Genomic DNA, 233027 nt, shown 5'->3' with positions numbered 1-233027 from the left:
TCCTATTGTTTTTTATTATAAGTATCTATCTCACGTATTCAAAACTATATTTATTCTTCTACCTGTATCTTGTATGTGATTGACAAATCAAATCAAATGTAAATGTAAGATGCAAATCACTTGTTATCTTCAATATATATGGCGGATTACAAGCTTAAAGTTTACAAGAATCAAGGGAGCATCTTCCTTCAATATCCCCCTACATAGGCAGCAAATGAGGATAGCTAGTTATAGACCTATTTACTTTTAATAACTTCCTTGGCGTACCTTTTATGCCCTTGGTTCATAAACGGTCATAGTAGATCTTTGAGAATTAAGGAAACCTTAGACACCTGTTGTTTCCCAACTATATATTTCCACTTGGACCAGCTGAAAATAACTTGTGCAATATAATTTGCAATAATCCCCAGGGGCATTTCATCCACTAGAACAGGGGTCCCCAAACTTGGCCACTTTAAGACTTGTGGACTTCAACTCCCAGAATACCTCAGCCAGCATAGCTCTGAACTAGATGAATAGACCAAAGGCCACTTTTAATCTGAGTGGGTGGTATTTGATCTGATGATGGAGGACACTGTGATTCATCCATTGCCCACACTTAGATCACTTTCTAGTCCATATTAAGACTAGGGCTGTGGTTGATCTCCATAGGGTGTGGCCACTGGGAAAATGATTTGTCAGGTGTATCCTCCTGGATTTCAATGGGCACTTTTGGGATTTTCTCAGCAATCCCTGGAACAATTCTGCCAAATATCTGGTCAGATTCCGGAAGAAAGACAACCAAAGCTCTTGGCAAGATTGTCCGTCAGTGACTTCTCTGAGGGGTTATACTAAAGTAGCACTGATGATGTTACCTAGTTTGGGTAATGAAATGTCTGCAAGAAAACAACCAAGCTCAGAGAGCACCAAGGACTCATGTCAACCCTGAGCTACAAATATTCTCCTTTATTAGTTCATCAATCCTTGGTTTACCAAGCAGCTCCAGAAAATATAGCAATTGATGGGAGTACTAGCTGAGAGAAGTTAGAAATGAACTTGACCAAATGTGGATAACTCATGACTGAGCCTATACTATGGCAACAAGAGTGTAAGAGTAGCAAGAATCAAGGTTTCTCCATCTCGATTGCTTCAAATTATGTCCCAGAAACCTAGTTTAGAGCTGCCTACTCTCTTTTGGAAAAGGATCAGCAGGAACATTGTTCTGTGGTCTTCTTTGAGCTGACGGTGACCTTCAAATTTGCCTAAGGCAAGATCTGAAGAAATGACTCACCCAACATCTTATTAATAGGGTTTATTTTGGAAATACAATAGAGCCTAAGAACTACCACTGTTGGGCTCTTAGCATTTAATTCCATCATTCATGGTGTTCTTCTGGGCCGCTTTTGAAGGTTCAGAATAGAGACCCAGTGCTATAGCAGTTTCACTTCCTGAAACGGAAGTTCCCCTTGATGGGTGGAAGTGGAAAAATCAACCAAATAGTTTCTCTTCCCTCGTTTTTCAGCATCTGCATAAAGCCAAAGTGACTGTTGATTTAGGATGTGGTCTTGGTGTATTATTGACATTCATATATCGCCACCCTATGTTGAGGTATGGATGCAATGGAAGTCTTATCAATGCATTGGATTGGGAAGACGTAGCTGAATTCGTTCCCTCAACTCCGGTTGTGACTCTGAATGGGGTGCAATTTATGACCATAATCGAGCCCCAAACTTCAATTGTTAGGCAAGACAGTTAAGTGAGTTTTGCACAATTTTACCTTTCTTGCCACGGTTAAGTGAATCATTGCAGTTGTTAAGTTAGTAACACTGTTTTAAGTGAATGTGGCTTCCCCATTGTCTTTGCTTGTCAGAAGATTGCAAAAGGTGATCACATGACCCCAGGGACACTGCAACCGTCATACATACATGCCAGTTGCCAACCATCTGAATTTTGATCACCTGACCAGGGGGATGCTGTAATGATTGTGTGAAAATGGTTGTAAATCGCTTTTTTCAGTGCTGTTGTAACTTTGAACAGTCACTAAACAGTTTTAAGATGAGGACTGTCTCTGCATTTGACTTGGAAATTCACAGGTAGATGGGCAGGTGGAGCTCTCTTCCTGGAATGGGACACCTGGGCAAAAGTAACCCACATCTTTCACTGCACTCTTCTGCGGTCGTTACCGTTCAGAAACTGCCAACAGAGCCAAATGCAGTTGCTCACTTGCTAGAGGGTAAAAAAATAACACTAGTTGTGTGAGGACTGCACTGACTGCCAATAGATTTTAACAATACAATTCAATGTGATTTTTAACATAGGGGGGGCCTTTACAGCTTGATTCCTAAGGGTTTGGAGCAAGAGACAAGATTTTCTATCAACCTCCTATTCCTTTGGAATAGCTGAGGTTCAGATGATGCTCTCCTTCCTAGTAGTTAGTAGATGGTTAGGATAAGGCTGTTTCACAGGTTTTTAAATCTGTAATGTTGTTTTGGGTTAAGGACACTAGATAGGGTTGGTGGCTTTGTTCCTTTGGAGTAATTGATATTTTGACAATGTAAATTTGCTGGAAGTTCTTGGAATTGTACAACATACAAATAATACTTAACCCATTACGTTCGCAAAGATAGACACGGGTGCATCTACCTGCAGATCCTGTTGATAAAATTAGGAATTTTCTCCCTGACAGCAAAATCATTTTAACACACAACACAACCCAATTATGTGCTGGTGACTGACATGCTACAACTGCATGAAAAGGGGAATCCAAGCACTTCCTTTGTGTTTTATCAGAAACAAGATGGAGTCAGCAATGAGAGCCACTTCACACTTATGGCAGAAGTGGCTTTATTTTGAAAAAGTTAAGAATTGGCAGATTTAAAAGTTGCCAAGTGGCCTCAAGCCTGAAGGACATTTGGGATATCAGAAATAACCTTTTTTGACACCAGCTTCCTCTGGTTGTGTTTTGTTCTTTGTGTGCAGTACTGAGCAGGAATCATTTTGGGCAAGTAGCTGACAGGCATGTGAGTTTCAATGAATCACACAGCACAAACCTATCAAGTGGCAGAAGAGAGAAATGAGAAAATGGCTTTTGATGACCAATACAATCCCAAAAGTAACTTGCAGTTTAGCAGGTCCTACGAGAAATTCAAGCACTTTTTGTAAAAAAAGAAAAAAGTGGAGACAAGTTTGCATTTCTAATCCAAATGTACTTTTCTTTATTCAAACCAGGGGAAATCGCTGGTTAGTGCAAAATGCACCCCCATTTTTTTTTTTTTTTTTGCCTGAGGGAAATCTACATCTTCACAAGGCTTCCATTAACCCCCTTAAAGAAATTCATATCCCCAAAGAATTTTTTTAAAGAACATGAAGCCTCAATTGAAATGCTGTGCTTCAAGAAGTGATACGCTGACCCCTTTCAAACAACTCTGCTCCTGGACTTTTTAATCAGATCCAAAACCAGTAACAAAATGACAAACGGACATACTTAAAATTCCTTTCCTATTTCCACTTCCCACTTTTTTTTTTTAATAACTCAGTTTCTGGACCAACCACATTAACAAAAGGAGGTTCAAAACTTGACCCTCTAAGCAGTGCTAATGGAAACCCTGTTTCTTTTTTTCTTTTAAATTAAAAAATAAGCCTGCATACATAGTAGAAAATTTCTCTTAAAAATCTCACAATCTGTAAATGTATATATTTTTCTTCTTCTTTGAACATAAAGTTTACAATATATGGTAAAACAAAGGCTCAGGAAAAAAAATAAATTTTCAACAAAAATAAAGAAACCTGAAGATTTTTTTTTTAATTAAAGCTGAAGACATTTTTAAAACCCTGTAGTTTGAACCAGTGACACTCTTTATTTTGTGCTGATGGGTTAAAGAAAAAATTTTTTTGTTTAAAAAAAAAAATGCAGTCCAAACACCACAGACAACTCTGCTTTCAAAAGCTGCCTCCTCTTCCTCCCCCAACACCCCTCCAAAAGATGTTACATTTGTGGTTCCCCCCCCTCCCCCTCTGGTAAAGTAGGTGATTGTCACAAGTTCATAAGTCTGGGCTTCCTGGGTTTCAGCTGATACCAGATATCCTGCTCTGGACAGAACTCCCTGATTTCTAGGTGGGCACGCTAGCGTCGGTAGGGGTGAAAACCTTGAACGTTATGGTTCTGTCCACGGCCAAAACCACTGCCCCCTGCGGGCGGCCCACTTGAGGGTGGTACTGAAGGGCCTCCATAGGAGGGGGGCTGTTGGCTGGGGTCGGCAAAGCCTTGTCCAAAGCCACTCAAGTCTTGTCCGTATCCTGGAAGGAAGGGAGAAAATAAAAGGAGAGGGTTGATGAAAAGTCAAGAGATGGAATCCTACCAACAGTCAGCAATTGAACTCCAAAGAAACCAGAATAAAAAACTCCAGGCCAAAGGAAGGAAACACCGGGGTGACTGCCAGATTTCTACAGGTAGTCCTCAACTTATGACCGCAACTGAGCCCAAAATTTATGCTGCTAAGTGAGAAATTTGTTACGTGAATCATTGCAGTTGTTAAATCAGTAACCCGGTTGTTAAGGGAATCTAGTTCCCCCACTGACTTAGCTTGTCAGAAGGTTGCAAAAGGGGATCACGTGACCCAGGGACACTGCAACCATCCTAAGTGTGAGTTAGTTGTCAAGCATCCAAATGTAAATCACATGACCATGGACGGGGATGCTGCAACAGTCGTAAGTCTGAAAAATGGTCATGAGTCACTTTTTTCAGTGCCGAATGTTTATGGAGATTCTCAGTCATCCAGATCAACTGTTGTAAGTTGAGGACTACCTGTGGTTCCCATCGACTTCACCCATGACTGGTGTCATACTAGCAGGTTGGGTGGTGCTGGTATTGCAGAACACTCTCCTCCAGCTTTATTGACAGGTATTCCTCGACTTATGATCACAACTGAGCCCCAAATTTCTGTTGCTAAATGAGACAGTTAAGTGAGTTTTGCCCCATTTTACAGCCTTTCTTGCCACAATTGTTAAGTGAATCATAGCAGCTGTTTAGTTACATGGTTGTTAAATGAATCTGGCTTCTCCATTGACTTAGTTTGTCAGAAGATCATAAAAGGTGATCACTTGACCGAAGGACAAATATCAGCCAGTTGCTAAAGGTCTGAACTTTGATCATGTGACAGTGGGGATACTGCAATGGTCGTTAAGTGTGAAAAATGGTCATAAATCACTGTTGTAACTTCGTGCTATTGTAACTTCGAACAATCAATAAATGAATGGTTGTAAGCCGAGGATTACCTGTATATGGTCAATTGGTATGGCCATCTCATTATAAAGATTCTGGGTGACTAACCACACATAATATACATAAGATATTTAAATAGCCCAGCATATATTTAATGATCACCAAAGTAAGACACTGACCTATAATAATTCAAAATGATTAACTCACAATCCCCAACCCTTCCACTCCTGTACACCCAGGAACAAATGTGCGTTTTCAAGGCTTTCTAAAAAGTTAGCAGGGTTAGGGCCAACTCAATCTTGAGATTATACTCTTCCTGATAAATACCATTGTTCATACCATCATTAGTTGATACCGTAGTACTTTGCAGTTCTGGGTCTGTGAATAGGACAGTATTTTAGTATTAAAGAGTAGGGAAAATGGGATGGAAAAAGGAACACTCTCCCGCCAATTTTATGCTTTCCACAGCCAAGTTACTTCTTGGTAACGTCTAGGTATCTGCCTAGTTTTATTGCAAGGTTGTTTGTTAACAGGAACAAAACCAGCAAATCACCCAAGACGTTGGAGCAGATGCAGCTTGACTTAACTTGCAAACAGACTTCTTGACAAAACCATTCTGATTTAATCTGCAGACTTACTAACAGAAATAGGGATTAGGCTGCTTGATTCTTTACTGTAAGCAGGTCTTTTTCCTGAAAAATCCCACCCAACTTAAAAAAAATCATAAAAGAGAAGAAATTGAGGAGCAAGGAGAGATGAGACTTCCAATATAGGGAGCTGCATCATACCAGATTTGAAGAGTGGTCCACCCAGCCCACTCCAGTCTATTCTTGCTGGCATTGGGATTCAATCTTGGGAATTTCAGGAATGTTCCCCCCTCATTTCCTTTCCAATGCTGCTCAACAGGAGGTGCCAGGGGCTGATCCTAGGACCTTCTGGATGTGGGCATGTTAGCATGAATGCTAACTTATGCTCCTACTCCAACTATTCCTACTCCAGCATTCTGATTTCACAATTGCTCAGATTGCACAGATTTTGCACAGATTGTCAATTGCACCGATTTTTTTTGAGTGCCTTCCCTTGTACCCTAATCTATAGATAGGAATTTCCCATAAATAGGAACATCAATTTCCTTGTTTGCTGAAGGGAAGGAGTGTGTTTTTGTACAATTTCACCTTTCTAATGCTACAGCACACAGACTGTTCATGTGCAAACTTGCATAACTGAGCCAACTGGAATAATATTTTCAGATTTTGCTTTTTTGCTTTCTTTCAAATATTCCTTCCTGAAGAGGACTCCTTGTAACTTGAAATCTGTCCTTTGCCTTCTTGGTTAAGAAAATTCAGAGAAAGTAGGCATGGAAATATCTTGAAATAAACAGAGTGTCACTGCAGCACCTTCTCTAAACTGTATCAAATCCTCTTTGATCATTAAAGAGGTAGAAATATAGGCTAAAGGAACCGAGATAGTCTCATGTAGTTCTGTATTTGCACAGTGTTCCTTCTTTTAATGCAATTAGCATTCAAACCTACCAAATATCTCTCAAAATCCTTTCACTTAACAGTATCTGAATGTATTCAGAAGTGCTGGACTAATGCTGCCTTTTGCATCATTTTAACAGAATTTTAAAAAAAACTTAGCTCTCTCTTCCTCATTCAAATAATTGGGTGTATTCATTAACTGAATTTTATATGCGGTTCACTTCTCCTGTCTCACATTACATGTAGTCTTTGACTTACAACCATAATGCAGCCTGCTAATCACAGTCATATGTTGCGACAGTTGTAAACTGAGTCACAAACTGACTTGGGTGACCTTTTTTTTACAGTGACTGTGGTTGTTAAGCACACAAACTGTTTGCTGTGGGCCAGGATTTGCTGAAAACCAGCAAATGCCCTTTCTTGCAACCCCGCCCGCCTTCCCCATAAAATGACCATGTGACCATGGGATGCTGCAAATGTCCATAAATGCAGGATGGTTGACAAGCGTCTGACACAAGATCATGTGACTGCCACACCCCAGTTGTCATAACTGGGTTGTGAGTACTCCAAGGAGGTTGTCGTAACTTCCAATGAATTCTAAGCAACCAGTCATAAGTCAAGGACTACTCATATGATCTTCTTCAAGCTTGGCCACAGTTCCCTTCAGAAACTTTAAGAACGCCTGTAAAGTTTTCAATCAGCTTGATTCTCAGGTGAGAGAAACCTGTTTAACTGAGAATATCAAGAATTTAAACTGGGAAGGAAGGGGGGGAGAAAGAGGATCTAAAATCCATCTTCTTCTTTAAGGTACTGGCAATTCACTAATGGTAAATTAAGAGACTGAAGTATCCCTGATATTTAATTTAAGATCGAAGACATGTCTATTTCTAGAGAAATCTCATTTTTCAGTGTGTAAGGTTGCCAATGAAAAAGGTATCTAGAATTTCGTTCCAATAGTTAACCTGAGAGAGTTTTCGATTCCTGGTGACTGCCTGAACAAATCCCTGAAGTTTTCGTGGCAACGTTTGGGGGAAGTGTTTTTTCCCTTGCCTTTTTCCTCCTAAGGCTGAGAGAGAGGATCAACCAAGGTCACCTAGTTTGTCGCTATGCCCAGGGTAGGATTTAGAACTCATGGTCTCTTGATTTCTAACCTGATCCCTTTAGTACTGCGCCAATGGCTCTGTAACTTGAAACTTGTGTTACTGAAATTGCAAGGGGGTAAGAAAAGATTCAAGTTTAACCTTTTAGACTTATTTTAAACCCAGTTTAAACTGAAAGTTTTAATTTGTCAGAATGTTAAAAACATCTCTTTTAGGTTTTTGCAAAACAACTTCTGATAGTTACAGGTAGTCCTTGACTTACGATCACAATGGAGCCCAAAGTTTATGTTCCTAAGTGAGACATTTGTTAAGTGAATTTTTCCCCATTTTACAACCTTTCTTGCCACAGTTGCTAAGTTAGTAACACAGTTGTTAAGTGAGTCTGGCTTCTCCACTGACTTTGCCTGTCAGAAGGTCGCAAAAGGGTTTCACATGACTTCAGGACATGTCATAAATGTTAGTCACTTGTCAAGCATCCAAATGCATATCATGTGACCATGAAGATGCTGCAACAATCACAAGTGTGAAAAATTGTCATTAATCACGTTTTTCAGTGCCGTTGTAATTTTCAACGGTAACAAAGTGAACCATTGTAAGTCGAACACTACCTGTATTACTTTTTCCTCTTCTGCTATTTTTTTTTAATCTTCATGTTTTTGGCTCAATCAACTTCGCAAATTTCGTACTAAAAAACCCCCACAAGCCTAATTTGTTGAGACCCGTAACTCTTCATCACATGCAGCTTCTCCACTGACCTTTTATCAGAGGCATTTCATTCATTTAATTCCTTGCACATTAAATTGGACTTGTCGTATTTATTCTAAAAAAAAAAAAAAAATCTGGACTGTGCCCCAAAGTGAAGGTGAGATTATCACAGGTCATATAAAAGCAAATAATTATTTTAAATAACCTTTTTTTCCCTTGCAACCAAGTTAAGTGTGGGAAGAGTAAGAGTCTTCTTCCACACACAACACCCCCAAATTTGTAAATCTGTGATCCAACTCATTATCATCAATACATTTTTCTAAAATTGAGGCATTCTCTTCTATCCACAAACCTTGATATTTCACCTATCCCACCCACCCCAAGAGAAAATCCTCTTTAGCCAATTTGAAGAAGTGTACATTACAAGAGCAGAAGGTTACCACCCCTAAACCCCAGAGCAGATGTGCACAACAATGTTTGTGTGAAAAACAGCGGAATTTTTTTGGGGGGGTGGGGGTGGGGGGTTATTAAATAAGTAATTCAGCAAACTATTTGAGTATGGTAGCAAAACAAGCTTGGGTGAGATGAATGACTCCTTGAAATAATTTTTCAGTGGAAAGAATGCCTTATGCTCTTCCATACATTGAAAGAGATAACACCCCTGCAATGAAAAAAAAAAGGTTACTTGTCTCCCGCCACCCCCTTCCCTCCCCACAAGAGATTACAAGTAAGAGGATTTGGTGTAAATAGGCTCCACCTACCTACGGTAATTCACTTCTCAGCCTGACCATAAGTGTGAAAACAAAGTATTGGCCCGAAGCCTGAAGGTTCTTGAGAATAGGTACCCAGCCCTGGTAAAAAATGGAAACCAGGGTGACTAAACCCCCAAGAGAGCCCTGCACAAAAGCTACAATTCTCTTGGAAAGGCGGAAAGGACGACTTACCCATATTGCAAACTTAGGATGATCACTTTTTCATTTGAGATTGGTGCTGAAGAGTCTGGACTAGCGCCAGAGTCTTTTTTTTTTTTTTTTTAGCCATAACTATAGACCCCACTACTGCAAGTATCTTAGAAACAGCTATGTATTTTGAAATGGTAACATGCAAAACAGGGAAAAACAACAACACCCACCCTTTGGTTATATTGCTTAAGTATTTGTGTAGACATATACATGAAAAAAGAACTTATTTAGTCTTAAATGTATAATTTTTGCTGAGCTGTTAGAAGTTCGGTAGGGATCTTATCAAGTTCTGGGTACATATATTTCACAGAATACTTTGCTCCACTGAGATCTATATTTTTTTTTGTTAGAGGAGGTAAACCGGAGTTATATTAAAGAATATAACAAGAGCCATAATCTCCCTGTATTTCTCCCTGTCTTTCATTCTCTCTTAGGTTCCTCTCTTGAAAAATTAGTGATTTAACCGGATGATAGACTTTATGCAAAACTCCTGTCAAAATATTAAGAAAATATTCCATATAATTATAAAAAGGGGTGTGTGTGTGTGTAAATATGAGCTTGTTAGAATATGACAAATATATCTTTCCTTAGTCTGACTATTTAAATTCTGTCCTCTTGGAATTTAATTTTGGCAAGGATGACCTAAGGATTGTGCAACATAGCATGAGATATTAAGTGTGCTTATCATAACAATTCAGTTAGCTCTGGCAATAGGCCATCTGCCCCTCAACATTCCTTGAGTATAACTCAATGGTTCCCAATTTTTCTGGCTTCATGGACTGCTAGTGCTGGGAGGGTTTTTTTCATCACGTGCAACCTAGATCCTGCGTGTGCACAAATGAAGCTCTGTGCACTTGCCCGCCACTTGTGCAGACCAGTTCACAACAACCTGCAGACTGAGGGCTAGGGACCCAGCCTGATATAACTGGAAAACACTTGATAATTTCCTTAATATAAGAATCTGCCAAGGAGAATATTTAAATAGTGTACATTTTTACTGCTTTGATCTGTCTGACATAAAAACAGATGTCAAAACATGAATTCCACATGCACCATCCATTATGTGCAGACAATTTCAATAAGGTACTTCTAGGCAACGCTCAAATGAAGAAGACTTCCTGATGGGAGATGGAAGACACTTTCATTCATCTTTTTCTTTTTTTCATTCCAAACATTCATTCATTATTAGCCTCCCTCTACTCAAAAGTCAAAAGATTTCTAAGCCATTTGATAAAAGGAAAGATCTCTTTAAATAGTGCAAGTACGACTCTTAACTTAAATAGCTGTTCTTAAAATTAGTACAAAAGATGGAAATATTAATGAAGAATATAAACATCCAAAGGCAAATGGAATTGAGGGGAAAATGGTTTTAAGATGGAGAAAAAATTGAAAAACTGGCTATCACTATGACTAATATGAATTGCATGTTATATCAGAATTATGATAGGACATAGAGTAAAATTAAGAAGGACATGTTAAGGTGGGAGAAATCACAATTGTCACTGGAATGAATATTTTGCTAAGGATGACTCTTTTTTGTTTCAAACAATATCTATTCTGACATCTACCATTTAAACAAAGGCAGAAAGACATTTCTAAGTTTGTATGGCAAGCGGAAAGAAATGGGTTAAATATGAAATATTTCAGGATGCAAAGGAACAAGGAGGACTGGGATTGCCTGATTTGAAATTGTATTTTTCAGCCTACAACTTAGTTTGGATGGAAGAGTGGGTTCTGCTGAGAAATAAAAGGATTTTAGAATTGGAAGAGCACAATCAGAGTTTTGGATGACATAGTTTTCTATGTTACACTAAAGGTAAAGGAGATTTTAAAAATCCTAATATCAGAAATTCCATATTAAGGAATATGGAACATAATATTCCAGAATAATGCTTGGGGAAGGAAAAGAAAGAAGAGAGTCATAATCATTGCAGTTGTTTTCTTGATTTCCCCCAGAAACCTAAAAATGGGGAGCAGCACATCTGTCAATTGTGTCATCGAGGCAAAGAAAGAAAAAAATGTGGATCATCAAGAAAATGAACTCTGGAGGATATGCATGTGTAAGACTGTAGCACGGGGGAAAAGGGGATTGCATTCAGGGCCAGATTAGTTCAATTGTAACTAGCTGATCTATGAAGATCAAGTGATGAGTATTTCACTTCCAGCTAATAAAAGCTTTACAGATAGTCCTCAGGTTACGACTATTTGTTCAGCGACTGTTTGAAATTACTACGGCGCTGAAGGAATGGTTGTTATGACTGGAACTCCGCATTTCAGTCATCCAAGCACTGCTGCACTAACATGGTTACAATCTAGGCACCTGGCAACCAGCTTGCATTTATGATCAGTTGTAATGCCCCATGATCACATGATCACCATTTGCAACACCCTTCTCCCACCAGATGGGGTAACTCTCCCCCACACATCCACCCTTCCTCAGCCCTTCTGTGTTTGCGCCTGGTACTTGTAGTACTGCTTTTGCCCCTGGTATCTGAATACCCTTCCCAAGGGGTGTATGACAACCCGCCAACTCATCACAGAATAACTTGCCTCTGACAACTCACCAAGGAATGAGAGTTCTATTAATATCAGTAAGTGATGGAATAGAATCATTAAAGGATGCAAAAGGAGGGGCAAAATGAAACATGAATGAGAAACAAAATATATTTAAAAATTATTTTAAATAATTACATTTAATTATTAAATTATCCTGCGGTGAGTTGTCACGTGGGGAGTTGGCCGAGGCGAGTTGTCCCATTCTGCTCCCCAAGCTTTGCTGTACACCTCCCTCGTACTCCACTGCAACTCTTTCCCACTTCCATGCAACCTCACTGTACCTCACATCCCTCTGCACCCTCACTGCACTTCCTTTATGCATCCCCTGACACTCTTCCCAACTCAGCAGCACCTACTTACCTGCCTACCATCCTGCATGCAGGCCACCTGAGACCTGCCAATTCCTGCTGGCTTCTCCATGGACTTGGTTGAGAGAAACCACCAGGAAGTTGCCTCACCGAACAACTGTGGGATTCAGTTAATGATGGCAACCGGGACTGCAGGGATTGCTGTTGCTAAGTGATTGCTTTTGATGACTGCAAGGCTTAGCGACAGAAATTCTAGTCCCAAATGCTGTCGTAAATCGAGGACTATGTGTACCTTGCTTCTAACATAGCCTTAGTCCTTATTATAAAATAATTCCTGCTAGATGGGAGGAGAATTTTTTTTTTTCATAAGTAAATGGAATCCCTGCAATCCCAGAAGGAAGTCAGCCTGGATCTAAGAAGGCAAGATAAGAATCTTTATGGAATATCTGCTAAAATATTAGGACGTTAGAATTAACTAAAAAGCAGCGCTAAGGTTACTAAACAAGAATAAATCCGAATAGTGGTGAAATTGAGCTATTTAATTCAAAATGTAAAATCTGTGACTTCATCCAGTTTTGAATGTTGAAAATTGCAATTATCTTCCTGAAAGGATTGTGTATTCATGTACGCACAATTTTTTGCAACTAACTTTTACATAAAGAAATATATACTTATGCATTGTACAACTTATTTTTTTCAGATGATTTTTAAGTACTCTTTAGTTCAAGAAAGATGGAACTTGTTACCTGTGATAAATTCACATGACTTAGATTCAAAACTACTGCCCTTGCCCCTGTGCAGGGGTTGGACTAGAAGACCTCCAAGATACCTTTCAACTCTTGTTTTTCTGCCACCCTCATATCAAACCATTATTCCTCAAGGCAGAAACGATAGCTACATCTTTAAATGGTAAATGGCTACTCTCTACTAGTCCCATGAATGGGCAGAGGACATGATTATCCTGTCTGGATCCCAGGGATCAGTTACCTTGACAAATGATGACCCTAAGTTTCTAAAGCTGGCAAATTTTTAAAATGTGAAATTGATACCATGGTGACAAAGGGTATAGGGAGATCCTTTGTCAACATTACTCACATACAGCCCCCTAATTCTATTTCCCAACAATATTATTACAAACAAAATGAAAGGTAGCAGAAAGAAAGACAAGCAGCAGGGAAAAGCTGGGGCCCAGACAAAGGGCCACAGCTCTTGGAACTGTCACTTACCAAACTGGCTATAGGGGAAATCTGGTTGGGCAGCTGGAGGCTTGTTCATGTCCTGAGTTGGCTGAGATGGTGGTGGAGGTGGAGGGAAAGCGAGTGGTGTTGCCCCAGGGGTGGCAGGAGGTGGAGGAACCCCGGGAGGAGCAAACTGGTCAGGTGGAGGAGGTGGGGCACCATACCCAAAGCCTAAAGGGAGGAACAGAAATAGGGTAAGTTTTTACAGTACAACTCACGTCCCAAGTTCCCCAAGCCGTGATGGCGCAGTGGTTAGAGTGCAGTACTGCAGGTTATTTCTGCTGACTGCTGGCTGCCTGCAATTTGGCATTCGAATCCCATCAGGCTCAAAGTTGGTTCAGCCTTTCATCCGTCTGAGGTTGGTAAAATGAGGATCCAGATTGTTGGGAGCAAGATGCTGACTCTGTAAAACCACTTAGAGAGAGGGCTGTAAAGCACTGTGAAGCAGTATATAAGTCTGTGTTATTGCTAATTTACTGACTTAAAGCAAGGCTAGGGAAACAAAGGGAAATGCCATCTTGCAAGAGCTTTTCAAAGACATCCCCTCAAATTAAAATCAAGGATTTTTTTTTCTTTCTTTTAACAATTCTGTACTCCATTGCATTGGGTTGGAGTTGGGGCAACTGAATGGAGTTAAGCGTTTACTGGACGGATGATCTTCCTGATGCCTACATGAAGTTCACAACAAATATTTTCTTTTTTTTAATCTAGAAATATCTGCCACTGCCTAGGATTGAACTCATAGTCTCCTGATTGGGAGGTGACAGCACCACTTCTAGGCTACCACATCGCCCATCAACTTAAAATCAAGGAATAAAGCTAGGAAAATAATGTTTGAGAAGAATTTGCAGCGAGTGGACACCAGCATCAGTTCAAAACATGAAGCCTTAGGCTCAAGTTCAAGCTTGGTTTTAATAGCATACTCTCAGCCTATCACAGGCGGGAGCGTGCCAGATATGTGCCATGAGCTCTTTCATAAAAGCTGGGATTAAAAGTGTTACAATTAGAGCTGGAAGGAGTACTTACTGAAAGGCGGAGGGGTGCCATATCCCTGTGCGAAACCCTGCGGGGGTGGGAATCCTCCTGGAGGTGTCGAAACAATGTACGAGGTAAAAGGCGGCGGTGGAGGTGGCGCTCCTCTACCTGGTGGAGGGGGACCATACCCACCTGGAGCCAGTAAGAAGTGTGTTGAGAAAATCAAAAGTACTTAACACATGAGCCAACCCCAAGAAAAAGGGTGTTCCCAATCTATTGCACTAGGCATCATATTTCTCCAAAACTTGGAGGCACTAAAGTCAAGACAAATTGTGGAATTGGCATTCAAGCTATAGAGACTGTGGAAAGAATCCAATTTAAATCATTCTCTGGTGTGAATAACTTAGCTTCTGCGTGAATATTCCTTTCTCTCTCTTTTGGGAATCGGTTCTACAGCACTTGTATCTAGGATACTTTAGTATTTAAAATGGTCTCCAACTTCCATTTCTTACATTCAAACTGCAGAAACCAGACACTCAAATTTTTGCTGTTTTTCAATACTGAAGACGACAGAATGATCTACTATGGGGTGAAATCTCTTCTGGCTTTTTGGTATTAGGAGTTCAATGGGCAGCAGCCATTTCCACAAAATATTTCACAGGAATCCCCATTCTCTTTTCTAGCTTTAATCAGAGTTGATTAAGCTTCGATTACATGCACTTCAGCTCTTTGAAAATAGATCATAGGTCACTCTGTGACTCACCTATTATATATTTTTCATCCTATACATTTGAGGATAGCGCAACTGATGCCCCAAAGGTAACAGTAGGCAAAAACCTGTAGTGTGGTAAAAGATCGTTCCAGTGACTTCCGGAACATTCCATCGCCAGACTATCAAATGGCCCACCACACCCCTTTTTAAATATTTTTTTTAGAAAAGCAACCTTAGACAAAGTACAAGAATGTCCCCATATTTAAAAACTGCCATAATGACACTTCTATTTGCTTTGAAAATGGAGGGAAAAAATATGTAAAGGTCAAATCCAACTTCAGGTTGGCAGCAAGTCTCACCAGAACAAAAGCGATTCTTTTTCAATTCTTAATTATTTTATCCCACTTATTTTATCCCATCAAGCTCATATGAACTGGTCCATTATACTAAGATTTAAAATACAGAAATCAGTTAAGCCTAAGCTTGGCAATAAACATAAGTAACAGTAACAGAGCAGCCCAAACATAATGTGTCAAGAAAAACATACACCAAATGGCCCGTTAAACAATATTTATCTATAATAAATTTTTATAAATAACTCAAGGTGGCAAACATACCTAATGCTCCTTCCTCCTCCTATTTCCGCAGAACAACCACCCTGGGAGGTGTGTTGGGCTGAGTGATTGGCCCAAAGTCACCCAGCTAGCTTTCATGCCTAAGGTGGAACTAGAACTCACAATCTCCTGATGATTGGCCTAAAGTCATCCAGCCAACTTTTCATGCCTAAGGTGGAACTAGAACTCACAGTCTCTTGGTTTCTAGCCTGGTGCCTTAACCACTAGTCCAAACTGGCTCTTGTGGTCTTGATGCCTTGTGAAATAGCTACAGGAAGGGTGCAAGGTGTAGCTCCAGAAGCAGCTTGATTCAAAGCTTGGGGATTGCTACAGAGGAGGAGTATCAATATAATCTTGGTATTATTAGGTCCCCCTGATTTGATGCAGGGAGGGGCCCTAAGCCTTCCCATCCCACATGCACACCTGGGCTAGGGCAGATTTCACTTCATCCGGCAGGTATCTAGCAGCCACGCCATGCGGGGCCTTGTAGCCATGCAGCACTTTGTATCAGAAATGTAGTGGTAACCAAGGGAGCAACTGGAGCAGAGGAATTCTATTACAGTAGGGACTCGCACCTGCTAGTATCCTGGCCATTGAATTTTGTACCAATTGCAGTTTCCAGGTCATTTTCAAAGGTAGCCCCATGTAGAGCGCATTCCAGTAATCTAATTATGTGGAGATGAATTACAGCCTAGACATGGAGAATCTGTAACTGGAGATTTTATTTCTAAGTACAAAATATATAAATGCACAAACCCTGTGCATAAGGAAACTGGAGTAAGATTAATATCTATTGTCCTGTTTCTTTCGCCATACATGGAACAACTTCTGTGCAGGGCCACTGGGATATCACTGGGTTTAAGCTACTTTTCACATGGCCGTACTAAACTCTACCTTCTGTTTTGGCATTAGAAGGACAGCCTCTTTGTGCACAAACACACCATGTGGGAAGAAAAAGGACTAGGCCACTAGGAAAGGGTGATTCCCTGTCTCCTCCAGATCTTCCCAGTTATCTGACAAATGATTAAATGTACACACATACATACACGCTCACACAAGCTTTGATTATCTATGGGAAGTTCTAAGGTCCAATTATTGTCTCCCATCTCAAGAAACCTATGAATTCTTGTTCAAAGGGCCCGAATGCTTCAAAACAACAGATGCAAAAAGATCTTTGGATAACAAAGGCAAAAAAATGTGCACAGAATAAGATTTTGCTAAAAATCTGAACCTGCATAATTACAATTTCAATACTGAATATGGACATTTTTAAAATTCTTAGAACATACTTACCAAGTGCTTGTCCAGCTGGTACCCACATACCTAAGGCAGATGGAAGAAAAGAAATGGGGACACACACACACACACCAAAAACAAGTTACCACAACTGTATCATCAATTCATTGTCAGTGTTATGCATTTATCATTCTGCAAAGTTTAATATTATCTATTAAGAAAGTTACTAATATTACACACAATTACTCTGAAGAAGACATTTGGATATCAAAATGGGGAATGTTACAGGGAATTCAAGATGCAGCCCTAATGGAGATGCCCAAAACTAATAAATCCACAAGGGAGTAATAAGATTAGATTTGGATAAAAATGGGACTTAATCTTTCCACCTCATGACAAAATTCAAGGAGAGACTCTCTTTTTTTATGTCCATTTCCAGAAAGCAAACGTTAATTTCCTTGGAACAAATGAAAAAGCAGAGCTTGGTATTCTCTCACACAGGCTACAGAAGGTTTCCAATATAGACAGTTCTCAACATGGGAGCCTGCCCATTACAGTTGTATGTTGTGATGGTCATAAAATGGGCCACTCACATGACCGATCTAATTGTATAACATTTTATGAACCATCATTAAAGCAAACCAATGGTTAAGCAAATTCAGCAAAACTGTCACAAATGTGACCTTAGATTGCTGCAAACTGTAAATGTGGCTGTGTGGTTGGGTGCCTGAAGATCAGTCATGTGACCCTGGAGGGACCCGAACTGTCAGAACTTCAGATCCAGGTTGTGAATCCCCCTTTTCAGGTCTGTTGTAAATTCAAATGGTTAGTAAGTGACTGGTGGTACATCAAGGTCTTTCTATATTCAAGCGATAAGGAATTTCTACTGCCCATCAAGATCACAGAAGTATTGCATTATAGCATAATCAGGTGGTACAAGAAACCACATAATCCTGTATCTGACAGGACCGTAAGATTTTCTCTTCAGGGGCTGGCCTCAAGCAGGCCTGATTCTGATTTGAGTGATGCCATAAATGGGCCTGTGTCAAGGCAGACTGAAACCACCTAGGATGCCAAAACCCAAATGGAAAACCGGTACCTTGAGGTCCGTATCCTTGTTGCCAGGTGGGTGGGGGCTGTCCTGCCCAGCCATTGGCGGCACTTGGCATGATCCGGCTTCCCCACTGGCTGGTGCCTGTTGGGCCTGGAGTCTGGCTCTTGCTATCCCGGGGTTCGGCTCGCTTCACCTCCACCTAAACAAAGAGGACAAATACTCAGCCCTAGAAGGCAGAAAGATAGCTTGCCCCCCTTTACCCATCACACACACCCTTATCTTTACACTTAAAAACTTTATCTTAGCATGTTATGACTTATTGCTAAGTACTTAAAAGTATTGCAAGCTTATATTTTAAGGCTGCTAATTTAATCAATGTTTCTCAGGTACAATGGATAACAGAGTAAACCATTCTGGAAGTCTTAACTTCATACGGTACTAGGATAAAATATGCCTATTCGTGATTTCTCTTCTGTTTTGCTACTTTCTTCCTCATTTTAAAGCAGCAGTACCATCTCCTCAGTGGGTTTTCACTCTCCATATGTAAATCTTGATACCAAGATAGGCCAAAATGATTGTTATAAACAAGGGTGAAGAGAACATTATGGAGGAGGTACTAAGGCTTTAGCCGGTCCTTGGGGAGGGATTGTTCTGGACAATGTTGAAAAAAGAAGTTAGGGTAATTGATAGCTAAGATCTATTGCAATTAAATTGCTCTTCAGTTTTGTTCATACCTGAGAAACACACGTTGTATTCATATTGTCTGCTGATTTCAAATCCTTTTTATCTTAAAGATTTTTTAAAAGTATTATTTAAAAGTCTAATGGAAGATAGAGACTTACCTTCCCCAGGCTAACGCTTAAAGAACCTCAATTAACTCAAACAATGTCAGAAGGAATGGATGTGATAAGAGAACCTTACATTACATCTAACAAAAAAAGTAAACAAACATGCAGGTAATAAAAAATGGACAGTTGAGTCAATAAGAAGCAAAACCTTCATACTGTGTTCAGTCATGGAAAAACATTCTTTGCAAAGAAGGGGAGGAAAGACCAAAAAGGAAGGGCACCGCTGTACGGTGGGGCTTTAAAAATGGGATTGGCTTATGTTAAAAAAAAAAAAGACTTCCCTATAGAATTGCCTGCGGTTAATCCAAATACACTCAGCAAACATAATTGCAAGATTTAATGGGAGGGATTCAGCTCTGCATCACCTAGTGACCCTGGAAACAGAGCAGGCTTAAGAGTCCAGTTTCTCTCTAGGTACATTTCAAGCATTTTTACTTATAGAGTTTAGTTAAATGGGCACGGGACCTTCCTTAAAGCTAAGGGGGACTTATTGTGGGAGACAATCAAGAATCCTTTACCTTCTCTTGTGAATTAACCTGGCATGTGAATGGCAGAATTAAAATAAAACCACATCTAGTATTTATACTAGGCTGCGCTTCTATGCTGAGCAAATCAATTCTGCCTTCAAATGTCCTGGAATCTTCCCAAGGTTTAATATTCTAAAACCAATTTGGTTACCATCTGTTTAAGAGGGTGGAGCAGGATGCTGGCTTTCACAATGAGTTTTCAGATCACAGAGAGTACAGGAAGTCTTCAACTTACAACAGTTCATTTAGTGACTGTTCAAAATTACAATGGTACTGAAAAAAAGTGATTTTTGACCATTTTTCATTTATAACCATTGCAGCATCCCCATGGCCTGTGATCGAAATATGGACGCTTGGCAACTAACTCATATTTATAATGGTTGCAGCATCCCGGGACCATGTGATCAACATTTGCGACCCTCTGACAAGCAAAGTCAGTGGGGAAGCCAGATTCACTTGGAACAATTGGTATTATTAATTTAGCAGCTGCACTTAACAACTGCGGCAAGCAAGGTTGTAAAATGGGGCAAAATTTATTTAATGGTCTCGCTCAGCAACAGAAATGTTGGGCTCAATTATGATGGTAAGTTGAGGATTATCTGCAGATGGGTTATTTTAAACTTTTCACAGTAAGATTTTAGGACATTTGAACTCCTGCAGTTTTCCTAGTAACAATGTTTCAAGACTGAGGAAAAATAGGGTGGGATTTCCCCAGATGTCAGCAATTTGCATTTTACTAGCCAACAAAAATCTTTGCATCTGAACTTTGTTTCGCTCTCACTTAGCATGCATTCTGCCCCTGTGCTTTAGTCTGGTCCATCTGAGTTTTTGTCTCCAGTTCATGAGGATGCTTCTTCAGGAAGGACCATGAAGGATGCTCCTTTTGAAACTGGTCCAGGAGGTCCTGGAGATTTGCCTGAACTGCTCTGGCACTTGGTAGAGTTGCTCTCCTGGTTTCACCAGACCAGTGTTAGCAGCTCCTGGATTTAATTAGCACCAAACCAAAGATGATGTAGTTCCAGTTCTTGCTTAGAAATAAACTTCACTAATTGTTTAAACGACATCAATTGCTCATGTATTCATAAGGATATCCTAGAATATGCTTCCAGGGTCCAGGAAAATTTAATGGGTTTTGACAAGAAATAATTTAAACTTGAAATAAAAAAACATTTGACAGTTATAAAATATAAACCAGAATGCATCAAGAGGATAGGATACCCTGTTTTTCAATAAGCAAATATTTTTGGAAAAATTATTCCAGTTGAAGGCTTTGCTGTTTTGGTGACACAATCCAGCAAAGCAGCAAGACTTTCCTAAATTTATTACTACAACTATACACTGCTGCTTCATTTCTAGAGACTTTGAGCAGCTTATAATTTATGTTTGGTATAAGAGCCTTCAATGTTCCCTTTTCAGCAGACTTTTCCCACAAAGGTCAAAGCTGCACTCTGTAGTTCTTAGTTACTCTTCCTCTGGCTTGGCTCCTAAAGCGAAGCCATGCTCAAAGGCAAGTAAGAAGGCAGAAACCTTTTCACCTGTAAAACCTCTTTAGAAGTGTTGACAACACAGTATGAAGATAACAACAATCAAAAGGTCACTTAACTGTATTGTGGTTAAAAAGTACTATTAAAAGAATATGTGGATTCATTTCAAAGTCTCACAGTAAATGACCCATTTTTTTATTTCAACCATTCCTTCAGGATGCCTCTGTCAATTGGTTACTTAGGTTTAGTTTCCCTTCCTTCCCCCACACCCCCAAATCCCTCCACCCCGAGTTTGAAGGTGAAACAAAGAACACACATCTGAAGGAATAGTAATGGGAAGCTGAGCCTTTGGCAACATAGAGATTTCACTGCCGATTCAAATAGAAAATAAAGGTTAACTGCCATTCCCTTTTTGTATGCTGTACTTTCAAGATACAAAAAATGTCTGAACAGCAATGAAGGTACAACTTAGAATTTAGACAAGCAAATGCAATGGCCTTCAACATATTAGGATTCCAAAATTAGTGCATTCTGTAACTCAATAGAGTGCTCTTAATTATGAAAGTCAAAGTTTTCAGAGACATATTGTAGCTTTTCTCCATGTCAGTTTATTTGAAGTGTTTCATACTTCAAACAGACAAAGCCTGTCTGTTTTTCAGTATTTCCTACTCTGTACTTGGGGATGAAGAATATCTAATTCCAAGCAGTGCATGGTATGAGGAGGTCCTTGATGCTGAGTTTGGTTGTTTTCTTGCAGACCTTTCATTGCTCAAACTAGGTAACATTGTTAGTGCTAGTGACTAACACTGATGATGTTACCTAGCTGGGTAATGAAATGTCACTAGCACTGATGATGTTACCTAGTTTGAGCAATGAAAGGTCTGCAAGAAAACAACCAAGCTCAGAGAGTATTTAGGACCCCTTATTTCAACCCCGAGCTACAAATATTCTCCTTTATTGGCACTGCATGGTATGATGAGCAAGCTGGTCAGATCAAATGAGGTAATTTCAATCCAATCAACCATTCTGCTGCCTATTTGGCTTCTGTTCTCTCTCACACACCTCTTGATATGATGTGGTTTATCAACCCTGAAAGTCTGGTGCGAAAGTGCAAGAGAGAAGGGTGCGAGCAGATAGAAAGACTGTTTTTCTGACTCATAAACCTTGGTTTATTGGACAAAGTCCATGATGCCTGAACTCAAATATTAGCTGTTATGGAAGTTGGTCTGCCATGATTCTTCTCAAAACAAAACATTCCAAAGGAATCTATAGGCAGCTGTAGCATACATTTTTTAAAAATCCAATATGAACTAACTCACAAAATGTTTTTCTGAATGTGGTTTTACCCATTCAAATTGTTGTTTTTTTAACCCCCTCTGCTCTACAACCCAGTTTCTATTCGCCAGCCAAATTGCTAGTTGCCTCAAGACTCAGCTTTGTCTTAAGGTAAAATAAAACTACAACTACACACTTTTTTGCCCATGATGTCGTGAAAATGCATGTTGACAGCCTGGTCCACTGATTGTTCGTCCTCGAAAGTAATAAATCCAAAACCTAGCCAACGACGAAGAGTGAATCAAGGTAGCAGGGTGTTGTGACACAAAACAGGATGATGAACAGTATTAGGGGCGGACCAAGGGTTCAAACAAGGGCTTCAGGTGGACTTGGGCTGTGGGAAGCTCAGTGCTAGTTTGCAATTACTGGACCATCTTGGATCAGGGGGGAATAAAATGGTTAGCTCAGCACTCCATGCAAAATTAATTGATGGAGAAAACATGGTTCAGTGTCCACTGATACACTCTTTTTTTTTTGCCTTTCTAACAAATGGGGGGGGGGGGAATCTGACTAAGTTCTGTGCAGAACACCTGCATCAAGGAACTATGGCCAAATCAATCCATAACCTCCATTACATGATATTCATACATTTGTTTAAATACCACTTGGCAAATTTAGAAAAGCAGCTGAGCAATAGCACAAAGTGAAAAAGAGAGAATGGTAGGGGACAAAACATTTTGGGACAGGTCGTTTATTGGCTCCCTCCCTCCTCCCCAAAACCCGAGATTTCCCCCTTGGTTTCATTTTGCTTTGCAGCTAGTGCTGACAGCAGCCATTTATTGCTCTAAAGCGTTCAACAGAAAAACAGATACAGTCTCTGTAACAGTTAGTGTCTCTCTAAGCTTATCCAACTTAGTTGGGTAAACTCGTAGAGCCTTATTGTAGAGATTTATACTTAATAAGACACAAAGATACAGGCCAAGATTGGTTGCAGCAGGTCAAAATTCTGCTGTCAGCAACAAGAGCAAGAAACAAATTAAGAAATGGCAGTTGAGGAGGTGGAGGAGGCAACTTTTAAAGCATCTCCTGCAGATAAGTGTTTGCATTATGACCAAACGGGAGTTGAACCAGTGACGCACAAGCCTTTAAAGAACAAGGAACCTTTTTTAAAAGCCAAAATATGAGTCTGGGGGATATTTAAAAAAGAAAACTGCAAAAAGGGGCATTTCTGCATCCCAATGATAACACAATATAAAAATTTAAATATTGATTTTAGAGGAAAATATAGAATAGTGTGTTGTTTTTCTTGCTTGTGGTTGGGAGAAAAGAAAAAGGCCTTGGAACCAAATAAAGAGAAACCAGGACTGCAGCATTAGAAGAGAAGACACAGCAACACCTAAAGAATTTGAGCCAGACTTGATGATTAATGTGTTTATGGGATGACCAAAAGTAGAGAGGGTACTTGGGTACTTTGGGCAGAGATGTCATCATACACAAGTTTGTGAAGTGAAGGGGTGGGGGGAAATCTCAAGAACCAAAGAGTAAATAGAGGCTGGATGAACAAAGGGGGCACTGCACTGTACTTCATATTCAGAGCAAGGCAAAGAGAGAAGGGCCCTTGAAAATACCTTTAGAAATTGGAAAGAATAATATTGATGAAATGATCAGAAGAACTCTTATAAGAGATAAGATTTTGAACCTAATTATGAAGATTTAAACAAATTAAAAGAGGTAGAGTTGGACTTAGACCAACAGCAAAATGGATTTAAAAAGGACATTGAGAACAGATATGCCTTAATTTCTTCCTTACAGGTTTTTGTTGTTTCTTCATAACAAAAAGTCTAGGGGGAAAGAAAAAAGGACAAGGGCATTTTTTCTCACATCCTCAAAACGATCCCTTCCCAAGGTGAGAGTCCAAGAGGCTTCTAGCATCCTTCAAATTGTTTTAAGACCCAAATAGGCAAGTGTCGTACCAACCAGATGTTTTGATTGGTAAGAACCTAAATGTTTGACCACAACTTGCCGTCTTGGTAACAGCATAGAGGAATTCTACTTGGAGGCACTAGGTTGCCTATCTCTGCCATAAACAACCAGGTACCTCAATGGAGTGATCTTCTCTGACTCTTTTCAATTAGACCCACCTATCAACTGTCCAATGATAACCTGAGGCAAGGGAAGTCCATCTGGTTACTCAGCAGCAGAGATGAGATGGAGATGAAAGGTCCAGTCAATGGATGCATGCTCTTTGAATACCAAAAACCAAATCACACATTTCTCTGGGAGAGTAGAGATTAAAAAGCAAGACTGGAATTCTGCAAGCTACAGGCCTGTAATGCCAACTCCAAGTTGGTATAATTCAAAGGAGATTAAGCTCTTTAGCTTGGTTGACAGTTGTGCATAGGCATAATTAAATTTCTATATGCAATTCTGACATTGATTTAAAAAAATCTTCAATTTGCTGGGCAAATTATGTTCTCCCTGGTGACACAATTAACCTGGCTTTTTTTTCAGCTTAATTATTCAGATTTTGTAAAACAAAACCTCATGTAAAGACATGATTATATGTCAGGTTCATAAAGATGATTTATGAGGGGTGACACTACTATATTCCAAGTCTAGAGAGCCATTGTTATTTCGAGATGACTTTGTTGTTTTAAGGATTAGCTGTTCACCAACCGGTCTTGCAAAAAGACTTAGTGCAACTCAATTGGGAAGTTTATTAGTCGTGGGGGGAAATTTTGTTCAGCTCAGATTTGAAACCACTGGCTGATTTTGCTATGAACAAAGCATAACTAAAAGCAAGAGGACATGTAAGATTCAGAAAACCGTTGAAAAAAAAAATACAATAAACATAGGATCTCTAAAAAGTAGGCCTTAGAGTTTTACTTGGGAATAAAGAAGTTGTCCTAGCAATCTTATAAGCAGCCTTTGCAGGTTATCATAGTGCCAAATATATTCATTTTTACTGGCCTACTGTCTGATTTTGCTGATCAAACTTATTCCAAGGGGAAGAGGCATAAGATCATAATGGGAACAGTGAATACAGGTAAAAGCAGGTACTGTAAGCCACAAGCTAAAAGGAGATTGCTTGTGCCTGGAATGTAAGATTCAATTACTGAATTGTAGATGAACACTGAAGAACTAGCTGAACATTGAACACAGTGAGCCAAGGCAGCATTTTAGTGGCTCTTCAGCAATCCTCAAGGGGCATCCTGGTTACAAAATGGTGCCTGCAGGGACAGCTGAAGTCAAGAGGACCGGTTTCCTCCACAGCTCCAAGTGTTTTGGAGTGGGGAGCACGATTGACAGCACAGGCTTGCAGGTCAGAAAAGGAAAAGAGATGAAGATTAGGCAGCAAGTGTTTTATAAAGGACTTTATAGGTGAGTTAAAAGTATTTTTGTGATAATATGTGGGCAAGTCAGAGTTTCAGGGCCATCCATCACAAATCTGTTAGGTTTACGTTTTATTTACTTAGAATATGGGGTGGACTGATGCAAAATATTCCAAGACTCTTGAATGTGGGGTATTTTTTTTGCAATGAGAGAACAAAATAATGGACCGGGTAGGCAGAATTCTTATAGTTGATTTCTTCTACTAGCTTAAGCATATAAGTACACACAGCGATAGGTACATAAAGTTGCTGCTCTTTGCTGTGTCAGTGAATTTTTCTGTTGAAATAGTGCAAAGCTGTTGCAAAACAAATTAGAGCAACTGCCCCTCATAGCTCCTCCCACACCACATAGTAAAAACTTTATTTACACTCCAATAAAGACAAAGCCCGGTCCCTCCTCCGTTTGTTGAAATGGCCTGTACCTCTGTGATAATCTATCACCTAGAGAGAAGAAATCTAAAGAGATATTAATCACAAATCAGTTTACAGAGAGAGAGAAAAAGAGAGGGAAAGAAAGAACTTAATGTTTACTGTACTTTTACTATGAAACACTTATATATGTCACTAAAGATGTGTCTAAATTAAAGATAAAACTAATACTTAACAGCTTAATAAATATGAAGTGAAGAATTTATATATATATATATATGTCTATATATATTTCTTTAAATAACAGAAACAAGAAGAAGTGGAAAGTCCAGATGGCAAACTGTTTTCCAGCATGTTTCACATGCTATCGTGTGGTTGAAATGCAATTAACACTGATGATGTTTTAAAAGTATTGCTTCTATAAAAAAAAAATTACTGAAAGGTGACTGGTGCAATGAATAGCTGGAGAACACAATGGCCACTTTCTGCTGGGACCCAAAATGAATTATGTAAGTGGCTCAGGTCTGCCAACTAAGGGAGTTGCTTTCTCCAATATACAAGCGGAATCGCAAAATTAAAAGTGCCACATTGACTCCCATCCACAGAATGTTTCAAGCAACAAAGGGCTTTTGGCTCCAAATTTCAGCTGTAGCCACTTAAAAGAAAGAAAATGTGAGAAATGTAGCAAGCATTAACATCTGTTCCAGTCTGGCACTTCACAAGGATTCCTGTCCTAAAAACAAAAATAGGCGCTTGGTTCTTAATGGTGCCCACCTTTAAAGGTGGAAAAATCAAAAGTTATCTAGTTACTCCTTTCTCGTGGCTTTTGAGCTAATTGAAAGGAGCAGATCAATACAAGTGCCATGCCTTTGTTAAGGAAAACACCTTTTCAGAGTGGTATAAGTGAACAACATGGCAATGTAGTATCTGACTTCTAAAACAATAATACTAGATAAAATAGCATGAAAAGCCTCTGTGAAAGTCTGCTCAGTGAAATAAATTCCTGAGGCAGCTTACAAAAGACATATATACATATATGAGCACATGTGTCCATACATATATATGTGGATGTTGTGTAAGTTTGCCATCTGACATAGGAAGAGGATAAAGAAATTTCAAAGGTTAACTAAATTCTTCTTTACCTCGGGGTCGCTGTTTCTCTGCATCATAGATCATTACCACTTCAGTAACCTGAAAAAAAGATAAAAAGGAAATTCTACTAATGATTTTATCAGACAAAATTTAAGATGAACCTGATTTTATCAGCCGAACCTTTATCAGCAAGATGAAGTGAAGTATAAAAATATCACTGAACTTTTCCTGTGGGATCCTTGATGCTCTCTTAAGTTCTGTTTCCTTGCAGATGTTTCATGACCAAACTAGGTGACAACATCAGTGCGGCACTGCACTACACCAGCACTGACGATGTCAACCTAGTGTGGTAATGAAACGTCTGCAGGAAAATAACCAAGCTCTGAGATCACCACAACCCCACCGTTTAGCCCTAAGCTACAAATATAATCTTCTATCATGAACTTTTGCTATGTGGCTAACTGGGTCAATGTTCACAAATCAGTCTCCTTCCTTCAAATGGGGCTTTGGTATGAAGGACCATTCCATGGCTTGCTTCCTTATACAATAATGGTTCCTGCAGATTTCCCAGCCTGGCTACTTTGATTGTCCCTTACCAAGTGTGAGAAAAGAACCTTGGCTTCAGAGAAACTCCTGTCAATATGAATCAAAGCCACAAATACATAGCAGGAAGGTATTGTGGGCATATTAAAGAGACTTCGGTGAAATCCAGCCTTCCCATTGCTGCCTCCAAACATAGTATACTAGCACTGGAGCTGCCATAATAATTTCTTATTAGGAAGAAAATCAAAAGAAAACAAACTTCTTCCAGCGTATGTCTTACAAACTGAGGCCAATCCCCTTCTATTTGAATTGTCTCACTTTAACAGTAGAAGTATGCTGCCATTACTATTATTACTGGTACTGAATAATTATGAATAATCAGCCATTTAAACACCAACAGGACAAGGCAAGGCCCCTCTTGAGAATCCGGTACATAATACTACTCTGAGCCCTTTGAAAGCATTCAACAGATGTGGCCATGGTTAATTGTGCTGAAGCAGCAGAAAAACATCTTATTAAAAAAAGAAGAAAAGCAGGTAGCTCTGGGGAATGAGGACCGATGCCTTAACCAGACGAAAAAACAAGGAACACTGAATACAGTATACTTTACAATATGTCTTTGTAATTATTTTAAACAGGTAATTCAACTCCCTAAGGTGACAGACAAAGCCTGTTAGTCTAAGTAGCTGTCACGCAATAACTATCTTTACTCACCTTTGATTTGCTTGTGTATTCAAGAGGCAATTTAGAGACTGCTACAGTGTGATGGAGAGCAGGGAAAAATACAGAGCTCCCGATTAGACTTTCTTTTACCTGGAGACAGCATGCTTCCCTCAACTTTCAACCCCATTTCCCAAGCAGCCCTCTTTCTTTCACACCCTATAAAAGAAGCTGAACAATGTGCGGAAGAGCCATCGCTCAATCCCAACTTTATACTTGAGTTTACCTGTGATTCTTTAAATCAGAAAAGGGTTAGGATTAGTTTGTAAATAAGAGGTGAATATTTTCCCCCTATTTAGAAAAACAACAACAATGAACTTCAGTTAAAAAAAAAAGAATACATATCAATCTAAGATAAAGGAAGTCAATCAACTCTTCTCTGCATCTCAACCAGTATCTGCTACAGCAAAAGGCCCTCTCACATAGAGAGGCTCTTTTGTTGAGCACCAAGAAGCTACTTTTTACAAGGGGAGGCTGAGCCTATGCGGCTGGAAGAACAGCAGCAGCGCAAAAGATCATTGGAAAGAAGGGAACATATTGATCATTCAAGGGCTTTTAAGGAACATTTGTCCTAAAAGCTGCAAATTTCTCCCTAGGGAGGACTTTAGACCCAAAGGACAACTACATAATGAAAAGGAAGAGGCAGGGTGAGGTTTTAGTGTTAATCTGAAGACTGTTTAGTTGCCTTGGTTCAAATTACCAAATGGAAATCCTTCTATTGTGGATTAATTCCCTTTTGGGGCATACCCAATTATGCCTTGACAACTGTCTTCTCCCAAAAGGAAAGTCAAGTTTCTGATTCAGCTGGGCAAAATAGTTAAAAACACCCCTTGATTCCCTTTACTTATACCTTGTCTTTTCTGTGAGTTCAAGGCAATTTACCTCAGGTCTACCCTGATTTTACATCTGGTACTAATTATTGTACTTTGTGTGAAGTGGGTTAGGCAAAGGGAAAAAAATGATTGGACTGAAGTTATTCAAGAAGTTTCACAATCAAGTGCATAATCTAGTTCTCTCCAAGCTCAGCATCCTAACCACTATATTAAATTGGCTGTTTGTCTATGGAGATTCTCAGTCATTCAGATCATGGTTGTTCCAAAGGTGCTTTTTCAAGAAGCAGCTGGGTTTTCTTCATTTTTTCTTGAAGACATTTTATTTCTCATTCAAGAAGCTTTCTCAGTTACAACAGTTCTGACTTCTTTAGTCAGAATGGAACAAGCTTCTTGGATGAGAAGTGAAATGTCTTCAAGGAAAACAAAGAAGGTCCAGTTGCCTTTTGAAAAAGCACTTTTGGTACACTGGCTGTTTTATTTTGTCGAAAGCTCTTAGACGTATCACATAAAACTTAGCGAGATAACTCAATTCATATCTGCCAAGGTTCTCTAAAATGCATTCGTAAGCTTACCCTCTCTTAAAACTAATTAAACTTACTACAAATAAAAATAAATATGGTTCCAGGCTGGCAAGATGTAAATGGTCCTTTTTGCCATATAAACTATTTTAAAGATACAGCTACAGGAGGCAGCTGTTTTTGCCCACTATATTACACTAATCCTTTTCCATATGAGCTGGCTCACTATTTATTTTCAAGAAAGTTATCCAATAAACCTACACTGCTAATTTCTTTCACATTGCCCTTTTAAAAATGTACCTGTAATAGTTCTGTAATTTAGACTGCATATGTAACCCCAAAGAGAAGGAGCTTTAGTGCTTCTGTAAAGTATCACTAGTCACCTTCCTAAAGATACTTATATGCTGCACTTGCTTTTGGGGAGAGGATTCGGTTGGAGAGTTTACCACCACAAAATAATAAAAGTATTTTTTTAAAAGGAAATAGAAAACATAGTAATAGCTCTAGTTTCATCAAACATTTTTCTCTGTCAGTCATAATTTTCTAAAACGCCAGAGTATTTTCTATTCTGGACTTTATTGTTGACATGCCCTAACAGTAGCTTCACATTGTGAAATAATCCATGTTTAAATTACAGTTTAACATGATGTCATGAATATGATGTGATTATCATGGTTCAGTCATGTTAAGCAAAATAAACCACCTAATGGCTGAGTGGTATAGTGAGCAAACAAGGCATCTCACTAAGTGAAGCTTTTTTGATAAGAAGCAATAGAAAATTTACAGCGTATATACTCTTATCTTTACCTGCCACAATTATTTTTATAGGCTTTGTTGATTTAATAGAATCCTATAATGAAAGCTAATAGGTCTAATTCAGTATAAATACTAGATTAGCACAGAGGGACTGGAGTAGAGAAGACAGCATTTGTAAGACTGTGACTCCTCCCATACTATTTAATATTGACATATAAACCTGGTTTCCTTCAGAGTTTTGGACTGTATCCCACACCTTTCCCAAATGTTATTGCCAATTGTGAGGGATTACGGAAACTATGCTGCATAATATTTAAAGGTATTTAGACTAGGAAAGGCTATTGTATTACATACAAAAATCTTACAAATAAAATGATAAACTGCATTTGTCTATGTAACGAACTACTTTCACTTACCTATTTTGGAAAGAGGAGAAAGAAAGAAAGAAAACTAAGGGATGGGGTGAGCAGAGGAGGAAAGTAATATAACCCAACGCAAGGTGTGTGAATATTTAATGAAAACTGAACAATCTTGCCAAAGAGGCAATGAAAAAGTTGTTTGAGGTGGGAGGCAGAGTTTTTATTTTGTTAGTCAGTCCTGTTTATGCAAAAAGGCCAGAAACCCTGAGTATTAACAACCAGGACCAAGAATAGACTACCATATTATAATACAATACAATCTCCTTATATTCCCATTATAAATTTCCCAGTTTGCTATCTTTCAAATATGCTGACATATTGGTGTCTGACAAATATGCTGACCCATCACCTGTAAACACTAGGGCATTAAGAGTCAAACTTGGCTAAAATGTAAAAATCCAATCCAATCCAATTAAAAAAAACAAAACAAATGCATCTGCAAATGATCCAAGGTAACAATTGCAAATTTTATCAATTTTTATCAATTGTATTGTTGTCCAAGCAGAAAGTTACCGAGTCCTTATTAAAGGCTTCAGGTTGTTACTTAAGATACTGTTTATCCATTAACTCTCTCTTCAGCAAAACATTATTTCTGCAGCAAAACCACTGCTGAAATCGTATGAAAGTAAACAGGGGTGGGATTCTACCGGTTCTGTCCACCTCTGTGGAACTGGTAGTTCTGAAGAGCAGCAGACAGAGAGCATACATAGAATCGGTTCTATGTCTGCTGCTGTTTTGGCCCACCCGCCCACCTGGGCTCTTACCTGTCCTTTATTTCCTGCTTTTTCAACCACAGGTGCTTTGTGTGACATAGCTGCAGTTGAAAAAGCAGGGGAAAAGGGCTTTTCCAACCGCTGCGCACTTGCACACAGTGCTGCTCAGCTGTCCGGGCAGCTAAGCAGGTCGTAAATTGCACTCGCGCAACTCAGAGCGACAGAACCGGTAGTTATACCAGTCAGATCCCATCCCTGAAAGTAAACATGTAACAAAGCTTTGTAATGTTGCAAAATTCTACTGCCAAATTACATGGCGTCCCGTTAATAAAAATGTCAGAAGAGGAGAGCAAAAGCACAAGCTCAGAAATTCTCAAACAGAATAAGTTAGAATGAAGGGCTTTTGTAAACTTAAGAAATATCTTTTTTTTTTTTCAAATGAACACCAACCAACCACAATCTTATTTAACTTATTTATCCCACCAAATGAAAAAACTAATATTTTAAAGAGTTAGAAGGTGAAGGACAACACCCCTTCACAAAATAATATATTCCATCACAATAACTCACCACTCCAAACTTCTTGAAGTATTCCCTGAGCTCCGTTTCGCCACAGTTGTGAGGGATCCCACCAACAAAAATTTTATGGGACTTGCTATCACTCCTGGATCCTTTCTACCAACAGAAAAGGGAGAGTTGTACTGAAATTAGGATTTCTCTATTTAAAAAAAAAAGTTATATATTTCCTTTCATGTGGAAGTTGGCAAGAATATTTCATCTCATGCTGGTGGAGCTGACAGCTCTAAAATATTTAAAACTGAATGAATGGATGGATGGATGGATGGATGAGTAAAGTGTTACCTTGCTTACCCTCAAGGCATTTGAACTGAAATTTACCACATATAATACATAGAACAAAAAAGACAGGGAAGGAAAGAACTCAGCTATAATAGCTTATGCATAAGAAAGCAGTCACGGAAAAGACTAAAAGGTTGATGAATAGAAAGGGCAAAGCAGGGATTCGTAGGACTTCAGTGCTGTAGAAACAATGGCAACACAACTGGGAGAAAAAAAAAGGATGAAACCAATGATTTGAAGGAGAACAAAGAAGCATTAAAGGAGGCAAGAAGTATGATTCAGAATCGCTTTGAACTTTGAGGCGGGTGGCTAATAAATAAAATAAATAAAAATGATTCAAGTTGGAGAACAGTTAGATAAACACCTACAGTTCATTTACCCTGCCTTACTTAACTGAGTTACCCTCTCTGCCTTCACAACTCTTCATGATATGGACCCAATCTGACTAAAGTAAATTCTCCTATAGAACCACTTGGTCCTCTGAGGATATCGTCAACTTTACAAAACAAATTTTTGCAAACTAGTATCAGTGGCAAATTCTATTATGGATTGGTAGGTCAAATGGAAGACCAATAGATCATATAACCTAAAAACAACAGGCAGGAAGTTAAGAAATTTTTATTCAAGAATATTTTTTTGTCAGTGCATCTCCTGGTTTGTAATATTCATTCATTTTTGCTGGAATCAACACGGTAACAGTTGTAACCAAAAGTAACTACTGATCCAACTGTATTTTTCTATGAGTTTTCTACTTTTGTTTTGAGAAACAGTTTAGAATAATATCTGAATGGGAGATTTCACGCCTACCTGATATTCAACCTCACAAAGTAAAATGAAAACATGCATCCACCAAATGCAGTTGAAATTTCAGATTTTGTTTTTTAGAATCTGTTGGAAACCCTGTGAGTTACTTTTCAGCAAAATGTGACATCTCATCAGCTAGGTTTACTCCTGAAAATTCCATTTATTTTTAGTTGGCACCTCTGCATTTGATAGGGTGCTTACAAGAAAGCCTCTTGGTCTTGGGAGACAACCACCACATTTCAATGAAGATACCAAAATGAAGACAAATTTATGAATATGAAGCAACATGAAGACACTTCCTTACCCATCCTTCCTTTGGTCGTGTTCTCTCAGGCTGCATTCCTCGAGGGGTACAGGGTTTGGGATCAATCTGTAGAATGAGGGCAAAAGTGAAGAGAGCTTACTGGTACCAGCATTTGAGAAAATAAGATAGCATATTAATTCCTGCCACCTCACTTTCAAGATGGTGGAATCAAATTACATATTAAGATGTTCATATGATGAAATAATGGAAAGCACATGGGTCAGCAGTGGTAGCGGCATGTGCAACTCAGCAAAGTTATATTATTCTCCTAGAGAAAACTAGAGAAATGTGACACAAAAAACCTCCCTCAATTAAAGGACGGCTTTATTAAAAATAATCTGTTAAAATGTCACCTTGGAAAGGTCACATGCCAGAGGAAAGTAGGAAAAGCTGGAGGTGACCCAGTACAGATGACATTATAAACCAAAAGAAAAAGTTTCTCTTTTTAGAAGCTATTGGGCCTGAAATGGTATATGACAATGTAGTACACAATCACTGTTGAGGTTTAGTAACATTAGTAGATCCAAACTCTACCATTGTATTTACGTTGATGATGGCTAACCCAGGAATTTAGAATGTTGCAGTAACTCCCAAAATAAGGAGGGAAAGGACAATAATTGAAGTCATAAAGAAGTGATTTCTTATATACACTTATTAAACCGATTTATATCACTGCCCAAGTGATGAAAGCAACTCTGGGCACCAACAGCACATCAAGACAATAAAAATGTTAGCAAATAATAAAAAACTACAATGGTCACCAAGGAGAAACTCAAATAAAACTATCAACAAAAAACTCTCCATCTAATGTCCCAACCTCAGGTCCTGGAGCAGATTATATTCAAATAGTAGGGGCGGCATGTAAAATAAAGCTGAGGTCTAGTAGGTCCTAGTCTCCAGTAGAGTCAGGATTCAGCAAAGACATTATTGCTCAAAAGGCATTATTTAATCACATTCATGTTAAGAGTCAATTGGACACGCAGTTGTATTCCTGTACCCAAGTGGAATAACTTACATTTCGGCCATCTAACGTATGGGGTCTGCTGGCCAGGACAGTTCCCACACAGTTGGGATCTTTGAACTTGACAAATCCAAATCCTCTTGACTGATTTGTAGTCTTATCTTTCATTATTACACAGTCGACAACTTCCCCATATTGGGAAAAATAGCTACGGAGGGTTTCTGTTAAACAAAAAACATGCTTTGTTGAGATCAGTCTGTTAAAAATAAAATTTGGACCAATACGGAAATAAAGGCACCCCAGGTAGTTTGCAATTTTACAGGAGGATATTCTCAGGTGTAAGTGAAGACATGCTTCTGGGGATGAAAAATACAATATGTGGCCCTCTGGTACTCCTTTTGTAGTTCCAGAGTCCTCCCCATTGTTGGACCAAATATTTGCCTTTTTCTTCTCCCACTCCCCATCTTGCAAGCTAAAAATGCCTTTGCAAATTTTAACCTTCCTGTCAAGTATCATTCAGAGTATGGTGTTCAACACACTGCAATAAGCCCAGAATGACTCGAGTCAACCAGTTATAAGCCCCTTCTCTTTAGGACAAAGAGAGCAACATATAAAATAGTATTACCTTGAAATGGGTTTCCAATCACTCGGGGCTAGAGAAGTAGTGGAGCTCTGTTCAGAATAACAAGGTCAACTGAAGGGGGATATGATGGTGGTGGTCAATGGGCCAATATACGCAAGCAGGATTTTAAAAATCAAGGGAAATTTCTGAAGATTTCTGTTTGAGCCCTAGGAAGACCAGCCTACCTATCACTTCTTTCTGTACCTTAAAGGAGAACAGAGGATGCAGAACCATTAATGAATGGATTTTGGGGTTGTGCCATTCAAAAAGAAACCACAAAAGGCCAAAGACAAGTCCTTCTTGGGATCTTGTAAGGTGCAGTGTCCTGCTTTCAACTGGGAGAAACTCATACTTTTGATCATGAGATAGTTTTAAGTTAAGATGTTCAGGACCAATATAAGAGGCAGATCAATTTACCTTGTGTGGTGCTCCAATCTAGGCCTCCTACAAATAGTTTCCTGAAATTCAAAGAATAAGTTAGTTAATTATTTCCCATTCCAAACATAAAAGATTCTCAACAGCAAAGCACTTTCAGTACTCATTATCCCAAAAGACTGCCTGAGTGGTTTGTAACAATCAGCACGATGGTAACTGTTGCTCTTAGATTAAATGGCTTTTCTGTTGTGATGCTTGTCCTCTGGAATAGTATCTCCCCAGAGATTCATTCTGCTTTCACCTTAATGATGTTTCAAAAGTTGTTGAAAACCTGGGTGTTTTCCCAGGCAGTCACTGAACCTTTATAGGGTTTTTTGGGTTGTTTTGCTGTTTATTTTTTATTGTTCTTGCTTTTAAAGTGTAAATCACCCAGAGCCTTTTGGAGTTAGGCAGCCCCTAAATTACAAACAAGCAAAATTTCTTTTAAAAAAATAGCTAACAAAGAAAAAGAAAAAAAGGCAGTAGGGAAAAAAATGATTTGGGCACCTGTTCTAAAAGTTACAATTGTATGATTAAAGAACAGCAGTTTATATACTTTGCAGAACCTGAAGTCACTGGCAAGGGAAAAGTTCTTTTCTAAATTTATTTATATTATGAAACATTTTTTAAAAAAATATGGCAAGCCAGCAAACATGCATGAAAGTACTATAGCCAACATCTGCTGTAAGATTGCACTGATAAAATATAGCAAATATGAAATAATACATTTTGAGTTAATAGACACTACAAAGAATTCACTCTGAGTTAGATATTTTTATTTCCATTTTACAGATTCCCCCCACCCGCAAAAGGTAGCAATTTGTCATTTCAACCAAAAAACTTCCAGATGGGCTGAAGTCTGATCTCTTACTAATATTGTCAGTGAATGTTTTGGAAAACCATTTTGGCAAACTAAATGTTTTGCTGTAAGTGTTTCATAAAGCATCTGAGCTTTGGGACTTGAACCATATCCAGAAAATTGTCCAGTAACATGTCATTTACTAGAAAATGGTAGTTCTGGAGAACCCCAGATGGTGAAAGTCAGTTCTTTACAGATTCTACTGCATTAAAACCTCAGTTGCACAGTAACACAACAGTGTAACTTGAGCACTGCTGACATATGATCATGGTAACACAAAAGCTGTGACTCGGTATGGTTACTATACCAATGGAACAATTACAGGCAATTAACAGCAGCCATTGACTATTATCAACAACATGCCATAGGGGGCAATTATCATCTTATGCAATTTCCCTCTCTGCTACCTTATTAGAAATGCATTGTTCATCCTCCTAGTGTTTTCATAAATATACACAATTTTATTTACTATGCTGTGAAGAAAAGCACCTTCAATAAGAAAATTACATTTTGCTTCAAACCTGAAAGTTCTGCCAAACTATTTCAGATGAACCCTGGCAAACTTGAAACAAAAACCAAAATAGTGTTGATGGTTCAGAAGACATAAAAATTTAAGAGGAGTCCCAGAGTGATTTTAAGGTTCAAGCACGGCAAAGCTGATATTCATTGCCCTCTCCTCCTCCTCCCTCGTTTGTCTACCCACCCCATCTTCTCAGAATCTTCTCTCTTCTGCTTCCCCTCAACCACTGATAACCCAGCACAGCCCCATATCTGCCCCACAATTTTGCCTCACACCCCCATTCCTCCCCCCTGGTCCCTTACTCATCCCTGCTGCCTGTTCCCTTCCCTCTCTTGTAGTAACTCCTCTGTATGGAAGGAGAAATTACTCTTACAGGTAGTCCGCAACTTACCTTATGACCACAACTGAGCTTCCTGTTGCTAAGCAAGAGAACTGTTAGTCTTGCCCCATTTTATAATTTTCTTGCCTCAGCTGTTAAGTGAATTACTGCAGTTGTTAATAACATGGTTGTTAAGTGAATCTGGCTTCCCCATTGACTTTGCTTGTCAGAAGGTCGCAAAAGGCGATTAAACGATCCCAGGCATAGCAGCTATGATAAATATGAGTCAGTTGCCAAGCATCTACATTTTGATCATATGACCATGGGGATGCTGCAATGGTTGTGTGAATGGTCATTAAGTCACTTTTTTCAGTACCACTGTAACTTCAACTTTCTTTCGTTTTTCCTTGAAAATGTTCTGAACTGAAGGTTCTTGGATGCGAGCAAACAAAGAAAATCCAGTTACTTTTTGAAAAAGCACCTCTGGGATTTACAATGGGAAGTTAAGGACAGCAAGCCCAATCCTGTTCACTGCTGAAATCCAAACTATGAAATGGCAGACAGATAGTTTCTAGCCTCTGCTTCAACATGTCCTATAAAAAGTAAGGTCATCACCACCCTTAGTAACCTTGGTTTTGGTTCCACTCTCAAACCATACATTCAATGTTGGGGGAAAAAACAATATTTCCATCTGTTTATTGCAATTTATGACTATTACAGGTAGGCCTTGTCTTACAAAAGTTCACTTAGCAACCATTCAAAGTTACAAAAGCACTGCACTGAAAACAGTGAGTTTTGACTATTTTTCACACTTACAACGGTTGTAGCATACACACGGTCATGTGATCAAAATTCAGGCACTTGGCAACTGGCAAGTATTAATGATGGTTTGCGGTTGCAGTCTCACGGGGTCAGGCGCTCACTCTTTGTGACCTTCTGACAAGCAAAGTCAATGGGGAATAAATAAATAAATCTCAGCTTTTGTTTCCCCCCCCCCAAAAAAAAACCCTCCCCCATGTAGTAGTCCCATTAATACATTGGCACAACTGGTGAAAACAAGGCTGCACCCCTTTATTATTTTTTATATAATAACTCAAGGTGGTGAACACCTTTAATTCTCCCTTCCTCCTCCTATTTTCCACACAACCACCACCCTGTCAGGTGAACTGAGCTAAGCGAGAATGACTGGCCCAAAGTCATCCAGCTGGCTTTCATGCCTAAGGGGGGGACTAGAACTCACAGTCCTCATTTCCAAACTGATGAAGCCTCAACCACCAGAACAAACAGGCTCTCGTTTTAGAATTCAACTAAAGGAAGTTAGGGGAGCTTAGTCACCATATAATTTAGAATTTGCCAGCTAGGTTTTGGACATCAGAGATACATTTTTTTTTTCTTGGACAAAGAGGCAATCTATCTCCCTAAATGAAATTGCCTTTCAATTATCTTCTACACCATAAAAATAAAATCCAAGCAGGAGCCCTACACCTATTTTTCTGTAATGACCTCTGAAAATATGCTGAAATCCAAGAGTTTAAGGGGGCATTAAGAAACTAATTTAGCTACGCTGACTGTATCGATTTTAATTAGAAAGCTGGGTATTGCCTTCCCTTGTGTTTCCTACACATTTGCCTTTTCCCAATGAACTCCTTTATATAACTGGAGATTTGGCTTCAATATGTAATAAGCCATTTTTAATTGAAACCTTCCCTCTATGCAAGTCAGCAGGGTTATGCAGCCTTCCTTTGCGCTTCGGAATTGGCAATAGGTTTCTTGAATTCTGAATTTCTGAGCACTGGAGATAAAGATCTTAAGGGACCTATGTTTTCTTAGGAGTAGAGGGACAAATCCATGATAGGTGAGGTGAGAACTTTCTATCTGGACAATTTAGGAGAATGGCAGGAGATACAGTCTGGTATGAGGTTGTTGTCTGTTAAAGGTAGTCCTCAACTTACAACAGTTCCATTTAGTGACCGTTCAAAGTTACAATGGGATGTGAAAAAGGACTTATGACCGATTTTCACACTTATGACCGTTTGGTCATGTGATCAAAATTCAGATGCTTGGCAACTGGCTCATGACTATTGCTGTGTCCTGGGGTCATATGATTCCCTTTTGCGACCTTCCTGCTAATGAAGTCAATGGGGAATCCAGATTCATTTAACAATCATGTTACTACCTTAACAAATGCAATGATTCACTTAACAACTCTGGCAAGAAAATTGGTAAAATGGAGCAAAACTCACTTTACAATTGTTTCACTTAGCAACCTAAATTTTGGCTCAATTGTGGTTGTAACTCAAGGACTACCTGTATAAGTATTTTATGGTATCAGCTTCTAGGTAGTTATCACATAGAAAACCCTTTATGCCTAGGAACTGGCTATCTGAGAGGCTGCCTTTCTCCTACTGTCTCTGCCCCTAAGATCCAACAGAATGGGTTTGCTTCAGATACCACCTATTTAGCAATACTATCTGATGGAATCTAGGAAGAATGCCTTCTCTGTCATGGTACCTGACAGAATGGAAGGAATGGTGTCTCCTGGGGGTTTGAAAAATCACAACCCTGCTATTCTTCAAATGAGTCTTCAACACCTGACTTTTCCCTCAGGTTTTGAGTTAGATTAGCATCTATGTCCACCTGATCAGAATTAAACTAGATAGTGCACAGGACATTTTATAGCAAACTGTAAAAAGAACTGAAGTCAGGTTAGCATGAAGAACAGTGATTTCATTCTCAAAATGCCTCACAAATCTAGCTTTGTAGTTCTAACTTTCAAATTTTTGGAGGAGGTAACAATAAGCTAGCCATCATCTTTTTAGAGTCCATTGAATCCTAGAATGGAAAGAATCTTGGAGATCTAATATACCCTTTTATAACCTTAGCAACTTTAAGTTGTATGGACTTCCAACTCCCAGAATTCTCAAGAAGGAGCATAGTGGCTGGAAAATTCTGGGTACAGAAGGCCACACTTCAGGAAGCTTCCAAGATTGAGAAACATTGATCTTCTCTGCCAGATATACTTGTGGCACTTGTACCACAGTACATTGGTACTGTGCATTTTTTAAAAAGATAAGTGAGGTGTGAATGGTCATATTCAAGACCTTACACTATTTGTGCTCTACTTATTTGTGGGGGGGGGAGGGGGAGGGAGGGAGGGAGAGAAAGAGAGAGAGAGAGAGAGAGAAAGCAAAGTTGGGTCAAACCTCTACAACATAGCTTGCCCATCCATGTGTAAATAATATCCACAAGAATTGATTTCTTGTACTATAATTGTAAATGAAGTCTCATAAAGCTGCCCAGCTAAAAGTGATCAATGAAAAATGCCATTTGTGCAGATTGATAACTGGATGCTGTTATCTCTCCCCTCCCCCCAAATGTTACTGCTAATTGCAGTTTCCGTGTTCAGAGAACACACAGCAGCAACAGTGATGGGCAAATGCTGCATTTAGGAATCCAAGCTATCCTTCAGAGAGAGTAGTAACTTTAAAATAGATTTGTCTACTATTTCTTCCTTTGTTTTCATAAGGCTATTGTATCAAAGCCATCATGATGTTGTTGTTTTGCTTAGGATGCTTTGTGGACCCAGCCATTATAGTATGCAAACTATAGTTTAGAAAAATATAATATGTGTTGTGTGGCAGTATTGCATGAAAACGAATGACAAAAGAAGCAGAACTACTTAGCTTCTCTTTTGGCTCAGTTTCCTTTGTGAAGTGGATAATTGATTGATACAAAGTGGGAGCAGTTTATATTAAAACATCACTAGCAGATTCCTTCTTCCAAAGCTTCCTCAGTAAAAGCTTTATATTTTAAAGGGATACAGCCACACAACTTACAGCTGATCTGAGCAACATACACATTAATATAGCAAAACCTGAAAGGTTAAACCAGTTCTTTAAAAAGATAATCATAGCTAGGGAGTACATTCATACTACAAACATATCAAATATAAATCTACGAGATCACTTTCAGTTCAAGAAATCCAAAGAAGGCCATTTGTAGCTCTCTGGCCTATCATCAGAGCTCATTTGTACTTGCCAAAAATGAAGGACTGGGTAAATCCAGAAAATAGATACATGGAAACATGATGGAATGGTACCATTGATCTTAAAGAAGGCAATGTTCTATTTGCTCCTGAAGAAGGCTTCCCCAGTTGCAGGGAATGATGCCAGCTGTTCCTCTATTAACAATGCCCCTTAAACAAAGTCTTTAAGAGAGTGCTGTCTGTGCAGCTGCAGATGTACTTGGATAGGCTGAACTTTTCAGTCTAGGCTTTGGTTCACACTGCCCTGATCATCACAACGGAAGTCCCCTTAAGGAAGTGCAATTCTTTTGAAACTATCTGATCTTTCTGCAACCTTTGATCCTGCCACCCAGGGCTCCTTCTGGTCAATTATGCAAATTAAGAGGCACTCTTATGTAGTTACGGTTCTGATCTTACTTGCAGGGACGATATCAAAAAGCAGTACAGGTAGTCCTCAACTTACAACCACAATTAAGCCCAATATTTCCATGGCCAACTGAGACATTCGTTAAGTGAGTTTTGACCCATTTTACGACTTTTCTTTTCAAGTTGTCAAGGGAATCACTGGCTTTGTTGTGACTACAGGGGAGGGGGCTGCAATGATTGTAGGTCACTTTTTTCAGTGCTGTTGTCATTTTGAATGGTCACTAAATGAGCTGTTGTAAGTCAAGGACTGCCTATATCAAATGAGCATGCTACCATGTGGACCGGCAGCTGCAATACAAGACAGTAAAACGCATTATTTTACCTTCAGTATTATTGAAATATACATGAAGATACTGGGAATAGTGAGCAGGTATTTTGGAGCAGGATGTCATTAACACGTCAAAGATTATTATATTTTTCCACGATATCTGAATCACCGCTTCTCCACAAAAACTGGAAATGGGCGTTGGTATAATTACCTGAGAACGGCCTTTCTATCTACGCTGCAAGAGAGTCCAGGATGGGTTAGACCTCCTCCCTGTGACGACACAGAGCTGAGTCTGCCACTATATAAAAACCAAGCCCCTAGCTGGCTCTCCAGCTTTAGGTGAAGATACTTTATAGATGTAGAGTGTCTACGGAAGCAAAAAAAGAATTAGAAACAATGCCCCCCACTTACCAGAACCGGATGTAGCAAGGGTAGGGCTGGACTCTCTTACAGCGTAAATAGAAAGGGCGTTCTCAGGTAATTATACCAATGCCCATTCTCATCCACGCTGCACATAGAGTCCAGGATGGGACATACCAAAGCCTGCATGTCCATGGGAGGGTCATCGTCTGGTCTGCTTACTCCAATTGCAGGACAACCCTCTGGAGCACCTGTCTTCAGAACGCTGCATCCGCCAAGGCAAATGAGTCCAGACGATAGTGACGGATGAAGGGTGACTGAGATGCCCAGACCCTGCAGATCTCTTCAAGAGATGCCTGAGTGGCCCAGGCGGCAGAGGTCGCTGCGCTTCTGGTGGAGTGAGCCGTTAGGTTCTTGCGCACCAAAAGGGACAAGGTCTGGTAGGCATTAGAAATACATGCCCTGATCCATCTACTTATAGAAGAGGCCTTGCTCCCCAAGGAGTTTGGAGAGAAGGAAACAAACATAGCCTGTTTTTCGAAACGCAGCAGTATGTTTGATGTAGATACGTAGGGCTCTCCTTACATCTAACGTATGCCACTTACGCTCCCACTCATGGTGTGGCTGAGGGCAGAAATCTGGTAACACAATGTCTTGAGCACAATGGAACCAGGTATTAATTTTTGGGACAAAAGTAGGATCTAAACGTAGAACAACCATGTTCTCACGAAAGGTACAGAGATCCTGTCTGACTGAGAGTGCCATCAGTTCCGACACTCTCCTGACTGATGTAATAGCCACTAGAAAAACCACCTTAAGGGTCATGAATTGAAGTGACACTAATCTGAGGGGTTCAAACAGAGGCCCCGAAAGGACCTGCAACACCTTAAGGAGCTCCCACGTATGGGACGCTTGATCCAGTTGACGTCGATCCACTCTGCACATCGAGACCTCTACACTACATTGCAGTATGAACAACTGGGGGATGGACGTTGGAAGCCCCCTTTAAAAACCTACGAACTGATGGATGATGGGATAGGGAAGAATAGTTTTCCCAGGACAGCATGGATGATAGGGCCACCACCTGGCAGCGGAGGGTGTTAGGCAAGAGCCCTTTATCTAACCCATCCTGAAGGAATAGTAACACATTAGCTACACATGCTGAGGTGGTATCACGGTTTTCCTTCAAACACCAAGTGCAGAAAACCTTCCAGGTGGCATCGTAAATGCAAATCGTTGAAAGTTTACGGGAAGCCTGGATGGTGTGGATCACCCTATCAGAAAGGCTAGAGTCCCTCAGATGTTGCCACTCAAGCGCCACACGGTCAAGCGGAACCACTGAGGGTCCAGATGAATCAAGACTCCCTGATGGAGGGAGATCCTGTTGGCCGGGATCCTCTACGGTTGGGCTACAGACAGGTTCTCCAGATCGGCAAACCAGGCTCTCCTGGGGCCAATGTGGTACCAGGAGAATCAGCTCCACCTTTTCCTCCAAGATCTTCGAAATGACTGCTGGAATGATAGGAAGAGGGGGAAAGGCGTAGAGGAGACCCGGGGGGCCATCTGCTCCGAAGCGCATTGGTCCCCTCCGCTCCCTGAAAAGGAAATCTGGTGAAAAATCTGCTTACCTGAGCATTTAGGGGAATGGTGAAAAGGTCCACTGCTGGTGTTACAAACCTGAGCGAAAGATCCCTGAACAGGGAAGGGTGGAGACTCCACTCCGAATGGTTGACCTTACCAGTTGGCCTGGGTGCTGTCGACCCCTAAGATGTGGTTCGCCCTGATGGAAAAAGATGCCTCTCCACCCACCGCCAACGGGAGTTTGGCTTCTCTCCTCAGGGCCCTGGACCTTGTCCCCCCGTCGGTTGACATGTGCCTTTGTGGCCACATTGTCCGTCATCACCAACACGTGGGACCCTGCAACCCTGGTCTGGAAACATTTCAGTGCCAGGAAGATGTCCCTGAACTCTAGCCAATTTATGGGGCAGGTCCTGTGTACCTGAGATCAACTCCCTTAGGCTATCTTGCTGGCCAGAGGAGCCCCCGCAACCATGCAGACTGGCATCCGTGGTGAGCAGGATTCTGTCCGCTTCTTTGAACAGATGTCCCTTCCAGACTGCCACCACCTGAATGAGCGAAGGATCTGTGGTGGAACCTGAACCCTGGAGGAAGTATGGCTGGTTCCTGCTCGTTGAAATGGCAGTAGGAACCACTGAAGAGCCCAAGAATGGAGCCGTGCCCATGGGATGATGCCAATGCAGGAAATCATTTTCCCGAGGAGTTTGGACAGATGGGACAAGGGGACTCTGCACTGCCGTCGAATCTGAAGGATGATCTTGTTAAGGCTTTCGCCACAATCTGGGGAGAGAAACACCTCGCAAAGGGACGTATCGATGATTGCACCCAGATGAAGTAGCCTGGTCGTGGGAGAGAGATGGCTTTTCTTGAAGTTGATAGAAAACCCGTGATCCTGTAGGAGCTGTAATATAGTGTGGAGGTCTCGATGTGCGGAGTGGATCAACGTCAACTGGATCAAGAGGTTGTCCAGGTAACATTGGATTCTCACTGGAGCAGCCCAAAGCGAAGCCACCAATGCTGCCAACACCTCGGTAAAGACTCTGGGAGCCGATGAGAGCCCGAAAGGAAGGGCTCAGTACTGGAAATGCTTGTTCTGGTAACAGAAACAAAGAAACTGGTGGTGATGGGGCCAGATGGGAGTATGGAGGTAAGCCTCCGTGAGGTCTATGGAAGAGAGGAGGTCGTTCTCCCGAACGCTCTCTAGGATCGAATATAAGGTCTGCATCTTAAAACTCCTGTATGGAATGAACCTGTTCAAAAACTTGAGGTCAAGAATGGCTCGCCACCCCCCACCCCCCAATATCTTTGGGATCATGAAGAGCCGAGAGTAGAAATCTAGCCCTCGTTGATCCACTGGAACTGGTTGTATGGACCTTATGTCCACGAGATGTTGGATGGCTGATTCCATAAGGGCCTGTTTGAACTATCCTGAAAAATAGGGCAGCCCACAAAAAAACTTGGGGGTGGTGAGAGGAAGTCCAGCCAAAGACCTGACCTCACTATCCTGAGCACCCAGGCACCCGATCTGGAGGCAAAGAAGGCCAGTGACCTCCGATGGGGGGGGGGAGGGGGGGAGAATGGGCATTCACTTGGAGTGTGGGAAGGAATGACCTCCTCCTCCTTGAAAGGGCCGTTTACCTGTATTCTGTTGTTGTCTGCCTGCCACCTCTAGTCGTTGCTCCTGGCACGGAGGGAATCCCCTCTAGTTTCAGGAGAAGCGAGTGTTGGACTCAGCCTGGGAGGAAGAGGGACGGAAATACAGAGCTGGACGATAATCCACCCTCTTTCCTGTTGAAGAAAAAACCTTTCTTTTGGCCCTGGTTTCAACCAGGTATGATTCCGGGAGTCACCAAAGAGCTTTTCTCCAGCTCATGGAGCCGATGCCAACTTCCACTTTTGGCAGGAGTCAGACTGCCAATTTCGCAGTCACAGGAGCCGCCTCACTGCCACTAAGGAGGCCATGGCCCTTGAGGCGAACTTGGCCTATGGCCACCCTGGATGATCTGACCTTGAGGGGGACCCCAAGGAGCCTGCTTAAAATTGGGCCCAGATCTGCTCAAATCCTGAAGACAGAACTCTTCACATGCATTATGGCCGATTGCTTCCAAAATGGCTGCTCGCATGTGCGCTGGTCCCAGGAGAATGGCCACCTAGCCTTGATTGCTCTTTAGGCTTCTGCAAGCCCTGAGCAGAGAAAACCAGCAAACAGCTGTGTCAGGCAAAACAGCTGAGAGGCGCTGAAAAGAACCATTCCAACTCACTGAGGAGCAGCAGCCCAATCATGATGGGGAAGGCTGCGTGGGAAGTTCCCTGAGTGCTCCCCGTACTTACAGCCTCTCGAGGGCAGCACTGAATCCTTGACGCTGCAAGAGAGCGGGTCCCCGCTCTCCTCATGGCACAGCTCCACCGGAGCTCTCGGAGCTATGCAAAAAGGGATTTTCTTCCTTCCTTCCTAGCTATCTTCTGTTGTGAACACTCTGACTGCTTCCAAAGGCACTAGCTCAATAGACAAGAAGCTGAATCAAAGCTGGGGAGCCAGCTAGGGGCCAGCTTTTTATATAGTGGCAGACTCAGTTCGATGACGTCACAGGGAGGAGTGTAACCCATCCTGGACTCTCAGCGCAGCGTGGATGAGAACATTACAATCCTTCATGATATACCATAACAGAACCCAAGAGCAAGGACTTGCTAGTGTGACTGGAGTGATAAAAAGCCTTCACAGAAAAGTTTTTTGAAAGTCCTGAGAAGTTTTATTCCACTCAAAGATAGTCTATTGCCATTATAAATTACTTACACTCTCCCCACATAATGTATGCAATTCTTTTATCGACTTCCTTCAAAATGTCTATTTTACTTAATAAAGTAAATCATTGTTATTTATATTCAGCATCAAATGCTAACAGTGTATTATCTAATAGGGTTGGGGTTATTTCTTTCTCTTTATAGGAAATTCCTATAAAGAACAAACTGCAGGCCTAGTGACATCAAACTGTCTTGGGCTTTCCAGCAGGGAGGGAAATACATTATGGATTTATTTTCCAAGTACAATATGCTAAAGGAAAACAAAAGTTGCACATTTGTTCCTCACTTTTTTGCAGAACAGCAGTAAATCAATTTCTCCATGGACTGCCACTTAAATTAATCAACACAATTTTACAAAAGGGGAGGGGGGGGTGTTAGGTCATCATAGTGTTATGATTACTATCTGTATTCTAAAGGGTGGAGCACAACCAAATGTCCTTTTGTATCATACCCATTTTCAATAGTTTTAGCTTCAAAGAAAGAGGATATAGTGTTTTGGGACTGGATCAACTGGTAAAAGGTGAACTGGATTTGATAATGTGATATTTACTCCAAACACATCCTTTTTTACCTGCCCAACCCACATGTGATCAATACTTTCCAAACTTGGTTTTTTTTTAACACCCCCCCCCCCAAAAAAAAGTTTATTTAAAGAATAACTATCATGTTTCAAAACCAACAGGGCTTCCTGAGATACAACAGCTGTGGGTTTGTATACAGTGAACTTAAGTGTAACAAACAATGAATTTTCAGTTCATCTTTCTCCCTTGCAGCTTCTCCCAGATCTGTTCCAGAAAACCCTCCTCCTCTCCTCACAGATTTCAGGGAGTCATGGAACTTCTGGGAGAGTCAAATCCTTTTGCAACGAATGGCAGTCTAAATCTTTTTCAAGTATACAAATGAAAAGAAAACCAGGATTTTACTAATGTTTCAACAAGAAAAAATTGAATTCACAGCAGGATCACTGCAATATGATCTATTTGGGGCTGCCCTTGAAGACCATCCCAAAGTTAGAATGGCATGCAGTGATGGTGCCCCTAGCTCATATACCTTTTGCACCAACTGAACTGGCTCCCAGTTTCTGGGTGCAATTCAAGGTGGTGGTTATTACCTTTAAACCCTAAATGGCATAGGATCAAGTAGGTAGCAGGTAGCCTCTCCCAAAGAACATCTGCCAGTCTATCAGACCAGACAGGGTAGGCATGCTGCTAGTGCTTTCTGTAAGATGTTGCCATCTTATGGTACCTAGGAAATATACCTTTCCTGTAGCAGAGCTGAAAAAGCTTCTTGGATGAGAAACTAAACATCTTCAAGGAAAAACAGTTGCCTTTTGAAAAAGCACCTTTGGGAAAAGTCAGCAGTAAGAATCTCAGTCAAAATGTTCATTTGACAGAGCTTCAGACTGTTAAAAAGATATAATTGAACATAGCAAGTATAAACCATAGCAAATACAGCTTCATGCTTTTCAAATACTACAGTGACAGTTCTAGTCCCAATAATCTGGCAAAGTAAGTCTCATGAGCATTAAAGCAAGGCAAGTTAAATTCAGAATAGACCTCAAAGCCAGCAACATAAGCCAAGAGAATCCCAACACACAATGATATCAAAACCTCACAGGTGGGGATGCCAGATGTCCTTCAGTAGCTTCTGAAAAGAAATTTAAGTACTAGAATACCTAATTGTGTGTTAGGTTTTTCAGGGCAGATTATTCAAAACGAATTTAACTCAATACCCTGACTATTCTCCCAGGGATTGGGGGCAAGTTAGTTGCCAAGCTCCCACTTGATGGAGTTTGTGGATTAATTTGCTTGTTAAAGCACATTAAAATTAAGTTTTGATTCAATCGAACACAAGAAAACAGGAAACTGATGATTTCAAGTTAGGTTGTTTTTCTGTTGTTGATCTTGGGTCTTTCTGCTCTACCACTTAGTTTGATTGTATCTGTGAATCAGAATCAATTTTAGCATAAAACTAGACAACTCAGGCTCATTGTTTCACAGATATTTCTTTAACCTCAACAGAAAAATGGAATCACCAAGAGTGAGTAAAAAGCTGTAGGAACCGGAGTGACTTCTGACTTTCTGCTGGCTTCCCCATTGAATTTCCTTGTAGGAATCTGTCAGGAAGCATAGGAAACCATGGAATTTGGACACATTCTGGAAGTCAGTCCATTTGAGTACCCTATTGTTCAAAAATTGTTTCTCTATGATTAACCATTTTGCCCAGTTAAAAGGTCATGACAACAAGAGTCTTAGTAGTATATACCCTGTAGATCCAGTTTGGTGTAGTGGTTAAACTACTGGCCTAGAAATCAGGAGGCTGTGAATTCTAGGCCAGGAAAACCAATTGGGTGACTTTGGGCCAATTACTCTTTCTCTTAGTTTACCTCACCTCACTAGTTGTTGTGGATAAAATAAGAGGACGCATGTGTGTTTGATATGTTTACCATCTATTTGTAAAAATAATAATAAAGGCGGCATTAAAATACAATAAATAGTAAAAATATCTGATTTTTTTTAAATACAGTAGTCCTCGACTTATAACAGATGAGCATTCAAAGTTACAACAGCACTGAAAAAAGTGATTTATGTCCATTTTTCACACTTACAATCGCTGCAGCATCACCATGGTCACATGATCAAAATTCAGTCGTTTGGTTACTGACTCATATTTATGATGGTTGCAATGTCCTAGGGTCATGTGATCACCTTTTGCAACATTCTGACAAGCAAAGTCAATGAAGAAATCAGATTTACTTAACTGGGTTACTAGATGTTCAACTGCAGTGGTTCACTTAACAACTGAGCAAGAAAGCTTGTAAAATGGGGCAAAACTCACTTAACAAATGTCTTACTTAGCAACAGAAATTTTGGACTCAATTGTAATAATAAAGTCAAGGATTACCTGTACCAGGAATGAGCAACATGTCATATAGCAACAGTTAAATTCAATTCCCAGCAGTCTCAATAAACAATACATAGCTAATATTGGAGGCTGATGGAAGATCAGCCAAATATGTCTGAGGATCACACAACAGGATAACCCTGTTGTTAAGCAAACATTTATAAAGTTTTGACAAGCGGTAATGTAATGGTTGGAAATGAATATATCAATAAAGAGTAACAGAGAACTAAATCAATTTGACTAATTCACAAGATGAAATGGGAAGATGTAAAGCTGCCCAATTGAAAAAGGTGAGTATTTTATTAGTACTAGGTATCTCTGTATGCTTATCTAGAATGTTAACTTCATAATTTTGAAAGAAGGGCCAAAAAAAAGTCCAGTTCTGGCTAAGAACTTAATCTTCTATCTACACTGATAATCACTGGTATAATTATTCATCACTCTGGGAAGAGGTAGGTACCTATTTTTCTACTCACATTTATGTCCTTTTGAATTGCTAGATTGGCAGGAGTTGGGGAAAAAATGGAGCTCACCCGGTCATGTAACTCAGCTAGGACCCAAACATAAATAACAACAGAAGTAATAGGAGCAATGTCATAAATGGATATAGCCAGAAAAAATTAGACATGGAGACAGCTTTTATGTTATACTAGCTCTTTACCCATGCTTCGCTACTAAACCATGTGGTCGGGCTTAGATTTGGGGGAGGAAAATAAGGAAAAAAATTGTGCCTCTGCCTACCAGCATCTATCAGTATTCATCTGGCTAGCGTCCTGTCAGTGTGTGAGAGAGTTGAGGGCTGTTTAGAAACTGAAACATGGAAACTGAAACAGTATTTGCAGTGTGAGCAAGGAGACAGCAAGGAGCCTGGGCATGGCTTAGCTCAACTGTTCTGTACTAAAGCTGGTTGCTGCTGAAACTCCTCTCGTCTGCTTGTGTTTTGCATTTGGAACAGATTTCTTTTTAGGTGGGGAGAGGGACAACTCCTTAGCATCAGAGCATGTTAATAATAATAATATAGGAAATACTAATACTCTGATGGTCATTTTGGAAAATCCTTTCTTAGTGAGCACCTAGAAGCCAAGACGAACATAGGTGCCAAATTTCAAGTTTGTATGCTTTACGGTTCTGGAGATTTTGTGATGATGCGTGAGTGGTGTTTTGCTTTTATATGTATAGGTATCAAGTTTAAATGAGATAGTGCTGTATTGAATGAAAGCTATTTGAACAAAAGTACCAGAAAATTAAGTTCAATGGACAGTCTAACTTGGGGTAAAGTGAATTCTATGTCTATTTGGAATAAAGTGATAAAAGTGACAGATAAACTAATGATGTCAGGACAGAAAACAGCACAACACATCATTACGGTTAATACTGTCCAGCAATTAATGAAAATAAGAGATGGGAGCATTCTTCATGGCACCTTGAGTTATACAAAATAAAGGTGAGATACAAATACATAAGTTACTTTTCCATTAAGACAGATTCAAGAACTTCAAGATAATACTCTTGAAAAGAAAAAAAAATACTTATAAAGATAGAAAGTATCAGAATGGCTTAATTGTTTTAAAAAAAGCATGAATCTAGGAGACAAGTGTTTCTTTTTCAGCATCTGAAATGCAATAAATCCAATGGCACAGACCATGACTTAGAGCCATTTTGAAGTGCTTCCAAACTGATTCTATCATGAGCAAAACTGAAATGTGATTTTAAAAAAAACTATTTCCTTTTCTGTACTCTTTCAAATTTCAGAGCACAGATTTCAGTGCAAGTACATGAATAATAGTCATAGTGCATCACATGCAATCTTCCATCAATAAAGTAGAGAAAAGGAAGTTAGTATTATCATTCCCAAAACACAAAACTCACACATAAATCATCACAAATATGACTCCAGGTAGGCCTTAATGTTCCATTTAAAAGAACACAATCTCCATTAAAGAGAGCTTCAAACAGAAAACACAATTTGTGCAACAAACTGAGGGTCTAGTTAGGCAGTCACAATTAATTAACCAATTTCAAATGGCTAAGTTAGAACATACAGTATGATGCAGTATGCTTATACGATTGTTACTATTAGATTACAACTTCCCACATTTCTGGCTACTGGACATGCTGCCTAAGGCTTAGGAGTTGCTTACTAATCCTTGCTAACAAGAATAACAGAAATTAAATATTTCCATTTTATATAAAACTGAGCTATGAGATTATAAACTGCACAAGGATATCCAAATGGCAAACTAACTGATGAGAGTAGAAATCACAAAGTGAAAAGAATTCTAAAAGTGGAACCGAATTTTGTTTCCTGATTTTCCACAAACATCTTTTCTATTGATTTACTTTTATTTTGATAACTTATTCAGTCTTCCTGCTTTAGAGACTAAAAGCAAGAAACAACCCCCCCCCTCTTGATTACAGAAAGGAAATGCACATTTTCTAAAATTCAAGTATATCTCTGCAAAGAGACACCAGAAATACAGTATTGCAATCTTAAACCACCTTGCGTATTTACTAGAAACTGAATTTTATGTAATTTTATATTATCTCGTACTAAAAGCCACATAAAATGAATGACATTGATGTGCTGAAGTCACACACTGCTGCACTGGCTATTGTGTATTTGACTGCTTACGTGCAACCATTTCTGACACCTGAAATAGCATGTGGAATGCAGATTTTTCCTTTCTCAGTGGTCATTGCAGTCTCCCAGCTCTACTTGAAATTATTTATGGAAACCTTGGACACCTTGATGAATATTCAGACAAAAAAAGGCAAGGTTTTCTGAGGTCAAGCAGAGCAGCTGTATATAAACACAGTGCTGCTATTTATACATGGCTCAATAGATTACCACAAGCTAAGAGAGTTTTGGTATTTGACTTTGTGATGGATGAATTCTGGTATACTGAGTAAATGTAGATGAACCAATGACACAGAGCCTGAAGAAATAAAAATCTGGATAGGCGAAGAAAAAAATTGTAAAGTAATCAAAGGACACAACTGACTTGATAATCAAGACATTATACAGGTAGGACTACTGAATTTTCCTGAGCTGTTTTTTTTGGGGGGTGAGGGAACCCTTTACTTATTATATGTGCCAAATTGTTCCATTTAATAACTCACGTGCTGATTGTGTATTCTGCCAAAAACAACTTTTTTTCAAGATTTTTTAGGATAGGATAGATCCCTCTGACATTGGCTGCCCATGCCCAATATATCTTTATAGTTCCTGCTCATTTATTTGTACTAGTTTTTAATCTGTATCTGACTGGTGGCCTTATAGCTGTAATAAAGTTTTGATATTGATAGTATTTTTGGTATACTTGTTTTAAGTAATATTTTCTTTAACAAAATTAGCTTAAACCTACCAAACTGAAAGCACCAAAGAAGGAAGCCAAGCAGATGTGATCAATTACAAACTCCATAATAATATTAAGCTTTAATAAGTTTGAATAAATAATTTAAAAATACAGGTAGTCCATGGATTAAGAACAACTGACTTAACATAGTTTCAAACAAGCTGCCCATTATAGCACTGTACTTAAAATGGAGGACAACTGATCAGCAACATGATCTGACTCAAAATGGCAGATGGTGTCCTCCTTGAGTCAACAAACCACTAAAGTCATGCAATGCTTTCATAAGCATCACAAAGTGATGTGTGTTAATATACTGTTTCAATGGTTCCTGAAAACAATCCAGTTCAAAGGAGAATGTCCACCATTTTGAGTTGGATCTAGCTAGAACATTTCGCCACCTTCATGATAGTGAGAGATGAATGGAGTTCTAATGGGTTCTCCTAAATTGGGTTTTCCTTGCAAGAAGTTGTTTTTTTCCATATTTTTCAGCTGAAACAAATCTTACTATCTTAGTCTATAATTTCTAAAGGAGGCGCATTGGTGCTTACCTGATGTTTGATCCAAAGTAAATCTCATAAGATATGTTTTCATATTTACTGCTTCTCATGCAAGGGATTCAAGTTAAATGAATTTAAATGCTTTAAATAATTGCTTTAAAGGTTTTTCAGTGCAGAAAGGGCAGAGCACTCCAAAAACTCTTCATGCAGTGGGATAGATGCTTTACAATCACATGTAACATGTGAGAAATTCAAGATAATCAAATTAATCATAGGAATCGAATTCCAGTGATTGAACATGTGATGAAATTTTAGCTGAACTTTTAACACTAAAGGACTTATAGGCCTTTAGTCTTGTTTAAAATACAGACAGGTTCTTTCTTTTGAAATTACAGGTAGTCCTTGACATATAACCACAACTGGGACCCAAACATTCATTGCTAAACAATATTGTTGTTCTGAGTTGTGCTTGATTTTTATGATCTTTTTCACTGTGATCATTAAATGAATCCTACATTCCTCATTAATTTTGCTTAACAGAACTCCCTATGAAGATCATAAATGGTGATCATGTGTTTCCAGCACACTGAAACTTTTGGAAATACATGTCCCTTCCAAGCATCCAAATATTGATGTGACAGCAGAGATGCTGTGATGGCCATAAACCAGTTTTTTCAGCGCTCTCATAACTTTGGTCATTAAAAACATGATTGTTTAAGTTGAGGACTATCTGTATTCAAACAGAGAGCTCAATACTTGATCCCCATGCTTTCTTTCTGTAATTCCGGTTTGGTACTGGCAGCTAGATTATAGCCAGAAATAGCTGCAAACAAATTGAAACTCAATCCAGAAAGAAGTAAGATTAAATTTTGGTTTGAAGAAAAGTCAAACTCATAGAGATAAGCTTTGAACTGTCAGAGTGACCATATAATTTTCTTTTTTAAAAAAAACATCCATAGCATCCTGGTAAAAGAACGTTGCCTGCCATTTTGAATCACATCACCTTCCAGTTTTTTCTCTATTGACCATGCCTCCAAAGTAAAACTGTAATGCAAATGCTGGGGATGCATCAAAGTAAAAGAAAATGATCACCACTGAAAATAAAATGAAAAGTAATTAAGCATCCCAAAAAAAGGGAAATGCCATAAAATGTTCAAAAAGCATTAGGCTACAGCCAGTCAATAATCAGAACAATTTTAACAGATAAAGAACAATGGAGCATGTACAGCTTCTGTGAAAGCTACAATTATTACTAAGCAATGCTGTTATTTAATAACTGAAATGGAAAGGTTATTGATAATGTGACTAGAGAATCAAAATCGGCATCAAATACCCATTAGCTTTTCTTTACTGCAAGAAAAGGCTCAAAGCCCTTTCAATAACTTAAAAGTTGCAGGGGCAGCAAATAAAGGTGATTTTTTGATGAAGACTTTTGGGAGAAGGTTCAATCATTTCAAAATGAGGGCAAATTTACATAACATTAAAGTGCAAGGCGAAACAGCAAGTGCTGATATTAATTACTGCATGTGATTTTCCTAACATGTTTAAAATTATTGAGGAGGGAAGTTATTTGCCAGACATTTTGGGGGGTGGGGGGCTCATGAAAGGATCTACACTGTAAAGGAGGAAAAAGGTGCACCAGGGTGTATGGCATCGAAGGATAGGTTATTGTTAATGCTTGGGGTGACACATCAAGGAATTTCAAGTTCAAGCCTTTGCTTGTTTATGACTGCCTAAATCCGAGAGCACTTTACCATATAATTAAAGCATCTTTTCTTATTATTTGGAAAGCAAATGCAAAGGCCTGGGTTATAACTGCCTTTTTTCAAGAATGGTTCTTGAACCATTTGGTCCCTGTTGTTGAATGCTATTGCTTGGCCCAGCAAATTTCTTTTATGATCCTCCTTGTGCTTGATGGACATCCAGGCACTTTAGATAACTTTCATCCCAATGTAAAGATGGTTATTTTTATCCTCCAACACTACACTGCTACTTACAACCAATAGTGTAGGCTACTATTTATGGCAGACTTTCTCACAAGCAGTCAAGGCTACCCAACATGATGTGATGAGCTTAAGGGAGCTCTGGAAGAATTATAATATCTATGGTGCAATCAAAAATATTGAAATGAAGCAGTCAAATATCAAAGGAGTGTGCAACAAATTGAGTCCTCTATTTGCTTATGCTTCTCCGGAGTTTATAGCTAACAATGTTGCAGAAGCCAGACAAGCTGTGGTTGACATTTGTAATCAACTCAGGTTAGATACCAGTGCAAAAGATGTAACTCGACTCTCCTGCTGAAGAACTGACCAATAAAGATCTTATGGAACTAAAGCAGCAATTGATAGCATTTGTGGAAGAAGACTGGGGCATGCAAATCCAGAACCGGAAAAAGGTTTTGAGAAAAGGCTTAGCTGAAGACTCACTGAAGTAGGGATGGCAAAGTTAAAGGAGCAAGAAACTAATAGAGAGGTTTACAAAGTTTAACATACAATTATGGAGGGCTTTTATGATGATACAAAAAAAAAAAAAAGACGTACGCCCAAACCTCCCTTGATGCCTATTTCAAGAAACTGACACCACTATCTGTATTTCCCGAAAATAAGATCCAGTCTTACAATTTTTCAGGCTCGAAAATAAGCACTAGGGCTTATCTTGGGAGAAACATGATTTCAGGTGATCAGGCTGGCTGGGTGTCCCACCCACAGGCATGCGCAGAAGAGGTGGCAGGCTGCCGATCCCTTGGTCAGTGCACTCTAGGGCTGTGCCAACTCTTGGCTCTGCTGCAGCCCATCCGGATCACCTCCCCCCCCGCCCCCCGTGCCTCTGCCTCCATCTGCTGCCAGTGCCACCGCACAAAGATGAGCCTCATGCAATCAGCTGCTGCTCTGGCCCACTGATTCTCGGCTTTCCTGCAGCCTGCATGGTGCAGCCAGATCACCTGTCTCCCCCCACCTGTACCTCTGCCTCTGTCTGCTGCTTGGACAGGTAATCAACTCACCTGCACTGCATGGGCTGCAGCAGTGGATGGACACTGTTGGTCCGTGCATGCTCTCCGCCTCTTCTATGCTGGCCACCCTCATTCCCTTCACTAGGGCTTATTTCTAGGGTGGATTTATATTAGGCACTCTCTTAAAAATAAGACTAGGGTTTATTTTCAAGGTAGGTCCTATTTTCAGGGAAACATGGTAGTTAACTTGCTCCTCCCGCAAGTAGATTCAAATCTTGACTTTCCAGCATCAGGCTCAACATTTTCAACAGTAACCATCTACTATTAACCTTTAATCATTTCTTTATCTAAACTGTTTTTAAAAGTGTTATTATAATTGGTCACATAGTCAGCCAAAGTTTAGATTGGATTACATTATGTTATTGTTACTATTATTATATAGTGTATTATGTTTAAGATGTTGTATAGCTGGAAGTGTTGTATGTTTTTTAAATACATAGAAATGTAAAATAAATACTACATACTAAGACAAACATTTAAAAAAATAATCTCTTATTTATTAAATTTATATGCTGCTGCCTATTTTATTACTGTAATTAAAAAACTGCCAGTTCATATAAAATAATTATGCAAATATACACAAACCTTAAAATATGCTCACTCCAATACTATTGATACCACAACCCCAAAATAGGTGTTTAAAAATCTTATTTAACATTCTGAATGATGTCACAATTGACAATGGTTACTAGAAATGCTACTATTTTAAAGCACATGTATATTTCTCATCTTAAAGGACATTTGCAAATTTAGCCCCTTCAGCTGAAATAATAGTCTTGTACTTTTATGTCTCAGACTGTATAGTATTATATTGACATCATGATCTAGCATGTTCTATATGGCTAAGAAAAATATCTCTCAGAGATCCTATTAGGAATAAAATCTAGAGTAGATCCAGCTCTTTTGTAGGGAGCTCTCTAGGTTGTTACTTGAATATACATATATTGACTTGGTTCACTGATTACTTTAAGCCATGGTGTCATTAATACATGAGTTTATTTACAAATTGCAATGACTAGATTCACCAAACACTAAGAACAAATCAAAAATTCATTATGGCCCTGGACAATTAGTAAGCCCAGCAAAATTGTCCAAAACCACTGGTTTTGGATATTGTAGTCTTCTTATAAAACCCAACTGTTTCTGACTCAACCACACAGAGGAAATCATTTGAATCATAAACAACTGACAAATCTAGGTCATTTCCCTATAATCTCCTTTTTCCTATATGTAAAATTTAAATACACTTCAAATAAGACACTAGTTATTCTTGTAATATGAGGCTCAATTTTTAAAATGGAAAAGCAAAATTATTTTCCAAAAGGATCTGTATCTATGCACTTGAACTTTAAAATGTAAATCTAAACACTTAACAGTAAAAGTCAAAATGACAAATATCACTTGGTCTCATCAATTGAGAGCCAAAAGCTAAGCAACAAGGGGAAAAAAAGGTTTTGACTGCTTGATTTCATAAAGGAGCGTTAGTTCATATGGGACCACTGCCAAAGCACCTTTTCTCAATACTGGGTCATTTCTTCTTCCAAGCTTGGGTGTTTGCTCTGGAAGCTGTTCTCTGTCATCTTTATTTGCAACCACTTTCCTTCACATAGAAGCAAAGTGATTATGTATGCACACAACACATGTGAAAGCAGCAGAAAGCAGCTTTTCAAAGCAACTGTGATAAACTGAGGAAAAATGAGGCTGCTTTAAGGTATTTTGTATATGTTCCCTTTTAAAGGAGTTCTATTATCCTTTTTTAAAAAAGCAGTATATGATCCCAAGTACAAAGCCTCATAATTACTTGCAGCATCCATACTTCCTGCCCTGGGATATAATGTGGCTTAATTTGTTAGTGCTTATTTACTTTGATACAATATCTATACTGTTCAAATGCTCAAAATTAAATATATTTTGATAATGTAACTGATCAAGTCACAGCAGATCTTCAGCTTAAACAAACAATTTTTATATTACTATAGTTTATCAAGATTCCAATTCTGAGTTATCTATACTTAATATATTGTAGTATCAGTAGAAAGAAAGAGTGATAATTTAAAGTATTCCTCTAGCTCTCTTCCTATATACACTGCAGACATCCTGCATAATATTTGGAAAAGGGTGATTAAGGAAAATATACAAAATGACACAACTAATGAGCTATACTGGGATTACAAAATAAAAACATAAAATCAGTTGATTTTATGAAACAGAATTCATAGTTCCTTGCCTTTTGCAAATTCAGACATAGAATTTGGGTAGAAACTGTTATGTGGATATCGGTCCAAGAATAAAAAACATGGACACCCAGAAGGGCTGGTAGAAAAATTAAAAGAGCCGCCAAAAGGAAATCTTTATATTAATTTTCCAAGCTTCTTATACAGATTTCCAAAGCCACTCATGCTTTTGGCAGTCAAGAGGAATACACTCCGACTTCATTAGAAGTACTGAGTCACCAATGTTCTGTCTTATACAGGTTGTCATCCTCCATCAACAGCAGGATACATAATACTGTAACAACAGCAAATGTCCCAATATTATGAAGGATCATTTATGTTAAAAAAAAAAGAGGTGAAGGTTATTGATTTTTTGGCCAATACCTCCCTTAAAAATGCAAAGAAACCAGGGAATTAGATGAATTCTGCATTTCTATAGAATGCAAGGAAGACAAAAGAACAGTTGCAGATTCTCCCCTGTAAGGCATCACCTTATGACCTTGGGACCTTTCTAGTCTTAACACTGAGTCCCCAAGTTAGAAGAAACCCAGTACCCAGAAACAGACTGGGTTTCAGCATTTGTAATAGAAAACTCTACTATGTACATGGTCACGGATAGATTACATAACTAAACAGGTAATTAGTCTATATTTTGATTACATGGTAGTAAATAGAGAGCACCGAAAAAAAAATTTCAAACTTTCAGTCCTACACAAAGATATAAACATATACAAAGATCCTGGGTGGTTTAATTTAACTTCTCAAATATGTGGCAGAAGAGATGGATCCTAGAATCAGGCTCAAACAAGTCAAAGTATATGATCTCATGTCACCTAACTACTGAAGGAGCCTGATACCACAGTTACTCTGGCCTCCTTTGTCTCTTCACGCCAAATATGGAAAAGAAAATGTATTTCTGTAGTACCACAAAACTCTTCCTAACTAATGAGGGCTTGAATTAAAACACAACCATCAGCTCCATTATTTCTTTCAATAACTCAGTATTAAGTGTTTCTTCCCTGAAGATAGTGATTTCCCTCAAAAACAGCTCTGTTCTTCAATATCTGCCACATAAGGATGTTGCTTCATGACCTTAGGGAACAAACACCCCCACTATTCTTGCTGCCAAGCATCCCATACGGCTTCCTTATATTGCCAGTTTTATCTCACTATCACTAATTGCTTTGTTGTATAGCCATCCCTGATATAATTGTCCTCATCTTTCATTAATCCCACACACTTCCTTTTAAATGTCCTCAACCTCCAACCTCCTAATCTTACACAATAATAGCTCTATTACGAACAAGATCATTTCTCAATGCCTATGAAGATTCTCAATCAACCAGGTCATGGCTGTCCCAAAGGTCTTTTTTCAAAAGGGAATTGGACCTTCTCAGAAGATTCAAGGAAGTCCAGTCGCCTTTTGGGAAAAGTACCTTTGGAAAAATCATTTCTATCCACTCTCACTTTATACAGCATGCATAATATTACGGAGCATTTTCATTATACCCTCCCTTTTTACACCTGCTTATTTTGAAAAAGTGAAAGAAAGATGCAGATCCTTACAGGACAGCTCTTCAAACAACCTTCCCATCTTGCTCTAAAGCCCTTTGGGCCCCAATTATCAGAAAGGAACTATAGGCAGTCCTCAACTTACAACAGTTCACTTAGTGACCAAAGTTACAACAGCACTGAAAAGGCAACTTATGACTGGTTTTTCACATGACCATTGCAGCATCCACATGGTCCTGTGATCAAAATTCAGAGGCTTGACAACTGGACTCTTATTTATGACAGTTGCAGTGTCCCGGATCCCGTGATCCCCTTTTGCGATCTTCTTACAAGAAAGTCAATGGGGAAGCCAGATTCAGTTAATCACCTCTACTAACTTAACTGTGATGAGAAAAGTTGTAAAAATGGGGCAAAATTCACTTAACAAATGTTTCCCTTAGCCACAGAAACTTTGGGCTCAACTGCGGTCATAAAATCCGGGACTACCTGTAAGAGGAGGGCTTTTTTTTTTTTTAATGCAGCAATTTCGGCTTCTCAACTTCCTTCTCTCTGTCTCCACAGCGTGCTGTTCCTCTGGTACACAGGGAGAGGCCGAAGAGACCGGCGTTAACCCGGGCAAGAGAAAAAGAGCACTTGGAGATCCCATCCCAACTCTCTCTGAGGAGAGGTAGGAGGTGTTTCATATACAGGGCTCTCCAAACCAACAGGGAGGCTTGCACGATTCCCAGCAAGGCCTCGCCAATCTCACCTGGCTCGGCGGTGCGGAGGCGCTTTGAAACGACTTTCATCACCTCTAGCGATGCGGGATAAAGGGGCGCTTGGCTCCCCTGGGGGGAGGGGAAGGGTGATCGGTCTTGGTGTCCCCCCCACCCCACCCCGCTTTCCCGGCTTTCTTCCGCTTCCCCTCTTTTGAGGTCAGTCAGACCCCGAGCAAGGGCCTTCCTGCCACCCCCCCCTCAGATGCTCCATGCCTCGCCCCTTCGACAGAGACTCACTTTAGGGTGGGTGGGGGGGTCTCCAAGTGAGACGGGGGTGTGTGAAATACCTTCGCTGAGCACGTGCCCCTCCCCGCAGTCGTCTGTCGCTTTCCCTCACGTGCCCCCCCCTCCTTCCTTCCCAGCTCATTCGCCTTCAGGACCTCACCCGATCTCGTCGGCGCCCCCGACGCTATTCATGGCGGCGACGGGGGCAGAATGGCCTGGGGGTGGGGGGGTAGGCCCCGGTCAGCTGCCGCTCTTCTCCTTCTTTCTTTCTCTGGCGGCGCCGCGAAGAGAGGCGGTGGCGGCTCCTTAACGCCGCTTTCCCCACGTCCCGCTTCTTCCCTTGGGCTTCACCGCCTGCCACAAGCGCCCTCACAACTCCAGCCGCCGCCGCCGCCGCCGTCCTCACTGCCGCCTTTTTCAGCTTTACCTCACACTAGAGGGGCCCGGCGACAGTCAGCCAGCGAGCCGCCGCCGCCGCCGTCGCGCGCCTGCGCAAGCGCACGCACGCGCGCCGCCTTCTCTTCGCCGCTGCCCGCCCAATCTCCTTCCCAATTCTCCGGCCGCCACCAACCGCCGCTGCAAGAAGAAGCCGGGTAATACGCCTGCGCGGTAGAGTCGCGAGACTCTTTCTCCCCCCCCCCTCCTCCTCCTTTCCTTTCCCCCTCCCTCCCAACAGCCGCCAAGAATATCATTGGCTGCTACGGGGTCTCCGGTAGTTGAAGGTGGGCGGGAGGAGGCGGGGAAAGGAGGGAAACCCACGCACAAGAGCGTCTGGAGGACCATTCTCTTTGTTAGGAGCGGGTAGAGTGGTTGCACGCGGTCTGACTTCCGCTTTAAGGAACAAAGGGTATGATGGGGGATGTAGTTGCTGTACTTTTCTCTCTTGGTTTCTTTTTTTCTTTTATATTTTTTTAAGGAAGTGGACCACTTGAGCGTGTTCGGTTCCGGAAGTTTGTCTTTGGACTTTTGGGAAGTGTAGTCCCGTTGAAGAAGGAAATTATAGTTTCGATTCTGCGTCTCTGTGTGCGGTTTAAAAGGAGGAAGAAGAGAAACGAAATGGAAGCTCCTGCGCGTGGAATTAAGAAGAAACTATTTGGTTTATTAGAGAAAAAAAGTTATTGATTAATCGTATGCTGCCTTAGCTGTGATATCGATATGACGAAAAAAAAACCCAACGCAGCCCTAAAGTTACGAAAACAAAATATTATCATGCTATTAACACAGCAGCAGTTTTCAAGCTAGTGTGCTAATCCTTTACAACAGTCTTAACCTGGTGGCTTCCAAGTAGTGTGGAGGATGGGAACTGTAGTTCCCACCTCAAGAGGTTCATGTAGAGAGGAATTAATACCATTGGTGTAAGGTGAGCATGTGGGCATCTGGAGTTTGTACAAACAAGATTAACCACCATAGTGTCGGACTCAGTTTTCTGGATTCACACAAACCCCCACAAATCTTTCTTAGCTGCTCATTCTGCAGAGACGGATAATTTAACATCTTTCTTTATACTTCAAAACAGGTTTCCAAGGCAAGAGTACAATTCATCCAAATAATGGTTTTGTTTAGAATGCCGTCTGTGTAAATAACTTAACAGACCAACAGTTTTTGATGTTGTAAGGAAGCTTTCTATGGTGTCCTGAAGGCCAGGACTTGGAGGGTATTTAGTCTACAGGTAGTCCTCAATATAGTCCAAAATTTCCATTCCAGACAATTGTTTAATGAGTTCCACCCCATTTTACGACCTTGAAGTTCACATATCTTAAAAAGTTGCCAAGTTTGAAAAAAAAATATTAATCTAGTCCAAAAGGTGTTTTTTTTAGGAGCCAACTGGACTTTGTTTTTTTCTTTGAAGACATTTCACTTCTCATCCAAGAAGCTTCTTCACTTCTGACTGGATAGTGGGGAATGGAAGGATTTATACTCCTTGCTGATCATTTGCATCCTTTTAGAGAGTTGTTGAGGCCACCTGGAGGTTTATCTGTGTCCTCAGGGTCACCTGAGAAGTGCAAATGGGTGTGGAGCCTTCTTGGAACTGTTGAAAGGATGGTGTTGTAGACTGGAGATATATGATATTGTATCCTTCCCGCTCTGTTGAAAGGGGGCTGTTCAATTGTGACATACGTGGCTCTTTATCTTGCTGTCTGCAAGGAGTATAAATCCTTCCATTCCCCACCATCCAGCTAGGGCTGAAGAAGCTTCTTGAATGAGAAGTGAAACGTCCTTCAAAGAAAATCCAGAAAGTCCAGTTGTCTCTTGAAAAAAGCACCTTTGGGACAACCATGACCTAGATGACTGAGAATCTCCATAGAAATTAATCTAGTCCGACTTCCAACTTGCCACTGCAGGAAACCCACTACTGTAATCTCCCCAATTTCTGGGTATTCAGCTCTGCTTTAAATATCTCCACCGAAGGGGTATCCCCACCTCCAGAAATCATCTGCTGTTGTTGAAGAGCTTTTATTTTACTTTATGTTCTTGTCCTTTTGAATCACTCTTGACTCCTAAAACACCTGGATGAGTGCTTGCAAGTTTCTTGGCAGCATTTCCCAAAAGTGGATTTTCCTTGTCCTTTCTGGGGCTAGAGAAAGGGACTGGCCCAAAGTCACCCAGCCGGCTTTCATGCCTAAGGCAGGACAAGAAGCTTCCCTGTGTCTAATCCGGATCCTTAACCACTACGTTAACTTGTTGTTATGGCTTGTGTGTACCTGCCTTCAAGCCGGCCTTTACATCTGAAACTGCCTGGAGAAATCCTTGCAATTTTCTTGCCAGCGTTTTTCGGAAATAGTTTGCCATTGCCTGCTGCTTCTCAGAGCTGAGTGAAAGGAACTGACCCCCAAAAAGCCCCAGCTGGTTTCCTGCTTAAGACCGAACTAGAATTCATGGTCTCCCAGTTTCTAACCTGTTGCCTTTAACATGACTTTATAAATAATTTAGGATGATAAACATACATACTTGCTCTTTCCTCCTCCTATAGTTTAGTCCTTGACTTATGACCATAATTGAGCCCAAAATATTGCTAAGCACGACAGTTGCTAAGTGAGTTTTGCCCCATATCATGACCTTTCTTGCCACTGTCATTAAGTGAATCTCTGCAGTTGCTAAATTAGTAACATGGTTGTTAAGTAAATCTGGCTTCTCCGTTGATTATGCTTGTCAGAAAGTCACGAAAGGTGATCTCAGGAAATTGCAACCGTCATAAATAAGAGTCAGTGGCCAAGCACCTGGATTTTGATCACGTGACCACGGGGATGCTGCAGCAGTCGCAAGTATGAAAAATGGTCCTAAGTCACTTTTTTCAGTGCCTTTGAATGGTCACTAAATGAATGGTTGTAAGTGAAGAACTATCTTATCCCTACAACAACAACGCTGTCCATTTACCTTGAAGCAAGATGGGTGGCGTATATATTTTATAAATAAATAATTAACAAACAAACCCCTATAATTTTGGTTGGGCTGAAAAAGAATAATGAACCCAAAGTCATCCAGCTTTCTTTTATCCCTAAGGCAGGACTAGAACTCACAGCCTCCTGGTTTCAACTTGGTGTCTTTACTAGGGGTTCCCAAACTTAGCAACTTTAAGACTTGTGGACTTCAACTCCCAGAATTCTCCAGCCAGTGCTGGCTAGAGAATTCTGGGAGTTGAAGTCCACAAGTCTTAAAGTTGCCAAGTTTGGGGGCCTCTGCACTAGACCAAACTGACTGCTCTTGTTAGAACATTCTTCCTGATACCTCATCAAAATCCATACTACTTATAGGGTGACTGCAATTTTAACTCGATATTACAGTAAAATCAAAGAAGTTGCTATCTTTTCCGGCTAAAAGTTGCCCGTGGAGACCTCACAAGAATACCAGTCTTCTAAGTTAAGGTCAGGGGAATCAAATTAATTGATCATTCATTAAAAACGGAGCCTTATCAATGGATAAGATCAGAACATCAGATTGCCTTGTCAAAATTGTCAATAAGACAGTCAGATTTCTGTTCTATTTATTTGTTTCTCCTGCTTGAGCAGCGGGTTGGACTAGAAGACCTCCATGGTCCCTTCCAACTCTGTTATTTTATGTTCTATGACTTAATAGAATAGGAATAGAACGGAACGGAACAGAACAGAATAGAATAGAATAGAAAAAATGGAATGGAGTAGAATAGAATAGCAATAGAAGGGAACAGAACAGAACAGAATACAATAGAAAAAATGGAATGAAGTAGAGTAGAGTAGAATAGGAACAGAACAGAACAGAACAGAATAGAATAGAATAGAATAGAATTCTTTATTGGCCAAGTGTGATTGGACACACAAGGAATTCGTCTTGGTGCAAATGCTCTCAGTGAACATAAAAGAAAAGATACATTCATCAAGAGTCGAGAATCATCAGGTACAACACTTAATCATAGTCATAGGGTACAATAAGCAATCAGTTTTTTAAAAATTCTTTTTTTTTTAACAAATAACTCAAGGCAGTGAACACCTCCAACACACCTTCCTCCCTTTCCCCCCACAACAACCCTGTGAGGTGAGTTGGGCTAAGAGACAGTGACTGGCTCAAATTAATCCAATCTGTTTGGTTGGTCTTAAAAAGTTAAAACTTAAAAAAATGTATTAGCAGCACAAAGGATTAGACTACTTTCATCTGTTCTCCATTCCCCATTTTTATTCATGAAAAAAAATAGTCCAACTTTAGTGGCGTCAGCTTTTTCCAAAATATTCTGGACAAGAAGCAACGGATGGAAACTAATCAAGGAGCAAACCAGCCCAGAACTAATGAGAAATTTCCTGACAGTGAGAACAATTAATCAAACCTGCCCCCCAAAACTGGACAACCATACAGAATAGAGTACAGAATAACAGAATTGGAAGGTACCTTGGAGGTCTTCTAGTCCAACCCCCTCTGCTCAGGCAGGAAACCCTACACCATTTCAGACAAACGGTTGTCCAGTCTCTTCTTAAAAACTTCCAGTGTTGAAGCATTTACAACTTCTGGAGGCAAGTTGTTCCACTGACTGATTGTTCTGTCAGAAATTTCTCCTTAGTTCTAGGTTGCTTCTCTCCTTGATTAATTTCCATCCGTTGCTTCTTTTCCTGCCTTCGGATGCTTTGGAGAATAGCTTGACTCCCTCTTCTTTGGGGCAGCCCCTCGGATATTGGAACACTGCTATCATGTTGCTCCAGGTCCTCCATTAATCTAAACATACCCAGTTCCTGCAACCCTGTTTTAGCCTCCAGTCCGTTCATCCTCTTGGTTGCTCTTCTCTGCACTCTTTCTAGAGCCTCAACATCTTTTTTTTTGCATCGTGGTGACAAAAGCTGGATTTAGTAGTCCAAGTGTGGCCTTACCAAAGCATTACCGAGTGGCATTAACACTTCACCTGCTCTCGGTTCTGCCTCTTTGTTAACGCAGCCTAGGACTGCATTGGCTTTTTTTGGGTGGGCAATTTCATTTGCCTGAAATGGGATAGGGTCCCCTGGTTGGACTAGAAGACCTCCAAATTCCCTTCCAACTCCGTTCTTCTCTTCTTCTGCTTCATCCCATCCCATAACAAGAGCCATTTACACCTGACGATCTGCAGTTGTTCCGTTTCTCCAGAAGGGGTCCCCTTCACCTGCCCCGCTTCCAAGCGGGAATTGCAAGCTACCCCTCCCTCCCTTAACTCCCCTTCGCTCACTCGGCTTTCCTCCTCTGCTCCACCCCCCTCAACTATTTCGAGCTAAGCAGGAGCCCAGCGGCTCCAGTTCCAGATCCCTGGAGCTTTGACAACCTCTTCCGATCTTTTTTTCTCACCTTCCAAGGAGCCCTTAGACCTTCCGACATGGCTTGCCCCATCTTTCTGGAAGGGGAAAACTGTAAGCCTTCTTGGAAGGAAGCCACGGCGGGTTACAATCCAGCCGACACTCACTTGGAAATCATGGGGAAGCCAGTGATGGAGCGGTGGGAAACCCCCTACATGCATGCCTTGGCCAGCGTGGCTGCTTCACAAGGTAAGATCACCTTACGGGACGTGTTCTCAACTTACCTTGCTCGACTTACAACCAAGACCAAAATTTCCACAAAGCTACACATTTGCAAATGTGTGTTTTGCCCCATTTTATGAGCTCCCTCACCACAGTTGTTGCGAGTCACTGCAGTTGTTAAATTAGAAGCATATTTGTTAAGCGAATCTGGCTTCCCCACTGACTCGGAGGGACCTGGGAGGTCGTCTAGTCCAACCCACTGCTCGGGCAGGAAACCCTACATCATTTTCAGACAAATGGTCATCTAATCTCTTCTTTAAAAGCTCCAGTGTTGGAGCAACCACAATTTCTGGAGGAAAGTTGTTCCACTGGCTAATTGTTCTAACTGTTGGGAAATTCCTCCTTAGTTCTAGGTTGCTTCTCTCCTTGATTAGTTTCCACCCGTTGCTTCTTGTCCTGCCTTCAGGTGCTTTGGAGCAGCGGTCGCCAACGGCCCACGGGTGGTCCAGGAGAAAATGTTGGTGGGCCGCAGAGAAATGTCACCCCCAGAGCACCCCACAAAGCAATTAATCCAGGCTGTGCACAAGGCTACACCACCCACATGGCCCTTGGGAACCCTCCCCGCCCACTCCTTACCCCGCAGACTTGCCTGCTAAATTGCTATTTTTCCTTTTTCTGACCATCGGCTGTTCTGCTGTGCCTGGAGATTTAGATTAGCTAGGAAGCAAGAAATGGTTGGATTTCTTGCTTTCTAGCTAGTCTTTAGATCTTCGGCTCTGCTTTTAAGCACAGCCGAACCTCCCTTAGGACTGAAGGTTCTATTATTCAGTGCAGACTCACCGCAAGCAAAGTTTATGTGACAGACTAAGCTAGCCGATGGCAGAGAGATACCCTGTTTCTCCAACAATATGGCCTCCCCCAGTAGGAAGTCCCAACATGTTTTATAGGCATGAAATGAAATTAAGCCCCTCCCCCCCGAATTAAGGCCTATATTAAAACATGCAAAATGGGGGGGAACTGGCGGGGGGGGGGGGCTTGCCGTTAGGAAGTACTTTTGTTGCACACCCGGATATGGTGCTGCCTGTGTTGACCCCGATATGAAGTGCCCCACCAATGCCGAGGTCAACATCCAAGCCGTCGCCGCCCGCCCGAAGATGCAAGGGGGAGGGGAATTAAGTCACCCCCGAAAAGACGGCCTAGCCATTTTTGGGGGGCTCAAAAAAAAAAAAATAAGACCCAGCCTTATTATATGAGAAACATGGTAGATCACTGAATGATTCTGTGAACAATTCAGTCTGCCTGCCTGCTTTGCCTGATTTTGGGTAAAAGTTGCTTTTTTTTAAATAAAAAATTCAATATTTATAAAAATATTTATAATATTTACATACAAGCGATGCCCAGCCAGTCACATGACCACCAAGCCACACCCACAAATTAGGCCACACCCACAGAACCGGTCAGTGGTCCCTGGGATTTAAAATTATGAGTTTGGTGGTCCCGGAGGTCCAAAAGATTGGCGACCCCTGCTTTGGAGAATAGGTGCCAGTAAGTCACATGATCACATGACAGTAAGTCATGTGATCACATGACCCTGGGACACTGCAAAGGCCATAAATGTGAGTCGGTTCCCAAGCGGCTGAACTTTGATCATGTGACCACGGGAATGGAATGCTACAACCGTTGGAAGTGTGAAAAAGAGTCAGAAGTCCCTTTTTTCAGTGCTATTGTAACTTTGAATACTCACTAAACGAACTGTTGTACATTGAGGACTACCTGTATCTCCCTTGTCTTAGTTCCTGATGCTTGATTTCATGCACCTGCTACATCCTACTCTGGGGGTCCCCAATCCTTAGGCTGCAGCCCATTATCGGACAGCGGACTATTTGCAACCTGTCCATGGGCTGCTTCGCATGCCCACGTGCACAGCTTGACCTGCAATAGTGGTGAATTGATGTGCACAGACATGCCTGTGCGCACCGCCCACCGCTTGCGTGGCCTGGTTCCCTCTTAACCCCCGGGCCACCAATCTGCAAGGGGTTATGGACCACTATCCTCGTCCTTTTTTGCATTTCGCATAACATCGCTTACTCCGATAAGGAATAGCACAATGGGTAGGGACATAGATACGTGCTTGGGGGTCTTTTGCTCTTGGTTGAACAAGTTCCTCCCCGCCACCCCAGCATAACCAACCCGCCCCCCCACCCATGGATGCTCACACCCACCAGAGTCAAGTTCCTGGTTGTTTCCGTTGTCTGCACTGCAACCGAGATAAGAATAGCTCTGTGGTGAAAAGTCTGTCTGGAAAGGCTGGGGGGGGGGGGGGGGCTGGGCGTTTCAGGGGTCTCGCCCTTTGCTGACAGCTGCAAGCTGAGGCCCAAGATAAGGGCCGCTGCTCCCTTGAGCCAGAGGCAAAGGACTCTTCCAACCTCCAAGACAACAGCTTTCTGCAAAATAGTGATTTGGGCCGAGCTTGCACAGGGCCGGAGAAGGAGACGGTTCCACAGAAATTTCAGAAAATAGTGTGTGTGTGTGTGTGTGTGCGTGCGTGTGTGTGCTTGAAATACAGCCCTCGACTTACAACAATTCATTTAATGACCGTTCAAAGTAACATCACTGAAAAAAAAGTGACTTATGACCATTGTTCACACTTTATGACCGCTGCAGCGTCCCCATAGTCACATGATCAAAATATGGACAGTTGGCAACTGGCTCACACGTATGACAGCTGCAGTCTCCTGGGATCATGTGATCTCCTTTTACGACCTTCTGATAAGCAAAGTCAATGGGGAAGCCAGATTCACTTAGCAACCTAATGTCAGGATTCTGGCAGTTACTCCAGTTAATTCATGAGCCTCGAGCCACACTCCCAAAACTAAAGAGGATTTGTTTGTAGATAACATTCTACATCCGGCATTAACCTGAGCGTAGCCAAGATACGTAATTCACTGTCACCATTGATCCTGCGGAAAAAAACACGTCCATAGCCAAGAGTCATCAATCATGCTCTCTCTCCAATTCGATTTTTGTGTGTGGCAGAAGCTTCAGTCATCTAATCCAGGGGTCCCCAACCACCGGGCCCTGGACCGGTACCGGTCTGTGGAACATTTCCTACCGGGCCACCGGTTTGCTGGGCGCCGCCCTCTTGTTTGACGAGAAAGTGCTTCCGGGTGAGCTTTTCCGGTTGGAAAGCGGCGTTTGGGTCCCGAAGGAATCCTTGCGCCTTAGTTTCATCGAAGGGGGGGGGCGGCTTCGAACGAAACTAAGGCGCGAGGATTCTTTCAGCACCCAAGGCAAGGCGAGCCGAGCGACCGTCCCGAAGCCGTCCCGAAGCGAAGCCCATCGACAAAGGTACAAAGGAGGAGTTGAAGGTGGCGGGGAGAAGCGGGGGATGGCTGGCTGGCCGGTCGCTCGACTCGCCTTGCCTTGTCATGCGTGCTGATGCCGGTACCGGGCCGCGGATCATTTTGTGATGCCGATACCGGGCCGTGGCACAAAAAAGGTTGGGGACCACTGAAATCAGTCTCTGAAGAAAATATGAATGGAACGTACTTTCGATTCCACACTGCTACCAGCTCTTTGAAACTGCCCCCCCCCTTTTTTCTGTTGCCAACTATAAAACATGTATACGAAATGTTTTATGACACCTAACTTATCAACTGCAGTGGTTCACTTAACTGTGGCAAGAAAGGTTGTAAAATGGAGCAGAACTCACTTAACAAATGTCTCGCTTAGCAACACAACTGTGGGGCTCAACTGTGGGGGTTTGCAGGGTTGGAGAGAGCCGCTAGCTAAGATTCTGTGCAGTTCAGAGAAGCCCCCAAATTCCAGTCCTGGCTGGCCCCGCCCACCCTGCCCCTCCCCTCCCCGGAGTCTCCACGTAGCCTGCTTTGGATGCAGGTAAGTGCAGGGTACACACAGAAGGTTGAGGAGGGCGAAAAATGGGCCTCCCAGAAGTTCAGGAAGACCAGGAATGGGACCAGAAATGAGCCTTCGGGAGGCCGTTTTCACCTTCCCGGAGGCTCAAGGAAAGCCTCTGGAGCCCGGGCAGGGCAAAAACGCCCCCCCACCTCCAACTGTGATGCAGGAGGATGACTAGGCCACGCCCACCCAGCCACCCACCAGGCAAGAACGTTTGTTTTCTGGGCAAAATAGATAAATAATTTGTCCCTTCCTCCTCTTTCTGCCAGTCTAGGCTGCAGATCGCTGGTTCTTCTCTAGGAATTAATTTGATCTGACATTCTTAAGGCTTTATTTTTGGGATAAGAAACCGATTCTTTGAGAAAGACAGAAATTCTATTTTATGTACAGAGCCTCTAGTAACCGAATTCTGAAATTGACCGATTTTTTTTCCCCCTCTTTTTTTCCTTTTATGCCAAAGAGAGTCAAGGTGCAACCACCTTGAGTTTCTTTCTCTCAGACAAGGAAGAAATCATGTCTTTGTAATCTTCCGAAGCATAGTTTCCCCAAGATAATATCTGTGGCTTTCGTAGCAACTTAGCTAGCCAGTTCTAAGACTCTTTGGATAGTGAGAGGGGCAGCATATAAATGCAATCGATCAGCCAAGCAATCGATCAGCCAAGCAATCAATCAGATCTTCCTTTCAGGAGGCCGGGTGCTGGAGGTTGGCTTTGGCATGGCCATTGCTGCCAGCAAAATTGAAGAGTTTGACGTCCAGGAGCATTGGATCATCGAATGCAATGAAGGAGTCTTCCAGAGGCTGCAGGAATGGGCGAAAACACAGCCTCACAAGGTTGGAGCGAAGGGGCCTGGGTGAGAGAGGGCACGAATGCCCAGCAGGAAAGCAACCACAGCCTGCCCGCTGTGATGTCATCATGCAAATCATGCAGAGCAGGGTTCCCCAACCACCGGTCCCTGGACCGGTACCGGTCCGTGGAACAATTTCTACCAGACCGCCGGTTTGCTGGGCGCCGCCATCTTGTTTTGATGAGAAAGTGCTTCCAGTGAGCTTTTCCGGGTAGAAAGCGGCATTTGGGTCCTGAAGGAATCCTTGCGCCTTAGTTTCATCGGGGGGGGGCAGCTTCGAACAAAACTAAGGCGCAAGGATTCTTTCAGCACCCAAAGCAAGGCGAGCCGAGTGACCGTCCCGAAGCCGTCGCAAAGCCCATTGACACAGGTACAAAGGAGGAGTTGAAGGTGGCGGGGAGAAGCGGGGGACGGCTGGCTGGCCGGTCGCTTGGCTTGCCTTGCCATGCGTGCTGATGCTGGTACCGGGCCGCGGATGATTTTGTGATGCCAGTACCGGGCTGCGGCACAAAAAAGGTTGGGGACCACTGATGCAGAGGACATCATGAAGATCATTGTCAGGGTTCCAACACAATGCATGATGGGAAAGGGGAGTTCAGACCCCAGAGCAATGAATGGGGAAGGGAAGGGAAGGGATGTAACCAATTCCATAAGGCGGTTCTAAACTGGGCAACTGTGAGCAGATGGAGGGAGTAATGGCATGTGAGAATGTCTTTGGGAGACAGGAGGGAGAGTAGCAGATACCAGGAAAGGCATGGGAAGCTATTCAGAAGGAATTTCCCCCTTAGTTTTCCAGAGAGGAACAGGAGGGGAGAGTCGGTTTGGTGTAGTGGTTAAGGTGTCAGCCTAGAAACCAGGAGATGGTAAGTTCTAGTCCTTAGGCATGAAAAGTTGGCTGGATGACTTGGGGCCAATCACCAGGAGACCATGAGTTCTGGTCCCGCCTTAAGCATAACAGATAACAGACAACCAGAGTTGAAAGGGACATTGATGTCTAGTCCCTAGACATTCTAGTCTAGGGACTAGGCATCTAGTCCACCCTCTGCCCAAGTAGGATGCCCTACACCAGGGTCTCCAACCTTGGCAACTTTAAGCCTGGAGGACTTCAACTCCCAGAATTCCCCAGCCAGCTGGCTGGGGAATTCTGGGAGTTGAAGTCCTCCAGGCTTAAAGTTGCCAAGGTTGGAGACCCCTGCCCTACACCATTTCTGACAGATGAAAGCCTTCTGGTGATTTTGGGCCAATCACCAAGAGACCGTGAGTTCCAGTCCCGCCTTAAGCATGAAAGCCACCCGGATGTCTTTGGGCCAATCACCAGGAGACCATGAGTTCTAGTCCTGCCTTAGGTGTGAAAGACAGTTGGGTGACTTCTAGCCAATCTCTCTCTCTCTCTCTCTCTCTCTCTCAGCTCAACCCACCCCACAGGGTTGTTGTTGTGAGGAAAATAGGAGGAGGAAGGAGTACTAGGTATGCTGTTCGCTGCCTCGGGTTGCTTAGAAAGTACCAGAGAGGATAAAAATCTAATAATTAAAAGTACTTTCAGTCCTGCCAAATTCTTTTAATGGAATCTTACAATAAGGATAGAGTTAGAATTCCTGGTGGTGCTTCTTCTCTGGACTACTTCACAGATCTGAGACTTTGATTGCTGGGGGCCATGAAAACGCTCGTTTTCCTCATTTACTTGCATTGCAAACATTTTTTTTTCTTTTTACAAAGACACTTTTGCCCTAAAACATGAGCATGCTTTTCTGGCAACATGGCTTGCATCTTCATTGATTGTACTCTATCTCTTCCTTGGCCCCCCATAGGTTGTCCCCTTGAAAGGGCTGTGGGAAGATGTCGCACCAACCTTGCCGGATGGACATTTTAATGGTACGAAACAGGATTGCCTCCATTTCTCTGGGTGATTGTTTCCCACTTTAGAAATTTTGCAACCTGTGGACTTCAACTCCAAGAATCCCCTGGGGTTACAGCAGGGGTGGGCAAATGTGGCAACTTTATGACCTGTGGACTTCAACTCCCAGAATCCCCTGGGATTATGGCAGGCGTGGGAAACTGTAGCAATATTACGACTTGTGGACTTCAACTCCCAGAATCCCTTGGGGTTATGGCAGATGTGAGACACTATGGAAACCGTGCTCAGGAATTCTGGGAGTTGAAGTCCACAGGTCATAAAGTTGCCATAGTTACCCACCCCTGGATTACAAGTGCTTTTGAACACTTGATCCAACAAATAAATAAATATATGATAGCACATCGACAGCCAAATTATATTAAAGACAAGGAAGAGTCCTCCCATGTTCCTGATTGTTGGCCACTGTGGCTGGGTCTCATGGATTGAAGGAAAACCTCCAGAAGTTCATTTAAGGAGCACCCCATTCCCAGACAGCAAAAAATGATTATTATAACCATAAAGCCTTTATTTCTGGACATCCAAAACTCTGTTTCTCACATGCAGGGATTCTCTACGACACGTACCCCTTGTCGGAAGACACCTGGCACACCCATCAGTTTGACTTCATCAAGGTGAGATGGGCACCATTGAAAGTCGACCCCTCTTCCTCTCATTGAGAACTCTGGGTATTGTAGTTGCCACATACCTAAGCACGACGTTCTGGCTGGGGAAAGCTCAATGAAAGGTAGAAAAAGAAGAATTTAGAACAAGGGTCCTCAACCTTGGCGAGTTTAAGACCTGTGGGCTTCAACTCCCAGAATTCCTGAGCTAACATGACTGGAGGAGGAATTCTAGGAGTTGAAGTTCAAGCTGTCAAGTTTGAAGATCCCTGGTTTAGAAAGTTTAGCCAGCTAGAGTGGACATGCTGTATTAAGCAGTGTCATTTTTCCAGGATACCTAGCTCGGTAAGAAAACTTTTGTAAGAACACTACCAAGCTTAGAGAGAGGACCAAAGGCCCAAAGGTGAGCTCACCTTGAATGAGTTTTTAATATGTTTTTCAGCTTGGAAGTCACGCCCCCTCTCCCAGATAAGGAGATAGCAACAGGGCCCTTTGAGGTTTACAATAGTGGTTGTTTACCTGGGAGCAAATGGTCAAACCTGTTTGCTTCCCCTGGAAGACGTGGCCTGTCCTTTGTCCCAGGAAGGAATGCGATGGGTCAGTCAGCTGCACCTTAACACTCGGCCTATCCTGCTCCTTTCTGGTTCTTTTTCAAGAGGCTGACTGTGAATGTCCCTTCTCCCGTTTTGAGGAAGAGAAAGAATATGGGTCTCTTTTGGGGCCAAGAGAGGACTTAGAACAGCCTTTCTCTATGGCAGAGGTCTCCAAACTTGGCAACTTTAAGACTTGTGGACTTCAACTCCCAGAATTCCTGAGCACGGTTGCTCAGTCTCCCACACCTGCCATAACCCCAGGGGATTATGTGTGGTTGTGCAATCATCATTTTGACTTTTCCGACTCATATCAAACTCTTGGGTTGGAAAAAAAAAAGTAGGGTTAAAAGAAGTAACAATGGCAACCGCAGTTGTGGTGTTTAGTGCTTTGTACTTTGTTTACGAGCATCGTGATTACATGATGGTAGTCGCCATTTTGACTCTTTTGACATTTGGTGAAAAAAAAAGATGGAGGTCAAAATGGCGATCCTGAAAATATGATTGAAATTTCACCTGGCTTGGAAGCAGAACCTCTCTTTCCAAGGGTCAGGCTCCCCAAACCAAGAAAGACATGTTGATGTTCTTCTACGCAGCTTCCTTCATTGTTCCTCGCCTATGGACAGAAATCTTACCAAACTAAAGCAAACAGCTCGTGCCATAAAGCATATACTGTGGGAACTATTAGGGAGGAATCGTCCTCTTTCTACCATACAAACTGTTCCTCTGGAATGCCACCCCTCCCTCTGGGAATCCAGACTACATTCCACCACACCAAGCAACAGATTCTGGAGCATTCCCTTCCTATAGGAGAAGGACAAGTCAAGAGAGGAATCAGCCTGGAGTCAATTCATTCCCACAAACCGTCTAAATCCAACCCCTCTTGAATTCTGTTCATTCTTATCTAGCGCCAATTTAGTGCTGACCGTTAGTTGACCAGATTCTTGTGTATAAGCATGAGCAATAAAATCAACTGGAGCTTAATGCGTGGTCCTGATTCTTTGCGCCTAACGCTACCTCCACCCAAATGCCACTCCTCCTTTTCTCCCTGTAGGCTCACGCCCATCGCCTCCTGAAGCCAGGTGGGGTCTTCACCTATTGCAACTTGACTTCCTGGGGGGACCTAATGAAGAGCAAGTATTCGGACATCGAAAAGATGTTTCAGGTGAGAGCAGGGGAAAGCTGCAGTGCAGGAGACTTCACTGGGTGGAGAACAGTGGTGGGATTCAATTTCTTTTACTACCGGTTGTGTGGGCGTGGCAGTGGAAGGATACTACAAAATCCCCCTTTCCTCCCCACCCCACTAACCTGCTTTCCAGCTCTATTCTCCTGTGCAGGGCAACCAAAGAAGACCCAGCCTATCAGCTGGGACTCAATGGGAGGCGGAGAATAGGTGGGGGCTGGGGAGCCAGTCAGAAGTGGGATTTGCTGGTTCTTTGAACTACTCAAAATTTCCGCTCTTGGTTCTCCAGAACTGGTCAGAACCGGCTGAGTACCATCTCTGGTGGAGAACCCATCCCTAACCCAGCACCTTCACCAACACAACACACAATTAGCTCTGTGTTGCTGTGTGTCTTGCAAGAAAACTTGCTGAATGTATGTGGTTTGCTTGAAGGAGGAAAATGAGAAGTCCTGCCCACTGTCTGCAGGGTTAGCCTCCCAAAACCAACAAAGACACGTTGAGGTTCTTCTAAGCAGCTCCTTGAGTGTTCCCATTGACAGAAGTCCTTCTCAAGACAGTAGCATTCTCAGAAGGCTCCTCTTCCTTCTCTTTTGGATACATCTGTGAGAAAATATAGACCCACCCTGCCTTAAGAGGTCATGTGGATCCAGCCAGTTATGGTTTATTTAAACTGTGGCTTAGCATGGGTTTTTTCTGAATTTTATTTATACATTTTTCTTTAAAGTATATAAGCTTCTTAATAAACACTGTTTATTGCATGGATCAATTTACTTATACAATACTGGTAATAATAGTAATTGTAACAACTGTAATAATTATGTTTACTTTCGTATAATCAAATTCTTGCATCCTTTACTTATACGTATCAGTAATCCTTCATCTTCTAATTTCTACTTCTTTTCTCTAACCATTGATGAAACAAATCCCATGTTAAAATATATCCCGTTCCTTCCTTATCTTTTAGTATTAATGTTCATCTATCTCTGCACAGGCTAATATTTTTCTAATTATACTTTCCTCTGTAAGTGCATTCTCATGTTTCCAATATTGTGCCAATACAATTCTTGCTGCGATCAGCACGCGTATTATTAAATATGTAATCCCTTTATTATAGTTTTCTGGCAATATACCTAACCAAAATATTTCTGGTTTTAAACTGTGGCTTAGCATGTTGTGTGAACACAGGGTAATTCTCCCGTTGATACTTTTCCTTAGGAAACACAAATTACTCACTTGATGGAGGCCGGTTTTGAGACCAAGAATATCCACACTACCCTTATGGACCTGATTCCTCCAGCTGACTGCAGATACTATGCCTTCCCCAAGATGATCGTGCCTGCCATCTTCAAATAGATCTCCCAGGGAGGAAGATCTCTCAGGATCAAAAAAAGGGATCGGTGTGTTGGCAAGACACACCAGCAGTCACATGAAATGTTGTTCTCTCATGGCAGATGGGAGAGGTGAAAACTAATGTGTGGAAGAGAGCCACTTTAGAGTTTTCCCTTGCTAAGAATTTATTTTAACCAGTGTTTCCAAAATCCTGTGTGTGTGTGTGTGTGTGTGTGTGTCTCTCTCTCTTTCAGCTGTGTCCCTCCCAAATAAGTCTGCAATCAACACCTGAACATCTGGGCTGCCACATGTGCTTCATTTAGAGAGGAGATGCGTGTCAGGATTCCGGCAGTTACCCCCATTTAAATCATGAGCCAAACTTCCAAAACTTAAAAAGGATTTACTGGGGGTTAAAACTGTGTGGCACTGCCTGGGTGTACCCAACTCTGAAACACATCATTCATTGTCACCCTTGAACCTGATTTTCCCCCCCACACCCTGAGTGTATCATAATTCATATTCTCCAATGGGACACATCCATAGCCAAGAGTCATTTATCATACTCTCCAGTTAGTATTTTGCACGGCAGAAACTTCAGTCACCTAGTTATCATCTTTGAAAACATTTATGGAATGCAGTTTCGGTTTGCAAGCTGCTGCACTGCTCCCCCCTCCCTTTCTGTTGGCAACTCTAAAAAGACCATAGAAATTTTTTTAATGAGTTGACAATGCGTTGAGCCTAATCATCTGTATGTGCGTCATAGAGTCAAACCTTTCCTTAAAACTCAGATTTTCGTCCGTGTGATTCTGAATATGATGGAAACTGGCTGGTAACGAGACAGGTGGATTATAAGGTAATCCTTGATTTGGAGGATCCATTCTGGGTTGCTCACCGGGACCTGAGATTTTGTCTTCTGAGCTTCTGTGCTGGAGCCCATTCTCGGGGAATTTTTTTTCTAGCGGTGTGTGTGTTTGGGGCAGTTCTGCGTGTGGTATTTTTATGGTGCCTGTTGTGTGTGTCTTTTTAGATGTTGATCGGGGTGTTGGTGCTTAATAGCACACACTCTGTTAGAGATCCAAAGGTGCTTTTTCAAAGGGCAACTGGACTTTTGTTTTTTCTTTTGAAGATGTTTCGCTTCTCATTCAAGAAGCTTCTTCAGCTCTGACTGGATGACAGGGCATGGAAGGGTTTATACTCCTTGCAGGCAGCATTCAAAAGCTCCAAACCCATTTCTCCAGATAGAATAATTATACGTTTATTGACAAAGTTTATACACAGCAGTTTAACACGCGTGCTACAGCTACAGTTAGGGCGGCCATTTTGAACATGGCTGCTTGCAAACAAGCCCGTTATTTCCGATACCAGATCTGGATAGCTTTCGCTCGTTTAATCTTCCTCTGGAGCTGCAGGATCCCATACAGGAGGGCCTCAGCGGTAGGAGGGCAGCCTGCAAGAGGCAAAACATTGACCTCAAAAAGGTGGAGGGAAGATCTTAAAATTCCCAGGCCGTAGCAAGGGGATCTCGCTTTATCCAGCTCTCCCAACATAAATTGCTCCGAGACGTAGCAAAGCTTCTAGGACTGAGAACTATATAGACTTACAACTTATTTGTAATTTAAGGTTGAAATGAGGGGTCCTTGGTGCTCTCTGGTTTTCTTGCAGACATTTTATGGCCAAACTGGGCAACACAATCAGTGCTAGCAGGGAGTGTTCAGACAAACCCCACTCCTTTCTTCCAGGCACTGATGACGTTGCCTAGGTTAGTCAGGAAATGTCTGCAAGAAAACCACCAACCTCAGAGAGCACCCGGGGCCTTCATCACAACCATTTGTTTAGCAACGATTCAAACAGCACGATTACAACAGCACTGAAAAAAGGGATTTGCAACCAGTCCTCACACTTATGACTGTCGTAGCGTCTCCATGATTATATGATCAAAATTTGAGTGCCTGGCAACTGGCATATTATTATGGGGTATTTATCCACATAATTGTCGTTTGTGACCTTCCTTTGAAGTCAGTGGGGGAAGCTGGACTTACTTAACAACATGATTCTCTTATCAACTGCAAAATTAGGTGCCATTCACTTAACAGTTGTCTTGCTTAACAACGGAAGTCCTGGTTTCAATTTTGGTCATAAGCCAAGGACTACCTGTATAAAAAAAGGCCCTTCAATGTAGCTTTGCAAGATAAGCAGTCCTTGACTTAACGACCAAAACCGAGACCAGGACTTCTGTTGTTAAGCAAGACAACCGTTAAGTGAACAGCACCTGATTTTACATGGTTGTTAAACAGATCACTGCAGCTGTGGGAAGCCCCCCCTCTCTCCCCCAGAAGAATGAAATATTTTGGGGAATATTAAAAAGGCGGGATAGAATATTTCCCTGAAAGGGAGAAATGGAGATGCATGCGCTTAAGAGAGATAGAAATCAGCCCCCGTTTCTCTACCCCCAAGCAGAAACTGAGGAGGCCAGCTTTTAGAAATGCAGATTTGGTAATCCTTTCAGAAAGACTGGGGTCAGACTGAAACTCCAGATAAGCAGCAAACAAAAGGTTGACAAACTTAGCTCAGACAAGCACCTAAGATTTGCATTTCCCCTTTTGCCTGTAGAGCCCATAGGAATCTGACAACAGCCAAAAGGATATGTTCTTGCACAGGAACAGGAAGCTCAAGTACAAAACCCAAAGAAGGTCTATAAGCCCACCCACTCTCAACTCCAATTTGTCGGCTGTCCCAGAATTACACGGGGTTGGTGCTTCTGCCTCATCAATCAATGTAACCTTTCTTCCCACTTAGCCCCCATCCTCCATTTTGTTTCCCGTGCCTTTCTCCCGGCTTAGAACTGAACCAGAGGGATTTTCCCTTCCAACACAGCTGTTAAGTGAATCATGCGGTCATTAAGTGAATCTGGCTTCCCCCACTGACTTGGCTTGTCCAAAGCGGGCTGGGAAAGTCACAAAAATGGTAAATACAGGCCGGTTTCTAAGCACCTCCATTTTGATTGGCGTGGGATGCGGCAATGGTTGTGTGAACTTTGAGAACAGTTGCTAAATGAGCAGTGGTAAGTCGAGACCGACCTGTTTTCCATGTGACCTGTAGATCAGAGTTCCCCAACTTTTCCCGGTTGGCGGACCGGAGTTGGGGTGGGGTGAGAGGGAAAGAGGGTGGCTTTGTGGGAGGGAGGGGTATGCACCAGCATGCATGCAAGCACCCATTGCTCGCAGGAATACGGTCAAGACTGTGTGCAATGCTTGAGCGGGGCGATGTGTGGCCCTGAGCGTACACACACACACACCAGCCAGCCACTCATGCAGCCCTGTTGCGGTGCACACACAGCGTCAACCAGCCACTGCCACAGTAGCAGGCCATGGCTCATAGGTTGGGGACCCCTGCTGTAGTAGACAACCCCAGCATATGAGCCAACCCCAGCTCTCTGCTTCCACCTACTGGTCGCCTGGATGTTGCAGCATTAAATGGGGCAGAAGAGAAGAGCAAACTTCTCTAAACTTCAGGGAAGAGTAAAGATGGGGGTTATCAGTCTGCATTTTTAAAAATGTTGATTTTAACAAAGGTTCCTGACAACTCACTTGTTGCCTCTAACAGTGTTTTTCAACTGTGGCAACTTTAAGGTGTCTGGACTTCAACTCCCAGAATTCCCCAGCCAGCTGGCTGGGGAATTCTGGGAGTTGAAGTCCAGACATCTTAAAGTTGCCACAGTTGAAAAACACTGATCTATAACTAAGCTGAATTCCTTGCCCAGTGTTGAAGTGAAGCCTGGATTCTTTTATCTGGACACAAATGACCTTCTTTTTGGGGGATGAAGTTTGGGGAAGACCAGCTAGGAAGAGACCTCTTGATGGCTTTTTTTGTGTGTTTTGTTTTACCTGGCACATAGATGTCCACGGGCACGATCCGATCACAGCCCCGCACCACGGAATATGAGTAATGATAGTAACCTCCACCATTGGCACAGCTGAAAATAAATAAATAAAAGGAACCGTGCTGGGATCATTTGAAAAGCAACCCTTTATCATAGTGGAGGCCTGTTTCCTTCTGGATGATAGATCACTTTTGACTTGTCAGCCCTGGGAGAACCCAGATGCCCGGAACAGAAAGGAATTCTGGGAGTTGAAGACCACACATCTTATAGTCACCAAGATGGAGCCAATTATGGGTAGGAAATCAACTTTAAAGTGCCACCATTATGTCATCCAACTAACTTAAATTTATGTAAGGGGGTGGGTGAGACTTTGGGGACCCCCCAAAAAAACTACCAAACAATGGTACGGCTGAACAGCCTGGTTTGTCTATTTCTGCTGCCATCGACGGAGCTGCCACTTCAGGGATATTTTTTTTCAGAAAAGCCAGTAATGATCACATTAAATGATTCCACCAGGACTGTCTTAGTCAATGAAAGTGCAAGGATGCAATCAAAGGAGGGCCCATGGCAATGTTCGCACGACACATGTAAGTGAATCAAGATTGAAGGGTCTAGTTTTAATCCTAAGTAACTCCTGATTTAAACTAACATACAAAGAAACATGGATTTGGAATAAGTTAGCCTTCTCAGCTGTGGGACTAATTCCAAGAAAATTGACCTTATCTACACACTCAAGTTTTTTTTCATTCAACCTCTAAAACTCTCTGCAGTAGCATAGATGCCCCCCCCATTCTAACACCACCACCCCCGCCCCAAAACAATCTCCTTTGCAATGGCTTGGAAGATTTATAATCTTGTTATTCTCAAATGACCCAAAATTCTCATTGTCGGCAGAAAAGATTAAAACATCTGCGGGAAATAATGACCTGGTCAGTTTTGCTGTATAAACGAGCTGCGGTGGAGCCAGTTCTGAGGATAATAAAATACTCAGTGAGAACTTACCTCCCCATGGACACCACATAACGTGGCTCGGGCATCTGATCATAAACCTGCCAAGAAAGAAATGTGAACGTTTGCATTTGATTTGACAAACATAGCATGCCTGCCTCAGACCATTGAGTGCTGGGACTCTAATAATGTCATGCCCCTGAGGAGGAAGCCGAACAGCTGACAGGGAGCGGGAATGTGGCTTCGTTGGCTGTGGAAGGGCAAAGTCCGGCTGGGCAGAGCAGGGGAGAGGTAGAACAAGGGAGAGGAGTTCAGAGAAAGACCCAGGCCCACCCCCTCTTCATCCTAGGACACGAAGGGAGATACGGAGAAGAGAGCAACGTGAGTTGTGTGGCTTATGGGGGAGGAAAGGGCCCTGATTCCCTTCATTAGCCACACCTGGGAATGAGAGTTTAAAAGCCATGAAAGCTGAGTGCGGCGTCTGCTGGGAACAAACATGAGTTTATCTTGTGTTGACTATGGTTATCTGCATTCCTGGCATCCTCCCAACCGTGTTGAAATACTATTGTTCCTTCACGTCTGGAATTCCTTCTCTTGCCCTGCCGGACTAATTACCTCATCTTGCCTTGATTGGACTTATAGTTACAGTTTTTGTTGACAATGTTTTGGACTTGATTCTCTGCAGCCAAAGGCTGTACCTGGGAGAGTTTTTCTCCAGCCCAGAAGGTAACCAGGACATTGGGGGCAAAGTTGGAGCTAATAAAGGGACTCCTACTGATTATCTGACTATGTTACCTTTGTGCCACGCCCCGGGTCATCACAGGCTCCTCCGTTAGTTCTACAAACCTTGGCCATTGGAGTGAGGACACAAAAGGTCACTCGATTCCCTCCCTGAAGGGCTGAGTAAAGACCATAGTCGTACCTTCCGGAGGGCAGGGGCCATCTTGTTGGTCAAAGTACCAGCCACAATCATGACATCGGCTTGCCGGGGACTGGCCCGGAAAACCACCCCAAAGCGGTCCATGTCGTAGCGGGGAGAGGCCATGTGCATCATCTCGACGGCGCAACATGCCAAGCCGAAGGTCATTGGCCACAAGGAGCTCTGAAGGAAGAAAAGGAGGCGGCGTCGAACATACAGCACTGATGTCTCTCTGCTTCCCTTTTACGCCAAATAGCCCTGACCACGACTGCAGGCTAACCTTGGTTTCCCCTCATTCTTTTATCCTATCATGGGTCCAGGTTATTTGAGGGACCGTCTCATCCCACTGGGGACTGGCCCATCCAATCCGTGCCGACATGCTGCAGCTCCCGCCAGACCAATTATTCTAACTGGCAGGGTCCAGAAGCAGGGCCTTCTCTGCTGTGGCTCCTGCCTTCTGGAATATCTTGCCCCGCCCCTCGTTAGGCATCCAGAATTGTCCACGGTAATCAATCACTCCGAGACAAGTATAATCTCCAACTGATTTATTAGGAACAGCTCTGGTACTTCTATGGCATTTCCAAACTGAAAGTCGCTTTCAGCGCATGTCACAAAATCCACCTTCTTCTCCTCCCGCTCCTTACACTTCCTTAATCTCGAGAACCAATTAACTGCAGCTGGAATTTTTTTAATGCGACATACGGAATAACCTTGAACTTTCCAACTCCTTCACCACCACCACCCCCTTTGCATTCCTTATAACAAACTTGGCAGCTGGATCTCAGAGCTAACACGCCCCCCCCTCCCGATGTGAGGTTGGCCCCCACCCGTTTGTAAGGGCTCCAAGACTTGGCTCTGCCAGCTGGCTTGGGTCTCCAGTGAGAGATCAGTGCAGTGGAGGTGGTTGGTTGAGTAATAACAGATCCCAACTCCCCACCCCCCACTCTGCCCCCGCCCTCCCTATATGTCTTTGCTTTTAATCTCTGGATTTTAGTTTATTTAGGTTTTAATATAGACCAGGGGTGTCAATTTCAAGGACCTAAGGGGTGCTTAGATGTGGCCCATGGAGCCAGCCTAGAAACAGCGCAGGACGGGCCCGCGGTGCCTCTGCTAGTGAAAATGGAGCGGGGGAGGGGCATGTTTTCGCTGGCAGAGGCTATCAAAGCAAACTAAAAACAAAAGGAGAAATGTTTCCCCTTTTGCATTTGAGCAGTCAAGAAGGGACAGGAAAGGAGAAGGGGAAAAAGGAAAGACAAAAGAAAAAGAAGGGATGATGGGGAGAGAGCAAGGAAGGGAAAAAGAGGAAAGAAAGGAAAGAAGAAGAAAGGAGATGGAAGAGGGAAGGAAAAAGGAGTAAAGGAAGGAAGGAAGGAAGGAAGGGAAAGAAGAAAGATGAAGACAAAGAAAGGAAGATGGGAAGAGAGCAAGGGAGGGAAAAAGAAGGAAAGAGGGGAAGGAAGAAGAAAGGAGATGGAAGGAAAAAGGAGTAAAGGAAGGAAGGAAAGAAGAAAGGGAAAGAAGAAAGATGAAGAAAAAGAAGGGAAGAGGGAAAGAGAGCAAGGGAGGAAAAAGAAGGAAAGAGGGGAAGGAAAAAAGAAAGGAGATGGAAGGAAAAAGGAGTAAAGGAAGGAAAGAAGAAAGGGAAAGAAGAAAGATGAAGAAAAAGAAGGGAAGAGAGCAAGGGAGGAAAAATAAGGAAAGAGGGGAAGGAAGGAAGGAAGATTATAATGAGAGTGAGTGAGGGTCTCAGGGAAGGCCTGCTTTAGCACTTGGCCACTTTAGGGGCCCCGACACGAGTCCCCAGGTGCCCCCATCACACCCGCCATCGCCATGCCCACCCCAGCCACATGGCCCCTGGCCATGCCCCACCCAGGTCAAACACGACTCTAGTTGCGGCCCTCAATGCAACTGAGTTTGACACCACTGATACAGATGGGGACCCCTCCTCTAATGCATTGAAAAGCAGGGCGCAGGGCTGCCATTCAGAAACTGACATCGGAATGCATTTGCAACTGATATCAAATGAATTTCAAACTCAGGAGATGCTTTGGGTGAAAACTTTCTTCGAACAGGGGGGACCCCAACTGGTCAGACACTGCTGCTACTTACTCGACGGATCCAGTTGATCAAATCATCCAGCTTCGTGACCACATATTCCCCTCGGCTGCTGGGAAGCGGCGGCTTCTTTGGAAGAACGGCACTGCTCTTTTCCTGCACCTGGACAGAACTACGACCAACAAATCCACGGGTTCTGAAACAAAGCCCACCTTCCCTGGACAAATCCCCCCAATCTTGGAACTCTCCAAAGCTACTTTGGCTTCCGGGCACCAACGACCCAAAGCTCAACACTCTGCCTCTGACACCGTCTGAACGAAGCGCCTGAAAAAATGGATGATCAGGGGTTCAACGTTTGCATATAGAATATTTGTAGCTCAGGGTTGAGCTGTGGGGTCGTTGGTGCTCTCTGAGCTTGGCTGGGTTCCTGCAGACGTTTCATTACCCGACTAGGTAACATCACCAGTGCTAGTAGGGACTGGGATCCATCTCATCAGAGACTAAGCAGAAATTAAATTAGCTTGTGCATACGTTTTTGGGTACTGTAATGTTGGCTGAACATCCCTGCTGAGGGGATGCCATATGCAGGGATGCCATTCTCATCCTGCTTGGTGAGTCCTGTCCCCCGCCGCCTTTCTTTAGAGCAACCTCTCCTGCACGCAAGGATTGGCCCTGTCATGCCCCAGTTAGAATCTGACTCCGAGGAAGAGGAGGAACAGCCGAGTGGGAGTGTGGCTCCGGAGGTTGTGGAGGAAACTGGGGAAGGGCACAGGCCGGCTGGGCATTCAGAGGAAGACCCAGGCCCATCCCCACTTCATCCTAGGGCACACAGGGAGGAGCGGATAAGGGAGAAAAGTTAATGGTGTGGTCTACGGGGGAGGAAAGGGCCTTGATCCCCTTCATGGGCTGCAGCTGTGAGGACTGTTTAAAAGGACAAACTGCGCATGGACCAGTGCTGGAAGCAAAGCGTGAAAATATTTCTAGCTTGTCAGTTCTTATCTGAGTTCTGGCATCCTTCCCAGTGTGTGTATTTTGATATCTGTGGCCGTCTTCAAGCCTTTATCCTGCCTTGTCTCATTAATTCTTCAGTGTGGTTTGTGTTGCTTTTTTTCTATTTATAATTTATATGTATTTTGAGTTTGAAGGAAGTTCTTCCTTTTCGCAACTGTTTGTGGGGGAGTTTTTTCTCCAGTCAATGATAATTGGACCTTTAAAGCCAAGTTGAAGGAATTAAAGGGACTTCACCCTTTTTGTTTGACTTTGCTGCTTTTGTATCCCACCCTGGGTCATCACAGGTCCTTTCTCTAAGCAATGTCTTCTTGATTGGTTCAGTGTAAGAATTGGAGTTAGTAAATCAAATTTTTTTCTGTTAATAACCCATTATAAGGTTGCATAAGGGTGAAGTTGAAGCGACTGAACAGAGTTCCAGTGTTTACTGGCCAGATGCCCTCCCTGACACCTACGTGGAGTTCGCAGCAGACAATTTACGCATTGAGCCCAGAGAAAGAAATATCTGCTGCTATCTAGGATCGAACTCAACAGCCTCCCGATTGGGATGAGATGAGAGCTCCACCTTCTAGGCCTCTGTGCCACTTGGGAGTAAATAAATCAATAAAAAGGGTAATTATCAGGTGTCCCAGGAGCAGAGAATACCTGTCAGTACTCTCGGCGGAAGGCGTCTGATGCAGCAAGCGGGAAGAACTGGTGGAACCCAAAATGGGCCTGTTGAAAGAACAGCCAACAGTTAAGAGAGTCTTCAAAGTCGGATTGCACAACAACCCTACCGGGTAGGAAGCCTATGCTGAAAGCCACAGAATGTAAACAGCTGTAGGGATGGCCCTGAAGAAAATGCAGATGTTCAAAAACACACTTCAAGCTTCAAAATAGGGAAAAGATTAGGAAGACATTCAGACTGGCTCCGTCTTCTCTCTCTAGTGGACAAAGAGAAGGAGACCAGCCAGGTTTTGTGGATTCCATCACTGCAGCTATTCTGGTCAGACTGGAAGAATCTGTTTCCAAGTCTGTCCTGACAGAAAATCTCCACAGACCTAGCTCCTATCTCATTCTTGGCTCCCTAAGGCTATAGAAGCCATGAATGAGATAGGATCTATGGAGATTTAGGACTTGTGGACTTCAACTCCCAGAATTCCTGAGCCAGCATGGGAGTTGAAGTCCACAAGTCATAGCAACTGACCCATACTTAGGACAATTATACAGTCCTGGGGGTCATGTGCTCTCCTTTTGTGACCTTCTGAGAAGTCACCGTGGAAGCCAGATTTACCTAACAACCACATGGTTCACTTAACAATGGCCATGATTCACTTAACAACCGTGGCAAGGAAGATCATAAACTGAGGTAAAACTCACTTAAAAACTGCCTCGTTTTGGGCTCAATCATGGCCATAAGTTGAGGATTACCGGTAAAAGCAAGTACAACATAATAGGAATACACACACATATGGAGCGTTTGCATATGTTGTATATGTTTGTGTGTGTGTTTCTATTATGTTATACTTGCTTTTACCAGTAATCCTCAACTTATGGTCACAACTGAGCCCAAAATTTTTGTTGCTAAACCAGACAGTTGTCAAGTGAATTTTACTCCATTTTATGACATTCCTTGCTATAGTTGTTAAGTGAATCTCTCTCTCTCTGAAACTGAGAAAAATTATAACCACCAATGTCCATTTAATTAAGAAACGGGGCCATTAACACATTTGGTCTTCAGGTCTTGAAGGTCTTGTGAAAACTCAACCGAGTTGAGTCTGCAGGGAAAATATTCCAGAGGGCAGGTGCTACTGCATTTCTCCTAGTCCCCGCCAGCCAACATTCCTCGGCTGATGGGATCTACAGTGTGCCCAACCTGCTGAACCAAATCAGATAAGGTAGGACCAACTGGGAGGAGGCAGTCCCTCAGGTAACCCTGTCCCGAGCCATGAAGGGCTTTAAAGATGACAACCAGCAGCACCTTGAATTGCACCTGAAGACACACGGCAACCGATGCAGTTCAGGTAAGAGGAGCGTTGAACATCTTTCACAATTTACTTCCCTGCATTCTGCACCAGTTGAAGCTTCTGAATGCTCTTCAAGGGCAGCCCCATGTAGAGCACATTGTAGGAGTCCAGGCAGATTCCAAAAGCACAAGTGATTGTGAGGAAAGTCTCATGGTCCAAGAATGGGCAGAATTGGGGTGCCACCCGAAGATGTGCAAAGGTGAAAAATCAGATCCACCAATAACTTAAGGCAATGGGGAAATACTCTCAGAAAAAATTTCTACAGGACTCCAACAAGCTTCATGCATCAATTCAGTTTGGGGGGAAAAGTTCTTTGCAGAGCTGACTTAGGCAGACTTACCTCAGAAGGAAAATGCCACGTGGGACTATGCAAGAAACTGAAAAGAAATAAAAGGTTGATGTGAAAAGAAGAAAACAGAGGTCTCCAAACTTGGCAACTTTAAGACTTATGGACTTCAACTCCCAGAATTCTCCAGCCAGCTGGCTTTGAAACTAGCTAACCAGATTACAACCTAGTATGTTGCAAGAATCCAGCAAGATGGTTGCAGTGTTGTCATGCAAACACCACTTGGGACCTTTGCGGCCAACTTCTGACAAGCGATGTGGGAAGCTGGATACACTTAAACAACCACACAATTGACTTAACAATTTGCTAAACAACCGTAACAAAAAAAAAGATTGTAAAATTGGATGCAGTTTGTTTAACAACTGTCTTCCTTAGCAACAGAAATTCTGGCCCCAATTATAATCATAAGTCAAGGACAGCCTGTATAAGAAGGATCCCCCTGCATCTTTCTTATGATTAGTTTTATAGAATAAAAAAGCTGATTTAAAAAAAAAAACACAATACACAGAACCTTTCATAAGATATTGGCCAAATCTTATATTTAAGACTGCAAAGTTTTTGCTGAAACTTTTGCTAAAGGAATTCTCGCTCCTGAAAGGTTTTGGCCCAACTATCAACAGGAGACACTTCTTAAATTTACCCCCATTTTCTATTTGCTAAATAAGAAGCTTTTCTTGCAATTTTCCCAAGCTACGGGACATATTCATTCTCCCCATCTTCCTCTTTTTCAACTTCAACGTATTAATAGGAATTTTAATATTGTTTAAACCAGGGGTCCCCAAGCCCCAGCTTACTGTAAAAGTTTGCGGGAATTTTTGTTGATGGAAATCTAATGCGTCTCCTAGCTAGAAAGGAGAGAGAAAGCAAAACAAGAATACTGGACGCACTAATTTTCTTATGTTCATGGGAGAATTTGTTTACCAATAAGGTCCTGTCAGTCACAAAAGGAACGTTGGTATGACAGTTGTTTGTTGCCAAATTGGTTCTGTGTTTGTGTATCCAGCCTTGTTTTCGCTGTCCAAGGAAGAAGTTTCCTAATTCAGAGCTCAGATTACAGCTTACTGGACGGGTCCCTCACTTCTGATAGGTTCTTTCCAACCATTCAAGATTTTTGGAGACAAATGTTTTTGAAGGTTCTTCTTATACTGAACCAGGAAGCCAATGCAATCCCAAGTTGCATTAACAGAGGGATACAATCAAGATCACGTGAAGTACTAATAAAGCCTTATAAGACCACACCTAGAATCCTGAATCCAGTTTTGGTCACCACACTACAAAGAAAGATGTTGAGACTCTAGAAAAAATGCAGATAACAGCAACCAGGATGATTAGGGGACTGGAGACTAAAACATATGAAGAATGATTGCAGGAACTGGGCCTGGCTGGTCTAGGCAAGAGAAGGACCAGGGGAGACAGGATAGCAATCTTCCGATATTTGAGGGGCTGCCACAAAGAGGAAGGGGGTCCAGCTATTTTCCAAAGCACCTGTAGGCCAGACAAGGAATAATGGATGGAAACTGAACAAGGAGAGATTCAACCTGGAAATAAGGAGGAACTTTCTGACAGTGAGACCAATCAACCAATGGAACAGAAGTTGTCTTCAGAAGTTGTGGGAGCTTCATCACTGGAAGCTTTCAAAAAGAGACTTGACTGCCATCTGTCAGAAATGGTGTAGGGTCTCCTGCTTGGGCAGGGGGTTGGACTAGATGACCTACAAGGTCCTTTCCAACTCTGATTATCTGTATCTAAGCCTGTTTTGCCCCCCACCCCCCAGTAGCAGCTTCAAAGCTCCTGCCCTGTCAGCCTTAACAGGTAGACCAGACAGGAAACACAACCTGACACGGGTAGTCCTTGACTTACAACCATTTGTTTAGTGATCGTTTGAAGTTACAACAACACTGAAAAAAGTGACTTGTGGCTGCTTTTCCAGACTTATGACTGTTGCAGTCATCACTGTGGTCAAATAATCAAAATTAGGGCACTTGGCAACTGACTCATATTTATGATGGTTGTAGTGTCCTGGGATCTTGTGATCGCCATGTGTAACCTTCACAGCCATCTTCCACCAAGCAAGTCAACAGGGTGGGAGCCGAATTTGCTTAATGACATGAGTCACTTAGCAACTGCAGTCATTGGTGACAAAAATGTCGTAAAATGGGGCAAAACTCACTTAGCAAATCCCTGGCTTAGCAATTGGGGTTTTGGGCTTAATTGTGGTTGTTCAGTTGTAAGTCAAGGATGACCTGTAAGTTAAGTCTACTTTATTATAAAGTTATATTAACAGTTTGGAAGTACAATTCTCCTGCCCTCTCCTTTACAGCTGGAGAAACCAGGTAGAGTCCTGTCTGAGTCTCTTTATATGTCATATACTGTCCAAACAGTTCAAACACTGTGCTAAGTTCATGGACTTTTAAAATATGGTCTATTAATTTAGTGGTTATGTATCCTCATAGTAATTTTGGCTGGGGCTACGTTTCGTTGCTGAGGCTGAACTACTTGGGCCACCTAATGAGAAGAGAGGACTCACTGGAAAAGACCCTGGTGTTGGGAAGGATGGAAGGAGAAAGGAGAAAAGGACGGCAGAGGATGAGATAGGGTCACTGACGCAATGAACGTGAACTTGGGAAACCTCCAGGAGACAGTGGTGGTCATGGGTGCCTGTTGTGCTATGGTCCACCGGGCTGTGAAAAGTCAAACATGACTTAGTGATTGGACAACAACAACTTTTAGTTGTCATTGTGGGCAAAAGTGGGAACAAGGAAGAAGAGGAACACTGCTTTGAGTTGGAACGGAATAGAAGAGAAGGTATCAATTGAACCCGACATGAATAAACAGGAAGGCAGCCAGAAACCAAAGTCAGTTAACCTGCTGTCCAGCCTAAGATGAGATTTGAGAATGATTCAAGGAGGGATGTTTATATGTGGGGAAGCTCCTAAACTTCGAGGGAACTTTTTTCGGGTTAGTGGAGGTGGCCAGGGATGTTTTAAAGGAGTGTTTCTCAACCTCGGTTATCCCAAAGGTGCTTTTTTTAAGAGGTAAAGAAAGATGAGAAAAACCATAAAGCCCAGTTGCCTCTTGAAAAAAAACAACACTTTGACTGAGAATCTCCATAAACATTCAACCTTGGTTACTTGGAAGATGTGGGGACTTCAATTCCCAGAATTCCCCAGCCCAGCTTTCAATTCTGGGAATTGAAGTCTACATGCTTCGCAAGTGGATTCTGGGAATTGAAGTCCACATGCTTTGCAAGTGGCCAAATTAAAAAGCATTGGTTTTCAGGATCCCTACCCTGAACAGGGTTGGACTAGAGGACCTTTAAGTGCCCGCCAACTTGTCTATTCTCGGTTTGGGAAAAATGGGGTGGGCGGAATCCCGCCCCTGCGCGCGCCCCCAAAAGCTTCTCCCACTATCCACGCACATCCGACCCCCCCACCCCCAAGGCGGCTAGTTCCTGCCGCCCTTGAAACCTCGTCCCCCACCCACCACGCAGCCTCCCTCCCCCGGCTCGCACTCACCGGGCAGCGCAGCCATCGCCGCGTCTCCCTCCCCTCCCCCGCAGCCCTTCAAGGCACCCTTGCTAGCTTCGGACAAGGACAGGCAGTGCACCTCCCCTGCCGCTCCGGGTTGGAACCGGAGCCGCCTTGCCTCAAGTTCCGGCAACAGCAGAGTGTCGGCGTCGGTGCTACTGCCCCCTGGCGGCTGCTGAGAGAAGATGACAGCGGGGGTGTCTAAAGCTCTTCTTTGCTTTAATCGGCCTCTTTTCATTAAGTTTTTATTTCTTCCCTTCTTCCTGTTCATTCGTTTTTTCCCCCCTTCCTTGATTCGCGCTTCCTTTCCTCCCTCTTTTTTTCCTTTCTAGTTTTTTCCTCTTCTTTCCTCCTTCCTTTCTGCTTTTTGGCTTTCCCGTTTGGTCTCTTTCACCCTTGCTTCTCTGGGGCATTCATTTAATTTTTTCCTCTTTCCTTTTCTTAGAAGTAGGCTTAGACCAGGGGTCCCCAAACTTGGCAACTTTAAAGACTTGTGGACTCCAATTCCCAAAATAGCTGGCTGAGGAATTCTGGGAGTTGAAGTCCACAAGAAAGTTGCCAAGTTTGGAGACCTCTGTCAGACTAACCTTATCGTCACTTTGAATGTACGCTAATCGGCATACATTAAAATGAAATTTTGTTGCATGTAGCTCTCAAAGGGTCACCACCTCCAATATACTAGACACAAGAACAGTTTTTTTCCTGAACGCCATCTCTCTGCTAAACAAATAATCCCCTCAACACTGTCCAACTATTTACAAAGTCTGCATTACTATTACTATTAATCTTCTCATTACTCCTTATTGCCCATCCCCTCCCACTTGTGCCTGTATGACTGTAACTTTGTCGCTTGTATCCTTACAGTTTATATTGACTGTTTCCTAGGATGATTTGATTGCTTATTGTACCCTATGATTATTATTAAGCGTTGTACCTGATGATTCTAGACTCTTGACAAATGTATCTTCTCTTTTTATGTACACTGAGAGGATTTGCATCAAGACAAATTCCTTGTGTGTCCAATTGCACTTGGCCAATAAAGAATTCTATTCTATTCTATTCTATTCTATTCTATTCTATTCTATTCTATTCACTACATACACATAATACATACAAAATTATGCATATATTGTTATGACACCGAGAAACAATGCTCACTCTCATCCATTTTTCCATTTCTTTCTACTAAAACCACAACTCTCAACACACTTTTTGCAGGACAGCCATTATTTAACCGGGCAGAAAAATTAAGCTTTGGGAAGCCCCCTGCACCCCTTTCTTCCCCGCATTTGCTTTGCAAATTATTTTCACCTCCCCGTTTTTCTCAATCTCAAGCACTTTAAAAATATGTGGACTTCAACCCCCAGAATTCCCCTCAGCTAACCTGCTGGCTGGGGGAATTCTGGGCCTTGAGGTTCCCACATCTTAAAAGTGCTTTGTGGTAATATATTTTATTCTGTGGGTCCTTGTATAGCTTTGCATAGATCTAGGGACTAAAAAATGCCTCTGGTGGGGGGCATTTCCGCCTGCTATGGGTGTTTTTGTCCTGTTAGGACCTGCGAAGCTTAGAGGACCAGATATGTCAGTGAAAGGTCATAGTATATAGCTGAGCCATTCCCAAGGGAATAGCTGAGCCATTCCCATGGGAATTTCCGCAGATGTATATTCTCATCCTGTTTATTCTCTTCCTATATATCCTGTGGAAATAACATCCTGTTGAGGTCACTTGTTTTCTGTATATGCATTTTGTTCTCAATAAAAGCTGGTACCTGGGTCTACTCAGGGCTGGCATCTGCTCAGACGTTTTCCCTGCGTCTCATTTCAAATGCCAGTCCACCACAAGTGGTGACCCCGACGTGATAGTTTGGAAGGCTATACGTTTTGGCGTGATAGCTTGAAAGCTATACGTTTCCCGCATCCCATACTCATCGTCGCGGACGTCGACTGGGCCCTCATCTTCTTCGCTGGACGGAGATAGATTCTTTTCGTAAGTATGGGAGGAGATTTCTCGAAGGCTCAGACAGGGCACATTAGGGAAATGAGAGAAATCACGGGGAATAGGTTTAAGTTTGGAGTTCATAGTAGAGGACATGAAGTAGGAAAGAAAGAAATTGAGGATTTATTACAGTATGTTTGGAAACATATTCCGTGTTATCCAGAGGGAGGTAGTATTAAAGTAGAGTGCTGGAGAAAGATAGGGAAATTTTTGCACGAGGAGCCTCGTGCCCCTTCTTCAATTTTGTTAACCTGGAGGGTGGTTATGGATGCATTAGCTACGCATGAACAACCGCTCCTAGCACCCCTGAAGAAGGTTTGCCGCCTTACCATGCGGTACGTATATTGCCACCGACAGCACCTCCAGATAAATCCAGAGGACTGTCAGGCACTGAAAATACTTTGTCAGAAGAGAAGAGTTTGCCTTTAAGAGTTCAAGTAGATGCAGTTACTGCAGCTATTCAGGAAGCAACAAATAGAGGGGAATTATCAGGAGATGATTTGGTAGAATTTGGAGTGGAAATTCAACTTAATCCAGTAGAAATTGGTGTAGATGCTGCTTTAAATCAACAGAGAGATGGAATGCCTGAGGAGGGGTTCGTTCTTCTCCCAGTTAATTTCCAAGCCGTGGGGGCTCTCCCTGATAGCGAAGGTGGTGAGAAGACCTTTACTAACATCAAACAAGGGAACAATGAACCCTATGAAAATTTCATTAGTAGATTGAAAGTGGCTATTGAAAGGCAAATTGACAACCAATTTGCCCGGAATGAATTGCTTTTGAAGTTAGCGGTAGATCAGGCTAATGTAGATCGCAAAAAGATCCTTAATCCACTTATTGCGAGTGGAAAGCGAGAGATCACAGATTTGATAAACGCATGTAGGAAGGTGGGGAGTCAGACTTTTAACATGGAGACTTTAGCTCTGGCTCTGCAGGCAGGAAATAATAAAGAAACTTTTTTCAATTGTGGGAAGCCTGGACATTTTAAAGCGCAATGTTGGGCTCCTGGAGGGATCAAAGTCAGCAAAAAAAGAGATCAATGGGACAGAGTGTGACCTAAATCAGTATATCAGATGCTCCTAAAGTTTTTACTGATGGAGAAAATTTTTTTGTGTTTGGTGCTTGTGTTTGGAAAGATAAATCTGGAATTTGGCATACAAAAGTGACATCAGAGCAGAAGTCTGCCCAGCAGGCAGAACTTGCTGCTGTGGTTTTGGCTTTTCAAAATTTTCAAAATCAGGATTTTAATCTAATAGTGGATTCTTTGTACGTATATAACTTGTTACCCTTTGTAGCAGGTTCTTATTTGTCTCCTGGAATATCACCCAATATTCTACGTTTGCTTTTGTTGTTGCAAGGATGTTTGGAGCAGCGTGTGTGAATGTGTGTTTTGTTGTCCATATTCGTAGCCATAGTAATTTACCTGGAATTTTATCACAAGGCAATGCCAAAGCTGACAGTGCTGTAACTTCAGTTCTCACTGTCCAGCCATGGGACAGCCATAGTTATTTTCATCAAAATGCTAAAGCGTTGGCACATCAATTCAAGCTTACTGCTGCAGAAGCTGCTGCCATAATTCAGCAATGTCCAACTTGTTCAAAACAGGGCACGGCTATTCCTATGGGAGTCAACCCCAGGGGGTTGAAACCTTCAATGATTTGGCAAATGGATGTTACTCAGTATCCATCATTTGCACCTTGGAAGTATATACATGTGACAGTAGATACTTATTCAGGATTCCTAATGGCTACTCCTCAAAGAGGTGAAGCGGTTAAACATGTCATCAATCATTGCATTAAGACATTTTCAGTTGCTGGTACGCCTCAAACTTTAAAAACAGACAATGGTGCAGCTTATCGGAGCACAGTCTTTGATCAGTTTTGCAAACAGTGGTCTGTGGAACATAAATTTGGAATTCCATACAATTCCACAGGACAGGCTATTGTGGAGCGTTATAATGGCACGCTCAAGAACATGTTAGCTAAATTAAATAAAAAAGGAGGGAAACTCCTGGGGCTTCCGGCAATTCAAGATCAATTAAATCTAGCCTTGTATACTTTAAATTTTTAAATTTGTCTGGTAACCCCCTGCGAGTGCGGCCAGCAGGCATTTTTCTTCTCCTTCTACAGATGCAGTGAGGCCTCGAGTGTTGGTGCGATTCCTTCCGGATCCGGCATGGGTTTCCGCTGAACTGATTACGTGGGGACGTGGTTATGCAGCAGTAGAACATCTTGGTCAAATTCGTTGGGTTCCTGGTCGATGTATTCGGCCTGATCATTCACAGGCGTCTTCGCAGGTGCCAGTGAGGGAGGTTCCTGATTCTCAGGATGGCATTTCTGTGGTTCCTGATTCCGTACCTGTGGTTCCTGATTCTCTTGATGCCGGCAGTCCAGGCGCGGCGGATGACTGCTTGTCTGAGGTTATCAACTTGTATGCAGCAGGTTCCTTTGGGGAATCAGACTAAATTAATCTGCAAACAGCGGCGTCCTTTGATTTTTCCAGCATATTGGTCCTGGCATAAGGGTCGGGACATTCTTTGCTCGGGACCTGATAGGGATGTTATATCTTCAACCTGTGCTACAACTCTGATCCTGTTTAATGTTTCTGTTTCAGACTATGGACAATATAGATGTCAATTGGAGTTACCTAAGTTACCTTACACAGACTCTCTTTCCATTCGTCTTATGCCTCCACGGACTCTAATACGGAGGCGGAGAACTGCTATTATCTCAAAAACTAGAGACCTTGGTGATAATTTATGGAAAGAAAATTCCTACATCAAGGACATTCGGATGGCAGCTAAGGGTTTAAATGTAACTAATTGTTGGCTTTGTATGCACATGCCTGGGTCTGGGAAAGGTGGAGTTTTGTTACATGGTATTCCTTTGAATGAGCAAAACAGTGCTAATTTTGATTATAATGATTTTAAACATTGGCTTTACTGGGGTCCAGACCCCGAAAAGTGGAATCAAACATTATTCACAACAAAGGTAACTTTCACTACCAAAGCATCGGTTTGTTATTACCGCCCCCCTGTAGGGACTCAATCTATTTTGCTGGGAAATACCACACCCTGTAAGAAGGTGATTCCTTTGGAAGGAGGATGTATGAAATGTGTAAAAAGCATTACTAGTAAGAGCAACTGCATAAATCGGACATCTTCTACGTTATCCAAGGCTTTGAAAGTTTCCCGTGACTGTTGTGTAAATCGGACAACCACTAAGAGGCCTGACATTGGTCACGGGCATATGTTCTCTGTACTTGGATGTGGCTAATGTGGGGTTGGGAAAGCCAGGCCTCCAATAATATCTATCATAAGCATTTAAAATACTTTCCTCTTCCGGATGGGTTATGGCTGCTATGTGGGGATACTGCTTATCAACAATGGCCAAAGGATTGGTCTGGGGTGTGTACGATTGGGCATGTCATCCCAGTAATATATAAGTTAGACCAACTGCCCAAGGCCCGGATTCGTAACAGGAGGGAGGTGGATTCGGGTCTCACCACGGGAGGGTGGTGGTTAACTCAACTTTCCAGGGCGGCATTACCACCTTTGGGAGTGGCTATGAATTATCGGGATCTGCATATTTTAAATAATTTCACTGTTGCTATGTTTAATAATACTGTTAAGAGCATTAAGATGTTAAATGAAGAAGTGTCTGAAATTCGCCAAATTACTTTTACAAAAGCGTTATGCTTTAGACATAATATTAGCTGCTAAAGGAGGAGTTTGTGCCTTAATTCATTCACATTGTTGTATCTTCATACATAATTATGAGCCTAACATTACAAGAACTGTTCACGATATGGAAGACCGCATAGCTGAACACGAAGCAGGAAAAGATGGCTTTGATAAGTCACCTTGGGCTTTGCTATGGGATTGGCTTCCTGACGGCTCATGGTTACGTTCATTGCTTCAATTAGTTGTGACAATTGTTATTATACTTATTATGTTATGTTGCTGTATTCAATGTATTCCTAATCTATTTCAAATGTGTACCTCAGCTTTTCAACGTATGGGACCAAGTCGCGAAAGTCGCGAAGGAACTGTGTATTATGCCACTAAAACACCCCTATCTTTGAATAAATAAAAAAGGAGGGAATGTGGTAATATATTTTATTCTGTGGGTCCTTGTATAGCTTTGCATAGATCTAGGGACTAAAAATGCCTCTGGTGGGGGGCATTTCCGCCTGCTATGGGTGTTTTTGTCCTGTTAGGACCTGCGAAGCTTAGAGGACCAGATATGTCAGTGAAAGGTCATAGTATATAGCTGAGCCATTCCCAAGGGAATAGCTGAGCCATTCCCATGGGAATTTCCGCAGATGTATATTCTCATCCTGTTTATTCTCTTCCTATATATCCTGTGGAAATAACATCCTGTTGAGGTCACTTGTTTTCTGTATATGCATTTTGTTCTCAATAAAAGCTGGTACCTGGGTCTACTCAGGGCTGGCATCTGCTCAGACGTTTTCCCTGCGTCTCATTTCAAATGCCAGTCCACCACAGTGCTTGAGGTTGAGAAACTCTGGAGGATCTTCTCTACCTGTTATCATTTTAAGAGATCAGCAGATGAATTAGGTCTCTTTCTTTTGCTCCAGTTACCAAAGATGGATTTTCGCAAGTGAGGACTTCATTCAGAAGAACGGATTTTTCCCTAAATCCTTGGCCTTCTTGTGAAGCCATTGCGGCCATCTTGGCTAAGGGCAGAAGCCTTATTGCCCTCCCAGCTGAAACCCGTTCTTTTTTTTCTCTCACTTTCATTTTTGTCCGGAAAAGTAGTTGCGTTTCGTTGATTATGAGTCTGAAAGGCGTTTTTACTACAAATCTGCAAGGTATTTTAAAAATAAACAGGAGGGGGGAAAAAGTGAATTGCCTGCGTCCCTGGGTGGGCTCGAACCACCAACCTTTCGGTTAACAGCCGAACGCGCTAACCGATTGCGCCACAGAGACCAAGCTGTTTCCAGGGCTTCTGCCATGACTCTTAAGGAGGAAGTTACAATACTGGATGCTGAACCAGAATGTAAATACAGAGGAGTAAATGTCTAAGGAGATTCTCAGTCATTCAGGGGATGGTTGTATCAAATGTGCTTTTTTCTTCAATAGGCAACTGGACTTTCTGGTTCTTGAAAATTTGAAAAACCAGAAAGTCCAGTTGCCTCTTGAAAAAAGCACCTATGGGACTAAGGAGTATACAAATAGAGCGTGCCTTGGAAAGTTTCCTTCCTTCCTTTCCTTTCCTTTCCTTTCTTTCCTCCCTCCCTCCCTCTTTCTTTCTTTCTTTCTTTCTTTCTTTCTTTCTTTCTTTCTTTCTTTCTTTCTTTCTTTCTTTCTTTCTTTCTTTCTTTCTTTCTTTCTTTTCTTTCTTTCTTTCCCTTTCCTTCCTCCCTTTCTTCTCCTTTTCCTTCCTCTCCTCCCTCCCTCCCTCCCTCCTTCCTTCCTTCCTTCCTTCCTTCCTTCCTTCCTTCCTTCTTTCCCTTTCCCTTTCCTTTCCTTTCCTTACCCTTCTTCCCTCCCTCCCTCCTTCACTCCCATCACTCTGGGCAACTTACAATTAAAGCAGAATAAAAACTCATAAAAACAACAAATAACCTTACAATAGTTGCTAAGCTCTGTCATTTGTTTGCTAAATGTATCTCTGAAGCCTTTCTTTAAAGCAGATTGCAAGGGGATTTCCACAACAATCCTGTGGGGTAGCTTGGGCTGAGTCTGTACGATTGCTACCACCACCACTACTACTTCTACTTCTATTTACTTCTAATCATCATCATCATGATAGGTGTTGACTAGTCAATGAGGAGAGTCTGTGACATAGTCTTCCCCCATTGGTTCATTTGCCAAGCGGGAAAACGAACGGATGCCAGTGAATGAAAATTTGGACAGCAACCTGTAAAAAGACCTGCAGGAAAAGCCACGGCAGTTTGTTATTTCCAGAGCCAAATGTAAAGGAGTTCCTTAACCTGCCCTACGCTGTCCTGCCTCTTCACTCAGACCCCCAATTTAACACTGGCGACCAAGGTGGGAATCCTAGGAGAGAACAAAGGACCCTCACCGCCTGGCAACGGACGGCCATCTTTTCCAGCCGAGATTGAATCTAACAGATAATCAGAGTTGGAAGGGACCTTGTGGGTCATCTAGTCCAACCCCCATCCAAGCGGGAGACCTTACACCATTTCTGACAAATGGTAGTCCAATCTCTTCTTGAAAGTCTCAAGTGATGAAGCTCCCACAACTCCTCCATGGCGGGCAGACTGTCAGCATTCCAACAAAACCTCCATTCCAACCAATAACTCCGAGACAGGCATCTCTCAAAAGTTCCTTTTATTTGGATAGTAATTGGCACAAACTGGGGAATCCCGAATCTGAAAGTTCTGGGCTTCCTTGCAATAAGTAAAAACTACAAATCCATCCACTACACCCATCACTACATCACATGGCCCAATCACCATCCATCCCAAAGTAAGACTTCCTTTCACTATAGCAGTAGCACTTAGACTTATATACCGCTTTATAGTGCTTTACAGCCCTCTCTAAGTGGTTTACAGAGTCAGCATTTTGCCCCCAACAATCTGGGTCCACATTTTACCCACCTCAGAAGGATGGAAGGCTGAGTCTACCTTGAGCCGGGTGGGATTTGAACTGCCAAATTGTAGGCAGCTGGCTGCAGTAGAAGTAGCTTGCAGTACTGCACTCTGACCACTGCGCCACAGAGGCTCATGATGGCTTATATAGGCCAGCTATGCACAACACGACCTGACCTTGAATCAGAAAAAGAATTTTATTATGTCTAACTAGAAATACTCCAATGAATTCCCCCCCTCCCACTTTCCCAGGCTCAATTGTGGCAGCGTGGGAGCATTGGATCTCAATATGGCTTCCAAAGCTGACACAGATGCTAGATACCCAGAAGAAGAGGAAGAAGAGGGGAATATGGAGGAAGAAGAAGAAATTTGTAGAATCAGATCAGACGGGTGAATGGGGCAAAGTGAAGCACAGCAGAGGCCTCCCTGGTGTTCAGGATGCAAGGGAAATCACCCCAGGTCGGCATGCAGGTTTAAAGACACCATATGCAGACGGTGTGAAAAGAGAAGGCACATCGCAGAAGCTTGCAGAGCAAGTCTGCCTGCCTGTCCAAGTCAGAGGCAGCCACATGGGCAACTACAAAAGGAGATATACGAAGGCACCAAATTCAAACTACCGGCAGGAGGAAAGTGGAGCCTCGAGAGACAGAGACTATAATCAGACAACAATAGGACACTCTGGTGCCTATAAATTTTTTAAAAATGCACATCACCATGCAGATTGCAGAAGAACTATGCAACATGGAGCTAGATAGTGGGTCATATATCTCCATAGTGTCATGGGCAACAATAAAGAAGGCAGTGCCAAGAATAACCAGACAGCAACTAGAGTCCCACCAAATTAAATTAAAAGACTACCAGGGAAACAGCTTCCCAGTAGTGGGAAGAGGATTTTCTCCTGTGAAATTCAACAAATTCAGCAGTCAACTACCCCTAACCATTGTGGACAAAGACCTGCCCAGCCTGCAACAACACGGACCAGGTTTTGTGCTGTCCTCAAAATGGAAAGGCTGCCTAGGATTTAAGAAGTTTCCAATCATTGCTTTGAACAGCTGTTGGGTGGGAGTTGGGACTCCAGCTGGGCAGTGAAGGGCAAAGAACATAGATTTTGTGATTTGTTAATGTAGTTACTTTGTATTTTAATTTGATTCATTTTCTCTCTTAAAAGGATGTTCAGGTTTATTGGCTTTTAATGTTCCTAAGTTGATAAATTAGCTGGAGACTAGCTCCAGCTAAGAAAAAAACTGTTAGTCCAAATTGGGATCTGGTTTATCTCTTTTGTGAACTCCATACAACCTTTTTTCCTTACAGTTACACCCCTTCGGAGGTCAGAGCTCATTTTAATGAACATGTGTGCTATTACGTGGTGCAAATATATAACACGTTTGACTCCATGTTAACTGATTTCCTATGCAAAAGGGAGGTCACTTTTTTTCTATCCAATCTGCTTTCCTCCTGCCTTTTCTTTGTTGGGTTAACTATAAAAAGGAGGGTAACATGAGGCTCAGGTTTCTCTCCCTCCTTTTTCATAGAGAGATCCCACTTTATCAGCGTACCCTAATAAACTTTTTTTTAAAATGATCTTCTGACTCAGTTGCTTATTGGGAAGATAAACTGAGGCAGAACCTAGGGCCAGATTTGGTTTTCAGCAGGTTGACTAAAGGAACCTTTTCTAAATCTCAGTCACTTTAACATGTATGGACTTCAACTCCCAGAATCCTCCATCCAGCAACCTCTCTCTCTCTCTCTCTCTCCCTGCGTTCCCCCCCACCTACACATCTACCTACCTATTTTTTGGCTTGCAAGGAGCGGGCGTAGAGCTGGATCTATTGTTATGTGCATCCTTTTAAAAAATGGTTTTACCAGTTCTGAAATAAAAGTGGGCCATCCCCTCCTCAGGAATCCTTTATTGAACCCAACTGAAATTGGACATTTTTAGGAAAAGTTGAGGTAGGTGTTATTTTGCTGTAGCTAAGCGTGACAGTTAAGTGAGTTTTTTGCCCTTTTTAGGATCTTTGCTGCCACCGTTAAGTTAGCAACAATGGTTGTTAGGCGAACATGGTTTCCCGATGGACTTTGCTTGTCGGAAGGTTGGAAAAAGGCACCACTGCAACCGTCATAAATAAGAGTGTTGTCAAGCATCTGAAATTTGATCCCGTGACCATGGAGATGGTGCAAGGTTGTAAGTGTGAAGAACGGTCATCGGCCACTTTTTTCCAGCGCTGTTCAGTTACTAAACAAACCGTTGTAGGTCGAAGAACACCTGTACCTGGATTGACCGAGCCTCTGCGTGGGCCCTGCACTTACCTGGCATCCAAAACAGGCCGTGTGGGGATTCCTTGGAGGGGTGGAGCGGGGTGGGCAGGGCCAGCCACAGGCGGGATTTGCCGCTTGCTGAACCGGCCATAAAATTAGCTATGGGTGAACCGGTCGCAGATCACCCCTGGTCACGGCCCAGTATTGGGATGTGGCCTGGGGGTTGGGGACCCTTGTCCTACGTCCAAAGACCAATGGTCAAATCCTTTTTTTTCAGTACCATTGTTAACTAAGAATGGTCGCTAAATGCCGAAGACTATCTGCACTTCCGAGGCCTTTTTTTAAGAAGACACGACACTACAATGTGAAGCACTGAAAGTTATTTTTATTTTATTTTTTTCCAAAATTACAAAACACGAAAGTCACAGTGTGGGATGTCATAAGGAATGTCAGTACAGTCAATAAAAATGGAGACAACTGAATGTCATCCGCATTTCTCCCCCCGCCCCCCCAAAAAAAATAAATTGATCCAGAATTACAAAATACAATATGGTAGGATAAGTGTGGCATTGCAGAATGTCTTGGTTGATGATGTAAGCAGATTTATAAAAATGAAAAGCAATTGATTTTAGACAACAATATTGTTTAAAGCAGGGTTAGTGAACTCTGGCCCTTTTGCGACTTGTGGAATTCCAACTCCCATTATTCCTGAACTGGCCAGGAATTAGTTGAAGTTCCACAAGTCATTAAAGGGCCAGATTTCCCCAACCCTTGCTTTAAACAATGTTGTATTTTTAAAATGCACACTTCACAATTAGGAATTATGCAAAATGTATAAAATAAGAAAAGGCCATTACTCAATACTCCAAGCTTGAAATAAGATTTTCTGAGGTCAGAAAAGTGTCAGAACAATTGTTCAAAGTGTGAAACAGCGATTCTGAGCTCAAAAATGAGGTTTTTCATAACTTAAAGTTGAGTATTCTAGGCTCAAAAACATTTGAAATTGAAAACATTTTCTACGTTGCTATCGCCATGCTTCCAGAATTAATCAGAAGGTCTTCAGAAGTTGTTGAACGTAGCAGCTTCCTGCTGCTCACTGAAGCAACACGTTTTCCCCCACAGGCTTCTAGGCTGAAACATGTGGTATCTTTAAAAGTTGCATTAAAATACGGCTGATTTAATGAACCAATTCATAAAAGGAAACCAAGCTTTTTCAGGCTTAAACAAGGAGGCAGCTGCTTTAATGAGTAGTAAAGAATGGCTGCCTTCGTCCACAGTCCAAAGCACTTCTGAATAAGTCTGGAAGTGTGCCTGGTCCTACAACTTAGCATCAGAACAGACTGAATGAATCTTAGCCACCCCGATAACTGAAGAACAGAAGAGAGAAGAGTCTGCAATACATACATGTATGTTGCTTCTGGCTAAATAGATATGAGAGCCATTTCAAACGTTGTCCAGAGTCAACGGTGGGCTCAAATCACAATCAAGTCTATAAGGAGCTGATACTTATTCATATAATTTTAAAATGTGCTTCAAACTGGAGGCAGCTTCTTATGTAGCCGAGATTCGTTGAGACAGACCAAACACAACTCATTTATTTCTAACTGAATGGAGACGGAGGAAACAGCAGGCATCCCGATTCCTCCTATTTCATAGACATCTCTTTCATATACATCTCTATTTATATATATATGTAATAAATTTAATACTCTGTACAAAACCACAGAATTTAATCTCCCTCACAGGACTCAGTACATAAATGGATGGAAAAAGAACTTCAGAGTTTATTTACAGATGGCTTCTTGTTTTCTTGGCACAACTTTGCTTCTCCTCTTGGATTTCTTTTTCAAATTCTTCTCTTTCCCTGAAGGATTTAAAAAAAAGTTGCAAGCAAACAAAACAAACCTCTAGCAATGGGGGAAGCCGAAACCCTGAGATTTTGCTCCCTAGTTTCTTTTTACACAATAAAACTCAACATCAATTGTCTTCCCTTCAGCCGTAAATGCTTGATCGTCAAGCTTTATTTCTTACACTGCCAGAGACTTCCCAGTAGAAACGTTTGTAAACAATGTTATACAAGAAGTCCTCAGCTTATGACCACGTCTGTGACCAGAATTTCTGCTGCTAATCCGAATGGTTGTTAAATGAGCCGTGACCAATTTTGCAACCTTTTTGCCACTGTTAAGCAAACTGCTGTAGTCATTAAGCAAGTCATGTGGTTGTTATGTGAATCATATATGGCCGTTAAGCAAACCTGGCCGGCTTGTTGGAAGTTGGCTAGGACGGTGACAAATGGCAATCCCGTGACCCCAGGACGTTGCAGTCATTGTAAGATACATGCCGGTTGATCAAGTTACTGTAGGAGCTACTGCGATGGTCATAAGTGGGAGGACTGGTTGTAAGGCAATTTTTTTTCAGTGCCACTGTAACTTCAAACAGTCACTAATCAAATGGTTGTAAAGTTGAGGATTACCTGTAGTTTTATTGTTGTTCAAACTATGATTTTGAAATGCCCTGATATATATTTTTTTATGGAGCAGAATTACAGGTAGGCCTCAACTTATGACCACAATTAAACCCAACATTTCTGTCACTAAGCCAAACATTTGTTCAGCGAGCTTTGTCCCAGTTTGTGATTTTTCTTTCCACCGTTGTTAAGTGAATCACTGCAGCTGGTAAATTAGTAACCTGGTTGTTAAGTGAAACCGGTTTCCTCGTGGATTTTGCTCATCAGAAGGTCGCAAAGAGGGATCACATGACACACACCCCCAGGACACTGCAACCGTCATAAACATGAGTCAGTCACCAATATCTGAATTTGGATCATGTGACCCTGGGGTTACAGCAATGATCTTAAGGATGAAAAACAGCCATAAGTCACCTTTTTCAGTGATGTTGTAACCTTGAATGGTCACTAAATGAACTGCTGTAAGTTGAGGACTACCTGTATAGTGCCATAAATAAAGGCTAGCTGCCTAATGACAGTTTATTAAATTGGTGCGATACAGCTGGGTGTCCTGAAGAATGATGGAGAGAGAAGAAATATGGTCCCCAGAAGGAAAACAAAAAGCTGCAATATTCAGGATGTCCTGATTTAGGAGGGGAGAAAGGAGAAAGGAGGCACAGTAAAACAGCCCTTCTAAACCCGGCTCGCTCTGACAGGAATACAGCGAGTCCTCCGTTAACGACCACTTGTTCAGCAACTCTCCGAAATTATGAACTCCCAACGAACCAGGTGGTTTGCAGCCGGTCCTTAAGTTGCAGCTGGCACAGTCTCACTCTGGTCACGTGAATGCGACTGGGGCGCTTAGCACCGCCTCACAATTATGGCATCCCACAATCACGGGACTGCCGTTGGAGACTTTCCTTGCTGGTTTCGCCCAAGCAAAGCTAATGGGGAAGCTGGTAGGAAGTGGCAAATGGCGATGACGCATCTACTGGGCGGTCATCGCCATTTGAAAAGACGTCTTGTGTGTGTGTGTGTGTGTGTGTGTGTGTGTGTGTGTGTATGGATCTTTGGTTATTCAGGTTTTCTCCCACGTAAGATTGGAAGTATCTAGGCAACGTTTCGATGAAGTCTCATTCATCATCTTCAGGCTTGTGTCTTCGGCTCCGTGCTTCTCAGAGTGAGCACTTTGAGAAGCACAGAGCCAAGACACAAGCCTGAAGATGATGAATGAGACTTCATCGAAACGCTGTTCTAGATACTTCCAATCTTACGTGAGAAAACCCGAATAACCAAAGATCCACATACAAATACCCGCAAGAACCTCAGAAACACACACACACACACACACACACATATATATATGTTTTCTTAAGTTTTCACGGGTACTTACATGTATGACATTCAGCTTTGTTCGGGTATTTTCCCACATCGTTGTAGTTGTGCTTTTAAAGTTGTAGCAACATTTCGGCAGAATCTCATCTGCCATCATCAGGCTTCTGCACACTATACACTATACAAGCGGCAGCAACCGGCCAAAGAAGAAGTGGGCCGGCAAGGCAAGTATTGGGTATGCGAGGCCTGGTAAGTAGGGCAGCTCTACCCCACCCCCACTGGCTTAATTTTTACCCATGCGCCTCACCCCACCCCGTGTATCCTGGAGTGGGCGGGGGTCTTAACTAGGGCTTATTTTGGAGGTAGGGTTTATATTGGGTGCACATGTAAAAATCAAACTAGGGCTTACTTTTGGGGTAGGTCATATTTTTGGGGAAACACAATATTTGGTTGGACAAATTTTGCTTTTGAAATCTTAGCAGGAAAGCTGGATTTGACTGGCATTTCTTTTTGGTAAGTCCGAGATTTGTGAAAGGATGACAACGCTTCATTCCACTTCATATATGAAAACTGTGTAGAATATATAAAATATATATGTCTAAGAGAAGCAGTTTGGGATAATGGTTAAGGCAGCAGGCTAGAAATCCAGAAGCTGTGAGGTCTGTAATTCTGTCTTAGGCACAAAGACAGTTGGGGAGCTTTGGACCAATGTCAGACTTAAGATCAGGCAATGGCAAACCTGAGAATCAGAGAAAGAAAGAAAGAAAGAAAGAAAGAAAGAAAGAAAGAAAGAAAGAAAGAAAGAAAGAAAGAAAGAAAGAAAGAAAGAAAGAAAGAAAGAAAGAAAGAAAGAAGGAAGGAGATATCTAATGGAGGGAGGGAGGAAAGGAAGGAAGGAAGGAAGATTCACAAACAGAAACAGACAGACATAATTCCAGAATTCCTAGAGTAACCATCTTCATACTGCAATCCCAACATGTCTAGAAGTACCAGGTGTGGGATAGCTGGAAAAAAAATTGCCACTGCATAATGTGACAGGCACACAACAGATTATGTGAGGTAAGCAGACTTATTGTGTGAGGTAGGCAGACTTATTGTGTGAGGTAGGCAGACTTATATATGGGATGAAGGTCTGAGCAGATACCTTTTGCTCACTGGAGGTCCGTTGATGTATTTTTCTTCTGCTGTCTTGTAGTCTATCTGATCCACAGCAGAAATTGCATAAATGATGGCCTGGAGACAAAAAGAAAAGGGCACTGTTTAGAGCAGTGCTTCTCAACCACGGCCATTTTAAGATGTATGGACTTCAAATCCCAGAATTCCACACCTCTTAAAATGGCCAATGCTGAGAAACATTGGTTTAGAGGGGGAGGAAGAGGGGAGGGGGGAAGGAAGGAAGGAAGGAAGGGCTACAACTTAGTGGCAGAACAAAAAGCTCTCAATTCATATTCTGGTTCTCCCAAGGATGGCTAGGAAAAATTTCCACCTGAATCCTTGAAGAGCTGCAATATGCTAATCTGGTCAAATACAACCAGAGGGATTGAGTTTTTACATGGGGAATGACACAGTATAAAGTCTCTGCTTATCTTCCACGTCCCCCACTTCACTTACTTCTGGAAAAAGTACTTCAAGGACAAATTTGGCACTGTCTCTATTTTTAACCGGCAGCTTCTTGGCTCCAACTTCCCGATAAACTTTCTTTAAGTAGTTGAGCACAAGGTCCTGCTGATAATCATCCTCCAGGTAGGTTTCCAGGATTAAATACCGGGGTGTTTTGAGGGATTTCCTTAGCCAGCGTGACTGTTTCTGGCTCTTCAGGATAGAGCGGAGGTGCTCATCAGCTCCTTTGGCTTTTACAATGAACTCCACAATCCGTTTGTTGGCTTTGTCTCGGGCGGCTCGCGTCCGGTCAGGAAGAATTTTCTTCTCTTGCTTTGGGGGCGTTATCTCAGCGAGAAGCTCCCCATTGTCCAACTCCTCCATTTGACGGAAGCTCATCTGGGATAAAGTAGGGAAGGATTCTTTTCGGACCGGAGTGCCTTGAAAAAAAGAAGCCAGGGTCTTTGCTCAAAGTTGGATCAGCACCTAAAACAGGGGTCTCCAAACATGGCAGGTTTAAGATTTGTGGACTTCAGAATTCATGGCTGGCTGGGGAGTTCTGGAAGTCCGTAAGTCTTAAAGTTGCCAAGTTTGAAGTTCCCGATCTAAAAAGTTGCTAATCCCTATTTCTCTCCCTGTCATACAACTACAAGTGGTCTTTGACTTATAACAAGTTGATTCACAACTGTTAAAAGTTATGACAGACACCACCCCCCACCCCCGAATTACACATGACATTTCAAGTTAGGACAGCTGGACACACACATATACCCTGCAGTTACGTGATTCCATTTTGTGCACTTGACAACTGGCCCATCTTTATGACTATTTGCAGGGTCCTATGGTCAAAGGGACATGATGGCTCAGTGGCTAAGACGCTGAGCTTGTCGATCAGAAAGATCGGCAGTTCGAATCCCTGGCACCACGTAACTGAGTGAGCTCCCGTTACTTGTCCCAGCTTCTGCCAACCTAGCAGTTTCGAAAGCAGGTAAAAAATGCAAGTAGAAAAATAGGGACCCCTTTTGGTGGGAAGGTTCCGTGCGCCTTCAGCATTTAGTCATGCCAGCTACAGACCACGGAGACATCTTCGGACAGCGCTGGCTCTCCGGCTTTGTAACAGAGATCAGCACCGCTCCCCTGAGCCAGAAATGACTAGTGCATATGTCCGAGGGGAACTTTTACCTTTATCTTTATGGTCAAGTACCAATGATTACTGATTAAGTGTTTTTTTTAATCAGGGCAATCTTGTCGAACCGATGGAGCATAGTACTTCCGCTTTATTTTTTTTGCCAGTAAATATAAATTTAACACAATGATTTCTGATGCTTTTTTGCCAGTTTTTGGCAAAAACACACCCATTGGGGAAAACTGATCCCACTAATGATTGTGGGATCATCCATTTGAAGACCATTGTCAACTAAAAAGATACTCCTTTGGTCTTTTTAGCTGCCAGAAAAAGGGAGCGGGGGCGGGGGGAACAATGCATTGCTTAAGTGCCTAGATAATCACCCTGGCAGCCCAAAGTTGTTAAGAGCGCAAGAACATTACTGGAGAACATGATTGATGACTCTTGGCTAGGGATGTGTCCCATTGGAGAATATACATCCAGGGGGTGGGGGGAAGACCAGGGTCAAGGGGGAAATGAATGATGTAATTTAGTATCGGCTGCACCCAGCTAACACCAACATGGCCACTTCTAATAAATCAATTTTCTTTTCTCTGAGATGCGGCTAGAGACTTCTGATTTGAATAGGGGTGGATTTGTTGGAGTCCTGACAACCGTAATGTTTGCTTAACGGCCACCATAAAAAGGATAACAAAAATTGGGTCCGGTTTCATGATACTTCTATTTACGACCACATCAACTTACGACCACAATTCCCGGGTTCAATTATGGTCGTAAGTTGAGGACTACCCATAACAGAGCGTACAGATAACACTCTCAGGATGGTGAGCATCAGAAGTTGAAAGAATGTCAATACATAGAAGTGCAGAAGGAGCTGAGCATTATTGATGACATCAAAACAGTTTTACCAGAAAAGGAATCCCAAGCAGGCCCTGTTGTGTTTAAGCTGCTTTAATTTTGCTATATAATGTGCACCACCCTCTTCCAAGGAATGGGGGCTTCTTAAGTTATAAAACGAAGCTTACTCACTCATGTCATCAGCACAATATTCCAGGAAGGATCCCACAAAAGAATGGCAACCTAAGAAGACAAGATGGTGATGTTATCCATTTTGCAGTCATGTCCATCTCTTGGTCATTATGGGTCAGGTCCAGGGGTGGGATTCTACCGGTTCATACCCATTCGCTAGAACCGGTTGTTAACATTCTAAGCAGTTTGGAGAACTGGTTGTTAGAAGAAATTACTGGCCTAATCCTGTCAGGAAGGCAGGAAGGAAACATTCTGGTGTTGCTTATGGAAACTGCCTCTCCGTTAACCCTTATTACATTCTTGGCAGGACTAGACTTCCTGTCTCAGGAACTTCTCTGGAGTTTTTTTTCCTCCTTTGCTGGTACTTTGCTTGTGTGGAGGGACCAAAGTTACAATGGCACTGAAAAAAGTGACTTATGACCGTTTTTCACACTTACGACTGTTGCAGCATCCCCACAGTCACGAGAGGCCAGGCGAGGAGATGTGTGCCTCGATCTGAGTGATATTGAGTTGGCCACGCCCAGCCAGTCACATGACCACCAAGCCATACCCACCACCTAAGCCACGCCCACAGAACCGGTTGTTAAAAAAAATTTGAATCCCACCCCTGATCAGGTCTCTCCATATCTTCCAATCTTGCACTGTTTCTTGGAGTATTTCTATGCTCTGGCTGGTGTCAAATTCCAACCTTGATGGTATCCAACCACCGTGTTCTTTGATGGCCTGGTTTCCTTTTACTGCTAAACTCTTCCAAATGTAATTGCTTTCATGTATGAATTCCCCAGCATGACACGGCCAAAATAAGTGAGACACTTTTGTGATCGTTTTTTCCTTCCAGTGACAAGGAGGACAAGAATAATACTCAGATTGGGGATGGATGACTGTGTGCAGTGCCAGTCCTTGGAAGAGGCCCCCAACATTCTAACTACAGAATGATCAAACTATAATCTTATTTACTATCACCCAAAGAGAAAATGATTTGACTACAACAGCTGGACAATATCACTTATATTCAATGTTAATGTAAATCAAATAAGGCTTATCGTTTTATTACTAGATTTATATCCTATCTTAATGATATCAACTCAAAGTATCTCAACTTATTTGCTCAATGTTGATACAGGTAGTCCTTGACTTAACAGTCATTTGTTTAGGGTGAAGTTACAACAGTGCGGAAAAACGTGACTGATGATCAGTCCTCGCACTTTACACCCATTGCAGCATCTCCACAGTCATGGGATCAAACTTTGGGTGTTGGGACAACCGGCACGTATTCACAGTCAGCTTCTGACAAGCATGTCAATGGGGGAAGCCAGATTCATTTAATGATTCACTTAACAACGGTGGCAAAAAGAGAGCATAAAATCAGGTGTGACTCGCTTAAACACCGCCATGCTCAGCAACGAAACTTCTGATCCCAATTGTCTGTAGAGATTCTCTGTCATCCAGGTCATGATTTGTCCCAAAGATGCTTTTCCAGGAGGAAACTGGACTTCCTTGGTTTTTCTTTCAAGAAGTCTAGATGCCTCCTGAGAAAGCACCTTTGGGACAACCATGACTGAGAATATCTGCAAACTTTTTGCTGTACAATAGGGATGAACACGCTTTGCATGGTGTGCGAAGTAGAAATAGATTTCCAGAGGAAAAAAATGCAGACTGCAGGAACCATTAGGTGGTCACCTACTCAGGTGACCCTGAGGACACAGAGAAACCTCCAAGTGCTTCAATGATCCCCTAAAAAGGATGCAAATGACCAGCTGTCTTCGAGGAATAGAAATCTTTCTGTTCCCCACTTTCCTATCAGAACGGAAGAAATTTCTTGGATGAGAAATGAAGCGTCTTTGAAAAAAAACAAAAAACAAGAAAGTCCATTTGTCTCCTGAAAAAACCCCTTTGGGTCTGATCCCAATTGTGACTGTAAGTTGAGGACTACCTGGACTTTATCCCCTTCAAAACTACACTCTGAAAAAAGTGATCTAGAAACTTGTAAATTTCCTCTTGTAAATGTCCCCAGATTACCCAAGAACCAATTCCTTTAAAAAAATGAAATTCAGATCCTGAACACTAAAATTGCCCACATCTGCTACAAAATGGTCATTTAATTCCAGTTTTTGGCCAAACCATGCCTATAGCGATCAATCGGTTTGCTTAATGACCACTACAAAAATGCTTGTAAAATTGTATTGGTCCCACTTTATGACCTTGACGGGCAGCCTCTATTACGGTCATAAGTTGAGGACAATCCGCAGGTCTGCAAAGAAGAGTTAAAGGAGACAATGCAGTAGTAGCAGAAGAAACTCATGACTTCAATTCTGCCCAAAGTTTCCACTGCTAAGCAAGGCCTTTTGTGCCACACTTGTTAAGCAAATCACTGCAATGGTTAAGTGAATCATGTGGTCGTTAAGTGAATCTGGCTTCCCACATTGATTTGGGCTGTTGAAAGACAGCTGGGAAGGTTACAAATAGTGATCACATGACTCTGGGACACTGCAACTGTTATAAATACATGTCAGTTGCCAAACCACCCGAATTTTGATCACATGACCATGGGGATGCTACAACAGCTGTAAATGTGAAAAACTGTCATAAGTTGGGTTTTTTCCAGTGGTGTTGTAACTTCGAATGGTCACTAAATGTACTGCTGTAAGTCAAGGACCAGCTGTAAAGCTAGTTGGAAGATCGCAGTAGAATCTCCACTTGCAAAATGCAGGAAAAAAGTTGATCAAGCTGCAAAGAAGAATCCCCCACTCATAAATTTAGGGTGGGCTTTGAAAAGTTCCTTGGGCCTTTCCATCTTACCTACTCTAATTCTGTAATCTGCAATCAAGCTGATGCACCAGTTGAGTTCGCGGTTATAGTTCTCCCTTGCTTTCTCCTACGAAGAAAAACAAATTAGGCAAACAGACTCCACTTACAGAAGCAGAGGGGGTCAAACTCAGTGCCCGTGGGCCTGATCCAGTCTGTGGGGTGCTTAGATCTGGCCCATGGGGGGGGGTGTCTCCCTGGAAACAGCGAAGGACCGGCCTGAGGTGCCTCTGCCACTGAAAACGGAGCTTTTCACTGGGCAGAGAGCTGTAGGAGGCAGTCACAGCCAAAAATGGAGCCTAGGAGGGCCTGCGTGCTCCACCCAAGCTCCGTTTTTGCTGGCAGAGTGCTGACAAAACAAACTGCGAGCATAAGCAGATTTTCCCTCCCCCAGCCCCGCCCAGGTTGTCACAGTGTAATAGGTGCCATAGTGTAATAAGACTGGGACTGTTAGGGACTTCTGTCCACGCTGTGAGTTGTGTTGGGGAGGGTGTACACGAAGGCAGGCTCAGCCAATCTCATTGAAGACATGTTTTACTCTGACAATAAAGATAATGAACAATAACACAGGTGCCCCCCAACACAAGTGACATCGTGCTGGGCACACCCATCATGGCCTTGCCCACATGGACACGCTCCACCCCATCGAAGTCAAACACAACAACCCTGATGTGAAATCGAGTTTGACCCCCCCTGAAATAGGGCCAATGCCAGAGCACGAGCAGCATTTATTCCCGGAGGCTTTACTCACTGTCAACGTCTGTTTCTCTTTGCAGTCAAAGTGCTTTAGGTTTCTGAGGGAAGTAGAGAACCTGCATCAAGAAGGGAGAGAAAATGACACCTTAGCCTCTGCAGAGGCATGATTTTTTTTCAGCCCTCTTTTTATCCAGACTGGTGTCTCTCAGCCGTGACCATCATAAGACGTGTGGACTTCAATTCCCAGAATGCTGGCTGGGGAATTCTGGAAGTTGAAGTCCACGCTTCTTAAGATGGTTGAGGTTGAGAGATGCTGGTTTAGAACATGGACCATCTTCCCATTGGGGAATTCTGGAATTTGTAAGCTCAGTTCCTTCTCTTTTGGTGCTGTTTTAGTTTTAGTTTTGCCTGCGCGATGCTGGTTGGTGCAGCAGCTGCCACGCGGCGCTATTCTGCGCCGTGCAAAGCAGCTGCGCTTTGAATTCTGGCCATAAAAGTGAGTATGGGAGCCCAGGCGGGTGGGTGGGCCAAACACAGAGCAGCAAAGAGAACCGATTCGGTCTCCACTGCTCATTGCCGCTACCGGCTCTCCAGAACCGGTCGAATAGCACCACTGTCAGTGTACCTTATGACTATGAAAATAAACACAATCACACATCCTTTACATTCTATACATTGAATTGAAAACCCCTGATGTTGCATTAATATTGCACTATACAGTAGAATTCAATAGAGTTACTGCCCTGGGATAGAAACTGTTTTTCAGCCAATTTGTCCTTGTTTTTATTATCCTGTATCTGCCAGATGGTAATAGTTCAAAACAAGGAGTGCCCAGGATGAGATGGACCTTCGAGAATGTTTTAGAATTTGGAGTGTGTGTGTGTGTGTGTGTGTGTGTGTGTGTGTGTGTGTGATGCCAATGGAAATCAATGCCTTATGTTAGTTATTTGTTATGTTTTAATAGCCTTTAAGGTCATTTCAGCAACAGGGACTTATAGCATCAATCAGCGGTTGCTGAACTCATATCAAGCATGTCTGTATCACCAACATTTTGACACAATGGTAGTTAGCAGTGTTACTGTAATGTTACAAGGAAGTAGAGCTGGTACTTCTGGGTGTGTTCTTGTTTGGACTACCTCGCAAGGCTGACATCTATGATAAAACTAAAAGTGGCAATGCACACCCGAACACTATCATGTCAATCAACCCTCCAAGATGCCTAACCCAGATAGGTACATAAGTAGGTAGAAACATATCGATGGAGAGATAGGTATCGGGAGGGAGAAAGGAGAGATGAACAGAGATAGATATGGATAGAGAGGTGGATATGGAAATATAGACAATGGATGGATAGATATAAATAGATAGATAGACAGATAGATAGATAGACATATATAGATAAATAAAAGGAAAAATAGTTGTAGCTCAGGATTGAAATGAATGTTCTCTGTGCTTGTTTTTTTGCAGGCATTTCATTACCCCAAATAGATAACATTGTCAGTGCTAGTGATTAGATAGCTAGAAATCCTGATCTACTGCAAAACTGAAATAGGGATGTTTAGCCTGTGCAGGACCCATAGCCAAGAGGATGCTATAGGCAACCCCGGTTTTAAACCTATATATATATCCCTATGTTTATGGTTATAAAGAGGACTCCCTATAGAGAATTTGCTTCTGGTATAAAATCACACACAATTATTTTTAAAAAAGATTGCTACAATTCCTCATGTACTCAAGATATTACCATAAAGTACACAGAAGCCTAGAGCTGGTCAAGAAGATTCTTTCCAAGTCAGGATCCTGGAATGTTCGCAGGCCTCATCCTGCTCAATCCTGGATTTACTTCCAGGAAGACCAACCTAACTCTGGAACAATCACTTTTGGAGAAATACAGGAGTGTTCTAGGACGTGGATGAGTCTGGTTCTCCCGTGGCTACTTCATTGTTTGAAGTCCACAGGTGGTAAAGGAGCCATAGTTTACCTACCCCTGAGCTACGTCATCCCAACTAATTAAAAGGAGACCAATATTTCAACTGCTGTCACTTTGTTTGTTTTTTATCACAACTTTCTACCCCAAAGTTGCTCCAGGGTGGTTTTCTCAACTTTAACAACTTTTAAGAGGTATGGATTTCAACTCCCAGAATTCCTCAGCTAGTATGAATTATAAGAATTGATGTCCACTCAATTTATGACCGTCTGGGGAATTCTGGCCAATTCTCTGCTCTGTGGACCATCTGTATCATTAGGTCCCCAATGTTACTTTGAGGAAAAGGAAGATGCAATAAAATTGTGGCTGTTTCGTGGTTGCTAGGACTTGAAAATGCCTCAAAGGCACATAAGCAACCCATCAGTTATAGGTTGACCGTTCAAGGATACAGTGGCATTGAAAAAGGTGGGAGGGGTCCTTGGGGCGCTCTCGAAGCTTAGTTGTTTTCCTGCAGACATTTTATTCCTCAAACTGGGTAACATCAACAAAATTAAATACCATCTTCAGTGTATATTATGGCTATGAAAATAAACACAAACACACGTCCTTTACATTCTATACATTGAATTGAAAACCCCTGAAGCTGCATTAATATTGCACTCTGCAGTAGAATTCAACGGAACTACTGCCCTGGGATAGAAGCTGTTTTTCAGCCTATTTGTCCTTGTTTTTATTATCCTGTACCGTCTGCCAGATGGTAACAGTTCAAAAAAAAGAGTGCCCAGGATGAGATGGATCTTTGAGAATGTTTTAGAATTTGGAGTGTGTGTGTGTGTGTGTGTGTGTGTGTGTGATCCCAATGGAAATCGATGCCTTATGTTAGCTATTTCTACACAGGCAAAATGGGCTGAGACCATTTCCTGCAGAAGAACCAGGGAGCCTTGTTTTGGATAAGGAAATACAGGCTGTCTTCCACTTACAAACATTCATTTCGTGACAGTTTGAAGTTACAACCGCCCTGAAAAATTTGACTTAAGACTGATTTTCACACTTATGGCCATTGCAGCATCCCTATGGTCACCTGATCAAAATTCGAATGCTTGGCAACCGGCACATTTTTATGACCTTGTTCTGGAGTCATGTGGTTCCCTTTGGTGACCTGCTGACAAGCTAAGTAGACGGGGAAGCCAGATTCACTTAACAACGGGTTACCAACTTAACCGCTGCACTGATCCGCTGAACGACTGTGTCAAGAAAAGTTGTAAAATGGGGCAAAACTCACTCAACCGCTGCCTTGCTTAGCAATGGGAAATCTAGGGCTCAGTTGAGGCCATACGTTGAGGACTATCTGTAACTCAGCCATCGGTAGGAGGTGCCAGAAAAGGGCTCCTTGACACATAAAAACGGAAGGGAAGGAAGGGAGAGAGAGGAGCTCTACACCCGGGAATTAAAATAGTTTTATTTATTTACCCCTTAGTTTTCGTGGCATCCATGCATTTCTCTATAAGGACGACATTGGCTTTCTTAGCTTTCCGATGTACCTTTTTTACCTGCCAGGAGACAAGCAGAACAGCTGAACAGCTCGGAGGGTCACAGGTTTCCAATCAATGCATCTATTCAAAGGGACAAGTACACAGACTGGTTGGCCCTGCTACATCTCTGCAGCCGGCCCTTTGCAGCACATTATGAGCTAATCGGGAGGGCAGCCCATCATGAGTCGGATTTTGTCCCCTTTATTACCAATGTACTTCAACTCCCAGAATTCCTGAGCTTCAATAAGTAAATACAGCGTAAATCTTTCGCCTTTTACAGTAAATAATTAATATTCTTACCACAGCTGGCCAGTAGGGATATCTTGGGAGCTTGCACCAAACTATCATCCCGACTTCAAAACAACAAGGTTCTACAATACACAGAGTTTGGATTAAGGATTAAAACTGGAATTAATACTCTTGCAAAATATTCCTAGTGAAACTACTACTGTACTGTTGTTCAGCCTTACATTAGAGAATTGTACACAGAGTTTGCCACCTTCCCTGGTTTCCTCAATGTGTCCTCCAAACTTTACTGTTACTAATTTAGGGCACCGTTTCCTAACCTAAGTAACTTCTAGATGTATAGACTTTATTTCCCAGAATTCTGATCGGTTGCCGTGCTGGCTGTAGAATCCTGGGATCTGAAGTCCAACATCTGGAAATTTCCAAGAACAAGAACACTGTATTAGGAGAAGGTGCCAATGCTAGATCACCCTTTCTCAATCTTTTTTCCTGGAGGAATACTTGAAATCATGTTCAGGTTTTTCAGGAATATAAGCATTATTAGAAATATAGCGAGTGGCTGCATGCACCGCCAATTTTTTTTAAAATGATTTTTTAATTTTTTTATGATTTTTTAGCAATCTCTCGTGGAAATGCGAAGTTTCATGAAACTCCATTTGAGAAAGGCTGTGCTACACTAACAAGGCGATGCCTGTAAATGAAATACAAATACAAATTTCAATACAGGTAGTCCTCATTTAGCAACTGCTTCCTTTAGTGACTGTTCACAGTTACGATGATGATGGAAAAATAACTTTGTGTCCCATCCTCACATTTAGGGCCTTCACAAGTCGTAACACAAAGGAAAACTGCAGTGAAACCACAAGCATAGCCATGCTTTTACTTAATGACCGAGTTGCCGGTCCAACTGTGGTCACTAAGAAAGGACTACCTCTATACATGCTGGGGAGGCCACAAAAAGCTGAAAGGGATGTGGGATTGAAAAGAGGTGGACTACACGGAGAGCCAAGTATCCATATGAAGATTTCGGAAAGGCAGGCTTCTGATAAATGGGTTCATCTCACTCATTCGCAGAAACCAAATTTGGTGGGAGGGGAATGTGTGCACATCATGTACACGTGATGCTTTATTGTGGCTTTTAATTTTTAAAATAAATTTGGGGGCTTTGAATCCTGGCAAGTGCCTGGACAAGCCCATGCCTTCACCACGGTCAACTCAACATAAGCCAACTTGGCGTGGCCAACTCGCTGCGGGAGAAGAGTCACATTAATTTTGAAGAAACGGTAGAATAGAATCATTAAAAAAAAAAAGGATGCCAAAGGAGGGGTGAAATAAAATGTGAATGACAAAAATTAAAATAAAAGTTTAATTATTTGAAATAATGAAAACTGAACTGTTGAATTGTCCCACAACAAGTTGGCTGCGGCAAATTGGCTGTGGCGAGTTGTGTCTCATTTTGTCCACAGGAGGCTTAAATGAGACATAAGGGCAACCATACCCCAGTGATCGAAGTGACTCCCTCCTTTTTACTTAGGTTTCGACACCCTTGTGGCTGAGCAAGTGAGCAGAAGAGACAGGGCCTTCTCGGAGTGGCCCCAAGCCTTGGTCAACCATTGTCGCAGAGATTCACCCCTCCCCATCCAAGACATTATAATTCCTACCAGGTACTATAAGGTTTAGTTCAGCCATTGCTTATTTTTAAGGGAAACTACGTTGATTCGGAGGCATAATATTTTGAAGAAAGCTGCAAAGGGAGAAATAGTAACTACCTTGATGCAAGAAAATGCTGGGTAATTCCTCCTCCTCCTCTTCCTCTTCTTCATCCTTTGACTCTGGGCTTGGGCTCACTTTTCTTATGGGGCTCAGCTGCAGTGAAAGATCAGATGCCTGATCTGCTAATGAAGGAATACCGTGCCGATTTCAGTTTTACACGTACAGCATTGGAATTCGCACTGACAAATCTTACAGATGGGCCAGGAGATACTGCAGTCGGTCCTTGACTTACGACTGTGATGGAGCCTGGAATTACGGTCTAAGTCATTGCTGGCTGTTCAGTGGATCGCCATGTGGCCATGCCCAATTTTATTACCTTTTTTAAATTGGTGATTGTTAAGCGAATCCATTGTCTACAATTGCCTTTTTTTTGACAGAAACTGGAAGTAAAAACACATTGTAAATCACATTCCCGTGACTCTGGGGCACTGCAAATGGCTGTAAATTCGGGCAGGTTGCCGAGTGCTCAAAATAGGATCATGTGACTATAAACCCAAGGGAGAGGGCGGCCACTGGGACGTCAATCCAGATTGTGAGTAACCCTGGGGAGATTCAAACGATTGCAAATCAACCGGTCGTAAGTCGAGGACTTATCTATAACCCAGTTTTACCTTTTAAAACCAGACATTTCATATCTTGCCTGGGTTTTGCTCTAGTTGCTCCCACAATATGCAGGGGGAGCTTTGGGTAGAGAAAACTCGACTGAGCCCAAACTTTACATTGGGCCTTTCTTGACACAGTTGTTAAATGAATCACTGCGGTAGTTACATGAATCTGGCTTTGCTTCGTCAAAAGGTGGTGAAAAGTGATCACATGACCCTGGAAGCATATACGGTTAAAAAAAGATAATATTTGGGGGGGGTGTCTCCATAAAACAATCCATTTTCAGTTCATGGGTACTGTTGTGGCCTGCCGGTGACTGACAGAGCTGGCAAGAGAGTCAGAGAGTAGTGAAGAGGTTGGGGAGGAACCTGGGCCAATCTTGGAGGATGAGGAGGGCTTGGACAAGGGCTCTGCATCAGAGTCAGAGATGGGGCCAGGACAGGCTGGCAGTCATTAGCTGCCTTCAGATTCAGACAGCAGTGAGACAGGGGAGCTCCTGGAACCGGTTCTCAGCCTGCGCATGCACAGGGTTACCAAAAGACAGGAACAATTGAGAAAGCAGGGTCAACTCCGGAGTAAGGCCACACCTCGGAGATGATTGGCCCCTCCCACAGGACATAAAAGAAGAGCAAACAGGACGTGAGCTTTTGCAGGAAGCAATTAGTTCATTTGGTCGATTCAAGCTTTGAAAAGTTCTATTTGACTCTGTATCAAGTTTGGCCTTACCCTGCATCTGGCAACTAGTTCTCTGGCAGCATTCCAAGTGCAACAAGGTGGGTGTTTATAAATATTCCCCCGAAAGAGTGTTTGTGAAGGTTTGCAGGCTGTGAATGAACGTAATTCACAGCCATGGAAATAAAAGAGGTTTTGCCAGAACTAAGATTGTGTTTTATGCTTTCTAAGGAAGCCTAGGCCAAAACAGGAACTGGCCATACCGACTTAATTTATTTGATAAATAAAAATCAATTCATGGTTTTTATTTGATGATGATGGTATCCATTCAGTTATGCCTAACTTCTGGAGATTCTATGGGACCAGGTCTCTCCACATCTTCCGATCCTGCACTATTTGCTTGAGATTTTCTATGCTCTTGCTGGTATTAGCTTTGATGCTGCCCAGCCACCATCTTCTTCTGCGTTTCCTTTTACCACTAACTCATCCAAACATAACTGCTTTCTCCACTGAATTCCCCACCGTGACATGTCCAAACTAAGTGAGATGAAGTTTTGTGATTTTGCCTTCCGGTGACATGTCTGGTGTTACACAACATGTCCAGTAGTTGCTTGTCAGTCACCTTTGCTTTCCAGAGAGGTTTTCATTTAGAACCCTGATACTTTCTAATTTTTGCAAAGCAAATGTTTTTGCATGGATTGTTTCAAAACAAATGCTGTCCCGAGGTGCTTTTTTCAAGAGGAAACTGGACTTTCTGCTTTTTCTTTGAAGATGTTTCGCTTTTCATCTAAGAAGCTTTTTCAGCTCTGACTGAAAGGCTGCTTCATGATCTAGCATACGGGTAGTCCTTGATTAATGACCACCAGTTCAGCCATCGTACAAAATCACAACAGTGCTGAACCAGTGGTGACTGTGACTGGTTCTCAAAGTTCTTATCATCCCAGCATCCCTATGGTCATGTAATCGCGATCTGGGCACTGTACATTTTCAACTTACGACTGGTTGCTTAGTGACTGTCCAAAATTGTAGCAGACCCCTCAAAAGGTACTTACGACCTGGTTCCAAAGATTTGATGCTTGCACGTTTTGAACATTTGGCAACAGGCCCACATGTAAGACATCCCACAGTCACAGGACTGCAATTTAGGTTTTTGCCAATAACCGCCATTTCCGGTTTTCGGCAAAACTGCACTGCACCATAGCAAACAAGGAGTTTCCTTAAAACCCCCCCACAAATAAGCTAATAAAATCAGGACAGTTGTGTGGGTGATCTGCTTAATGATGATCATTACATCCGTAGTGAGCAGGCTCCATCACAGTTGTAAGTTGAGGAACATCTGCACAAACGTCGAGGCTCAAATCCCCCTTAAGACGTGAAGTCAGTCACTTTCAGGCAACCCGCCTCACAGGGTTGTTGTTGCAGAGATAGGAGGCAGAGAGCTCCCCTTATAAGCCACCGTGAGCCTTCAATGGGATATAAACTTAAACAGACATTGGATGAAGCCCAGCTGCATTAAACCATGGCAGCAAGCTGGGCTGGGTTATAATTATGGTTTGTAAACTAAACCATAATGGCTTGTTCATGCATCAGATTCAGCTATAAGCCACTCAAACTAAGATGGATAGCAAATAAGTAAATAAGTAACTAACTAACTAACTAACGGCTCCCACCCCCTCTAATCAGTTGTGTCTTGTTTTCAGGGACTGCCTGGAAAAGTCCCTACAGTTTTCGTGGCAAGGATTTAAGTGGTTTGCTGCCATCTGCTTCCAAGGACTGTGAGTCACCCACCTGGCTTTGTACCTAAGGAGGGAAGCGAGGTGGGGGGGCTAGAATTCACAATCTCTCTGTTTCTAACCTGATGCCTTTAACACTACACTAACATGGCTCACTTTTGAAGTCATGGCTAGGAAGCCCCAAAGGCTGCCAAGTTCACACTGCATGCCAAATGTGAGCCAGCAGTATGCTGCAACTGCCAAAAAAGCCAATACAGACCTAGGCTATGTTAACAGAGAGATAGAATCAAGATCATGGGAAGTGCTAGTACTGCTTTATAAGGCCTTGGTAGGACCACACTTGGAATAGGCATCCAGTTTTGGTCACCATATTATTAAAAAGCTGCAGAGACTCTGGAAAGAGTGCAGAGAAGAGCAACAAAGATGATCAGGGGACTGGAGGCTAAAACATATAAAGAACGGTTGCAGGAATTGGGTATGTTTAGTTTCGTGAAAAAGAACTGCTTGTGACATGATACCAGTAACAGTGTTCTGATATTTAAGGGGTTGCCACAAAGAAAAGGGAGTCAAGCTATTCTCCAAAGCACCTTGAAGCCTGGGCAAGCAGCAATGGAGAAAAATCAACCTAAAACTGAGGAGAAATTTCCTGACAGAACAACTGACCAGGGGAAAAGCTTGCCTTCAGAAATTGTGCAGAGGTTTTTAAGAAGAGATTGGGCAACCATTTTGTCTGAAATGGTATAGGCCAGAGTCTCCTGCTTGAGCAAGGGGTTGGACTAGTAGACCTTTAAGGTCCCTTCCAACTCTGTTGTTATTCTGCTATATAAACTCACACCTGTAGAAAATGTCCAGGCTGAGACTGACAGGGGTTAAAAGTCACGAGTCCCTTCGCGCATACAAGTCCAGCCCACCGTGAATTCCTTTATTTACCACCAAATTGCTTGAATGGTTAGTAGTTCAGATTCTTATATAGAGGGCTTAAGCTTACAATAAATCTTTATACCTGTCTGAACTGCCTGGATCGCCTGACTTCCCTGGCGCTCGACAATACCGGTTCACTGCACTTGAAGACAGCATGTGAACCCCCACTCCTGGGTCTCCCCAAAACTCACAACTTCCCCCAGCACGTCTTTTGCAGATGGACGTCATCTTACCTTCCTTATCCGCAAATTCGGGAAGCCAGCCTCCTCCATCTCCATCTCTACATGGGTCAGGCTCTCTTTTCAGTTCCCAAGGAACACAATCCAGAGGAGGTTCGCTGGCCTTTCCGGGCTCTCTCCCACTCACGCACTGTGACTTTTCCAGGGAGGGTTCCTGAGTGGCCAGGATCTGCTTGGAGCAAGCGGCTTCCAAGCGCAGGGAGCACCTGGCGCCCCTGGAGGGTTGCTGCCATTTCTTCCGTTTCCGTGCCTCTCGCTTGGCCGGGAGAGCATTTGCCGGCTGGGAGGAAAACCCTTCGAGGGCAGGTCCCAGCAAATTCCTCCGCAGTTTTGAAGCAGCCTCGTCTCTTCCCTTGGCTGGCGGGAATCTGGGGCAGCACTTGCGAGAAGTAGAGTCCGGGGTGCTGGTTCTCACCGGTCGGTTTGAAGGCGCCTTCTTGCCAGATGGACCGCCAATTTGCTGATGCACCTTGGAAGCCAGGGGAGACCTCTGGGTGAGTTGGGGTGATGCTACTGCCACACTCTGGGAGATGTTTGGCTTTGGGGCTTTCCAAACTCTGCCCACCTTCAAGGCTGGCTTCCTGACACCTGGAAGGACTCCTGATGCAGACAAAGGAGGTTTGCAGGTAGACAGGTGATTGGTTCTCGATGCCAAAGGTCTCAGTGATGTGGCTGGAGAATCTGAAAGGGTCCAACGCGGGCTTCTTCGGGGAGAAAGGGGTTCCTGGGGCGCTGAAGATTGTTCCTGATGTCCTTTCCCGTTTGACGCCTCTTCATTCCTTCCCCTAAAAGAGTCGGGACCTTTAGGGGCTGCCTGTTCCTTCATGATCTCCAGCAATTCTCGCAAGGCTCGACGATAAGTCAACTCTTCTATCACCTTCTGGGTTTCGTTGCTCGGACCTGGAAAGAGAGTCAACAGTAATCAGCGGGGGGTGTTATTTATATTTATCCAATTTATGTGCTGCCCATCTCACCTGGAGACGACTCTAGCTGGCTCACAACCAGTAAAAACCAATTTAAAAAAACATTAAAGCAAATAAATAGTAACATTAGTTTAAAATGGAGAAAGATAGGAAGGAAGGAGCAAGATGCACACGGGGAGAGGCAGGGTCTTGTCTTAGTCTGTTAACCACCTCCAGAAGGATGCACACCCATTGGTGCTCCAGGGCAGTTTGGAGAGCCAAGCCTTCAGCCCTTTCGGAAGGGCAGGAGAATGGGGAAGGCCAATCCTCTTGAGGTGAGACTGTTCACCACATAACCTGGACCCTTGCCCTGCGGGGTTTTAAAGGTAATAATCAAAATGTTGAATTGCACCCAGAAGCAAACCAGCAGCCAGAACAGCTTATGAAACATTGGTGTAACATGGGCCACCCTATAGGTCCCAAGAACCGTCTGCGCGCCTGCATTCCACGCCAGTTGTAGCTTCTGAATACTCTTCAAGGGTAGCCCCATGGACAGCATGATGCAACAGTCCAGGAGAAGGGGTGAGCAAGGTTTGAATGACCAAGCACGGGAACTCCTGTTCCAGGAATTCAGACTGTGAAGGAAAGAGTTGGTCAAAAGAAGGTAAGAGCTTCTATGTTTGGGGTGATTGACTTCTTCTCTCCTTGAGGGCTTTAGATAAAGAAGTAATTAAATAGTATTTTAAAAATGCACACACACACACACACCATTTTTTCTTAAGTCTGATGGTTTGGCACAGTCATAATTGCCCTGGAAACCATTTTGGACAAAGAAAATACTTTAAATAATGTGATTGGCATTACTTGGGAAACAGTGTGAGCTCAGTTCTTGAGCACAGCAAAAAAGTGAATCACACAATTTTTTTTTTTTGCTTCCCAGTGTAAATATAGGTTATATTTATGCTACACTGTAGTCTATTAAGTGTACAATGGCATGTCTATGCCACTAACACTGTAATTCACATAACTTTTAACTGGGCAAAACGGTGCGTCATAGATCAACACTTTTTGAACCAAGGTAGATCAAATGGGTTAACTTACAGAATGAATCCAAAAATCTGGAATCTGGACTTCCATGGAACTGAAATATGGCCAATTTTATGAAACATTTTGACATAAAAATGGTCATACCACATTTTATGACATAACATAAAATGTCATAAAACATTTCCTGGGGTCAACTGCAGGATAATTTACAGCTTCCTATTACACCGGCCTGACCCCATCCTTCCAAGGCTTTTCCCTTAAGTTCCCAAATGGGAAACAGAGAGCAAAGGGCAGGGGGGGAGAGAGGCCTTATGCTTAATCTGTGGAACTCCCTGTCTCTGGAGGGCAAGTTAGCACTCCCTTGGTTTTTTTTTTTTCCTCATCCACTGGCTAAACCTTCAGCATTTTTTTTCCAAAGTAAATTTTTATTAAACGTATTTCAACTAAAACACCACATTTACACTCATTACAGTGTTCAGGTAACGGTATTCACTCGTATTGACATAGTTGTTACTATTCTACGTTAGTTTTTTCTACTTTTAACTTATAGCAGTACATACAAATATATATATACAATATTTTTCCATTTTACTAAAACTCCTATGTATTCTTCATGTAAAAACTTTACGTCTATTCTCTAGCCACTGGTACCATTCCAGACCTTAGAGTATTCTGTTTCTTCTCTGTCTTTTAACCATAGTTAACCTGTCCATCTCTGCACACTCAAGAACCTTTCTTATTATCGTTGCATTATCTTGTTTCAAATTTTGAGTGAAGGCAATTCTGGCCATGGTTATTATATGTAACATAATGTATTGCAGTTTTTTGCAAGTCTTTTGTCTTAATACGCCCAATAAAAATAGTTCTGGTTTCTTCTCAATGTTTTGTTTAGTAATTTCTTCTAACCAATTCTTTACTTTGAGCCAGTATTTCCTAGCTTTTGGACAGGTCCACCACATGTGAAAGTGAGTTCCTTGCTTATAGTTACATCTCCAGCATTTCACTGATCTGTTTGGAAACATTATGGCCTATCTTGCCGGGGGTAAATGCCAACAGTAGAACATTTTGTACAGATTTTCTTTGAAGGCTGCTGACATTGTTAATTTGTAATTTTTCTCCCACAATTTTTTCCAGTGTTCCAATTCAATACTATATCCAAAATTTTTGGCCCAGTTTATCATAGTCTCTTTAACTGTTTCTTCATTTTAAATCTTTAAAAAATAGTTATGTTTTAGTAATAATTTTCCCGCCTGTCCCCTGTAATATTTTATCCAATTCCTGTTTGTCTTTATAAAAGCCATATTGTTCTAAATAGTTTTTGTATGTTGTCCAAATTTGCAGATATGGCCACCAATCTATCTCAATTCCTCGGGCCTTTAACTCTTGATTTGATATTATCCATGGGATTCCATGAGGTCCTGGTGTTTTTTTGTTTTTTAATTGTCTCCTTCATTTCCGTCATAGTAATTTTATCATTCAGCATTTCTCTTTCTCTATGTGCATTGACATAAACTGCCAAGGGAAGTTCACGTGAGGTTTGCAAGGAAAAGAACTAGGGATAAAGTTTATGGGAGGACAAGAGATAAACCACTGGTCTACAAGGGAAGGAACTTGTGACTTTGCCTTCAAGAGGTCCATATTAAGAAACAACACGGTGGCATTCTAGAATTCCCTAAAATAGGGTAACGCCATTTGGCTTTGGCACCAAAAAAAAAAGAGAGGTATGGCAGTATATATAAAAGAATGGTTGAAACCAAAAGAGATTTATGTGGATAAAGACGGAAGAATCTTATTGACAGAAATAAAAACAAGCCAAAAGAGAATGTTGCTAGCAGTAATATACATACCAAATACAAAATTCTACTGTAAGTTACACCAGAAAATGATAGAGTCAGAGCAGGAGAATGTATGTTTAATAGGAGATTTTAATGTGGTGGTAGACACTAAGAAAGATTATATAAGTAATTAAAAAAACAAGAAGAGAAGAACATTACCAGATATATTCTTTAAAATGGCACAAGAGTTAAACTTAAAAGATACACGGAGAGAACTAAATCTGCAGGAGATAAAATACACTTTCTTTTCTAACCCCTACAATTCTTGGTCAAGAATAGATATGATGTGGATGGATCTGGAACTGGGAGAGGACATAGATGAACTAGATATAATGTTGAATACATGAGCAGATCATAATCCTTTAAAAGTGAAATGGAAGGGGGGAAAAAGAGAGGGAGGTGGACTCTAAACCAGAGAATTCTGAAAGAAAAAAGTATGTGCAAATGTTGGAAAAAGAATTGGAATTATTCCTCAATGTAAATTTGAAAGAACATACAACGTTACAAAACTTATGGGATACAACTAAAGTCTACATCTGGGGCTTAACAATAGCTTATGTGGCTCGAAGGAACAAGGAAAGGAAGAAACAACAAACAACATTGCAGGGAAGCTTAAAGAACTGGAATCTATAATGAAAAAGAACCCCAAAATGAGAAAATTAGAGGAGAAAGAGATATGATCAAGCACAAAATAAACTTAATTATCACAAGGAGAAATGGCACGGAACCTTAGATTAACGAAACAAAACTACTCTGAGCACACGAATAAACCAGGGAGATGCTGGCTTATAAATTGAAGGAGAAAAAGAAAAAATTAATACAATAGCTGCAAGATGAGAATGGGACCATTGATCACTAGATAGAAGGGAAAAAAAACATTGCCTCAAAAATTTTTAAGACCTTATATAGCCAAGAGAATATTCGGGAAGAAAATATCAAGCAATATTTAAATGAGAGGGGATTATCTGCAATATTGGAAACTTTTCAGCATTTTAAAAAGATGTATTTGAAGAAATATATTCCCTGCTGTATCATCCCAACCTTATTGAATAATCTTTTCTGTCACCATTTTGAATCCTGTAGAATCTGTCTGTCTATATGTATCTTTCTATGTATCTATTTATCTATCCATTTATGTATATGTGTCTGTCTGTCTATCTATCTATCTATCTATCTATCTATCTATCTATCTATCTATCTATCTATCTATCTATCTATCTATCCTGTCTGTCTATCCATCCATGCATCTATCGATCTATTATCATCTGTCAAGTCACCCATCCCCCTCACTGAGGCAATCTTGGTGGTATACAAATAAAATATTAAAAACCTTAAAAAATTAAAAAGGGGCAAGAGATGTAAAAAATTAAAATGTGTGGGGAGGGCTTTCAGGGTTCTAACCAGCTCCACCATGGCTGCTTCTTAGTACACCTCAAGAAAGGCCGCAAAACCATATTTCCACAGCCTTCCGGAAGGCCAGGAGAGCGGAAACCCACCTAACCTCTTGGAGGGGGGGTGAGATAATGTTTGACAGGGCTGGGGAGATGAGGGAGAAATTCTGCAGTGGTTTCTACCCTGGCTGGGGAATTCTGGGAATTGAAGTACACACACATCAAACTTGAGAAGGTTGGAAAGCACCAGATATATGGAAGAGATGGGGTGGGGGTGGGGAGAAATGTTTTTGCTACTGATCCCTCAGAACAACTTGCTTTTTAATGTTGTGGTTTTCCTGTTTTTTATCTTGTGAAGCTGCTCAAGAGTCCTTTTTGGAGTTGGGTGGCCTAAGAACTGAATAAATTAAGGGAAAAATGCAGGCAGGCTTACAAAAGGAAGCACACATGACCCCTATTTAACCAGAAGAATTCACTAGCTGAAGATATGGCCCTGTCAGGAATTTGGATAATATCAAAAATGTATAAAGGGACCTCCAGTCAATGCTGGAAATGTGGGGGAATGAAGGGGCATTTTATCACGTAGGGAGGACTTGTGAAAAACCCAAGAAACTTTGGATATAAATATACCAACAATACAAATAATTTTAAAGATTCATATTGTAACAAAAAGAACACCCTGGAGGTTTTTTATTGGGACTTATGGATACTAAATTATAAAAGACTCACAGAAGATTAATTTTTTGTATGATAATGGCACAAAGGTTATTAAATGCACGAAGATAGAAGAATAGTGAAATTCCCACAACGCAGAGATTGTTAAAATGATAGAAATTGCTCAGGGAGAAAACAACAAGTGCTTTTTTTGAAAAGACTAGAAATATTTTACCGTCTTTTTATTAAAGGAAGCCAAAATATTAATATGGATTTATTAAGTGAAACACATAATAATTAAAGGGTTGAAGGGATGTTTGGAAGAGGTAAGAGGGAGGAGATACATTATATTCGTTAATAACTGTGGAAGAGAAAGTAGGAAGTCATTATATTTCATAACTTTAGTTGTATTTTCTTGCACTTCTTTCTTTCCTCTTTTTTGTTTTCCCTCTCTTTTTTTAGATTTGCTTTTTACTTTATGTAAAATTCTCAATAAATACAAATAAGTAAAAGAATTTGGATGGCTATCCAAGAGATAGGAAGAATTTATGAGGGAGGGCAGATCTATCAAGAGGTTAGAGTCGCCTTGAACCATGAGATGGGCAACAAATACATTTGATAATAATAATAATGTCCATCTGATCATTCAAGGGCCAAATCCAGTTTGAGCATCTGACTGACGGTGCAATGAATCAAACTAATAATAACCATTATTACTGGTCAAACACAAAATGCAGCTTTACGTGGAATAGCTTACATTCTGTGGTGGCTCCCTCTCTCTGGAATATCATCCCCCCAGAGATGAGAATTAGAATACCTTTATTGTCATTGCATTCAAAATACAATAAAATTTGAAATTATACGCCCCCCACTCTTAATACTCTTCCGGAAGGCGCTGAAGAGCTGGTTCTGCCAGTGGGCCTGGGGAACCCAGAGCAGGATGGAGCCCATGAAATGGCTTGTGTGATTTGCTGTCGCTGGGCGGGGGGTGATTTTGTTATATTGCACTATATTAATTTATTTGATTCTTTTTTGTTAGTTGTTATTGTTTTAAATGTGGTTTTATATTCTGTAAGCTGCCTTGAGTCGCCATGGGTGGCAGTATAAATGCAATAAATAAATAAATAAATCCTGCAATGATATTTATATATGTATAACACAGCAGTAAAAATGCCAAATCCAGACTGAACATCTGGCTGACTGTGCAACAAGCCATAATAATATTGATCCTAAGGCAGGGATGTCCAAACTTTTTGCAAGAAGGGTCAGATTTGGTGAGGTGAAAATGCGTGGGAGCCGACCATTCAGCCTGACATTGATGGGAACCACTGTGCGGTGAAGGGAAAATGCTGGCCAGTGGGGATGAGTGACAGGCTGAGCCGGCAAGGAAAAGTGGCTGTGGGCCACTGGAAATTTGAAAACAGGCTGCAATTGGCTCCCAGGCTGGACTTTGGACATGCCTCTCCTAAGGGATTCAGAATTAACCCCAAGCTTGTCATCCCCAGTTTTATTTTTATTTTATTTATTTATTTTATTTTGTCAAGCGATTATTGGATAACAGGTATAAGTATAAACATGGTTATGAATACATGAAATGCATACGAATAAGAAAATAAAAAGAAACAATAGAACGGGGACGGTAGGCACATTGGTGCGCTTATGCACACCCCCTACAGACCTCTTAGGAAAAGGGTGAGGTCAATAGTAGACAGTCTTAAGGTTAAAGTTTTGGGGGTTTGTTGCAGAGAAGCAACAGAGGGAGAACATTAAAGTTTTGTTTCCTGTTTAGGACTAACTTTCGGCCATTCCTTCAGTCTCAGCCCAAGTCTCCTCATAGGTGCTGGTTGTGAGAAAATAGGCAAAGGGAGTGTTAAGTACATTACCTTGAACTGTGCAGGTCTTCACCTTACCACCACAACTGAGCCCAAAATTTTTGTTGCTAAGTGAGACAACTGAGAGGCTTTTGCCTCCTTTTATGATCTTTTTTGCCACCGTTGTTAACAGAAGCACTGCAGTTTTTCAGTTAGTAACACAGTTGTAAAGTGAATCTGGCTTCCCCATTAACTTTGCTTGGTCAGAAGGTCTCAAAAGGTGATCACATGACCACCGGGCACTGCGACCGTCATAAATATGACTCATTTGCCAAGTAGCTGAGTTTTGATCATGTGATCAAAATGTGGGGACCCTGCAATGGTTGTTAAGTGTGAAAAACAGTCATAAGTCACTTTTTTCAACGCCGCTGTAATTCAAATGGTCACTAAATGAACTATTGTAAGTTGAGGATTACCTGTACCTGTACAGGTAATATCCACACTGGGGGGAAAAATTAGGATACACCTTAGCCTGAACCACCAAGGCGATTTTATTGCTTCCTAATTTATTTTTTCTCATAGGTAGCCCCTCAATTTATGACCAATGGCTCAGCAATCATTTGAAGTTCTGATGGACCTCCCTGGAGTTATGATCTGGTTATGAAATTCCGACGGCCATTTTCCCCTGCGGTCATGTGACCACACTTTGAGTGCTTGATAACCAGTTTATTCATTTATGGCTGTCTGCAACATCCCATGGTCACGTGACGGGGTGTTATGATGTTTTTGCTGAAAACTGGCATTCATGTCCAGTCCCAAAAAAGTCATAAAATCAAGACACATTTTACAACTGTGATTGGCTGGCTCTATTACGGTCATAAGTCAAGGATTACCTATACTGGGCTTATACTGACCTGCTTCTTTTCCTCTTAAGCTGCCGTTTGTATACAGGTTGTGTCCGCGGTTAAGAACAACAGAGCAACGAAGTTGGAAGGTCTTCTAATTTAGTCTAGTCTAACCTCCTGCTCCAACAGGAAACCCTATACCATTTCAGGCAAATGGTTGTCCAGTCTCTTCTTAAAAACCTCCAGTGTTGGGAGGAAGAATGTGTTCTGTTCCTAAATCTGTTTTTAATCTTAAAGACAAACTCCAGTTTGTATGTAGGTTGGAACTGGCATTTACGAATGGACTGCCTTCTACTAAAAAGAGTAGATGGCATTGATCTTCCTTAAGCCAACAAACCACTAAAGCCACACAATGCTTTCAGGAACTGCTGAAAACCGGATGCATATTAAAAACACACAGCAATTCTTGGTTCCTGCAAGCACTTCAGCAGTTTGTCAGCTCGAGGAAGGGGAACACTGCCTGTAATTTTATTTATTTATTTATTTATTTATATATATATATATTTATATTTATATATGTATGTGTGTGTGTGTGTGTGTGTGTGTGTGTGTGTATATATATATATATATATATATATATATATATATATAAATAAATAAATAAATAAATATAAGCTCGATACCTGTGCTTTGCTACAAAACTATGTGGTCGGGCATAGTTTTTGGGGAGGAAAATAAAGGAGGGGGGGGGAATTCTGCCTCTGCCTACCAGCATCCATCAGTATTCAGCTGGCTAGCATCCTGTCAGTGAGAGAGTTGAAGGCTGTTTAGAAACTGAAGCAGTATTTGCTGTGTGAGCAAGGAGACAGCAAGGAGCCTGGGCGTGGCTTAGCTCAACTGTTCTGTATTAAAGCTATTTGCTGCTGTGAAACTAAAACTGAAACTCTTCTCTTCTGCTTGTGTTTTGCATTTGGAACAGATTTATTTTCAGGTGGGGGAGTGGGAGTAGAACTCCTTAGTATCAGAGCATGTTATTAATAATATAGGAAATACTAATGCTCTGATGGTCATTTTAAAAATCCTTTTTTATTGAGTATATATATATATATGTATGTATGTATGTATATATCTTCCTCCCTCTCTCTCTCCAGTCCATTAGGATCGATGACATAATTTCATTCCTGAGTTTACCATCCCTTTATTCCTTTTTTTTGGAATCAGATCTTTTACAGATGCAAATCAGTGTTATAAAACAAAACTCATTGTAAGTTTTTTGGCAAAGAAGACACCTAAACACAGCAGAATCAAGATAACTGTTTTTAACAGAGTTTGCTTGTCTTTAGCTAGTTAAGTCTAGCCCGAGATTTTTGGGCCCCTCGTTATCTAGATGACTTAGGAAAACAGACAACATGCAGGATTTCATGGCCACGGCTGAACAAATAAAAGAAAAACATACCCAATTTATCTGCAATCTCTTCAATGCTTTGTACTGTCACAGGTACAATATGGGCAAAACGCATGGTAACCCTTGAAAAAAGGAGAAAGAAAAGCGTTAACATTTTGATTTTACGTGGTCAAGAATGCTTTAGTTCAACAGCTGTGAATAAATAAATAAATTACTTCTAACCCTATCCTTCTTGAGCAACTCAACAATACCACTTTCCCTCACTTAGCATTGTCTTTGATAGGATTTCAATTCTAAGATTGTCAACATTTTGCCAGTAAATAGCTGTGACCATTCCTGCTTGTGCTGAATAACATCCCATAAGGAATTTATTTATTTAAAAACAAAAAACAAAAACAGAGGGCAGACCAGGATCTGGGGGCTTTAACGGATTTATTTTGCAAATCAAACTGACTGGTGAAATAGACGTAAAAAAGCAGCGTAAAAGGCTGCAAATTCTCAGAAACTTAACTGTTTATTTTCAGCAATAATTTTGAGCCGAATGGAACCGAGCTTCTCAGGAAGCAGACGCCCTCTGGAACTCTGGCTTCTAGACAAGATCTGGAAGGTGGAAGAAAAAGTATGGATTTTTTTTTTTTTAAAGGTCCAGATTCCAAGAAACAGAAAATCCAGAGAACTGCAGCAGAGAAGTAGAAACGTATTTCTATTGTGAGAAATGCACAACAGAGAGAGTTGAGTTTTTGTTTTTTGTTTTAAAAGTTCTTCAGAACTCTCAAAGCCAGAAACTTTCCCTTCCAATGTGGGTGTGGAAGAAAAAAAAACAAACCCTGAAAATTGATAGCCCATTGTGAGAAAATAATCAAGATGTGGGGAAGAAGAGCATGTGATATTTTAGTCAGATTCTGAAATACAGCTGACGGTCCAACATGAAAATGCAGGAGACAAGGAAATTCACCTGGGGACTCCATGTGTGTACATATAATTTTCTTGGCAACAATATGAGCAAAACAAGCAATACTGTTTGGTCTAGTGGTTAAGGTACCAGGCTAAAAGCCAGGAGACTGAGTTCTAATCCTGTTTCAGGCACAAAAGCCAGCTGGGAGCCAATTTTACCAGGAGATAAATATTAGTCCTGTCTTCGGCAAGAAAACTGGCTAGCAGACTTTGGCCAGTCACTCTAAGAGTGACGTGGGTTGTTGTTGTGGAGAAAATAAGATGAGGAAGAAATATTAGATATATTCTCTGCTTTGGGTTACTTGTAAAGTAATAAAGAAGGCGGGATAAAAATCAGATAAGCATAGTGTCTTGCTAGAACCCCCACACAGTGGCACATCTGGTTGGCCTTTGCAGAATCCTAAACAGGGTTGGGCCTGTTTCATTGTTGAGATGGGAGATCACTGTGAAATCTTAAGACTGGTAGCCTGGACTTGAAAGGAAAACAAATACATCAGTATATAAATAAATGAAAATGTGTCCTAGAAAGCAGAGCTACAGACCACTTGTATGATTGCCAAGAGGTCCATGAAACCAGGAATCACGTCTGTCTCGAGGGAATGTTTTCTTTGTAGTAAGCTGTCACAAACCATGATTGTATTCTGTGGGATTTGCAGAAGTAGTAGTTCATGTCGCCTACATGCCAATGTTATTTACCACTCAAATTATGGACAACTGGATTGGAAATGACACCCTTCTAATAGAGGGAAGCCTTTTAGCATAACAGGTTGACCCTTTGACTTTGATTAACTATAGTTTGCAACAAGAAACAAAACGAAAACAAAATGCTTTGGGTTTTGTTTGCAACAAAACCCAAAACGAAATACAGTTGAACTGCCACCTCTGTTCGAATGGTACGGTATTTTTAGCCAATCTGGATACGTCTCTTCCCCAAATCAGAAATAATCAAGGTTGGGCTATTACATACCTGTGCTGGCCATAGCCGCTTTTTCCACTTGCAAAAGACATATTCTCCTTCACTCATCATCATCCTTGGTGGATGTCAGTTGGGGATCCAGCTTAAAGGCTTGCCAGCAAAGATGTTCTAGGTTACAGTAACAAAACAAATCATTGTACAGATAGTCCTCGACTTACAACAGTTCATTTAACGATTGTTCGAAATTACAATGGCCGTGAAAAAAGTGAGTTATGACAATTTTTCACATCTACAACCGTTGAAGCATCCCTGTGGGCACATGATCAAAATTTGGATGCTTGGCAACTGACTCATATTTACGATGGCCGCAATGTCTCAGGGCCATGTGATCCCCTTTTGTGACCTGAGAAGCAAGGTCAGTGGGGAAGCCAGATTCACTTAACAACCTTGTTATTAACTTAACAATTGCAGCGATTCACGTAACAACTGTGGCAAGGAAAGTCATAATATGGAGCAAAATTTACTTAACAATTGTCTTGCTTATCAACAGAAATTTTGGGCTCAACTGTGTTGTACGTCATGCACTACCTGTACTCCATTCCATAAAATATTCCTCACTGGTAGCATCCACAGTCATTTTTATTCTACCTTTTTTCTACATCAACCCCAAGGAATTCCACTAATAAAAATATTTATTTATTCACACGGATACGCCAGAAAATATTTAGAATCATACAATCGCAGGGTTGGAAGACGGCTTGAAGGTCTTCTAGTCCATGCTCAAGGCATGGTTCTCCTGATCAAATGGTTCTCCTGTCGTTGCTTGAAAATCTCCAGTGATGGAGCACCTCCAACTCCAACAGTTCCATTATTTTATTTGTATCCTGCCCTTACTGTTTTTACGAATAACTGAAGGTAACGAACATCGGCAACACACCTTCATCCTCCTATTTTCCTAACAACAGCAACCCTGTGTGATGGACTGAGAGAGAGTGAGGTGAGTGACTGGCCCTCTTGCCCACTTGGCTTTCATAGTTATGGTGGGTTAATTGTTCGTTTCTTAAATTTCTCCTTAGTTTCAGGTTCCATCTTTCTTAAAGGAGTTCCACCCACTACTTCTTGTCCTGCCCTCTAGTGCTTTGAAGAATGGGTCGAGTGGATCCTCTTTCCTCCGTGACAACCCCTCAAGTACTGGATGGCAGCTGTCATGTCACCTCTAATCCTTCTCTTTGATCTGCACCACAAAGCAGCAAAGGTGGTTAGGCTGGAATAGAACGGATTGGCCCAAACCCATGAACTGTAATATGTTTGGCCAAGTTGCAATGCAGGATCTTTGACCAGAGGAGACTTCTAAACCAACAGCAGAAACTCATTCCGGCTGCAACTGCCCAAGCAACCGACAGCAGCCCCAGCAGAATTCTGCCTACCTGACTGGTTTGAAAACCAAGAGGGTTTGATTAAAATTTAGATGTCCAACAGGAACCCCAGATACTACACAGAAATATAATCCTTTTGATTTTTTTAAAATCCTGTCTTTATTATTTTTATAAATAACACTGCAGCAAACATACCTAATATTTTTTCCTCCTGGGAAAAGCTAGTAACTTAGGAGATGAAAAACTTGAGTGAAGAAAAATATGCAAGATAAAAATCTAAAACAAACTTCCAGAATGCCAAACAAGTAGATATTTGCATATTTTCATGGCTAAGTGTATTAATTGAAATAAGTGGAAGGGCGCCGATTAATGACACACGCATTGTTCTTCCATTTGGAAAGCAGCACGTCAGATGAGGATTATATCAGAAACAAATACATGAGATGGCATAAATAAGAAGAAAATATGCCCGCTGGGGTAAGAAAAAATGTGTACTGGGAAGGCCCCTTCGCGTGTTAAAAAATAGGGAAGCATTGCAAAATCACCTCACTTTCAACTACATCATGCACTATATATTTATATCAAAATAAAGGTAGCCCTTGGAATTGGGACTTAGCCACAAAGTGAAATCACTAATATCCCTACCATCTTATGCCTGCTTTCTTTTGCTGTACCGCCCTGGGAAAGCTCATAAAGGCGAGAAGGCTGGTGGCGCTTTGTCATCCCTGTCGTAAACTGCGAAAAGCTGCTGTCTGAGGCAGTCACTAAACAAGGCCTGCCTGCACTAGTTTCCATGCACTTGGTGAAAGAGGTGCAGTGTGAGGCGAGGGGGATGTTATGCATCCAACGAATATTTTTGTTTTCTTTCCAAATCTCATTCTCCCCAGCTGGAAGGACTATACCCCGCACCCTCCCACATCAGAGGAAGCTGAGAGAAGGAAGATCCACCAGTGTTTCTCCACTTGGGCCATTTAAACAGGTGTGCACTTCAACTCCCACAATTCCCCAAAGATGAGGCCAAGGTACCCCTTAACCCAGTGGTGGAGAACTATGGCCCTTTTAGGACTTGTGGACTTCAACTCCCAGAATTCCTGAGCCGGCATGGCTGGCTCAGGAATTCTGGGAGTTGAAGTCCACAAGTCCTAAAAGGGTCATAGATCCCCATTCCTGCCTTAACCACAAGGGCAACCCTCCGTTTTTTTGTTTTAGTTTCCCCTCTAAAGAAGAAACTACCCTCCCTCTAAAGAAGAAGCTACCCAAGTTACTGAGGAAGGTTGGAGGAACGTGAAGTAAGGCAACCCACCCTCATGGAGTGGAGCAGGAGGGGGAAATAGCCACAGGTTAGCCATATTTAGGGAGGAAGGCAAGTCTTCTTCCTCTCTACCCAGGGAAGCAGCCCCCTCGCCAGGACAATCACCGCACCTCTTCTTCTTTTCCTTCCGTTTCCCCACCACTACTAAATTGGAGAAAGCGGGACTCGAACTTACCACACCCAAAGCTTCGCCCTTCTCTTCTCGGTCGCATTTGGGAACTGCAATGCATAGCCCCGCCCCTTCCTTTCCGCCCCGCCCCCTCCTCCTCCAGACTGTTTAGGCCGATAACTGGGGCTGGCCACGCCCCTCCGCCTTTTCTAGTCGAGCCCCACCTCTCTCAACCTCACTCGGACTCTGCATTGGGCAGGGGTATCCCGCCCTTCGCCTTCCAGCTCGGGAACTTCCGGATTCTTCCGCCCTTTCCTCATTTGTCACGAGTCTCCTCCCACTCATTAAAGCGGGGCCAATCGTCTCGAAGGATTGGTTCCCTCCTTTCTCTTCCCCCCTCCCCCAAACCCCTGATAGCAACTCAGATACAACGCGAGGGGCGGGGCTTAGCGGAAGAGTCAGCACATGGCTCATTTAAGGGGACAAAATGCATCTGCGCGTTTGATGACAGAGGGACAAGTCAATCCGATGTGAGGCTGTCCTTCCTTCCCCTTCCTTCCCACCAATCAGAATGGAAAGCGAAATGTCAATCTCAGGCTCAATTTTGACCGCCTTTCGCTTCTCTAACGACCGCTGGACCTCCAGATCTTTGCGCGAGACACAGCTGTTACGCGCCCTTTGCGGAGGCGGCGCCAGACAAAGCAGCCAATCACAAACGCCCCTTTGGTTAAGCATTGCCTCCTGAATGGACGCTGCATCCATCACACTCGCTTTATTCCCGCCCTACCAGATTCCTCCCCCCCCCTCATTTTCTTATCCCAGAAGTTTTCTGAGTGAACGTTGGGTTAGGATACCATCGTATTTAGGTTCATGCAACACAATGAAAGCACAATTAAAAGTGGAGTGGATGCAGTGCACACTACAATAACTTTATGTAATGTTTTCCCTTTGCAAGTTGTAGGAAGCGAATTCATTTAGTGACAGTTGGAAGTTACAGCCACACTGAAAAAAAAGTGTGACTGGACAGCTGCAGCATTCTGATTGATGGTCATGTGTTCAAAATTCAGATGCTTGGCAACTGACTCATATTTATGACGGTTGCAGTGTCCTGGGTCTGTGTGATCCCCTGTGTGATCCCCTGGGTCTGTGTGATTTCCCCTTTGGAGACCTAACAAGCAAAGTCAATGGGAAAGCCAGATTCACTTAATGACTGTAAGTCATTTAATAATGGCAGTGATTTGTTTAACAAGGGTACCGAAAAAGGTCATAAAATCAAGTGTCACTCACTTAACAACCATCTTGCTTTAGCAAAAAAAAAATGAAGCTTTAGGCATCTAAAACAGTGGTCGCTGACCTGTGAGCCGGGGACCACTCGTGGTCCGCAAGAAAATTTTGATGGTCCGCAGAGAAATGTCACCCCCAAAGCACCCCCCAAAACAGGCTGCGCGGGAACACAAGGCTGCGCCTCCCACATGGCCCATGGGAGAACAAGGCGTGCGTCGCTTGCATTGCGAATAACATGAGGTAGTGAGGGGAGGGGGGGAAGGGTGGAGGGGGGAACTTGCCCCACATGCCTCACCTGGCCACTGGGCTGCTTCTTTCCACTTTTTCTTCTTCTGCTTTTTGCTGCATGCAAGGAAAGCAGCAAAAATCTTTCTTTCTCTCCCCCAAACTCTGCCAGAAATGAGTCTTTGGGACCCTACAAGGCATCCTGCTCCAAGTGGCTGTGCAAGTATGACAAGTCTCACAAAGACTCATTTCTGATGGAGTTTGGGGGAGAGAAAGAAAGACTTCTGTTGCTTCTGCTGCTTTCCTTGCATGAAGCCAAAAGTATCTCTCTTTCTCCCACTGAGAACGGAGCTGGAGACGGTATCCTGCGATCCCAAATAAAGAATGATTGACTGGTAGGAAAATGGGGTGGGGAATTTTCCTGTAGACTTTTTGGGGATTTTCCCAGGGTCTCTGGTCTGCAGGATTTAAAATTATGAGTTTGGTGGTCCCTGATCAAAAGGTTGGTGACCCCTGATCTAGAACAGATAGTTCTTGCCTAACAATCACATTTTTGTTGCTAACATAGCTGTTGAGTTCTGCCCCATTTTACAAGCTTTCTTACCACAGTTGTTATAGCAATACCACTTAAGACTTATATACCGCTTCGTAGTGCTTTACAGCCCTCTCTAAGCGGATTAGAGTCAGTATATCGGCCCCAACAATCTGTGTCCTCATTTCACCGACTTCAGAAGGATGGAAGCAGAGCGGGTTTTCAGCGGGTTCTGACCAGTTCTGGAGAACCGGTAGCAGAAATTTTGAGTATGGAGAACCGGCAAATTAGGAACAAGAAAAACAATCTAATAAAAAGCACCACAACAAACCCCACCTGGTGTCCTTAAATCACTTCCACAATTTTACACTCATCGGGATTCTTGGATTAATGTATTTATTTTTAACACGTAACACAAAACAGTATCTTGGTTAATTGAAAACATAATTGTATTCACAAGCCCTTTAGGATTATGGTCTTCGTAGGAAGCATACAATTTTTCAGTGATGTATTTCCCCAACCTTTTATTAACCTATGTAAATAGCATGTAAAATCTTTCATTTACGACATTTATACCACACTTTTCTTCCAGTGGTAACCCAAGTTTTTTAAAAATCTTATGTAGTGGTAGTGGTGAGAATGCCTCCCTAGCCTAAGCTGGAGTTGGAGGGAAACTACAGGCAGTCCTCAACTTATGACCATTCCTTTAAGGACCATTCAAAATTATGATGGCGTTGAAAAAACTTACTTACGACCGGTCCTCACACATACGACCATTGCTAAATACCTGTTGTCACGTGATCAAAATTCAGACATTGAACAATTGTCATATATATTTTTACATTGCCTTTTGCAAATTTCTCGGAGGGAGTGTGGGGGCGGGGTCCAAGAAACCAAGTCAATGGAAGAAGCTGGATTTGCTTAATGACCGTGGCAAAAAAAAAAAAAGGGTTACAAATCGGGCATGGCTCACTTAACAATGACATTGCTTACCGAAGGACAGCCTGATCCCAACTGTGGTCATAAGCTGAGTCCTACCTGTATAGAGTTCCCTAGATCCAACGTAATATTTTACCTTGTTCAGTATATCACAGTTTTTATAGCATCCCTGTTAACGTTCTGGACATAATCAAGTTCAATCAATACACTTATTGGATGTTCCCTCCACCCCACCCGGTCCAATTTCCATTGTTAGCTTCTTTTTAATTTCCCATTCATACATCTGCTTATAGTGTAATTGAGTATTGTAAAATGTAGATTGTTTTCCAGGGTTCCCCAGTTCATCCCTGCAGTACAATGTGGATAAATATTTCAACATCGACGGCAGCATCGAAGTCTCTCTTCAGCTGTTTTGGTATTTTTTAGCTGCGGAGCAGAACAGAAACTGTTTTTCCATCCTCTGAGTTCTGGTTAGCTGTCTCAAGTCCGTGTTTGAAATTACGTCCAACGTTAAGTGACGGACTCGAACCAGAGCCTAGCCCTTGAATTTCTGGCAATATTTCAATCGAAAATATCGTGTTGTTAGTGCTTATTATTAGAAACCAAGGCAATGTTCAAAACGAAACATGCCCCCTAGTAATTCATATTGTTGCACCAAAGGCAATCGTCATCCATTAAATTGGAGCCTCATTGATCTGTTAATAATAGACGTTACTAATACCAGCAAATTAATTCTAAAAGAGTTGCGATTTAACAAGAATACTTCAACACAATTTATTTCTGAAGGCTGAAAGGAATGCCAGCCTGTTCCTCAAAAGAGGTCACTTTGTCAACCGGGCAACTGGCCACGTAAGTTTCAATGTCTCTTTTCGTGAGGGGCCACCACAACTGGCGCTTCATGAAGTGGGGAGTTTTAACAAATCCAAAAAGGCCCGGTGGTCTTAGTGTCATGGTTGTGTCACAGCACCAGGGTTTGCCAGCTCAGCGCCACATACAATCTGCTCCCCATCCACGTCAGGTCCCTTCGTGAAAGTTCTTCCTTATGGAGTTGGTCCGTTGCCAGAGCCCCTATATATCCCCAGCTACCTGTTCTTTTGAGATTTTTTTGTTTCCTTGTGTGGGCTTATGCAACTATTTGTGACCACATGATGCATGGACTTCCAAATGTGTAACAAAGTGCCTCTTAGGAAGTGAGAAGGCCACATCCCATTAGCACCAGTGAAGGTTTGATGTCCTGGTGTTTTGCCACATACATCCCAATTTTCAAATGGTTTTTGAAAAATTGTGTTGTCTAGAGAGACAATAACTTAGTCACTTGTTCTGCCATTTCTGACTTTTGCAGTAGCAAAATAAATGTTTTCTGCAGAGTAGTGAAGAAGAAAGCTATCTGTGTCCACAAACTCCATTTGATTCTTCCAATTAATGCGACATGTTCAGATTGCTGTTGGCCCATATCAAGCTAACAAAAATATCACTTATCGCTTTGGCCCTTTGGTTTTATCAAACCAGCATAGTTGATGCTTATATTTTAAGTTCTTTGAGGTGATGAATACTCTTCTGATGACCCTCTTCTCAGGTGCCCTGCATACTGTGAATAAAGTCAGAAAAGACCACTTCCAAAATTGGAGTCCACTTTGGGGTGAGATATTTTAAGGATATAGCAAATTGGGAACTGAATAACGGAGTTGGAAGGGACCTTGGAGATCTTCTAGTCCAACCCACTGCTCAGGAAGGAAACCCTACACAATTCCAGACAAAGGGTTGTCCAATCGTCTTAAAAACCTCCAGCGTTGGAGCATCCACAACTTCTGGTGGCAGGACGTTCCACTGATTAATTGTTCTCATTGAGATGAAATTTCTCCTCAGTTCCAGCTTGCTTCTCTCCTTGATTAGTTTCTATTGGTTGCTTCTTGTCCTGCCTTCAGATGCTCTGGAGAATAGCTCAACCCCAGATCTAGTGGAGGGCAAAGGAGTCGGGACAAAGTATAGAAATAGGTGGTATAAGGAGCAGTTGAAAGAAATGTGCATCTTGAGATTGGAGAAGAAGATAGTGTGGACAGGAACAGATTGGAAAGCATTCTTCAAATCCCCAAAGAGGACAAATACTCTGTGTTTGCCTAGAAGGCAAGACTTAATCTAAGGAGTTAAAGTTACAGGGGAGAGCCTGCTTGGAACAGTAGTTGAATGCATGAAGTTGGAACTAGGAAACCGGGAGTTTTAGTTCTGCTTTAGGCAAGAAGCTAACTGAGTCACTCTAAAATAGACATTTTCTTTTTTTAAGAGCTGTGGGCCATAATATACACAGGAGTAAGGGCCATTCTCTCTGGAATAATGACGTGAAGTGGATGACACTGGATCACATCCTGGCAGAATCAAAATATTCTTATTTTTCTGAATGTTGGGGAAGTGGTGAAGCATTTATATTTGGTGAAATCCCTACTTCAAGGTGGCCGGAAACAGTGGGACCAATTTTTGATCCTGTGGAGATCATATAGTTCAAATGTGCTCTGCAGACTGGAGACAAGTCCAGAACTATTTTGTATGGAGAAGTCACATTTCTCTGTGGGTGGATAATTTTGCTGCGCTACCTTGCTCTTGGAAGGAGACAAAATTTGGGCCTACCAGCAAGAAAATAATTCAGAGAAGCAACAATGGCAGCACCTATTTATTGGTTGGAGGGTGCATCTGGAGGCAGCTGCTCCTTGATGTATTCCATCTGGCTCACAAACAGTTGGAAAAACCATTGAATTAGTAGAGCAGCATCTTATGCTTCTGGGTATACACGTTTCAAAGGTATTTGTTGAAAGGAAATATGGCAATGGCTTTAGAGCAGATACTCTTGAGTGTAGAAAATGCCTCAGACTCAAAGATGGCGCCTGCAGTTAAAAGGATCTGATGTAGCAATAGAAGAAAAGTCCTTTTTCCTGCTTCTCTCTGAATTATTACTATGGGATTTCAAATAGAAAAGAAATAAACCTGCTGTCTTCTGATAGTTTTGCCTTCTAGGGAGCCACCAAGAATATTTATACAATAAAAATTGGAATATATTACACGTGCGTGTGTGTTTGTGTGTGTGTATATATATATGTTTTTGTAGATTTTCATGGGTACAGGTATGCAGGTCTTGGTGTGTTCGGGTCTTTTCCCGTGTAAGATTGAGAGTAGATACATATTATTTATCCAATTTTTAGTGTGGGGGTTTATGTATATGTGTGTGTGTGTGTGTGTGTGTATTCATTTGATTTCTAAACTAGCTAGCTCCCATACAAATTCATATATTCTTATCCTTTTGTTGTATGCTTGTGTGTACAAAGACACACACACAGTCTCTCACACACACACATACACAGTAAGGATATGAAAGAACATGGATTTCTCTGCAAAACAAGACAAATGGCTCTTCAGCCGAGAGCTGCCTATCTACTTAGTGCCTTCCCCAGTCTGGTGCTCTCCCCAAAAATTAGATCATAGCTCCCATCATCCCTGGCTGAAGATGATAGGAGCAGGAATCCCATATAACCAGAAGATGCCAGGTTGTAGAAGATGTCCCTGTAGAACTTTCTCCTAATTTCAACTAGCTTTTGGTTGTCCTCCATTTAAATTGCTCTCTCAATCCAGGTGGTGGCCTTTGATGGTCATTGTTAGAATTTGGTCTATCGGTGATGGTGATAGACTTTATACTCCTTGAGTTGGTGACAAGAGCAATGCGCTAGTGTTCCGTGGAGTTAGGTTTTGCAGCCGGAGCCATTAAGAATCATCACCGGGGTTACAGGACTCTCGTTCTGGAAACCTTCGAGCTTCTCGACCTTGGCTAAAGGGGTGTTTATGGTCATGGCTTCTTCCTTGTCAATCTCCATCTTCTTCTCCTGGTAAAGGTTCTCTTCTTGGAGAAAGAGGTCACTCTCTGCTGAGGGAGCTGCGCTGTCCTCTTTGGTAGCATCCTGATGGCGCTCATTTCTGCATCCCTCATGATGGCTGTGGTTGCCGAGGCGGCTGGATGCCACCACGGCTTTCACGGCAGCCTGTATGGATTAGACATGACATGACAAAGAATGACATTGGTTCAAATGTACATGTTTATTATATCAAAGGAGCCGTAAAAGGGAAGTTGTTGGCAGTGACTGTTAGTCTCCTTGGCTGGCACTGTTTATATACAGTGTTTATTATTATTTGTAGTTTGGTCTAATGGTCTAGGCTAGAAACCGGAAGACTGTGAGTTCTAGTCCTGCCTTAAGTATGAAATCTGGCTGGGGGACTTTGGGCCAATCACCAGGAGACGGTGAGTTCTAGTCCCACCTTAGGCATGAAAGCTGGCTGGGGGACTTTGGGCCATCATTCTCTCAGCCCAACCTTCATCACAGGGTTGTTGTGTGGAAATTAAGTGATAGAAGAAGTATTAGACTTTAAGTTATTTGTAAAAATAACAAAAGCAGCATATAAATTAAATAAATAAATGCGGCTGTTTTGACTGAATTTTAATTCTATGCTAGTCATCCAGAATTGGCCCTGTGAGATGCAGGACCCACAAGCAGTCCTGATTTAATGCCCATTCATTCAGCAACTATTTAAAGTTATGATGGTACTGAATGAGGGATTCCCTAATCCCTCAACTAGGATCTTCCTAGTTGTTATGGTCATTGCAGCATCCCCATGGTCACATATTCACTATTTGGATGCTCAGCAACTGGCCCGCAATTATGACATCAGAGCATCCCGCAGTCATGTGATCACCCTTTGCTGCTTTCCCTGCCAGCTTCTGGCAAACAAAGTCAACGGAGAAGCCAACAGGAGGTTGAAAATGGTAGCTTTGTGACTGTGACTAATGATCAGACAAGAAGGAGCTTAATGGCCAGGAAAAAAAGTTAGGAAGGACCCATCCGAATGGACCAAACCCTTAAAAGTGACAGTGGGAAGTTTGTATTTTCAGATTTGCAAAACCCTTCCAGATAAACCAGACTAGGAAATGTGAGCTAATTCTACTTAATTGTAGGGTTACATTGCCATATTACTCTTGCAGGTCTGAAATTACAAACCTCCTGCCATCCCTTTTAACAGCCTGCTCAATTAGGGCGAGTCCTGCCTAAGTTTCTTTGTCTGACCATTAAGCAACTGAAGCAACATTAACCCCCTCTTTTATCTGATTGTTTCCTAGACAGCATCTCTTCCCCTGCTCCCTCAAGGTCATATACTATGGGATGCTAGGTCTATATGGGAGTTACCTAACAACATCACTGGGACTGCCGGAACTGCCACCGTAAGTTGGCATGGTAACGAGATATCATGCTTTATGATTGCATTGCTTAGCGATGGAGTTCCTGGTTCCAATTAACTGTTGGTCACTGAGGACTGCTTGTATACATTTATTTTAATTAATTACATTAATTAATTCTCATCGGTACCATGTTCTCTTAATACTAAACCCAGGTGGCTGAGTGCCAATGGAACAAAAATGTGAAAAAGAGAAATAATAGCGGCAATTGGATCACTGTTACAAACATCTGTCAGGCAGTATAAGGCTTCAGGTGCAAGAGAGCCCACCCACCCACGCCAGCCATTGGCTGCAGGTGTTTGTGTCTCAGAAGAAATCCACACACGTAACATTTTCTGCACAAAAGAGGGAAATTCCAGGCACTCTATTTACCTCAGACAAAGTCATCCCTGGGTTTAAAAATCACCCTCCTTGCAAAAGGGAAGATTAAGGGAAGAGAACCATCACTCTGATCCTGTATGATTGTAAGTCGGGATGGTTGTAAAATGGGTCGGTCATGTTTCTGATCCAATTTTATGAACTTTTTTGCAGTGGTTGTTAAGCAAGCCAATGACTGGCTTTGGGCATGGTTTTGTTGAAAGCATGTGCTGGTTTACGACAAAACCGTCAAAAAAGCCAGTCATAGGACCACGGGACGCTGCAAATCGCTGTAAATGTGGTTGTGTTGTCCGAAATTGTCATGTGACCATGGTGTGGGTGTGTCATTCTCAGAACTTTGCATTTGGGTTGTACAGCAAGTAGCCCAAAGTAGGTCCAACGTAACTTTGACCGAATGGTTACAAGTCAAGGCCTACTTGTACTGGATTTTGACCTGCCCTTGCAGGCATTCTGCCCTATGCTACTTTGGGATGGCTTGCCTTGCACCCGGATTCTGAGCCTCTGCCACTTAGCTTGGGCCCCCAGTTCCCAGCCCCCAGACAGGTGCACAGAATCTCCAGAATCTTACCTTTAATTTCCTCCTTGCATTGAACTCCTGCAGTTTCTTCTGGGTGCTGTCCATGTGAGCAAACTTAGCAGCTTTGCCAGTCACCCAAGGGTGCTCGAGGGCTTGATGAACTGTTAGCCTCTTCTGGGGGTCCAGGACAATCAGCTTTTGCACCTACAAAGGCCAGAGACAGATCTAGTGTGACAACTCCAGTGTCATAACATGCACTATCTACCTAGAGTAGCCCCAGTGGGCAGGATCCAGGAGCAGAGCCTTTTCTGCTGTGGGCGCCCCTGCCCTTTGGAATATTCTGCCTCTAGATCAGGGGTGTCAAACTTAAGGCCCGAGGGCCAGATTTCAGCCGTGGGGTGCTTAGATCTGGCTCGTAGGGCTGCCCTGGAAACAGCAAAGGACCGGCCCACGGTGCCTCTGCCAGTTAAAACGGAGAAGGGGAGGGCTGCGGGCAGCTCTCCTGAGCTCAGTTTTTGCCGGCAGAGGGTTGCAGGAGGCCACTGTAGCTGAAAACGGTGCTCGGGAACCCATTTTCTCTGGCAGAGTGGTCGGACCACCACAACTGCCCCCAAAATGAGTGATGTTGAGCTGGCCACGCTCACCCTGGCTCCCTGAGGTCAAACACAACCCTAACGCGGCCCTCAATGAAATCGACTTTGACACCCCTGCTCTAGAGCCACCCCTCCACACCCTCTTGGCCTTCTAGAAGAACCCCAATACTAGTCTAGCTAATCCGTGGTCCCAATGGGGGTGCTCTGCACTGGGAGAGGCTGATGTGGTACCGAGGGGATCCCACTCCCATGCTGCCCGTCTTCTTCATTTTTAGTTTCTATTAAATCGTTAATAGAAACTGCACTTTATATACTGCTTCATAGTTACTTTCTAAGCGGTTTACTGAGTCAGCTTAATGCCCTCAACAATCTTTGTCCTCATTTTATCAACCTCGGAAAACTGAGGTAACTTTGAGCCGGTGAGGATAGAACTCCTGGCAGTGGGTAGAGTTTGCCTGCAATACTGCATTCTAACCACTGAGCCACCATGGCTCTTATTTAAATTGTTACCATATTGATCTTTTTTATCATTTTGTAAGTTTTCCATCTTTAATAGTGAGAGGGATGGCACAGCAAGTTCATAAATAAATAACATTGGACTAATTGAGGGTGTCTGCCCGGGGTGTGTGTGGAATGTTGAAAAAATCAAAATGGCGGCCTTGCTGTGCAGTCCAAGTCTTATCTCTTAGTATATTGGAGAAACAACGCTCCAACCTTGGAGCTAAGAATACATTTGATATTTGGAGACCAAATGATCATGCCCTAGCAGAAGGGATTGATTAGGAAAGTGTCCTCTCCACAAAAATGGGGCCATGGTGTGGACTTGGCCAGTCAAGGCACTTATACCAATAGAAGAGAATATGTTTAGCTCAGAGTTGAACTGTGGGGTCTTTGATGCCCTCTGAGCTTGGTTGTTTTCTTGCAGACATCTCATTATCAAACTAGGTAACATCATCAGGGCTAGAAGGGTGAACTCCACTCCCTTCTGGGCCTGAAGAGGTTGATTAGTTGTGTAATGAGTCCCACTGCTCTCTCCAATCCCAGTGAGATCCAAGCATATCTCTACAGAAGAATGGAAGGTGAGCCTAGTACTTTCATTTGCAAGATGATGTTTGAGGGGACATGGTGCCTGAGGAAGATGAGTTCAACCTTTCATAGCATTTAGGCTTATATACCACCCCATATATTACATCACTGGTTGGTTTACCATGGAGAGCAGAGGTGTGGAACTATGGCCCCTTTATGACTTGTAGACTTCAGCTCCCAGAATTCCTGAACCAGCATGGCTGGCTCAGGAATTCTGGGAGTTGAAGTCCACAAGTCATAAAGGGGCCATTGTTCCAACCCTGATGCAGAGCATTATTTGCATATTGCCCCCAACAATCAGGATCCTCATTTTACTCACTTCGGAAAGAAGGAAGGCTGAGTCAACCTTGAGTCCCATCAGGATTGAACTCATGACTGGCTCAGGAATTCTGGGAGTTGAAGTCCACAAGTCATAAAGGGGCCATAACGCTGCACCCCTGATGCAGAGCATTATTTACAGTTTGCCAACAATCAGGATCCTCATTTTACTCACTTAGGAAAGATGGAAGGCTGAGTCAACCTTGAGCCCCATCAGGATCGAACTCCAGGTTATGAGCAGAGTTAGCCCGCGATAGTGCACTTTAATCGTGCCATTAAGGCTTCCTAATGCATGCCAGAACAAGCAGATGCAGACGGGGCCAATCAGCCGCCAGGGCAGTGCTCAAAATACAGGAACTCACCAGGTCCTTGGCATTGAGGGACACTTCATCCCACCAAGGAGAGACAAACTCATAGTCACAATTTAAAATCCGGCTGTACATGTACTGATCTCCTCTTGGGTCAAAAAAGGGCTCAAAGCCACATAGCCTAGGGGGAAAAAAATGGAAGAAACAGATGTCTATAATTTGGGGATTTGATTTATTTATGTATATTCTGCCTTCATTGTTTTTACAAATAACTGAAGGTGGCAAACATATCCAACACGCCTTCCTCCTCCTATTTTCTCCACAACAACCCTGTAAGGTGGGATAGGTTGAAAGAAAGTGATTGGCCTGAAGTCATCCAGCTAGCTTTCATGATGAAGGCAGGACTAGTGCCAGCCTTGGAAGCCATTTTTACTTGGAAGCTTTGAGGCTGCCACATTCAGCGCCTGGGAATTTGGGAGGAGGGATTTCATAGTGGGGCAGAAGACTAGACACAACAACATTCTTTCTGAGAGTCAAGGACATGTGGCCCTGCACCTGGAGGGGAATGACTGGGAGGATGTCTCCAGTTGGGACAATTTCATTGGGCCATGTGATGGACTGATGGGTACAGGGGATGGATCTTGGATTTCTCTTTTGGGAAGGGAAAACCCAGAACTCTCAGATTTGGGTTTTCCCAGATGCGCCAATATGACAACTCTAATAAAATGGAACTTTGAGGAATTATTTGTCTTGGAGTTTATTGGCTTGGAGTTAGTTAGTTGGAATGCTGACAACAAGAACTCAATCTCCTGGTGACCTCTGGCCTCATTTATGGTCATAAGTCAAGGATTACCTGAAATTGGTTACTTGGGGATTTAGCTAACTTCCTTTTTCTTCTTAATCTAGTTCATTTTCTTTTGCTTTTTATTTGTTAGTCACACTGTTATTGAGTCAGGAAGCCTTGAAACCGAATCAATCAATCACTCAATCAATTAATGGGGGAGGAAAGTGCTTCATTAACTGGGTCTTCCTTTCCGCCTCTGTTGCATTCCTGTTCACTGCTTCCTTCTCCCACCTCATCCCTGAGGCACTGTAGGGCCTGCAGTTACGTTGCAAAGTAAAACTGAGACTCTTTTTAGCATACGTTGCCCTCAATATACAGGTAGTCCTCAGCTTACGACCACAAATGAGCCCAGAATTTCTGTTGTTTGAGTAAGACATTTGTTAAGTGAGTTTTGCCCCATTTTCTTGCCTCGGTTGTTAAGTGAAACACTGCAGCTCATAGGTTAGTAATCCGATTGTTTAAGTGAATTGCTGCATTGATAAGTTAGTAATCCGGTTGTTAAGTGAACCTGTCTTCCCCACTGACTTTGCGGGCTAGAAGGTAGCAAAAGGGGGTGACATGACCTTGGGACACAGCAACGGTCGTAAGTTGGAAACAGTTGCCAAGCATTTGAATTTTGATCACGTGATTGTGGGGACGCTGCAAAGGTCGTAACTATGAAAAACAATCAGAAGTCACTTTTTTCATTGCCATTGTAACTTTGAACGGTCACTAAATGAACTGCTGTAAGTCGAGGACTACCTGTACAGTGTTAAGGGTTTGTTTGTGTTTTGACCCATGCCACTATGATCAAACAACTCTCAGCAAAGGTAGAAAAAAGGCCCTGAAAAATACAGGCAGAGGAGTTATCCACGATAACCGAATTACAGAAGTTAAAAACCATAGCTCACAATATTATAAACACAGATAGGGTGTTCCTTCAATAAAATACATTTTAAAAGACTTCTGCAAGAGCTCTGATTTAATATGCTCCTGAAATGAGGTTGAGGTTAATTTAGCTTCTCATTACAGAGAAACATTTCCTGCTGGCCTCAGTGCCCCTAACTTCATGGTATTGGAGAATTATAAAGCATTTTTTCCGGAAATGTTCTCATTGGGCTATTGATTCTTAGCTGAAGGAGGTGATCCTTAGGGCATCGGAGTTACGGGACCAACTGCCGTTTTATAGGTAAAAGAAACAACAGTTCAACTAGAAACCTGTTAGCAACAGATTTATTAGCCTCGCGCAGCAGTTAGGATGCAAGGATGTTCTTCCATGGCTCTGGGCTGTTCATCAGTCTTTCTGCTGGCAAAAACAGTATGGCATAAAATTGTATCATCAATCGGCCAGCAGGTGGTGCCGCCCATATATGCTGTTTGCAGGGCAGCTTAAAGGAAGAGAGTGGTGTATAGTTAGTCCTTGACTTATGACCACATCGGAACCCAACATTTCTGTTGCTCAGCAAGGCAGGAGTTAAGCGAGTCATGCTCCTTTTTACAACCTTTTTTATTTGTTGCCACAATTGTTAAGTGAATCATGCAGTCGTTCAGCGAATCCAGCTTCCCCCCTTGACTTTGCTGGTCAGAAGCCAGCTTGGGAAGGTTACAAATGGTGATCACACGATTCAGAGATACTGCAACTGTCGTAAGAACATGTCAGTTGCCAAGTGCCTGAATTTTGATAATGTAACCATAGGGTCGCAACAGTCATAAGTCACCTTTTTTCAGTGTCGTAAATTTAAATGGTCACTAAACAAATAGAATAGAATAGAATTCTTTGTTGGCCAGGTGTGGTTGGACACCAGGGTGGGATTCAACCGGTGGTACTACTAATTCGGTGACTATGTTTTACGTGTGCATGCATGTTTTGCACACATGCGCGCGTGTAAAAAACCCTTAAGCTATGCCGCCCGAACAGCTGAAAAGTGCTGTGCGCAGGTGCACAATGTTTGAAAAGCCTCTTTTTTCCTGCTTTTTCAACCTCAGCTGTGCCGTGCAAAGCAGCTGAGGTTGAAAAAGCAGGAAATAAAGGACAGGTAAGAGCCCGGGCGGGCAGGTGGGCCAAAACAGAAGCAAACACCGAACTGGTTCAGTGTCTGCTGCTCTTCAGAGCTACCGGTTCTTTAGAACTGGGCAGAACCGGTAGCATCCCACCCCTGTTGGACACACAAGGAATTAGTCTTGGTGCAATACTCTCAGTATACATAAAAAGAAAAGATACATTCATCAAGAATCATCAGGTACAACACTTAATAATAGTCATAGGGTACAATAAGCAATCCAATCATACTAGGAAACAGTCAATATAAATCGTACGAATACAAGCGACAAAGTTACAGTCATACAGTCACAAATGGGAGGGGATGGGTGATAAGGAGCGATGAGAACATTAACAGTGATAGTAGTGCAGACTTTGTAGTAGTTGAACAGTGTTGAGGGAATTATTTGATTAGCAGAGTGATGGCTTTTGGGGAAAAACTGTCCTTGTGTCTAGTTCTGGTATGCAGTGCTCTATAACGTCGTTTTGAGGGAAGTTATAAGTTGAGGATTACCTGTACTCTGATTGAAGTTTTGTGGGCGAGAATAGGAAAGGGTGTTTTTTACCAGAACAACCTGTGATCTGAAACAACCTCCCTCTTGACAGTCTTATACTTTTGCCTATTCTTTATAATGCACCGAAAGCAAATAAAAGAGAAAACAGCATGCCTGGCAGTGTGTGTGTGTTTGTGTGTGTATGTGGGGGAAGTCAGAAAAATTTCATGATTTTATTTGGCAGAGATAAATAAACAAGAGAGAGAGTGGTGGCTGAAAGGATCTCACCTGTTTTTAAATTGAAAGCAAAGAACAGCAGAAATTATGGGTGGGTGAGAATTAACCCCCTCCTCCAAAAACAATAACAACAACACAAAACAAAATCCAGGATATTTCACATCACGCTTGTTTGCTGGGCCATGCTTGAAAGGAACAGTGTGAGTGAGCAAATCACAGCAGACAGGAGTTTTGTGTTAAAGTATTTTAGCATTACTCACAAAATGTACGTTATGACGCCTACAGACCACATATCCACCTCAGGGCCATATGGTGAGCCATGGAGAATTTCGGGTGCTGAAGGTATTTAAAAAAATAAACAAAAGATAGAATTGAGAAAGAGAGAGAGAGAGAGGAATTGGTAGACATATCTTGGCTTCCATTCCCCTACCTCCTCCCGCTATGACTCTCTTCCCTGCTCATTCCCCTAAGCATAAACGGTGAAAACTCACACTCCTTCACGGATGACGGGCAATTTTCTTGGCTGTTTTCCAACCTGACACTTGCTATCACTTCCACTTTTGCAAACTCATGAGGAAGGAGAAGAGAGTGGCATGTTATTGTTTGCCCATTCTCCCCTGGTGGCCCTTTGAAACAGAACGGATAAAGCCTAAACATACCTGTAGCCCAAATTATCTGCCCAAAAGCCTTTTTATTTGAGTCAGAATAGGTGGTAAAGGGAGGATACTAAAACCAGATGACCACTAGATGGTAGAAAAGCTCCATAAAATTATCTCTGTTGCCATCTAGTGGTTGCCTGAATGTTTGCAGTTATCCAATAGAATGGAATGGAATGGAATGGAATAGAATAGAATAGAATAGAATAGAATAGAATAGAATAGAACAGAATAGAATAGAACAGTGATGGCAAACCTTTTTGTTGTGGTATGGCTGAAAGCACATGCATGTGCTGGCACTCATAATGCAATGCGCCCCATCCCTCCTGCACATGTGTGCACAAAACACTTACCTGCACTGCACATGCGGGCGCCTCCTAGCTGATGTTTGAACCCGTTTTCGCCCTCCCAGAGGCTTGAAGGAAGCCTTCTGCAGCCTCGGGAGGCTAAAAAACGGGCCTTCTGGAAATACTGGAAGTGCCCGTTTTCAGCCTCTGGAGGGACTCGAGTCCGGGGGAGGCCATTTTCGCCCTCCCGGGGTCTCAAGGGAAGCCTCTGCAGCCTCGGGAGGCCGAAAAACGGGCCCATATCTGCACTTCTGGTATGTCCGGTATGTCTAAATCAGATGACACTTCCTATCATTTACATACTGGTTTGGCAACAGTGGCAAAAAACAATTTTTAGGAGAGAATAACACTGGTTACTAAGCTGAAAAAAACCATCAGATCTGAGTTGCAAATCTTCACATGACCACTGTAGCAGTAGAGAGAAAGAACTGTTCTATTTTGTGGCATCTAGTGGACATCTGGATTTTTACAACCCAGATATAGTATGCCTGCAAAAGATCCTTTTGAACCAGTCCCTCCATAACCTGGACAGAGTTCCCCATTGCTTTCCATCACATACTCACCACAGTATCCTGGTGTGCCACATACAGTTTTCATTGTATCCTGCTCATCCACAATTTTAGATAAACCGAAATCACCTGGGAGAATACAAAGATTGCTGTGTGTAAGAGAGAATCTTTGTAGATCAGGATTAAACTACGTGATCCTTGGTGCTGTCTGAGCTTGGTTGTTTTCTTGCTGATGGTTCAATACCAAGCTAGGTAACATCATCAGTGATTGCAGGGAGTGGGGTGTGCTCATATTTTATATTCTAGAGGCTTGTCCTGTCAGGGTTGGTGGGAGTGGGGCTGGAGGTTCTTTGGTTGGGCTGTTTATTGTTAGCTTGTTTGGCAGTTCCTCGACTGAGGTCCTGTTTATTTCTTGATTGTTGCTCTGTTGTTAATCTTGGTATTAATCTCTGTTCACTTGGATGTTGAAGGGCACTGAAAAAAGTGATTTATGACTGGACCTTACACTATAAGCATCACAGCATCAAGTCTGGGTGCTTGGCAACCAGCATATATTTACTCTGTTGCAGCATCCTGAGATCATGTAGTCAACCATTTGCAAACTTCCCAGGGGGCTTCCAACAAGGGAAGCGAATGGGAGAAGCCAGATTTGCTTAATGACCATGTGATTTATTTAATATCTTCAGTGGTTTGCTTAACAACCCTGGCAAAACAGTCATTAAAATCAAATGTCACTAACGAAATCTCCTGGCTAAGGAACAGAAATTCTGATTCCAATTGTGGCCACAGATCGAAGACTACCGTATTAGTAGCCCAGGGTTGAACTGTGGAGTCCTTGATACTCTCTTAGCTTGGTTGATGTTTTTCACGGTGCATTACCCAGTGAATGACTAGGTAATGTCTTCAGCATAAGAAAACCAACCAAATAAGAACCTGGATCTCTAAGAAAAGAGAATATTTGTAGTTCAGGATTCAGTTACGGAGTCCTTCATGCTCTCTTTCATTGCCCTCTAATTGTTTTCTTGCAGATGTTTCATTACCCAGCTAGGTAACATCATCAGTGCTGCTGATGTTACCTAGTTGAGTAATGAAATGTCTGCAAGAAAGCCAGCAAACTGAGAGAGCACCAAAGACCCCACAGATATTTATTCGTTGTGGGATGAATTTTAGATCAATTAGGATTGATTCATAAGCCATCTCCCACCCCTTGAGAGTCATTTGGGGTTTGGCCCTCTGGTCCTCACTGGAGTAATTACTCCTGAATATTAAAACCATACTAATTAACAGAATCATGCAGCATCTTCTGATATTCTGTTCTGGGCTCTACTAATAGACAAAATTATCTGTAAGGAAAGAATTCTGTGTCATTCTGCTTAGAGCAGAAAATATTGTTAAAAAGGTAATTCTAATACAGGTAGTCCTTGACTTTTGACCACGATTGAGCCTCAAATTTCTGTTGCTAAGTGAGACATTTGTTAAGTGAATCACTGCACTTGTTAAATTAGTAACATGGTTGTTAAGTGAATCTGGCTTCACCACTAACTTTGCGTGTCAGAAGGTTGCAAAAGGAGATCACACACGACACTGCCAACGTCATATGCACCAGTCAGTTGCCAAGCATCTGAATTTTGATTACGTGACCCTGGGGGATCCTGCAACTGTAAGTATGAACACCAGTCATAAGTCACTCTTTCAGTGATGTTGTAACTTTGAACAGTCAATAAATAAACTCTGATAAGTCACTGTAGTTCTGAGTGTGCGCTGTTAAGTTAGTCAACCCTTAATTTAAGGTATAATCTGAGGGAAAGAATACCCATTTATCCCAAACATCTATTTAATTTCAAAATCCTACCATTTGTGTAAGCTGCATAACAACATTATAATGCAAACCATGTAAATTTATACAAATGTGACATTAGATAATATCTTATAAAATGTATCATGAATTCTTTTTCCCCCTGCTTTGGATCAAATTTTTAAGATGAATTATATCCGTCATATTAGTTTACGTCAAATGACGTGAATTGACGGAAAGGTCATAGCTTGCAATGCCTGCAAAACGACATAATCACATAATCACAATTGATGTTAATTGCCATAATGGTGCATTTTTCCACCTAGTGGATATTTGTGAACAATGGATACCGCTCTCCCACTGTTAAGTCTGTTAAAAGAATTTCACTATATAAGATTTTCTGTTTACTTCATCCCACACATACCAATTTTAAGAGGAGCATCGGGGGAGAGATCTGCGTAGAGAAGGTTTTCTGGTTTGAGGTCACGGTGGGCAACTCCATTTGAATGCAGATACTAAAAGAGACGAAGACAGAAAATCAGGCAACGTTTCTGCAGTAAAAAGTCCCTTACTCTATATGCTGTCAAAAAGGATTCCTTTGGTACAGTCAATGAATTGTTTTTTTTCTGTAGCTACCTCAAATGACAAAGGAAGTGGCATTTCATGGCATTTCAATTTTTTCTGATTTGTGGCATTTCTGTACCACCGTTTAAAATATCATGTAGTAATACAGGTAGGCCTCAATGTATGACCAAAATCAGGATCAGAACTTCTCTTTGCTAAGTTGCTAAGCAATGTGGCCGAATTTTACTACCTTTTTTTGGTCACAGTCATTAAAGGAATCCAGCTCCCCTCATTGACTAACCACCTAAGGAACCTCTGGGAAAGCTGTAAATGGCCATCACGTGATCCTAGGACACTTCAACCATCATAAATGCATACCAGTTGCCAGGGATGCTGCAGTCATAAATGTGAGAAACGGTCATAACAATTTTCTTCAGCACTATCATAACTTTGAATGGTTGTTAAATGAATCATCGTAAGTTAAAAACTATTTGTAGCAGCATTCCAATGTAAACTGACACGGTGTTACAGGTACTGAGGCTTTTCAAGCCTTGTGTACCATTTTTTGATATCTTATTATTTATAGTCTCCTGCTTGACAAGGGGACTAGAAGACCTCCAAAGCCCCTTCCAACTTTGACGATGTTCTATTTAGTTCTGTTCTAAATTTATTAGTTTGCATTAACCCTATCTATATTCTATGCAGGGTAGTTATATCCTTATTTTTGAATTGTTAAGATATTTAAATAGAAGTCTAAGTTCCCAAGCACAATATTTTTACTTCACTTGCTAATTTCTTTTTATTTTATTGCTTTCTCCCAAATCATTAATAAAGGCACATATATTCACAGATTACACAGCAACCACAAACTGATCAAATGATAGCAATTCTTCATGTGCTGTGAACAACTTATAGTATAGGCACAATTATAGGCACAAGAACAAATTATAGGAACAAATTATATTCTCTACTATTGCAGTGATAGGCAGAAAGTGCAAAGAAGCTGCATCTGCTTAAAAACGGCAGAGAGCCTTTGTTGAATTATTTCTAAATAATTCTGAATAAATATTATATCAGGAGTTTAACCACAGCAAAAGCACATTGCTCTGTACTGTTGTTTGGCTGGCTGGGGGATTCTGGGAGTTGGAGTACACAGGTCTTAAAGTGGCCAAAGTTGGACATCCCTTCATTGAAAAAAATCCCAATTGTTCTTTTCATTCACTCAGCTGTTAAGATCTCTGCCCATTCGATAGCATTTCTTTCATACCCCAGAGTGATGGAGCCAAATTCTCCCTTTTGCACAAAGCTAACGATGGACCACTTTCGTATATGAATTTCTCTCATATTTTAAAACCCCTGGTTGCCTTGGAAACAATCTTCCCTGACCTTTAGTACTGAGAAACAGCGGCCTACTAATATTCCCTCTAAGAGTTATGGATTTCTCCTTGTTCTTTTGTGCTGTGCTGAAATTTAGACCGCAGGAAAGAGCTTAATGCCAGATGCACGCTGCCATTTCTTTCCTGGCTTGTCCTGTTTTTTAAATGGCTTCTCTTCGGGGAGCAATTCCTCAGGGGCCGGGAGGGAGGGGGCTGAATACCAAATATGGAATTGTCTGCATTTCAAAGGATTCGGGAATGTTATTTATGAAACTCGTGCTGAATAGAATTACACCTTAAGAGCGAGTAAGAATGTCCCTTAAGGGGGTGTCACTGCAAACCAAGATTAATGTATGATTTGCAAGGTGAAACCAGCCACCTTCTCTCCAATTGTGAATTATTCTCTCCAACCTCCGTTGCTGGCAGCTTCCACATTCACAAAGCTCAAGGACTTTCGGACAACAGGCTGAACGAGCAATAACTTATATGTTTATACTTATATGTTTATATGTTATGTTCATGCTTATACTTGTTTTCTCATGTATGTTTGACAAACTAGATAAATTAAATAAAATAAATAAACTTGCTTTGTTAATCTGTTTGTCAAATTAAACAACTTATAGAGAGTCCCTGACTTACAACCATTCATTTAGTGACCATTCAACGTTATAACGCCATTGAACAAAAGGGACTTGTGACTTTTTTTCACGCTCACAACTGTTGCAGCATCCCCACGGTCGCAGGATCAAAATTTAATGCTTGGCAAGTATTTATGTCAGTTGCAGTCAGGGGTGGAATTCAAATTTTTTAACAACCGGTTCTGTGGGTGTGGCTTAGGTGGTGGGTGTGGCTTGGTGGCCATGTGACTGAGTGGACATGGCTTGGTGGTCATGTTATTGGCTGGGTGTGGCCAACTCAATATCACTCACGTCAAGGCACGCATCTCCTTGCCTGGCCTCCCATGACTGCGGGTAGGTTGCAACAGTCGTAAGTGTGAAAAATTGTCATAAGTCACTTTTTTCAGTGCCATTGTAACTTTGAATGGTCACTCCACACAAGCAAAGTACCAGCAAAGGAGGGGAAAAAAAACTCCAGAGAAGTTCCTGAGACAGGAAGTCTAGTCCTGCCAAGAATGTTATAAGGGATAATGGAAAGGCAGTTTTTGTAAGCAATACCAGAATGTTTCCTTCCTGCCTTCCTTACAGGATTAGGCCAGTAATTTCTTCTAACAACTGGTTCTCCGAACTGCTTAGAATGTTAACAACCGGTTCTAGCAAATAGGTGCGAACTGGTAGAATCCCACCCCTGGTTGCAATGTATTGCAATGATCACCTTTTGCAACTTTATGAGAAGCAGAGTCACTAAGAAAGCCAGCTTTACTTAACAACCATGTTACTAAGTTAACACCTGAGTGATTCACTTAACAACTGTGGCAAGAAGAGCCGTAAAATGAAGACCTGGAGCGGGATGGAGCACATTAAATGGCTCATATGATGTGTTGTCACTGGGGCAAGGGGGTTATTTTATTTTATTATTTTATTATATATTATTCTTTTATTAGTTTTATTGTTTTTATATATGATGTTTTCATATTTTTGTAAGCTGCCTTGAGTCGCCACGTGCGAATGGGCAGCAATATAAATCTAAATAAATCAATCAATAAATAAAATGGGGCTAAACTCACTTAACTATTGTCTTGATTAGCAACAGAAATGTTGGGCTAAACTGTGGTCATAAGTCGAGGACTACTTGATGTAATTAGACTTAATACTGTACTGGTAATCCTTGATTTATGACTGAAATGGAGGCTGCCAATAAGGGTCATACATCATGACAATTGGAAAGTGGGTCATCCCATATCACTGACATGATTTTACAATTTTTTTTGCAGCACCTGTAAAGCAGACCTCAAGCAAGCACATTGATCGCTGGTGTTGTGTGAAAAACAAGACACAAATACCTGTGTTTGGCAAAAATACTGCAAATTGTGGTCATTTGACTGTGGGCTGTAAATGCAGAACAGTTGGTGAGCATCTGAAATACGGTCATGAGACTGTGGAGGTGGGGCCCTGGTCATCAGAACTAAGTATAAGTTGAAATGATCTATTCCAGTGATGGTGAAACTTTTCAGCACCAAGTACGCAAACCGGAACACATATTCATGTGCGGATGGTGGAGCACCATTTTGTGGCCGATTTCAAACCTTTCTTTGGGCCGTTTTTGGGCCATTTTCAAACCCTTTGTTGGGCCCTTTTCAGGTCGTGTTTTAGGGGGGTATTGGGCTGTTTGGGGCTGTTTTTCAGGGGGGTTAGGTTGGTTTTGGTCCAGAAATGGCCCAGAAAAGGGCCCTGAAAAAGGCCCGAAAAATGGCCTGAAAAAGGCCCCCAAATAGCCTGTTTTGAGGGGCATTTTCCAGTGCTTTGGCGCCCGCAAAGACCAGCTGCCTGGCATGCCAGAAACCAGAAGAGCAGTTGGCAATGGTGTGCGTGCCCACAGAGAGGGCTCTGTATGCCACCTCTGGCACGCGTGCCATACCTTTGCCACCACGGATCTATTCTATTACAATATCAAGCAGTCACTAAATGCCTGGTTATAACTGGAGGATTACAGGTACTCCTCAAGTTGCGAACTCAATTGAGCCCTAAGTAAAACATTTGTTAACTGAATTTGCCCCCTTTAAAGATTTTTCTTGCCATAGTTGTTAAGTGAATCATTGCATTTATTAGATTAGTAACATGGTTGTTAAGTGAATCTGGATTCCCCATTGACTTTGCTTGGCAGAAGGTCGCAAAAGGTGATCACGTGACCCCAGGGACACTGCAACCATCATAAATACGAGCCAGTGGCCAAGCACTTGAATTTTGATCACGTGACCGGGGGGATGCTGCAATGGTCGTAAGTGTGAAAAGTGGTCATAACTCACTTTTTTCAGTGCCCTTGTAACTTTGAACAGCCACTAAATGAACTGTTGTAAGTCGAGGACTGTCTGTACTTGTAAATCATGATTTTTCAAATCAAGTTAATCCCAATAAATGGTTTAGTGCGGTTTTGAATCTGTTCTAGTGCTGTCTTATCTGTTCCAATTTCTCCCTCGAGTTCTTTAGCCTAGAAGGAGTTTGCCTTTGGCATGTTGGATCTATCACTGCAGTCCATCAAATAGTTTCTTTGATGGTGCAAAATAGAGAAAGGATCACCCGATGTCCTACTTTCCATCTTGATTCTACTGCAGCGATATACATAATTAGGGCTGAAATAGCCATAGGGCACTCTGTTACTCTCCACGTTAATTACCCTCAGGACTATTATCACTGGCTCAGGAAATTTCAATTTATTTTGAGGTCAATTCTTGTTCGTCTCTCTCTCTCTCTCTCACGCTCACTGATTTGCCTGCATTTTATCCTGTTTTGCCAGTTAATTTTAAAAAAAATCTTTGCTGATGTTTTATAAATAACCCTCAAGCTCTATTTTGGCTCACTGAACTGAGCACGCATGCGCTCATTGTGATCTGAGCGCAGAGATCGACTGGGTGTGTGCTGGGAGAAAACTAAATTGGAAATCACCCATAGTAATTTTCCAAGACAGCACTCAGTCGCAACCAAATCCCAGGGGAAATTATACAGCCAAGTATTCTCCTAGATTGGGTGCGTTAGCTTTAACTCGGAGCAAAACTATTTACAGATAGTCCTCAACTTACAAACCACAATTGGGATCAGAACTTCCTTTATTGAGCAGAGTACTTGTTCCATTTAACCTTTTATTGAGTTATAGGATAAGACAAGATACAAAATAGAAAAGTAAATAGGAAAACAATGAGGGGAAGGAGAAGTGAGGAAGGGTTGAGAAAACGAAAAAGAAGCATTGACCTCCGTCTCCTTCTTTTGCAGTAAAATAAAACATTAACATCAAACCACAACTTGTTTTTTCATGATAATATCAACTAGTCATTTCTATAAAGATCTCTCAATCTAATCAGTAAAGCAGAGTGGTTACTAAGTGAATTGTGCCCAATTTTTATGACCTTTTTTGCCACCCTTGTTAAGCACATTCCTGTAGTTGTTAAGTGAATTGTGAGGTCATTAAGTGAATCCAGCTTTTCCCATTGACTTTACCTTTCATAATCTGTCTGGGAAGGTCACAAATGGCAATCACATGACCCCGGGATGCTGCAACCATGCTTAATGCCAAGCACTCAAATTTTGATCATGTATGGGGATGCTGCGACGGTCATAAGTGTGAGGAAAAATCTCTGTGGATTTTGCTCTGCTAGTCGTTATGGAATTTAGGGGGAAGTGCTCATGTCCTTTTCAAGCCACTGAGCCAACGATGTCTGAAGACATTTCTGTGGTCATGTGTCCAGAATGCCGTCACAGAGCGTTGTTACTTTTTGAGACAAGGTCATAAATCTCTTTTTTCAGAGCCATGGTAACTTTGAACGGCCACTAAATGAGCATTTGCAAAGCGAGGACTACTTGTAATGGGGTCAGAGAAAGTTCCAGGATTTGACAGAAGAGGGAGTCAATTTGGTGGGAAATTTATTCTTCATTTCTAATTATTGAAGAGATAGCTGGTTGTCTGAGGGAAGAAAATATTCACCCCTGCATACTGAGATCCTATTCTCTCAATCAGCCCTGTGCAACTACAATAAAAATATTGTGTACATCAGTCTATACTCTATGAATAGAATGTCAATAATTTTAGATATTTTGACTAGAGGACAGTTGGATAAACAGATGATTTTCACGATCCCTGACTGCTGCAAACTGGGATTCACAGAAACTGTATTCTTACCTCATGCAAAACAGCATTTCTTAACCTCAGCAAGTTTAAGATGTGTGGACTTCAACTCCCAGAATTCCCCACCCCGGAGGCTGAGAAACACTGATATAGAGGATTCTCAGCTGCCTTTTTCATCTTTACTTCCTTTTTCTCTGCATCTTTCCCTTTCTTTCGGCGCCAATTATTGGGCCTATTATTGTTTTCTTTTGCCCCAGTTGTTCTACTTTTCTTTGCAAGTCTTTATAATTTGTGATTTTCTCCAGTTCTTTCTCCTCTATTCTGCTATCCTCTATTCTACCCCCAGCTAGTGGAATGTCCACTGTTTATTATTATTACTACCAACGTAGGGAAACCGCTGGTGTCCACAAGTTGCTGGTTTCAGAGCTCAGACAAGGGGAGCTTTCAAAGATAATATCAATTGAACATTGGAAAAAATGAAGTCATAACTTCAAAAAAAAAAAAATTAACTACACACCAACAAACCTCCCACCATCCGAGTGGCACTCTTGCATAGATCCATGAAAAGCAGAGACCTTGACTGTGTGCCTGCCTACGAAATTCCAGTTAACAGAAAGGGGGCCTTTGAAAGGTGGCAAAATTTATATTTCCATTTCCTTGGCAACCAGAATTCTACCCTCCAAAACAGATGCAAGGACAAGGAATCCAGAAAAAGAAAGGCTTACGGAGACAGCTTCCAGGATCTGTTTCACCACGTGGGCTGCATCCCTTTCGCTGTAAAATCCCCTCTCCACAATCCTGTAGAGAAGAAACAGCATGCAGGTTTTTTGTTTTTAATATACACTGCTCAAAAAAATAAAGGGAACACAAAAATAAGACATCCTAGATCTGAATGAATGAAATATTCTTATTAAATACTTCGTTCATTACATAGTTGAATGTGCTGACAACAAAATCACACAAAAATTATCAATGGAAATCAAACTTAGCAACCCATGGAGGTCTGGATTTGGAGTTACACTCAAAATTAAAGTGGAAAAAAACGCTACAGGCTGATCCAACTTTGATGTAATGTCCTTAAAACAAGTCAAAATGAGGCTCAGTAGTGTATGTGGCCTCCACGTGCCTGTATGCTCCTGATGAGGTGGTGGATGGTCTCCTGAGGGATCTCCTCCCACACCTGGACTAAAGTATCCCCCAACTCCTGGACAGTATCCCCCAACTCCTGTGGTGCAACGTGGCGTTGGTGGATGGAGCGAGACACGATGTCCCAAATGTGCTCAATTGGATTCAGGTCTGGGGAATGGGCGGGCCAGTCCATAGCATCAATGCCTTCATCTTGCAGGAACTGCTGACACACTCCAGCCACATGAGGTCTAGCATTGTCTTGCATTAGGAGGAACCCAGGGCCAACTGCACCAGCATATGGTCTCACAAGGTGTCTGAGGATCTCATCTCGGTACTTAATGGCAGTCAGGCTACCTCTGGCGAGCACATGGAGAGCTGTGCGGCCCCCTAAAGAAATGCCACCCCACACCATTACTGACCCACTGCCAAACCGGTCATGTTGGAGGATGTTGCAGGCAGCAGAACATTCTCCATGGTGTCTCCAGACCCTGTCACATGTGCTCAGTGTGAACCTGCTTTCATCTGTGAAGAGCAGAGGGTACCAGTGGCGAATTTGCCAACCTTGGTGTTCTCTGGCAAATGCCAAACGTCCTGCAAGGTGTTGGGCTGTAAGCACAACCCCCACCTGTGGACATCGGGACCTCATACCACCTTCATGGAGTCTGTTTCTGACAGTTTGAGCAGCCACATGCACATTTGTGGCCCGCTGGAGGTAATTTTGCAGGGCTCTGGCAGTGCTCCTCCTGTCCCTCCTTGCACAAAGGTGGAGGTAGCAGTCCTGATGCTGGGTTGTTGCCCTCCTACGGCCTCCTCCACATCTCCTGATGTACTGGCCTGTCTCCTGATAGCGCCTCCATGCTCTGGACACTACGTTGACAGACACAGCAAACCTTCTTGCCACAGCTCGCATTGATGTGCCATCCTGGATGAGCTGCACTACCTGAGCCACTTGTGTGGGTTGTAGACTCCGTCTCATGCTACCACTAGAATGAAAGCACCGCCAGCATTCAAAAGTGACCAAACCATCAGCCAGAAAGCGTAAGAACTGAGAAGTGGTCTGTGGTCACCACCTGCAGAACCACTCCTTTATTGGGGAAGTCTTGCTAACTGCCTATGCTTTCCACCTGTTGTTTATTCCATTTGCACAACAGCATGTGAAATTGATTTTCAATCAGTGTTGCTACCTAAGTGGACAGTTTGATTTCACAGAAGTGTGATTGACTTGGAGTTACATTGTGTTGTTTAAGTGTTCCCTTTATTTTTTTGAGCAGTGTATGTATGTGTGTGTGTGTGTGTGTGTATGTATGTATATATATATATATATATGTATGCCTTCACTCTGCACAGCCAGCCCTGTTGCCAGCCTGTAAATCTGCTGGGGGTGGGGTGGGGATACTTAAAAATAAATAAGACTGTGGGTGTACTAGTTTCTTTTCTGCTGCTTTAATGTGTGATATGAGGAGGAGGAGGCTGGGAAGCTTTGCAGCAGAGAGGGCAGGAATGGCTGGTTGCTAGGCAACCGGCGCACTCCTCTTCCTGGTGGATGGAAAAGGGAGAACCACAGGGGTTGCTAGGCAACCATTCACACATTGCCTCCTCCCTGATTCTCTGTCCCAGGACTGTATAGTTTAATAGAGCAATCTGTTCAATTGAAGTCTTTTTTTAAAAAAAAATGCCAATGAACAACATTTTGAAAGAAGTGATTCTCTTTATTTCTTATTCTTCCTGTATGAGGGAGAACCTCCATAGGCCTTGGGAAATGGCAGGGAAAACCTTGGGAGACAGAAGGGAACATCTTGGGAGCAGAAGAAAAAGGCCTTGGGAGACAGAAGGGAAGGTATTAGGGCCAGAAGGAAAAGACCTTGAGAGACAGAAGGGAAGGTCTTGGGGAAAGAAGGAAAGGCCTTGGGAGACAGAAGGAAATGTATTAGTGGCAGAAGAAAAAGGCCTTGGGAGACAGAAGAGAAAACCATGGGAGACAGAAAGGAAGATATTGGGGCAGAAGGAAAAGGCCTTGGGGGACAGAAGGGAAAGACTTAGAGGCAAAAGGCATTGGGAGAGAGAAGAAAGAGCTGCAGCCTAGATAATCAACATAGCAAAGATATCTCAGCCCACAGATAGAGGAAGGGCATGGAAAGCTTCACAGAAAGGACCCTTCTGTTTTTTTTGGGGGGGGGGGGGGGAGTAAAAGGAAAGGAAGAGAGAAATATTTTTAGATTTGCAAGATTCTATTAACACAACCTTACAATAAAGGTAGAGTTGATACTTATTGTTGTGCTTCTTGTCTGGACTACCACTTCCTCAAAGGGCTAACAGCATCACACATTTAAAAAGAGGATGGGGGCTTTGGCTTGATTTTTTATGCTCCCCCCACCCCCCAAGTTAAATATTCACAAAAAACAAGAGGGACGGAATTTATCTGGAAGAGAGGGGCAACATTTGCTTTGCGGGATATTTTTTTCAAATTCCCTAGAGCCCTGATTTCCTGGTGGTCTCTTATCCACAACTAACCAGGCTTGATCCCAATTAGCTTTTCAAAATCAGCCAAAACCAGGCATGAAGGGGGAAAAAAACTTTCTTAACACATATCCTCGTGATTGCTCTTGTTGGTTACTCTTAATCTCTAATAATGAGTAGATATTCATGGAAATTTATCTGGCTTCTTATGGAATTACTCAGTGACTTGGCTTTTTTTCCTTGACATCAGTGGCTAATTCTAGTCCTCTTGCTGCCATCCATTTCGTATTTTCATTTCATGTCTGGCTCGCAATGGCCATTCTCAAACATCATGATTAATTCCCCATCCCAATGGGTCATGGCCACCCATCATATTTATTTTCCAAGAAGGACTTTAGGTTGTAGGTGATGCTACAAGCTATTTGAAAACTCACACAATGTTGGAATTACTCATTTTCATTCGCAACTGGTCATTTCCCCCTTAGCTCTGTAGGTAAAAAAACTAAAAAAAAAAAACTTAAACAAAGGTCAATCAAGGAAGCCTGGCTGGTGCAGGCATATTTATGTCCATCAATTCTATATAAAAATAAATAAACTATCTCCATTTTAGCAAGAGCTGAAGCCAGAAAGCAACAGGGTAGAAGGCAAGCTAAGGGAATTAAGAGTTTAGAGATTGGTTGTGAATTAAACCAAGCACCTTTCCTGCATCCCACACATCTTTTCCCCATGGTAACAAATTACTCTCCTTTTCTTTGTTCAATTAGTCATCCTTAATTAAGAATCTGCCAATTAAGCCAAGGTTTCTCCTGTGTTACCTGTCAAACAGCTCACCACCAGTCACCAACTCAAGGATCAGTGTGATCTCTGTGGGGGTTTCGAAGATGTCTTTGAGTTTGATCTAAAAGCAAGTGGGAAGAAATAAAGAAGGATGAATAACTTTGATCTAAAAGCTTTGCAGAAATGAGGAAAAAGCCATGGAAATTCTGAATATTTACACTTTTGCATGCCCAGACACCACTGACAACTGTCCATTCAAAGATATCATGTGGAAAGAAACTTTAATCTGCTTGATTTTATGACTTTATATGTGTCCACATTAGAGGTTGGCAAATTGAGGTTTATCAATTTTGAAAGTTCATTGTGACCTTTGGGTTGAAATTAAGAATATTTTCAAAACCACACTAAAATCTCTGTCCATAGTACAGGTGAGCCTCAACTTAATAATCACAATGGGGACCACATTTTCTATTGTTAAGCAAATTGGTTGTTAAGTGAGCCGCACCTGCTTTTGGAGCATGGATGTTAAGTGAATCACTGCAGTTGTTAAGTGAAACATGGAATTGTTAAGCAAATGCAGTTTTCCCCATTGGCCTTGCTTGTTGGAAGCCTGCTGGGAAGATTGTAAATAGCAATTTCATGTCCTCAGGAATAAATGCATGTCGATTGCCAAGCACACAAATTTTGATCATGTGATTGTGAAGATGCTGTGACAGTCATAAGTACGAGGATTGGTCATACATCACTTTTTTCAGTGCCATGGTATTTCAATCAGTCACTAAAATGGTTGTAAGTGAAGGGCTATATGTAGTACACTTTCTCTAAATATAAGATAAGATGTATTTTTATGATTATAATCATGATTTATCACTTGTTGCTTGTGTGTACACTGAGAGCTTATGCACTGGGGAAAAACTTCTTGTGTGTCCAATCACACTTGGCCAATAAAGAATTCTATTCTGTTTCGTTCTATTAGCTTTATACACATTTTGTTTGCCTTTTTTTCCTCTTTTGCAAACAATTTTCCTTAACAGTTTTTTCCCCCTTTTTTCTCAAATATTCTTTTTAACCTGGCACATTTGGAGAGCTGGGAATTTAAAATGATGATTCAGTTTTATTTTGGGAATTTTGCTGCAAAAAGCTGATATTAGATCAGTTTTCATTCAGATGCAAATTGCATAATTTTCTCACCAATAATGAGTCAGACACATAAGCTGTTCTGATTTGATTTTTTTAAAAGAAACTGCTAATTTATATTTAAAAGTCCAAACTGAATTACCAGCTGTGTCTTTCTATTAGGAGACCACAAATAATATGTCCTTCAGTGGAATTTCTGCTCTAACCCAGAACAATGGTGTGTAAGAGACACTGCAAGAAGTAAAGTTAAAGGCATTGTGGAAAACTAAGTGAAGGTCTGTATATAGCTCAGGAAGGTTTTATATACAGGTAGTCCTCGACATACAACAATTTACTTAGCAACCATTTAAGGTTACAACATACTCCTCAAAAATGTACTTATGACCCAGATTCAAAGTTCGATGGTTGCCCCCCTGTAATCAAGAGATCTCACTTTGGGTTTTTGGCAATCAAGTCAATTTCTGATAATGTGTTTGGAATGGAATAGAATAGAATGGAATGGAATGGAACGGAATGGAATAGTTCTTTATTGGCCAAGTATGATTGGACACACAAAAGGAATTTGTCTCCAGTACATAAACTCTCAGTGTACATATAAGCAACAAAATAATAAATCATAAGATACAAACAGGAGTAGATAATAGGAAAGATGAGAAGGGTAATAGTAGTACAGTCCTATTACATGCTTGGATATCCTTAGACATAAGAGAGTGCTATGGGAATTATCTATTTAGGAGAGTGATTGTATGGGAGACCACGATATTTGCTTAATGACTGTTGTGTTTGCTTTATGATCACTGCATTCACGAAATGACCTTTGTTGGAAGTTGGTTGTTGGCTTCTGTTTCCCTTCGTGGACATCCTAATTTACAAAAAAACCAATGGCTCCCTAGGACATACCATCCACCGGAAGAAAACACACACCAACCGCTACTTAAACGCACAATCCCATCACCACCCTGCACAGATCAACTCTGTAGCCAAGACCCTCATCTCCAGAACCAAACACCTAGCTGACAAAGAGCACCTGAGAACACAATTACACACCCTCACTAACGTATTAATTTCCAACAGATTCCAAAGAAGCACAATTACCAACCTAATCCTAAGGGAGACACACCCTAGAAACCGAGACACAGAACAGGACAATGGTATCGCCCTCCTCCCCTACATCAAAGGCACCACAGATAAAATCAGCAAAATTCTCCTCAAACACAATATCAGGACAGCCTTCAGCACTGACCAAAAAATAGCCAACATCCTAAGAAACCCCAAAGACAAGATCCAGCTAGAAAACCAAGGAGTTTATGAAATACCATGCAACAATTGCCCAGCCACATACATTGGACAAACCAACAGGAGAATAAATGCACGCATTGCAGAACACAAAAACGCTGTCAGAAAAGAAGAAAATATTTCCTCCCTTTTCCAGCACCTTAAAGCCACAGGACATGAAATTAATTTTGAGGGAACCAAATTAATCTCCAATACTGAACACTTCAACAAGAGAATAATCAGGGAAGCCATCGAAATAGAGAAACACCTCCATAACATGAATAAACAGGACGATGCCTCCCACCTACCAGACATCTGGAAACTAGCCCTTATCAACAAACGAGTCCCAGCCACGAAAACCAACACCGGACCCAAAAAACACATGACACCACCACCATTCTCCCTCACCAGACTCAAACCTAAACCCATCCCATAGATAAACATTTGTGAACAAACGAGTACCTAACACGAAGATTGACACCAGACCCCACACGCACGAGGGCCACACAAGATGCTACTACCACACTTCCATGTAGAAAGCAGACTCACACCCACACAGAAGATGAGACACGACCACGGACCAGAAGCTGTACCGTAGCTGCATCACTACCCGCTTCAAACCCCTCCGACCCATACATGAAGCGAACTGATGCCCACCATGAAGATGTGGCATGACCACAAACGTGAAGCCAAACAGCAGGATCACAGCTCACCAGCTCAAATCCTCCAGCAACTAAGACTAACCTGAGACGTGGGAAAATACCCAAACAAAGCTGAATGCCATACATGTAAGTACCCGTGAAAACTTAAGAAAACAAATATGTATATATGTGTGTGTGTGTGTGTGTATACATACATACATACATATATATGCATACACATACATACACACACACATATATATATAAATCAGGTTGGTAACATGGCTGACTTGACTTACGACTGTCATGATATGTGACAGAAAATCTGTGCTCTGTAATGGTCATAAGCTGAGGACTACCTGTAAACACCTAAAGCAAGCAATACTATTTACTGTCACCCATTATGGAAACAAAAATTGGATTTTGAAGAAGTGGAATAGGAAGAGGGTTGATGCTTTTGAATTTAGCCTATTATGGACAGGCTAAAAATAAATGGATCATTAACCAAACCAAGTCAGAGGTCTCACTCATGGCACAGATGACCAAATTATTGTACTACTAGCTCTATACCCGTGCTTCGCTATGAAACTATGTGATCAGGCTTAGTTTTGGGGGCGGAAAACAAGGGGGAAAATTGTGTCTCAGCCTACAAGCTTCCATCGGTATTTATCTGGCTAGCGTCCTGTCAATATGAGAGAATTGAGGGCTGTTTGGAAACTGAAACAGTATTTGCTGTGTGATCAAGGAGACAGCAAGGAGCCTGGGCGTGGCTTAGCTCAACTGGTCTGTACTAACTCTGCTTGCTGCTGTGAAACTAAATCTGAAACTGAACTTCCTCTCCTCTGCTTGTGTTTTGCATTTGGAACAGATTTCTTTTCAGGTGGGGAGAGGGAGTAGAACTCCTTAGCATCAGAGCGTGTTAATAATAATATATGAAATACTAACGCTCTGATGATCATTTTGACAAATCCTTTCTTAGTAAGCACCTAGAAGCCAAGAGGAACGTGCCAAATTTCAAATTTGTAGGCTTTACAGTTTTGGAGATTTTGTGATGATGCATGAATGGTATTTCGCTTTTATATATATATATATAGATGGATGCATTAAGCAAAGGCTCGGCTCCTTAGTGGAGGCTCTAATTCTGGGAAAGCTGGAAGAAAAGAGAAGGAAAACAGGACAAGCCGCAAAGTAGAAGGACTCTGTTACAGTGATGTTGAGTGTTGTGATGGGCCAGGTGGAGATTTCTGTGTGGATGCTAAGAGTCGACACCAACTTGACAGCTAATCCTTGAGTTACAACCATTTGCTTAGTGACTGTTCAAAATTACAACAGCACTGAAAATAATGACCATTGCAGCATCCTCATGGTCATGCGATCAAAATTCAGGTGTTTGATAACTGGCCTGTATTTATGACAGTTGCGTTGTTCCCTGTGATCACCATCTGTAACTTTCCCAGCCAGCTTTCGACAAGCAAAGCCAGTGGGGTGGGGAGCCGGATTTGTTTAATGACCACACGACTCACTTAAGAACTGCACTTAACAACTGTGGCAAAAAAACGGCCATAAAATGGGGCAGAAGTCACGGCCTTGCTTAGCAACCCGAAATGTTGGGTTCAGTTATGCTTGTTAAGTCGAGGTCTACCTGTAATCCATCATCAGCTGTGGATCATTGCAAGGTGTTGGTTGGAAAGAACAACGTAGTGTATTATGAGGGGAAAAAAAAGACTCAGTACAACAGTGGTGGGATTCAAATTTTTTTACTACCGGTTCTGTGGGCATGGCTTGGTGGGCACAGCAGGGGAAGGATATTGCAAAATCCCATTCGCTCCCCACCCCACTAACCTGCTTTCCAGCTCTGTTCTCCTGTGCAGGGTAACCAAAGGAGACCCAGCCGATCAGCTGGGACTCAATGGGAGGCAGAGAATAGTCAGAGGTGGGATTTGCCGGTTCTCCAAGCTACTCCAAATTTCCACTACTGGTTCTCCAGAACTGGTCAGAACCTGCTGAATACCACCTCTGCAGTACAATTGAAACCAACAGCCATACACACAGCTTCTAGGAAGCACTATACACGCTGCATAACTGCAACTCAAAAATCAATGGAAGGCATAAACCATTCTTTAAAAATGTTGCCTGGAAGCAAGTTTGATGAGTTTTTAGCCAGTAAATATGTCATACATTTTTATATTTTTTATAAATATACAGTACATGAATATCATACATTTGACCTAAATATACTAAACAGACGTCAAAAGGTTTAATTTTTTGAGGCTTAGGCTTAGCAACAAAGGAAGTAAATCACAAGATTATTGAAAGATTCCCAGCTGTCCAGGCACCCTGAAATCACAGCTTTTTGTATTCTTTACGACAATACAATGAAGCTAACACCCACAGCCTATTAGGGAGAGGGAAATATTTGCAACCACCTTTCAATTTTTTTTCTTTCTGGCTAACCCTTCCTCCCTCCCAGAAAATTGTTCCATAATAGTTTCTTAAGATGTTAGTGACACTGTGAATTTCATACCACTTTAATCATTACTTTCCCAGTTCATGGTGCTTCATTCAGTGATCCTACAATACCAGTCACACCAGGAAGAGGCTTAATGTTTCCTTCTAATACATGGCCCTGCAATCTTTTTCTTATTAACTTCAAAAGTTTGCAATCCTATTATCACTTCCTATCAGCTGAACACTGGCAGCAGAAGGGAAAATTACACGTCGCAAGGATAAACAATGAAATGAAAGTTCTCATCTTCTCCCTCTTTTTTTCATGGAACTTTAAACAAACAAAGAAATTTGTACAGAGGAGAAAAAAACAACCTTGATTTTAAAAACAAAAAACAAAGAAAAGCTGAGATTTTATTGTTCGTGCAAGAAACTACGGTAGACTGGAAACTATGTAGGAGAAAGAAATTCATAGTGTTGGTATATTCTCAGGGGCCCTGCATAGAATCAGTCATTTTGCTAAAGAAGAGGGAGGGAGAGAGAGAGTGAGAGAGATGATTAAAAAGAGGATAGAAGATAAATGATTGTTAGAAAAATAGATGATGTATCTATCTGATTATACATTAATATATGGATAAAAGATAGATAGATAGATAGATAGATAGATAGATAGATAGATAGATAGATAGATAGACAGACAGACAGACAGACAGAGTGATCATGATCTTGGTGTTATATTGGACATCTAAATGAAAATTCAGAATGCAACAGCTATATTTTATTTATTGATTAAATTTATTTGCTGCCCATCTTGCTGTCATGTGACACTGGGTGGCTTGCAATGTATTAAAAAGGATTCCATGTTTGGAATAATTAGGAAGGGAATTGATAATAGAAATGCCACTTTAATAAAGCCATAATATAGGAAGGTTATGGTCTCTTGGACTGAAGAGGAATATTGTACTTTAGAGCCGGAAGTGGTGTAAAAGATGGACAGTGATTAATATATACATTATATTACGTATGTATGTATGTATGTATGTATGTATGTATGTATGTATGTATGTATTTATTCAGGGGTGGGGTTCTACTGGTTCTGTCTGGCTCTGTAGAACCAATAGCTCTGAAGAGCAGCAGACACAAAACCAGTTCTGTGTTTGCTGCTGTTTTGGCCCACCCACCCGCCCAGGATCTTACTTGTCCTTTATTTCCTGCTTTTTCAACCTCAGTTGCTTTGCACAGCACAGCAGTGGTTGAAAAAGCAGGGAAAAAGTGCTTTTTCAAACGCTGCACACCCATGCGCAGCGCTGCTCAGCTGTCCGGGTAGCTCAGCAGTTTGTTAATTGCACGCACTCATCTGGCGCACATGCGCACGAAGCACACATGTGCGCGCGACACATAGCCACCAAACCAGTAGTTACACCAGTCGGATCCCACTCCTGCATGTATTTATATGTACGGGTCTGTATATGTATGTATGTATATAGCATGTGCATATGTGTGCTATGTATGTGTACACTTTTGAAAGCAGGTAACAGAATTTCATTTTTAATGCGTGCCAGGGTGCCCTCAGGAAAACATGACAATAAATGTTATCTAAACCCAAAAAGAGACAGTGGCTGAACCCAAAAAGAGACAGTGGCTGAAGCAGCTCTCTGTGAGGAAAGAGTAACGCAACTGTTGGGACTACAGCTTAGTGACCGTTCAGAGTTGTGACGGACCTCCCCAGGGTTATTTATGGCCCAGATTTGAAGTTCTCACAGTTGGACTGCCCAACAGTCACATAACTGTATTTTGGACGCTCGGCAACAGGAAATCAGGAGACGGGGAAAAAAAAACCTCAATGTGTCACAAAAGCAAACTAAATGTGATTACCAATGCAAGCTAACCATTTTAAATACTACAGAGAATAGTTACTTACAATATTTGGATGGGAGAGCCTCAGCAAAACTCCAATTTCAGTTCTGACAATTTTCTTGTCAATCTGCAAAGAATAACATTTACAATAATGTTGTTATACAGGTGGTCCTCAAATTATGACCATAATTGAGCCCAACATTTATATTGCTATGTGAGATATTTGTGAAGTGAGTTTCACCCTGTTTTATGACTTTTCTGGCCACAGCCGTTAAGTGTAACATTGCATTTGTTGTTAATAACCCGGTTGTTCAGTGAATCTGGCTTCCCCATTGACTTTGCTTGTCAGAAGGTCACAAAATGCGTTCACATGATCTGGGCACACTGCAACCGTCATAAATATGAGTCAGTTGCCCAGTGTCCAAATCTTGGTCGCATGAGCATGAGGATGCTGCAACGGTCATAAGTGTGACAAGTGGTCATAAATAACTTTTTTTAGGGACGTTGTAACTTCGGTCACGAAACGAACTGTTGTAAGTCAAGGACTACCTGTACTGGGTTATGCTAGGGTTGAGGAAAAGGAAGACTATCTGGGCAAGTCCCTGCAGGGTTTTTTTGGCAAGGTTTTTCAGAAATGATTTTGCCATTTGCCTCCTTCCTCTGGCTGAGAGAAAATGACTGGCCCAGAGACACGCAGCTGCCCTTGTGCTTTTAAGGCCAGACTAGAAGTCATAGCTTACCAGATTCTGACCTTTGCTTTCCCCATTGGCTATTATGTTAGCATTACTTAACAGTAAATACAGCTAGGCCTCGATTTACAACCACAATTGACCCCAAAGTTTCTGTTGCTAAGCAACAGAAACCGTGAATTTTGCCCCATTTTACGATCTTTCTTGCCACAGTTAATTGAATCACAGCAGTATCTTAAGTGCTAACAACAGCTAAGAAAAACGCACGAGTTTGGTTGCTGAGCAAGGAGGTCATTAAGCAAGATGCCCACGTGACTGCTTAGTTCAATGACCACAATCGCTGTTGCAGTCATTAAGTGATCTCATGGGTCATTAAGTAAACAGACCCCTTCTCTCTGCTTATGGAGTTGCAGGGAGGGAGGGATTTTGAACACATTTATAGCACGTATGGCTCTTAAAATCAGTGGTGGGATTCAAATTTTTTTACTACCAGTCTCTGTGCGTGTGGCTTGGTGGGCGTGGCAGGGGAAGGATACTGCAAAATCCTCATTCCCTCCCCACCCCACTAACCTGCTTTCCAGCTCCATTCTCCTGTGCAGGGCAACCAAAGGAGACCCAACGGATCACCTGGGACTCAATGGGAGGCAGAGAAGAGATGGGGGCAGGGCCAGTCAGAGGTGGGATTTTCTGGTTCTCCCAACTGCTCAAAATTTCCACTACCAGGTGTACTCCAGAACTGGTCAGAACCTGCTGAATGCCACCTCTGCTTAAAATCCTTCTCTCCCTATCTCTGTGTGTGGCTCTCCATAAAAGTGAGGAGAGAGGGATTTTAAGGTCCATGCATGATTTCAGTTGCTGAGGTTCAAGCAGGCATGGTGCTGGGGGCTTTCTCTGCATCAAATGAAGGCAAAAATATATGTCCCAGGATAATATTATAGTATCCAATCTGGGTTGGTCACCAGGACCAGAGATTTAATCTTCTGTTTGTAGAGATTCTCAGTCATCCAGGTCATGGTTGCTCCAAAGGTACTTCCTTTTTTTTTTTCAGGAAGCAGCCGAACTTTCTTGTTTTTTCTTTTGAAGGCGTTTCGCTTTTCATCCAAAAAGCTTCTTCAGCTCTGACAGGATGTGTGTCTTCCATTCCCCACTATCCTGTGTCGGAGCTGAAGAAGCTTCTTGGATGAGAAGTGAAACATCTTCAAAAGAAAAAAAAACCAAGCAAGTCCAGTTGCCTCCTGTAAAAAAAAAAATCCTTTGGTTTTAGTCTTCTGAACTTGCAGACCGGTGCGGGAGCCCATCTCTCCTGGAACTTGGGCTATTTTATGCATAGTATTTATGTGGTGCCTGGTTGTGTGTGGCTGTTTATTTGTTGTTTGGGATGTTGATGGTCGGCTATTAAGTCCGTGTGTGAGGCCCAGACTCTTCCCTTCAATCGATAAGAATGAACTTCTGAAAGCTGGGTATTTCAAAAGGAATTCTTTATTGTGAAAATGAAGCTATCCAGGTATTACTCAAAGCAGGGTCTAATATGCCTCCAGGCATACAGCATAGGTAAAGAGAGTTAGAACCCCTCCCCTTAGTCTGATGTGGATTTCGTCAATACAAAGAAGCAACGTGTTAATTTCCGCTCCTGGTTTTCTGGGAACGTAGCTGAGAAAAGTTTCCCAGGAAGTTTCTTTCGGAGCTGGAATTTTTATGGACCCTTCTCCTCTTTGCTATCTCTCCAGGAGGTGACAAGTTTCCAGGCATCTGGGCTCCAGTCCACACTTGTATATCATATGCAAGTTATACAGATTGAATACAAGACTTAAGATATCAGGTTACATCAAAAAAGGATTACTTGTACCAACTCCCCCATTGAAGAATGGCAGATACACGGATCTGACACCTTGGCTCTTGTTTTCTTGTGCTGCCAAGTCCTCAGCTCCTAAATACCGCTAAGAAATTTCTCTGCATCCTTCCATTCAGCTCTCAAGAGGGATTTTGAGCTTCATATCTGCTCAGATTTTGGCTGCTGAGATCCAAGCAGGCATGGATTGGCAGGGACCACTTTCAGCTAGCTCCAAAAGATGAGAGGTAGTCCTCTTGGCAGACACCGTCAGCTTGCAATCTTTCCCACTGGTTTCCCCACTGACTTTCTGGGGAAGCCAGCAGAGAAGATTGCAAATAGTGATCACATGATTGTGGGGCACTTGCCAATTGGTTGTAAGTGTGACAACCCCTGATTGTGAGCATGTACCTGCAAGTGTGGGGGGGAGGGGTGCAACATTCTGCAAAAGTTGGACGTACTTTAGTGGCCTTAAAGCACCTTTTACAAGGCCGTCGTAATTTCAAACAGTCACTAAGTGATCGGTTGTTAAATGAGGACTATCGGTCATCTTTGGAAGCCTGGCAGGATTTCCCCTTTTCTTCCCTCCTTCTACAAGGTTAAGGCAGAGTCACTTTAAATTTGTTTCTAATGTTCTATTTCTGTCCTGGGATTAAATCATGTACCGCTATCGTGTACATTTTCCAAGGTCACGTCTGTGATTCTCTATAGTACTATATTTCCATTATTTGTAATTTAATAAGATACTGAGAACTCTGGATTTTGGAAGCCAAAAGGTTGGGTGAGTCACCTGCAAATATTGGAAGAAAAAAAATATATAAAAATGGTTTACAGAATGGATTGCTGGCTTAACAACATGTGAATTAAGCTTCTCTTTCTAGTAAGAGAGCAAGAAAGATGATTTTTGAACAATATAAGCAACCTTCATTTCGAATATAATCTGCCTGGCCCTTTAATCTTTTTTAAAAAAATATTAAGGTTGAAGTTATTCCATTAACGGAATATAATTCTGTTATTTCTGTTGTAAACATGTGCTTCTCTTGTGCTAATTAATTTAGTATAATGAGATTTGGTTGTTTTAAAATGACATTTGAAGCCAGAGCATCCTGGAGAACTTACACAGAGTCTTGGGGCATCTGTAGTGGGAGTGGGGGTGTCTAAAAGTCAAAATGATGGTTGCGATTGTGAGGTTATGAATTCAATTTTGACTTTTTCCTCACCTGGCCTCCATGTAGGCTTTTGCAGCCACCATAGTCTCAAACTCACCTGTGGGCTTGCAATGAATTACCATGAAGATGCTGATGATATACAATTATAGAATAAAAGAAGTCCTCAATTTACAACCAAAATTAAGACCAGAATTTCCATTGCTAAGCAAAACCGTGCCTGATTTTATGAACTTTATTTTATTATTTATTTATTTTATTATTTATTTATTTTATTATTTATTGATTGATTTGATTTGATTTGATTTGTCATTTGCTTACCAGATAATAGATAAAAGTATAAACATGAGTAAGGATACAGGAAATAAGTACGAATAAATGGGGACAATAGGACAGGGACGGTAGGCACGATGGTGCACTTATGCACGCCCCTTACAGACCTCTTAGGAATGGGGTGAGGTCAATAGTGGTTAGTTTGAGGTTAAAGGAGTGGGGGTTAGAGGATGTAACAACAGAGTCAGGTAATCCATTCCACTCTGTGGAATGAAGTCCACTCTGTGGCTGAAGTCGTACTTTCTGCAATCAAGTTTGAAGCTGTTTACATTGAGTTTGTATCTGTTGTGTGCTCTTGTATTGTGGTTGAAGCTGAAGTAGTCATTGACTGGTAGGACATTGTAGCAGATAATTTTGTGTGCTACGCTTAAGTCTAACCATAGGTGGCGTAGTTCAAGGTTGTCCAAGCCCAAAATCTCAAGCCTAGTGATGTACAGTAGGGCATTCTGTTGTGAGCAGAGGAGCGGAGTACTCTTCTCGTGAAATACTTCTGGACTCGCTCGATTGTATTAATGTCTGATATGCAGTGCAGATGCCAGACTGATGAATGAGCTCTATTTCTTTCTATAACTTTCTTGCAATGCTTGTTAAAATGAATCGCTACAATTGTTAAATGAACCAGGAGGCCATTAAGCGAACCTGGCTTTACTCATTAAATTTCCCTGGCTGGGAAAGTTGCAAACAGTGATCACACGACTCCAAAACACTGCAACCATCATAAATCATGCTGGTTACCAAATGCCCAAGTTTGGATCACGTGATTGTGGAGATGCTGTGGTGGTCATAAGTTTGAGGACTTTTTTTTCAGTGACGTTGTAATTTCAAATGGTCACTAAACTAATGGTTGTAAGTAAGAGAAAAAACCCCCTGTATTTTTATATGATGCTGGTTTTGTGTCTTTTGCACTGTTCTTTGTTTTGAAATGGTTTAACAATTGTAAAATGCTTAGAGTCGTTGAGAATTGGGCATATACATTTAATAAATTATTAATACTGTTATTACTTGTGTTGTTATTGCTATTGTTATTATCATCATCAATCACAATCCAAGATCATACAGTCAGTCCTTGATTTGCAACAGGGGTGTCAAACTCAAACCGTAGATCGGGCTGGCCTGAAAAGAGTGAAGGACCGGCCCAAGGTGCCTCTGCCAGTGAAAACGGAGCTCAGGGGCAGGGACAGGGATGCTTTTTCTGGTCGAGGGCTAGCAAAACAAACTAAAAACAAAACAAAAGGAGAAATGCTTCCCCTTTTGCATTTGAGCATGCAAGAAGGGACAGTAAAGGAGAAAGGGAAAGATAAAGAAAAAAAGAAGGAAAGAAGAAAGGAAAATTAAGAGGGAGGGAGGAAGATTATAATGCGAGGGAGGGTCTCAGGCAAAGGTGGTATTCAGCAGGTTCTGACCAGTTCTAGAAAACCAGTAGCAGAAATTTTGAGTAGTTTGGAGAACCGGCAAATACCACCTCTGATTGGCCCCGCCCCCATGTCTTCTCTGCCTCCCATTGAGTCCCAGCTGATCAGCTGGGTCTTCTTTGGTTGCCCTGCACAGGAGAACGGAACTGGAAAGCAGGTTAGTGGGATGGAGAAGGAATGGGGATTTTGCAATATTCTTCCCTTGCCATGCCCGCCAAATCAAGCCACGCCCACCAAACCACACCACGCCCACCAAGCCACGCCCACAGAACCGGTAGTAAAAAAATGCTGAATCCCACCACTGGTCTCAGGAAAGTGGTGCCCTTGAGACGAGTGATGTGGAGTTGGCCACACCCACCATGGCCACGCCCACCCACCCCGCAGCCCTCTGAGGTCAAACACAACCCTGATGCGGCCCTCAATGAAATTGAGTTTGACACCTCTGACTTACAACATTTGTTTAATGATCGTTTTGAAGCTCTAATGGCATTAAAAAAAAAGAGTCTTATGAACAGGCCTCACACTTATGACATTCCCATGATCATGTGATCTAAATCCCGGCGTTTGGCAATCAGCACATATTTACGACGGTTGCAGTATTCTGGGATCACACAATCACCATTCCAGATCTTCCCAGCTGCTTCCAACTAGCAAACACAACGGGGAAGCCAGATTTGCTTACGATTCACTTAACGGCAGTGATTTGCTTAAGAACAGTGAAAAAAGTCATAAAATCAGGCGCGACTCACTTAACAATCGCCTTGTTAAGTAATGGAAATTATTGTCCTAATTGTGGGCATAAGTCAGGGACTATTGGCAGTTCCCTAAAAGGAGCAGTTCTGTGTCCTGGTGATGTCTCCTAAATTCATAGCTTTTGCTAGGTCATCAGGTAGAAGGCGTTGGTCCTTCCTGGACCTCGAAGTTCCAGCAATAATGGCTCTCGCTTTGATCTGGATGTGTCTTGACTACTACAATGCACTCTTTGTGGGGCTGCCATTGAAGATTACTACAAGACTGTCAAAACCATTTCACTGAGATAGACTCCTGAAGATTAACAGATAGTCCTCAGTTTACAACCACAATTGAGCCCAAAATTTCTGTTGCTAAGTGAGACATTTGTTAAGTGAATTTTCCCCACAGTTGTTAAGTGAATCAGTGCAGTTGTCAACTTACTACCCGGTTGTGATGTGGGCCCACCAGCAGCTGGCGGAGCCGGCAGCAGAGTCAGACAGTAGTGAGGAGGTTGGGGAGGAACCCGGAGGCTGAGAAAGGCTCAGATGAGGGCTCTGCATCAGAGGCAGAGATGGGGCCAGGGTAGCCTGGCAGTCATCAGCTGCCTTTGGGCTTGGACAGCAGTGAGGCGAGGGAGCTTCTGGAACCGGTTCCCAGCCTGCACATGCGCAGAGCTGCCAAAAGAAAGGCACAATTAAGAACTCAGGGCCGATATGGGAGTAAGGCTACAGGTGGACGATGAATGGCCCCTCCCATCAGGATTAAAAGAGAAGCAAAAGGGGAGGGGGCTTTTGCAGGGAACAACTCGCTCGTTCGATCGTTTGTTTGTTCCAGCCTCATGGGGATTTGTCCGTATAACCCAGCCATTCCACGCCAGCAGTGAGTATGGAACTATTTACCAGGCAGCGTTTCCGGATTGATAAAGGTCCAAGCGTATGAGTACACCTTTGCAAGATCGTTTGCCAAGCCGTTGGCTGACTGTGAATGAAATAAATTCACATTAATGTAATAAAAGAGGTTTTTGCCGGGACTCAGAATTGCTATTTGGGAAGGCCTAGAATAGAACAGGTTGTTAAGTGAGTCTGGATTCCCCATTGGCTTTGCTTATCAGCAGGTCACAAAAGATGATCACATGACCCCGGAATACTGCAACCGTCATAAATATGAAAAACGGTGATGAGTCACTTTTTTTTTGGTGCTGTTGTAATTTAGGTCACTAAACGAACTGTTGTAAGTTGAGGATTACCTGTATTACTATTTGGGTGGTTCAACTTATTTTATTTATTTTGTTGTGCATTTCCATCATTATATGCTGTAAAGCACTCAGAATGTTGCAACTAGAATGATATATATGTATGTATAAAATATATGTACGTATGTACATACGTACATATGTACTTTAAAAATTGACTTTGACTTATCCATGGACTAAGGCTCAGTGTTTTTTTTTTTAATCATAGGCTTTAAGGATGATGTAAATGTTTACAGTTTCCCATCTCTCGCTGAATGCATTTCTGGGAGATAGGTAATTGCCATGTCTGGAAATCACTAAGAGTTTCCATATGATGCAATTTTCAAGCCAAAAGTTATTACCAGAGTGAAGAAGATGAACAATTCTGTTGCTGTCAGAGAATCTAAAGTAAATGAAAATTAAATTTGCTTATGATTTTGGTAATGATTTTGTCATTCAGTTTATCAGCTGAGAGGCTGATACTCTGAGAATGCAGTAATAGAAATGCAGTTTTTATTACAGCGTTTCTTTTTTATATATATAAAGTTTTATTTGGGTTTTCACACACAAAATACAAGTACATCTTTTTTGAAAATAGCATGGTCCCGGGTTGAACTTCTTTATACAGACACAAAACTCAATTTCATGCTCCTTTTTGTATTCTATTCCATATCTTATACTATTTTACATTTTCTATATAGTTTTTCCCCTCTTTTAATTTTCTCAATTTTATTTTAATTATCTCATCTCAATTCAAATAATTATATTTATACTTTTGTCTGTTCTGTTTCAATTTCATATTATCTTTTCTCATTAAACAAATTTTCTCCTGTAGTTACTAATTGGAGTATGACACCTTTATAACTTTTAATTACATCCATTCAACTCTTATTTAAACTTCAATATATACCTTAAGTTTATGACCTTCAATATAATACATAATACATAACTTCCAATCGAATTCTGCTTGGCACATTCTTATAATACACACTATATTCTTTTTTTTTTAAAAAGAAAGATTGTAAATATATGTAATTATAAACCCTCATTCCATTCCAGTTCAGTTCTATCTTTAACACTTCTTTTCAATTAAATATCATACTTCCTTAAAAACACATATAATCTCCATAATTAATTTTTCCCTTATTTCTCTTCACATATGTTTTATAAATCATTAAATATACCTTTTGTTACATTTATTTATTGACAAGCATTCCACTGAATTACGATAGCTATTTTATCAGACATTTTAATCATACATTGTTTCATATTTTCTAAAATTATTTCTGCTTCTAATATAACCATACTATCTTATGTACCTTTGCAGAATCCCTTTTTCCATTAAGTTTTCACCCATTATCTCTAAATAGGCCCTGTTTCTCTATATTTTGCTTCTGTCCTTTATAACTTCTTTTTCTTTCTTTCTTCCCTCTCATCTTCTCCCTCCCCTTTTTACCCCCTTGTCTCTCTAATTCTCTCTTCTGCATTTCCCTCTTCTGTTGCTTTCTGATTTTATACTTATTTTTCACTCTATTTTTTTCGGAGTTGTTATTCCCAATCTTAAACTTTCCATTCTCTTTCCCCCCTTTCCTTCCCCCCCCCCCCATCTAAGATTACTTGTTCATTAAAGATGGCTTCTTCTTTGTCTCAATTTTCTTGTTCTGGAGGTATTTCTTGTTGTTTCTCATAATTCCAAATCTCCATTTCTAAAAACTGAAATACGAAGCCAAAAGAACCTCTCCCTTCTTGTGCATCTTCTTTGTACTTTTAAAGTTCCATTTTCAGTTCTTCTAAAAGTGGAGCCATTTTAAAAAGTTTTAAACAACCACCGGATTGATTTTAGTCATTCAAAACAATAACCAAGAATCCAGAAATCATCAAACAATCCAGATAGTCCCAAGTTATATCTTCTTATTTCTTTTTTGACTTTCTCTTCCTGGGGTATTTCAGTTAGAATGTATCTTTTGGAAGTCTTGTTGAGATTTTGCTGTAAGTTCTTTTTTAATTCCAAGCAGTGTCCTCCCTTCCAGATCCTACCCTTTTATTCTTTTTCTCTCCTTTCCTGTTTTCAAAAGCTTTTAATTATCCAGAAATCTTTATTATCCCTTTGACTTTTTATTTTCAGCATTAAATGCCTAATGATGTCAAAGTGGAGTTTTTTCCAATTTCTTGCTTAAGTCTCTTAGCTATCAGTATAGGAAAAGGAGAAAACCAAATCTTTTCCCTTTTCTCTCTCCTTCGCAGCTTAAAAATCTTCTTAGGGAACAATGTTATTGTTTCTTAACAGTTTCAATTCCAGGGTACCTTATTTGTTGCTTTTGCTGTTAGACCCGGTCAACCAAAACTTTCTCTTCTTATCTTCCTCCTGCACATTCTTTTCCGGTTGAGTTCTTCTTTGTGGTGGCCATTTCTGACCACCGCTGCAACCGCCTTCAGGAGGAAGTAATGGCCAGCTGGGGAGGAGAGATGTGGCTCTCAGCTGGGGAGGAGAGATGTGCTGGCAGTCTCCCCCCTCTTCACCACCTCTATGGGGGGGCTCAGCCCCGAAACCAGCCAGCTCGGGGCACTCCAGCGGCGAGCACGGATCGAAGCCTCGCAGATACAAGGTTTTGGTCTGTCGCTGAAGAAGCTCAAACCGGAAGTCCCACTACAACATTTCTTAACTTTGGCAGATGTGAAGACTTCAACTCCTAGAATTCTCCAGCCAGCTGCCTGGGGAATTCTGGGGGTTGAAGTCCACACATTTGAAAATTGCCAAGGCTGAGAAAACTTGAATTAGTAGTTCTGCTTTAAAAATGATTCAGGCAACCAGCCAGAGGAGTAGAACTTTTTATTGGAAAATACTGGGGGAGCAATCAGCGTCATATAGGTGGGGAATCATGACAGACAAGATGGCGAATACAGCATTGCAATCCAAGCCTAGCCCATAAAAGGGGCGGGGCTTTGATCCTTTCTACCTGCAGATGTTGCTGAGAGTTACTTAATTTGTTTATATTTTACAATCATTTGGAACGAATTACGATGGTCTCGGAATGGGAGCTTTATGGCCTGCAAAAAACTCTTCTGGCCTTTGTAAAATGTCACACACACACCTTCTGAAATAATGAGACTGTCACCTCGTAAAACATTCCTATGCCTGTTTTGAGTTGCCATAAACAGGGTGGGCAGAAATCTGAAGGAGCAGTTTGGCAGTTTAAAACCAGAAGTACATTCCACGCTTATGTTACAAAGATTATAGCTAGGCTACCGGATCTTCTGCCCTTGAAAATCTGTCAGCCGTGAATTTAATGCCGACATGTTACTCCTAATAAATCTTTTGGATTCTTTTGAAGCTTGGCTCGAGGCTCATGATTTAATTAGGGCAATTGCCGGAACCCTGACAGAGACCACATATTGGGCACTTGGCAACTGGCTTGTCTTTGTGACCAGCTGCAACGCACCTCAGTTGGCTACAATTTGTGACATTTTTGCTGGTTTCTGGCAAAAAAAATGGACCAAGGACCCCTCATTTCAAACCCAAGCTATTGGTTCATTTAATGACCACTGTAAAAAATGGCAAAAACCCCAGATTTGGTCACGTGGTTGCCTCAATTTATAACTGCAATGACTTACAACTGGATTTCTGATCCCAATTGTGGTCATAAGTTGGGGATTACCTATATTGCCACGCAGAGTAAACTGCTCTCAACTAATTGGACCAGCTGCCACTACTTTTACAATGCTATGCTAATTTCTTGAGAGATTGGTTGTCCCTCACTGCAGAAAATCATCCATTTTCTTCTGTTTTCATATTTTCCCCTAGGCTATTTTGTAAGGAACACAGAAAAGCACTAGAAGGGCAGTTTGGTCTAGTTGTTCAGGCACAGGCTAGAAGTCAAGAGACCCGGGGTTCTAGTCCCACCTTAGCCATGAAAGCCCATAGTGTGACTTTGGCCCAATCACCAGGAGACAGTGAATTCTGGTCCCTCCTTAGGCATGAAAACCAGCTGGCTGACTTTGACCCAATCATCAGGAGACTATGAGTTCTAATCCCGCCTTAGGCCTGAAAGCCGGGTAGATGATTTTGGGCCAATCATCAGGAGACTATGAGTTCTAGTCCCACCTTAGGCATAAAAGCAGGGTAGGTGATTTTGGGTCAGTCCATCTCATATGGTAGTGATTGTGGGGAAAATCATACAAGGGAGCACCCTGTATGCTGCCTTATCTTAGTACAACTTAAGGCAGGATACAAAGCCAATTAAAAAAATGTGTTTGATGAAAGTAAGAGATTTACACTTACCGTTTTCTTCAATATTTTGGCAGCATACTGGACATGAGATCCTTTCTCTTCGCAGCTGTAAACCACAGAGGTGGCGCCCCTAAATCAGACAAGAATCAGAAGTATTGTACCCCAAACTGAGACTGGAATCACACACATGTACACACACAAAGTATTATGACTGATTATTAATAACCTATACGTAACTCCCCAAATAAAGGAAATCACAGATCCATCATAATTGTGCATTTTTAGTATCTGGATTTGGTGCACACAATCTCTGTCTGTTTTTGGCTTGGCTTTTTCTGAGTCCTTCCCGGTGCTGTGTTGGGACTTTCTAACCATCTTTCAATCAGAAGAAAAGGGGTCTCCTTTAGCCCTGGATCAACCTTTAAGCCAAATCAACATGAGCTGAGGGGACCAAGGAAAGAGAACACTTCAAAAACTCTGGAAAGAGTGCAGAAAAGAGCAACAGAAATGATCAGGGAGCTGGAGGCTAAAACATACGAGGAACGGTTGCAGAAATTGGGTATGTCTAGTTTAATGAAAAGAAGGACTCAGGATGACGAGATAGCAATGTTCCAATATTTGAGGAGATACCACAAAGAAGGAAGGGGCCAACCTATTTTCCAAAGCACCTGAAAGAAGAAGCAGTGGATAGAAAGTAATTAAGGAGAGAAGCAATCTGAAACTACGGAGAACTTTCCTGACAGTGAGAACAATCAATCAATGGAATGACTTTCCACTAGAACTTGTGGCTCTCCAACACTGGAAGCTTTTAAGAAGAGACTGGGCAGCCACTTGTCTCGAATGGCACAGGGCAGCGATGGCTAACCTCTTTGTCGTCGCGTGCCCAAAGCGCACTCAATTGTGGTTGTAAGCCGAGGAATACCTGTTCTGCCCACAAAAGGAAAAAGGGGTGTGGGAAGCATCTCAGAAAGGACCCTCCTTATTTTCCAGAGAATAAAAAGAAAGGAGGGAAGGAATATTTTCAGACTTGAAAAAAATCTGCTAGCATAGTATAACTTTAGAATAAAGCTAGAGCTAGAATTCATTGTTGTGCTTTCTTGTAAGAACTACCACGAAGGACTAACATCAGGGGTGGGTTGCTGGGGGTTCACAGGGGTTCAGGAGAGCCATTAGCTAAGATTCTGTGCAGTTTGGAGGACCCCCAAATCCCAGTCCTGGCTGGCGCCATTCAGGATGCGCACGGAGGCTCAGGAAGGGTGAAAAAACAGCCGCCCGGAAGTTCAAGAAGGCCGGAAATGGGCCCATTTCCGGCTTCCAAAGAGCCTCCGGAGCTCGGGGATGCCGTCTTCACCGTCCTGGAGGCTCGAGGAAAGCCTCTGGAGCCCGGGGAGGGAAAAAACACCCCCACCACCAGCCGTGGTGCAGGAGGCCAACTAGGCCACGCCCTCCATGGCCACGCCCACCCCGCCACCAGACAGACAGCCCTTTGCTAAAATTTTTGAAGCTCACCACTGACATTAACCTCTGTCCTTTTCCTCTCTGCAAAACTTGGGACAGTCCCTTCCTGTCCCAAAACAAAAGGACAGGTAAGAGAAATGATCACTTAATCCCTTTCTCATCTCCTCATGCAGGGAGGTGTTGACAAGATAGGGTCAAAAAAAAAAGCAAGATGGCAGCCATCACAGTGAAATCAGAACGCTACCTTTTTTTTTTTTTTACACACCTTAGTGTACTTTTTGATACAGGTAAATCCTCAACTTACAACCCCAGCTGAGCCCAAAATTTCCATTGCTAAGCAAAACAGTGGCTAAGTGAGTTTTGCCCCCATTTTACCATCTCTCGCCACCGTTATTAATTGAATCACAGCAGATGTCACCAGAGGGATGCCGCAACGGTTGTAAGTGTGAAAAGCAGTCATAAGTCTTTTTTTTTTTCCAATGGCATTGTAGCTTCAAACAGTCACTAAGCAAACAGTGGAATGTCAAGGACTTGGTGCATATTGCTTGTTGACGGGAAGGAGATCTGTCCCTGGAATTCTTAGAATTCCAATTTCTTTTTACTAAACCTTGCTAAGGGGACTGTGAGGTTTTGCCTGGAAAACCAATTACTTTGGGTTTCATGCAGAGGCCGAGTCAGATTTGCACTTTTGGGAAATCAAATCCAAACGGCTGCACAGCTTCGGGGCACAGAAAACCATATTAATTGTGTACCTAAGTGGTGTTTGCTAGATCCAAGCATCCTGCAGTACAGAAGGATGAAATCCCCCTTCTGTTTCTCCACAGAAGGATTTTTTTTCTTCTCCCTTTGGCTTCCGTTGGTAAAACTCTTTTAATTAAAATTGAAACGCTCAAGAGCTTTAAACGGTTAGGCGGCTTTCAAGACCAAAGGAACTACTACTATAGGGCTGTAACCTCTGTCAAGTACAGCAGTTCCCAGAGAAATAAACCTGGTAAATTTATATCTACACAGACGTGAGATATCCCCGATGGGATATCCAGGATGACCTGATGGAAAAAAAACTCTCAGAGGCCCCAAAATATCTTTTATATTTGTGGAGCAAAATTTCCTTTAATGCATGTCCCAGCAGGATACAGTACATGAAGCAGACACAAGTCATTTCTGCCCCTGTGTAGTGTTTTTTTCCCCCCCTGTATTCCACTAGAAAATGGTGCAATTGGATTAGCTTTAAAAATTTCCACATAGAGGTCGTCCTCGACTTACGACCACAACTGAGCCTCAAATTTCTGTTGCTAAGTGAGGCGATTGTTAAGTGAGTTTAGCCCCATTTACGACGTTTCTGGCCACATTTGTTAAGGGAATCACTGCACTTGTTAAGTCAGTAACACGGTTGTTAAGTGAATCTGGCTTTCCCGTTGATTTTGCTTGTCCGAAGGTTGCAAAAGGGGATCACATGAGCTGGGATGGCGCAGTGGTGAGAATGCAGCATTGCAGGCTGACTCTGCTCACTGCCAGGAGTTCGATATTGCCAGGAGTTTGATCTTGACCGGCTCAAGGTTGACTCAGCCTTCCATCCTTCTGAGGTCGATAAAATGAGGACCTGGATTGTTGCTGAGGAACAGGTTTAGGGAAATAAACCCTAAAATCATGATAGCGGACCTATGGCACATGTGTCAGAGGTGGCATGCAGAGCCCTCTCAGCACTCAAAATGGCCCCAAAATTGCCCAAAAGGCTGGTTGTTTTTTGGACCATTTTTGGGCCCTTTGCGGGTTGTTTTTGGTCATTTTCAGGCCATTTTTCAGGCCAAAATTGGCCAAAAAATGGACTGAAAATGGTCCCCAAAAGGCCTGGAAAACAGCCCTCAAAATGTTTTCCAAGCGGTTTTCCGGGCCATTTTTGGGCCGTTTTCAGGCCATTTTCTGGGGCATTTTCAGGCCATTTTTGGCCCGAGAAATGGCCTGAAAAAGGCCTGAAAACAGCCCCCCAAACGGCCCAAAACAGCTGAAAAACAGGCATGCGCACACCGGCCAGCTGGTATTCAGTTTTCCAGTGCTCTGGCACATGCTTGCATGCGCCTTCCGCTTTGGGCACTTGGTGACAAAAAGGTTTGCCAACAATAATGTCCAGAATGTGACAGGTCTGTAGTTATTTACTCAGCCTTCCTTCTGACTATGCAACATACAGTTTCTCAATGCAAGACAGGCTGGTTGCCATTGTTTTTTCTACAGACTTAACTATCCATTGAAATCTGGACCTGTCCTGTTTGGTTGTTGGACCAAACCAGACAGTTATTACAGAACTACCAATATAATCCGGACAGAATATTGGACCTTAACACAATTGAGTGGGTTCAGAGGTATTTCTCGAGACGAGCACTCCATTCCTCCACTCACAATAGATTTCCCTATGCCTCCAGGCTCAAAATTTTGAGCGTGGACAATCCAGAACTGCGCCGCTTGCGGTCCGATCTAAGCATAGTTCACAAAATTGTCTGGTACAACTTCTTACCTGTCAACGACTTCTTCAGCTTCAACCAAAATAATACACTGACAAACAATCGATACACACTCAAAGTAAACTGCTCCAAACTCGATTGCAGAAAATACGACTTCCGCAACAGAGTGGTCAACACCTGGAGCGCCCTACCAGACTCCGTTGTTGCAGCCTCAACCCTGCACAGCTTCAACCTCAAACTGTCTACCGTGGACCTCACCCCATTCTTTAGAGGTCCTTAAAGGGGGCGTGCATAAGCGCACCAGCATGCCTACCGTCCCTGTCTTACTGTCCCCATTTATTTGTATTTACTTCCTTTGTTCTTGTATATGTTCATACTTATCCTTGTTATCTTGTGCATGTTTGACAAATAAATAAATAAAATAAATAAATAAGCCTACATGCTATTGCTACAGTAGTTGAAATTACAACTCATCTCTTCTGCTTCTGAAATAAGATCAGGTAAATTAGAATTCCAAATTTCAGAAGCACCCCTTCTCCATACCCCTCATCCTGCACAGGATCCCCGTTGCACGAATATACCTATACATGTATTTTTATTCTGTCTGAAAGAGTCCCTCAATTCAAAGGTGGCTCTTGGTAATTTAGCAGAGATAAACTTGAGTTTTCTTAGCAACAGGTAAAAGGCGCGTGGCTCTCGCATACACGAGGGATGTTTGCTCAACGTGAATCTTATTTTGCTCTTTTCCCCACCAACTGATCAGATCTGACTCAGCTCTGTTTTTTGAGATTAGCTAGGACTGGCTAGCTGGGTCCTTTCACTGACTGGGATTGTAAGCAGGACATAAATCAAGTCTGTAAAGAAACTCCAAATCTTCCTTATGGATTTATACAGCCGTCCATCTCACTGATGTGCCTCTGGGCAGCGCACACATTTAAAATAACACAAACCAAAAACAATCAAAACAACGAGAACAAAGCCATTAAAACAATTAAAAGCTATAAATAGAAAACAGAAAACAAAGAACCAAACAAAGAACAGGAGAATGTATTCACTCAGAATCTCACCATCTATACAGCCTTCTCACAAGGTCCATACAGGTGGTCCTTGACTTATGACAAGGCTTAGCAACCCTACAAAGTTACAACCGGGTTCCATGGGAGTACTTACAACCCAGTTCCTAAGTTACGACTGCTGCCCTCCCCCGTGGTCACATAACCACGTTTTACAATGGTTTTGCTGCAAACGGGCAGGTACTTTAGGTTTTGGGCAAAACAGGCTCATAACGAACCATTAATTCGCCGAGCAACGGTGGTGTTTGCTTAATGACCACTGCAAAAGAAGTTGCAACTTACACCCCTATGGGCAGGCTCCACTACAGTTGTAAGTCTAGTACTACCTACATAGGTAGTCCTCGACTAAGGACAGTTTGTTTAGTGACAGTTCAAAGTTACAACGGCACTGACATAACCCTAATCCTGAATTATGACAATGCAATGTAAACTCTGCCCTTTCCAACATAGATGATCACATGCATAGCTAAAAGGCACAGAACTTGCACCACACCAGCAGGATGCTAGTTTCATCATTTCAATAAAACCCTTTAATCTTTAAACAAAAAAGAAGAAGTTGTTACAACGGCACTGAAAAAAGTGACTTATGTCCGTTTTTCATAGTTACAACCTTTGCAGCCTCCCCATGATCATGTGATCAAAATTCAAACACTTAGCAATTGGTTCCTATTGATGACAGTTGCCGCGTCTCAAGGTCACGTGATCCCCTTTTGAGACCTTCTGTCAAAGGGGAACCTGGATTCACTTAATGTTCTGACCCAAGCTTTGTTCAAATCAAACAAACACAAAGTATGTATAAAAGCAAACCTTTTTAACGCGGCACTGTGAATTCTGTGCATTCACAGCCAAGAGACATTCAAAACTAATTGTCCCAGATAAGAGCAATTCCTTTCAAGGTTGCGAAAGGCTGCCAAGAACAAAAGACTAATTGCAGATAAATATCCAAAGGCAGAGGTTTCAAAAAACTAACTGGAGTAAGCAGGGCTTCAATGAGGACTTTGAGTAGAAAGAAAGTCTTTGCTTCCTGCAAAGAAGCCAACCCCGAAGGCTGGCTTTTATCCCTTATGGGAGGGGCCATCACCTTCCAGCCTTACTCCCGAGTCGCCCAACAGCTTCAGCTGTTCTTTCCTTCGAGCAGCGCTGCATGCATGCACACTGAGCACAGGCTCCTCTGGGTCCTCTTCGTCACTGCTGCTAGACTCCCCAAGCTCCACAGGCAGCACCCCACTCTCCGAAAGTCCTAGCCCCATCCCTGCATCACACGCAGGCCCCTTGTTTGAGTCCTCGCTGTGGGAGACCTCAGCCGTCCGCACCTGCTGCCGGCGAACCACAACACTTAACAACTGGGTGGCTAACTTATCCGCTGCAACGATTCACTTAACAACCGGGGCAAGAAAGGTTGTAAAACGGGACAAAACTCACTTAACAAATATCTCACTCAACAACAGAATTTTTGGGCTCAACTGTGTCCGTAAGTTGAGGACTACCTGCATTTCCATGGAATCCCCAGGGCCGATGAAAAATTTTCAGGCTCTTCCAGAAGATCAATAGATAGCAGGTGCAAACAACCAGACCAAATTAGACACTTTATTGTTCTCTGCCTGTTACACAAGAACCTCCACAGGCTGGCAACTTTGCCCGGGAACGGCCAGATAAGGCTCTAAGGCAGCAATCTCCAATTTTCCAGCTCGGTGGATCAGTGGCGGCGACAGGGGTGGGGGTGGCATGACTGGAGAAAGGATGGTTTTATGCTTGTGCATGCTGCTTTCACAAATGTATCTTTGCACACGTGTCCATGCACGTGTGCACTCATCCACCACTTCCACAGCCCAGTTCTAAATGAGCTGTGGCCCGACACTGGGCCGCAGACCAGAGGTTGGGGACCCCTTTCTCTAAGACATTGAAAGGGGCTCAGGTCTAACCCTTTTATGTTTACGTAGTGAGTCCAGGCTTGAAACCCTTCACCCCACTGGGATGGTTATTTTCCATCGGTGGCTCAGTGGTTACAGTGCAATATTGCAGGCCTCTTCTGTTGACAACCAGCTGTCTGCAATTTGGCAGTTCAAATCCCACCACTACCAGTGACTACCAGTTCTGTGGGCATGGCAGGGGAAGGATACTGTAAAATCTCCAGTCAGAGGTGGTATTTTCTGGTTCTCCGAACTACTCAAAATTTCTGCTACCGGTTCTCCAGAACTGGTCAGAAGACCACCTCTGCACCAGGCTCATGGTTATCTGAGCCTTCCATCCTTCCTAGGTGGGTAAAAGGAGGACCCAGATTATTGGCGGCAAGAGGCTGACTCTATAAACTGCTTAGAGAGGGCTGTAAAGCACTGAAAAGCGGTATATAAATCTAAGTGCTACTGCTATTGCTATTCCAATGATAAGGTTGGCACCAATCTCACCTCCTTCAGGTTGCACTTAATTCCCGGTGACTTTCTGGACCAGTGTTGGTCCACCTTAGCAAATTTAAGATCTGTGGACCATCTTCCAGAATTCCTCAGCCAGCCTTGCTGACTGGGGAATTCTGGGAGTTGAAGTTCACACTTCTTAAAGTTGCCAAGATTGACCCAACAGTGTTTTTTCAGGAGGCAACTGGACTTTTTTGTTTTTGTTTTTCTTTTGAAGATGTTTCGCTTCTCATCTAAGAAGCTTCTTCAGCTCTTGCTAGGATAGTGGAGAGATCCTGTCAGTGTTCTGACCCAAAACTTGTTCCAAGTAAACAAACACCAAGAAGAGATAAAAACAAAACTTTTTCATGCTTCTCTGTTAATTCCATTAATTCACGGTTAAAAGGCTATTAAAACTAATTGTCTCTTATAAGGACGATCCTTACCAAAGTTGTGCAAGGCTGCCAAAAGAACTAGATTAAGTTGCCAAGAAATATTCCAAACAAAAAGTCTTCAAACACAAACCAAGATAGTCCGAACTTCCACAAGGCTTGAAGTGCAAGAACTTCTTTGCTTCCTGCAAAGAATCCCACCTCTGAGGGCTGGCTTTTATCCCTTAAGGGAGGGGCCATCACCTTGCAGCCTTACTCCCGAATTCCCCGTGCTGTTGCAGCTGCTCTTTCCTACGAGCAGCCCTGCGCGCACATGCACTGGGCACAGATTCCTCAGGGTCCTCTGCATCACTGTTGCCAGCCTCCACAATCTCTGAAGGCAGCACTCCACTCCCTGATGGTCCTGGCCCCATCCAGGGGGTGGGATTCAAATTTTTTAACAACTGGTTCTGTGGGTATGTTTTAGTTGGTGGGCGTGGCTTGGTGGTCATGTTATTGGCTGGGCGTGGCCAACTCAATATCACTCACATCGAGGCACACATCTCTTTGCCTGGCCTCTTCTGACTGTGGGGATGCTGCAACAGTTGTAAGTGTGAAAAACGGTCATAAGTCACTTTTTTCAATGGTCCCTCCACACAAGCAAAGTACCAGCAAAGGAGGAAAAAAAAAACTCCAGAGAAGTTCCTGAGGCAGGAAGTCTAGTCCTGCCAAGAATGTAATAAGGGTTAATGGAGAGGCAGTTTCTGTAAGCAACACCAGAATGTTTCCTTCCTGCCTTCGTTACAGGATTAGGCCAGTAATTTCTTCTAACAACCAGTTCTCCGAACTGCTTAGAACATTAACAACCGGTTCTAGCGAATAGGTACGAACCTGTAAAATCCCATCCCTACATCACACACAGGCCCCTCATCTGAGTCCCTGCTCTCCGAGACCACAGCCGTCCGCACCTGCTGCCAGCAAACCACAACACAGAGCTGAAGAAGCTTCTTGGATGAGAAGCGAAACTTCTTCAAAAGGGGGGGAAAACCACAAGAAAGTCCAGTTGCCTCCTGAAAAAGCACCTTTGGGACAACCATGACCTGGATAATTGAGAATCTCTAAAGACTTGCCAAGATTGAGATACGCTGTCTTAGATCATGCCATTTTCTTGGCTGTGGTATAGAAGTGGATTCCCAGATTATGTTTTCTAGATTTTGTTTTTAAATTTCCCAGTCTAGCCAACAATTCCATGATTACTAAGTGGTCTTCCATCCAAGTACTAACCATTTCTGACTCTGCTTTTGATGTTGTTAAGGCTAGATAGACGAGGTTTTAAGATCTGCACTAAACCACGAAGTGTTTGGTGGGGAGAAATCCCAGTCCCAGAACGCAGTCAATAGTTTTAGGGTTTGTGATCATAAAACCTCAGCAATTTTTTTAACCAAGCACTTCCCAGCTTCCTTCCTCTATAGCAGGGGTGTCAAACTCAATTTCATTGAGGGCCGCATCAGGGTTATGTTTAATCTCAGGGGGCGGGGGAGCATGGCCAGCTCAACGTCACTCATTGAGGAGCCATTTTTGGATGTTACGGCCTCCTGCAGCCCTCTGCCAGTGAAAACGGAGTGTGCGGCCTCCCCACGTCTCCGTTTTCACTGGCAGAGGGCTGCAGGAGTCCGTCGCGGCCAAAAATGGAGCCTTGTGCGGCCTCCTTGAGCTCCATTTTCACTGGCAGAGGACTGCAGAAAAAAACAATTACTACCAACCTGCCTTCCACGGAGGACCTGTAAACTGCATGAGTCGAGAAGAGGGCTGTGAAAATATTTACGGATCCCTCACATCCTGGACATAAACCGTTTCAACTCCTTCCCTCAAAATGACGCTATAGAGCACTGCACACCAGAACAACTAGACACAAGGACTGTTTCCCCTCAAACGCCATCACTCTGCTAAACAAATAATTCCCTCAACACTGTCTCACAAAGTCTGCATTACTATTACTGTTAATTTTCTCATCACTCCTTATCACCCATCCCCTCCCACTTGCGACTATATGACTGTAACTTTGTCGCTTGTATCCTTACAATTTATATTGACTATTTCCTAGTATGATTTGATTGCTTATTGTACCCTATGACTATTATTTAAGTGTTATACCTTATGATTCTTGACTCTTGATGAATGTATCTTTTCTTTTATGTACACTGGGAACATTTGCACCAAGACAAATTCCTTGTGTGTCGAACCACACTTGGCCAATAAAGAATTCTATTCTATTCTATTTCTATTCCTATTCTATTCTATGGGCCGGTCCTTCATGGTTTCCAGGGCAGCCCCACGGGCTAGATCTAAGCAGCCTGCAGGCCGGATCTGTCCACCAGGCCTTGAGTTTGACACCCGTTCTACAGCGTGTTGAGACTACATCTCCCAGAATTCTTAGCTGGTGCCCACCCTGGCTGGGGAATTCTGGGAATTCTGTTTTTCACTTCATCTTCCACTCTATCTGCAGATTCTGGGGAACTTGATTTATCCTTTTTGATTTCCAGTGTTAAAAACACTGAAACCAGATCAAAGGATTGGGGGAAATTTAGCCACTTTAATCTAAGAACAGTTTTTTGGCAGCACCTTCAAAGAAACCCCCACAGGAAGACCAAAATAGCAGCATTATGGAACAGCAGCGTCCACGCTACATATGTTCTGTTTTTGCTTGCTAAGAATAGTTTTGCTTTTTTACCTCTTTTTTTATCCTCCAAACTTCATTAAAGGCAGCCCTATCTGGATCAGAGGGGAATGCAAAATTAGATATAGGCCCCTCTTGAAATTCACTGCCCCCCCCCCACATCCTGCCAGTTGTTTTGTTAATGTAACATATGGGGAGGGGGGATCCATTTATGGAAACCACGTCCTAGATTTGATTTCATTTTCCTTTGACGTAAGACGGCTAGAAAACTTCTGCAAAATCCAGAAGGCTCTGCTGAGGACAAAAATCATGGATATCTTTCATTGGATTAGATAGATGAAGCCGTGAGAAGGGTGCTAAGTAAGAAAAATACAGTGATTTTCATGGCTTAGCAAGAAGCAGGAATGAGGCTGAAAGAGAGTTGGCCCAAAACAGTAAGTCAGTTGCTACTGCCGAGGGTATTTTGTTAATCTAAGGGACAAACCCGGCCAAACAAATTTGCCTGAAGTTTAACACACAAGGCGATAGCTCTTTGATGGAAAGAAATACCATAGAGCATAGAATAGTAATAGAGTTGGAAGGGACCTTGGAGATATTCTAATCCAATCCCCTGCTCAAGCAGAAGACTGGCTAGCAGTGGTGGCTAACCTTTTTGGGCTCCTGTGCCAAAAATTGTGCACGTGCTTCCATGCTTGCACTCATGTGTCAGCTCCCCAGGCAATGCACGCCCCCCATGCCCCCTAGGCATGCGCACATAATCCTCTCACAGCTGATTTTCAGCTGGTTCGAGGCCTTTTTTGGCCTCCCAAAGGCTTGAGGAAGGCTTCTGCAGGCTTTGCAGGCCGAAAACTAGCCCCGTTTAGTCACTTCCAGTATTTCCAGAAAAACAGAAAGTGACGAAACAGGCCGGTTTTCGTCCTGCAAAGCCTGCAGAAGCCTTCCTCAAGCCTTTGGGAGGTCGAAAAAGGCCTCAAACTGGCTGAAAATCAGCTGTGAGGCACGCGCATGCGCAGTGAGGTAAGTTTACGTGCAGCTCACGTGCTGGCACAAATGGCTCTGCGTGCCACCTGTTCGCCATCACGGCCCTATACCATTTTAGACAAATGGTCGTCCAAGTCTCTTTTTGAAAGCCTTCAATGACGGAACACCCACAACTTCTGAAGGCAAGTTTTTCCATGGGTTGATTGTTCTCACTGTTACAAATTTTCTCCTTAGTTCTAGGTTGCTTCTCTCCTTGGTTAGTTTCCATCCATTACTTCTTGTGTTGCCTTTTGGTGCTTTGGAAAATAGCTTGATCCTCTCTTGTTTGTGGCAGCCCCTGAGATATTGGAGCACTGCTATCATGTCACCCCAGTCCTTCTTTTCATTAGACTAGACGAACCTAATTCCAGCAACTGTTCCTTATATATTTTAGCTTCCAGTCCCCTCATCATCTCTGTTGCTCTTCTCTGCACTCTTTTGTAGAGTCACAACATTTTTTCTATATTGTAGTGATCTGAACTGGATTTCCCACAGAACCTTGCTTTTTTCACCATTGAATTTCATTTTGTTAGATGGGACCCAGTGTTCAAGTCTGTCAAGATCCTTCTGTATCTTCTTAAGCCTGTCTTCTGGAGTGTTGGCCATTCCTGCTGGCTTGGTGTCGTCTGCAAATTTGGTGAGTTCCCCATCTATCCCCTCATATGAGCCAGCAGTGTGCTGCAGCTGCCAATATAGCCAATGCAATCCCAAGCTGGGTCAACAGAGGGATAGTATCAAGATCACGGGAAATATTAGTATTGCTCTATACTGCTTACAAAGTGATTTACAACTAACTAATCCTTGCATGGCCGGCGTTGCAGCATCCCCGTGGTCACACGATCAAAATTTGGCAACGGGTGTGTATGTATGACAATTGCAACATCCTGTGGTCATGTGATTGCCTTTTGTGATGTTTCCAGCTGGCTTCTGACAAGCAAAATCAATGGAGAAGTCAGATTCTCTTAATGACCACATGATTCACTTAACTGTAGTGACTTGCTTAACAACCATGGCAGAAAAGCTCATAAAAATCAGGCCCAGTGGTGGGATTCAAAAGTTTTTACTACCAACTGTGTGGGTGTGGCATGATATGTGTGGTATGTCTTGGTGGGCGTGGATTGGTGGGCGTGGCAGGGGAGGGATACTGCAAAATCGCCATTCCCTCCCCACCCCACTAACCTGCTTTCCAGCTCCGTTCTCCTATGCACGGAAACCAAAGAAGACCCAGCCAATCAACTGGGGCTCAATGGGAGGCAGACAATAAATGGGGGGCGGGGCCAGTCAGAGGCGGGATTTGCCGGTTCTCCAAACTACTCAAAATTTCCATTACTGGTTCTCCAGAACTGGTCAGAGCCTGCTGAATACCATCTCTGCACTACTCCCTTAACAACTGCCTAGCTTAGCAATGGAAATTCTTGTCCCAATTGTGGTCATAAATCAAGGACTATCTGTGCTGAGGCAAAAAAGTTGATAGTCCTGGATTTACAACCACAACTGAGCTCACGTTTTCTGTTGTTTTTTGCCTCATTTTACGACCTTTGTTGCCACAGTTGTTAAGAGTGTCACTGCAGTTTGATAAGTAACACGTTTGTTAAATGAATCTGGCTTCCCCCTTCACGTTGCTTGTCAGAAGGCCACAAAAGGGATCCCATGAACTTGGGACACAGCAACAGTCATAAGTATGAACCAGTTGCCAAGCATCTGAATTTTGATCACATGATCCTGGGGATGCTACAAAGGTCCAAAGTGTGAAAAATGGCCATAAGTCCCCTTTTTTCAGTGCTATTGTATTACTGTAAGTCGAGGACTACCTGTATTGGGAGCAGGGGGATTCCCCGAAGAAGGAGGTTACTCGATCCATCGTTTGTTGGAGATGTCAGGAATGGCGCCAAGAAAGCAATGGGACTGTCCCCCAGACATCTCTAACAGCGTTTGATGCTGCATTCTTCACTATCAGCAGCTATTCTATCTCCCCCACCACCCTGCACCCAAGTTTACAGAATTAAGTTTACAGAATTCCTAATATATCACAAAGAGCACTGAGCATGCAGACCGATACAGCCTCGGGGCCTTTTTCACACTGAATGGCTCTGGGAAATCAGCTTCTTTCTTTGCATAGCATCTTCCAGCAACTGCATGTCGTACCCACGCCCTCTTTTCTTCATTGAAGTCCGTGCCCAGCTGTGGGCTAACTCAAAACAGCCAGACAGCTCCAAATATTATATTTTCACGGATGGGCTGCCTTGTCAAGCGTCCCATTGGCATAGGCAGCAAAAGGAATTCTATTTTAACCAAGAGTATAACTTCACTGATCGATCCATAGAGAGGGCACAGAAGAAGCGAAGCTAGCTCTGAGGTTTTCACGCGCAAAACAGCATAATTCACTCCCCCTTTCCCCCATTTGGGCCACCCCTTGTTCACTGTCCAGCAACTCAGCACATTCTTCAGAGGGTCCCCATTGCGCAGCTTGTAGTGCCAGGATTTTGTCAGGCTGGAAAGGTTAGGGTGTAGGAATGTAAAAACCCAGGCAGTATCATATGCATGAAGAAGTAAAGGTTTGATTATTTCAAATACTAACTCATACACTGAAGCAGAAGTGGGCATTTTACTGTGCCTGGTCTACATCCTTTTGGCTGTTCCTGTCCAGCTATCGTGAATTGCTTTTATTTTAAAAGCAACTTCTATTTTTCTAAATAATTTGTGTGTGCGTGTGTGTGCATGCGTGTGTGTGTGTGTGTGTGTGTGTGCATATGTATATATACCTTCACAACCTCTTTGGTTGGTCCTCTACTACAGTTTCAGTTTCTTATGTGACCCCTTGGGAAAATTAATCGCCCACTCCCCTGCTTTGAAGGAACATCCTCCTTGGGTGCAGGACTTGGGGTAATTAATTCAATTATCCCTTTGTAAAACAAACAAAAGAAGCACTTTATGTGGAGAGTCATTTCGAGATGTGTGGACTTCAACTCCCAGAATACCCCAGCCAGCAATCAAGAGCATCAGCAAACTTTAGCCAGTTGAAGATGTGTGGACTTCAACTCCCAGAATATCCCAACTCCCAGAATACCCCAACCAAGAGCATCAGCAAGCTTTAGCCCGTTGAAGATGTGTGGACTTCAACTCCCAGAATACCCCAGCCAGCAATCAAGAGCATCAGCAAACTTTAGCCAGTTGAAGATGTGTGGACTTCAACTCCCAGAATATCCCACCTTCCAGAATACCCCAACCAAGAGCATCAGCAAGCTTTAGCCCGTTGAAGATGTGTGGACTTCAACTCCCAGAATACCCCAGCCAACGAAGCTGGCTGAGGTATTCTGGGAGTTGAAGTCCACACACCTGCCATTGGCTGAGGTTAAGAAATGCTGATAAGAGACTCTTGGTGGAATAACCAGGTCAAGATTTACTGCATGCATATTTACCCAGGGGTGTCTGCAAAGAATGGTCAAAAAAGTCAAGATGGTGGCTGCAACTGAAGCTCCACCCACATTTATATGTGACCCTTCCCACTTAGTTGAACATGGCAAAGAGACTCTTCCTCTTCAGTGTTTTATCTATCTGCCCTGGGTTGAGATTGGGAGATTTAACATGAGATTTCAACACTCCTCTGCTCTCTTTCCCCAATTATGGGGATGAACCCCAAAGCTTTTCCCGTTGTTTTAATTTTTAAGGGGATGTCCAAAAAGGACGAATTTGACATCCACAGAGGGCAATCTTTGTCTCTGTAACTGAGCTTAATTTTAATTGAATTTAAATGAAACTAAATCGATGTGTGTAAAAGAAGAGGTGAGGGCTTCAGGTTGTAGCCGCTAGGTTGACTTTTTGACATCCTCCCCTCTCCCACTACCATTCTCTTCTACCCCCTTGAAGATGATAATCCAGTCATGATTTTTCAAGGTCAATGGGGATTAATTCACCCCCAACATTTGTAGAACTCTACCTCCCTGAAATTTCAGGTTGGTTTCCCCTGCCTGATGCGGATGAGTTTATCAAGGACTGTTCAAAAGGCTGAACTGAAGCTGCAAATGTTGGATCTACCCGAACACAAAGAAACACAAAGCAAAGCAGCTGCACATATTTCAGAAATATTTTAAAATTGTACTTCTTTTGCATGGGGCCTGCTTCGGCACAACTCCACCTGCCATTGCTAGCTGTACAGTAGGTAGTTCCTGACTTATGACCATTCAGTGACCGTTCAAATTTATCCACAGCACTGGAAAAAAGTGACTTAGGACCGCTTTTCGCACTTACAACCATTGCAGCATCCCCTGTGGTCACAAAATTAAAAATCTGAACTCCTGGCAACTGGCTCACATGGATGATGGCTGCAGTGACCCCGGGAGTCATGTGATCAACATTTGTAACCTTCTGACAAGCAAAGTCAATGGGGAAGCCGGATTCACTCAACAACCCTGTGATCACCTTTAACTGCGTTGATTCACTCCACAACAGTGCCTGAAAGGTTGTAAAATGAGCAAACTCGCTTAACAACAGAAACTGGGAGCCCAATTGTGGTCGCAAATCAAGGACTACCTGTATATGTTTCCAGGAAATACAATTTAGAGTCAGACTCTGCAGGTGAAAGCCAAAGGGAGAGAGATCCTATGCCTCTCTTTCTTTTCTTGAGCAGAAAAAAAAAATCACTGTTGTTTTAGGGGGTCATTTATTTGGGGCTTCCATGACCCTCCTTTCTTTCCACTTTGTAAAGCCTCCTACAGCATCCCAAGGCACCAAAGAGATTTAAATGCCCAGCCTCACCTGCCCAGCTCCGGTCCCATGATATAGAAATCCTGCAAAGCCAATTCTCTCCGGGATCCTTCAATCCAATAGTCCTCCTCCAGAGGTTTAGAAGTGAGCATCCTGGAACAGAGAAGAAGGCTCTGCTTCTGCTTTCTTGTCTTTCTTTCTTTTTCCTCCTCCTCCTCCTCCTCCTCCTCCGATCACATTGCAGATGGAGAAATTAAAAGAAAAAGGAGGGAGAGATAGAAGGGGCGGGGTAGGCTTTGGAGATGCAATTTCGAGGATTATCCAGGAGGATTCACAATCGCATTGTCTTAAATTTTCTTCTGCTAGAAGATAAAGTGGGTGCAGACTAATCGGCAGCTTCACACTGGAGATGCTGGCATCCAATGTCCCCTCAGCCTCCTTAAAAAGGGGATTTTAAAATCCTGGGGGGGGGGGGATTAGCTCTTGCAGGTGCAGATGGCACAGGTTCCTCTCCAGATGTTCACCTATCTTTTTTTTTTAAATTTATTTCTCAGCAAACAGCTTCCTTCCTTCCTCCTCCTTTTGACACTTGGGGCTGCTTTGGAAAACCAACCCTGCAGAGTAGGTCAACTTTCCACCTGCTTCCGTAGAGCCATAATCCACTGCCTTTCCAGCACAGTCTTCCTGTCCGGAGGATGGCAGCTATTTCAAGGGAGGCTCGCTCCGACAGAAAAACCTCTCCTCCCTCCTTCCTTCCTTCCCTCTTTCAGCCCTTGCAGGAAGATGCTGAAGTGCAAAGCTTCGGTGAGAAGTTGGGAATCGTCAGCTCCACGCGGAGGATTCTGTTCGCTCGGCTGCAGCAGCCCACGAGTAATCCTGGTTTAAAGGGACAGCCGTACTAGATCTCGGGATCGGAAGGATAAAGCCGATGCATCGGGGCTCCGATGCGAGGAAGGTTGGGCCGTCAAAAGAAGTTTCCCCGGTCATCGCTCAGACTTTTTCCCCGGGAGGCTCCCCCATTCTGCAGGGCGATGCTCTGGCGGGTGCAGGCAGCACCACGCCCGACCGAGATAAGATCCCATGACCTCTATCGAGGGAAGGGTGGCTTTTGCTGCTCCGCCTTGCAAACCCAGCTCTCTCCTGCCCCCTAACGGATCCTGCTTTTCATGCCAAGGACGACGGACCGAAGAACGGCGGCGGGGATTGAGTACAAGGACTAGGAGTTTAACGAAAGGAAGGACTAGGGGGTGACATGATAACGGTGTTACAATATTTGAGGGGCTGCCACACAGAAGACGGGGGGTCAACCTACTCTCCAAAGAATAGAGAATAGAGAATAGAGTGCAGAATAGAATAGAACGAAGAATAGAATAGATAATAGAATAGATTAGAATGCAGAATAGAATAGGAGAATAGAATAGGAGAATAGAATGCAGAACAGAACAGAATAGAAAATAGAGAATAGAATGCAGAATAGAATACAACGAAGAATAGAATAGATAATAGAATAGATTAGAATGCAGAATACAATCCAGAATAGAATAGGAGAATGGAATAGATTAGAATGCAGAATAGAATGCAGAACAGAACAGAATAGAAAATAGAGAATAGAATGCAGAATAGAATAGAACGAAGAATAGAATAGATAATAGAATAGATTAGAATGCAGAATACAATCCAGAATAGAATAGGAGAATGGAATAGATTAGAATGCAGAATAGAATGCAGAACAGAACAGAATAGAAAATAGAGAATAGAATGCAGAATAGAATACAACGAAGAATAGAATAGATAATAGAATAGATTAGAATGCAGAATACAATCCAGAATAGAATAGGAGAATGGAATAGATTAGAATGCAGAATAGAATGCAGAACAGAACAGAATAGCAAATAGAGAATAGAATGCAGAATAGAACAGAATGAAGAATAGAATAGATAATAGATTAGAATAGATTAGAATGCAGAATACAATCCAGAATAGAATAGGAGAATGGAATAGATTAGAATGCAGAATAGAATGCAGAACAGAACAGAGAATAGAATAGAGAATAGAATGCAGAATAGAATACAACGAAGAATAGAATAGATAATAGAATAGATTAGAATGCAGAATACAATCCAGAATAGAATAGGAGAATGGAATAGATTAGAATGCAGAATAGAATGCAGAACAGAACAGAATAGAAAATAGAGAATAGAATGCAGAATAGAATACAACGAAGAATAGAATAGATAATAGAATAGATTAGAATGCAGAATACAATCCAGAATAGAATAGGAGAATGGAATAGATTAGAATGCAGAATAGAATGCAGAACAGAACAGAGAATAGAATAGAGAATAGAATGCAGAATAGAACAGAATGAAGAATAGAATAGATAATAGAATAGATTAGAATGCAGAATACAATGCAGAATAAAATAGGAGAATGGAATAGATTAGAATGCAGAATAGAATGCAGAACAGAACAGAATAGAGAATAGAATAGAAAATAGAATGCAGAATAAAATAGAATAGAATAGATATTAGAATGCAGAATAGAATGCAGAACAGAACACAACAGAACAAAATGTAGAATGGAACAGAACAGAACAGAACAGAATGAATAGAACAAGAAGCAATGAATGGAAACTAATCAAGGAGAGAACCAACCTAGAACTCAGGAGAAATTTCCCGATGGAACAATTAATCAGTGCAACTGCTTGCCTCCTGAAGTTATGGGTGCTCCGTCACTAGAGGTTTTTAAGAAGAGATTGGACAGCCATTTGTCTGAAATGCTATAGGGTCTCCTGCTTGAGCAGGGGGTTGGACTAGAAGTCCTCTAAGGTCCCTTCCAACTCTTATTCTCCTCTTTTGACCGTTTGATGCTGCAAGCGAGACCTGGAGATGGGCAATTCCGCAGGTGCTGGCATTGCAAAGTTTTCCCCTCCAGTTTGGCATTAAATAGCCCCACTCCTGTACTGCTTATCTGACCCTATTTGGAGTCAGTCCCAGGTCACTGGCTCCTGTTGAACAAAAAGGCACCTCCCCAATGGAGGTCAGAAAAGTCAAGATGGCAATGATGGCCACTATCTTGACTTTTGGATTGCCCCTTCCCTGAGATGGGCCTGTTTACTATAAATTCTAAACTATAAAATCCTTTGAGGCTGACCTTTCAAGATGTCAGCATAAGAAGAAAACTATAACATGGATGCCAGAATATCTAGGATAACATCAGTCTGTTTCTACTCCTGGGCTGGGAATGACACAAAAGGAATGTCAAAGAGACATGGCTGAAAAAGGAGCCTTCCTTTTTAAAAATTTCTGCCAGTTTTTTATACATAGACAAAACAAACGCATCAGTGGACATTTGTATTATAGGGTGTGGGTTCAAAAAATAGGTGCCTGAAAAGGAGACTGCGAGTTCTAGTCCCACTTTTTAGGTACAAAAGATGGCTGGGTGACTTTGATTCAATCACCAGGATTCTGTGAGTTCTACTCCTAGCCTTAGGCATGAAAGCCAACTGGGTGACTTTGAGCCAATCCCTCTCTTTCAACCCAACCCACCTCACAGGGCTGTTATTGTGTGGAAAATAGGAGGAGAAAGAACATTATTATTCACTGCTTTGAGTTAATTATAAACATAACCAAGGTGGGATATACATAAATAAATAAAACACTTGCACAAAAAGGTATTTTACTGGGGGAAGTTGTGAACAATACCGCATCTCTGAAATCAGGTTATACAAAATGGGGTGATCCAGCCACAGAAATGGGACTAAGAAATGGGATCCTGAACCATTTCCTATTCTGGTGAATAAACTTCCCAAACTGCAGGAATCACCTCCCCCCACCACACCCTTGGATTGGCACATTATGAAAGATAATCAGACTGTTCCATCGTCGAATGGCCTCGTTTTTCTCATCTCTGCTATTAAGAAAAATGCAACATTCATTTTTCTATGAAGTTCTTACACATTCTCAAGCAAACAATATGAATCTGATTTCAGGTCTGGAAAAATGAGACAGCAAGCAAAGTCAAAAGGGCTTTGACCTAAACATGGAATCTCGGCTTCAACGAAAACCTTGAAAATCTCAACCTTGTCCAGTACAGCTCTCAGGTAGCTGGGTGAGAGGACACGAGAGGGAAGAAGAAGGATGGGTGGGTGGATGGAAAGAGAGATGGATGAAGCGATGGGTGATTAGATAAGAGATAGACAGACAGATGGAGAGAGGATTGGTAGATTGATAATGTGAAAAGATGGGATTGCTAAAGAATGGAGGGAGGGAGGGAGGATAGAAATAGAGAGAGAGGATGGGCAGATTGATGAATAGATGACAGATAAGTGAAAAGATAGATGATAGAGATAGATAGACAGACAGACAGACATAGACAGATACGATAAATAAATAGACAGACAGACAGACAGACAGGTGGGATTCTACAGGTTCGCACCTATTCTCTAGAACTGGTTGTTAACATTCTAAGCAGTTCAGAGAACTGGTTGTTAGAAGAAATTACTGGCCTAATCCTGTAAGGAAGACAGGAAGGAAACATTCTGGTGTTGCTTACGGAAACTGCCTCTCCATTAACCCTTATTACATTCTTGGCTTGTGTGGAGTGACCATTCAAAGTTACAATGGCACTGAAAAAAGTGACTTATGGCCATTTTTCACACTTACGACTGTTGCAGCAACCCCACAGTCACGAGAGGCCAGGCAAGGAGAAGCATGCCTCAATGTGAATGATATTGAGTTGGCCACGCCCAGCCAGTCACTTGACCACCAAGCCACGCCCAGCAACTAAACCATGCCCACAGAACTGGTTGTTAAATAAATTGAATTCCACCCCTGCAGACAGACATAGATAACGATAAATAAATAGATGGACAGAGAGAGAGAGAGACAGAGAGAGAGATAGACAGACATAGACAGATACGATAAATAGATAGATGGACAGACAGATAGACAGATATAGATAGATAAAAAGAAAGAAAGAAAAGAAAGAAAGAAAGAAAGAAAGAAAGAAAGAAAGAAAGAAAGAAAGAAAGGAAGAAAGATCCGGCAGCAGCAGAGATAAGGTGACATGGCCAGCTGACTTGCTGCGAGGCATATTTGTAGCTGACAGGCTCTGAATGAACTTGGAGCCCAACATATAGACAGATATGATAGATAGATAGATACCAGTGGTGGGATTCAAATTTTTTTACTACCGGTTCTGTGGGCGTGGCTTGGTGTGGCATGGTGGGCGTGGCAGGGGAAAGATATTGCAAAATCTCCATTCCCGCCCCACTCCAGGGGAAGGTTACTGCAAAATCCCATTCTTTCCCCAGCCCACTGACCTGCTTTCCAGCTCCGTTCTCCTGCGCAGGGCAACAAAAGAAGACCCAGCCGATCAGCTGGGACTCGGGAGGCAGAGAATAGATGGGGGAAGGAACAGGCAGAGGTGGTATTTGCCGGTTCTCAAACTAGTCAATATTTCCACTACCGGTTCCCAAGAACTGGTCAGAACCTTCTGAATACCACCTCTAGTAGATATGATAAATATAAACAGATACAATAAATAGATATTTAGATATTTAGATAGATAGATAGATAGATAGATAGATAGATAGATAGATAGATAGATAGATAGATAGATAGATAGATAGATACCATGTTTCTCATAAAATAAGGCAGGGTCTTATTTTTTTTGAGCCCCCCAAAAACAGCTAGGACATCTTTTCGGGGGTGACTTAATTTCCTCCCCCACATGCACCCCAACCTAGAGCGCCGATGGAAGCGCACTCACCTCTCCACAAGGCTGCTTCTATCGGCCAATGGAAGCTCCCCGAAGGCAGAGTCACCAGCCGCTTCTATCGGCCAGTAGAAGCGGCGTCATGGAGAGGTGAGTGCGGCATGGGGCGCTCTAGGTGGGGGTGTGCGTGGGGGAGGAAATCTATCAGTTGGTAGAAGCGCCCTCGTGGCGAGCGCCCAAACGCACTCCCCTTGCCACAAAGCCGTTTCTATCAGCCGATGGAAGCTCTCTGAAGGCAGAGTCACCAGCTGCTTCAGGGCGAGGCATTGCTGCCCATGGAGTGCTCCTGACAGGAGTGCCCCACGTGCACTCCCCTCACCACGAAGCCACTTCTACCGGCCGATAGAAGCAGCTGGTGACTCTGCCTTTGGGGAGCTTCCATCGGCCGATAGAAACGGCTTCGTGGCGAGGGGACTGCGCATGGGCACTCACCCCAAGGCTGCTTCTACCGGCCGATAGAAGTGGCTGGTGACTCTGCCTTCGGGGAGCTTCCTTTGGCCGATGTTCTATCGGTAGTAGATTGGGGTATTCTAGCCTAGGCTACCTGCAGGGCGCTCCTAAAGGCAAGTTTTCTCCCTCCCCTTCCCCCTCCATTTCTCTTCACCTTGTGTAGTTTTACCAAAGGATGTGAGAAATAGCGGGGAAACACATGGATTAAATAGGCCTAAATTTTGGGGTTGGGGCTTAATTTCACCTCATGCCTAGAAATCATGCTGGACCTTCCTATTGGTGGAGGCCGTATTGTTGGAGAAACATGGTAGATAGATAGATAGATAGATAGATAGATAGATAGATAGATGGATGGATGGATGGATGGATGGATGGATGGATGGATGGATGGATGGATGAGAGAGGGGAGGGGAAACTACTCAAAATTTCTGCTCCTGGTGTTTCGGAACTGGTCAGAACCTGCTGAATATCACCCCTGTTGCCCAGCCACCGCTGTGGCAGCCCTGAAGACTCCCATTAAAGATGGTTCCAGGATTGACAAGAATTTGTCTGTTGTCTATTATTTGTCTAAGCAAATAAAGACCTGAACATTGGCTGGATGGCTCTATGTCATTCTTGAGCTTCACCTGACATGGATCTGTGATGAAAGAATGGGTAGATTGATGAATCAGTGGATAGACAGATAGGTGGACAGACGGATTGATGGGTGGATATGGATAGTGGATGGATATATAAATGGATGAATGGTTTGGTAGACAGGTAGAATAGTGGGGGTAGATGAATGGATTGATGGATAGGTGGATTGATGTTAGGTAGATAGGGCATTAATAAAAGAGATTAAGAATATATTGATATATAATGCAAAACAAGGCAAAAAACAGTTCTATTAGATTTATTTGTGGTACTATCTTGGTCCCGCTTGGAAAGTTAAGTTAAACTTTAAGAACTTCCCTGCTTAGTTTTCTGTTGTGTGGATGTTTTGTGTAACCATTTTGTGTACAGATGAGTATCTTGTGACAGCCATTTTGTGAGTGTTCCCATCACATTCTCTCAGAATTCAAAGGTATCTCTGGTTCAAAAAAAGGCCCAGCATTACTTTAAGGTGACTAAGAAATAAAGTCAAAGTTATGTTTATACGATAGCAAGGAAATTATATCAAAACATAATGGAAGGGTGTCTCCTCAAAACAGCAGGCCATGGTTAGGGCTTTTTGAAAGCAGCAACTAAATAGGATTTAGCATCTAAGGAAGGTATCCTGAAAGCCCATGAAGACTAGAGTCTGTATTTCTCAGTTTTGGTCATTTTCAGATGTGTGGACTTCAACCCCCAGAATTCCCCAGGCTGAGGAATCCTGGGAGTTGAAGTCTATACATGTTGTGGTTCACCGGCAGCCTGTGCAGATGGCAGCAGAATCAGACAGTGGGGAAGAACATGGGCCAGTCCGGGAGTCTGGGGAGGACTCTGCTAGGGTCCTGCCTCCTATACAGAAACGGGGCCAGGATCATATGGGAGTGGGGTGCTGACTCTGGAGCCTCCGGAATCTGGCAGCAGTGAAGCAGAGGAACAAAGGGAGCCTGTTCCCAGTGTGCTTATGCGCAGAGCTGCCAGAAGGCAAGAGCAGCTAAGACAAAAGGGGCGAGTTGGGAGTAAGGCTTGGAGGTGATTGGCCTTCCCCTAAGGTATAAAGGAAGTGCAAAGGTAAGAAAACCTTTGCAGAAAGCAAAGTCGTTCGCTCTGATTGGTTTGGATTCTGAAAGCTCCATAATGAATTCGTTCTCCGTTTGGTTTTGGAAAGGCTAATTGGGACTTTAGTCGTTGGCAGCACTTCTTATCAGACATCTTACGAAGAACTTTGGCAGACATCCCTGGGACTAATTATAACCAATTAAGACTCATTCTGGGCTGTGAATGACGATAATTCACAGCCATTGAACTAAAATAAAAGAGTTTTGGATTTTATATGTGTTTGTTGGCGTCTCAGGAACAGTACATATGAAAGTTGCCAAATTGAGAAACACTGATCTAAATTACCTAATTGTATTATAAGTTCAGCAGCTTCTCTATGGTGGAGCTCAAGAGGCCTCTCTTCCCAAGGACTGGGGATTCTATAGGCTTCTGGTGGTTACTAAACTACAACTCCCAGCATGCCTCAACCATGTAATAATAGCCTGCTGCTATTGCAGGTTCTAACCACAAACTGGGGCTGTTGCTTTCTTTTTAAGCAACTCTGCAGCTTTTGGTAGACCAGTAGAATTTAGTTGGGTTAATGTATGATTTATAGCTGGCTTTATTAGCAGCAAACGGTGAAGAAGCAGCATAATAAAAACATGCATCTTTTAAAAAATAAAACTGTAGAAATCGAAAACACAGGAGACACCATTAACCTTTCAAAGCTGCCCTTGTTAGAAAAAGAGCAAAGCAAATCAGTATTGAAATAGCGCCTTCTAACCTGGCTTTATATAAATAAATGAACAGTCTGACCTCCAGAGGCTCAGAGATCTCTCTGAGGTGGGCAAGGTATTAATTCAGCTTTTTCAGGATGCTATAATTTTATTCAGTTCATTGTTTTTGAAGCAATATGCAAACCAGAATGCAGTTATATGTTCCTTTTATGTACTTGTAATTTTGATCCACAGTTTGCCATTTTTTTAAAAAAAATAAAAGACATAAAATAATATATCAGTCACTCTGATAAAAAAAAAACCCCCACCTTTCCTAAAATGCATAAGTAAAAATCAGTGCATATTAATTTTCTGGGTTTTTTTAAAAAAATTATGAAATGGAAGAAAATCATCTTAAGGTTGTAAAAATGAGAAACGGACAAGGCTCATTTGCACGTACTGAGCGTGAACAAACCAGTAATTATCACTGTAGTACAAATTTCACTGTAGGAAAATGACACGAATCATTTGATGACTTTGTTTTGCTAATTGTATGCTAAATGCTGTTCATTTTCTATAGTCCCATTTACAACATTAATTAAAATGAATTTTGAAAACCGAATGGTAAGTAAACGGTCAAAAAGGCACAGAGGCTAAATCGTGCAATGTGATAAATGCCTGATATGAAATAGACTCTATCCAAATCACTGGTGAATTTATTCCTACATCAGGACAAGAAGTCAATTCCAAACATGAGCAATTTTGAAGACAAAGGGTGTCAGAAGAATAATTTGGGGTTTGTACTTGGGACAGTGCTGCATAAGAATAAATAAAAATGAGATCCAGACAGCTGCAAGGAAAGAAAAATATTTATTCCTAATAGCAAAACAGCTTTCATTTAGGGGCAGGCTGCAGAAAAATGGGGTGCAGCCGCAGATTTTTATAGGGGAAGTTTGTCTGGAGTGTCACATGCTAATTCTAGGGTGATGCTTGAGGGGCATGTATGTAGGTATGTTTATTCTTGTGAACATGCAGATCCTCTGGGAGACATAATTTAATTAACTCTGTTTGCAGACCTTATTCTTCGATATGAGGATTAGGTCTGAATAACTTATTTGGGGGACGTTCGAGAAAGGGATTTTCCCCTGTTTGTTATTTTTTACTTGATTAGTTTAGTTTCATTCTGACTGTCAATTATCTAGTGGAGTCGCTGATTCTCAGATCATTGTGGATTCCGATAATATTCCGATAATATAATATCAAAATATATTTTACTCTCTATACTGTTTCCATCTTCCCTTAAGGGAAGATGGAAACAGTATAGAGAGTAAAATATATTTTGATATAAAACTTCTCACAAGGGGATCTCTTAAAAGCATTATCTAGCGTAGTGTTTCTCAAGCTTAGCATCTTTTAGATACAATATGTGGATTTCAATTTCCAGAAGTTCCCAGCTAGTAAAAGCAAAGATCTGTAAACAATTGGGCCCCAATTGGGCCCTGAAACTGTTGGTCATACTCAACATCCGGGAGTCCCCGCATAGAGATGCTGGAAGAAACTATGTGCCTCACCAATTGTGCACTGGTAGAAAAGGGACTTCTTTGCCTTGACTTACAACCATTCATTTCGTGACCGTTGGAAGTTACATCAGCATTGAAAAAAGTGACTCGTGACCATTTGTCACACTTATGACAGTTGCAGCCTCCCTGTGGTCACATGACAAAACTGGGACATTTGGTAAATGGCATGTACTGAATTTATGACGGTTGCAGTGTCCTGGGGTCATGTGATCACGTTTTGCGACCTTCCGACAAGCAGAATCAATAAGGAAGCCAGATTCACTTAACAACTGTGTTACTAACTTAACAACTGCAGCGATTCACTTAATAACTGTGGCCAGAAAGGTCATAAAACAGAGCAAGACTCACTGAACAACTGTCTCACTTAGCAATGGATATTTTGGGCTCAGTTCTGATAGTATGTTGAGGACTATCTATGCATGGTTCTGAGAAGGAGGAAGAGGAGAAGGAGGAAAAGATGGAGGAGGAGGAGGAGGAGGAGGAGGAGGAAATTGATTTTATTCTTATTGACTTTATGCTTCCAATCATTTTCCTGGCAATGAGATAACAGTGATTTGTCTCTGTGTCTTTCAGGATCTTTTATTGACTTCCTAGTCTAGTCTGCAATCCTGAAATTTCTTAGCGGTTTTGTTTCCAAATATTAATCAAGCTTGACCCACCCAGCCAACATTGTTTAGGTGCTGTTAGTTGGACAACTAATGAAAGCACACTTAATCTGAAGCAGTGTTCCTCAATGCTGGGACCTTTCAGATGTGTGGATCAACTCCAGAATTCCTTGCTGGCTGGGAAATTCTGGGAGTTGAAGTCCATATAGCTGAAAGTTACCAGTGTAGTAACACTGCTTTAAAGGACCAAGAGGAACATTAAAAGGTCTATGGGACTTTTCTAGAGTTTCTCCTGGCTTGTTCCTTCAAGGAAATAGAAGAAATACCACGGTGACATTGCATGCATCACAACTTTGTCACACAAGGGATGTGTGATGACATCATGACCTTCAAGTGCTTTATTTATTTACTTAGATAGCCACAACAGTGAATCAGGGGAGGGGTCACACAACAGATTCAAATAAAATCTAATATATCAGATAAAAACCATACTGATAGAAAATAGTATGTGCTTGGGTCCAAAATTCTACTCAATTTCAAACAATCCAGGACAAATAAATAAATCCATCCATAGGGTTGCTTAAAATTCCCAGCCCAAATGCCTGAGGAAACATCCAAATTTCCACTGTCTTATGAACAACCAAAAGGTTTGGACCTCACTTGTCCCTCCCATTTTGGAGTTTGAAGGCTGAAGTTTGTACAAAAAGTCTGGGAAGAAAAAACAGTGTTTTTCAAACCTGGCTGCTTTAAGATGGGTGAACTTCAACTCCCAGAATTCCCCGGCCAGCAAGGAAGACCACACTTGGAATACTGCATCCAGTTCTGGTTGTGACAATATAAGAAAGATGTTGAGCCTCTTGAAAAAAAAGTGCAGAGAAGATCAAGAAGAATGATTGGGGGCTGGAGGCTAAAACATACAAAGAACGGATGCAGGGTGTGTCTACTCTAACGAAAAGAAGGACTAGGGGAGGCATGATAGGAGTGTTCCAATATTTGAGGGGCCCCTACAAAGATGAGGAGATCAAACTATTTTCCAAAGCACCAAAAGGCAATACGAGAAACAATAGAAACTAACCAAGGAGGAAGCAACCCAGAACTACAGAGAAATTTCCTAACGGTGACAGCAATCAACCAATGGAACAATTTACTATCAGAAATTGTGTGTGCTCCATCACTGGAGGTTTTCAAAACAAGACTGGACAATCATTTATCTGAAATGGTATAGGGTCTCCTGCTTGAGCAGAGGGTTGGACTGGAAGACCTCGCAGGTCCCTTCCAACCCTATGTTCTATCTTAAAGCCGCCAAGTTTGAGAAATAGTATCTTAGATGGTATAGCACGATTAGCACCAAGTTAATCGTGGAATCTGCTAGAGCTGGTCGCCAAAGCTTGCACATGTTTTAATCCGTCACTGTTCAGCTTTTTCCGTGTTTCTGGCACGGCTCTTAATCAGGCCACGTCTCGTGTTTGGGAAAACTCCGTTGGCAAAGGCAGACTTTTAAAAGCTGTCTCCTTCCGAGATCTTCAAGAGGCTGTTAGAATTCTCTGCCCACCCAAGGCAGATGCTTCCAAAGGCAGACAATGTCATCACACTAGCAGAGAATTCTAATAACGCTGGATCTCTTGTACCTACAAGGCAGGGAATTACTGATCCAGCAGGGGCAACGCATGAAGTCGTGGCCTGCCACGGTTTTCTCTGATAGAATTCTGGATATTGAATATGCAAAATGTGCATTAATGGGATTTTAATAACACGCTCCATTTCTTCTGCCTGGTTAGTGAGGAATCAAGGGAGAAATTTGCACTCTTTTTCCTCCCCCCACCCCTCCTTCCGCCACTCTGCTGGGTTGCAATTCCCTCTGAATTTTGCACAGACCAAAACTTAAAAGCAGCTGGTCCACATCAGAGATTCTGGCCGTCCGAGTAGTCCCACTGGATTATCCCAACTGTCAAATGTCACCCCAACGGGCTGAAAGTTTACATCTCTGGCTTGGCTGATGCATGTCTTCTGCAGATCTGGAAATTCGAATCCAGCTTTCTTGATACGTTGTTCTCCCAAGAAGGAAGGATTATCTGGCTGGAGATGACACCAACTTGGCAATGGGCCACCAACATTCACTGAACTGTGTGAAGCGATGTGTGCGAGGAGAGAGAGCTTTTTCTTTAAAAAAAAAATTGGCTTGGAAGGACGATGGAGAGAAATTCATTCCCCCCAAAAGGCACCATCTTTTGAGACCGGCAGTTGGTCTTGGGAATGTCTGCAGAAGGAAACAAATGTGGTGGAATTGTAACAAGAAGAAGGTTCCTCCGTTGAGTAACTGGGTTGGACTGATGGAAGAGAATATTGGTAGCTGAAGGTTGAACTGTGAAACCCTTGGTGCTCTCTGAGCTTGGTTGTTTCCTTGCAGACATTTCATTACCCAACTAGGTAACATCATCAGTGCTAGTAAGGAGCTAGGGTTCGCTCTCGTTGTATATACCAGCAGCGTGCTCTGTCGGTGGTGGCTGGAGTGGACTTGATGTTCCTAGTTTGGGATGTTGCTTACTTTTAGCTTGTTTTGTCTGAGTTGGTGGTTTCTTGATTGTTTGCCTCTTGATTGTTGATCTGGTGCCAATCTTGGTGTTAAACTCTGCTCCTCCGGGTGCTGATTGCTGGTGAAATGATGTTTTGGTCTTTTTGTTTCTTTTTGGCTTTTTGATTGTCTCTCTTTTGAATGGTATATATAACTTGATTGCTATTCTGTATCTCTGTGTGCTGGTTGATAGTTTATTTGTCTGAGTGCCAGGCTCCCAGGAATTCTCCAGCATTGTTGGACTTGGCTTCCCAGTTGAAACTATGGTTGTCCATGTATTAGAACTGGATCATGTCAAGAACAGAAAACTAGGACTACGGATTGTGGCTGTATTATGAGGCACTAGATCTTTGACTTAGAACATTGATCTCTGGGAAGAGATGCTGCCTAGGGCACAATCAGATAAGAATGGACATAGCCAACAGCTGCATTATGGGCAGGGAAACACAGTTAGAATTCTCCTAACACCTCAGACTCTAAAAGTGATGGAGGGAGATTTATACTTTTGAGACTTACAAAACTGGTGTCAGCCTTTCCAAGTAGATCAGAAAGGAGATGTGACCAGATGAGCTAATTCTACTCTATGGTAAGGCTATATTAATAAAGTCTTGCAAGTTTGATAGTACAAATCTCCCACCACCTCTTTTATAGCCAGAGAGGTTGGGGTATGTGTGTGTGTGTGTGTGTGTGTGTGTGTGTGTGTGTGTGTTTCCTTTCAAAGTCTTCTTCTGTGCTCAGAATGTGGAGCTCTCTGGTTGGTCCCTAGGCAGCATCTATTCTCCCCATCCTACCTCCCAAGATACCATTCCCGCACACCATTACACTAGTTCCCAGAAGTGTAAGATGGTGGAGGAGATACAGTACGATCAGACTTGCAAGATGCTATTATTAGACCCAATCTTAAATAAGACAAATTCCTTCTGTGTTCAGTCAAACTTGGCTGATAAAGAATTCTATTTCGTTCCATTCTGTTCCGTTCCATTCCCGTAGTTTTAGTCTTCTTGTGGAATGGATTTCTTGATCTAGTACACCTAGTGAGGTTGACACCACCCAGTAAGAGCCAGTAGGGTCAACTTCTAATGCCTCCCTAGTCAGAGATTGACACGTCATTTCCACCCTGCCTCCCTCCTCTAGAGTAGAGATCTCTAACATAGACTCCGCCTGATCTTCAAGTCTGCAAAGATTTGGCTAACTCGCCAAGCCTCAGTAGGTGAGCTACCAGAATATTCCTTCTGGATAAGAAATCAGTTTTAAATATATTGAAGTACATTTTTGGAACAGCTGATTTGTAAGCTATATGGTAATATTTGGGTTTTAATGTGGGTTATGATATTTTTTTAATCCAAATTATATGTACCTGGTCAGCTACACACCTCTCAGCTGGATTGAAAGAGCAGCCTATAAACTCTGCAAATAAACAAAAAACTATATCCTGAATCTCTAGCTTGGTTCTGGCTATCCAACTCTTCCCACTGAGGAAGAGAGTTAGGCTGATCATCCTAACTCTGCAGTACTACTATTTCTATTACTAATGTTAACCATTTGCACTAATATCTGGCTCAATGCAGTATTGAGTGATCCTCAACTTATGACACAATTGGGGCCAGTATTTCTGTTGTAAGACCCCCATTTTACAATAATTTTTACAGAGGTTGTTAAACGAGTTAAGCAAATTGCATGCTCATTAAGCAAATCCAACTTTCCCAATGGGTGTTTTTTGGGGGGTGGTTTGGCCAGAGATCAAGAAAAGAGGTTGCAAATCATGACTGTGTGAGCACAGGACACTGCAATTGATTAAGTATGAGCTGGTTACCAAATTGTGATTACTTGATCATGGGGGAGGGGGACAGTGACAGTCATAAATGTGAGTATAGGGTCTAAGTCACCTTTTTCAAGGCTGCCATGCAGTGGTAGGATTCAAAAAATTTTTACTACCGGTTCTGTGGGCATTGCTTGGTGGGTGTGGCGTTGCTTGGTGGGTGTGGCGTTGCTTGGTGGGCTGGCAGGGGAAGGATACTGCAAAATACTATTCCCTCCCCACCCCACTAACCTGCTTTCCAGCTCTGTTCTCCTATGCAGGGCAACAAAAGAAGACGCAGACAATCAGCTGGGACTCGAGAGGCAGAGATGAGACGGGGGTTGGGGCCAGTCAGAGGGGATATTTGCTGGTTCTCCGAACTACTCAAAATTTCCACTACCGGTTCTCCAGAACTGGTCAGAACCTGCTGAATACCACCTCTGCTGCCATGACTTTGAGCCATGGTTGGATAGTTGTAACTTTGAGCCCAAAATTTTTTGTTGCTGAATGACACAGTTGTTAAGTGAATTTTGCCCCATTTTACAACCTTTCTTGCCACCACTTCAATTAAGTGAACCACTGCAGTGGTTAAGTTAGTAACACCGGTTGTAAAGTAAATCTGGCCTCCCATTGACTTTCCTTGTCAGAAGGTCACAAAAGGGGATCTTGTGACTCCGGGACACTGCAACCTTCATGAATATAAGCCAGTTGCCTTTGATCGTGTGATCATGGGGATGCTACAATGGTCGTAAGTGTGAAAAAAGGTCATGTCGCTTTTTTCAGTGCTGTTGTAACTTCGAATAGTTACTAAAGGAGAGATTATAAGTCGAGGACTGCCTTTACTGTCTCTGATTGATGTCTTTCAGCACTGAATCATGCCTCTGTCTGTTGTATCTCCCCAGCTCTTGTAATTCTTCCCTGGCTCCTGGTTTTCATCCTTCATAACTGTCTGTGATCCATTGCTCTTCAGTCTTGGCCTCGGTTCTCCTGAAGTTGTTTTTGTCTTTGGTCTCTCCTGTGTTCCTCACCTTCTCTCCAATATCTGGCATGACCCTCAGAAGGGACTCAAAGCTTGGCGGTTTCTGAGCAAGCGGGAATGCTAGTTCAGAATTTATACCCAGTCAGATCAGACTTCTTCATACTCTCTCGCAACATTCCCCTTGTGGAAGAAGGCGCTTCTGTATCCTCTTATCTCTAGCCTTTGGAGTGTCAGTAAATGACAGCTGCTTGTTTACATCCTCTGCTCCCCTACTCAGATCAGTATGAAGCTGGGATCTTTAGCATCTGAGGGAGCCCAAACGACTCCTGTCTCCTGGGTTGGTGTCCAATGCAACCCAGGGCATTGTGCACAGCTCTCTCTCCTCCTGTATTTCCTTACCATCCCATCTTATGAAAGTGGAGAGGTTTAGGGTTGCCACCCGATGGCCTTCAACCTGGGTGCCTCTGCTTCTGTCAGGCACGAACAATCAGGTCCACATGTGAAGAGTTCAACTAGCTATTTTATTGCTCAAGCCTATATAATATATCAATCAAATATAGTGATCAAACCGGTCAGTCCCAGAGGAGATCAACCCTGACTGCTCTTTAGAAGGCCAGATCCTGAAGATGAAACTCAAATACTTTGGCCACCTAATGAGAGGGAAGGACTCCCTGGAGAAGAGTCTAAGGCTGGGAACAATTGAGGGCAAAAGAAGAACAGGACAACAGAGAATGAGGTGGCTGGATGGAGTCACCGAAGCAGTAGGTGAGAGCTTAAATGGACGCCAAAAGATGGTAGAGGACAGGAAGGCCTGGAGGAACATTGTCCATGTGGTTGCAACTAACAACAACATATAATATAGGAATCATCTCAGACTGGCGGTTTGTACCTAGGTGAAACAAAGTGGCATTTAAGAGCAAAATGTTAGGTTTTGCTTCTTACGCTCATATAGAGATTCTAGACTAATTGCATATTTGACTCCTTCCCCTGTCTGAGCCAATTTCTCTCTGTCAGTTTTTTCACCGCTAGTCACTTGGACTGAGTGGGAGGAATTGAACTAGACTCATTCCTCTTCAGTTGCTGAATGGGGATCAGAACCTGGGGGTCTTCCCCTCCAGTCCACCTTTCCCACTGGACTGCAGTGATTTTGGCTGTGTCCCTGTAATGCCTATTGATAGCTCAGATCATTCTGACTATCCAGGGTCTCCATCTTCATCCGAACACATTTTTGGGGAGGCAATGGGATCTCTATCAGCTTCAACAGCCAGGAGCTTCTTGTGCCCTGTTTACTTCTAGTATATAATTCTGGCAATTTTTTAAAGTAAACTAGGATTCTGGAGGAGTGAGTCACTTATGATAAGCCAAATTATCAAGGAGAGATCCAATCAAGAATGAAGGAGAAATTTCCTGACAGAGAACAATTAATCAATAGAACAACTTGCTTCCAGACATTGTGGGTGTTTCATCACGGAAGGTTTTCAAGAAGAGACTGGACAGCCATAGGAACTTACTGCTTGATCAGGGCGTTGGACTAGAAGACTTCCAAGGTCCCTTCAAACTCTGTTATTCTGTATTCTGAATCATGTACTTGTTAATCAAATCCAGTTTCCCCCATTGACTTTTTGTCAGGAGCTTGGTTGGTTGCTACAAATGGCAATCACATGACCGCCCAGAAACTGCAACTGGAGTAAATACTATACATGCGGGTTGCCAAGCGCCTGAATTTTGATTGTGTAACCATTGAGATCCTGCAACGGTCTTAAGTGCAAGCACCAATTGAAAGTCACTTTTTTCATTGGTGTTGTAACTTTGAATGGTCGCTAAATGAATGGTTGTAAACCGAGGACTACCTGTAGATACGCTGGTGCTACCAGCATTTCTAACCAGCTTGAAATCCAGGCCATCCTAGCAGTTCTTGCTGTGTATTACAGGCCTAAAATATCTGGAGGACGACAAGTTCTGTGGAAAGTTGTCCTAAATATATAAAAAGAAGAAATGCTGCAGGTCAGTTGTTCTTGTCCCACTATGCTGGAATATCTGAGCATACTAAAATATGGGAGTGGAGAAGGTCAAGAATATTTAGGAATGATCTATAAAATGCTTGCTCCTAATAGAGGAGAAAAAAATTAGTAGAAAGAGAAATCGAGGCGAAAGATGGAGGGAGGGAGAATGGGGAGAAAAACAGTCACTTTCTTGTTTGCAAACCAAGCCAGCTGTGTCCTCTGTTTAAACATATTTATCTATTTTTTTGTGGATAAAACAGCAAGCTTGGAGGTGGCCAAGATGAAACGGAAAAATAGTCATTATCCTTGACCATCTCTCTCTTTCTCTCTCCCTCTCTGGAACATAACAGGACAGCAGAAGGACATGAGATAAAGTCAATGTATTCTACTTGCCTAACAAGAAAACAAGAAAAAAGAAAAGAGGGCCACTCTGTTTGAAAGGAGTCACTGCCAGCGAGAAAACACTGAGAAAGGCTGGCGTCGTTACAGAGAGGAGAAAAATATTCTGCATTTCCTAAGGCGCCTGGGTGTTGAGATGGTTTCTCTGTGTGTGTGCGTGCGTTGTATGTGATCCAAAATTTGGCTATGAGCCACAGAATTTTGACAGTGATTGTTTGGGGGTGGGGGGAGAAATATAGGTAATCCTTGACTTATAACAGGTTTTTTTAATGACTGTTCAAATTTACAATGGCACTAAAAAAAGTGACTTATAACCATTTTTCACACTTATGACTGTCGCAGCATCTCCATGATCATAATTCAGATGCTTGGCAACTGGCTCATTTTTATGATTGCAGTGTCCCGGGGTCAAGTGATCACCTTTTGCAACCTTCTGACAAGAAAAAATGGTCGTAAGTCCCTTTGAACGGTCACTAAAGGTATGAATGTAAGTCAAGGACCACCTGTAATTTACCCAGGTTGGGATAGCACAGGCTCCGGAGATTCCATCCCCCCGCCCCAGTTGTACTTTTCTTCCAAGTCCTGATGCAGTAAAAATAATATTTATGGACATTGAGAGAGAAATTTATTAGATGAGGAATTTTCCAATCCACATTACATTTTGGCCATCCTCTTGACACTCTACAGTTGATATTCATAATAGGTTTTGACTGATTTGGCTAATGTCAAAGGAATAGGAAGAAGAAAAGGAACAGGCCCAAGGCAGACTCATCGAGGTAGTGGGAAGAGCGATGACAGTACGTAGGTAACATTGCTGGACTGGGCCAGCTGATTTGCTATGTCCTCAGCTGCTTCAAGTTTGCGCAGTTCCACAAGACCTTCCCCTGCAGAAGCCAGGGAGTTGGCAATCAGTTCTGCAGCTTTTGAGTCTCCTTCGGCCATGATGATAGCGGCTTTCTTCTGGTATTCAGCCTTTTCCACAAAGAACCTGGCCTTTTCTGCTTCCTGCTGTGCTACTTGCTTCATTTCTATGGCATCCAAGAAGTCCTTGCTGAACGTCAGGTGAGTCAAGGAAACATCATCCAGGATGATGCCAAAACTAGCCGCCCGTTCTGACAGGTCTTCATTCACCTGTCTGGAGACCAACTCTCTCTGTGTGATCAGTTCCTCTGCATCAAAGCGAGCCACCACTGATTTGAGCACCTCAGTCGTAATGGAAGGTAGCACTCGGTCGTCATAGTCTTCACCGATTGTCGTGTAAATCTTAGGGAGCTGCATTATCACTGGCCGGAACAAGATCCGGAGTGTAATATTCACGCTCTGGAGATCTTTGCTTCCCGTGGATACAGGGACATTGTGAGGGCGAGAACGGCAGTCGAAAATTATGGGCTTTTGAAGCCAGGGGATGAGAAAATGAGTCCCTTCTCCTACCACCTTCTCCTGAACACCCAGATATCGGTCAAAGATGACTGCCCGGTGACCTGCGTCCACATTATAAAGAATAGATTTGACCACTCCACCAGCAAATGCTAAGCCCAAACTAAGTTTGCCAATGTTCTCAAAGATCTTAGCAGCCATTGGGGGCAGCTGATGTCTCTCTTCTCTATGTCCAAGGAAGCTGTCCCAGTATCAATGCACATGGCCTAAATCCTTGCTGGGTTTTGGGTGGACCTGGTGTTTCTTCTAAATACTTTCAGTGACTGGGGGCAAATGAACCCCCAGCCCCCTCCCAGACACGTGTCTTGTTGTTCAAATTCAGAAGATGACAATCCTAGAATCCCATCAAGGATGGGATCTCCACCATCACTGTTTCATCCTGACTAGATACAAGACCTCTTGACATCACCAAAGCCCCTTTTATGACATGGCTCACTCTGACTTTTTTTACCTTGGAGGAAGTAGATATTATATTTGAGAAGGTTTAAGAGATGGCATCAGTTCCTACAAAGTCTCCTTGTCCAGCTGTTGAGATTGTGGTTCACATCACAAAAGGTAGGATGGAAGCAGAGAGAGAAAATCTGGGCAAGTCCAGGGCAAAAATCTCAATTCAGGCAGGTTTTCTGATTAACAAAAGCGAGGCTTTTTAAACTGGGTTTTAGTCATTTTGTAAATTACAATCAAAGACAGTGACTCTGAATGCCCTCTGGATAAAAAACTAGGGTATCAGTCATTTTAAAAAATGAAAATGCTTGAGCTTAAATTTGAATCAAATTTAAATCAAAATAATTAAATGAAGGGAATATGATCATTCCTCACTCAGGGGATAATTTTTTCCCTTTTTGTCACATTGAAAAATAATAACAGGAGACAATTATAGGATTTCCGGGAGCTGTGGCCATCTGAAGGTGGATCATCTTGTCTTTATCTCACTTGATATCAACTCATGACATCACCTAATGAGGTCACTACCCTTCTCCCTGCAGCTGTTCACATCAGAGCTTTATTCTGAAACATTGCAGGACCTTCCTCTTCCTGTTTTAGATTTAGCAATGCAAGGGAATACAGAGTTTACTTTGCCAATCCTGCAATATCTCCAAGTCCTTCATTATGACATCCCCAAATCCTGCATTGTGACATCATAGTGACCCCCCACCACTAGCCCCCAAGGCTCAGCCTCTATGGTGCTACAGATGCAGAAAACATAATTATCCACGATTCCTTGTGAGGGACCCCATGGAGGGATAATCTGGCCAGGAATTGCATTGCCAGAGACAAGCTAGAACAGTGGCCCTCAACTTTTTTGGGCACCAGGGATCAAGCGATGGAGAAAGTTTTCTGTGGAGAAAGTTTTTTTCTGTGGACCGAAGGAAACATGTTTTTGCTTTCTGCCTGTATCCCGCAGATGGGGTTCTACTTGTTTGTGCCCATTGCTGGCATGTAGCAGCCCAGTGCCAGTCCACGGACCGGGGATTGGGGATCCTGGAGCTAGAGAGTTTGGGACAAAGAAGTGAGGTGAGGTGAACTCATGGATTCTCCAGCACTGGAGGTTTTCAAGATCAGCCATTTGCCTGGAATGAGGAGTGAGGATTCTTACACTGAGCAGTGGATTGGACTAGATGACCTCTAAGAGCCCTTCCAACTTTAGGATTCTAGAACTTTTTTGTATTTTTTTAAAAAAATTATTTAAAGTACATACAATTCCTTTTCCATTTAACAGTGTGTCATCTGGGTACAAATATCTTGTGTAATAACATTTAAAATTTACATCCACATTCATTACTTTGGTATTAATTCTCTATTCTTATCTTATTGATATACATAATATCTCTATAACACTCCTCTTCTTAACATGTTTAATTCTATTAACATCTTTTCTGTATTTCACTAATCTATTAGCTATTTCTAGCTTTCATATTTTTTTTCTCTAGCCATCAATAAAATAGTTCCCATATCTTACTGTTCTGTCTCACTTTTCTTCTTTCCCAAAAGATGAAAGAATACAAGCTCATACAAACACAGGCAGGCAAGCTGGCTCGGACTTCACAGAGTTAATTCTTTGGAACTGATAATATTCTTGGCATTCCAATACCCTCTGCCTGCCAAGTCCGAACTGATAACAAATAAAAATCTACTCACAGAAAATTACAAGGCAGCCCACAAAAATCATTCACGAAGAAAATCTGAAGTAAGATTAAACTTTGTCCCGTACAAAGTTCCAGCCGACAACACACCCACTTTTATCCCCTGTGGGGTGTGGCTCAATGACTCAGCTCACTCTCTGACCCTCCCACGCCTCCTATGTTGCTGCTCACGTTTCTCCCTACGACGCTGCTTAGGATCAAGCCAACACTCTTCCTCTTGACTCCCTGTCAGGGGCTGCTCCGATATGCCTTCCTCCTGATTAATCCCAGGCTGTTCTTCTCGGTTGCCTGATGAAACCTGAGGCATTATCAGGGAGGAAGGCATTGCTGGAGAGGAAGGTCCTGGGGAGGAAGGCATTCCCAGTTCCTCCTCCTCCTCCTCCAGGTCTTCTTCCTCTGACAGCATAGGCTCGGGAATCGGGGCCATAACATCTTACAATATTCAGTTTGCACCTTCTCCTTAATTGCAAGCGTTAATGTATTCATTTCTGCACATTCTAATCTTTTTCTGATCACATTTTCATCAGTAGGAATCTCTTCGCTTTTCCAATTTTGAGCAAATGCAATTCTAACTGCAATTAATGCATGAATAATCAAATATACATTCTCTAGGTTTCTAGAACTTGAAGGGATCTTCAGCAAGGATCTGGTCTATCTTAGGATTTAGCCTACCTTAAGTCCACCAAGAAGAGAAACCTTGCAACATTTTGCCATCTTGTAGGCAGTCCTCAACTTACAATGAGTTGCTTAGTGACCAAAGTTACAACAGACCTCCCCAGGGCTAATTATGACCCAGATCCAAAATTCTGATGGCCACTGTAGTGATTTGACCACATTTCAGGCACTTGGCAACCAGTCTGCGTTTATGGGCATTTGCTGCATCTGAAGTTCATGTGACCATGATTTACATGATTTTTGGAAACTGGCATGTATTTCCAGTTTTGGCAAAAACAGCCCATAGCAAACAATGGGTTCCACTTAATGATTGTGACTCATAAATGGTCACAAAAAGTCATAAAATCGGGCCCAGTCACATGATGACCCACTTTACAGCCGTCATGACTTATGACTCTAATGGACAGGCTCCAATAGGGTTGTAAATCAAAGAGTACCTGTGTCTAAGAATCTCCAAATTTGACAAATTCTGTTTGATCCTGGAATTCTCCTCCCCTATAAATATTTCCTTGTGACAAATTTTGTCTTTTTATCTTAGAGGAATTTTGTTCTCTCTTTGCATGGGAATCAATTCCATTTTCAGTGGGGATTATGAAATAAAATGGAATGGCAGAGTTGGAAGGGACCTTGTAGGTCATCTAGTCCAACCCCCCCCCCCCACACACACCTTACCAGGAAACCCTACACCATTTCTAACAGATGGCAGTCTTTGTGAAAGCCTCCAGTGATGAAGCTCCCACAACTTCTGAAGATGAATCTCTTCCCAGAGTTCATTTTATATCCTATGGGGTTTTTTTCCTCTTCCTTTTTCTTCATTGTTTTAAATGAATAAAAGCTTTGTCAGGGAATTGTGCTGCCAGCGTCCAAATGAAGTCAGAGGTGCTGAAATGAACTTGTAATTTTATATAAATAAATATATTTCACATCTATATTTACAGCAAGCAAGATAGTCAGGCACATCATGAGGTAAATCATCAGGTAAATCACAGAACGGCATACAGAACACACAGAAGAAAAAGGCGGGGGGGGAAAGGGAAACACCCCCTTTGGACCCAACAACCAATCATAACCTAGATTGCCTCATGCAGGAGCCTGCACTCTTCTATCAATCAACCACCACTGTGTGTTTTGGCCTATCACCCACTTTACTGTTCCAGCTATTAAATTAAACATCTTAACAAGCTTTTAATTTCTTTGCAGCCATATCTGCTGCAAAATCCAAAGGGGAGCAGAGGTTGCCCTCAACATACAACCTTCTTTAGTTACAATAGCACTGAAAAAAGCAACTTATGACTGTTTTTCATGCTTATGGCCATTGCAGCATCCTCTGGCCACTCGAACCCTTGGCAACTGGCTCATGTTTATGACGGTCAAAACAACAATGTTACTAACTTAACAACTGTTGCAATTCACTTAACAACTATGGCAAGAAAAATAATAAAATGTTACTTAACAACTGTTTTGCTTAACAACAGAAATTTTGGGCTCAGTTGTGGTTGTGAGGACTACCTGTATTTTTAGATCTTTTTGTTCTTCTGTCTTTGCCTCTTAAGCAAAAAAAAGAGAGAGAGAGAGAGAGTTTGGCTGACTTTTCTGCCAATACTGAGCTTTTTAAAACATGAATTTTATCAGCTGCAAAAATCTTTTTTTTTTTAACCTGGAGCAAAATACTCATGAGAATCCTATTCAGTTTTGTCTTGCTGGGCAACCAAACACAAGAAATCTCACATAAATATTATCAAAATAACCTTTATGTTACTTGGAGATTCTCCAGACATTGGCAAATAACAGTGTAGTTCTCGATTTACGAACATAATTAAGCTGAGAATTATGGTCATAAATCATTTCAGACAAAAGATATCCTTGTGCCCGAAAAGAAATTTCCAGTCCTTCTCACAGCAGTCATTAAACAAATGTCCCAGTCATTAAGTGAACTCAGTGGTTGTTAAGTGAACCCATTCATTTGAATGGGCATTTTTTTCCTGTAAACTAGGAAATAATGCCAGAAAATATTGTGAATTTAAAGCCACATGTCTCCAGAATGCCACAACAAATCATAAAACGGATCTGTCCAACATCTGGTGACATTACTGCTGTGGGTGGTACAACAATTTGCAATGGGCTTTACAGGCCACAAAGCACCCGTTCCGTGGCCATCATAACTTGAAAGGTTGATAAAACAACTGGTCATTAAGTGGGGACTATCTATAGTTGTGAAAGTGTCCAGCACCGAGAAGAAATGATTGCCCTCCTTGGTGTCTCTGTATACCTGTGTGTATGTTTGTGTTTGCCTGTAAAAAAAAAAGGAAGGAGACATTTGTGTAGTTTTGGAGGCTTTAGAAATCCAGGTTTTTAAAATGACAGCCAGTTAGGAGGTGTCCTCTCGGTCCCAGATTTTGATTGCGATGATATCTCAAGCAGGACAGGAGTGTCCTTAGGCAGTGGTCTAAAAAAAACAACCCCCTAAAAAAATGCCTGGCAGAACCTTAATCTGGTCATCCTTGTGGTGTGATGACTCAGAGTGTAACACAAACGTAACAAAATCCAAAACCTAAATAAATGTCCTTTAATGCCTCCAACTTGGCCCCACTGTTCAATAATTCTCAGTTGGAGATAAAGCATATTCAAAAATAGTCTAACCCTAACCCCAACCCTCAAAAATAGTCTTCAAAAGAAAGCAATACAGTCCAACCTTAATGAGCAGATAGAGGTGAAATAAAAACCCAGAACAAACTACAATGAAGGAAATTCCACAACAGACCAGGATAAGTAGTTACCAACTTCAAGGAGATAACAAGGCACAGTCTGTTGGAAGGACACCAACCAAGATAACTTCAACCCAAAATAACACATGCTTTGCTTCTGGCAATGCTGTGTTTTAACCGTCTCTCTTATATACTATTCTCCCCAGCTGCAACCAATGTGGGGGATCATGGCCATTTCCTCTCTCATAAGCCAAGTTGTTGCCTTCTCCGTTCCTCCCTACATCTTCCCTAGGATGAAGAGGGGATGGGCCTGGCTCTTCCTCTGATTACCCAGCCGGCCTCTGCCCTTCCCCAGCCTCCTCCATAACCTCCAGAGCCACACTTCCACTCCCTGTTGGCTGTTCCTCCTTTCCCTCAGAGTCTGACTCTACCAAGGGCATGACATGTGGCTTTTAGACCACATTTGACCCTTCTGGAATTATAGCGACCCTTTCCCACAATTTAGCTTGTTTAGTTTATGGTAAAATAATGTGTCTTAAACATAGCTTTCACATTGTCTCTCATTTCCTGGTGGATTTCATTCAGTCTAAATTGCCCAAAGCATCGTTCTTGTCTAAATGGCAGCCCTGTAAGAAAGCTGGCCTTGCTCGGAGCTACTCGGAGAGCAGAGATCCCGACGGTGGATCCATCTACCAAGATCTCCTCTTTCTGCCAACATCCCCTCTTCTGGGTGCTCGACTTTCCCTCTTGCTCGCTCACTCTTCCTAACTGAAAATGAGTTGTCTCGTGTGTGATTCAAGACCCTTTTGAATTGTCAGCTGCAGCTGAGAAGGCTCCTTGTTAGCATTTTGCTCCAGGTAAAAGAATGGATTTTCCCAGCTGATAAATTCATATATTTATAAGCTCTATATTTGCAGAAAACATGATAGCGAGCGGAAAGCTGGCTGCTGGAGAAATGGAGACTGACTTGTTTTTCTCTGTCTTTTTTTGGGGGGGTGAGGAGATTAAAGGGGGACATTGGTCCCCTTGGCACTTGGGTATTTATGCCACTCTTGCCTTTCTGGGGAAAAGATTTTTGGATTTGGGGTGGATGGTTCTATCAAAATGTCAGTTCAGGGTGCATCGGTGGAATAGAAGAACAGAATAACAGATTTAGAAGGGACCTCGGAAATCTTCTAATCCAATTCCTGTTTGAGCAGAAGACCCCATATCATTCCAGAAAAGCAAGTTTTGTATTATGGATATGAAGAAACTGATTCCATATTACAGGTAGTCCTCAATGTATGACTACAATTGAGCCCAAAATTTCTCTTGCTAAGGGAGACATTGGTTAAGTGAGTTTTGCCCCGTTTTACGACCTTCCTTGCCACAGTTGCTAAGTGAATCGTCGCAATTGTTAGGTGAGTAACACAATTGTTAGCTGAATCTGGTGTTCCCCATTGACTTTGCTTGTCAGAAGGTTAGCAAAGGCGATCACATCAGTGGTGGGATTCAAATTGTTTTACCATCGATTTGGTGGGCGTGGCTTGGTGGGTGTGCTTTGCCTTTAACAGATTAACAGATTAACAGAGATGGAAGGGATCTTGTAGGTCATCTAGTCCAACCCCCTGCCCAAGCAGGAGACCCTACACCATTTCTGACAGATGGGAGTCCAATCTCTTCTTGAAAGTCTCAGGTGATAGTGCTCCCACAACTTCCGAGGGCAACTTCTGTTCCATGGGTTGATTGTTCTCACTGTCAGAAAGTTTCTCCTTATTTCCAGGTTAAATCTCTCCTAATCAGCCTAGCGCTGGCACGCAGCTTTCCCCACACCAGCCGAGACCTGCAGCGCCAATCAGCTGAGAGGATAAAGAAGAGAAAAGCACAAAGGTGGATGGGAGGGCCTATCCTGTGCTTTCTCTTCTTTTTCCTCGCGGCTGATTATCAGAGGATTTTTTTCCTCAGCTGATCGTCGGCTTTTTTTTTTACTACCGGTTCGGCTGAACCGGTAGCATATCACCACTGGATCACATGACCCCAGGATACTGCTACTGACATAAATATGAGTCAGTTGCCAAGTGTCCAAATTTTGATCATGGGGATTCCTCAATAGTTTTAAGTGTGAAAAATGGTCAAAAGTTACTTTTTTCACTTCTGAACCATAATTTTGAACAGTCAGTAAATGAACTGTTGTAAGTTGAGGACTAAGAATCAGAATCAGAATAGAGCTGGAAGGGACCTTGGAGGTCTTCTAGTCCCACCCCTGCTCAAGCAGGAGATCCTATACCATTTCAGACAAGAAACTGTCCAGTCTCTTAAAAATCTCCAGTGATGGAACACCACCCAACACCTGAAAACTACCTGTATTAATAAAGCACCTGAAACTGGTATAAGCCCACAAGAGTAGCAACACGCTATTTTAGCAATATTTTCTCCCCCAAAGTGAAAATTAAGCAGTGTCTTGAAGGGTGATCCAAAAAGTCAAAATGAAGGATACAGCTGTGCAAACATAGCTCCAACTGATTTTTATATGTTTTGTTTGTATGCATCAGATATAAAAATCAAATAGGACTTCAAATGCACTGAAACAACCAACGTCTTGACGTACTTTAACCACACCTTGGAGACACCTCTGCTTTCCACTTGTGGCCCCCTTCATCATATGCTGTCTGTGCCTTTCTTCTGTACTTTCTGAACTTAAAACTTTCCATAGCAACATCTGTGATTTAAAAAAATACATAAATGGAGAAATCTGATTAAAAGATCCCTTCTGTGACCTGTAGCACGGATCCTAATTTAAAAAAAAGAAAAGGAATGGGTGTATGCATACGAAATGCCACTGAAATTAATCAGATGGGTTAGGGAGGAAAGAAGGAGAAGATCTGCCTTCTTTAATTAAACGTTAAACTAGGAAGGGATCTGCCTTCCAAATCACATCTTGCATTGATCTAATTTAGTCCTTTTGATACTCTCCAAAAGCTAAATGTAAACTTCTAAATTACACTGGGAATTTATATATACAGTATACAAAGCAAATCTCTATCTTCTCCCAGCCAAAATATCAAAACAAGATCCCAGGCCTCACATTTCTAAGTACCACACAGAAAAGCACTTTATTTTCTTTCTTTTAGCTTTGAAAACACTTGTAGTAGAAACATTTTGCTTCTCTAAACCAGTGTCCCAAAGGGGCTTTTTCAGGAGGCAACTGGACTTTCTTGTTTTTTCTTTGAAGATGTTTTGCTTGTTATCCAAGAAGCTTCTTCAGCTCTGACAGGATAGTGGGGAATGGAAGGATCCCGACAGAGCTGAAAAAGCTCTGTCAGTGTAGTGTCATACATAAAATTATTTATTGCAATGTCTTACCCATCAATGACTACTTCAGCTTCAACTACAACAATACAAGAGCGCACAATAGATAAAAACTCAAGATAAACCGCACCAAGCTTGATTGCAGGAAATACAACTTCAGCAACAGCGTGGTCAATGTCTGGAATACTCTATCTGACACTGTGGTTTCTTCCCCAAAACCCAAAAACTTTAACCTTAGACTGTTGACCTCATCCTTTTACTAAGAGGTCTGTAGCGGGCGTGCATAAGCACACCAACATGCCTACCGTCCCTGTCCTAATGTTCCTTTTTATTCGTACCCATTTCATGGATTCATAATCACGTTTATACTTATACCTGTTATCTAATACTTGCTTGACAAAATAAATAAATAAACAAAGCTTCTGGGATGAGAAGCGAAACGTCTTCAAAGAGAAAACAAGAAAGTCTAGTTGCCTCCTGAAAAAAAAATAAAAAACCACCTTTGGGACCACCATGGCCTGGATGACTGAGAAGCCCTACAGTCTCTAAACCAATGTTCCTCAACCTCAAAAACTTTAAGGTGTCTGCACTCCAACTCCCAGAATTCTGCCGGGGGAGGAATTTGAGGAATGTTAGGTGGGGAATTCTGGGAGATGAAATCCACATATTTTCATGTTGGTCAGATTGAGAAACACTGATTGCCTGAGAAGAAGAGACGTCATAAAGGGCAAGAGAGAATCTGTTTTAATTTTTTAAGATGATGAGGTGCTAAATTTGGTTTCCAGGCTGGGACACCTCAGACTTTCCTGTTGTAGAATGCATTCGATAGATCACAAGTTAATCGGAGTCAGATTTTGATAATAGTCCGATGGGAAATCTTAGAACTGTTGGTTAAGCTGGAAAGAAGATAGCAATACAGATGGCCCTTGACTTACAACGGCTCGTTTAATGACCATTCAAAGTGACTTATGACCCTTTTTTCTCATTAACGACCATTGCGGCATCCCCACAGTCACATGATCAAAATTCAGACGCTTAGCAACTGGCTCATATTTGTGACGGTTGCTGTGTCCCTTTTGCCACTTTCTGACAAGCAAATTTAACAGGAAAGACAGATTCCCTTAACAACCGTGTTACTAAGTTAAAAATTGCCGCGATTCACTTAACAACTGTGACAAGAAAGGTCATAAAATGGGGCAAAACTCTCTTAACTTCCGTCTTGCCTAACAACAGAAATTTGGATTGAATTGTGGTCATAACTCGGGGGACTACTTGTATTTTGGAAGAAAGCAGATAGCGAACCGCTTTCATATCATTGCAGGGAAACAAGAGGGAGGTATCTGTGAGTTGAATTTAACTCGAGGGAATGTTTTTTTTGTCGTTATTTCAATAGAAATACGAATAAAATACAAAGCTAACCT

The 233027-nt window shown here is 42.3% G+C and overlaps 5 protein-coding genes, 1 non-coding gene and 1 pseudogene across 13 annotated transcripts; 1 reads left to right on the top strand and 6 right to left on the bottom strand.

Moving 5' to 3' along the window:
- Positions 1–3756: 3756 nt before the first annotated feature.
- Positions 3757–61718, bottom strand: DAZAP1 (DAZ associated protein 1). Of its 3 annotated transcripts, XM_026699077.2 has the most exons (13): positions 61385–61718; positions 35597–35637; positions 34612–34778; positions 33597–33662; positions 32201–32305; positions 27179–27227; positions 22472–22554; positions 18187–18340; positions 17145–17174; positions 14577–14717; positions 13539–13721; positions 9248–9337; positions 3757–4275 (listed from the first exon to the last, which is right to left on the bottom strand). In XM_026699077.2, the coding sequence occupies exons 1-12, from the start codon at positions 61414–61416 to the stop codon at positions 9258–9260; spliced, it is 1131 nt and encodes a 376-aa protein (XP_026554862.1). In that variant the 5' UTR covers positions 61417–61718; the 3' UTR covers positions 3757–4275; positions 9248–9257. The 3 variants fall into 3 exon arrangements, with proteins under 3 accessions (XP_026554862.1, XP_026554861.1, XP_087778844.1); XM_026699076.2 differs by lacking the exon at positions 9248–9337; XM_087922718.1 differs by lacking the exons at positions 9248–9337; positions 22472–22554.
- Positions 49893–77758, top strand: GAMT (guanidinoacetate N-methyltransferase). 4 transcript variants are annotated; one of them, XM_087922719.1, is made up of 8 exons: positions 49893–49943; positions 60803–60908; positions 67008–67196; positions 71774–71919; positions 73742–73805; positions 74392–74459; positions 76092–76202; positions 77436–77758. In XM_087922719.1, the coding sequence occupies exons 1-8, from the start codon at positions 49911–49913 to the stop codon at positions 77571–77573; spliced, it is 855 nt and encodes a 284-aa protein (XP_087778845.1). In that variant the 5' UTR covers positions 49893–49910; the 3' UTR covers positions 77574–77758. The 4 variants fall into 4 exon arrangements, with proteins under 4 accessions (XP_087778845.1, XP_087778848.1, XP_087778847.1 ...); XM_087922722.1 differs by lacking the exon at positions 74392–74459 and having other exon boundaries at positions 49906–49943; XM_087922721.1 differs by lacking the exons at positions 49893–49943; positions 60803–60908 and adding an exon at positions 61748–61817.
- Positions 77759–78778: 1020 nt separating this feature from the next.
- On the bottom strand, positions 78779–92372 carry NDUFS7 (NADH:ubiquinone oxidoreductase core subunit S7). The gene is made up of 8 exons (XM_026699081.2): positions 92227–92372; positions 88706–88742; positions 87005–87073; positions 85406–85523; positions 83300–83479; positions 82432–82478; positions 81434–81522; positions 78779–78996 (listed from the first exon to the last, which is right to left on the bottom strand). The coding sequence occupies exons 1-8, from the start codon at positions 92240–92242 to the stop codon at positions 78899–78901; spliced, it is 654 nt and encodes a 217-aa protein (XP_026554866.1). The 5' UTR covers positions 92243–92372; the 3' UTR covers positions 78779–78898.
- A 6736-nt stretch (positions 92373–99108) lies between these two features.
- TRNAN-GUU (transfer RNA asparagine (anticodon GUU)) lies at positions 99109–99182 on the bottom strand. Its single transcript has one exon. It is a non-coding gene; the product is annotated as a tRNA-Asn (tRNA).
- A 4249-nt stretch (positions 99183–103431) lies between these two features.
- On the bottom strand, positions 103432–138595 carry PWWP3A (PWWP domain containing 3A, DNA repair factor). 3 transcript variants are annotated; one of them, XM_026699082.2, is made up of 14 exons: positions 138372–138592; positions 135560–135676; positions 134150–134238; positions 133690–133760; positions 123743–124648; positions 119577–119702; positions 117862–117932; positions 117500–117579; positions 114158–114218; positions 113401–113476; positions 110602–110652; positions 108459–108886; positions 107992–108080; positions 103432–104930 (listed from the first exon to the last, which is right to left on the bottom strand). In XM_026699082.2, exons 2-14 carry the CDS (start codon positions 135620–135622, stop codon positions 104855–104857), a joined length of 2187 nt encoding a protein of 728 aa, XP_026554867.2. In that variant the 5' UTR covers positions 135623–135676; positions 138372–138592; the 3' UTR covers positions 103432–104854. The 3 variants fall into 3 exon arrangements, with proteins under 3 accessions (XP_026554867.2, XP_026554868.2, XP_026554870.2); XM_026699083.2 differs by having other exon boundaries at positions 119577–119699; positions 138372–138448; XM_026699085.2 differs by lacking the exon at positions 134150–134238 and having other exon boundaries at positions 138372–138595.
- A 2130-nt stretch (positions 138596–140725) lies between these two features.
- On the bottom strand, positions 140726–204009 carry LOC113435328 (calcium/calmodulin-dependent protein kinase type IV-like). Its single transcript, XM_026699086.2, has 11 exons — positions 202864–204009; positions 186715–186793; positions 175109–175171; positions 167728–167810; positions 164053–164125; positions 157078–157168; positions 154913–154987; positions 153607–153682; positions 149809–149935; positions 147501–147653; positions 140726–145307 (listed from the first exon to the last, which is right to left on the bottom strand). Exons 1-11 carry the CDS (start codon positions 202962–202964, stop codon positions 145011–145013), a joined length of 1218 nt encoding a protein of 405 aa, XP_026554871.2. The 5' UTR covers positions 202965–204009; the 3' UTR covers positions 140726–145010.
- Positions 204010–222125: 18116 nt separating this feature from the next.
- LOC113434922 (prohibitin 1 pseudogene) lies at positions 222126–222935 on the bottom strand (annotated as a pseudogene).
- Between the last annotated feature and the right edge of the window lie 10092 nt (positions 222936–233027).

The sequence above is a fragment of the Pseudonaja textilis genome, chromosome 1 (genome assembly GCF_049901715.1).
Source record: "Pseudonaja textilis isolate UNSWEBS1 chromosome 1, rPseTex1.2, whole genome shotgun sequence".
Taxonomy (NCBI): domain Eukaryota; kingdom Metazoa; phylum Chordata; class Lepidosauria; order Squamata; family Elapidae; genus Pseudonaja; species Pseudonaja textilis.
The sequence above is the reverse complement of the archived record's forward strand: the minus strand, read 5'-3'. Positions and strand labels throughout refer to the sequence as shown.

Coding starts and splice junctions, on each gene's coding strand:
- NDUFS7 (XM_026699081.2), bottom strand. Junction 87,074..88,705: donor CGTGGCATTTTCCTTCTGAG/GTAAGTCTGCCT, acceptor TTCTTTCAACAG/GCCCATTTTGGGTTCCACCA. Junction 83,480..85,405: donor TGATCAACTGGATCCGTCGA/GTAAGTAGCAGC, acceptor TTCTTCCTTCAG/AGCTCCTTGTGGCCAATGAC.
- GAMT (XM_087922719.1), top strand. CDS start 49,911: ATGGGAAGATGTAAAGCTGCCCAATTGAAAAAG. Junction 49,944..60,802: donor AAGCTGCCCAATTGAAAAAG/GTGAGTATTTTA, acceptor CTGTCTCCACAG/CGTGCTGTTCCTCTGGTACA. Junction 67,197..71,773: donor CAGCGTGGCTGCTTCACAAG/GTAAGATCACCT, acceptor TCTTCCTTTCAG/GAGGCCGGGTGCTGGAGGTT.
- DAZAP1 (XM_026699076.2), bottom strand. CDS start 61,416: ATGAATAGCGTCGGGGGCGCCGACGAGATCGG. Junction 18,341..22,471: donor ACGACATCATGGGCAAAAAA/GTGTGTAGTTGT, acceptor CTCTTTGTTTAG/GTGGAGGTGAAGCGAGCCGA. Junction 17,175..18,186: donor ACAAGGATACGGACCTCAAG/GTACCGGTTTTC, acceptor CATCTGCCTTAG/GTATGTGGGTACCAGCTGGA.
- PWWP3A (XM_026699082.2), bottom strand. CDS start 135,622: ATGATGATGAGTGAAGGAGAATATGTCTTTTGCAAGTGGAAAAAGCGG. Junction 117,933..119,576: donor CAGCATTTTCTTGCATCAAG/GTAGTTACTATT, acceptor TGTGTATTGTAG/AACCTTGTTGTTTTGAAGTC. Junction 104,931..107,991: donor GGACCTCCAGTGAGCAAAAG/GTATCTGCTCAG, acceptor TAAATCCTTCAG/GGAAAGAGAAGAATTTGAAA.
- LOC113435328 (XM_026699086.2), bottom strand. CDS start 202,964: ATGCTCACTTCTAAACCTCTGGAGGAGGACTATTGGATTGAAGGATCC. Junction 167,811..175,108: donor GGCTCTCCCATCCAAATATT/GTAAGTAACTAT, acceptor ACTTGCTTTTAG/ATCAAACTCAAAGACATCTT. Junction 154,988..157,077: donor CGATGCTCCTCTTAAAATTG/GTATGTGTGGGA, acceptor GTATTCTCCCAG/GTGATTTCGGTTTATCTAAA.